Raw genomic sequence first — 288,358 nt, 5'->3', positions numbered from 1 at the left:
ACTTATTTAATGCTCACTTTTTAAAGAGTAAACTCAGTCACTTGTAAAATATAAAATATGTGACAAACCATAGTTTTCTTCCTTGTGAAAGGAGATTCACTATATTATTTCATTTTATTTTTCTATGTATAGGAAAAGTGAATCAATAACCTGGTTCCAAATGGGCAGCTCATAAAATTAACTTTTATTGCATATTTAAGAGTTACTTTAATTTTCTTTAATTACACACAGTGAAAAAGGCTTTTTGCAAATCATTAATTAAGAAGTATTTACATTGACAATATACACAGCTGTCTGAGAAAAGCATTCCCATAACATTGGTAAATGTGTAATCACGTTTCCAAAATTGCAGAAAATGAAAGCAAAATAACTGAAAAGAATATATATTTACTTTATGTAAAGCTTGAGGACATGACCAGAGATGACTGTGCAAAGCATAACTTGATCTACGCTCCCATAGTGCCTCAAGGTATCTCCCTGAACGCCCTGTTTGTGAACATCTGGGTCAGTCCTGTGGATGAAACAACAATGTCCTAAATAGGGCATGAGAGTAAATGAAATGCACAATAATGTAAACTAATATATCTCCCAGATATAATGAGGCATTAAATGTAACAATATTTAAAAAAAAAAAAAAAACAGCACATAACATAGGCCAAAAACAAAACGAAATCAAAATACTTCTATGGCTTCCCAAGGGTAAAAAAAAAAAAATTAAAAGATAGGCAGAGTAAATGAAGGATAACCCAGGTATTTATTCCTGCTTCAGTGAGGGGCAAAAGTTACATACTAATCTTTCACCTGCTACTTCTAGTTATTAGAAATAACCTGATGAACCAAACTCATGAACGTCAGCCCACAGTACAAAACAAGTAAACTGCCTCATTTAAAAATGGTTGTTCTACCATTATTTGCTGGATTCCTTTCAGGAAGCCTCTGGACCTCTGCTGTTTTTAGACCTGTGATAAACACTGATAATTGACTTAATTGTTGATCTCTGCTACTAAGACATACACTAACACGTGTGGCCAGTCTGCCTCACGACTGTGCCTTGATCTACAATAATCATCTCATGTACTCAACAGAATAACCTAATAGGTCTCACATTATACAGAACAGGGGCCTATAAACTTTTTCTATAGTGTCAGATAGTAAATGTTGTAGGCTCTGTGGGCCACGCAGTCTCTGCTAGAGCTGGCCAACATCGTCATGTGAAAGCAGCCTTAGAGAATGTATAAATGAATGAGAATGGCCGTGTTCCAGTAAAACTTTATTTACAAAAAGGCAAGCTACAAGCTACATTTGGACCATAGCCCATAGTTTGCCAACCCCTAACAGGGACTCTCAGAAGACCACACACCTCAAATCTCACATGTCTAGTAAGTAGTTGAAAAATATGTCTTTGATAAAGAAGAAAATCTAATAATTTTTATTCTGCCTTCAAATTGCCAAGAGCACACAGACTAGCTACACAGCAGACCTAGGTACCTATGTGACTCCCTGAATGAACAAACTAAGACTTTACGGCAGATGACAAACACTGAAGAGTGAAGATGGTCAGTACTTTTAACCAACAACAAAGAGTTATTAAAAATCATTAGAACAACAGAAATTCTATCTGACCTAAAAATGTTATATTTTTTTCTGCCAATATTTAATAATATATACTCCTTTCTTCTCCTACTTTTCTATTCCTTCTACTGCTTACATTGTGTAAAAATAGATAAAACAAGCACCTGACAGTAGTAATAGCTTCCTAATTAGTCTCCCTGCTTCCAAGAATGAACTATCTAAAACATGATTCTCTTCTGCTTATAGTAAGTTGCCAGTTTAGCAATGGTTGAGCCTAGGGTCAGAGAGAACTTTGTGTGAGTCTAGACTCTATCCCTTATTAGCTGTGTGACCCAGGGCAAGTTATTTAACCTCTCCAAGTTTTACTTCCTTATCTACAAAATGGTTATAAAATAGTAAAAAATTCATAAAGTTGTGGGGAGGAGTATATAAGAGAATTTATATACAGTGCTTATCAAAATATGATACAATTATAATTATCCAATAAATGTATCTTATGATTATGGTAACTGTGGGGGTTTTAAAACACATCTGCAAATTCTTTGACCCTCCTCCTACTGATCCCACTGTGAGGCAGAATCTATGTAACCTCGCCTTGAACCTAGATCAGCCTTAGTAAGTTACCTGTAATCACGAGAATGCAGCAGAGGTGACACTGTATGATTTCTGAAGCTAGGTTAGAAAAGAATATACAGCTTCTGTGTCTCTTGAGATGCTCATTCTGGGGCCACATAAGAAATCCAAGTACTCTAACATTGCCACATTAAAGAGACCATATGTAAGCACTCCAATCAATAGCTCAGCTGAGCACTCACCTGAGAAAAACTGCTGCCAGCCTCTGAGTCACCCATCTTGGTCAACCAACCCACTTGAGCTTTCAGATGACCCCCACCACAGCCAACATCTGACTGGAACTAACTGACCCATGGTGATTCCATCCCATATAAATGATTCCATTTATATGAATTTCAAAAACAAAGTCAAGACTAATATGAAGACAGAAGTCACAAAAGCAGTTACTTTTCAAGGATTGCCCAGTGACTGGGAAAGGGCATAAGACAATTTTCTTGGGTGTCAGAAATGTTCCCTGTCTTGATCCGGGTTCACAGAGTTGTACACAAGATTTATGCATGTCACTATATGCTATACCTCATTAAAACCTGTCTAAATGTCCTGCTAAAGCTTATCATTCTAATGGCTCAGAAAGGATATAGACAGCAACAGTGCCACAGCCAACATAAAAGCAAGAACACATTCCCAGTGGGCCTCCTTTGGCTTTTGGAGACAATACCACAACAGCTGAAATGCAGGTGTGCAGAGATCAGCACTAAACTAATGTCTGCTTTAGTGCCAACTTTAGTTGGTACACAAAACAGCTAAACCACTTTCATTAAGCTACAAGTAAGTAGGCCTGTAAGAATAATATTTCTGTCATTTATGTTGCTGCCCTATCAAATTTACATGAAATAATTATAAACTTGGATTTTTTAAAACACACATCAAAATATAATTATCCTTTAATTACCTGTTTGAAATTCAACAGTTAAAGTAAATACCCTGGAGTTATGTAAAAGAATGAAGACACGTGGACTGTATTTGGCCCATCTAAGTAGTCAGATTAGACGAGTGGTAATCACATACATATAGGTAATGAGATCAATGTTGTAGGTTCTAGCCTTGCACGAGTCAGTTCCATGCAGAAAACTGATGCCCTGTGACATAGGCAAAACAATGCTTCTTGTTGTCTAATAGCTTTACTTATAAAAATAAAAAGAGAGAAGAGAAGAAACTAATAGGAGTCAAAGTTACATAACCACTACAAGCACAATGATTTAAAGTGTACTGGATTGTTACCATAATTATTGTTAATATCATTAAATAAATCAATGAACGCTTCCTGATTCCATATGATAAAATCAGCAAGATACCATGTAGAAACTAAAATTAGACTTGGGTTATTAAAATGCAGAAGGAAAAAAACTAGCAGAGAAATTTGACCAAATTGATAAACTCAAGAACTTTGTCTCAATAAAGACTACTCATATCTTCTTTTTATATATTTAGATTGTATTCTTCTGTCTTCCTCATACTCCAGCAATCTACATTAATAGATTCCCAAATCTACTTGATAGGTTTGTTGTAGATATTAAATGAGATAATGTAGTAAATAAAAGAAACTTAGAAAAATTATTCACTTAAAATTCGGTAAATACCTTAAAGTTACAATATGACTACTGACAAACTTAACTGAAGTTTGTTTTCTAAGACTACTAGATTTGTCCCAACTAAGATTAGTACTTTAAAAAAAAGTGGTACTTAGAAGTAAAAATTTGAGATCGATCCATAATACAACTTCATGCACCTAACTTGCTATGAGAAATTACTGAGCTACTCAAGATTGACTTGAAAGTGATTCAAATTCCACACTAACGTAAACAGCTTGTGAAAGACTATTCACACTCAATACAAAGCAAAAGGTGAGGTGAATCATGAGAAGACACAGACAAAGTGGAACCAGAGCTTGAAGAATAACTGGCTGAGATAAGGAAAGTCATCAAGGAGAGGGCATATGAGTTGGGTTTTAAAAGACAGACAGAATTAGAATAAGCAGCATTATGATAGGCTTCATTTAAAAAAAAAAAAAAAAAAAAGCAACAGCATATGCCTTCGTGACCGCAATGAAATAATTATATGTGTAATTATTTATTTAACAACTCTCTCCCCAACTAGACTTCACATTCTAGAGGGGTGAGACTATCATTTTTACAACTGTCTCTCCAGTTCCTAGCAGAGCATCTGGTACACAGTAGACATTCAGTAAATGTTTGTTGAATAAATAAATAACAAAGAGGCAGGAAAGTAAAAAATTGCCTAGAAAATAAAGAAAAAATGGACATGAAGATCAAAAGATTATTCAGGGCCAAATCACAGAAGACCTTGAAAACCAAACTAAGAAATTTTTACTTTATTTAGTTGGTAATAAGGAGTCACTGAAGTTTTTAAGGAGTACAGTGACATAACTAGGTCTGTGCTTAGAAAGTATATCTAAAAGCAGTACATACAGTAGATTATTAAAAATGAGACAATTAAAGCGATCAGAAGATCATTACAGGAGTCTAGAGCAAAGACGACAAGAACCTGAACTAGAATAAAAGCAGTAGAATGAAAAGTAAAAAATAATAATAATCACAGAGATATTACACTGATAATATCAATAGGGCAATCAGTCATCCATTCCACCAACATCTTTTGAGCACCTCCTGTGTATCTACCAGACACTGCGCAAGGAACTGGCCATATGAAAAAATAAATATGCCGTGGTCCTTTACCTCAAAGAGCTGACAATCTCTCTGAGTCATTCCAGTAGGGAACATTAATTGAAGACATAATAAACAAAGAAAGGAAGAAGTCAAAGACTCTCTTAAGTTTTGAGTCTAGATGACTAGGAGGATGATAACACCATTCAGGGAACAGAATAGAGCCAAAGAAAGTGGGTAAGGAAGACGATATGGACAGTTTTGACATGCTGGCATTATGTAGAATATCCAAGTGAACATGGTTAGATGGCAGTTGCAACTTTAAGACCTGGAGAACATAACAGAGGTAAGGTTTTATGATTTGGGGAACCTAGTATAAATATGAGAGTTGAAGTTGAGAGCTGAAAAGATAAAAGATGGTATAGGGACTATCTACATTTAGAGAGACGGAGGAAGGTAGAGGGAAAAAAGGAAGAGGAAGAATTATCAGTAAATCAAATCGAAAGAAGAGAGAAAAGAGCAATCAGAGAAGCAGGAGGACCATCAAGACAAAGAGAAGTGTTTCCAGAGGCATCAACCATCGACAGCATTAGTTGCAGCAAAAAAAAAAAAAAAAAAAAAAATCATGAAAAATCAGGACTGAGAAAAAGGCCACTGGATTTGGGGACGAAAGAAATGTATTAAGTGACATTTGAGAGTGGCAGAGTGATAAGGGAAGATTCTGTTTGCAAGGAGTTAGAGAATCAGTGAGTGATGAGGCAGTAGAGACAGCTAAAGCAAACTGCTCTCTGGAAGTCTGACAGTGAAGAAAAAGAAATGATGGGACAGTAGTTTGAGGGGAACAGCAGAAGGAAGAGGATGATTTTTTAGGAAGGAGAAAGGATCATATTAACAAAAAAATAAAAGCAATTTTTTTTTTGGTTTTGGGTTTTGAATAGGAAAGAACTAGAGAGCGACAGAAAGAGGAGCTGGTAAAGAGACAAAGATGCATAAAATATTTGATTTATTCATTCGATAAATGTTTGTTTATTGAGTGGTCATCATGAACTCAAAACTGGAGAATACACACTGGAGAATAAGTCAGATATAGTCTTGAGCTCATGGAGCTTAATAAGTCTACAAAGCTTCCGAAGGAAATGGAATAATACCGTGGGTGTGGTAGAATGCCTCCCAAACATCCATTCCACCCTCTCCTGCTGTGTAGCAGCCATGAAGTTTGGGGGGTAGATCAATTCCAAAATGGGTTGATCTAAGGTGGCCTCAAAAATCAGCATAATCATTATCCATCTGCCTTATCAGGGTGTTTGATTCAGGAATGGGCACAGAATCCAAGTTGGTCCTATCAGAATGAAACCTGGGATTTTGATTTACTGGAAAAAGGGACATTTCTAAATATAATAGATTGCACTTTTTGCTCCAATTCTCCATCTTTCCCTATATCAATGTCCTTATCAGATATGTAACTTTGCAGTTCCTCCTCCTAATGGGATGGAGTATATATTAGTCAACTTGGGCTACCATAACAAAATGCCAAAGACTGGATGGCTATTTAGACAACAGAAATTTATTTTCTCAGTTATGAAGGCTGGAAGTCCAAGATCAAGGTGCCAACATGCTTAGGTCCTGGTGAAAGCTCTCTTCCCGGACTGCAGAAGGCCACCTTCTCACTGCGTCCTCACATACTGGGACGAGGGTTGGGGACGGTTGTGCGGGGAAGTGTCATCTGGTACCTCTTCTTACAAGGGCACTAAACTCATCATGAGAGCTCTACCTTTGTCACTTCATCTAAACCTAATTATCTCTCAAAGGCCCCCTCATCTCCAAATACCATCACATTTGGGGTCAGAGCTTCAACATGTGAATTTGGGGTAGGAGGGACACAATTCAGTTCATAGAAGTGTATATTCTCCCATCCCTTGTTTGTGATTTGGCCATGTGAAATGATTTTGCTCACAGAATGAGCTAGTGGTGAGAGTATATGCCAATTCCAAAGCCAGGCCTTAAAAAGCCCTGACATGTTTCTATTTGCCCTCTTGCGCCTCTATCATGGGCATGAGAAGAACATGCTATGATTAGAACACTCCACTGAGTGGGACAGAAATACATGGTGTACTACCAGCATAGCCAACCCATACTGCAACACCCTGCAATGAGAAGCAGGGCCACCTAGCCATCAAGCTTAAACAACCCTGCTGAGCCTTAAATCAGCAGACGTATAAATGATAATATGATGTTTTTAAGACACTAGTTTAGGGAAATTTGTTAGAAAGCATGCATTATCATGGCAATAGGTAACTGATGTAACACCTGTATAATACCTACAGGCCAAGGGACACATCTAGCTCTTTAGAAAGAGCCTTATGCTAACATAGATGTCCAGGAAAATTAAGTTGGACTGCCCCAACTGTTTTCTTCAAATCCCTACTTCTTCATTCACCTCTGCTGGTTCCTTGCAATAGCTCCTGAATTCAATTCCAATACTGGCCTGCAAGATTAGTGAAGAAAACAGAAGAGACAGAAGAAAGGGGGGAAAGAATCATGCATACAAAAAATAAAATAATTTCAAGAGAAAAATCAAACTCTAGTACAATACAAGACATCAAAGAAAATGAAAATGGAGAAGCTGTCCTTGGGTTTGGGAAGGGGCTGTTCATCAGAAAGTCATTTTTGGACACTAGAGAGATAAAAGCATGATATTTAGAAATGTGTAAGTTGCATGTAAATTGAAATAGTGAGTTTAGATAATTTTGTTTAAAAGTCTGACAACGAAAAGAAAGAAAGAAAGAGGGCAACGACTAGTGGGGCAGGAAATGGAACTCATTTCTTAATAAGGAAGACCTACGTTGCATAAGTTTTCTATTGCTATGTAACAAATTACCACAAACTTATTATCTCCATTTTGTAGGTCAGAAGTTCTCATGGGCTTAGTTGGGTCCTATGCTTAGGGTCTCACAAGGATAAAATCCAGGTGTCCACCAGGCTGGGCACTTATCTGGAGGCTCTGGGGAAGGATCCACTTTCTTGCTAACTCTAGTTGTTGGCAGAATTCATTTTCCTGCAGGTGTAGAACTGAAGTCCCATCTCCTTGCTGTCTGCTGGCTGGAGGTTGCTCTCAACTCCCAGAGGCTGCTCTCCAGCTCTTGCATGTCTTCCACCTTCACGCCAGCAACAATGCAATGGATCCTTCCCATGTTTTTACACTAGTGGAAGGGCTTCCCCTTCTATTACCAGCTAGAGAAAACTCTGCTTGTAAAAGGCTCATTAGGCCTATATTAGGTCTATCTAGACTATCTTCTCATCTTAAGGTCAACTGATTAGAAACCTTAATTATAACTCAAAATCTCCTTTGCTGTGTAAGCTAACATCATCGAGGGAGTGACATCCATAATATTCACAGTTCTAGAGATTACAGCAGGAAATCTTTGGGGGGCATCTTAGGATTTTGCATACCACATATATATATCTAAAGTGAGAAAAGGATCCAAAAGCTAAAAGGCCTTGAAGAAGATTTTAAGCATCAGAATCTTGTTTTACACAAATTACCAATAACTAGGAAGGAAAGGAATCAAGGAAAAAGTATGCCATCCTAGCCATCGCCCAAAAAAGCCAGAATGCCTTTTCTTAGAGATTGGAAGAAAAAATGATAAAAGGAGAAGGTGGGAGGCAAACGACAGCAATTATGCCAACTATTTACTTTGCCAAAATTAGTATCATATTAATTTAGATACAAAAAGACATATTCTCATATTCTGAGTTCTTTTTAAAAAGTTCTTCCAGATGGTTACACTTCCCTAGAGTGACAGCACCCAATGCAGCCTTGCACATATTGGAAATTCAATTAAATGCTGCTGACCATCTGACTGAGAATTCAGAGTCTGGAGTAGCTGACTCAATACAAACATATGGCTTAGTTCCCCATCAAAGGAAAAGTCGAGTCACTGTATTCTCTCCAACATTGCACCTCCTTTGCAATGTGGGAGAAAACAGAAGTGAACTAATAAAAATAGACAAACTGTAGAATACAAAACTTCTCTAATTTTATCATGAATTCAGAATTCTTCAGCTAAGGATCAATTTCCTTCTTAAGTCAATTCAATCAAATCAATGCTTCCTGAGCACTGCTTCAGGATATTTAAGATGAGGAAGACATCTGAACTCAGGTCACTAAGGGTTGTGGATAAGAGTACACAAATGATCACAATGTGAGGTTGAGTGACAGTAAGGGTTAGGGAAGGGAAGGGAAGGGGAAGGGAGAAGGGGAAGGGAAGAGAAGGGGAAGGGAAGGGAAGGGAAGGGAAGGAAGGGAAGGAAGGGAAGGGAAGGGTGGGGAGGAAGGAAGGGAAGGAAGGAAGGGAAGGAAGGAATAAAGGGAAGGAAGGGCTGGAAGGGAAGGGAAGGGAAGGGAAGGGAAGGGAAGGGAAGGGAAGGGAAGGGAAGGGAAGAATGCTATATTAAATCATATTCAACCCAATAAGAACCATATGAAGTATTCATAGATAAGCTCAGACAGGTTAAAAACATTTTTTTTAGGTCACGTATGGTAGGGTATAGATTCAAATTCAGAACTGACTGACCCCCAAACTCAGTCTCCCAAAACAGGGATAAACTATCTCTGATTAGCTGGTCGAATGGGAGTTTGGAGGCTGGTGGAAAGAAACTAGGAACATTTTCTTTAGAGGCAGTTATTTCTGGAATTTGGAAAGGTATACACAATTTTGAAAAACAGGATGTTAAGGAAGAAGAACTATTCCAGGAGAAACGGCATAAAGTAAGAAGGAAGAAATCCGGTTCAGATCATCGATAGCACAAATTCTTTACAAATAAATGTTAAATTGGACACACATTTTAGGGGCCAAATATTGGGGTTCAGAGGTTAGTGCACTGGTCCAGACAAGAGTCCAAACTAGGATCTCAGCAGTTAAAAAAAAAGGGGAGACTGATATGAGGGGAAGTATGGAAAATTATTCTATATTTACTCTTAATTTGAGGGGGGAATAAAGCCAAGGAAGTCCAAAACATGAGCTTGAATTAGGAAAGAAAAATTATCCTTGTCCCACCTCTGCTTGCCCTCCTAGAGGTTAGCAAACTGTGGCCCGCAGGCCAAATTCAGCACTCCATCTGCTTTGGTAAATAAAGTTCGACTGGAACCTAGCCATGCCCAGTCATTCATGAATTGTCAATGGCTGTTTTCATTCTACAACCATAAAAACCATACAGCCCCCCAAAAACTGAAATATTTATTTTCTAGCCTTTAAAAGGAAAAATTTGCCAACATTTGCCAAAATTTGCAAATTTGCCTTACAAGTCACTGTTCCAAATCTTTACGTAGTTTATTTAGTCTGGACTAAATATGAAGCTTATGTGAATAGTTCTTAAGTGATCAATTTGCAAGATTATCATTTTAATTCCTATTTCGATAACTGAGAATTTGGCTCTCTTTAGCCTCCCTCCTCAATCCCTTCCCCCCTCACATACACACTTTTCTCTCCCAATATAAATATATATTTAAATCAGTCAGTGTTTACAGCATAATTATGACTATATATTCTTCATTACTGAGCCAGATAATGTGATGTGACTATGTTTCCATACTTATAAAAACGTCTTTCTGAAGTTAATAATCATCTGTTTCATTTGCTTAGTTTTCCATTACCTATCAGTATGTTTCCCCAAGTCCGACAAACTTGTCAACTGTCAATTTTTTCCAAATGTTCAAACATACCCAAAACTTCATTGTTTCTATTTGTTCCTCCCAAAACCCTTACATAGTCCTCCATCGTTTTCTCTAATGTGAACTCGTCGCAAGCCTACTAAACAGCTGTTTTCATGAAACCTCTTAGCTCTGCTCTTCTATATTGAAACTTTTGTTTCCTGCATCCAACATCTTTCGCTTTATTGAGTCCCTCGTTTTATGCAAGCTCATCCTCCAGAAGCTTTCTATGAAAGAACATATAAGACATAAAAGTTTTAATCCTTCTATGTCTTAGAACTTCTTTATTCTATCTTCATATCTAATCAATAGTTTGGCTGAACAGAGAAATCTAAGCTAAAAATAATTTTCCCTCATAATTTTGCATCACTGTCTTCTACAATCCAGAGTTACTGTTAAAAGTTTGATATCTTTCTGATTTCCATTCATCTCTATGTGACTTGTTTTTATATTTTCTTTTGTTTTACACACCCTCCTCAAAGCTTTTTGGATTTATTTTATATTATACTAGGATGTGAAGTAGGTAATATCAGGTGATCAGGTTAAAATACCCAAGAATTAACAAAACCTGAATTTTTATTTAATTAAAGGATTTCCTTTTCTGCTTTATTTTTAAAAATAAAACAGGAAATTGAAAATTAATAAAACTAAATTCTTCGATCTAGGATCTCTTTTAATATTTATTCCTGGACAATCCCACACGAATCAAACCCTAATTCCAGCCTAATTAAACCTTATAACTGACCTTCAAAGTTCACCCCAAACTATAGATAATTGTATCAATTCCAATTTCCTTTCACTCAACACTATTTCTCTATTACAATCTAAAATAGTTCACATTTCCATTTATTTGCAAATGCAAAGTCTTCTTTCTTTCATCTCTGTCAACCTGTGTTCCTGATTAGGTTACTTTTGGTCCTGATTCCTTTTGGGATTCACACAAAAAGATATAACATTTACAGTCACTTATAACCACTGTTCCCCTCGCCCTTTCTTTAGTCAACAGCAGCCACTTCATTCATACACCTCCAAAGCATCTAGTGGGTATAGGCCAAGGATACAGCAATCCTATAATGTAAAGGACAACCCTTCCCATCTCCCAATAAAGAATTATTTGGCCAAAAACGTCCATAGTGCCAACACTGAGAAATCCGGCTCAAAAGCTACTTCACGCTTATTCTAAGACCTACAAATAGCTCAACAATCAAGTAAAATCTGCCTTAGGCTCAAGATCACTTCCTCTTCTGCTCCCTGACCTACTGTGTTCCCAGGCCCTTTGTCTGACTTGATCATTGAGACTTCGCCTTTTTCCCAGCAGCTCTATGATATACTGGTCCTCAGATCCTCAGCTCCTTCCTGACATCTGCCACCTAAGACACAGTCGCCTCGATCCAGTTCCAAGACTCCCTGGCTTATTTCTCACCATGGAAAATTGAGAGGCTTTAATCCCGTGTTTTCTGGATCTGGATCTCTATACAGTTTGGTCGTCAACCCAACCTCACTAACATTAATCAGCTATTGCTCCCTACATCCCAGGGTGACAATATGGTTTGACACTGCACGTCAAAAAGGCTCTCTCCTGTCTAACTCTGGAGTCCTGGCATTTAATCTCTTCTTTCTGTAGTCACCTTAAACAGCGACTTACAGCCATTTCATGGTCACTGAAGGAATACCTGAACCAATAACCTGCAGGCTTGAGTTGCAAAGAACATACGTTTAGACTGACCAGATTCTGAGTGCTTTCATTCAGTTACTAAAATACTGAAGTACTGTGTTCGGCATTGGAGGTTGGAAGAATTAAAAAAAAAGAAAAGGCATGGTCCCTACTACCCTTAAATAGCTTAAAACTTAGCATATGTCAGAGGTGTAAGTAAATAATTCATAGTTAGACTGATTGCAATCAGATTATCCCTATTCTATAGCTTAAAAAGAAAAAAAGAGAGAAAAATCATTTCTCAGACTTGACAGAAATAACAATCTCAAAATAAAAGTATACAGAATGAATAAATGAGCAAATGAACAAGCAGATGGATAAATGAGAAACCAAATACCAAACTAGTAAAGCTTTTCTGGGGTCTTCGGCAAGGTGGTGCATCATGTAAATGAGTTTCATTATACTACAACATCTTTCATTTTCCTTAAATGTCATTCTCACTATAAATGCTAATTGGCTTAGCATATAAAACAATTTGATCTAGTAGCATAATAATTCCATAACATAATCCATGCTAAAAAAAAAAAACTTTGCTTCTCAGCTGTACAGATAATGGAGCTTCTAAAACAGATTTAGCCCACTAGCCTGTGCAAAGACCAGACTGATACTGGGCTAGAATGCACCATACAGCTTCTCTGTATGTTTACAGCCAGCATCCATCTAATTGGTCAGTGTTTGTACCTTACCAGCTGTCAAACAGTTTTAATGTCATGTTTGATTAGTACATTCTCTCAATTTTAGAGCAATAGGCAAGGTTTTCGAGAAAAAAAGATTATAACTATATTACATTCCTTCTCCTTCTGAAAGTATAAAAATACCAGTTACCAACTGAGCCATAACAAAGGATCCACCTAGTTGGACTGAATCTATCTCTATATAACACCTTGTTAACTCATCATGACAATTTATTTATACTGCAGCTACACTGAGATATCTGTCACTGGAGATTATCTCCATTCCTCATGGAGATTATCTCCATTCCTCATGAGATGGAGTCATTCAGATTTGGTTTTGAACCCAAGCTCCACTGGGTTCTGTCTACATGACCTTGAAAATGTCTAACCTATTTTAAGATAAAAGTATATATGGAACTTTTACCACATGAAAATATGGAATATAATACTTAACTCATAGATTTGCTGTGAGAATTGATAAGGAGATAATAAATCGATAAGACTAGCATATTCTAGGTGCTCAATGACCCTAGCATTCCCTTTAATCTAATATATATTGACTGAGCAAAATTATCTTAACAAATCTTTTCTCTTTGTTTACCTAATTTTCTTTAGCTCCCTCCACTTTATCAACTCTTCAATCATTCTTTTACTTAATCAAAGTTACTAAGAGCATGAACTTACCACTGCCTCTACCAAAACATCTTCCAGACATCTCTGGAATCCAAAGTAGAAGTTATGGTTCCAAATTGGCCTTTACTCTGAAAACATTGCTTGCCTGTGTTGTAAAGTGCTTCCCCCTGCCATTTCTGATCATTTTCCAGCACTGAGGAAGAACATTGGCTTTTGAGTCACGTGTCATGAATTCCAAATCTCTGTTAGTCAAGTTACTAACCTGGTCCAGTTACTAAATTTCTGAGTCTCAATGTCCTGTAAACTAATACATGTATAGCAAGGAAGATAGTGCCTAGCACATAACAGGTGCTCTAAAAAATGATTTACTATTTCTCAGCATTGAGGTTACTAATCAAACCTCTGTTCTGTCAACAATTGCTCTCGAATAGCCCAAAAACATATACATGGTCCAAGCTATGTACGATTAGTATGCCCTGTTCCACAGTTACTCATTGAGTTACTCAACAAATAATTTTCTGAATGCCTCATATGTTCTAGGCATAAAATAATAACGTTTGTACAGCACTTTAAAAGATAACTAAGCCAGTGTTTCAGGCCTGAAGGAGTTCAGGGTCTAGTGGGAAGGCAAACATACAAACAAATAATTACGGTGCAGTATTATAAGTGCTAAAAATAGAGGTGTGTACAAGGTGCAGGGATGCACGAAAGATAGGGATCAGGCAAAGCTTCCCAGAAGAGATCATTATGCCGGAATGAGACTAGAAGGATGAACAGGGCTTCACCGAGCACATAAGGGAAAGATGGGTATTCCAGGGGGAGTAACAGTAGGAAATCTATGATGCCTGCTGACAACGTCAAGTTCTTCTGGCACAGGTTGGAGGAAGCAGTTGCAGAGGACTGGTGGAAAATGAGGCAGGTAAGAAGGAGCCAATCACAAAAGGCCTCAAATGATACTCTGACAAGTTTGGACTTAATTCTCTCAGCACTACAGAGCCACTAATTTCTAAGTCAGAAAGTAGCTTGTTTAGAACAATTCCTTCATAGCAGAGGAAGGAATGAGTTGGGAGGGCTGATATTGGAAGTGGTGATAGTGAATAGATATAAGTGCAAAGGAAGACTCAAGGACGCCTTCGGGTTTCTAGCTTAGATGAACTACTAGTACACTGTGGTTCCACTAACACAAAGGAGTCATACAAGAGACAGAGCTGAACTGTGGGTAAAAATAATGAACGTTTCGACTCTAATATCTCAGTTGAGGGGAAAACATTCAATAGGCCATTGGGAATAACATGTCTAGAGTATAAGAGAGAACACTAAATTAGAGATATATATTTAGGATAGCTATTAAGAGCAATAATTTTTTAAGCCCAAGAACATACTTTTCAAAAGAAATGTAATCCGTTAGGATTTCTCTCTCAACTGCGACTGAAAAGATTACAAATTAAAAACGTTCAATTACTGTCGATTGCACATATATTAAATTTTAACATAAAAAAGATGTCAACATATTTAATAAAGACAAACTCTTACGAAAGATAAGTATTCTATATTCATTTATTTATCAATTTTCTTAAGCAGTCTACTAACAAATAATCTATTTCTAAAATACTGTTTTCATGGCAAAAAAAAAAAAATGCAGCACGCTTCATCTTCTGAATAAAACAGCATGTTTAATTTCCTGAGTAAACATTACTCCTACTTGACACTGAACAGAGTCCAAAGTCACAGAAGGAGTTAAGAAATTTTTAAAATCCCAGGAGCAATAAACCTCACTCAGGGAATATAGTCAAGAGCTTATTATAAAGGACTAAAAGTCAATGTCATACCAGAATTTTAAATAACATCATGCATCCCTCTATTTAATAAATTATTTCAAAATCAGGTCACAATTGACAGACACACGATCTTGAGCAGACGGGAGAGAGTAGATAAGCAGGGAAAATTTCCTTTTCTCTACTGAAGCATGTCCACCAACTGTCATGTCTGGAAAACAGCCAAAATGAGCACTTTATTTGCAAAATGAACAGGAGACTCTTGAAATATTAGCAAAATGTGTGATGTATACATGTGGAATGTAGAGAATTCTTTTAAGATTCACATTTATGGATATTTGGGAATAACTTTTCTAAGACATAGATTAAGAGTGTAAATCCATCCATGTTACGAATTCTAAAAGCCTCGGTAGAGAGCCCCTTAAATGCCTGGGGACAAACGTTACCCTCCCTTTTCTTCTGGGCTGTGACCATCTATCCAGGATAAGATGCCCTTACACACTTTCGAGACAAATGTCGGGCCTCCAAGATAGTTACCTGAAATAGCCACATAAATTACCTTGAGAAAACCATGTCTCTTTCGCTTAACTCTCTTTTGTTTCCTAACCTTTCTTTTCCTCTTTTGTCGAAGAGCATTTTCTAGTTTCCCAGCCACAGAGTTTACCAGCGAAAGCTGACACAGCTGAGTTGCTCAGGGAAAACAGCTAAACTATTGGATGGAAATCAAAGAGAAAAGGAGGAGGGAACATAGAAATGTTAACTAGAGAAGAAACATGTAAAACTTGGACTTCATCTGAACCTGTATACATTTGTAGCTCGAGATCAATGTTCTCAGATCATGGCCCATAGTCAAAGAAGGGTCACCGAGGGCTTTCTAAAAGGGCTTCTCACTGATCTAAAATAAACACATAATTAAAAAAAGAAAGACAGAATGGTAGGAGTCTGGATAATGTTTACAGTCAATAACCAGGGGAAAGGGAAGGGCAGGTGCTCATTTTGAGTGATTTTACTATTGGAAACTCCCCAACGGTCACAACATTGCTACTAACACCGTCACCTTGGATGAGGTGTCCGATTGGATCATACAGTATTTTTGTTCTGTGAGGTAAACATAACAGAGAGCAAATGGGAAAGGTAAGGTGAAGAAAGAGACTTCTGGTTTGGGTCTATTTTCTCGGGAAGTTCACAAAATAGTCAAGGTAATAAATATTTTTTCGCATGCACTTTTTCTGAGATGTTATCCTCTTTCCCACCCAACCATGAGGTTGGGCCCCAAGCGACCCGGCAGCCCCTAATATTCACTGCGTGATCCTGTCTCCCTGATCCTTGCTGCCTTGATTCCGAGTCTCTCCAACTCCTGGCAGTTCAAGTTTTCCTGGATTCTATGAGATGTGTATAGTCCTATAAAACCCCATTTCCCTGTAAAGAGCAAGCAAGCAAAATCTCCCAGGAATGTCACATTAGACACAGATCTTGTACTCTTTTCCTCAACTCCTTTCCATCAGAGAAATACCATATGGATTATACTGCTCAGAAAATAGTATCTGCCAATCTCAGATTCAACAGTTTTGAAAGGATTTTGAAGTGAACAGGGAACAGGTTGGATAAATACTCTGTGTGGGCCCTCGTTCTGCTAATGAACACCACACTGCAAAGTTTAAGGACCATTTCCATGGAAGCCCAAGGAGTCCATAAACATAGAATGTCAAGATGCAAAAAGAAATACTATGGAAAGGTCATACATTATTAGAGGTGCTACTGATGATAAGAAAAGTTTAAAAGGTAAGAAAAGAGTGGGAGTCAGGATCTGTTTAGATCCCTCGATGCTATCTTGTACATTGAGCATGTTGTTTAATTCTGTTCTTAGCTAGGAAAACCAAAAATTTTATCATCTTTCCATTGAGCTTATTTTCCCAGACCTAGAAAAGGACAGCAGCAACTGATAATACTGCTCACTGCTTATCTGTCCTTAAATTTGGCCTGAAAAGCCAAATGATCTTTTAAAGTACAGAATATAATGGCAATGAATTATCTTTGCAACACGCCCAAACTATCTTTTCCCAATTATTGCAAATAAGGAGAGTGTCTTTTAGCTACATCAAATGTTTACCAAAGAGCATCTTGGAAGTTTCTTTGCTTAAATTTGTTTCTAGAAATTATGAATTCCTGGTAATAAAGTCTGAGAAATCACCAGTATGAATTACTTACCATCCTGCTTCATTTGGCCCAATAATGATTTTTATAAGACCTGTGAAGATTTGCCATCTTTCAAATATACTTGGCCAATTTCCTGACAGTGTTTTTGTGACATTTTAAAAATCATAATGGGACTATCATATAACAAGAAAAACCCACTTGCTGAAATCCTTATCTCTATCAAATTCCGCAAACTCGGCTTCCTCGGTGAATGACAGTGACTATCTCAGTGCTTTTATAACTCTTCTTTTGCATCGTCATCAACTTACTGAAATTTTTAAGAAGGCAACTCACTGACAATTAAGATAAAGACTTCCAGCAAAACAGAGCAAAAATATAAAGATTTTCTGTCTCTCAGTCAATCTGGAGGCCTACTATATATACAACAACATAATGAAAGAAAAATCTCATGAAAAAATGCAAAGTGATGACCAGCCTATCAAATTATCATCTCTCCTCCAAAATGCAGGGAGAAATAGTGAACTGCCACACGGTACTCAAGCTCTGGTCATAATCTCCATGTTACCTAGAATTCTTAATTGCCCATAGCCAGATTTTCTTCCAACAAAGGAATACAGGCATTGCTGGTTTGGAGAGTAGTATCACCATCATCATCATCATCATCATCATCATCATCATCACCATCATCATCATCATCATCATCATCATCATCATCATCATCACCATCATCATCATCATCATCACCACCATCATCATCATCATCATCAAATAAAAATAAGAGCATTGTGTTACTCTCATCTTTCTCTTCCTCTTCCACTCTTTTTTCCTCTTTTCTTTCCTCCTTGTTTCCCTTCTCTGCCTGAACGATTCAGTCTCTAAAGCCATTAAGTATGGCAGAGACAGGTAGGCATCCACTCTAGAAGAAAGAAGGAAGCCACAGTAGCCTACAGAGAAGTGACAGAGCCCAAGGCAGGGGAGGAGAATGTCCATATTGGGGGCAGCTGAGTGTGGGGTGTCAGAGCTTCAGAAAGTTAGAGAGGGCATCCCCTGGAGGGATGTATGATGTGAGAGGGTCGCAACCCAAGTAGGGTTATGAAGGTCCCCATGTGGCAGTGGCAGAAGTGCCCACCCGGACATGGAGTATCAGAGTCCAAACAGGGTAAAGAGGGCATGTACATGCAAGGGTGACCCAGTGCGAGGGGTGAGACCCCCTAGCAGGATACAAAGAGTAGCTCTCTGTAGGATAAGGAGTCACAGCCTGAAAAAGGGCAAGAGGGAGTCTGTGAAGGAGATTCGTCCTACTGCTCAGAATGTTCACTTTAATCACTTGCTTATGATAGTGTCTGTCAGGCTTCATGTACAATTACTTTTTTTCCCTTTGTAATAACTAGTTTGTGGAGAGGTACATTTAAGCTGTTTGAATATCCCATTCTTCATTATTAATTTTGATGCTTAAATTGTTCCAGACTTAGACAGTACAAGCCCTTTCAGGCTGGCTTCTTTGAGTCATTCTCTCACTATTTTCTTGCTTTTGGCATCAGAAAATGTTCCAGGACTCATCTTTCTCTGTTTCAGTCCTTGATCAGCCATTTCTCTAAGAAGCCATGGTTCTTTTTATCGGAAAATGGTAATCAGAAGCTAAGATTTGGGTACTAGGTATGCTCATTAGTGAAACCAATATGTTCACACACAGAAATACACACAGTTACATCTATACCTGTCTATATTTACGGAAAACCTTGAGTTGACAATGATTCGTCTAACTCCATCACAACTCCACGGCAAGGATTCATTTTAGTTTCTCTCTTCCTATATTTGTAACTTTCTTTTCCAATAGTGAAAAACTTAAATTCTGTCCCGGTTAGTCCATATACTTACTTAATAAATCCCGCTGTAAGCAACCAATCCTCCTCTCCACGGCCATACTCTACCCTGCGTGAATGTCTTCCTTACCCCACGCAGGCTCTGCCACCCATGATAGGATGGAATGCCGTTCCCCCAAACCGTCAGCCTGGCAAACTCCTACTCACCCAACAATATTTAAGAACCAACTCCTCTCTGAAGTTCCCTTGACTACTCCTCCCAGACAGAATTAAGGTCACTCTTCTTGCTCTTCCTCTTCCTGTAGCATTGTTTGGTACCTCCATTACAGTACATGTCACACTGTATTTTAACTCTTTGTTGACACACCTGTCCCATTATTCTACAAGTACCTGGGGTGTAGTTGGAGATGATCTCATTCAATTTTAGAATCCACAAGGTATTCAAAAAATACATGTTAGAATAATGAGTGATCATTCTTTTTTTTAAAATTATTTATTATTATATATGTCTATAGCACCTGGTCTTCCGAGGTGGTCTCCCATCCAAGTACTAACCAGGCCTGACCCTGCTTAGCTTCCAAGATCAGACATCGGGCTTGTTCAGGGCAGCATGGCCACAGACCATGGACTGTGTGGCTCCACTGGGGTGTGAATCCTGGACCTTCTACATGTAAAGCAGACATGCTAACTGCTACACTATGAAACCACGTCCAAGTGATCATTCTTTGTTATCACTGTTCTTAGATGTCAGTTGCCCAAAAAATCCTGATTGACTTTGGTTAGTTGGACAGTAGTTGGTTCGTTGATTAGTAAGTTTTGGTCTAAATACACCCTAACACACAGCATTTATACCAGTGAAAAAACATGTAGAAAATAGTTTTACCATTGTTCATAATTCTTCACCTCTTCTGATGTGTCTTCAAAGTTTCTATCAACCTTCAGAGTGACACACCACTCTAGTCAGTAGCCAAAGAAAGCCAAACAGAAACAACTCTGTCCTGGGGTATATCCCACTGCTGGAGTTTACCATGCCACAGAACATTCTGCATAATTCCTGCTGCTCCCCCCAAACACACTCCCACTCACTCCCAGCTCTCCGCATTAGTAGTAAAATAGCTATGCAAAACAGGAATAATTCTGTAAGTAAATATATCAGTTTCCTTTGTATATTCAAAATACAAGATACTATATTTACCATATTTATATGATACATTTCAAATGCAAATTAGTAACCAGAGGTATCAAACAAAGACTCGAAGTAGCTAAATAGTAATTAAGGCCAAAAAAAAAAAAAAAAAAGGAAGAAAGAAAACTTTAACGTAGAAGAATGCTAATTGATACCAAGGGGTCAGAATCTCAAATGCCTGCCCTGTGCAGTAAAACAAAGGTTTATGGAATAATCCAGATCCTAAAGTCAACTTGCAACATGAACTTTTTTTAAACAACAAGAAAATGCATTTGAAAGAATTTTAATTTCAAACCACATTAGATATTAAATCTCTTATACATTTGTATCGCGAATCTTTGTCACCTGGAATCATACAATAAATATGTACCTTAAAGGAATAACCTCTGGAAACAGGCAAACGACATGCCACATGCTGATAATCTAAGATGGGTATATAACAGGTATCCAATAAAAAGTTTGAGAGACTAAATAAGTAGCAAAAAGAAAAGGCTGTTCCAGAACCAACCCTATGTCACCACATATCTCAAGTCTCCAATCAAATCTCTTTGCCCTTCTACAGCACCAGCTCTATAAGGAGGAAAGATAAATGACCACTTTTATCCAACCCCGTCTTGCAAATCTGGCAAAATCCACTCCATCAGCTCTACTACAAGAGCTCCAAAGCTTTACTATTTGGCCTAAAGTTTTGTTTCCTCTTTAAATGAAAATACTAAAAGAGCACTCTCTTCCTAAATGCATTTACCAATCAACCACACAGTATGTGTTAACTATCCGCTCTCACAAGTAGTTTTTGGTGGTGGTGTAAAAAGTTAGGAAAAAATTTTCCAAAATTATCTCAAATGCATAATTAAGTAAAGTATTTCGGTATACAAAGTCCATGAGATTAGAGGAGAAATTAACACTGAGAGAGGCAGAAAACCACACATGATGACAGCAAACCCTGTAAACTCAACTTTGAAGGATCAATATTCCTTTTTCTTAATCTACTTCTCACTACACAGCCCATTCCAGCTCTTTTCACACAAAATCTTCCCCTCGGGAGAGGGACATTTGGCACAAAAACTAGAGCCAAGGTGAACTTGTAGTAATTAGAATGGCAAAGAGGCTTCCTTAGGGCAGGGTTAAAGACAATGTGGTTTGGAGAAAAGAAACATCCAGCAGGCAGCAAGAACTGAGGTTGTCCTTTTATGCCCAAATCCATCACTCAAGATTTGATACAATTTGATCAAAGGATGGTGACAAGTGTAGTCCAATTGTTTCAGCTCACTCAACTAGAAGTAATTAACCACTTTAAATAAAGCTGCTCTCACAACTCAGTACAACCCAAATAACTCTACAGCACAATTGTTTCGAAGTTCCATTTTACTGACAGTCATGAGGACATCCCGTTAAATAAATCACACAAGTACAATCCTCACCCAGGTTTAACAAAAATGAAATCACTTGCTGCCCTTCTGATGCAAGAGAAGAAAACTGGACCCTAAGAAGAGTTCCTAGATCTGTTACACAAGAAAATCCACTGAGTTTTCAAGCGGCATTGTGCCTCTCTGCCTGCCATACGGTTTACGTGACCATGTCATCGCATACATAAGAACTGGAATACAGATGAGTTTCTGTGTAAATTACTGACTTTTCAAATATAAAACAGTCTTTCATATCAACATATGATGAATAATCAAAACTCATTGTATTTTAATTTAGAACTATGCTACAAGATGTTCAAATGGAAACCAAAGATATGCTAAAATGCATTAAATGTTAAATGCCTTCAGGTTATGTAGGTTGAAATCAGTCTTCTAATTCTCAATCTGAATTATAGTCAGCTTCCATTTCTAGTTAAATACTTAGGACAAATGTTCTATAATAGGCTCCTTGAAAAAATTTTCCAAAATTATCTCAAATGCATAATTAAGTAAAGTATTTCGGTATACAACTGAACTAATCAAATTGTGATTACAGTCACCTGAGAGGTTAAATTGCTAAAGTCAGTAAATGCACTACTGAATATTGTAAGCTTCTGCATTCATGCCATTGAAGACCTCCTCCACGCTTCCATCAACTGTAAGAAACTACTGAGACACACAAGGTATTAGCAGGCGATGTAAGGGACAGACAAGATGCATAGGAGTCACCGGCTGGTTGTCCTAATTCCCTGCTACACATCAACCTCACCATTTTGAAGAGGGAGCTGAAAACCTTGCTTAGTAGAGAAAGAGGTCAGTACCCAAATTCCCTCTCCTCCCTCCTCACTCCCCATCGTGCAGCTGGCACCGTTCACTCTGGCAGACACAGCTCTCTGAACATAATGGTGCAATCACTGCTTCAAACATCGTTACTATCTAAAATAGATAACCCACTTGCAAGTTGACTATTTTTATAGATACAACATTTTCATGCAGTTTAACTGCTCTGTTTGTAATTTATTCCACTTAACCAATGCTGTTTCCCTGGAAGTATCTTATATCAGAGTCCAAATAACCACAATTGCCCAGTTGTGAAAATTAGAATGCTTCCAAGTTGCCTCCTATCTGCTTGTACCCATCATCAAAACACTTCATGAACCAAATTCTGAATAAGAAAAAATTTATAAACTATCTGGTTTATGGCCTTTGGTGACCATAAGGTTATTTCTCCCCCACTTACTGCTCTGCTTTTTCACGTGGGGGTCTTGAGAACTGGATTCCTTATTTTCAATAAGAATTTACTAGATGCACTTCATGCAGTACTTGACTCTCTGAGGTACTAAGAAAATTGAGTAAATTTGAGGCATTAACAAACTTTTATTACTTTATTAAAATAGAGATCATTCTTAATCTAGACTCACTAAAAAAGAAATAATTCAATGTACGTTTTAAATGGGAATTATTTTTGTTTGGACTAAAAGGTAATCGTACCAAAGAGACTTTAAAAGGTTTTGCAGTGGTCTCATGAAAGGTATGTTAAATAAAATGAAATTTCACATGGGATATGGAAGAAGGAAAAGGAGAAGGGCAACTCAATTTGAGTATTCTGATGAGTTCTGATGAGCTCAGATTTCTTCAAGAACGAAAGTGGGTAGTGAGGGGTATAACTGAAAACAAACACAAAAGAGGGATATATACTTGTCCTGAAAAAAATGCTAATGTCCCTTTCAGCTAAGCTTCAGCTACCGCAGCTAATGCAACCTTGAGCTCTGACAGAGAAACAGTAAAACTGTGGATGGTTTTAGACCACAGGAGAATGTCCTATGACATTGAACAAGAATCTGATTCTTCCCAACTTCTATTTGGCTTCTACCTTCCCTAGTGAGAATGATTTTCAAACCAGAAAGGATAAACAAATAATGTTAGCAGATTACTGAAGCTCCAAACAGAGATCCTAAGAGACACTTAGCCGCCTTAAATTAGCTTCAGTATCCAGACCCAGAAGAATTAGATGCAAGGGAGTAGAAGGAATTTGCATCAATACTAGGTACCATCAGTGGTTCGCTACCAGAAACAAGCTCTAATAAAGTAGACTGATTTGGGTGGAATGTATAGATTTAATACTAAAAAGGTAGATCGAAAGATGTCATGACAGAATATAGCGTGAATTTAGAAAGGCAGTGGATAAAATACCTCATAATATTCTAACGGGTATATTGAAAAGTAGCTGACAGTTCTATTAAGTGGCTTCAGTGTTGGGAGAAACGCATGCATAAAGATTGCTACTTTTAAATTTATACTAAGCTGAAGAAAGGTTCTTTAAGAGATGTATCCTGGTGTGCTGAATTCCAGCTATAGAAAACATGCTTATTAAACTTACAGATGATGTTGAGGAGAGGAATGAATATTCTGGAAGACAGACTCAAGATCCACAAAGATCCAGATATATTATAAACATAGGGTAAATCAAATAAGATGAAATGTAATAGGAATGATTTAAGTTCAATCAACATTTTACAAGTACCAGACAGGAACCATGGCTTCATAAGTCATTGAAAAAACAATACGTGGAACTTTTAATTGAGTTTGTGCTCGATGTGAGCTAATGCCATTCATGACATAGCTCAGAAAATCTTGACCTGTATTAAGAAACATCTTAGATCAATAATAAGGTAATAATTTCATTGTATCATGTTTTAAATAGTTGTTATTTTGTTTTCATTACATAATACATGTTCATTGTAGAATACTGGAAAATGTAAGCAAAAAGAAAATAAACATCACCCACAATTCCACCACTCAAAGATGAAAACCATTTACATTTGGTGTTTATCACTCCAGACTGCTTAATGGACATTATAAATATTCATATACTTATTTTTTCTTAAAAAAAAAAAATAGAATCACACTACAAATGCTATTTTGTAACCTGTTTTTGTTTTTTTAATTCAACACTATGTCAAGTCTCAGTGTATTCTACACTGGTCAAATTACATCTAGTGCATTTTGTTCATTTCTGCTCACCACACTTTGAGAGCCGTTGCAAAATTTGAGAATATGCAAAGGAAAAAGTGAGTAGTGAAAAGTATGAAAATAACGGTTCACCTAATGCTTGATTGCCACATGACAAAAGGTTGAATGAAATGATGGTACATCCATGAAAAATTATAGATTTAGAAGAAAACAACATAGCTAAATGCACGCACCTGAAAAACTGTCCTGACAGATGAATTATACTATTTATATTGACCCATATAGCCAAACTGGTACCAACTGCTGGAAATTAGAGGGAGGTGGATTTCAACTCAATAATAGAATTTTTTTAATAATTAGAGATGTCAAAAAATAGTATGGACCTAGTCATTGTAGAGTTTAACAGGGCTGGAAAAACTAACTGGTAAAGGATGTTAGAGGTAATTCCTCTAGGTGAGAAGTTGGAATTAAGAGGTCCCATTCTGTTTGAAGATTTTGTGATTTTAATGAAAAACTTACTACAGAAATTTACTCCCAGTCGAATATGAAGCAAATCCATAGTCATTAAAGAAATTGAGTCTGGTGCTTTAGAGCTGCATGAGAAATAACACCACCACTGATGATGAACACCAGTGTGCTTTGCACTCACTGATTTGCACCTCACTTAATACTTACAAAAACCGTGTATGATAGGTACTATTACTATTCCCATTTTATAGAAGACAGTGAGGTTGAGGGAGATTTTTACATTTAATCGAGGTCATTCTTACTTTCGCTGAAAATTGCAGCATCACCCAAGCATACGTGATTCATCACTCATTTAGTAGGTAACATGTAAGCAAAAGTATTTTCGCAAAAGTTCTTAACTAGTGAACCCTCGAAGGGCAGTCATGAAATTTTTTTAATTAGAAAAATATAAAAATTTTTAAATGAAATTATTCATAGAAAAAAAAGTTCAGATTAAACTATCTCAACCATATAGTTCAAAATTCTGTGAATAAAACAGATCCAATGACTAAGCCCTAAGATATGGTAAAGCAAATTTGACTCACAAAACTTCAAATCTTTGTTATTACTAATGATATGACCCTGGGCAAATTTTTAATCTTCCCATCTCTTTAGTCCTTCATCTCTGAAATGAGGATCCACCACTTAAGGTGATATAAGAATTGAATGAGATGATACATGTAAGCATTTAGCACAGGATCTAACACTACTATTATACGACACAAGTAATAAGTGGGGGAGGGAGGCAAATCTATTCCACAATTCATTTCAAAATATTTTAAAATTTCAAAGTGTCATGTTTGAAGGGGGAGGGGCTACATTTTACATTTTTCTGTAAATAAATGACAATCATTTATGATATAAAGCAACTAAATAAAATGTGCCTTCTCTTAGGAATTTCATTTTATGCCAAGAATCATCCAAAGAATACAATTTCAATGCCCATTTTCTTCAAAGACACTGTTTTAGTTGTTTATTCAGTATGAGTTAGACAAATCCAAGTCTAAAGCTTATTGGTTTTGGTTTTGAATTTACAGCTTGGTTCAAACTACTCTAATGAACATGTCTTTTAGTTTCACTGTTTTCTATGTGCATTGTACTACTGCCTTCTCTTACAAAACCAGCAAAAGAGAAAACTTCTCATTCAAGAAGTACATTGTGGGTCACGATTTTGATATTTTACTTAATGTCTACCAACATTAAGTAGTTGGTACTTTATTCTTAAAATTTGACATCTATTCTTTTTTTAAAACGGTACAACTGAGAAAGTATTTACAAGATATTTCCCTTTAAATTCTATCACAAAAGTGGGCTTCTTAAAATATCATTTATCTCAATGAAATTAACTGAAGTTCTTCCTGTTTTCAAAGAATTCTTTAGTCTTATTCCAAAGGAATTGATTATTTTTAGAAAGCTCTTTCAGCATATAGGTTTCTAGCCAAGATTTTTATAACTAACATGATCTTCTGGCAAACATATTTATTTTATCTGCAACTTAAAACTGTAACCAGGTATACTGCTTCTGTATAAATTACCAGTGACTAAGGGCAATTACTAGAGCTACAATCTGAAGTATGTTCACATTGTCTACTTGTGTGTGAAAGTGAAAGTTATTTAACAAAGGAGTCATCACTTCTAAGACCTAGTGAAAAAAAAGTCCCATAAATATTCGTTGTTCTGAAGTCAACTGCCATTTCAATAAAATGTCACTGTCAACAAATATAGATCACATATGGAGCTTTTTCGGATCCTATCACTATTTTCCAACTAAATTTATTTCACTGTAATTCAAATGTTTTCATTTACTCTAATAGCCAAGACAGTAATTAATTGCATTGTCTGACCACTAGGACATATGAGAAGTGAGTAAATAACACAATATCATCCAAAAGTTTGTATTAAACACTTGTTAAGAGTAGTGCGTTAGCACACACACACACACCTACACACCACTACGAGTCCTTCAAAACAAGAAAATCACCTGGGCTTTAAAAATTTTTTACAAGTACAGCTAGGTTGCCTAAGAGATGTTTTGGGGCAAAGATATGAATAATGCCTCTCGAAATATCCAAGATAAATTGAAAAGCCATGATTTTAAAAACTAAAGAACTATCCTTGAATTTTATCTAGTAAATATTCTTCAGACTTCCTCCCTCCCAACTGATTTCATTTGTCCATCGATTCAACTTTTAAGTTTTTTAAAAAACATACAAATCAACCTTGCTATTTCTGAGGTACTAGCTGCTGAATAAAGACCTTGACATTTTAAAAAATGTCACCTTAGATTCTCCAAGCAATATTAGTCTCACCTGCAACATCTTCACGTTAAAAGGCCTCTATCATATTCCAAATACACTATCTCAATCCTTCATCCTGAGATATAAAATAATCAAGTTTTCACTCAGCTATGCCCAGGTGACGGAAAGTACTCCTGGGGGTTGCCAAACCTGCCTCATCAAGTTTTATGCACACCCTGTACTGATGCCATCTCATCAGAAGGTTCACTTTCTTCATTTTGTGGGATCATAATGCACAGCAGAGCAAATGCCTTCTGCAAGAGAAGGTATCAGCAACCAAAGGCTGTGGCTTTTGCAGGATAATCGCATGCACGCAATAGCTTCTCTGTCAATTTCATTTAACTAGACCAAAAAAAAAAAAATGCTGGGTTTCAGGCTGAAAATATATAACAAACATTGATGGGAAGCAGGTGGAACGCCGGTTTTCTTCCAGCAACAAGAGTACATGTCCAAGTTCTGCACCACAGCTCAGAGAAAAGTAGCTACTGACGCATTGATGGAAGGCTATTTTAAAATTACTCAAAGAATCTAAGGCATCGTTCTGACTGGGAGGCTCAAGCGTCCTCTCCATACACACAGTTTGCCTGCCTAATTTAAGAATGAAACGCTGGCAGCCAGCAGGTGCAATAACCAGGAGGAGGAGGACGTATCCATCACAATGCACAAGGAGGTATGCAATCTTGGAGCTGCTGCCCATCCTTACCTTAGCAGATTAGACAGGGGCAGGGGTCCAGATCCACCGCCCAGGATCCCTCCTTTCCTGCCAGACAGGAGTTTCTCCACCAGAGCCACATTGCCAGTGCGAGCAGCTTCCAGCAGCTCCTGGTCCTTCCCCATAGTCTCTCACCGACTCCCTCACTGAGTCCTTTCCCCCTCCGGGTTCTTCTCCCCTCCCACCCCCACTCCCCAAAATCCAGGGCCGTCTCCGCCCCACCCTACAATAATGCCAGGGCTTCAGTACGAAGAGATCCCTGCAGCCCCAATCCGGGAACACCGACCACTCTGTCCTCCTCTTCGGAGCGCAGCTTTTACAATGGGGATCAGACCATGTCTTGGAAGAGGGGCTGGCCCAGCTGGGAGCCGCGACGCGCCCCCACAGCCACTCCCCTGAATTCCTGAGGCCTCCTTCCCGCGGGTGGGGCGTGAGCGGGTGGGGACCGGGGATGCTTTTGAGGAGCAAGCGGAGGATGGTGAGGACTAAGGTCGGAGCAGGAGGCGGTGGAGACCGTCCTCGCTGGAGCCGGGGCGCAGCGAACGGCCGCGGCGGCGGCCCGCGCGCCCTGGCCGGGGCTCCCGGCTTCCGCGCCGGCCGGCTGGGCGGTCAGGCGGCGGCGGCGGCTCCCCCGGCCGCGGCCCGCGCCAAGGCAGGGCGGTGCGGACGAGCCGCGGCGGGCGCGTGCCGAGGGCGGCGGCGGCCGCGCAGGGGCTGGGACGCGGCCGGCGGGCGGGCGGGCGCCCGGGTCCGCCGGCGGCGGCTCCGAGGCCTGGCGCGCGGGGCGTGTGCGCGCGGCCGGAGTAAGCCGCAGGTCGGTCCGGAGTTGGCCGGGGGGCCTGTAGGGGGCGGGGAGCAGTGGGGGCGGGAGGAGGAGGCCGGGCAGGGTGGGGGCGGGGCCGGGGACGGTGTTCTCCCCGTTTGCGTGGGCGGGGACCCTCCCTCCTCCAGGCTTCTTGGGAGAGGTTTAACCGTGTGAGGGCCGGAATTCTCCCGCCTGTCGCGACTCCTCTGCTGGGCCGGCGCCCGCGCCACGCCTCGGGTCGGTCACGACGCTTGTGGAAAATCCTCCATGACGGGGATGGGGAGGCAGGTGACGCTGGGTAGGGGCCCTTCTGCAACCGCTTCTGTCCGCGTCCAGGCCGCCTGACCTGCATCTCGTCCTAAGGCTTACCTGAGACAACTGAGATCTGCCCTTGGTTAGAAAGAAGAGATTTGTTTTATTCTAGTTTCTGTGGCACTGGCCCCTGAACAGTTGTGACTATTCCAGTTTTTCTAGGGTCCTTCATCAGACCCACATTTCAGCTGGGCTTTGAGGATCTGCTGACTTGTAAAAATACCAGGAAAAAGGCTCTCATTGAAAATTCCTCCGCATTCACACTGGGGAAAATATAAATGGGCATGGATTAGAGACCCACTCTAATTTGAATATATCATCAGGAATGCACTATGCATGGTTGCTTTGATTTTGTTAGATGCTCTCCTTACCTGTAGTGGTGAACACGCGTTTATTTTCTTTTGAAACTTCCTGTGACACCTTGTGCTTTGCCATGCCCTTGAAATACACTTCATAAATGTTAACTTGCTGATAATTGATTGAGAGGAAAAGAACATAACAGGCACTTTACTCTCAACAACCCAGTGAAGTGTATATTACTACAGTATATCAGTTTTGAGAATGAAGTAGTAGTGGCACAAAGGGTTAATTATATTTCTCAAGATGCTGCACACAGTACTGGACCCCAGAACTGACTCACTGCACAACCCATGCTCTTCCCAATATACCTTACTTACCCCAGGAAAAAATAAATGTGCAGACAATAATCCCTGTCATTTGATGAGCAGTTACTATGTACCAGGTACTATGCTAAGTGCTTTTCATACGTTATCTTAACCCTTCATAACAATCCCATGAGATAGGTACCATTTTTAACTCTATTTTACAGATGAGGAAACTGATTATTCCAAGATCATTCAGTTAGAAAGTGAGCCAAAGCTCAAATCCAGGACTGCCTACTATAGGCAGAGATTTTAAATAAATAACTGGAGAAAATTTAAAAGATATTTGGAAATAGGAACAACACAAGTATATATATTTTTTTTAATTTTTGGAATTCAGTGTTCTGAGATTGCATTTGAATGGTTAAAAGTATTGTGTAAATTATGGTTACTCATGGGAGGTTTCCTGAAGGAAGTAGATTTTGAGCTAGTATGGTTTTTGTTTGTTTTTATTTTAGAATCTGTTTTAATAATAAGATGATATTATATGTGATAATATGATCCCCGACATAATGGGACCAGCAGACCGGTTAAAGAAACAAGCCATGGAATTCATTTTGAAAATGGAAGAAATCCTTCTTTCACTTTCTTAATGTCGCCACCTAAGCCAAGCACACCTTTCCCAGAATATACTGTAAGTAGCAAGTTGGTCAGAGCTAAAAATCACCCCCAGTTTCCACAAGCAACATTTAATCATGGCCGAGTTACTATCAGGAGGCTCCTGAGTCATTTTATCAGAATCAACCCCAAATGGGATAAGCATTACTCTAAAAGTCAGTTCTGCAGTTCCAGGCACTCTAATGGTACATAATAACCAAACCAGTTTTTCAAGTCCTAACTCTCTTTTTAGTTACATTATAGCTTCTTGTTGAAGAGGTCAAAGGCTTGGCTGCATGGGCACTCATGTGTAAATCAAAAGTGAAGGTATTCTTCCAAATTTCTGAAGAAGCACTCCCCACCCAAAATAAATAAATAAATAAACTCCAGGTTTTTTAAACGTGCAGATTTCATCCAGGTATTTTGCATCTGTTTATAGTGGAAAGAGCCAGAAAATCTTGGACACCAATGAGACAGGCTAGATCTCAGTTTGCACATACGTGAAATGTAGAAGTGTCCGATGGTCTCCACTGGCCTTTCTAGTCCTAATATTCTATGCCTATGGTTTTATTCTATGAAATATGGTCTTAGTCCATTAACTTATATGCATAATTGAAGCTGGAAATCAAGTATAGGGATAGATTTGAGATCAATTTCCATTCTGTTTTTAATTACAAAAATAAATATTTTTCTTATTGAAATTTTTGTCAAAATATATCTTTGCTATTCTCAATGGACAGTATTAATAATACTTATAAATGCACATTATATACCAGGAATGATACCAGCTTCTTTTTTTCTCATTTCATATATATATCATTGTATATATATTATATTATACCTTATTGTATTTTATACTCACACACACATGCAAACACACCAGTTAGAATTAAATGAGACAAAGAATCTAGTATCATTCCTGGTACATAATAACATAATATGCATCATTTTACATACACATGATGCATATTATATATATTTACATATATATACACATGTGTATAACCATATATCTGCCCTATGAGGTAGATGTTATAATTCCTGCAGAACCTCTGATCTCTTTTTCCAAATTCTGATATACACAGATCTAATTGTGTATACTTTTTGGCAAGTTGAGAATTATTACTTCAATATACACATATTGCAAGTCACTTCTCTTGGAGTTGATTAATAAGAGACTAGCGGTTGAGGCTAGAAAAGGGGGAAGTAAAGCAAAAGAAAAAGTGAGTATAGAAGTGTTTGCACACATGCAGAAAAAGCCTTTGGAAACATAAATTGCAGGAACATGAATCCAGATCCATCTTAGAGCTATATACCAAGGTCTATTTGCAGTGAGGAAGAGGAAAAGATGTTTTATAGTATCAATTTATCAACTGAGCTAATATAGGATAACCCTGTAATTTAGGGAATGGGTTTGGAAAATATCTACTTTCTGCATCTCAAGCTCTGCAGTTAGTCTGCATAACGGGCTATGATAGGCTGTATGAAACAAGTCAACAGCTTTAGGTTACAGAATATGAAGATACTGGACATATAAATAGAAGACCAAGTTCTTGCTTTCTGCATTCCATTGAAGTTTGTCTCCTTATGCTTACCTGTCACAAACTCTGCCCTTCATCATCTTCCTGAGGAAACCCAGACACCAAGCATATCATGATGCTTGCTGTCCTTCTGAATCTATGGCCATGAGTGTTGAAGGCCATGGAACGTCAACCACCCATCCTCTCTAGATTCTAACTAACTGAGAATAGACACAAGGAACCAAATGAGCATCTCATTAGGGTATCATCTTTATTACTGGATCAGGTAATATCCCACTAAGTGCAGAGATCCCTACTAAAACTAAGTGGACAATGAGACTAGGACCTCCCTCTCTCTGCACTCTGAGACCTACCCGTGGAGAAAATTAGACCTGCAAATATGACTTTATATACCCAGCCAGACAAAAAAAAAAGCCTGTCTCACAAATGGGGTCAGAGGACTAAAGAGAATGATAGGTTTCCAGGGATGCCTTAGGAAGGTATGCTGAGATAGGTTCTGATCCAAGTATCTTGGGACAGGAAGCAGAAAAAAAACCCACCGCCGTTCTTAGTGATTCATGAGACGGGCCTATCGAGACAGAAGGAAAGCCAGAATTGAACCTGTATCTTATTTTGAAAGAAAGGTAACCCCGACCACATAGCATCTGCCAGGAGGAAATTTAGGAACTTTGCATTAGGTATTCTAACCGTAGGTAACCAATAGGCTATACATTTGACCAGTTCTGCCCCTTGGAGAAGGTTTCATTGAATTGTAATGTCCTCGGCTTTTATTAGCAACCATATGACATCTGTTATCATATTGGATGTAGGAATGTTCTTGGAAATTTTGTCCACTACTTTATTTAGTGAATTTATATTGAACTCCACATTTACAATGTAATTAAACTCTACAGGAAAGTTTTGCTTCCTCTAAAAAATTCATTTTTCTAATAACACCTAAGAAATTGACATTTTCACTTTCCACTTTAGCTCTCAGGAAATTAAGCCACATTTAAGGTTTGACATATTTGTGATCTTTTTACATCCTGGTCATTACTCTTTACATATTTTTTGCCTTGATTTTTATTGACAGTCAGTTTTATTTTATTCAGTATGTTTTATGAGACATATGTGCATCCATATTATTGAACTTGCATCTGTATTGAACTTGCTATATGCCAGGTACTACTCTAAGTAATAGAATAATGACTAAAAACAAACATACTCCTTGTCCACATGAGCTTCAATTGAAAGTGATAAAAATGCCAGAAATTAAGGAAAAGTACCCCATTCTCTATTTCTTTTTGTAATTATTTCACTTATTATTGTATGAAAGCAGGCATAGGGAATATCTTGAAGCTTAGTATCTCCTTCAAAAAGTACTTAAGAAACAAACTTCTTTTGACTTTGAAGACACAAATAAAGTATAAATTTCTCATCTTTTCACTCACTCAGCACTTACTGAATGTCTGCTTTGTGCCGGGAAGCTTGCTGGATGCTTGTGATTCAGCAGCAAACAAGGGGAATATGGTCACAGCTGTCATGGAGCTCATATTCTATTTGGGAAAAGAGACATGGAACAAATACTAACAAGTGTGAGGACTGTTGTGAAGAAGATGCCATAAGGGCTATGGCTGTGAATAACAGGGACACCTAAGTCTTGGAGGCGAGCAGAAGACTTGTCTCCAAAGGAGATATTTAAACTGAGACCTGAGAGATAAATGGCAAAGAGAAGCAGGACACGGAGAAAGAATGTTCCATGCAGAGAGCTGTTTGGGAATCACAACACTTTGCTCTTTGAAGGGCAGTGGGAAATTATACTCTCAGAACTAAATCCCCATGTCTTTCTGCCATCTCTTTCTTTACCTTTGATTTACCTTGTTTTATTCACTCCCATCTCCCAATCATGTTTGTGTTTTTAATGGACTTATTGTTATTGAATGCTCTCAATTTCAAAATTGTATAAAGTGTTATAGAAATGCTTTTTCATTTATTATCTCTGAGTCCCTTTTTTAATGTCTATGTATACTTTATGGACCAATGAATAGGAATGGGAATTAGTCACATGAAACAATTTGAAAACAAAGCTAAGCTGAATATGAAAAAATGAATAGTTAATTCTAACTATAATTGTTCAGCACACATATGCTTTTTAATTATCTTACTCTAACAAAGAAACATGTGCAACTAATTATTTATTTGTCACAATTCAAAGCCCTCCCACCTTCCATATTCATGGGCCAGCTTCTTCCTGTCACCCAGCTGAGGGCCAAGCCTGCCAATTGAGGGACCAAGCTGGACTGGATTTGCAGCCAAGAACAGAAGGGGAGTAATTGTGAGATTTTCCTGGGCTCAGTAGCTACTATTATCTGACTAAATGTATGTGCCTTCTTCTACATTGGTATCCAAATGCTTTCCAAGGCACTCTTTACATTATACCATAAATTATGGTTTTTCAATAGAAAAAGCACTAGCATTGTGGTCACAAGACTTAAGTTTCAATTCTGGTGTGACCTCTTCTTAGCTTAGAAAACTTCTAGAAGCCATGAGTGTCCACAGAGAAGTGTAATACACACCTTTACAGGTGTTTTAGTTTGCTAGAGCTACCATCACAAAGTAGCACAGACTGAGTGGCTTAAATAACAGAAAGTTATTTCCTCACAGTTCTGGAGGCTAGAAGTCTGAGATCAAGGTGTCATGTCAGCACCTTGTCCTTTGCTTGCAGATGGCTGTCTTCTCCCTATGTGCATGTGTCCTAATCTCCTCATCTTGCAAGGACTCATCATGTTGGGTTAGGGCGCATTATAATGAGCTCATTTTAACTTAACTACCTCTTTAAATACCCTTTCTCCAAATACAATCACATTCTGAGGTACTTGGGGTTAGTAATAAAGGCTAATAATTTCCACATATGAATTTGGGGAGGACACAATTCAGTCCATAACAACAGGTTGGATTGACATTTTGAGGATCAAATTTAAAGAACTGAAGGCATTTGATTCTTACTAGATGTTCAATAAAATGCTAGTCAAATCTAACCAAGTAATTTTCGAGGTATACATTGTTTTTAATGTTACCTAAGGTAACATTATCCAAAAAACATTTGGTGTTGAAGGTAAAGATTAAATGAGAAAACTGTACATTCTATAGGGATACACAACTACAATCTTATAATAAAGTAATTCAAAATGCTTGAGTTAGTTCCTTTGTTGCTTTTCAGAGTTAGTGGTTATCAAGGAGAAGTTACTTCTCTTCAATATCCACGTGACCATATTTTTCATTAGGATCATAAAAATATTCTCTTTTCAGGGGGACTTCTAAGTACTTTAAACATCCCAGTAATTGGAATTCATTTTATTCAAGGTTTTATTTCTAAATTAGAGTCAAACTTTTAAGTTTGGTTGCTTGACTCAGAAATTCAAAATGTGTGTAAATGTGTGTGTACGTGTTTCCCATGCATGTAGTAAAACTGTAAAATTAGAAAAATACTGCAATAGTATTAAGAAATACATTAATATATCAAGAAATACTACATTAATTAATACATTATTAACATAATGCATACATAGAAATAAGTGAAACTTTCAGTACTTTTGCGGGGAACTAATCTAGGCAGGAAAAAGAAAAGGTAAGGATCTCTTCAATACTCTCTATCATTGAATTACTTTTCCTAAAAACTATTGGCCCAGTTTTTATGATGATTTTTAGTAGCTATGAGTGTGTCCAATTAATAAACAGTATCACATTTACTAATAGAAAAATAGTATCACTTGACTCAAATAAATTTGATCTAAGATTTTGAACGAAGACAAACTAAACCATTTGCAGAACCTGCAACCTGCAACGAGTATTTCATTTGTTTGTTTTGTCATTGGAATATGTTTTAGGTAAAGAAACCTATGTGCAGAGTAGACTGTTGCACCCCAACTTGATAAGAAAGACATTGTAAATATCTAGAGTCTAAAAAGAATAAAAATGGAAATATTTTCTAGTATCTATAATTACAGAGGCAGCACAGAGAAAATTCCACCGAGTCCCAGTAATGAGGAGAAGATGAAGAAAGAAAATACTGACATTAAAACTGCCAGGGTGTGTAGGGACTCGGTGAACTACTTTTTCTAAGACACTGTGAAATAGATCAGCACATTAAAAACACCTTCCACATTAAACATTTAAAACTTTCTGTTGCATAACTTTCTTCTCTGGATACATATCACTTATATTTAAAAAAATATAGCAAAACTTTTTTAAAAATCCTCCTTTCCCTTTCCCTTTGTCCTGTCAGCATCCCCACCACCCACTCCATATTAATTTTTATGTTTTAAATTTATTTATTTATTTTTGGTTAAATCAGGTATCTCATTGCTCAAAGGAGGTACCTGGTAATAAGCTGAAGATTTCTTCCTGGCTTTTAGCTTCCAAAATCCTAGGCCTTTAGGAGAAGGATGAGGCATTTCAAATATGAAGAGGTGGGGAATTGTGGATAATAAGGTTCCTCACCTGAACCCCTCCCTGGGATAGAAAAATATTCCTGGTTAGGTAGATAGAAAATGTGCAAGAAAGCAAATATATGAGAATTGAGACACCACCCACGCACAGATAGCTTAACTAGTAGTACTGAGAACTGAGGTCGCCTGTGTCAGCATGACTTTTAAATTTACTCCAGGAAATTCTTTCCGAGAAAGACAATTCTATGAGCCAGTAAATAAGTTCACTGTTTCCTTCAGGAACTTTCTTAAAATAAATAAAACAAATACTTTGCTCTCGGTTATAGTCTCTTCTTAGGACAGTGGTGGTGATGGGGGGGAACATTCTTTAATGGAGACTATGCATTGTTTGGAGCACATCCTTCTGGGTTATACTATTCTGATTATATGGAGGTTCCGTGCCTTTTATTGCCTTTGAGCTATTTCGAATGGTAAGTCATAGATAACTGATAGCAATGCAGAATACTTGTTTATATATCTGCAAATAAATTGTACAATGGATGTCCACTAATGCTTTGGGATAAAGCTCTAGCAGAGGTGCCATCTTCTACGACTGAACAGATGTACATATTTCATCGTCCCATCACCTTCCTAATTCTTTAAGCTTGCTTTATATTTTGATCTAAGAGGCAAATGATTTCTTTCAATACAATAATCATAGAATAAATGGCATTTTGAAAGTAAGATGCAACTTCAAATCAATGTTATATTTAGCTAAAAGAGAAAAGAGGTTTTTTTTTTATATATACAGCCCTGGAAATTGTCGTTTTAAATCTTAAATGTTTGTTATATTTCCTCTTAAATGCCTGTTACTGCAATAAACTGTTATTTCAGAAAGCCATTTGTGAAATGCATTACTGACAGTTGGCAATGTATTCATTTCTTTGTTAACAGAAATGCCATTCTTTTGGACCACTCACCCTTTAAGTCTTATGATTAGAAGTTTTGGGCCAGAATCAGAACAACCTAAAAGAAAAATGTACTCTTCTTCTCATAGTAGATGATGATAGAGGTGGCAAAGATGATAAAAAATAATAAATAGCTAAATATAGATTTATTCATTTATATATTTTTATTCCCTGTGTAAACTATTCTATTCATTTTGCAAATAATATATTTTTCACAGTAAGTAGACCAACAGTTACCTTAAAATGTGTCTATCATCTTAACATATAGATGTTTTGATCTCAAAAATCAGCTGTCCAAATATATTTTTGATTATTTACACTTGTTACAGACAACTTCAAACAAATGGAGTTTCACTGAAAATTTCACTATTATATTGAATTAATAATCCGACAATTCTATTCATTTTAAACTTGCTCCTCAGCAAGTTTCTTTGCCGAATAGCAATCCTGTTTTAAGAGAAACCACCTTGAGGTTTAACGTATTCTCCCTTAAAATCATTACTGAAGCGTATAGCTATATAACATCAAATTCACCCATTTTAAGTATAAAGTTGCATAAGTAAGTTTTAGTAAATATATAGGGTTGTGCAACCACCAGTACAGTCATGTTTTAGAATACTCTAATCACACTCAAAATTCCCTTATGCCCCTGTGCAGTCAGGTCGTCCTTCATCTCCAGCCACAAGGCAAGCACTGATCTGCTTTCTATTGTTGTAGTTTTGCTTTTTCCAGAACTTCATGTCTTTCGTGTCTGGCTTTTTACATACCTTTATGCTTTTGAGATCCTTCCACGTTGTTCTGTATATCAATAGTTTATTCTGTGTTATTTGCTAGATTGTATTCTATTGAAGGCATATGCCACATTTTGTTTATCCATCGAGCAGCTGATAACTATATGAGTTGTTTCTATTCTTTAGTTATTATGAATAATGTGTCTATGAACATTCATGTACAAATTTTTATGTGGACACATATTTTCATTTCTCTTAGGTAAACACCTGGCAGTGGCGTTGCTGGGTCATGTAGTAGATATGTGTGTCCATTTTTAAGACACTGACAAACCATTTTCCAAGAGTGTCGACAGCATTTTGGTCTTTCTAAGGTATTCTAATAGGTGTGTATCTCACTGTGGTTTTAATTTGCATTTCCCTAATGACCAATGAAATTGAGCATCTTTTTGTTAAGTACCTGTACAGATTTTTTTCCTGTTTCTTAAAATTGAGTTATTTTTCTTAGTTTTGAGTTGTAAAAGTTCTTAATCAGATCTGGACATAAGTCTTTTGTCAGATATATGTCTTGCAAATATTTTTTTCTCAAGCTGTAGCTTGCCTTTTCATTTTCTTAATGGTTTCAACAAGCAAAAATATTTAAATTTTTTGAATACTATTTATCAGTTTTTTCATTTATGGCTTATGCTTTTTTGTATCTTATCCCAAGGTCACAAGGATTTTTTTCCTATGCTTTGTTCCATACGATATGTGTTTTTGCCCTCACATTTAGGTCTATGATCCATTTTGAATTAATTTTTGTGTTTGGTATGAAGAAATATCAAAATTCATTTCTTTTCTATGTAGAAATATACAGTTGTCCCAAAAATATATCTTGAAAAGATTATGCTTTTTCTATTAAATTTCTTTAACACCTTTACTGAAAATCAATTGACCACATAAGTGTGAGTCCATTTCTGGATTCTTAATTCTGTTCAATTGATCTATATGTCTACCTTTATGAATCCTTTCATTTTTAATCCTGCAGAATAGGATAACAGTTAAGAGAAAAAAATCATGTTCAATATCTTCCACTGAAACATACAATTTGTCAAATTTTGAAGTAACAGGCAAATAAGGATGATTAATCTTTCTAAAAAATATATTCTTTTCTATAGTTTAAGGCAAATGTGGTAATTAAATCATTTTGGACATTTTTTTTTACTTAATCTGGAAAAAATTAGAAGGAAAAGCCTATTTTTTGAGGTAGAACTATTAAAAATTGTGTTGCTTATATTCATTAAGAATAACTTTCAAATTTAAGAGGGTTTAATAAACATGATTATGTGATAATTTAAGCATAGTAAGAATATACATAGTTCCTTTAAACTGGTTCAAGTCTTCAGCTACAGATGAATTACATCCATGGGTATAAAAGATAATACTAGATGATGCAATGATAGAATCATTGTCAGTAATTTTGAGAAATAGAGAATACAAAAGTTGCCAGAAGACTGAAGATGCACAGATGTTTCCATTTTCAAAACATAAAAAAATACATTCCAGAAATTGAATGTTAATAAGCATGATATTGAAAGCTGGCAAAATTATAGAACAGATGAAGCATATAGTTCATCAACATCATTTCTAGTGATCACTAGAAGATACAAATTTTTTTTCACCAAACTAAATTACTTATATTACACACTTGAAAATGGCTAACATAGATCCTGGTTTATTGTGACTAGTAAATTTTTTTTTTTTTAAATAAAGCAACCTTGAACCTTTCTCTGGAAAATCATATAATGGAAAGAAATAAGTGAAGTAAAAAACAATAGAACCTAGACAAAATTATTTTTAAAACATCATGTCTAATTTTACACTTAAAAAATAGAAAATCGGATGAAACAGACTCATCTCAAATTATTAAAATTGATGCCCCTCCTCGATGCATGGTCAGCCTAGTGACACCCAGTATAAACTGAGAAATAAATACTCAAGTGGAAGTTGAATATATGTGTTTGAGTCCAGGTAAGAAGTCAGGGATAGAAATATGAATTTGGGAATAGTCAATGTATCTGTGGTATTTAAATCCATGAGACCGGAAGAGATCATCTAGGAAATAAGTATGCACAGAGGAGACCAAAAACTGAGTCTTGGGACAGTTCGGAATATATGGAAGATTCATTTTAAAAGACTGAGAAGATGCAGTCAGTAAGGTAGGAGAGCGAGTCCTGAAAGCCAAATGAAGCAAGTGGAGATAGGAGAATAGTTTCAGTGGAATAGTGGGAATAAAAGCCTAAGCCTAATTGGAGTTGGTTTGAGATAATATGGGAGAGGTAAGAAAAGAAGCGACAGACAATACTCTGAAGAGTGTTTCTATAGACAGTAGCAAAAAAAAAAAAATTAGAAAATGAAGGGAGATGTATGATCAAGGCGAGCTGCTTTTGGTTGAGATATTATGACATGTTTGTATGCTGGTAAAAATAATCCTATAGAAGAGAAAACTTGATCATGTAGGAGAGAGAAAAACATTTCAAAAGAAAACAGCTTGAATGGTTTAGAAACAATAGTGTTCGTGCAAACTGAGAATCTGGCCTGAGTTGGCAGTCCATACATTTCACTCATGTAAGGTGGTGTATATAGGACAGACATTGTTAGACCTATAGATTTAGGGGGTGTTTCAGGTTCAGGGGGTGTTGAAGTTTTCCAAGAAGCAGACACTGAGACAGAGTGAGTAGCCTAAAATGATTATCGGGAAGTGACACCTATGAAGGGAAAAGACATGGGTCGAGGGAGCCATCACTTCATGATGTAGACTTCTGTGATGCTGTCTTCACAATCTCTGCCAGTCCAACTCGAGTCAAGATTGCCTAGTAGAGGCGTTCCACTTCGGATGGAAATGTATCCTTGCCCACCTTCTTGCTCTGTCATTTACTGGAGGCCACTCAAGGAGCCCATGGCCTCAGCTGGAAAGCTGAAGTGGACCCTAATGGCATTAACAGCTAGAAGCTATCAGCCACGCACACACCTAGCAACTGGGCAACTAGTGGGTATGTATCTTCATATCTGACACAGGGTAAGAAGATGTAGAAATTCTCTTTTAATTAATTCCATCTTGACAGTGAAATAATAAGCAAAGCAATGGGCTTGCATGGAAGGAGAGAAGGAGTATTGGAGGTTTGTGGGAAGAAGAGAAAGCATGAAACAGTTGACTTGAAAAGTAGAACTGTGAATATAGAGGGATTACTAGGCAGCCCTGATGATTTAGTAGTATTTGATAGCTGTAAATTTAAAACAAGATCAGCAAAAAGATCAAGAAAAGCAAGAATTATTGAAATAATTGAAGAAAACTTTTAGTATTAGAGTTGAATCTGCCAGATTAAAATGTCAAGTGCTAAGAAAAGTAGAGACCAATGGCTATATACGCTATAGAGAAAATTTTTTATTTTAAACATTTTTAAAAATATTGCTAGCAGTCAACCAAAACAACTTATATGTAAAGGAACAACAATCATGCCGGCCTTATATTTCCCCAATGAAGCAACTGAACATATAGAGTTGAAAGTTGTGTACCAACTTTCAGTTTTTTAGATCCAAGAACTAGAAAACCCAACACCATCAGTATAAGCAAAAAAGATTTATTATCTCACATAAGAATTTTTAAATTGGCTCTGAGGCTGGTTAATTTATTGGTTCAAGGACTTGGTTTCCTTGCATTATTTTGCTTTGTCGAGTTCAAGGAATCAGTCTTCTCCTGAGTTACTCATTCTTTTGTTCATAAGATGGTCCTACAGCTCCAGGCATTACAAGTAGACATGACAATATCAAGCAGAAAAGGAAAGATCTCACTGCCTATACTTGTGTTACATGCCCGTTCCCAAGCTAATCACATTTAAGGGGAATGCGACTGGCTTAGTAAAGTGCATTGCTGCATGGAGAAGGGTGGAATACCCACACAAAACCAGACTTCTCTTAATAAGGAAGAAGCAGAAATGGCTGTGGGGTAACCAACAGTGCCTCTTCATGAGAAAAGGAAAATATTATAACCTAAAAATATAAGCCCTCTAAATGACCTTTTTTTTTTTAATAAGGACACATTCTCAGACATAAAAATACTTAGAAGAAACATATTGCCCATATAACCTTCCTAAAAATTTTCCTTGAAAATATTAGATGACTGAAAGGAGAATCAAAACACCTCCAAAAGGGGAAGTCATGCTATGAAAGAGCTGGTAGTAATCAATGAAACCAGTAAAAAAAGTTAAGTCTAATTACTTGTTTTTAATAAGTGTATCTGCATATTATGTTAAAACCCAAACACTTAAATTACATTTAAGCTGGGACCTGAAAACTGAGAAGTATTTAGATGGGTGAAGAATTGGGTGAAGAGCGTTATAGACAGAAGGGATAATGTGAGCATTTCCTTAGGGCTGGGGCGGACACATGCACAAGATAGATTAGCCAGGAGTCAAATCATGCTGAGCCTTGTGAGACATGTTAGGGATTTGGAGTTTTATTTTAAGAATATTGAAAATCAATGATGTATTTTAAGAAGAGGAGTGACATATCTGCATTCTATTTTAAGATCATTCTGGTTGCTCCTTAAAAAGACAGATGGGAAGGGAGCAAGGATGGAAGTTTGAGAGGCTATTGAAGGTAAGAAATGCTTGAACTGGGGGAAGTGTGAAAACGGTGAGCAACTGATAAATTAGATATATGTAGAGAGAATCAACAGCACAAGCTAATAGATTGCACGTATATGAGGATAAGTTGAGAGAAATTATAGAAACAAAGATCCAAACTTTTGGCCGTGTGGGTGGTAGTGCCATTTACTAAAATGAGAAATACCAAAAGATGATCGTGTTGAATGTTAACATGGGAAAAGAAAAGGAGAAAGGGGGACCAAGAGCTATATTTTGAACATTTTAAGTGTGAGATGCCTGTGAAACATCCAAGTGAAGATGTTAAGTAGGCAGTTGGAGTTCAGAATAGTGGTCTGAGCTGGAGATATATTTTTGGAAGTCTTAGCATGTAGAAGATACTTATAAACTACAGGAAATGAATGAGATTACCCAAGGAAAGAAAAAGAATGGACATCCCAGCATATAAAGTTTTGATAGAAAAGGAGAAAATGAAGGAGATGGAAAAGGAATATGCATTGAATTAAGAGGAAAACCAAGAGTGTTGGAATAATGGAAGCCAAGAACAAGAAGGGAGTATTTGATTGTGCCAAAAAGTGCAAAGAGTCTAATAAGGTGAAGACATGCATTTTCATTAAATATGACAACATAGAGGTTAATGGTAACAAAAACAGTTTCAGCTGAGTGGTGGTGGCAGGGGTTGTAGTGAAATTGAGAAAAAAGAAAATGTGAGGAAATGGAGACGGATTGTTTTAGGTAACTCCTCTGAGAAGTCTGGCTGTGAAGATTGGAGTGAGGTCTATAGAGAGATGAAGGCTCAAGGGAAGTTTGTTTGTTTTTAAAGATGGGAAATACTAGTATGTGTTTGAATGTTGACAAATGATCTGATAGTGAGAGGATGAAGATATGAGGGAGATGCAGTTTAACTGAAGGAGTAAGTATCCTCAGAAGGCCTTATACCCAATGAAATCTTGACATATTCATTCACCTGTCAATACAATTACTGAGTGCTATGTGCCAAACTCGGTTCTAGGCACCATTTTTATTTATAAAAATAAAGAAGACAGCCAATACATCTGCCCTCAAAGATTGTGCTTTCTAGTGTGGAAGAAAGAAAACATGTAAATAAATAATTAAATATACAAGATCATTTTGAATACCGACAATTGCTATAAAGAAGTCAAGAGAGAGTCCATCTCTTAGAGTGAGACCGTCTCTCCAAGCCTCCAAGTACTATCCATCAGCACAAATCAAATGGAAGCTTCCAAATCATATATGACCCAGACAAGACTCCACTTCTTCCCTTAAAACTCATAGCTTCACCACTACCTTCATCTCTGGGGCCAAAAGAACAAATATCATCTTAGCTTCAACCCTTATTTATGTCATTCATCACAAGCCATGGTTTCAACACAACCATCATTCTCCAGCCATTAATCCCTACACTGATCTGTATATCACCTTTCCTGACTCCATCTTCCATCCTTTCTCCAGTACCCAAATGATGATAGATGGTGATCCATATGATACTGTGGCCTCAGTCTCTTGGTCTCCCCTCCTTTAAAACCTTTCCACTGTGAGTCCCTCTGGAACTCAAAGTCAGTCATCAGCAAAATCAGTTTCCTTAATTTTTTTTCTTCATTCTTTTTACCTACTTTATCGAACTGAAACCTCTCTCTCCCTAAGGGCCCTGCTTCTCCTGCAGTCCTCTCAAGTAGAGGCAGTTTTTCCTCCTACATCCTTCATATTACAGAACTTGCAGGTGAAATAGGTGTTTTTCTTGCACTTTATTAATGCTTCCAGAATGTTTTCTCTCTCTTTTCTTTAAAAAATAGTTCTGTTGAATCTTGTACCATCAGACCATAGCACTCATTATTCATTCTTACTGAAGTTATCTTCCAGCCCACAGTTTACTCCTCTTTGGTCCTTGAACATTTTAGCTCCTGGATCACTTAACCCTCTTTAATACTTCTTGTCATTATTCTCGGGGACTTTAAGGTCCTCAATGATAATCCAGCCGACAACTCTGGCCTCTCAGTTCCTTGGTCTCCCCTTCTTCAATGACGATGTCCTTCACTCTTTGTTCGCTACTCGCTCCTATAGTCATTCTAGATCTTCCATTACCATTAATTAACCCCTATATGATCTCAATTTCAAATATCCTATCCTTTAATCTCTATCTTATTTCTAAAATCCCAATTCCAAACGCCCTTCAATACCACTGGGATCCATAATCCTACCACTGTTTCACTCTCTTATCCTTCTCATGTCCTTACTTATCTCCTTCTCTACTCAGGTGTTGTGGGTTGACATGTGTCCTCCCAAAAGATACATTAAAGTCGTAGTGCTGGTATCTAGTATTCCCCAGTACCTATGAATGTGTCCTTATTTGACTATAGGGGTTTTGCAGATATAATCGAGTTCAGTTCATTAGGGTGGGCCTAAATCTAATGACTTGTATCATAAAAAGAGAAAAACTTGGACACAGACACACACAGAGGGAGGAGAACCATGTGCTGATAGAGGGAGAGATTTGAATTCTGCTACCATGTGCCAAGGAATGAACACCTGGGATTATTGGAAGCTGAAAAGGGCAAAAAAGGATCCTCCCCTAGAAGCTTCAGAGGAAGCATGGCCCTGCCAACACCTTAACTGCAGACTTCCAGCCTCCAGAACCATGAAATAAATTTCTGTTCTTTTAAACTACTCAGTTTGTTGTGCTTTGTTACAGCAGCCTTATGAAACTAATACATTAGGTTAAATTATATATGATCAAATGATAAAATCATGATAAAAATTATTAAATGATCAAATAATAAAATCATTTCCTTGCATAAACTCTAAATTCCCCTGCTTTATCTTACTTAATTGTACTTGGCTAAACAATAAACCCTGATTAAATCCAATTTTCAGCTCTCTCCATGACCACACCTGCACAGTAAAACATACCCTGAGAAAAACACACAACCATGTTTATTGGTCTCACTTAAAACACATGATTAACTGCAATTGGATCCCAATCATGCTTGGCAATTATAGTCTATTTCTCTACTCCAGCCATTCTTTATTTCTTCTATAAAACTATTTCATATCTTCTCTCTCCTAAATAAAACCTCCAATAACTCCTCCCTAATCCTCACTCTTAGCCAATGACCTCACTACCTACTTCAGTGAGAAAATATAAACTTCATAAATATTCATGAGCTCCCATGACATCACCTCCTCTACATGCATTTGTCCCCAAATTCTTTGCATTCTATCTGTGATCCTGGCTAAAACCAGCCATTCCACTTGTGCATTATATACTATCCCTTTTTGCCTACTCAGAGACATTGCTCCAAAAATGTCTTTTCTCCTGTCATAAAAATTTCCCTCTCTACCAAATCATTCCTATTACCTGTTATTTCTCCCTTCTTAAAAAAAACTAACCAACACTTTATTCCACTTCCCTTTCAGTCATAGGCTCTTCTCTCCTTTCCTTCATAAAATATCATTTCTTTGTTGTGGCAGTTCCAGCTTTTACGTGATTATTAATTAATTAATTAAATTTTGGCTTAATTATTAATGGTGCCCTTTTCAAATGTGTTCCAGTTTGGATTGTAAATTATATGGTTAGCTTACCTTTTAATGTAAAACCTTCTGAAAGTGTTTTTATGTTCATTCTCTCCAATTTTTCATCATTTATTCTCTCCTGTGCCCCATTGCAATTACTCCATTGAAACTGTTTTCAGTCACTAATCATGTTCATATTGTTAAATCTAGCTGTGAATTTTCACTCTTTATCTTTTTGAACTTTGAGCAGCATTTAACATAGCCAGTCATTTCCTCCTTAAGCAATTTCTTCACTTGCTTTTCAAGGCCTCATGATTTTCCTCCTATCTCTGTTTCTTGATCTATTGTCCTGATTCTTCCTCACCTCTCTGACCTCTGAACACGGAGTGGCAAAGAGCTGTCTTTAAATCTCTTTTGCTTTTTATCTATACTCATTCTCTCCTTGTTATTTTTCCAAGACACTTACGGAAGGAGCTAAAATCTGCCATATCTTCACCATCACACACACACACACACACACACACACACACACACACACACACACACACAATACCCGAGATGTGCTCAAGTAACAATAGATGGTTCTTAACTTTGTCTAAGAAAGAGAGTTATCTGCAGGGATTTTGTTTGCTAATGTGGATGTGAGATCACAGCGGCTGAACACTCTATCAGGCATTTTATGCATTCTTATGCGTAAAGACTTGAAAATTAAGGCTATAACAAGAGTCAAAGAAGGATCCAGTAATCTCATTTATGGGCATTTATCCAAAATACTACTTTGAAGGGACATGTGCATCCACGTGTTCATTGGCGCATGATTTACAATAGCCAAAATATGGAAGCAACCTGGGTGTCCATCAATGGATGAACAGATAAAGAGGAGGTGATATATATACACACAATGGAATATTACTCAGCCATAAAAAAATGAAATCTTGCCATCTGCAATAACATGGATAGACCTAGAAGTTGTGCTAAGTGGAGTAGCAGACAAAAGCAAATGTCATAAACAGAGACTCAGTGACATGGACAATGGACTAGTGGTTACCAGAGGGTAGAGGGTGGAGGAGGAGAGGAATGGGGTAAAAGGGTCAAATATAGGGGGTAGGGGGATGGCCAAGTGGGTAAAGGGGATCAAATATATGGTAGCTGAAGGAAACTGGACTTTGGGTGGTAATCACACAATAGAATATATAGCTGTCAAATTATAATGTACACCTGAAAATTATATAATTGTATTAACCAATGTTACCCCAATAAACTTAATAAAAAATAAATAAATGTCATATAACTTCACTTACATGTGAAATCTAGAGAATAGGATAAACGAACGAACGAAACAAAACAAGATACAGAGAGCATTTTGATGGTTGTTAGATTGCGGACGGAGATTAGGGGATGGTGAAGGGGGAGGGGATTAAGAGGTACATATTGGTAGTTACAAAATAGTCATCAGAATGTAGAGTATAGCATGGGGAATATAGTCAGTAGTATTGTAATAACTATGTATGATGTCAGACCAGTACTGAATTTATCAGAGTGATCACTTTGGAAGTTATATAAATGTCTAATCACTGTGTTGTACACCTGAAACTAACTTTGTATGTTAACTGTAACTGAAAAATAAAAATATTAAAAAAACAAATGTATTAGTTCTCTAAATATTGTAGAAATAAGTAGTTACACAACATCGTTATAATAATACTCTTATATATTTACCTATACTGATATTTTTACTTCATATGACTTCGAGTTATCGCCTAATGTCTTTTCATTTCAAATTCTGTTCACTTTGTTATTAATGATGATACTGACTACTAGTGGCAGTGCTTCTGATACAAACTTGGTTGAAGCCTTTTGGAAAGTAGTTTAAATTATAGGAAATTCATGGCTTTTGATGTAATTACTCTACTTTTGGGAATCCTTAGAAAATAATTCTTTATGTAGACAATCTTTTGGCACAAAAATGTTCATTACGGTTATTTACAATAGTAAAACACTGGAAAAATAAAAAAAATTAATAATAATAGAGTTAAATTTTAGCTTATCTACTCAATAAAATAGTATGTAATAATTAAGAGTATATTTATGAAGAACTCAGAGACATGGGGCAATGTTCATGGTATAAGAAGAAAAATTATGCCAATTTTTGTAATTAGGAAATAATGAGACTAACCTTAACAACAAAAAAATACTTAGAATGCTCACAAGATATATTAAGGAGATATTTTAGGACTAACTGGATAAAGCAAGTATGCTAAAAAGAAATAAAAAATGGAACTAAGAGTACAAGAAGGTCATGATAAGTGGAATAATGGTGCCCAAAAATTCACCTCCCTCCCCAGAACACTGCGGTTTTACAAGGCAAAAGGGACTTCGCAGTATATATTTTATATCATTTGTGCTTCAATTTCTAAAATTGGTCACACTATAATAGCCTCTGGACATATTAACAGAACTACAAAAATGGATCAAAAGAGCTAAAGGCTACTCAGCAAAATATATTGACAGGAAACTGAATTCTCAAGGCAAAAAAGGGGGGAGAGGACTTATTAAAGACAGGTAAAAATTACAAAGTATGAACTAGACTCCCACTAAGATTATAAGAAAGGCTTACATATGTAATTACAGTAATTCTCAAATATGCTAATGCAGAAAAACCTAGCACTTTTAATAAAGATATTCTTGGCCTTGGCATGTTTTTATATTGATAGTATAAGAATGTCTTCAATTCTGAAAATTTATAGACATAGGATATAAAAAAGTTGCTTAATTTATGCATTCTGTATCCCTCTTCAGAACACTTTTGCCTTTGTAGCTCTAATGTTTTCTATGGAACTTTCTTTTTTGACTGCAAGGAATGGAGAAAGTAAAAATAAACCAGAGAGAAGAAAGCACCAAATGATTATACCACTTATGGTAATTATGCTAATAGGAATTATGAAGTTAATATAGTGAATTCAGACAAAATGCTAAGATGCCACATTATCGCTACACTAATAAAATATCTCCAATAGCAATGAGTGACTGACTTATCAATGTCAAATCTTAAGATTCCAATAGATATACTTTTGTGGGCATATTATTTATTGAAAAACTTCTACATGTCCCAAGTTTTGCACATTAAATTGAAGAATATCTAGCTGTATCTATTTTTTTTTTTTTTTTTTGCTTTAGGTTTTAATTCAGGATACATTTAGTGAATTCTTTATCATAGATCTTTCTCAAGTGCTTAATTATTGGAATTTTGTCAAACACATTTCTTTATACTGAATTTGTTCACTGTGGTTATTTTTTAAAAGCTCCTGTTCTGATTTTACTGCTAATCTATTTTAATTGGAGTGATTTTAAATACTGTGAAAGATAGACTTTGATCACATCCATATACATTTATTTCACCCATATTCTTTAGGGATTCTTCTGATCTCTATTTAAACCTTTATGTGCCTATGTCTTCAAAAAAATTCTCACTTATTCTTGACGACATCTGTAATTCAGTATTGAGTTCTTTTTTTTTTTTTTTTTTTGTCATATCAACCAAACAATTCTGCTAAATGGTCACAAGAAAAATATTGTAATCTCCCAACCTCCATTACACTCAAGTATTTCTTCACCAAAACAAATATTTCTTCTAGAATTAAGTCAAGAAGGAAATTTTACTTACTATTCAATCCATTTAGTATAAAGAATGAATTGAGTTTTGACTAATGACATAAAAAACTGAAAATAAAATCCAATTTATAAGTTATAGTATTACCTTTTTCAGAATCTTTAAAACCCAGAATACTCTTCTTGGTGATCCAGTAACACCTTATTTTTCTAAGACCAAAAAAGTTATCATACATGTTTTATTATATAAATAAAAGACATTAAGTTAATTTCATATTTCTTAAAATTTTTCTTTAAAAAGTTTCAAGTTCTCAAACCTGCCAAGACTACACAGTATTGCTGGCAATGCACATGCTGAATTTCAATACTGTAACATTAACATGAATTTCACTCCACTTTGTGATTCATTAGGTAACATCTAATGGTTTATAAAAACCATCATGCTTGCATTTTTGTTTCATGGTACCTTAATTTTTGCACTTCTCAAAAAAGCAGCAACAGTTTTTTTAAAAAATTATAAAGATTTATAATTTAATGAAGAAATTAGTGTTTTAAAAACATTACTGCTTTAGTGTTTCTATAGCCTGTGCAATTCCAACTTTCAGTATTTTATTTTATGTATTCGGTATTTTATATATTCTAAAAGGAAATGAAAACGTATTCAAAATTTACTTTCCTTAGCACCTCTAGTATAAGCTAAAATGAGACTGTTTGCACTTTAAGGAAGCAGGAACAACAGATTCTGTGTATCAAAATCGAAAACTTTCAGCGACTACTCTTTTGGCCTTATTTCCATTTCGTTTAGCTGATAGGACTGGCAGATCTTGATAGCCACAACACCATATGCTACAATCAAAGCCAGATGACACTCTGGCACTGCAGTAGTTTTATGAAGTGATATGCGAATTTTGTTTTGTGATGGTTTGTTAATTAGAAGCTCAGATATTCAAAATTCTAAAGAACACAGTATGGCAAATTTCTCCATTCTTCACCTCAAGGAGTTGACTCAAGGAGTCTGCACCTTTTAATAGCTACCACCACCTACTTTTCTGCCTATGTTCCATCTCCCCTCAATCCAACTGAGAGGAAGAACACAATACCTGAAAACATCCCCGATACCTCATTCATTCATTTTATTCTTTCAACAAATTGAGTACCTACTATGTGCCAGGCACTGTGTGAGGCATAAGGAATACAAAGTGAACAATGACAACAAAAACACAATTCCTGTCCTCATGTAGTTTACAATCTAGAGAGTTTACATTAATCCAATACATATAAAATTACGAAGGTGTTCAATGCTAAGTAGAGGTATGTGTCTAAGCGATAATCTGTAACAGCAGTCTTGCTTTGTGACAGGTATTAAGGAATCCTTCCCTGAGGAAGCGATGAAATGACCTAACTGAAAGACAAATAGAAATTAACTAGACAATGAACAGGGAAAGGTATTTCAAGCCAAAGGAATAGCATGAACAAAGATCCCAATATGGAAAAAGCACTTTATTCTCACTTATTCCAGATACTTAAAGTGCAATGAAAATAGAACAGAAAGTAACTGAAAAATGGTACACAATGAGGCTGAAAAAGCAGTAGTAATAACTAACTTCTATTCAGTGCTTTTTAGGTGATGTGCCAGCCACAGTTTTAATGTTTTGAGACATTAACTCTTTTAATGCTCAGTTACCCTATAAAATAAATGATGGACATAATATATATGGCCTCATAGGTCACATAAAATATTTGGTTTTCGTTTTAAGAGCAATGAAAAGTCATCAAAGTGTTTTAAGCTAGGGGTGAGAATGGGGTAGACGGGTTGCCTCGATTAAAAATGCACTTCAAAGAAAGAGAACTCTGCCTGCATATAGAGATTGGATATGAGGAAGTCCAGAGTAGCTATAGGAAGACTAGTCAGGAGGCAATTCCAGTAATGCAGGCCAAAGGTGCTGATGGTAGCTCAGATAAAAAGGGGGTGAAAAGTGGAGAGAAGCATATAAATTTGAGAGATGTTTACAAGGTAAAATGACAGGACCTGGTAATGAATTGGTGAGCACGGGGCGAGAAAGTCAGAGAGAGGAAGGTGTCTAAGATGAATTCTAGGTTACTAGTTTGGGAACCAGGGTGATGGTGTTGCCATTCATTGAAATAGGAAGATGCCTTGAACAGACTGGAGGTTAATAAAAACTTATAAAAGAAGAAGTTACTAAATAACAATAACTACAATAAAAACCCAGAGAGAAGTTCCTGATTAATTTTTCCACATATATTTGTCTGCAGTTATACACAGCCATTCTCACATGACTTAAATAAAAATAATGCTTCATCATAACGTGTCATATGGCGGTTTTCTGAAATTCTTCGATTAAATGAGAAAAGAAAAAATACAAGATATCAAGAAAATGCTTCTGACATACATGAAATTAAAATGCAAAACATGATTATCATTTCCTTCCCCTGATCGCTAACATTACAGTGATTCTTCTCCCCTCTCCTGGCAAAATCTGTGCATTAATAACTAAAGTGGAAAAAAGCATGTAATTGAGATTTAAGTCAAAAGAGTGGGTTATTAATTGTGATTTCAGTCAAGTCACTTGTTCTTTCTGAGCCTAGGGTTTTTATTCAACTTTTAAAATGTGAGTTAATACCTATCTTGCAGGTTTGTTGTGGGAATTACATGAGATAGTGTTTTTGCCAGTGTTTTATTAATTTTCAATCTCTATAAAAATAGTACTCACTATAAATTTTTAAAAATCCAACAAAGCATATAGAATGCTCAGATCCATATTGTCATCTCTACTGTACATATGATTTTCTTCGGAAGGCCAAATAAATTGGAAAGGAATAAGGAAAACATTCCGCTTCTATAGCACTAACCAATTATTCCATATATTTAAAATTTATATAGAGCAAACAGGTCAATCCTGAGAAACACTGTCAGGCTCTGAAGAAGTTAATGTCCTATCAAATCTGTTTGTCTACATGAGAAACTGCTTTTGTTGACTATATATCTACAAATCAAAAGTACTCTACTAAGGATATTAACTATACATTTTAAATCTTTAGACCTTTGCTTTTAATCTAAGACTATTATATAGTTTATATTAACAGGGTTTAACATGATTTTTAAAATACTCTGAGGTAAAATAATAATTTAATTTGTTCTTTGCTGTATCCTCAGCTCCCAAAACAGGACCCGTATTTTTAAATAATGTCAATGAAAATGGGTGTTATAGAAGAGAGGAAAAAAGGTCAGTACTTTTCTCAATAAAATCCAAGTCACTCCGACACTTAAGTAAATGAAAAATGTATTTTCCTCCAGCTATTCAGACATAAGGATGGCTGTATCAGTCATGCCAACAAAGCACCATAAAGTGTCATAATGTGGCTTACGATTTTCAAGTATCTTAAAGAAAAAGTATTCCAGTTGTTTCATGTTCTATCTTAATATATTTATGTTTAAGAATGTGAATTTTAAATGAGACCCCACTAAATTTAATTCTATCAGAAATATATTTTAAATCTTTAAAAGCTTCTGTTTCTTAAACACTCATGAACTTTTATTTCATAATGTATGATTGAGATTCTCTCATGTTGGCTTCAATCTTAACAACCTCTAGAAAATAGAATTCAAAATTTACCAATTATTCTTATTATAGAAGATAGCATATATGTCACATAGAACTTTAATCAAAACTAGCTATATAAATTCAGTATGTGCAAACACCCATCTAATATAATACTACAAGAATGGTATGAAACTTTTTTGTATGTGTAAAGAAAATTCTCTGAAAACATTTCCTTCCTTAAATAGAGAAAAGATGAAAGTAAAGAAATAGTATAAATAGTATTAATTAAAATTCTTATAAACACTGCCAAATTTAGTAGGCTAGTTAAATTATTCTTCTAACAATAAATGTTTCAAGAAATGTACAAGTAATGCTTTTTAAAACAGTTGGCCATATACTCTAATGTTTTGTTTTTATACAGTTTGTGCTTTTTATTTTTATATTTGTACCATCTTTTTTGTGTGTGAAAACTATAGCTTCAACTTATACAGTTTACCCATCATTTAAAATGATTTTTTTTCACGTTTTCAAGTTACTTTATAAGTTCAGTTGAGTGATCATTTTCCAGAATTTTCAAAACCAGTAATTACATAATTCATCAATCTGATTGGACTTTTTTACAGTACTTAAATAATTATAAAGCACATTATAACATTTAAAATGTAAGCCTCCTTTTCTTTTACATTAGCCCTAAAAGCATTTGAATCTTTGTAAATAACAGTAATTACTGATAGCAATAAATTCAGCAATCTGTGGAACACAATAGGTTTTCATTTCTCTCTTTAAGAAATGCCTATAGTGTGATGCCAAAATTAGGAAATGACATCTTCTTTTCATTAGACATGTAATTATTTTACAGTATGTGTTGACTTCCTTATATCGTACCAATTTAAAAGAGGGTAAAACCCCAAAACACAAAACAACCAAAAGATTGTAATGCCCGTACCTAATACTTTCTAAACTGGCTTCGGAATAGTCACCACTTTCATTTTATTGTCTTTTCATGAAAAGGAAAGTCTTCCACTAATTGGTAACATCACATAATAAACAAAACCTCCCTACCCCAGAGCTCTAATGTGAGTTTCTGACTGACACTCCGGCTAGTCGACTGTCATCTTCTTTATATGATGAAGAAGAGCATCTTTTTCCAAGTGAGCCTCTGCAAGAGCCATTTTAGCTTTAGCCAATTCCTGTTTAAGAGATTCATTCTCTTCCATGAGCTGAAATGATAAATTTGGAAAATAAGAGAATTTAATCATTTCATAAAATGTGGACAATTTATATAGTAGCTAAAGGTGTGACACTTGAAACAGTAAAAATATCCAATGCTGATGTGGGTGTACTTAAGCTGAAAACTGCTTTGAGAAGCTATTTATAAACACATTTCAAGCACTTAAAAATGTTAAGTTTTGACCCAGCAATTCAAAACACTAATTAACCCCTAATTTCAAATCTAATAGTGATTTAGTTTAGTTTTAATTTCCCTGGACCTCTCTGTGGCTTTAGAGACTGCGGACCTCGCCTCTCCTCCCTGTCTCTCTCCTTTCTTGCCTTTTATGCCACAGCTCTTTGATGTTTATTCCTTCTCCAAGTATGGAATTTTCATCTTTTCCTCTGGTATTTAAGAATGCTTAAGATAATCATGCTAAGCAAAATAAGTCAGACAGAAAAAGTTGAGAACCATGATTTCACTCTTATGTAGGACATAAAACTGAAAGCAACAAATGAACAAGACAAACAAGCAAAAACTCAGACACAAACAACAGTTTAGTAGTTACCAGAGGGACAGAGGGGATAAAGGTAGGGTATAGTGTGGGAAGGAGATTTGTCTTTGGGTGGTGAACACACAACACAATATACAGATGATGTTATTATAGAACTATACATTTGAAACCTATATAATTTTATTAACTGATGATATCCAATAAATTTTAAAACTCTTAAATTTTAATATTTTATTAGATTCTGTTACCATCTGACTCACTCTCTTAGATATCTTGTCTACTCCTGTAGTTCCAACTATCACATATATAGCCTAATCCAGCATAAACCACTCTCTTGAGCTTCAGACCCACATTCCGAATATCTCATAAGACATTTTCATCTAGATGAACAATAGGTGTCCCCTTCCACCATTAACTCACTTCAAGTACTTTATCATCTTAGAACTATTCCCTAAACCTAACTATGAAAATATGGTAAAATTAAGGGCTTTCTTTCCAGAATAATACATTTACATAAATACATTAAAATATATGCATTGAATTTCAAAGGATTTTCAGACTTCTTTTAGTCCCAGCTTAATAATTCCTGCCTTATAATCAAGCTGGGTATTTCCCTATATTTCCCTAATCTCTAGTTTGGCACTTGACACAGTATCTTGTTACTACCAGTTGCATACTCCTGTCTTTCTCATTACACTTAGAGTTTACCAGTAGGTAAGAATGGTATATACTGTTCAATTCTATATCCTAGCTCAGAGAGCTGACATCCACCAAATCCTGTTGAAGAGATCAATGAACTCATTCTGTAGTTCTACCATCGAGAATTAAACTTCTGTTGGACGTTTTATTCATTTATAATGGCAAAATAAAAAGAGAAGCAATTCAAATGTTAACAAATGTTAAGAGGAAGGTTTAGAAATGACAGCACATCTACATCCATATTACTCTGCTATTAAAAAATAAATATGAAGCATATGTAGCAATATGGAAAAAATATTTGTTAAACAATGTTAAGTAAAAAAATACAGTATATACAAAAGAATAACAATTGTTTAGAAAAATTATAGAAAAATGAGAGGAAAATTAAAAAAATACTGATAGCACTACAGGAGGTCAGAGAGTATTAAAGTTGTTTTAAAATATCTTTCCAATGTTTGGAAATATAATACTTTTGCAACTTAAAAATAAGACAGCAAAATAAATATATCCTCCAGGAAGCCTTCCTAGATTCCAGAAACCGCAGTCTCCCACATCCGCTCCTCTATCTCTCTGTTGGACTACGACTCCCATGAAGGCTGGACTGTCCCTGTCTTGCTCACCACTCTATCCATAACAACTACCAAAGCGTGGAGACTCAAAACAGGCACTCAATAAAATATTACTTAAATACGTAAATAAATAACGTTTTAACTATTTAGTATCTAACATTTAATTGCTGAAACTGAATGAGAATACATTAGTTTTTCCATTACCTGTTCCCTAGTAAAGTTAAAAGAGCACTCAGGAAAGATAACTGATTGCGAAGACCAAGGAACTGCTGGACTTGTCTGAGTGGCTTGAGTGATACTGTGTTGTTTCTTCAGATCATGCTTTCCACTGGGAAGCAGCACTGATTCACTTTTGACACTTTCTTTCAAATCATTTCCAGTGTTAAGCATCTGAGAATCTGATCAAACAAAAAAAATACGCCGATAACATTTTCAAATACTTGACAAATCTTAATTTCTATTATGAGAAACTAATTTAAAAATAAATATATCTATATTAGTATGAAGGCATTATTATAAAATAGAAAAATAATAGAAGAAGTCAATAAAACTAAAAGCTCATTCACTGAAAAGATGAACAAAATTAACAAAACTTTAGTTAGATTGGGAGGGGGATTGGGAGCTGGGTACAAAAGATGAAGGGATAAAGAAGTACAAATTGGCAGTTACAAAATAGTAACAGGGATGTAAAGTACAGTATAAGGTATATAGTCAATAATATTGTAATAAACATGTACAGTGCCAGGTGGGAACTAGACTAATTCGGGGGATCACTTTGTTAATTATATGTCTAGCTACTATGCTGTGTACCTGAAACTACTATAAAATAATACTGAATTTCAATTTGAATTGAAAAATAAGAAAGAAAAAAACTACTAGAAATCAGAAATAAAACAGGGGACATTACTATCAACCTTAGATAAATAAAAATGATGATTAAGGAATACTAGGAACAACTGTATTCTAATAAACTAGATAACATAAATGAAACAAAAATTCCTAGGAAGAGAAACTACCAAAATAGACTAAAGAATAAATAGACAATATGAATAAATGTATAGCAGGTAAAGATATTGAATCAGTAATAAAAAAAAAAAAAAACTACCCACAAACAAAAAGCCCAGATCCAGATGGCTTCAGTGGTGAATTCTACTGAACATTTAAAGAGAATCAATAATACCAAATCTTTATAAACTCTTCCAAAAAACAGAAGAGAACATTTCTCAATTCATTCTATGAAGTCAGTATTACCCTGATTCCAAAACCAAACAAAACTAAAATCAATAATGCTCATAAATATTAGTAAAAAAAATCCTCCACAAAATATTAGCAAACTGAACCTTGCAATATATAAAAATAATTATACACCATGGCCAAGTGGGATTTATCCCAGGGTGCAAAGTTGATTCACTATCCAAAGATTAATTAATGTAATACACCACATCAGCATAATAGAATTAAACAAAAGACATGATTATCTCGATAGATGCAGAAAAAATATCCGACAAAATCCAATACTTTCTCATGATAAAAACACTCAGCATACTAGGAATAGAAGGAAATGTCCTCACTCTGATAAAGGCCATCTACAAAAAGGCCACAGCTAATATCATACTTAATGGTATAAGATTGAATGCTTTTCTCCTAAGATGAGAAATAAGACAAAGATGTTTGCTCTCACCACATTTATTCAACACTGTCCTAGAGGTTCTAGCCAAGGCAATAAGACAAGAAAAAGAAATAAAAAGCATCCACGCTAGAAGGGAAGTAAAACTTTCTATTCACAGATGACAAAATCTTGCATATAGAAAGAAACTAAAGAATCCACTAAAAAACTCTTAGAACTAATAAGTTTAGCAAGGTTGCAGGAAACAAGATCAATATACAAAAATCAATTGTTTCTAAACACTTATAATTAACAATTCAAAGATAAAATTAAGAAAACAATTCCATTTAAAATGTCATTAAAAAAATAAAATACTTAGGAGTAAATTTAACAAAAGAAGTGTAAAACTTAAGCTCCAAAAACTATAAAGCGCCGTTGAACAAAAGTAAAGTTCTAAATAAATAGAGAAAAAAAATTATGTTCTTGGATGGAAACAATACTGTTAAAATGGCAATACTTCCCAAATTGATCTATAGGTTTAACACAACCCCTACCAGAATCTGAATTGGCTTCTTTGTAGAAATGAACAAGCTGATTCTAAAATTCATATGGAATTGCAAGGGACCCAGAAGAGTCAAAATAATCTTAAAAAAAAAAAAAAAGGCATACTTCCTGATTTCAAAACTTACTCCAAAACAAGTTGGTAACCAAGACAATGTGGTACTGGCACAAAGATAAATATACAAATAAATGTAATAGAATTGAGAGTCCAGAAATAAACCCATGCTTCTATGGTCCTTATCCACACAACAAATACAAAAATTAACTCAAATGGATCACACAGTTAAATTTAAGAGCTAAATTTATAAAACTCTTAAAAGAAAACATAGGGGTAAATCTTCATAACTTCAGATATGTTAATGGATTTTTAGATATGACACCAAAACCACAAAAGAAACAAAAGCAATAAATTGGACTCAAAACAAAAGAAGTTTGTGTTTCAAAGGACACTACAGAAAAAATAAAATGACAGCCCAGCCCATAGGATAGGAGATAATATTTCCAAATCATGTATTTCATAAGGGACTTACTTCTTTAATATGTAAAGAATGCCTAAGACTCAGTTAACAAAGACAAATAATTCATTTAAAACATAGGCAAAGAATGTGAACATTTATCCAAAGATATACAAATGGTCGATAAAGATATGAAAAAAACAAAAAAAATCAAACCACTTGACATCATTAGACACTAGGGAAATGTAGATCAAAACCATACCGATATATCACTTCATACTTGCTAGGATGCCTATAATCAAAAAGTCAGATAATAACAAGTATTGGCAAAGATGTGGAGAAGTTGGAACCCTCAATACTCTGCAGTGGTAAACATGTAGACTAGTGCAGCCACTTTGGAAAACAGTCTGGCAGTTCCTCAAATGGTTAAACATAGAGTTTCTGGATGTCCTAGTAACTCAATTCTTAGATATACACCCAAGAGAAAGGAAAGCTTATACATGAATGTTTATAGTTCATATAATTCACATGTCGAAAAGTAGAAACAACCCAAATGTACATCAAGTGATGAAAAGATAATATGTAGTGTGATTATAGAATGAAATAAAAAGAAATGAGGTATGCAATAACATAAACCTTGAAAATATGCTAAGTTAAAGAAACTGGTCACAAAAGACCATATACTGTGTGATTCTATTTACATGAAATGTCCAAAATAGGCAAATCCATAGACAGATAATAAATTAGTGGTTGCCCAGGATTGGGGGAGGAACAGGGAGAGACCGCTAATAGGTATTTTTGAGGGTGATGAAATGTTCTATAACTGATTGTGATGACAGTTGCACCAATTGTGAGTATACTAAATGATGTTAAATTATATATTTTATGTGAATGGTTTGGTATTTGAATTATATCTCGAGTGTTTTTATTAAAAAATAATTATAAAAAACAAAGCAGGGAATATTTTTACACATCGACTGCCCCCCACCCCCACACACACATTTGAATCAGAGAGTACAACCTGAATTTTTAAAAAGGAAATATATTTGTTTCTTTAACAGGAGAATCCAAGTGATGGTGCTTCAGGCATGGCTGGATATAAATCCTAGTTTCCAGCCATGCCTTGAAACCACTCACCATGTCCCAAGGGCTGAAATCTTTTGATTGTCCCCAAAATAATACTTGATTAGTAATTTATAATGTATTTTGGTTTTCAAACTTTTAAAGGAACACACCTCTTTTTTTTTTTTTTTAAATGAAATCTGACTTAAAATGCTAATATGAACTAAAAATAGAAGCTGAGTTATCCTGGCTGTAATAAGAATAATAAGGGATGCAAGACCTATTCTACTTAGCCTACCTCTTACTACTCACTCATGGAATCTTAAGAATAATGAAAAAACCACTGACTAAACAATTCTGAAACCCATTCTATGTCAATCATTGGGAGGTAGAAAAAGGAGAACAAAGGGAAGGTAAGAGAAGAGGAAAAAAGGTATAGAGAGAGAAAGGAGGAATAAGGTAGAGAAGGAGAAAGAGCAGGAATTCCAGATGAGAAGAGAGAAAGAGGAATGTATAGATAATAACGGATAATGAAAGATAAAGAAGAAATAGGCAGGAGTATGTAGGAAGGGAAAAGGAAAAGATAGGGAGGGAGTGGATAAGGAGGAAGACAGGCAGATGAAGGTAAAAAGGTGGGAGAAACTGGAAAGGAATGAGAAGGAAGAGAACCCATAGATAATAGGGGTGATTGGAGTCTATTACTATAGACTTATTTCCTTTCATTTACTTTAAAAGAACTTCTTTCAAGTTTTTAGGACAAATTCTGATAAACAAACCTATGCCCCTCACAAATGAAATGTGTAGCATCTTACACCTTTTCCCTAGGGCAGGCAGGCTCTGCCACTTTCTATATATTTTACCTTGAACAAGTCACTTCTATAAACTTCAATTTCTTCATCTGCAAAATGAATCTGATAAGAATACTTGCCTTAATTATCACAAAGAGTTGTGGTAAGAATGAGTTAATATTTATTGTAAAAGAACTTTATCAACTGGAAAGCATTATTTGAATATGAATCGTTATTAGTACCACAGTAAGTGCTCAATAAATATTTGACTTTAATTATGGACTTTAATAGTTCTCTGTTTATTCAAATAGAAGATTTCAATTCATTTTTCTTTTCTGGTCATAAGACATGTCTCTGAATTTAGGTTTTACCTTTCTTTAGGTTTAGTGATCAAATAAATCTTCCTGCATTCCCAGTTAGGGAGCATTACGGCAATGATTCTAAGTGTGTATATGGCAAAGGGCTGCTTGTCACAGAGCTTTTAAATATACTGTGCCTCACCTCCACAACATTCTGATCTAGCTAGCTATTGGGCGGCAGACCCTCCCTTGCAACCCTTTGGTTGCGAACTGATGGCATAATGGCTGGCCACTCTTCCAGATGAGAATATGTCAGGTCCTAGATGTGTTGGATAGAGAAATGTCGAGAGTCAGTACACTACTATTAAAAGTAATTAATAATAGATGGCATGGCATATACAAATATATACCATATATACATATACACACATGTACCAAACATTTTCTGTCTTTTTCTCTTTTGGTTAGTCTTATTAACAGTTATCTAATTAGCCATATTTCACTGGAACAAGAAATTATAGTGTACCCTTCTAATTTTCTGAAAAATTATTGAAGTTTCTCTTTAAAGTCTTTAGTGAAAAACTGGTCATTGTTTTTAAGACTTTCCCAAGAAGTGTGAAGTACTATAAATAAGCAGCAAAAAAAGGTATAAAGGCACTTATTCCTTCATGATGGACTTTAGTCACATCCAGAACTGCAAGTATACCCTAGAAAAAAACTAAAAAAACAGGAAGGAGTGAAGAAAAATATTAGGTAAGCTGCTATTATCACAGCAACAAGCACATACAACTGATTTTTGAAACAGCTACTAATGAGATTATTTTGAATGTTCCTGCTTGCTAAATAAATTTGCATCAAGGGAGAAAGAAAAACCCAGCATACTTCAAAATTTCTTAACTATTTGAGAAAGTTGGGTCATTCAAATCATTCCCCAAATGTTCTTTGAATTCTAAAAAGCAAATAAAATTCATTAATACTTCTTTATCATGGCTAATGTATTAGTTTGAGTCATATATAGGATACATTATCATACATGTGTGGTATTTTAGGCTATATGTTACATGATATACTTTACACACTGAAGACCCTAATGCAATTAATTTCCACATCATAAGAAAAATAACATACACAAACAATTTTACGACACTGCTTTTAGGAATACACTGAAATAAAACATGAAACACCCTACATAAAACAAAGCATACTTGTTTATACTTAAAATATGTTATTCTTCCCAGTGCCAATGAAAAAGTATTTTAAAATAATCTTTGAATTTTTACAGTGCTAATATCCTGAATAACAACGTAATGGAAATTATACCAATGAGCTTTTGAAAGGTACATCTACAATTTACATGAGAGCTGCTGCTTAAGTTCAAATAATACTGTTTTGATGCCCATTTTTACATAATCTAGCATATGCCTTTTTCATCTAACATTTCATCATTGCTGAAATCATCCAAATAAGTGTCATTGTAAAGGCATGAAATAAGAAAAAATATATATTCTTAAAATGGAAAACATTTTAAGCAGCTTCAAGTTTTCAAAAATGTAAGATATGAGGTGCCCAAACATGAGATGTCATAATAAAAAAATAAAAATAGATACTACCTTGCCTTCATTAGAGCACACTGCTAAGTTAGATATAATTCTGTTTTTAAACCCATACAACTTTAAAAACAAATCCAAATAAAATTTCCATATTGAAATGATCTTCAAGAAAAGATATACCCTTACTGGACTGACCAGTGACTTACTTTTGCCTTTAGCTACTACATTAAAATACAGTTCACAACTGGTAAAATATGTATCTGACTAGAAAATATAGATAAAAAATGTAGGGGAAAATATTGAGGAAGAAATTTCAAAGCACCTTTTTTTTAAAATTAGTTTTTACTCATCAAATTGATGTTTAATGCTGTGTTTCTCCAATGTGTATACACGAATAGAGACATAAAGCAAAAAATTCAATTATAGAATTTATGTACTTAATTTAAAAAATTTTTAATGTACTCTGAGAGGCATGCTAAAATTTCTCCATATGATTGTAGTATCTCACTATGATATAATTCCATTTCTCTTTATTTGAAACAGGTTTGCTTTTTTTTTCCTGTTCTGTTGTTAGATGGGTAAAGGTTTATGACCGGGGTACATTTTTGTGGTTTTTTTGGAGGGGAGTTTTTTTATCAATATGAAATCTCCCTCTGGGGCCAACAATTTAAACAGGCACTCCACTAAAGTAGGAATATACAGATGGTAAATAGGCATATGAAAAGATGCTTTACATCATGCCACCAGGGAAATGCAAATAAAAACAACATACCTCTACACACCTATTTAGGATGGCCAAAATACAGAACACTGACACCAAATACTGGTGAGGATCTGGAGCAATAAAAAGTCTCATTCGTTGCTAGTGAGAATACAAAATGGTCCGGCCATTTTCTTACAAAAGTAAACATACTCTACCACCAGATCCAGCGATCACACTCCTTGGTATTTACCCAACGGAGTTGAACACGTCCACACAAAAAACCTGCACAAGTGTTTTATAGCAGCTTTATTCATAATTGCCAAAATTTGGAGGCAACCAAGATGTCCTACAGAAGGTGAATGGTTAAATAAACTATGGAACATTCAGACAGTGGAGTATCATTCAGCTCTAAAATGAGCTATTAAGCCTTGAAAGGAACCTCAAATGCATATTACCAAGTGAAAGAAGCCAATCTGATAAGGCTATGTATGATTCCAACTACATGACATTCTGGAAAAGTCTTTATTTTTGCCTTTAAAATAAAATTGAGGTTTAAAATTATTTTCCCACTGGTTGCCAGGGGTTGGTGGGGGGAAGGAGGATGAACAGGTAGAACACAGAGGACTGTTAGGGCAGTGAAACTACTCTGTATGGTACTATAATGGTAGATACATGTCTTTATTTGTTTGTCCAAACCTAGAGAATGTACACCAGGAATGACCCCTAACATAAACAATGAACTTTGGATGATAATGACAGGTCAATGTAGGTTCATCAATTGGACAAAAATACCTCTCTGGTGGGAGATGTTTATAATGTGGAAGACTCTATTCTGGGGTGACAAGATACATGGGAAATCTCTGCATCTCCCACTCAATTTTGCTGTGAACCTAAAACTGCTTTAAAAAATAAAGTCTATCAAAAAAAAAAAAGAAATCTCTGTCCCATTTTATACTTTTAATTCAACATTTCTAATCCTTTTGTTAGCCCTTGTCTGATATATATACATTTTTCCCACCTTATTTTCAGTGTTTTTGTGCCATTTTGTTTCGGAGGGATATCTTATTGCAGCGTATATCTGAATTCTTCCCCCTAACTTTCTATCAGTGCGTTTGTCTTTTAACAAGGGAATTTAAACCACTCATATTTACTGCAATGATTAATTCCTATATTCTAATTTAATGTTTTCTATTTACTATCCTTTCTTTTAATTTCATTTTTTATATATTGTCTTTTGTATGTAAAATAGAGTATTAATTGGATACTTCCATCTGGTTTTTTCTCAGTGCTAATGGTTTAAAAATTATTATTTTTGGACTTCTAAGGTTAAGCACACAACGTTAACAAATATTTTTTTAAAGTCTAGTGTTAATTCCCCCTCAAAAAGACAAAAACTTTAGCACAGTTTTACTTCTCTATATCCCTTACTTTTTCCCAATTCCAACCTCTCATACTGACATCATCTGGAATTTTAGTTGCACATATAAAAAATTATTCTTATGCACAAACAAAAATTTAGACTTAACTCCAAGGTGTACTAGTTTCTTTACTTATTACTGTTCCTTATTAAATTTTCATTTTAACTAAGTAATTCTTTCCACTTAAAAAATTGTCTTCTCTGCCATAAAAAAAGAATGAAATCTTACCAACTGCAATGACATAGATGGATGTAGAGGGTATTATGCTAAGTGAAATAAGTCATACAAAGAAAGATAAATACCATATGATCTCACTTACATGTGGAACCTAAAGAATAATAAAAACAAACAAACAAAACAGAAGCAGACTCATAGATACAGATAAACTGATGGTTGCCAAAGGGGAGGCAGTTTGGGCTGGGTAAGAAAGATGAAGGGATTAGGAAATACAAAGTGGTAGTTACAAAATAGTCACGGGGATGTAAAGTACATCATAGAAAATATAGTCAATAATATTGTAATAACTATTCATAATGCCAGGTGGGTACTAGACTAATTGGGGGGATCACTTTGTAAATTATATTGTCTAACCACTATGCTATGCACCTGAAACTAATATAAAATAATATTGAATGTCAACTCTAATTGAAAAATAAAAAGAGAAAAAGAAGTCTTTATTTTTGCCTTTAAAATAAAAGTTGAGGTTCAAAATTATTTTCCCCTAGAACTTTAAAGATTTGCATATCTTTTAGCATCCAGTGTTGCCAATGGAAAGTCTAATGCAAATATGATTCTCTTCTTTTTGCCTTTTCTCTCTAGAAGATTTTAGGACTTTTTTCTTTATCCTTAGTATTGTGAAATTTGACCAGTATTTCTAGGTAAGAATTATTTTTCATTCGCTTTGCTCTGCACCTGTTTGGCTCCACCAATTTGAAGACTTGTTTCTTCCTTCAAATTTGGGATGTTTTATTACTTCTTCAATTATTTTTCCTTTTGCCTTTTATTCTGTTCTCTTTCTGGAACTCCCTTTAGATCCCTTTTGGAATTTCTAGCTCCATTCCTTGTGTCTCAATGTTTTTGTTTTTGTTTTTTTGTGAAGGGGCACCTCAATACCACGGGTCAAAGAAAGATATACCTCTCCTACTAGATGCTCTCTTACCCATTGATACACTTCATTATCTTTAAAGATCCCTCTGCTCTAAACTTTTTGCCTTGTTTCTATGGCCCAAGATGCCCCCTGCACTCTACTGTATTTTGCCAGAGTTACAGACCTTGGAGCTTCTTTGCAGAGTTACAGACCTTGGAGCTTCTATGTTTGCTATAGTTGACCCCAAACCCCAAAGGGTAATACTTTTCAAGTAAGAGTTCTCTACAATCTGTTCCTACCCCAGAGTCCTGTCTTTTGTGGATTATAGCTAATGATTTTTCTGGTTTTGCCTCTGGTTTACTTGATTAAGATTTCTGATCCATTAATGATACTTATTTTTCATTTGTAGTACTGTTATAACTTTATGTTCTCTTAACACATTTTATGTCATTTCATGGCTTCGATAGGAGATGAAATAGATGCAAAATCAGTCCCTCATATTTCACCCTCAAGTAGTTACTAACAAAGTGAGGACCAGAACACCTAAGTACTGACTCGAGCTCTTTCCATTACTTTACACTACCTTATAAGATATAATTCTTAGAGACTTCAAAGGCTTGTTAATGTGGAGATACAAACATTATAACAGAACTAAATACATAGCAATATACCTTAAGTAACTGATTTGCAGAGAATAAGTATCCAAAAATTATAAGAAGTCATATCAGGTTACAGAGTAGGGTTCACTGAAAAGAAAAAACTAGAGATAACCTTGGAAGGGAATGAACAATTCTAATGAGGAATAACAAGGAATAAGAATACAGAGATTTGAACATGCAAGAGAAATTCCAGTACAGGGAGTATACCAGGTTGGTTGAGTAAATACAAAAGAATAGTGGGAAATAAAGCTAAGAAAGAGATCAAGAGACCTAATTAAGATCAAGAGACATGTAAGGCCATGAAAGCCTCTCTCTCTTTCACTCAAAATACATTTGTAGAACAGGTACTAAATCAACTGTAGATGGTTATTTCTGAGGTAGAGAACCATTCATAGGTAATATTTTATTACAATGTACCGAAAGTCACTCAATCTACTACTATGCACATACATATAAAATAAATAATAAGTATGAGGGAAAAGAAACAATCAGCATGTAAATAATTTAACTTCAAATTTCAGTAGGTGTTCATTAAAATTGTTTTTCATATATACCTCTGATATGAAAAGAGCCATCATCATTTCTCTCTACCACAAGATGATCAATATGAACGGTTACAGGAGCTGGTTCAAAGGATATTGTACTACTACGAGGACTGTCATCCTACAGAAAACACAAATAGTATCGGCATGTTGTTATTAAAGCAAATGATAAAATTAAAATAATCATTATCTTAACAAACATTACTTCAATCATATTTTTAATGAGTTTGAAATTTATATTCACATGCTTTAGCTGATACACAGAGAAATCTTCCCATTCCATTTTGATATTTTCCAATTTCTAAGCAGGATCTTTACATCATTCACCACAAAGACCAACAAATTCATTTCAATAAATGCTGATGGAGTATATATTATAGACAAGGCATATTCTTAGACATGAATTAAAGTCCATGTTGGCAAAGTAAACATTTATAACATGAAAATATGAAAGTATTATTAACATACTTTTAAATTTATTTTTGTGTTAGAAACTTGTATCTTCATTGGCATCACTGTTGCAACAGTTTCATCTTCCAAAAAATGTTGAATATTCATAAGAGAAGATGTAAGAAACTCAGTGCTAAAGTTTTCTATATGGCATTGTAAAAAACCATTTTTTTCTGCAAGCACAGAGTGTATTAGAGCACCAGGCCCACTTTCAAATCTTAGAGTAATCTCAGGAGAAGATTTGGAATGATTGACAGCTTTATGATGAGAACCTATGGAAAAAAACCATAAAATTATAAATTTGTGGCACCACTAAAAAATGTTATTTTTGATTATTTGTCATTAGAGGTTATTGTCACACTGTATAATATTAAAGCAATAATAAAGTTTTAGTATTTACCCTTAATTTAAATATTTACAGTCCATACACAAAATACCATAGACAACCCTAATTTCAATTTTTATAGACCATCTTCTACTGCAATAATGCTGACTTGTCTATATTTTCTATTTTTTGGTAACATGAAAAAACATGCCATTATATAAATTTGGTATCATGCATATTTCAGATACTTGAAAGTGTATCTGGCTATATATCCAACTATAAATTTGTAGTATCATGGACTATTATAATGAAGAAATTACATATTTATTAAAACTGGGTATTAAATAATTATAAAAGTAAAATGTTTCTACTAGAAGACAATCTTAAAACTAAAATTATAGCAAAAGAAATGTATATATTCACATTTATTTATGCCTTAGCCTTGTTCCAAAAAAAAAACTTAAGGTAACTTACAGATATAAACACTCAAGTTCAAAAACAAATTTTAAAATTTAATAAAGCAACCAAAGAATATCTAATTTAAAAATATAAAAGGTCCTAGTGGAACCACCAAAATGATTTGGCCCTCATGGTAACTATTTTATGTTATGTAGCTCCAAAAAGAATAAAAGGCAATATGCACATGGCATAATCAGATAAAATATAAGTAAGCAATGGAAAAATAAGGATAGAAGGGAAAAGTTAAAGATAGGTAGTAAGGTTAATAATTCGAAATACATTAGTTAAATTTCTAATTTAGTCAAAGTCTAGTCAAAGGTAGACCAAAACTGAGCTTCCTAGCAGCAAGGAGAAAAGTACAATCAATTTCACAAATCATAGAACCTATGAGTTAAAAACAAACTAAATTGTTCCAGAAAGGCAATGCTGTTTCAGTTACTGAGGTATCAAAGTCATCTGGTCCCATGGATTTTCATAACAAGAACTCCCGCCGCCAATTCATGATAAAAAATGTTTATTTCCCTTCAATATGGATGTGAACATATATTTAGATAAGTTAGTGTTTTTTTCCTACATCAAGAAAAACAAGAGTAAATTAAATTGTCTATTTAAAAATAAGAGCAATTGGAAACAACTTGGTAAATGTGATTTTATTGAGTCTTCATTTACATATCCACACACACACACACACACGCACACACACACCCCTACCCACCCACGCTCCAGGGAGCTGAAAGCCAGAAATAATTTCAAACAAAAGAGTATTTATGTAGAGCAGAAATAAAAACAAAATCTTCATTAGTTAAAAACCACTCCTTCCTACTACCTCTTATGCCATGAAACTTATATTAAAGACTTCCTATTAAAGAGATCCAAAATCCACACATTACAGAAAAACAAACAAAAGCAATCAAATACAATCTTCATATGGCTCACTGAGGTTTGAAATGTTCAAGTTAAACTTTTTTTCCCTCTTTTTCCATTTATCCCCTTTCGCCTTCCTCCTTCCTTTCTCTTTCCTTTCTTTCTTCTTTGTGTGTGTGTGTGTGTGTGTGTGTGTGTGTGTGTGTGTTTTAAATCCTTCAAACAACCAATTGAGACAGTTGGGAAAACATAAGGTATCAGATAGCAATGACTACATAACCCATACATACAAAGCATTTCAAGTGATTGATTCAGTCAGGAACAACATGAAACAAAGTAATAGGATATGGTACTAAGTGAGCTATAAAGAAAAATAAAAAAATAATTGTGCAACTGAATCTAAGACTATACAATTTGAAAATAGTGTTTGGATTGTGTATAGAACAAGGTCTAGGTTTTAAAATTTTATGTTCGACCTTTTTTTTTTGGTCCACTGTGAAATCTTTCCAATATATACAGGCTTTCACCCTTTTGCATGCTATTGGGATGTACACTTGCTAATATAAAATTCCTGAAATTTTTTTTTCAGCAGATATATTGTCAACTGCAAGGCCTACACACAGAATAAAGCCAGGAGCCAATATTTTTCCATGATGCTGGCTTACAGAAAAATGGCATATTTACCTGCAAGTCCTATGATGCAAGTGATAGCATACTTAATTTGATATCATGTATGACTGTATGTACTTCAATGTTATGTATCAGATACAGCATTCTGTGTATATAGCAAATAAAAATACTACAGCTCAGTGACTTTTTAAAACATTTTAAAAACTGAATATTGTCATTTTAAATTCTTAGTATACAATTCTAATAAACTTGGAATGACTGAAAACCATGAAAATACCAAGTATCATGCCAGACTCAGGAAATATCTCCTTATAAGAAAAATAATGGAATGCAGAAATTGACACTTATTCTAGTGTGGAACTAAGTTTGACCTTCTAGGATTACTTTATCACTCTTTTCATATTGAAAGAGCTCAGTTTTCTCAGAGCTATTATCTCAAAGGTGGGAAAACTGAAAAAGTAAAAAATGGAACTTATCAACAGCAGAAACAAAAAGAAATGAGAGAATACGTCTTCAAAAGATTATATTGCTAATAATAAGGTTATCGAAAAGAACAAATCTTTTGCACTATTATAAATAAATGTAATTTTCCTTGAATTCATTTATATCAAAGCTAGAACTGCTGATGGGTCATATGTATATAAAAAAAATAAGTTCAAATTGTATTAAAATCTTACCTACTGGACGATTACAAAGGTAATGCCGGAGACTGATGTTGCCTAACTGATCTGGTATCACATGGTCCACTTGAAGACAGATTTCTGTATCTTCTCCTCGGATGTCAATTTCCCCATTAATACCAGTAATCTTAAATACCACGACTGACATCTAACAATGATTGCATAAATAATATTAGTATACCAAGTAATTAAAATCAAAATTTTAAAAATAACACAGGAAACCTCTAAAAATACTATGGCCTAATAAACCAAATATATGCCTGTGACCAGCAGAATGTGGTTATTACATGATAGTGACAAACTTCAGCTTCCTTTCTTATTCAGTCAAGACTTTTTTAGATCAAAAAGACTAATTATACAACATTTCCGCGTGAAACTGTTTTCACTAAAAGTTGAACATATTTTTTAAGTCATCTATGGAACATTTTACCAGGTGAACAGGGCTTAAATAAATCAGTAATACATTTCTTTTGTAGAAAGCCCCCAAAGGAACTGAGTACTATCCTTACCATCAAACTTCTTCAAAGTGTTTTCAAATGGAACTAAAATAAAGGTTAAAAAAAAAAGATGGGAAAAGATAGACCCTCTCCTCCACAATACAAAAAAATTTTTTACATGAAATCCAGAGAAAATTCAGTAAGAGGGAGGAATTTTCAAGAGCAGAAAGAGCAAAGTGAATCATCCACAATCCCAAACAATTCATTTTATATATTAATGTCTTAAAATGTGTACATATTGAATATGAGACAAAGTTAGTGGCATTTCTCTTCATAGAATCTCTCTGAAATGATTACCAAGTCATTATGATTTTCTTGAGCACCCTCTGAATTTGTACTGATGGCATCTGGTGAGGTTTCACCATAATTCTGTAGGTTTGCACTGGCATTTGCACTATCTGCTGGGCTCTGATAATTTGTAGTTGAATTCTTTTTAATATCTGAAATAATACAAAAATAAATGAATAAATGAAAATTCATTTTACACATGACCCAAAAACATTACATTTATCTAATCAAAACAGATTCTCCCTTTAACTCTTTCTTAAGCATAGCTTTGTTTAAGAGACAATAACAAATAAGAACTTCCCATAATAAAACATTAGAGATACTGAAACCCTAAACTTAGTATAAAAAGAAAGCCACCACAGCTAACCACAGCCTGTGTTCTCCCCACTGCAGAAACAGTGCTGATGGAACTAGTGGTTCCTGGTCAGTCGGCTTGGCCCCTCTACACTATCATACATTGAAGAGTCCCAGTTTGACCACTTAATTTTTTTTTACAGTATCCTACAGTAACTCCTAATTATCATCTGCATGAAGTTAATGCCTCTATCATCAATGTAATCATTCTCCATCTTTTTCTACCTGCCTTCATTTTCTGTTTCAGTATTTCTCAAATTCTCTATGCTAAATGACAATTTTTAAAACATTTTGTGTCTGCCACAGATCAATAGTTTAAAAAAATACTGTAAAAATAAATTACTAGAAAAATTAGACAGAAAAGTCAAAGACATAGAAAACACAGCCTCAATGTTTTTATTATTATATTTACTATTATATAATCAGCTTCTAACCCAGTGCCTGCCAACATAGTAGGTGCTCAATAAATTACCTTCTGAAAGAATGAATAAAACAATTTTTAGGGCCAAGGATACAGCTAATTCTAAGTCTTTCCTAGTGGTCTTTACTGGGGCATTAGTTGCCCCTGAATAAAATGGGGCGATCACAAGTTCCATCATATATAATCATGTATGTGAGAAATCCTGGTTATAGGAATCAGTAGATCTACTCTGAAAAAGTTCCAGTCCTAGGACCACATAATTAAGAATCTATCATGCTAATTAAGGCCACCTAATAAAAATTCCAGATATAAAGCATCTGTGAGAGAGGCTTGTAGCCTTAATGCTGTCTGCTTTATGACCTAAATAACTGTATACAAATAATTGCTGGATGTTAACCACAAAAAGAAAGAAGTATTTGGTTAAAAGCAGCACTGAAACAACCATCAGAAAGTTAGGTACAATGCTCTTTGTAGTATGCATGTATGTCTGTATAAATATAAGCATTTTGGAGGCTGTAATTATTCAATATAATTATTCAATATAACTGTATTGCTTTACCTTTCTCCAAAAACATATGACTATCGCATCCATCACTTTCTAACACCTGTTCTTCCAATACCATACTGTCAAGTGAAATGGTATCCAGTGAGGTTTGTGAAGGGCTTCTTTTCATATTCTTATAAGGAACACTGAGTGGAACCAGGTTGGGTGGGCACCGTTCCTTAGGTTTTCCACTGTTAACAAACAAAATTATTAGAAAATCGTCACATATAACGAAAAAAAATTCTAAAAACTATTTCTAACAAAATTAAAATATGTATACAGTATCAAGTTTTTAAATGGTATTTTACAAGTATAAGCTCAAGTTTTCATATTTTGAAAAAACTACCCTTCATCACATATTAACTCTAACAACGTCATATATTGTAATGAGGGTTTCTGTTCAAACCAAAATATGCTCACATGCACGTACACACACAGTAAAACAATGCTCCCTCCCCGAATTCCAATAGTATGTAGTTACCTTAAAGATGACTGGGATTTAAGTGTTCTAACTGCAGATGCTTCTTCTTTACTGAGTTCCAGGTTCTCAGAGAGTGAAACTGTTTCTGGAAGCAAATCTTCAGCTTTAAAGATCAACTCTATGGTTTCACTTCCTTTACTAGTTAAACTATTTGAAAGCATGTTTTGATTACCATCATTATCAAATGACAGCAAACTTGAATCTTCTCTGTAGTTTAAGATACTATTTGAATGTGTATAAGATAAATCCTTTTTATCACTTTCAATTTCTCTGGAGCCACTTTTGCAAACAATTCCACTACTTTCATCTTCACTTATTTTCCCTAAATTTTTATCTGATAAATAATCCAGAAAAGAAATACCTCTTTGCAGATTTGTATCACTAGCTGATTTAAAAAGCAAAGGATCCTTCGAAGGGACATGGCTAAGGTCAACACTCATAGATCTGCTGTCTGACATATGATTAACAGTTATATTTCTAATTTGATTTATACCACTACTAACTTTTCTTTTTGAAGACAAGAATTCTCCATTTTCCGTAGGCAAATAATCAGGAACCACTGGGCTCACACTTTCAGAAACAGGAGACTTAAGAGTATTTGCTTGATCCACTGGATGTAGCAAAAGAGCCACTTCTGCACTTTTAAGTAAAATTCCAATGCAAATGGATGTCTGAGTAGCAGGACTGCCAGTCACAGCTTCTACATCTTTCCTTAAGTTCTCTGAAAGCAGAAGAAGTGAGTCATGGAGGAAAAGCAGGAGCAGATACTGGTAGTGATTGATCTGCATACTAACATGTTTATGAACGTGAACCAGGACATGAATATCTGCATCTGAGGATGAAGAGGAAAATCTTAAAAAAGTGTCTGAAGAAGGTTTCTGACTACCATTTGTCAAGGGCTCAGACTCTGTACTGTAATACTCCTTCAAGAGCTTCTTCCGCTTCAATCGCCCAGTAAGGTCACTAGATTCACTTTGTGATGTATTTAAAGATACTTGATTACAAGTCTGCAGCTCTTTTTGTGACAGTGCATACTTCGTTGGTTGACAAATCCAGAAGGAAAGAGGGAAGGAGTCTACAAAATTTATTGGTCGTCCTTTTCCACTTTTCATCCCTTCATAATCTATCCAAAATTGAGAAAAGTACACAGCCCAAACATCTGTGGCAGAGGAAGTTTTAAGAGTGTGTTTATTCAATTTAGGAGTAATATTTCCTTTATAAACTTCATGCATTTTGGTATCTTGTTCGTGAGCATGTCTCTGGAAGATTGGATGTAGAAGATTAAAATTGTTACCAGATTTAGGGAAGCTGGTATACGTTTTACTGAAAAAATCACAATCTTTGAAGTCTTGAAATAAAGCTTCTAGATCAGAATGTCGACAGTTTGGACAGTGCCTTGTATTTGTGGCAATCATTTCAGAGCTCTGAATAGATATTGCACGTGGTTGATCTTGATGATGTTCAGATTTCATTTCAGAAGGAATGACAAACTAGAAGAGAAAAAACATTCATCTAACTTACAAATCTATATATCTTGAAGATAAAATAATCAAGAGCTTGACATAACTCAGGAATTCTTTTTGATATTCCCTGCCCAAAATACTACTTTCCTATCCAGACATAAAATATTAACTCTCTCCCTCAAATCTATTTATTAAACTGAGTGAAAGGGACTTAAACGATTAACTACTAAGAAAAGAACACTTAAAAAAAACATAAATAATGAATAATGTACACAATATACATATATTTGCATACAACATATCACAAAATAAAAAGAACAAAATTTAATTCAATCAGTACTACTAAATGCTTACTATGCCCTAAGTATATGTAAAAAGGTGCCAAGTTTAAAAAAAGATATTATTTAGGGTTGGGCCTGGTTAGTACTTGAATAGGAGACCACCTAGGAATATCAGGTGCTGCAGGCATTAATAAAAAAAAAATTAAAATAAAAAGGATATTATTTGTTAGGTTATTTTAAATCCAAGCAATTTGGAGGATGAGTGAATGAGTAAATGGAATGACCTGATAGATATCATTAGAATCACTTTTCTGGGAGAAAACTATTCAGAAAATAAACTTAAGAGTATAGGTCCAACTATTTACTAAAATAATTTTTTAGAGATAATTAACCCCCAGTCCTTAAAATACTCACATCAAAGCATTTGAAGTGACTGGTTTTAAAACTGCTCATATTCGGAAAATGTAAATATTATATAATTGCATCTTAAATTATAATTGTAAATGTTATGTGTCTCTTTATAATGAATATTATAGGCTTTGAGAATATCTTTAAAACACTTCTGCAATGTAATTGTTGAGTATTATTAACCTCATTTTACAGAGAAGAAATTAAAGATATATATATTTAGTCTAACAGTAACAGATCTAGCAACTGAAATTTTCATTCACATCAAGTCTTATTCTATTTACTAGGCTAAACTGTTTTTTCCCCCATTTCCTTCCTTTAAAGTTTAAATACCCATGGAATTCAGATTATCAATTACCTGATTGTAATATAAAGCAATTTTCTATTACCATTGGATATTAATAGAATAAATGTAAACAAAAAAAACCCCAGATGTAACTTAAAAGCCTCATTGTATTATTTATCCTCCTTAAAAGAAAAATTTTATCAGCTCCGATAAAAAAAAATAGGAAAAAAATGACCGATTTAAATTTTACTTCTACTGCTTACCCCCAAATGGATGAGCAATGAAAAAAATAAAAGGGAAGCAGAGAAAGAAGTGAGGAAAAAAATCTCTTAAAGCTTCCATAATTGATCATCAAAATTAAAACTGAAATTTCAAAATCAAAATTAAGATTGCAATGAAGTTGATTAATATTTGAGCACTCCTCTTAAATCCTGAAAATTATAATGGTGTTAACTTTTCTTCTATAAAGTTGGTTTTGTTCTCATAGGCACTTGTTTATATGGTACCTTTAGCATTAAGCCATCAATTCGAATATCAACATGCTCATCAGACTTTGAATTGTCATTCAACTTGTATACAGCCATAAATTGATTAAGACTCTGTTTTAAATCCAGCACAAATTGATTTAACCACAGAATACTTCTTTCATCCACAGTAAATTGTAGTGCATTCAGCTGGCTATAAAGGTTGGGAGATGGAACTGTGGAAAAAAAAATTTTTTAAAGATTTTTAATAAACAGATAGTTCTCAATCTTCCCTGAGAACAACAAAAACATTTTAAACAAATTTTATTCTTTTTTAATTAAGGTAAAAAGTTTTTCAGATGTTATTTATAAAATTAAAGTGACATGTGCAGATGATAAATTCAGGTAGGCAAACATTTGTCTCCACTTAATTCTAAACCTAGAATAATGCTTCGTGCAAAAAAACTCAAGTATCTCTTAAATAATCAAATGAACGCATTCTTTTTCATAGCTCCCCCCAAGTATTAGAATGCTTAGGGGTTGGATAAATGCTTTAGTGCTAATATATGTTAAACTAATATTTGTAATTAGAATACACATCACTTTCTAAAGTCTGCATCATAAAAGCCAATACCTTTTTCACAGCATCTCGATGAAGATATTTTATTCCAAAAATCTAGATCTATTTACTTGTAACAAAGTAAACAGTATGCATATCTAGAACTTTTAAACTATTAATTTGAGGAAAATAAACCCAAGGTGTGGGATACCAGTAGAGACAGCATTGTAACAAAGTCCTGAGCAGGATTTCTTGTTTGCTTTCATTCATTTGTTCATTCATTCAGTCATTCACTTTCTTTCAGCAAATATTTATTGAATGCCAACTACATTTTGTGTATTGTGTTAAGCACGAAGAATAAAAAACAATAGGGCATGGTTTTCCTTAAAAAGTTCATAGACCATTACACAAGACAAAGACATGAAAGTAGAAAATTCGTAATTCAAGTCTAACAGAGACATTTAATTGAGATGTAAAGGTGCTTGTCTTTGGGGATACCAAGAAAGTGGGGTGCTGAGATCATGTCACACTCCGGAAGGAAAGGAATGAAAGGGAATCTCAGACATCAATGAAGTGATGGTGGCAGCCACAGATGTAGTCCCCAAGGCGAGAGCACAGAAGGAAAGAAGAACCATGACTGCAGTTCTCGGACAGAGGGAAAAACCTGTCTAAGCAGCAGAAAGATCCAGATGCAGTTTCTAACAAGGGTCTACTTATGAAATAAGAGTATTATAGAGCTGCTAAAGACATTTACAATGAATTTGTAGAAACCTGGAATATGTTTATATCATTAAGGGAAAAGAACAGGATGTAAATCAAGTTTGCAAAAGAAACACATACATTAAAAACAGGACTAACAACACTATACTTGTTATGGTTGGAACCGTGTGCCCTCAAAACTGATATGCTGAAGTTCTAACCTCCAGTACCTCAGAATGTGACTGGATATGGAGACAGGTCTTTTAAAGAGGCAATTATGGTAAAAATGAATTTGTACGGATGGGCTCTAGTCCAATATGATAGGTGTCACAAAAAGAGATTAGGAAACAGATAACAAACAGAGGAAATGAGGCAGGACCGTTAGCTTAGGGATGTTCCCCCTTCCCATTGAGATGTAGCTCTGGAATTTTTCCTTAGTCTCCCACACAGCCCTCTCCCTGTTCTGACTCCAAGCGTGAGACATGACATGAGATGTGTCCTTGTGAGAAACAAGCCAAGGCCCAGAGACAAGACAGATGACCTTGAGCCACCCCCTCCTCACCAGGTGACATGAGAGACTAGCCAAAACTGGGAGGCAGGATGGATAGCTTTAGCTAATCATAATATCATTATAATATCACTTGCATTGCAAGTACCATGTCTCCAGTGACCCATCCCCCATAATCCAGAAAGCTTGGAGCAACTCCCTCTGAGTTCGTCTACGCTTTATCTTAATTGTGTACTTTTGCTTTAATAAACCTTGTACTTTCCTGCTTGCTGTTTGTCTTGTCCCTGAATTCTTTCTCACTGGCATAAGACAAGAACCTGGTCTCCAAAGCTCCGGGTTGGATTCCTCTTTGGACCCCCACCCCATGGAGCTCTCTGACATCAGAAAGACCAATGAGAAGATGGCCATCTTCAAGCTAAGGAGAGAGGTCTCTAGGGAAACAATCCTCTGACACTTTGATTTAAAGCTTCTAGTTCCCAGAACTGTGAAGAAATAAATTTCTGTTCTTTAAACCACCCAGTCTGTGGTCTTTGTTATGGAAGCCCTAGTAAACTAATACACTTAGGTTTTAGCAGAAATTGTCTCTAAATTAAAGGTGCATAGGCCATTTTTTATTTTTGGTATTTTCTTTTTAAAAAAAATATAATGAACATACTACATTTAAAAAGTTATATGTGTTTAAAGTTGGATCGCTTAACAGAGAGATGAGACATGAGGACCGAAAATGGATCTCTGTACTTGGGGATTCCATATACTACCCTCTTTTGCGTACGTTTTAAAGTTTTCCATAATAAAACGTTAAATTAAAAACAGTTAAACATAACCTAGCAATTAAACTTTTAGGTATATAGGGAGCTAGGTTTTAAATTGCTAGGAGGGAATTTTATATTTTTATCAGGAAAAAAGTATAGATTATAGAATGGGATTATAATTCCTTTGGCAAATGTTAACGAAATTGATAGAAATAAACATAGATTATAAATCAGAAATTCTGGAAACCAGACTTCGCTCTGAAGAAAATTTCTAGTTCAATGATGGATTATTTAGGGAAAACACTTTTGAGGGGTATGGAAGAGGGCTGGAAACAACAGGATTATTTAATTACAGAGAAATGGCTGTGACTATCCTGGGGAAACAGTGGGAAGAAAACAAAACACTGAATTTCAATTTAGAAGACCCATGCTTGAGTTTCAGCTGTGCCATTTTACTCTTTATAAGGTGCTGAGCAAATGTCTTAAGTTTCTCATCGTTTTAGTCAGAAAGGTAGAAGAAACAAACAAATGATAAATACAGAAAAGACTGTTGAATAGTGTAAAAATGGTGAAGAGTGGATCCCAAATGTTTGGCACAAACAAAAATTAAAGCAATAAAATAGTTCAACACCTGATTATCTAATTTCCAGAATACCTGCTTTTTATTTAACAAAAAAGGCATGAGTGTCAGAAATTCCCTTTGAAACTAGGAACCTATATTAAGTCAATATTAAACAAATGAGCAAAATAGGTCAAACTATTTTGGAGTTCCACTTTTAAAGAGAGGACATAAAATGTCTTTCTTCCAATAACATAACCTATTTCATTTAAACACTTTTTCTCAATTATGATTTCCAACTATGATAATGAAAAAGGTACCACATAAACAAAGGCAAATTTTAGTTTGAAAAACTCCTAGCACAGAATTTTAACATTCAAAGAACACAAATTATAATCATTTTAACTTTAGGCAGCCCAAGTAGCTTACAAATAACAATTCGTGTTAATTCAATGTTTCTAACACAAGTGCCGAAAGTTGTCCAAGGTATAAATATGGGCATTAAAAACCAGCCCCAAAAATTCTCTGTTGCTAAAAGGACAACTTCATTATTCAATTTTCAATGAACTACAGACTTTTTTATTTTATACAGCAGAAATATAAATGGAATTTTTCCAAAGGAAAAATAATGACCTTATTCTATAATTAACCTAACTTTCACTAAACGTTACTAAGTACAAAAATGAGTCAAAACTCAGGGATAAAATGAAGTCAAAACTCAGGGATAAAATCACTACATGATTCCTGACATCAAGTATGCTACAAGCTAGTTAGAGAAAATACCATATGAACAAATGATATGTAAAAATGCTACACAAGAGTTATATGCTACATACAATGATAACTAAAGAACAATGGACCTTTGTTTCCTTTTTCATGTTTGTAAGACTCAAAAACAGCAAGAAAAAAACCAACTTCCTAAGAAATGGACAAATAATAACAAAATAGGAAACTCTTACTTGGAAAATCCTTTCCATCTGGATAGTAATATTCTGTGAATTCTATATAGATAGCCGACATTTCTTGTGGAAGATACAGGGATTTTTTATTGCAAGAAATCATACTTTTGGGGGAAGAACGACATTGTTCTGCTGTAGAGACCTGAAAAAATAATTTTATACTGAAGTGACACTGAATAACACCCTTTCCAGAGAATTTATGCAGCATGGACATCACTTCAAACTCTTAAAACTACTTCCAATAATTTATTAATGCTTAATTTCTAATGGAAACTTTATTATATATTTAGCTTTACATTAAATTATTTTTAAATAACACCAATTAACTATTCAGAAAACTATTAATTCTTTGGATTATCAATTACAAAATTAACTCTTGCAAACTTATTATTTTGAGCCTTAGAATAATACAAGAATATTTCTTTAATACAAATAAGTAAATAGCAGAGTCTGGACAGATTCACATAAAAATTAAAATTCTCCTCTATATGTAATATATAATAATTTTCTACCAAAATATCTTTATTATTACAAAAAGTAATATAGCTATATACAGAGTTTCAGTTTGAGATGATAAAAAAATTATAGAGATAGAGAGTGGTGATAAATGCACAAAAATGTGAATATACTTAATGACAATGAACTGTACATTTAAAAATGATTAAAATGTTAAATTTTATGTTAGGTATATTTTACCACAATAAAAATTAAGAAATAATACAACTATAAATGTTTCTATGAAATATTTGATTTCTTACATTATTTTTCCAAAAAGACTATTAGTTTAAAAGTTCTCATATTTTTCCACTTTCCCCTCAGATTATTTATAATTACATTTAAAACATATACACTAATTTCCCTTAAGTTCAGCTAATAGTTATATCAATTTCACTTACTTATGCTTGTTTAACAGACTCAAGAATGTGTCTCAAGGCTACTTTAATTTTTTCATTCATTCAACAAACATGTATATTATAAAGTGAAATGCTTAAAAGGTTTATTTGTGCTTCCTCTTAAGTTAACTGCTAATCAAATCTTTTGATTATTTGTACAGTGTTTATAAATTTAAGTCAGTTCCTTACATTATCTAATTAAGAAGCTTTTCGCTGCATATATGGAAATAAATCTTTTTCAACTCAAAGTGTCAAGTTACTTTAATATATGGCAGCTTATTCCTTTTTTTCTTTAATAGTTAAAAAGTTATTCAAAATAGAATAAACGTACTATTTTATTTTTTTCTAGCTACTTTTATTTGTTTTGTTTTGGTGTGCTTGTGTATGTGGAATTTCTTTACTGTATTTTGCCTCAACCATTTGAGATTATAGGTGATTCCCCTCCCCCATTTCCATATGACATTTTTAAACCTCATGCTTTAAAGTGCATGCTTCAAATAAGATGCATTATACAGAGAATGTAAAGAAAGAAGCAAATGCACAATAAGAAAATAACTGTTAAATTGAGTTTCTCAAAATCCACACTATTGACATGTTGGGCCAGGTAATTCTTCATTATGGGGGCTGTCCAGTGCATTGTAGAATGTTTAGCAGCATCACTGGTCTCTACCCACTAGATGTCAGCAGCAACTCCTCTAACTGTGACAACCAAAATTGTCCTCAGACAATGCCAAATGTCCATTTCGGGGCAAGATCAGCCCCAATTGAAAACCAATGAGTAAAATGAAAACTGTTCAGAGAAAACTAAGTCTCAAAGTCTTAACAAAATAAATGAGAACAATTCATAAATGCTAATATACCTTTGAAATACTTTCTTTCATTTTTAAAAAGTAAGTCACATATTTCATTATGTTGGTCTCAAGGACTGTGAAGTTAGACCATGTTGCAAGATTACAGCCTGAATAAGATTGTTAGTATAAACGAGACAAAGTTCTTAGCTATAAAATTATGTTCACAGTATTGCCAATACTTGGTAGTTCAATAAAGCAAAAATGGCAATTCAGTTTCTTCCATTAAGACAATTGTGTAATAAGGAATCTGGCCTCCACAGAGAGGTCTGGCCTTTGTCTTTGAGCCTGGGAGATAATTCTAAACCCTTGGAATCTCCCATTTATGTGGACCCCTGGGACCACAACTGATAGTTTATGTTCATAAGATATCTCGGAGTACGGTTGGCCACACTTTGATACCCTTAGCTGTGTTTAGAGGATGGGCACTTTGGGTTCCCTAGTATCAGTCCGCCTAGAGACTGAATTCAGCTACATGGGTAGTATTTCATACACAGTTACACGTCCACGCCAGGAGGCTAATGTGTTATGAGGACAAGGAAGTTACAAATTTGGAACCCTCCCAGACTCCACTCTGCGTTCTCTTCCTATGGCTGTTCTAATTTGTATTCTTTCCTCTGTAATAAATGTGACTCAGAACATAACTGATTTCAGTGAGTTCTGTGAATTTTTCTAGTGAATTCTCAAATCTGTGGGTAGTTTAGAAAAATCTCTGAACTTTTAACTGGTGTCAGAAGTCTTGTGCAGACTTGGCAATCTACAAGACTGTGACCGTAACCTCACAGTTTGCCTAATTCTGGTTAAGTACATAAACAAAAAGTAATGCACTAATATTTTCAATCCTGTCTAATTTAGCCATTTCATAAAACTGGTAAAGATGTTTTTAAATAAAATGGTGGCATTAGTTTATAAGAGTTGCTTGCAAGAGATACTAAAGGTATTTATCAGAAAATGTAACTTAAAATGTAAAACATACATACCTGGTAGATATTGAAATCTGCAAGTCTAACCACGACAGAACTAGACATTAACTTAGCTTTAGATTGTTGAGATAATACTGAAGGTGTTCTGGAAGTCCCTTTCAAAGCTGAGTCTTTCTCTGTGGGAAACAAAAACTCCTTTCAAATTACTGTAAATTTTATTCTAACAGTCACTCTTATTATTGTGACAGTTACTAGAAATATAGATGAACCCTAATTTCTCAAATGAGATAATATATATGGAAATACTTTATATATAAACTGACATAAAAATGGTAACTATTCTTTTTTTGTGATAATTATCCTTTAAACAGTAATCACACATATCATATTTTAAGATTCTCCCATACAGCAACTTTTGGCTAGATTTATTTAAAAAAAAAAAAAAAAAGGTTTACTAGCCATTTAAAAGTCTGAAATATTCTACCTGAGTATTACTCTTATTGGTTATATTAACTTAAAAAGTGCTTTATTCCATAAGTCTATGGTCTGAATGAGGTACAGGATTTTTATACATTAATTAAACATAACAGTTATTTACAGAAAATGTATTACGATCACACACACACGCACACATACACAAAATATTAGGGGAATGCCATAATGTTGTTATAGGTAAAATACCTGTTTGCGTGTGCTGAGGAGAAGCATGAGTTGGGGATTTAGGAGGTGAACCTACATTATGATCCTTTACAGCCTGTTTAAGCATTTCAACATTGCATTCAAATTCATGTAACAACTCATTGGCCCATCCATTTTTTGTCTTGGTTGCATCACTAAAATACATCCAATGATTACAACTATCTCCTATAAAATGAATAACAAGAAATTTCACTGAAAACGTCACAATTTTCATTTATTCTATTATAGCAATGCTTCTAATGAGATTCATATTCTCAAAGGATTCTTTAACCTTCCAATAAACATACAGCCTTACTTATTACTGATTTTAATTTCCCTAGAATATATGAGCAAACATTTAAAACAAAGGAAAGAATGTCAAAAGCAAATAATCTGGGAGAGTTTCTATCTAGAACCTACCCTTGGCAGAATATCATTCAAAGTTTCAGTTAGAAGCAGCACTTCTAGTCAAAACCTTCACTGAATGCTCAACCACTTGGCATATCTCAATTAGACACAATCCCAGAAAATATCATAAAAGAAACTATTCTCATCAAAGATTTGTTGTAAAGTGACTAACAAAAACTTATCCATAAAAAAATAAGATGAGGATTATTAAAAACCTGAAGAAACCAGTAAAAATTCTCAAGATGGACATTAGTCATAAAGATATATCTATATAGGTTTTTTGGAGGAAAAATTTAAAAATCAGGATTATTAGGTTTCTCTGCAGGAACTAAGGAAAGTAATATACTCTTAAAAGGGTTAAGAAAATAAAATCTACTTTATGACTGGAAATTTTACATCCCAGTATGAATGATTTCTATAGTAAAATTACTTTAAGTGTGTGTGCATGTATATATATATATAAGTACCTTATAAATCAAGAGGAACAGAATATAAGACAAGGCCCTTCAAACAAAAACTGAAATAGCACTACCTTTAAATTCTGTCAGGTACTGATACAGAAATGACAAATACTGAGAAATGAAAATTTATGAACAGAAACTTTTTTTACTTTATAAAGTCGTGAAAAACTCATTATAGTTATTTGTGTGAATTAAAAAGAAAAAGCCACAAACCAGCAAAATGCAGAGATGGTTGTAAGGTCAAATTACTTAATTTGGCCACATATGCACACACTGTTTTTATTATTTGAGGGAAAAGAATATATCAATATTTGATTATTAAGAATCTTATTAAATCTTATTAATTGATAAAATTTAGAAAATATAGATTTTTAAAAAGAAGTTTCTGTATTCCTACAACTTAGCTAAAATCACTGTTATCCTTTTGCTTTATATTTTTTTGATTTTTAAAAATATCTAAATATATCACTTAAAAATCCAAACACTGATTAATAAGTTTCTGTCACAATTACCAAAATAACACAAATATATGTCCTCTGTTTTCTGAATTTTTAAGTTTTAAATTGGTTATTTAAAATATTGTCAATTTCTAACAATTATACTTTCTGATAAGCTACATAAATGTAAATATAAAAATGCATGAATATTTTCTATGGCAATTATATTTTCTTGGTAAGATACCACAGGGGAAAAATAACAAGTGTATTGATCCCTTTTCTCCTTAAAAAATTAGAACAAAATAATACAGCAAAACAAAATGAAATAAATCGGCTATATAATTTTAAAGCAAGATTTATGTCTTTTTAAGAAATTGCTATACATACCTGCTTTGTGATAAGGATAATAATCTATAGTTAGCTGTGTAAAAGACAGTTGCATAGCCCCTCCAGTAATACGTCTGTTTGACTCTGGGAAAAGAAAAGGATGGATTTAAGAGGAAAAAGTATTAAGCAAATACCAGAAACACTTAATGTACCATACCTGCAGTTCAAGCAGGAATAACTCTCTTTCTCTCTGTTATCATTGATAATATATTAAGGATTTTAGGAAATGCAATTCAATCTAATAAGTGTTGTCACTGATCCTGGACACTTAGCAGTAGAAATTATCCTGCCTTCATCATACAAGGCTACAAGATCAAAGAGTGAATTAGGAAAGGTGAAGAAGATTTGGAGTTTGGAGAAGGACTTTCAAAGTGACCAAATAGCTTCCTGCTTACCCTGATACCTTTGCCTACTAAGTAAGGGAAAATAAGAGAAACAAAAGCTAAGAAGAAAGAAAAAAACTTCCTGAAATTTGGCTTCCCATCCAAATTTTAGGAGGATTTGGAAGGAGACACAAGAAATGTTAAACAGCCACATAGTTGGGATTACATGAACACGAAATCAGAAAAATGTAGCTAAAACACCACGCTAAAAACACATGTGCAAATTATAAATTCGGTTTAAAGAATAATTTATGGACAATTTCAAAATTATGAAAAAGCTAATTCAAAGACCAATTTGATATTCATTATTCTCCAAGGATGTCATCTATTCAGTCTTCGATTTTTTTAAACTTAATTTTACTGTTAGGATTCATAGCTAACAATTGTGCTGAAGTACTATTAAAACAAAATGAAATTTTATGCCAATATGCAGTGCTTAACATTACATCTTTCATGTATCTCATTAGAATGATAAAATTATAACCAGTTATAGTACATATTACAAATTATATATGATAAACAATCCAGTCTTATAGTAAATTCTAGAAAAAAATAGTTTGAAATAAACAGCTTTTATTACCTTTTTCTTTAGCATGAATATCATCACATATGTGTAGATCTAGATGAGAAATCACTAAATGATGAGAGGTTTCTTTAACATCAAAGTCATTAAATAGTTTCACAATTGCATCATTTAGATCAGGAGCATTTGAAGTCTGTGGTGTCTTCACTTGCTGTGCAGATGGGGCTACTGTAGAGCTCTAAAAGATTCAAAATTGCCTTATTACTACACATTAAATACTTGAAATTCCTCACACAAGAAAATGTAAATATTTTTAGGAATAAAGCGATGAAAAATAAGCTAATACACTTTCTTTTGAATCAATAACTCAGTTTCCTTAAAATATTTTCTGCATTATATAGGAATAAAACTGAAATCCAAAAACTAGAGAACTATATACAATTTGAATATGAACCTAATATGTTTTGGTAAATATTTGAATAGTTATATTTATGTATTTATAACCCTTCTTATCTTAGAAAATATATTAACTACTAAAGGCATCTTATTTATTATTAGTTCTATAGATTAAAAAAGAAAACAAATGTGAGCCCTGTATACGTCAGCTATATACACTATTACACAGCATGTAGAAATAAATCATTTCTATGTAAAAGCACTTGTGGTATTTAGTACTATAAGTGCTGGGGTGCCTCTTATAAGGTGTGGTGTGTCCTTTGAATTTGTATATCTAAAGAAGCTAGATAACAGAAGAGATTTATAATAGACTGTAAGTTCGAATTCCTTTCTCCTCAAAGAAAAAACTAATAGAATACTAGTGAAATGTAAAGACATATGTGAACCTCTAATAGCCTAAAATTATTCTGCATACATAATTTGATGATCTATTAGCCTTAGAAGTATACATGAAACTTTGGTAATAATAAAGAAAATCAAGACCAAATTTTTCATTATAAAATATTAAAAACTTTCTAATTAAGAACAATTCATTAATAATAGTTATTTATGAAAAATTAAATATATCTTGTATTTATACACATTTACATCTTTTAAGAACTATGATCATACTATAAAAAAATTTCAAAGTATACTCAGTAAATGAAAATCTCAATGAAAATAATTGGGGCCCACAGTAATAAAACATGAACTATAGTTGTGAAACTATTAATACTTGGGGCTCAAGTAAAACTTTTTTACTAATTGTTAAACTGATTTCCATCAAAAAAAAAATCACTTTTTCTTATGATTTTCCCCATCTACTTCAAATTGTCTATCTTGTTTGCCAAGGTTTTGTTTTGTTTTGTTTTTTTCCTTCCTTCCTGGACAAATCCATCACAGTAAGAATGAGGACAAATAAGAATGCCTTTCACTTGTAAAGCAGGATAAGAATAATTGTGGAAAGAGAGAACCAGTCTGACACCTTAACACAAACATTCTCAGGTAGACTAACATTAAGAGTACAGATCAAAATGGAAGATGTGGTACTCAGTTTCCTTAAAACCTGGAAAGTTGTCACATATCCCAGAGACATGCGTACCTCATTCTCAAAAACATTGCTCTAGTAACACCAAAGTCCTTACCTTATCAGGAAATACCATGCTCAACACTGCCACACTTTCACAAATTCTATTTCCTCACCTGACATACCCTCCTTTCCCTCACCTATAAACTTCTACTCATTTTAAGACTTAATTTTATTATACTCTTTGGGAAACCTTTCCAAACTCTGCAAGCAGTTGATTAAAACTTCTCTGTTTCAACAGCCCCTGGTCCCTCTTCTTAATTCTGCACTCTAGCATTTATGTTGAACTGCAATGATTTGTTTTATATTTGAGTCCTCATTACAATCCTGATATCCTTGAGGACAAGGTGAGACAATATTCATTTTTTATATCTGCAGTCTAGCCTTGCACTTTATGACAAAGGAGGCAGGCAGTAAATAATGCCAATTTGATAGTCACAGGAAAGCCTAAATGTATGCCACTCCCATGTACCAAGTCAGATCACCAACAGGCTATATACCTGAAATATATTACTTTGTTTCCAAACTTCCTGCAAACTTCACAAAAGTATTTCACAATATCCCTTAAGTTTTTATTAGGAGTAGTGAGGAAAAGAGTGAAGAAACAAAATGAATTGAGTCACTATAGTCAAGCTAACAAAACTAATTAAATTCGAGTGAGCTGAAATATGAGGAAACAATTTTATTTTACTTTAGCTAGCCTGATGACTTAAACTTTCAAACTTTTCAATTGTGGTCAATGCCTGGGTGTACATAAATTCTATAGATAACAATCTGAAGAATTGAGGAAAAAAATATACCTATTATCTACCTGACATACTTAGGAAAGAATGTTCTATTATCTAGACCACCTGGCATTATGGGAGATTACTGTTTTGGACCAATCCAGAGGCTAAGAATGTAGCACTGGTTCTTCTCAAGTATGTGCTTTTTACTGTAAAAACTCTCTCCTTTTCTCTTTGCTTCTGAACACTGTGGGTATTGCCTGGTAGTATTTCTCAAGTTGCAATTCATTTAAGACTCCTGAATAAAACTTCTTTCTGTCATTTAATTCTAGCAAAGCCTCCTGATTCATTTACACTCAGCTGACATTTAATATAAAAATTCAATTGTACATTTACTAAAATTATCAAAAGACACTACACCAGTGGTCCCCAACCTTTCCGGCACCAAAGATCAGTGCTCCTGAGAATCTAATGCCTGATGACCTGAGGTGGAGCTGAGACGGTGATGCTGGCGCTGGGGAGCGGCTACAAATACAGATGAAGCTTCGCTCCCTTGACTGCCACACTCACTTCCTGTTGTGCAGCCGCCCTGTCACCTGTCCTCAGCCTGGGAGTTGGGGACCACTGCACTACACATTGGGATTTTCAATATCTCTTCTACAAACATCTTCATGTTAAATTCTCAAAGTTTAATACTAGGAAAGATTTTTAGAAAACCCTTGTCTCCTGAGACAAAACTAGTACAGCGTCTGATTTTAAGAAAGTGATCATTAAATAGCTCGTTGTGCTCCCCCCATTCTTGCACCAGCCATCGGACGACTCTAACAGCTTTGTGTTCTACTTCAGCAGTTCACCAGGGTTTTAGTTTTCTGTACGATTAATTCTCCCTTGACTATAATTACCTAAGTTTTTTCCTTTTGTCCGTACTTTAGTAATTTTTAAATTATATATTTTTAACCCCTTAAAGAGATATTTATAACATCAAATATTTGTATGTCATCATTAACTCTAGTGCCTAGTACAGACCTCCAAACAAAATAAGCACTAAATAGATATACATTTAATGTTTTCATATAGATAAAATGTATTTAAAATTATATGGTATGATATATAAGAAGATTCTTGGACCTAAAGTATTATAATCTATTTCACATAAAGAAAACAACTAACCATTTTGATTTTTAAACCATTTACATGTAAAGTAAGGTTTTTTTCCTATTAATAGCATACCTGTGTAGGTTCAGGAGCCAAACTCTTCCTTTGTTCTGTTGATTTTTCTATTGCTTCACTAAGAGATTTTGCATATTGTACCATAGCCTTCAACTGAGAATCCGTTAAAACCCATAATAGGTCATCCAATATTAGAACTAACTTTGTTGCAATGACATTGCAGTCTTTTAACTGTCAAAAAAAAAAAAAAAAGATTCATAAAATTAAGCCAAGAAATAAAACTTATAATGTACTTCTATTAAAATTTTAAAAAATTTCTGAATGGACTTAAATATGGATCCTTCCTTCATTCTCCAAATATTTACTGGTTCCTATAATATGGAAGGAATATCTCCTTATGTTGAAGATACCGCAGTAAGAAAGATCGCCAAATTCCTGTACCTAAACAGGTAAGCACACATCCTTACATAATTTAATTTTGCATTTATAGTTAATAAATCATTTAATTACCTATGTTAATTCAACTAATTCCAGTAAAAAAGGGGACATTAAAATTAATTTAAAACTAGAAACTATTTTAACATTTCATACTTTGGAATATTAATATTGTCATATTCTGAAAAAAATTTCAATTTAATTTAGTATAATATTTTGTGTCTAGTGATACAAAACATGTTGTTGAGGCTTTAATTAAGCCATGGTTAAAAAAGTCACTACTCTCTCATTAAATTTCATCACAATCTACAGTGGATACCCAATTTCTGACATCCTTAAGTAACTATCTTCCCTATCTAAATATAAATTATCAGTCATATCTTACTAATAACCTTCTAAAGCTAGTAGTTTTGGTTACTGGTAATGAAGGCTTTGCTGTTTCCCACTCCTAAACAAGATTCAAATAGAATAAGTGAAATTAAAGAACAATTAATGTTCAACAAATATCTGGCAACTGAGAAAGCTATTCATCTATGAAAAATAAAAATCTAAGTATTAAATCTAGAAGACTGAAAAATGTTATCATTACACTAGGTTTCTTCAAATATTGCTTAAAGTACTGTATTTCCTTTTATTCTGCACTGTTTTAATATGCCAATGTTTTGTCTAAAAATTATTTTAAATTTCCTAACAATAGTTATCACATGAATCAAAAAGGTAACCCTGTTGACTTACTCTTCTTTTAAGTGTGACTCTGATTTTTGATTGGTTGGTTATTAATCGAACAGGAGCGCACATAATTTCAAGATGTGAACTTTGGGTAGCATCGGCCTCTATTCGAATCATCTGCCAATTTATTTCTTTAAATGTCAAAACCTAAAGAAAACGCAGAGATTAGCTCCACCTACTCATTCAAAATCGAATGAGAAATATGTAGATTTGTAAAAAAAAAAATTAGAAATCTATCTCTTCACTAATTTTCATGACATTCTAGATACAGTCACTGTGATTTTATTTTTTGAAACTGTATACTTCCAACAAATTCAGTAACACATCTTCATAATTATATTCTTCATCTGTAAAGCTGTTAATACTTTTATTCTACATAACTTATTTAAATATAAACTACAAAGAGCATTTGAATCACGTAACCAAGAATTTAAATAACATATTTTAGTTTTTAAATTTAAAATTCACTTCTGAGTAGCTGTGAAGTTAAAATAGGACTTATTAACTCTATAAGTTGAAAGAACATTAAAATATGCATATTTAATAATGATTAAAACAGAAAAGCATAGTTAAAAAGCAAGAGTAAATCTAGCAGTATGTGAATCTAGGTAACCATAAGAAGTAATTGCTTTAAATATTCTTTTATTTATCGGTGACTATTTTTTAAACAAAGAAAAGAAGAAAATCTTTACCTCTCCTCTCTGTGGATCCTGAATACGAGTAAATCTTAAATCCCCAGGTTCCCAGTTTGCATTCACGCTATAGATCCGTAGCTGGGAAAGCTCAAAGGATGCATTGAAGGCTTTTGCTCCAATGCGGATGACAATGGAATTTACAGAAACAGTAATTCCCTCAACTACTTTTTCAGCAAAGCTGTATTCACTAGAAAAATAAAGCAAAACAAAATATAATGCACTAAAGCCAAAAAAACCATTAAAACAATAAAACTTATCTACAAGTACACAAACTACCATAATGTTCATTTTGACTTAAAAAATAAAATTTTTGTTAAAACAATAATCTAGCCTGGTTACATAAATTAGAAAACTTCTCTTCTCAAAATAATAAAAGATTTTTAAAATTGGAGGATATTCTCTAAATCATTATAAATAGTATCCCAAGTTGCCTACTCTCAAAAAGCATTAGTCCAGACAACTGGCATCTCTCATATAAATAAGAGAGCTAAATTCTTGAAGAATAATACTACAGAGTCTAATTGGAATATAATCTCATAATTTAGGAATGAGGTCAGACATATTTCACATTCTCTAATTCAATTCAGCAAATATTTATTAAGCATTTACTATGTCTCTATCCAGATCTCTTACTGGAACTTTAGACTGTAAAATTCAAATGTCCATCAGATAGCTCCACCAGGCTTGCTGTCACACATTTAAAGCCAACATGCATAAAAGTGAACCCAATATCTTTATGGATCATGTGCTTGCCTCCCCTATACCTGCTGCTGACTTACTACCTTAATAAATAAGTAAATTACTTAACTTTTCTAGGCCTCAGCTGACTTATCTTTTAAATTAGATAATACTTTGCAGGTTATATGTGGACTGCATATGAACCAAATAGTCCATATGAACCAAATAGTCCATCTCTTGACTCATGATATTTCATAAAATATAACTATTATTTATAGTATCATTAATAGTAGCATATTATTAAAAGTATTGAGTCTATGTGCCTCAGTTTCCTCATTTGTAAAATGAAAATAATACCTATTTCAAAAGGTTGCTGAGGTCCTTAATTAAAACAGTATATGTTTGGTAATTTATATAGTCCTTGGCTTCTCTGAGGTAGTTCTGTTACAAAAGGAGGTGGCTATCTACCTTGGGTTTAGGAAATTGAGAAATGAAGCATCCTAGGGAGGAGTTGCTTTGATCCTAAGGACAAATATAGGTCACTTAGGTAGAAATATTCCTGGATTTGGAAAGAAAATTTCCATAATAATTATGTAGGAATACCTTTTAGAATACCCAACCCCATCTGTTCTAATCTACGCACATTAAAAAGTGTTACAATTGTATTGCAGGATTTACCAACAGAAGGGTGATGCTTGAATCAATGACTAAAGTCTACATATTAGAAATCATCCACTATAAATTAAAAAGATGAAATTTCAATTTACAAGTTTCCTCTAAGCCTATTAAATATTAATTTCCCTCTCTTTTAATCTCTTAGCTAGAAACAAAATCAAATAGATCAGTTTCCCTAAGTTGCATGACTAAAGAAATGTTAAAAATACATACTCATATTCTCGATAACCAATATAGACCTAATGAATCATAATTTCAAAAGAAGAAGTCTAAAAGACTCCATAGATTTAATAAACACCCTGAGTGATTGCTACAATTAAGGAGGTCTGGAAAATGAGGAAATAGATGAACCACACTGCCACTCGTCAAAATATAAGGTTTATCATCATATCATTACAAAGCCAAAATTATAAAGCTTATTGAACTATAAAAACATGAATTAGAACATTATCAACTATACTTAGCACACATTGACAAAAACCTAATTTCTGCCACATCTAAAGTAAGTCATTAATAGTAATTTTCCTGATCTTTTCCTCTTTCAATAATCTTATAATCATCTCCACTTTCTAATTTTTCTGACTCTAGCTGATTTAAAGACCAATTGCTCCAATCTACTCTATCAAACCTGAAAACGCAATCTAAACTTTAAATCCCAAATTGCTGGATGATGTATAAACTACAAAGAAGCTCTTTTCCCAGTCACTATTACCTATAGTCCAAATATAAATTGTACATCTGATAGAATGCACTAATGTAAAGGTGGTTCAACCTTGGTGAAAGAGAAGGAGGGTGTGAGAGTGTGTGTGTGTGTGTATGCATGTGTACCTCCAAGATGAGTTTTATCACTGGTTTTACTCAGCACCCAGAATACTATAAATGTTCAGGGCTGCCATGTTGTACAACTTGAGGAGGCACTAGTCACATTAAAATTTATGTGAACATTTTATATGAAGAGCTGCACAATGCAAAGTAGTGCAGAAATCCTCCCTTGAGGAAATGATGTATAGTACAAGGTTTAAATTCACTGAATGCAAAAACAGGATTTTTTTTAGATGTATTTTTAAGAACTAGTCTAACTTTTCAAGAAGGCTTTGTGAAATGGCCCCCATGCTTCTACTTTACTAGCATTTGATTTTTATCTATCAAAATGCAATCTGCAAGCATTCTTTATTTAATGAATGTTAAGAGTAGTCTAAAAGGTCTATAATTTTACTAGGCATCAACTTAAATCTTTAGAGTCATAAAAGCTCCACTGATGTGTAGAATAAATAACATACATCTGATTTATAGAATACCTAAGCTCTACTGCTTCCATTTTCTGCTACCTGCTGTGCCTTTGTTTGATCATTATTACTTAATGATCAAAAAAATCAAGAAAAGCAAAATGAATAAAAGGCTAAAAATCAATTCTACTTGCAAAAATATACTAAAACTGTAAAATAAATATTTGATGGGAGAGATGGCTGAAAGAGAAACTGTTTGAGGTTAGGGGATTTTATTTTATGTCCTATTACTGCAGATAACAGAGATGATTATAAAAAAGAATTTCCTTTGCCAGTCACAAAGATAAATAGAAACAGCTTACCTTTGTCCTGAAGCAGTTGCAATTGGTGATGGGCCATTAGGGTTTCGTGGTTCTTCACATGTACTCATTTCCATTATTACTTTATCCAGGGACTAATAAAGATACATTAAAAATGTAAATGACTAGATAATTTTGTGTGTATTATGAAAATATTCTTTAAAACTATTTTCTCTTTCATTTCTTTAGGAGCAAAGGTCTAAAAAGGCAAGTACCAAAAACAGAAAACAATGTGCTCAGACTTTTCTCAAGGCATTTACTAGCTGATGGAAAATTGTATTACAGGAGTATGGGAGAAAAACTGTAAATAGCCAAATACTGCTGAGATCATCAGATTTTACAGAAGAGCAATTTCTAATCCCAGAATGTATTAATAGTAACACAATTAGATTATATGCATACATAAATGCTTATTTCTGAGGCAATTCAAAACTCACCAAACAGATGGGATGTGTTTTCAGTTTTGTCCATGGGATCTTAAAAAAAAAATGTTTTTTCTTTAAAATGAATCATTTAAAAAAATGTAAAACAGTAACCAACACAGGTGCTCTCTTAATATAGTGACAGACATACCAAATTATATCAGATGACTTTCTTCCTAAATTGCAAAATAATAAACTGAGCAATTCATTCAAACTCTTAAAATTAGATGTATCTTTTTTATATAAAAGACTACCAGTCATACTTTCTTAGTCATATTTTTAAATAAGAATTTCAGTTTCTCTTAAATATCTTTTCTTTCCAGTCCTTAAAACACATTTTAAAATGTTTAACCACTATGCTGTACATCTGAAACTAACATAAATTAATTTCAATGTCAATTGTAATTTAAAAAAAAAAAACAATTAAAGGGTGATGAACACACAATGTAATATATATACCAATGTCACCATAAAAAAAAACTTATTCAAGCTATTTTTAAAAATCCACATTTTTATTTCATGATTTAAGCTTCCCAGCAAAGTATAGTCAGTGTTTTGCTCATTTAACAATTTTTGAAATTCTAGAATTCTGACCAATCATTTTGTAGATATTCAAGACAAATACAAAAGTGAGGTCATTAATGTAAAATGTAGATGATATCAAGTAAGTTATATTCAAATGTAACCTGCACTAGAAAGATGTCTTTCTAGACATTTGGTTTGGGTTTATGGAGGATAGAACAAAAAACTGAAGGTGAAACCCTTCAGAAACCCTTCCATTTCAATTTTATGAACTAAATTAGCATTCAGTAGTTCTACTGAGCAGACTTGCAAGAAGCGATATGACATGATAAGCATCAAAGGTAACTAGAGGTAAGTTTTATTAAGTAGGAATGATAATAATAAAAGAGAATTTTAAAACCCTCAAAATAAGAAACAAATAAGAAAAAGAAATAAAACTTCAAAAAATATATAATATACAGAATAGGATAACTCATCAGTCCTTATGTTTTCATTTAAGTGTTTACTTATTAGAAATTTAAACTGTCCCATGTGATAACAAGTGCTTTGAAAAAATATTTGCATATGTACCAAATTTAACCAATTATTTTATTAATAAACTGTTAACAATCTTATTTAAATGTTAATATTAAATTTTAAACAAAAATGAAAATCTATAAACATATTAGCATATGATTTTAAATTTATAAGCTACATATTCATGCAATTATTTAGACAAAGGTATTTGTCTTTTTAAATTATGTTAAAATGCTTCTTTACAGAATTATCTAAAACAAAATATTTAAGACATAGGGATGAAATTAAAAAATAAAAACAGAAAATGCTTTCCATAGATATCAAAATCTCACCCTAATAGATGCTTTATTACAAAAAACTTTGTTGATAGCAAGCCATGTTGGCAAATCCAACATATTCTGGAGCACCTCTTCGTCCAACTCTAAATTCTTCAGTTCACCTTCTCCTTTAAGGGTACTTAGATTTATCTTGTCAGGAGATAAATTTTTGGTAAATCTGAAAGAAAATATATATTGACATTTGTTTTAGTGTCAGTACTGTATCCCAGAGTCATTTTTGCAAAAATACAGAACATTAAAAATGTAATAGAAGCACTAAGATACCCAAAACCACAGTGAAAAGCCCTACTTTAATGCATGCTTTTCAGTGTGGTTTTGCTGCTGTTGTTTTGATCTCTCTCATCCACAGCTCTCTTACACAAAGCCTACAGTGTTTGGGGCACACATCTGAATATCATTTTCCCATATGTAATCAAGCTCTGGTTCTTAGTGCCTTTCTATTTTATAAATATTTAGTGAATATCCACTATTTTCCAGACATTATGCAAGGGAGTGCAGATCGTATTTTGTTCACTTCACTACAGACTACATCAGAAAAGGGAATATTCCTATTCTACTAATGAACCCACAAGGAAAGTGAGGGAATGAAGAGACCCTTTAGAAGCAGCAGGAACAGTAGCTGCTGTCATTCATCATCCCGAGAATGATGATCAGCAGATATTAGCACTTTTTTCAGAATCATCCAGTGATCCTCAGCTTTAGAAACCAACCAGATCATTCCAGAAATAAATTATACTACACACATTTTGTCCTAAAAAGGTTTCTGGAGAAAGGGATTATGCAATTCTATTTAGCAAGCCAATGCTGTTGTTTTCTATGTGAGACTCTTAAAAATACCAGTATTTGCAACCCTGACTTAACTGTACAAATACCATTTATCCTTTCTATAGGAGTTAAGATAACTGAAGTGCAAAGTGCATAATGAAAATGCCAAGAGTGGACACTGGATCATCTACAATCACTTAAAAATGGAAGTTCTTAAACTTAAGAAAGATTGTAAATAATAAATAATAATAGTTAAAATAACAGTGAACATTTTCCAACAGTTTACTATGTACCAGGCTTTTGCATGCATGCATTACTATGTTATCTAATTGCTGTGATATCTCATAGGGTTAATACTGTTTTTATCCCCATTTTTTACATGAGTAAACACAATGAGTAACTTATTTGTCCAATGTTAGAATAATGATAATAGTAATAATAGATTACACATGTACTTTGAAGTACTTTCATATACATTATTGATTCCTTAAAACAACCCTTAAAACAAAAAAATGACAAGTTGCTAACTTTACCCAAAAACGAAACTACTGACAAAATTAATTACTGAAAACAAGAATTATTAGTCAAACTTTTACCTTTTGCTGATATTAAAATAGCAAAACGTACTGGGTTATTTACATGCCCCACATATAAACAAGAATATCAACCAAGATACACATGCTTTGCCATTGACTCTAAACCAGAATTTCTTGAGCCGGACTTTATCTGGATTCATCTCTCTTCACAGAATGTCAACTGAGAAATACAAAGTTCATATTTAGCCCACATCTGACCAATGATGCTGAGCTGTATTATACTTAAGTACAATCATGTTTAGTTTAACACCACGAGGTTTCCTGATAGCCTAACATTCCTAATCATACAGGAATGACCTGCCACTTCCTCAAGGCAGAATATTAGAGCTAGAAGAGAACATTCAGTAAGCACTTATTGAGGATTCACAATTCAGACACATATATTGGCAAGCAGTACATTCAAGATCCCAACTTTTGTGCAATTTTCAGTTTAGTTGGTAAGTCAGAAGATCAAATAGCACGACTGAGAAAGCATATAGTAACGGGTTTTAATGCAGAGCTTTTTTGAAACAAGGGCTTTTGAGCTGATATCTAAAGAATAAGCAATAAAAATTAACTACAAAAGAAAAAGAAGGCTGTAGGGAAAGAAAGAGTATTCCAAGCAGTGAAAATAAACATATAAAGGTTCTGAGACAGGAGGGAGCATGGTACAAAATAGAACTAAAAAAAAAAAAAGATCAGTATCTGGAATGTAGCAAGAGGGCCAGGAGAGAAGATAAATGTGGAAGGACAAAGAGAGGACCGATTATACAAAGACTTGACCATTTTGTTCATTAATTAATTCAATTAATTTCAATTTATACAGCAGGTCCTCAAATAACACCATTTCATTATAACATCGATGAGATCCAGAGGAACCTAACTTTTCTTTTTGAAAAGAAAGGTTCAAAGCCTTTATATCTAAGACCATCCATGGCACACCCATGCATGCACTGGATAGGCTCTAGGTGGCAATCTCCCCCTCACTAAATACTGCAGCCTTTCTTCCAATATTGAATCCTGTCTCATCGGTCCTGCACAGAAGCCATGTAGAGGTGCAGAGGGAAACATGTAGGGTGTTTGTTCATAGGAAGGCCACAAGTTTTGTGCCCCTTGTCACAATGACCCCAGATTCCTGTTGGGTACGTGTTGTAAACAGAGAAGCCATTTCTTCAGGCCCCCTGCTCTGAATACACCCCAGGAACTTAATTCTTGTTTATATCAGTTAGCCTATGGTAAAATTGGTTTCATTACACGTCCTTTCACCACAGTTCCAAGAATCTATCAACAACATTAAGTGAGGATTTAGTGTTCCTATAATCTAATAGGTACTGGGAATTTGACAATGATAAAAATAGTTTTTGATTAGAATGAGACTTTCATTTTTAAAGGATAACTCTACTGAGAATATATGACAGAGGGAAATGGGCAGAAGCAGGGAGCCCAGACAGGAGTTTCGAAATGAGTTATAGCAACAATTTCAGGAACTGAAAAAACAACTAGATGAGCAAAGCAAGGAGACTGAAACTCTCAAAAAGAACCAAATAGACCTTCTGGAGATAAAAAAAAACCAAAACAAAACAAAAAACACACTGTAAGAGTTGAAAAATGAAATACAAGCTTGAGAAACAGAGTCAACCAAATGGAGGAAAGGATCGGTGATATCGAAAACAGAAATGTAGAAATAAATCCGAAGGAAGAAGAGAGAAACTGAAGAATGGAAAAGAATGAAAGAGAAATACAAGAACTAGCTGATATCATCAGGAGAGGAAACATAAGAATAATGGGCATTATCAAAGGCGAGGAAAAGAAACAGGGACTAGAAAGCACTGTCAGACAAATAGTGGATGGATGAGCATTTCCTAAATCTAAGGAATGAGCTGGAGCTTGGAATTCAAGAAGTCAACAGAACACCCAATTATCTCAACCCAAAAAGGCCTTCACCAAGACACACTGTATTAAAGTTATCAAAAATCAACAACGAAGAATTCTCAGGGCAAACAGGGAAAAGAAAACGGTACCTCATAAAGGAAAATCCATTAGACTATCCTCAGACTTCTCAGCGTAAACCTTACAAGCCAGAAAGAAATAGAATTAAATATTTAAACTATTAAGTGAAAGGAACTATCAGCCTAGAATAATATATTCAGCTAAGCTTTCCTTTAGATATGAAGGAGAAATTAAGACCTTTCCAGACATACAAAAATTGAGAGAATTCTCCACTATGAGGCCTGCACTATAGGAAATACTGAAAGGTGTCAGTTCACCTAAAACATAATGACCAAAAAAAAAAAAAAACAAACAATTAGGAGTAAAGTGACTATCCGGGAAATAGAAGCAGAGGAGTGCAACCCTTACTGAGAACAGGGCATTATAAGCTTAAATAATAACAAGACAATTGCTATAGCAACATAGTATAGTAATGAACGTTCAGCATACATAGGGACAAACTGAGATAACAATAACTGAAAAGGGGAGGATTCAAAGATCCAAATTTGCAAAGGGGAATGGAGATAAGGCACATGCAGAAGAAAATAGACAACTGTATATATAAAACTATCCTTTTCATATTCGTAATGGTAACCACACACCATTGTATATAACATAAAACAAGAAGAACCAGAGGCAAAACCCACAAAAGCCAACCCAAATAAAGAAAACAGAAACACAAGGACAAGGAAGCAATGGAAACACTGAGCTACCAGAAAGCAAAAGATAAAATGGCTATAAGAAGACCTAATATTTCAATAATCATCCTAAATGTAAATGGACTGAACTCACCAATAAAAAAGGCACAGAGTTGCAGAATGGACCAAAAAACAAAACCCAACCATATGCTGCCTCCAGGAGGCACATCTCAGCTCCAAAGACAAATACAGACTCAGAGTGAAAGGGTGGAAAATGATATTTCAAGCAAATGGCATTCAGAGAAAAGCAGGAGTAGCAGTACTAATATCAGACAAAATAAACTTCAGACTAAAAAAGTTAAAGAAAGATACCGAGGGATACTTCATAATGATAAAGGGAATCATGCACCAAGAAGACATAACACTTATTAATATCTATGCTCCCAATCAGAGAGCTCTGAAATATGTAAAGCAATTACTAACAGAACTAAAGGGAGAAACAGACCAAAACACTATCGTAGTAGGGGACCTAAATACCCCACTGTCGGATATGGACAGATCATCCAAACAGAAAATCAATAAGGAAATAATATCCTTAAAGACGCATTAGACCAACTGGACATAATTGACATATTCAAAGCCTTCCATCCCAAAACAACTGCTTATACATTCTTCTCTAGTGTATATGAAACATTCTCAAGAATTGATCACATATTGGGACACAGAGATAATCAACAAATGTAAGAGGGTTGAAATTATATCAGCCATATTCTCTGATCGTAATGCTTTGAAACTAGAGATCAACTGCATAAAGAAAACAGGAAGAATCACAAATACATGGAGATTAAACAACATGCTACTGAAGAATAACTGGGTCAGAGAAGAAATAAAAAAAGAGATCAAGAGATCCATAGAAACGAATGATAAAGTTAGTACAACATATCAAAACTTTTGGGACATGGCAAAAGAGGTCATAAGAGGAAAGTTCATATTATTACAGGCCTATCTCCAAAACCAAAAATGAGCCCAAATAAACAACCTAATGCTTCATCTTAAAAAACTAGAAAAGGAAGAACAAATGAATCTTAAAGTCAGCAGTCAGAAAGAAATAATCAAAATTAGAGCAGAAATAAATGAAATTGAGTACAAAAAAAAAAGATAGGAAAAACAAATGCCACAAAGAGCTTGTTCTTTGAGAAGGTTAATAAAATTGACAAACCCCTGGCTAGACTCACTAAAGATAAAAGAGAAAGGACACAAATAAACAAAATCAGGGATGAAAGAGGGGAAATTATGACTGACGTTGCAGAAATACAATGGATCATACAAGAATACTATGAAAAAGTATATAACATCAAATTTAATAACCTAGAAGAAATGGACCAGTAGTTAGAAAAATACAATCTTCCTAGACTGAATCAAGAAGAACTGGAAAATCTAAATAGACTGATCAGCAGTATGGAAATTGAAACAATCATCAAAAACCTAACCAAAAAGTAAAAGTCCAGGACCGATGGCTTCACCAGTGAATTCTACCAAATATTCAAAGAAGATTTAATACCTTTTCTCCTCAAATTCTTCCAAACAAATCGAAGAGGAGATAATACTTCCCAACTCATTTTATGAGCCCAATATTACTCTGATACCAAAACCTGGTAAGGATAACACACACACACACACAACTATAGACCAATATCTCTCATGAACACAGATGCAAAAATCCTAAAAAAGATACTAGCGAACCGAATACAGCAACATATTAAAAAGATTATACACCACGATCAAGTAGGCTTCATCCAAAGGGCACAAGGATAGTTCAACATATGCAAATTGATTAATGTGATACACCACAGAAACAAATGAAAAAATAAGAATTATATGATCATATCAATAGATGCAGAAAAAGCCTTCAACAAGATACAGCACCTATTTATGATCAAAACACTTAACAAAATCAGTATAGAAGGAAAGTACCTTAACATAATAAAGTCCATATGTGACAAACCCTTAGCCAACATTATACTTAATGGTGAAAAACTAAAACCTTCTCTCTAAGATCAGGAACAAGGAAAGGCTATCCACTATCATCATTGTTATTCAATATAATATTAGAGGTCCTAGCAAATGCACTACTAGAACACTACTAGAAACAAAAAGCAAATACAGTAAAGTTTCTGGATACAAAATCAACATTCAAAAATCCATAGCGTTCCTATACTCTAATAATGCGGTGTCAGAAAAAGAAGTGGAAAAAATAATTCCTTTTGCAATTGCAACAAAAAGAATAAAACACCTAGGAATAAATTTAACGAAACATGTGAAGGACCTATTTAACAAAAACTACAAGACCCTATTAAAAGAAATCGAAGAAGATACAAAGAAATGGAAAGATATTCTGTGTTCTTGGATTGGAAGATTCAACATAGTTAAAATAACCATATTACCTAAAGCACTATACAGATTTAATGCAATCCCTATCAAAATCCCATCAGCATTTTTTAAAGAAATCGAACAAAAAAATCATCAGATTTGCATAGAAGCACAAAAGAACCCGAATTGCCAAAGCCGTCCTGAGAAAAAAGAATGAGGCTGGATGCATCACTCTGCCCGACTTCAAATTATACTACAAAGTGACAGTAATCAAAACGGCATGGTATTAGCAGAAAAACAGACACACGGACCGGTGGAACAGCATCGAGAGTCCAGAAGTAAACCCATATTTATATGGGCAAATAATTTTCGACAAAAATCCAAAAACATGCAGTGGAGAAAGGAAAGCCTCTTCAATAAACAGTGCTGGGAAAACCAGAAGTCCACCTGCAAAAGAATGAAACTAGACGGTTGTCTATCACCACATGTCAAAATTAACTCAAAATGGATTAAGGACCTGAATATAAGACCTGAAACAATAAAATGCATAGAAGAAAACATAGGAACTAAACTAAAGAACCTTGGACTTAAAGAGGATTTTATGAATTTGACCTCAAAGGCAAGGGAAGTAAAAGCTAAAATAAATGAATGGGACCACATCAAAAAGCTTCTGCTCAGCAAAAGAAACTGTCATAAAGGTAAAGAGACAACCATCCAAATGGGAAATTATATTTGCAAACAACACCTCCGATAAGAGCCTAATATCCAAAATATACAAAGAACTCACATGACTCAATAACAACAAAAATCAAATGATCCAATCAAAAAATGGGCGGAGGACCTGAACAGACAGACACTTTTCCCTAGAGGACATACATTTGGCCAACAAATATATAAAAAGATGCTCAACATCGCTAGCTATTAGGGAAATGTCAATCAAAACCACAATGAGATACCATCTCACACTTGTTAGAATAGCTATAATCAACAGAACAAGTAATAACAAATGTTGGAGAGAATGTGGAGAAAAAGGAACATTCATATACTGCTGGTGGGACTGCAAATTTGTACAGCCACTATGGAAAACAGTATGGAGGTTCCTCAAAAAACTAAGAATTGATCTACCATATGATTCAGCAATCCCTCTACTGGGTATTTACACCAAAGACTTGAAAACTCATATCTGTAAAGATATTTGCACACCAATGTTCATAGCAGCATTATTCACTGTGGTCAGGACATGGAAGCAACCTAAGTGTCCTACGATAGATGACTGGCTAAAGAAACTGTGGTACATATATACAATGGAATATTATTCAGCCATAAGAAGAGATGAAATATATTTGCAACGACATGAATGGACCTTGAAATAATCATACTAAGCGAAATAAGTCAGACAGAAAAAGTTGAAAGTCACATGGTATCACTTATATGTGGGATTTAAACCTAAAAGCACCAAATGAACAGGGCAGAGACTCATGGACATGGACTATAGACTAGTGGTTACCAGAGGGTAGGGGGTGAAGGAGGAGCTAGGAGGTAGATAGAGTAAAGGAAGTCAAATTTAGGGAGATAGGAGGAGGGTGAAGTGGGTAAAAGGGATCAAACATATGGTAGCTGAAGGAAACTGGACTTTGGGTGGTAAACATACAATCGAATATGCAGATGTCAAATTATAATGTACACCTGAAAATTATATAATTATATTAACCAATGTTACCCCAATGAATTTAATAAAAAAATAAATAAAAGAAAATTTTAAAAAATCATTGATTGTAAGACAGCAGATAGAGTACACAAAAGGAGGGGTTGTCTTTGAACAGTTTTGACTTCAGAAAGCAAGTTAATACTCCGTATATGTAAAAAATAAAATAAAACAAGAATGAGAAGAGGGGAACACCTAAAACTGAAAGCAAACTGAAACAAATGAACCTAACTGTACTTCAAAAATACTGCAACTTTACTCACGGAGAAGACAGGAAGGACAGACATAAGGACAGATTTCAGAAAAAGACAGATCTGAGTAACTCATAAACACAACATCTGATTATATATCTGTAGTGTTGGCCAGGGTGGAATTTGTGTGTTTGCATATGGGAGGGGGGTGGTTAGTGGAGAAATCAGGCAACATCTTGGTTGAGTATGTACAAGAATGTTCTACTCAATGACATTTACAAAGGGAAAAAAGTGAAAGCAGCTAAATGTCCAAAACGGGGTAATCCCTTTAAATTGTGCTATATTATGATAATTATGAGATATACATATCAAGTAATATATTTCCCCAATCATATAAAAAATATCCAGTGGAAATTCAATGTTTGAAATTATACACTGTGATTTCAATTATAAAAAAAAAATGCATCATAAGATCTCAAATATCAAGAGCACCTATAGCTGGTGAGATTTTAGATTTATTTCTTCAGTTTTATACATTTCTGTATGTTTAAGTGTATAAGGAGCAAATATTACTTTTACAAAGACAAAAGTTCAACAGAAACCCTAAAAGACAGGACTGATGAGTAAAAGTGAAAGATGGAAAGATTAAAGTATATGTCATTCACAAGAAATTCTATCTTCAAATTAGTTCATACCAAAGGAATAACATCTGCATAGAGTGTGGGTCTTAACGTCAGGTGGTGTAAATTCCAATGTAGCCACTTACTGTCATACCACTCTGTCTCAATGTGCTCATCTGTAAAATGCAGAAAATAACACCAACCTCAAAAGATTTTAGTGAGGGTTAAAAATAATATATAAAGCATCTCATACAAAACAAATATCCAATTAAGATTTCTCTTTCTCCATCTCTCTTTCTATTTAAAGTATTAACACACTGATTATAGTTCTAATTGGAGCAATATCAAAAGTTCATGATTATTCAAAGAGGATTTTAAAATTGCTGAGCTATGGAGCTAATCTTGAAAATATATTAATATGGCTGATCGGTTAAAATATTTTAAATAGAAAGCTGAAGATATATTGGTAACATATTCACAGCTCTTAGAAAGGTGGGAGTATATATATCGAATTATTTATTTCTATTATTCATATGTTAGACTTTAACTAACATATCTTTCAGTTTGCACAAATGTTTCCCAAATTTGTCATAATTTAATTGATATAGGAAAAGCAGGCTTTCACTAAGTGTATACTAGGCAAGCGAAGGGAAGAATGCTCACAAAAGAGCATTATTGCATGGAAAAGCTGTATGTCGACCTATGCTTTTTCCAAGTGTTACTGCGGGCTCTTTGGACTGAATTGCCATTCAGAGTCCCCAGATAACTGTATTACTCTTTTAAATATTATAATTGAGAAGGGTTATGATACTGGGCCTGATCCTAAAGAAAATAAATTGTTATCTGAAATAAACCATTTCAGCTCTCTAAAGAACTATTTAAAGCTCTAAAAAGTTATATAACCATTTCAAAGCTGAACTTTAAAAAATGGTAGAAATCTATGTCAATGAATTATACTCTGAATAATTATTTATCTGGTGGAGATGAGGGTGGTGGGGAGAATGGAAGCATGAAATCTATATAAAACCCAAGTAGATATTTTAAGAAAGACTCAAGACACGAATAAGAGAAAAAGCTGATTGACCTCAATATGTCAAAGTTACAACTACTGCACAGAAGTCATATCACATAATAAAGATAAAAATGGCGCAACTCTTACTGATATTTTTATTTTTAAAATTCAGGACATAGACTAATGTTTCATTACTACGTATATTATGGCATGCAAAGAAGTTTATTTTAAAATAAATGTGTTCTTTATCCTAACATTAGTACCATATAAAATAAATTTTAATGTGAATGTATATTTTTCAATGGTTAACTTTCTCATATTTTTAACAATGTAACAATTTTTAAAACATACTTAAAATATAAAAACAAGCTTCCATTTTATCCATAATCTTCCTTAACTGCACATAATACATGAAAATAAGTTTACTAGTTTTTTCAGTATTTACAACAAAAACAGCTAATTAGAGGAATAAATTTTCCAGGCAAATGGAAAGAACGGGTTTAATTTCTATATTTTACAGTCAATACATAATTATTAAAGTCTAAATTATGTACAAAGCACTGTGCTAAGTAAACATTTAGGGCAAAACAAAGAAAGCTAAGTCCATATAATCAAGGCTTATAATTTGCTTAAGAGAACACAGCATAAATGTATGAGAAATCAAGAATCCCAGCTTTGCAAGAAAAATACCACTTACCACTCAACCTCTCTAAGCCTCAATTTCTTTGCCTGTAAAATGAGGATAATAATACCTGCCTCATAGGGCTGTTCTCAGTATTAAGTGAATTAGAACATATAAAATGCTAGGAACTGTCCCTGACACATAGGAAAACTCGGTGAGTGTTAGAGTAGCTATTATTAAGATACTAGTTAAATTGGAATGTGAATAATACAGAGACATTACATAACCAGTGACCAAAATTTTCTAAAAAAAATTTTAGCTTGACAAAACACTAGGTTTGTAGTAGATCATAATTCAGAAAGATATATATTTTATATGATATTACTATAAATTTTAGTCATAATTTAATTGAACTTTCATCAGATTCATTTTATAGCTACATCATAAAAACAAAGATCATACAGTTGTTTTATTTGCTAAAGCAACCTGACACAGATTTGTGAAATGAATCATCTCCAGGTTAAATATAATAACTGAGGGTAGAATCCTAGAGGCTAAAAAGAATCTTAGAACATAGTTTATAAAAACCCTTTTCTGACATAGTTAACCTACCTCCTTTCATATTTACCTCTTTGCATTCATATAATAAACTTCTGGAACATTCTTTTAAAACCTCACCAGCAAATATGCATTTCTTGAATTATTTACTTTGTCCGTAAAATGTTTACGGTTCCTGTCACTGTACATGTTCGAGATTCACATTATTACCTACTATTTTTCTAAACTTAAGAATAGGCTCTGCTACTTGATAATATTTTTCTCAAATAATAGCTGTAATTAGAAAGATTCATCCTTATTCTATGATATTTCATGCGATAACATGAACAACTAGATTTTACAGAGAACTTAACAACGTATGTTAAATTGTTTAAAAAACTTAAAGTAGGCATTCTTAAAGTTTGTGGATGGGTTTCAAGGGGTGTAAGATATTTTATTGTATCATCAAAAGAGAGTTTTAGACATCAAAAAGGCTAAGAACCAATGCCCTAAAGAAACAGGATTAATTTTAACCATCTGGAAAATAAATTATTTCAATACCAGAATTTGATTTTTAAGTTATTTAATTAAATTAACTCGTTATTAATAAACAGACACCTCTTAGGTGGCTGCCCAATTACTAGTGATTCTATCTTCCCAGAGAAAGGCTATAACCGGAGAAAAGGTGCAAATCTAAGACATTTAAACATATTTCCTTGGATAAAAGCTTATTGATCTCGAGGTTGACAAGGCTTCTAGGCTGCTTAATCAGATTCTTTTCTTCAAAATCTGAAACTAAGGCACTACCTTAGGATCAAGCTGACAAATAATAAAGGAGTACAACTGAGAGACAAACACAAATCTACTATTTTAAAACTTAAAGGTACCGTAAAGATTATTCCCCCACCACGTTCCATTCTCTCCGACTGAGTTCAACTCCAATACCCTTGAAATGAATTAATAACTGAAATCACTAACTAGTATCTCAAGTCTGTGTACTCCCACAAGGATTAAATTCTCCATATTGAAGAGATATTACAAGAACCAATATCTTTGTATAAGCAAATTTAACAGCTTCTGCTTGATTTTATTCAAAACAATATTTCGAGAAAAGTACCTTAAGACCACATGTTAAAGTTATACAAGAGAGGATGTTCTTGGCGAGACTTCTCAAAATCTGATAGACTGCCAAGTCCTTTGGCTAAGAACATTAAGTTATTATTAATCTGCAACTAATTACATCCTTTCACAGTCCATGGGCTTCATCATGCAGCCAGAAAAATTCATTCAATCAAAATCAGAAAGTGATGAGGCTTTTCTAAAGAAACCCATATTTCTCATTTCTTCCCTTACCCAACACCATTTTTTTTGCCCAAGTTGTACCTCCTTTAATCTGGCACCCCTCTCTCAGAGCTAGCTGCTTTCTTGCCCTACTCTATGCCTTATTATCTTCAGGTTGTTATTTTTTAAAAATGTTTATGTGTTAGGTCAAGAAATATACTTTATGTTACAATCTAGTACACACACAATGGACAAAAAAAATTTCATGAAGCAATAGTTTAATACGGTCTGATATTTTCTAGTCTATTTCATTCAAAATGGTGACTGCAACCTGCTATACTAATTTCATAAGGCAAGCTATAACCCACTACGATAAACAATATATAAAAAGTATAATACATCATGACCAAGTACTTATTCAAGGAATGAAGGCTGGTTTAACATTCAAAAATCAACTAATGTAATGCACCATATTAAAAGTAAACTCACACGATGATCTCAATAGAGGCATAAAAAAGCATTTGACAAAAATCAACAACATGCATGGAAAAATAACTCTCAAATTAGGAACAGAAGAGAACTTCCCCAAAACTACAAAGGCCATCTATGAAAACCCTACAGCTAAAATCACACTTAACAATGACAGACTAAATTGCTTTTCCACTAAGACAAGGACAAAGCAAGGATGTCTGCTCTTACCACTTCTATGTAACATTGTATAGAGGTTCTAGCCAACACAAAAAGGCAAGAAAAAAAAATAAAAGAAAGTTTGGAAAAGAAGTAAAACTGTCTTTTTCCCCAAACAATATAACTATCTATGGAGAAGACCTACAGAATCTTAAAAAAAAAAAAAGAGAGAGTGAAAAAGAAAAAGCTTCCAGAACTAATAAATGAGTTTAGCAGGTTACAGGATATAAGACCAGTATAAAAAATAAAATCGATAAAAGGAACACAGGAGCCAAATAAAGAGCTCCCAACAACCAAAGCTTAGTTGATTTTCTTTACTTGCTTATCTCAAAAATAATTAAGCTAAACAAACTCTGTATATTGGGAATTCTCTCCTCAAAAGGGTAATTTATCATGAACATACCTTGATATATACATACATACACACCTATATATGTAGGTGTATATATACCTCAATAAAAGAGAATAAACTAGTTAACTCAATAAAATACACAGGAATAAGATTTTTTAAGGTATCTGAACCATGGATTTTTGAAAACTATACCATTACATTTGTCATCCAAACATATTAGAAACGATTTTAAGCCAAGTTAAAAAAAAAAAAAAAAAAAACTGAGCCACAGGCAGCCCTCATACTAGTAAAGAATATCAAATACTTTCAGAATTTTAGCATCTAAAAAGTTCCTCTAATCCAAAGTCCTTATTTTATAGTAGAGAATGTGAAGCCCAGAGGGGTTAGGTCAACTGTTCGAGGTCACACCAAGGCTGAACCCCCAAACTATTATCAAATTTGTACAATTTGACTTAAAAGATATTTTAAGATCAATTACCATTCTATTACCATACCTATCAATTTTCAATTCAACAATATTTACTGAACATTTACTAGGCAACATAGGAGTATATGGCAATTTTCACCCTCAAAGAGCTCTCAGTGTCAATTTGTGAGGCTTATTAAATATTTATGGCATAAATGTTATTATTATTTTTAATGAAACCTAGAGCGTTAATGGAACAAGGATCAAAGAAGGTATGCACATAGTGAATTATCTTGGTTTTTTTGAGCATTCTCAATTTACAGAGTTTGTTTGGCTTGGTTATTTTTACAATATGTATGTAAAGAAAATCAACCAATCTTGTCTAACCAGTTTTTCTACGAAAACATTTAAAGAATGGAACAGGTGGCAAATTGGTAGCCTGTGAGCTGTTTTACCACAGATATGTTTTGTCTGGCCTGCAGTGTTTTAAAAAACCTGGATTTGTAGACCATACATTGAAATCTAGGTTTCTGAATTTTGTTGAAACATTAGTAGATCTGACACAACTATACATACATATACCCTCATGGCAAAAACTGAGCTCTGATTAGGCTCCTGAGTAACTTAAATAATTAAGACATACTTAACTGCTTTCAAAGACCTCACAGTTTATCATTAGAGACAAGCACATAAACAAATCATTACAGTACATTAAGGTCTTAATATGTGCCAGGCACTGTGTGACAGATATTACAATAAAAATGAGAATACGATAAGATAGAGGTACAAAAGAAGAGGGGATCAATTCTATTAAAAAGAATACTTCTTTGAGAAGGCTTCAAGAAGCAGGCAGTACTTGAGCTGCTTTTCAGAGTAAGTTTCTGCCAGGTGAATAGAGCAGAGGAGGACATTTCAAGCAGAGCAGCAGCATGTTGAAGGTTACAAGATCACACACAGTAGGCAAAGATGAAGTATAATGCCAACAGATAGTTTGGAAAGAAATGAATGCTAAGCCTTCAAAGATGAACTGAAGTCAAATTATGAAGGACTCTTGTTATCCCATGTCAAGAAATGTGGGTTTCATCCTACATATTAGTACGGTGCCAATTAAAAAAAAAAAAAAGATTGCTTATAATTCAACCCAGGTGGGAGAAAAAATAAAAAAAGAAAGACTATGACAGCTGATGCCCCCTAATTACTGACTCAAGTAGAGGAACTCTACTTTGTCTATACTATGCAATAAAGTTCAATTTATTATTTCTGTGGACAAAAAAAAAAAAAATTCTACTGTTATAAACACACTTAAGAAAAAACCTTAAATATGAGCCATTAAAAGGTTTCTACTGAGGAATTAAATGATTAGCATTTTTGAAAGCTCTCTCTAGTAACAGTGCCAAGGATGGAATAAAGGACTATGAGACCAGAAGGAAATGAGAACACTTAGTTACAACTGACACAAAAAAATTATGAGTTAGATCTGGGTAGTGAAAACAGAAATATTCAAATCTTATTATTCAAATATTACTTTGTGACAAGTAGTCTGCTATGTGCTAGGTTCAGGGGAAAGAAGATAAATTCAAGAGTTATTTAAATAAAAAGGAATTATAATTGATTGAAATGAAAAGTAAAGAAAAAGGAATTAAACTTGGTAGGTGACTTAAATAAACGAAGGAATAGCTGTGGTTTAAACTTAAAATAAAATGATAACCCCTCATCTTCAATACGCTAAGCACAAACCAGGCCAAAAAAAGACATGTTAAGGAGGTACAGTTAGGAAAAAGCAAAAGACTACAGTTATGACAATACTTCAGGAGCAAAAGTTCCAGAGGATTTGCTAGAGGTTTATACAAAATCAGAACCATCCCTGAATGACATTATAAACAACATAAGTCCTTAACTTACAATATTCTACAGAGAACCTTAGTGGTTTCACTAATAGTGTACCTAAGGTTAAAGCTTGTCATCTTTCTCTTAGTAATGTGGTAGAGATCCAGATACCCAAAAGACAGCATGGAATCAAGGCAGACGAGAAAAACAATACATCATCATATCTATAAAACTGCTAGCTAACATATGGCCAACAAGTTTATCAACTGCCCCATTACTCCTCGGGTAAGTATGTAATGAGTTGTACAATTCTGCTCATGTCTGTCTTACTAGACTTTTAGAAAAGGTTCAAAGTATTTATGTGGATATATTTTCCAAGCATGAGAAATGTTCAGTGACATGAGTTTCTAGGTTTTTCATTGAGTCCTAAATTGAAAAAAATTCAGTGTCATTTCCACAAGAATCTGGTTTTATAATTGCTTTCTCTGATAATGAATTTTAAAAAGGGGCAGGAGAGAGGAGAAGAATGGTGTGGGGAGCCCTTATAGTCTTCAAAAATGAATTCTCTTTTCAGTGCTGTTCATGAGTTATTTCGATCTCTTTGATAAAGATTATGATTAACATTAAATACACAAAATAAACTCTTAAGTCCAGTGACAAACCGATTAAAATATCCTTTATCAAAAGAGCCTTCATAAGTCATTAGTTATATTAGACTATGAAATCTTACCCATTAAAGAGTAGATCAAATGCTAATTGCTATTCTGAATAGCTGACTCTAAGTTATAAAACTCTCTTGGCAACATCAGGAAGAGCTGGTTTTAAGTACATTGCCAAACCTTATATATTTGAAAAGATAGTCTAAGTGATTGCATGAGCCTATAAGCTACATAGTTAAAAAATAAAAAATGAAATCAATATTTGACTAAAACACTAAGAATTAGCAATTATTCTCTAAGTATCTTTATGTGGGGCATAATAAGTGTTTGCATTTATAGAGAGAAAACAAAACGATGGGGAATAGAAGTATTACCTGAGGGCAGGAAATTTCAGACAAAAGGTCCCTATTCCTGGTGAAAGCAAGTAGTCAGTTGCCAGGGTTTCTTAGACTCCTCTGGTACTCATTTGGGTGATTATGAAATTCACAGCACACCAATCTCCACCACAGCCAGCAGGGATCGCTGCAGGGAATGGGGGTACACAGGGGACACAGAAGGGAGCAAGTTTAAGGGAAGGAAGAGGAAAGGAATGATATAAAAATTTTTAGCTGTGATTCACTTTTTAAAAATACAGTTGTATTTCACACTGGATTAACTAAAAGCAAACACTGCTTAAATTCTAAGATAAATTAATCATTTATGATTTCCTCATTCCTTCTATCACTGGAATTACTACTATTCTATTAAAATGTATTTTTTAAATTTTATATTAAAATGCTAATTAACAAAAATGAGATAGCTATATTGTACAAAAGTTATAAAAACTGAACTGTATAATTCAACATTAAATAAAACCAATTAGGACAAGCACTCTAAATGACAAGCAATTTACAAACACAAATTGTCAATTTAACTGCCAAAAGGCCCAGTTAAAACTATAATCCTCATTTCATTTCCAAGAGAAAGATAAAGTTTCCTATGAAAACTAACCCACAAACCGAAGAGAGATCAGCAATAAACTATATCTGTATACTCAAAAGTACATTGGATAACTATAACATTTATCAGGGGAAAAAAGAAAAAAAACATTTTAATCTAAATTTTTTGGATACAAGTCAACTTTTTAAACCAGCCAAAAATGAATTCAGGGCAACCAATTTATACCCTACTTATTCTATGAAAGCTAATGTAGTATAGTCAACTAATAATGTTTCTGAACAACTACTATGTACCACAGTACTGTGGCAGATGCTAAAGATACAATGGCAAACTAGACAAGCACAGTCACCGTCCTCAAAATTCAAAGCCTATCAGGGTGAATTTGCCTTTAAAGACAATCTACAGAATAAACATGAAGCTTTTGTTTTAATAAAACAAACAATATATTTTAAGACTTAAAGAAGTTCAAAATAAAGACAACCAATGAAGACTAGCCTAAAGTTGCCCATGGAAGATGTACAAGTAAAATGAAGCCTGAGAGAATGCCCTGTCATGAAGAGATGCAGATGGCTGAAAAAAAAAAAAGGGTAAAAAAAACAAAAAGGAGAAGTGTAGTACTGGAAAATAGTGAAAAATAAAATTGCAGCCAAATTTGAAGGACCTAAGTTACCCTTAACTTCTCTAAATACTTGCCTTAAATATTCCTTTGGTATGCATGCTGTAGTCAAAAGAGATTTAATAACTATCTATTTTATATCACTAAGCTGTCGTTTGTGTGCTTTTAATTCATTATTTCTATACGAGTTTCTCTGAGACTTAGACTACTTCTGTCTCATTGACTCTACTTCTGTTAAAGTTGCAAATAGATAAATGTTACATATTACGGATGCCTCTTGATGCCTCTTTTTATAGTACATTTCATTTATAGATAAAGCATCACAGCAGAAGAAAAATTTGGAACAGAAACTCAATTTAATACCTAAAAACATAGTTTTATCAAATTTTAAAATCTCTAAATTTTCCACTATTACTAAATATTAATTCTTAACCATCAAGTTATAAAAGGTTTAAAAACGGACAACAGAAAATGAAACCAAAACTTGATGCTATGCTAGCAGTGGCAAAAAGAAGCCAGAGATCCCTCTCCTAATGGTATTTTGGGGTAGAAAAAAGTATATATACATATAACTAAAATTAAGACTTAAAGAATAGACTAATATAGAGATTCAAAATTTATATACAACATGAATTTTGTCTAGAAGTCTCAAAATAAGTCGGTGAATTATCAGACAGACCAACAGTAAGTCTAATCGCTGTAAAATCAAACAATTACTATATCCTAAATCATATTTGCTTCACTCTCAATTTTGCTTTAATAACTTTGTCTTGATATGATAACTGTTCATAGTTCACTCATGGAAATAGTCATTAAGACTTCTACTTGTAACTTACATTCAATCTGAGCTCCAGCCATTAATATCGATTGATGAAATACCAATATTTAATAGATACATAAAATTACTCATCCTAAGTAATATAACATGCAAAATTTAAAACATGTATAAGTAATAAGAGGTCAACTTATTAGGGAAATATTTAGACTGGAACCTGTAGGATTAAGGCAAAGTGTAATATTGCAAAAAGTAATATTGCAAAAAAAAAACATGCAAGTAAAAACAAATGGAGAAATTATGCTTCCACAACTTCAAAGAACTGCTGAATCAAGGGATTCTCAAGTAATAAAAGAATCTCCTGAGGGATACTGCAGCAGGATGATGAAATACTATAAGAGTAATAAGGGAAATGCTGAAAATTGAATAAAAGAAAGTCAAGCCATTAGATGGGAACAATAGCCTGAGTAGGCAATAGAAAAATCAAATTAAAAGGGTGCTGGATCAGTGACTTAATCACTAAACACTACCTGTCAAACCTTAACCCTGGGCAAGTGACAAATTTCTGTATTAATAATTTCCTTCTCATAGACAGGAACAAATCCCTTCTGATTCTAAGAAGGTGATATTACAACAGCCAATGGAACAAGCATCCAACTCCCTTTTCACCTAAAATTTTCAAATCAGTCTCCTGAAATAACTTTTTTGCAAAAATCAATACAGGGTATATTTGGAAATTAATGTGAAAGAAATGGTCACCTACTTGATTTCAGAGGCTCTACATAGTGTACTTCATACAAACAAAACAAAACAAAACAAAACAAAACAAAAAACACCCCCTAAAATTCAACTCACAATTCATTCTGCTGTAATTATGTATTGTATAAATCGAAGGATAAATACACAGAAAACATTGACATTATTGCCAGACTAAAATATGTAGTCTAAATAAGTTCACAAATAAAAAAGATCTCCATAGATACCTAACAGGCATCCAAATTAATGTACCCAAAATCAAACCCCTAATCTTCCACAAGCCTGCCCCACCAGCAGTCTTCTCCAACTTAGTGAACAGCAACTCCACCTTGCCAGCTGCTTATGTCAAAACTATGGAGTCATCCATCACTGCTCTTTCTCACTCGATCACATTTAATCGGTCAGCAAATCCTCTGGCTCTACCTTTAAAATACATCTAAAATCTGACATCTCAACAACTCCACTGCATCCACCTAGGTCTAAGCCAATATCTTTCCCTTCTGGATAATTAACACTTTTAACTGGGCTTCTGTTTCTGTGCTCGCCTTCCTATTATTTATTTCCTACATGGCTGCAGAGTGACTCTTGGCTCTAAGCCTTCCAGTGGCTTCCGATCTCATTCGGATAAAAGCCAAGTCATTACAAGGCCCCACAAAATCTGGCCTTTGATCTCATCATCCTCTACTCCACTCCTCATTCCACTTCACCTATATTGATGGCCTGGATATATTTCAAAAATAACAGGCTTCCACTTCTGGATCTTTGCATCTGCTTCCACCACCTCTTTTGGATCTATTCTCAAATATCACCTTCCCAATTAAGCCTTCTGGAATCAATAGATTTAAAATTACAAACCCCATTGCTATCTCCTTGCACTTCCTATCCCCTCTCTTTGTTATTTTTTTCAGTAGCATGTACCACAAACTGATACAAAGTATTTCATTTATGTATTTATTTACTATCACCCTCCTCTGATTAAAATGCAAACTCCATTGAGGGTAGAGATTTTTACCCCAGCACTATGGACTAGTACCTGATACAAAGTAGTATTCGGTAAGTATTTGTTAAATAAACAACTAGTATATTGAATGTCGAAATCAAAATTATTGGAGATTATTTTTAAGATAATACTGTCAATGTAAGTAACTAAAACTTACTTTTAAAAAATCTCCAAATTTATAATAATAAATTTATTTATAATCCTAAAAGGTAACATTTAACTCAATCTTTTCCCAGTTGCCTAATCCAAGTAAAACAAATCTCACAAATTTCAATGGCAGTATGGTTCTAGAAATAGATTACATTAATCCTACTCATGCTTCTTTTTCCAGAATGGGAATCACTGAAGTTTCCCAAGAGCTGAGACCATAATTTACCCATCTTTGTACCTCTGATGCCAAGTGCTCAAGCCTGGTATACATAAATTGTCAAAAAATTATTTATTGAGCTTTACCATGAAAATGAAAGATGTACATAATTAGCCTATCATTTTATAATATTATCATTTGAGAAAAGAATTTCTGACAGTCTAATCGATGTTGTATTTCCTTTTAAGAATGTCCAGTACAGGAATGATTATAGACCTAGTAGTATTTATCTCTACACACACCTTAACTTCTTCAGCAATTCACTTCCATGGCCTTATCTGATATCTTGTCCTAAACTAGGCCTACTCCACCTCCAAAATCTTAACTTTAACATGACACTTTCAGACAAAACCTCTAATGCTTCCAATCCTCTCATTTGTTTTTCTCAGCTGCTCTTCTACCTAGATAAAATTTCCAATCCTATGATGGTTCTTTCTTTTCCTCCCCAGGCTATTAGCTGCTGCCCTTCCCCTTCCTTCCTTATGCAACCTAAACCATCCCATCAATATATTGTGATGCAATTTAAACTCTCCCATCACTTTGCCATTTAGCCACAAGATCCTGCAAGTGTTCAATCCTTCCTAATATCCTTAACAAGTATTCCAAATATTCAGCAATCTTCTCAGACCACTCTCTCTTTCTATTTGTTCCTTCCCCTTAGTTAAGGAAATGTCTTGTTGAGAATGTCAAATAGTTCTCCTACCTAGATCCTTAGAGTTTGCCTGGATCCAGTCCCCTTCCAAGTCTGGGTCTTTTAACCTTCCCATAAATTCTGTGGGATACTGATATCCTTCCAATACAGTATCCAGTAAGTTCACTGGATCCCCTCTGCAGTATACTTCCACCCCAGACAATCGCTCCTGAACCCTAGACTTCAAAAACCAAACTGATAACCAGGCAACTCTAATAATCTTGTCTTTTTGATAGAATTCTTTATTAGCAGTCACCTCCTGGGATAAAGTTCAATTTCCTTAACATAGCTAATGAGGGCCTCTAAATGTAGTTCAGTGCCTATTAAAGACACCAAATGGAGCAACAAGCCTGACTCAAAAGTACTAGTTCTCCCAATAACCATATTTTGATGTATGTATAATCCTTTGCCATTGCTAACTGATCCACGAATAAACAGAACTGGGCCACACAGAATCTCTCTCCCAGGAATTTGAAACTGGACAGGAAAGATCACAGCTTGGGAGTTGTGAGAGATGGGACAGCACCCTAAAGCAGTGGTCCTCAACCAAGAGCGATTTCCCCCTCAGGGGACATTTAGCAAGGTCTGGAGACATTTTTCATTGTCAAGACTGTGGGAGTGATGTTGGCATCTAGTGGGTGGAGATTAGAGATGTTGCTAAACATCCTACAATGTACAGAGCAGCCTTTCACAACAAAGAATTATCTTGTCCAAAATGTCAATAGTGCGGCGGTCCAAGAACTCTTCCAATGAGGTTTTAGGAACTGGCCAGTCCTGCCCTTCCCTGGATTCTGTGACCCACCCCAATAGCTTTCTGTTACATTTACCTTTTTACCTAAGTTAAACAGAGCAAGTTTTTGTTGTTTGCAGACAAAATAAATTTAACTAGCACAGTGACCCTAGTTCAATCACTGACACATGTGTACACTTTAAACCAGTTTCTCAATCTCAAAATTATTGACATTTTGACCAAATGATATTTTGTTGTGGGAGACTGTGCTGTGCATTGTAGGATGTTTAGCAACATCCCTGGCATCTACCCACTAGATGCCGGTAGCCTTACTCCACCCCCAACTCCTAAGTTGTGACAATTAGAAATGTCTCCAGACATTGCCAAATGTCCCTGGAGGGGCAAAATCACCCCTGGTTGAGAAACAAACACCGCTTTAAACTGTATGAAGACTCCATTCAGGTGTGGTGTCTGTCTGTTTTGCCGACTCCCATTTCCCCAGTAATCCTTGTGCCATCACAGAATGCCTTGAGCCAAAGAGGAAGGGGGGAGGGGAAAAGGGAGCATTTGTATCTTCCCTGCCTCTTTTCAGGTCCTGGCTTAAATATACTCCCATCTTCCAGCTTCTATTTTTCCCCTCTTTGCCTTGGCTTGACCATGCACGTACACACACCCAGAAAGGCCTCGAGCCCTTGAGCTTAAAGGGAGCTCCTGCTCTTACTTTCTTTCTTATATTTGTTATAACTTTTCTTTAGAATTTTCCATTCCCATGTGAAAAAACACTCTCCTAGGAAAGCCTCCAAAGCATATTCTATGCCAGTTACAATATGAAAGATCAGGGTAATTTCTTTTTCAAAAACTTCCTTTCCTGTTTCACATCTTAAAATATAACAACTCCAACCCCCACTGCACCACTACAGAGATGTACACACACATAAGCTCTCACTCACTCACTCCCAGTCAGTTTCAGATCAGTTCCAAATATAGGAACTAAGTTTATTAACAATATGAGAGTTGCTTGGAAAACAAACTAAACAACAATTAGGCAGAGAACAGTATATAGATTTACAGGTCTCAAAGATAGTTCAGCATTTATTCAAAGCATTTGGTAATCTCTTAAGAACAATTCCTCTTTCATACTTTTCCAGTATACGAGTTTCTCAAACATCTATATTCGGGTAACACTGACTTTAATCTTACAATTTTACCATATTTCAATCACAAGGCTCAGAGTAAGCATTTTCTTCCTTCTGTTGGTTCCTAGATAGCCTTCCTTACGGAAGATCCTCTATATAAACAGTCACTTTTCTAGTCCTTTTCCAAGACGCCAATGATTCAATTGCCTATTGCTTCCTAACACCACAGGTAAAATGTGATAATATTGGTGGCATACAGTCTTGCCTCAGTTAAAAAAAAGGCAATGTGAGGAAGAGTCAGTTGATTGGTGCCATTCACCTATTCATTCCAAAAAATAGTTGTGAGTGCACATTATGCTAGACTCAAAACAAAAATCCCTGCCATCATGGAGTCTACATCAAGTGGAGAAGAGAGACAAACAGCAAATAAATAAATATATATATATATATCAGATGAGGATAAATGGTACGAGAAAAGTGTGATCAGTCAGGTAAGGCCTCTTTTGAGAAGGTGCCATGGTTTCATCTTCTGGCTATATGAAATGTCTATTATTGGATCTAAGTATTTCCTGTTAAATTGTATTAAACTGCATTCCAGATGATTATATCAATATAACCAGACGTCTTTATCACTGGAAAAATCTGTAAAATTAAGCTTATTCCATATAATTTCAAAAGTTTATCCCTACTTGAATAACTATTATTTATCACAACACCCACTTTGTTTCATCTGTCATCCTTTAGATTTATATATAACACCATAAAGATGACAGCAATAGCAGTAAGATTAAGATATTAACCAAAAACATAAATTTGATACTCTTCAGTCACTTCAGTTAAGTTTTGAAATATGAAATAACTACAAGCTCAAGTGTTTCAAAAACTTATCTCTAAAAAAATAAAACTTCATTACTATTTACAACATAGAGACTGGAAATAATACAGACTAAAAAGTAATCCTAAAGACTGAATTCTGAATATGTAGGTGTTGTCTATTTTGTGAAGTAAGCCTTTACCCAGGCTATTAATTTTTGAGACCTTCTCAACTGCTCTACAAGAGATTAAACTCTAATGCCCTAAGACACTCACTGATTAACTTTCCTCCCTTTGCATCTAGAATGGAGCTAGCTATGTACCAATGTCCTTGGGAGAGTGACAAAATAGACAGTCAAATTATTTTCTGTAGGTCTGAATATTCTTGTGGAACTCAGTATGAGAAAGGCTGGAGAACATCTAATAAGTCAGACCTTACAAATAAATTATAAATAAAACCTTCCAAGTTATTCATATGGACCATTCCAATTAGTAATGATATTAAGAAATATATATTCATAAATGCCACTTAATTTGCTTTAAAAAAAAACTGTCAGTCTACAGCCATGCTACCCTGAACAAGCCCCATCCCGTCTGATTTCTGAAACTAAGCAAGGTCGAGCCTGGTTAGCACTTGGATGGGAGACCACCAGGTGCTGTAGACCTAAAAAATTAAAAAATAAAATAAAATAAAGTAAGAGATTGTAAACTGACAAGGTCCTTGCAATCTGTGAGGTCAACCAAGGGTTGCCTCGCCTGAAAAAAAAATAATAAAATAAAATAAAAATCTGTCATATCTTATTCAGTGTTATAAGTGAGAAAAAACTCGCTGAATCACAGAAATATTGATTTTGTTCCCCGCTATATAACCTGTGGTATACAATGATCTGTAGATTCAAGAATTGTCTTTATTACATAAATATATCATTATAACCAAGTCTTTTCCTAAAATAAGTTAAAAGTAATCATTAACTTACAAATAACAGAGAAAAAAAGTCATAACCAAGCATTTCGGATTTAGTGTTAACAACTTGGAAACAAGATCCTACATTTAGCCTGTGTCCTGAGACAAATATGGAGAAGCCAGGAGCAACGAACTGCCAGCTTTACTGAGTCATGTTTCTGACTAAAACCGCATTATGAAATGGAAAGAATGACAAGTCTTCGGTTTATCACCAAAGATGTTGATTCCCTGAATTTATGGGTCTTGGATTTAAAAAAAAAAAAAAAAAAAACTGTTTTGTAAGAATGACGTGGGACTAAAACGACTCCAGAAAGAACTTGCCAAAGCTGGGAACTCTGGTTATTTACCTAAGACAAATCCTAACTGTGCAAACAGGCACACCCTCGAACGCATCGGAGCAGGAACGGCGAGGTGGGGTGAATTCAGAACAATAACAAGGTTAATTAACAACATTTCACTAAGGAGACAAGCCTCAGCCCTAGGAGTCCACACTGCGCCAGACGCTCTCGGTTAACGGAACCGCTCCACTCCGAGTGGAGGCGAGTACCGAGCTCCGGTTCATCCCACCACGTAACTCAGGCACCTGGGTAACAACAGGCCATCTCCGGTCCCCACGCAGGACCGCCCAAGAGGGGGTGCCCGGGACGCCCCCGAACTCTGCGTTGGGGGCGACCCCAGTGCGCCGCCTCCCCTGGCCTCCCTCCACGCTCCTCCACGCTCCTCCACGAGCAGGCCGGGGGACAATCAGTCCAGGGAAGAACCGGCCAGGGGCTGACTCGTGAGGCCAACACAGGCGCCGCAAGATCTGGGGCCGCGACCCCTGCCCCTACTGGAGCGGGGAGTCCAAGGGTCGCCTCCCACACAGCTGCCAGTCTCCGGCGTCCCCGAAGCCAGTGCCGGCTAGGGAGGAGGTGGACTAGTCCCTACGCCCGAGGCTCTCACTGACCTGGAAAGGTGTTTCAGGATCTGTTTTTTGATGAGCCCAGCCATGGTGCCAGGGCGGGAGGTGCTGCGCGCTTTCCTTTCCTCACTGTCTCCTCCCTCTGTGGCCGTCTCCTCTTTGTCCGGGTTAACCCGGCCGGAGGAGAGGCTCCTGGGCACTCACGCCGGGGACAGTCCTGAGGCCCTGGCCGAGGCCACAGCCGCCGCCGCCGCTGCTGCGGAGGACCCGGAGCATCTCGTTCAGGCCACCAAAGCCGCCGCCAGCGCCATCTTGGCTGCAGCATCACCTAAGAGACCTGTGGGAGGGCGGGGGCGATAGGGGTTCGGGGCGGGGCCGTATGAGGGTGGGGCGTGCTGGGGGCGTGTTCGAGGCGGGGCGAGCGCTGGACGGGGCGTGGCAACGCAGCGCCCCACCCACCGCGGACGCGGAAGGTAGGCTGTCTCGCCACGCTTGTCATGAACTCGGGTCGTGTCCGGCGCTGCGCTAACGCTATTGGGAGCTTAGACTCCCAGTCCCAAACCTTCTTGGGCTTTAGTTCTCCCTCCCCACCTCTGATATGGTTCCTGTCTCCATCACTGAGTCTCCTTCCACATCCTACTTTTTTTATTTCCTCAGAATTTGCTCCACAAAATTCTCTGCTTGCTTTGCTCTCTTTACCTACCCAGCTTTATTCGTATTCTTGCTTCGGTTTCTTCTCCTTTGCTAAGATAGTCTGCTTTCCCCTGGCTAAATGCTATATAGTGTTTCCTCTGGTGATTTCAATCCTAAGGGAAATAAAAGTTAACAACGTACCCCGATAGAGCACAGGACCTGGGGATTAGAAGGCCTAAATTCAAGTCAGGGCTCTAAGTATTTTCTAGCTGTGTTAACCTGGAGAAAATAATTTCCTTTCTTTTAGCCTCAGTTTAATCATCTATAAAATAGTTAATAATACCAACCATACCCATCTCACTAGGTTGTAGCTAAAGAAATAAGGATGTAAAATTTCATTTGAAAATTTTTATAAAAAGGAAGGAAATTGTTGAAATATCAGGGAGAACTATTACAGCTCTGTGCCTGCCCCCCACTTAGCCCGAAACCAACATTTTTCAGAGATGTCTAAAAGTGGAAAAGAAATTACATTACCTGTGAGAGATGCATCCGGAAGATGTGTGGATATGTGTGGGGGAGAAGGGATAGTTTACACACAGTTCAATGACCTGGTCCTTTTTGAAGAAGAGAAAGGAGATGAATATGGTTGGCTATTTACTCACTTAACATTTATCATGTACTGTAAACCAGGCAGTATTCAAATAGCTAGGGTTGCCCAAACCAAAACAAACATGTTCCTGCCATCAAAGAGTGAACAGCCTAGTGTGAAAGGTAAATTGCTAGCGCTAAGACTTGGAGCTCTGTCATTAGACACTGGTTCAAATGCTCACTCAGCCACTTTGTAGCTGTGTAAACTTGGGCAAGTTATTTAATCTCAGCCTCACCACATATGACTACTGGAGTAATGGTATCTAACTCTAAATTTTGTGATGATTAACTGAGATTATGCATATAAAACGAGTGCCTAACATATGTCAGTCTTTCAAGAAATGCTGTTATCATTAGCATAATTGAAAACAAAGCACTATGAGAACACAGAGGAAAGAGCGATTCATTCTATCTGATTAAGTCAGAGACACCTTTACAGTGGAGATATTCTTTCAAAGACAAGACTGTCAGCTTAAAGTGTTAAAAGAACTGGCCCTGGAATCAAAGACCTGGATTTGAAACCTAGCCCTGTAGATTTTTAGGTGTGTGATCATAGGCAAGCATGTCATTTTTTTCCTATGAGATCAAAGGTAAGCACTTCTTGAGCCTCGTGGTGGTATTTACCTTCATGAGGTTGTTGTGAAGATTAACCAAGCTAATGAAGGTAAAGTATTTAGAGAGTTCCAGATACAATAGAGTTGTAGCTGTTATTATTAATTCACTAGGCAGAAAAGGATGTTTCAGACAGATGAAACACAATTATGAAAAAGGACAGAAGTGTCAAAGTTCATGGCTTCTAAATGACAAGTGGACTAATGTCACCAGAACAGAATGAGGATTTCTTTTCAAAGTAATAAATATCAACAAATCCCACAGGTTAATAATTGTAGTTATAGCAACTTTTTATTGAAAAAAATATATAGTAATAATTTTAATTTTACTATTCCTGGATTGAGAGGACAAAATATCACAAAAATCACCATAAATTCAGCATTTTAAATTCATTTACATTTTAATTGCTATTTTTATCAAATTTTCAAAAAGTTAAAAACATGACTTTTGTTCAAATATATAATGAACATGCATCAAAGGTTTATTAACTCATTAATGTAAGAACAAACAAGATAGGTATAAAACTATTTACTCATTAATATAGCTTGCTTAAATATGTTGCACATGTTCATTATGTATTTATAGCAGAGTCATGTTTTTAACCACTTTAAAATTATACATTACCAAAATATACATTTGAAAAGTAGTACTTAACTGCTTGAGATTATTTGTGCTAAAACTTGAGAAGGGGAAGTGAATAGAGTCAGAGCTTTTACTGAAGCTGGCTTATACTGGCTCATGAGAACCAGTTGTGTGTGTCTCTTTCTAACTTTGTGTTCTGTGTTTGGTGACTTCAATATAGCTTGAAATCAGCCATTGTGACAGTGTTTATATACCACAGACAGTGGTAAACACTATAAATCAGGTTTTTATTTCCTGGAGATCTGGTTGTTTACCAAAACACACTGTAAATGTGTTGAAGGGGGATGGGACTGCAAATGTACACACATTATTTCATTGGCAATGTCAAACCATGGAAGACTTCTATGGTGAGTGAATCGGAGGATGATGATCAGATTTCTGATTTAGAAAAATATTTACTGATAATTATGCTGGCGGTACAGAGGATGGATCATAATGAGAAGAGAGTAGAGGCAGGAAGGGTGTCGTGAAGTCAGTGGCATTATTTCAGGTGAGAGATAAGGCTGTAGCAGTGGAGATGAAAGAAGGTCAAGGACAGATTCCGGATTAAGTCAAGGATTGAGTTGAAGGGAGTGGAGTTTTCTAGCTTGGAGCAGTGGGCAGATCTTGGGGCATGCCACTAACTGAGATAAGTAATATAGGTGGAATTACAATATTGGGGATGAGATTCAGTTTTGGATTTGTTGCCTCTAAGATTATCTTAAGTTATCTGAGTAGAAACATTCAGGTTACAGTGGGTGTGGAAATTCTGCCTTAGGGTTTATCAGTGTTTAATGATAGCTGAAGCAAAGAACAAAAATGATCCTGATTAAGAAAGCAAAAAGAGAAACTTAATTGTAAAAACTTAAATGTGAAAGGGCAGAGACAGGATTGAAAGAACATGTTTTAAAAGTTAAGATATGTATAGAAACCGTGGCTGCTCTATGATGTAAGATTTATAAAACATTCTTTACATGTTTGTAGTACAGGATCATTGATTTAATATTAAATTAGAGAAAATAGAGGGACTAAAATTGGACATAATTTTGCACACTCAATTACTTTTTCGATACAAAGGGATATAGACACCAATAGAACAGAGTGCCTGATTCAAGAAGTTTGCCATTTATGCGAGTTAACATTGAATGATCGTACATTAAAAGGATGATGATGATGATGGTGACAACTACCAAGTACTTGACATATAGTTTACTCTTAAAAACAATTCTGCAAGGGTGTGTCATTAATATTATTCCATTATACAGATGAGGAAACTAAGGCGTAGAGAGGTTAACTAACCTGTCCCAGCCATCTAGTGGCAGAGCCAGGATCTGAGGTAGGAATTTGAATTCAGAGACAATAATTGTACCTATTTAATAAATTGTAAAGATTAAATTAGTCAACATATGTAAAGCTCTTACATCCTTTTACCCATACGTATTAAGCGCTGTTAGTACTAATCATTATCATCTTCATCGTTCGAAGTGACACAGCCATTTTGTGGCGGAGTCCGGATTCCAATCCGAAATTCGTTCTCTTAACCATTATGATGTATAGGAGTTATTATAGGATGTATAGGAGTTCCTGAGCATTACAGGAACACATAGGAGGAGCGCCTAATTTTAGGAAGGGGGAGAGGAAGTGAGTCAAATGTCTAGAAGCCTTTCTAGATAGAAAATATCCAGAGCTCTGTCCTGAAAAACAAGTAGACGGAATGAATGTGGGGGCGGGGGAAGGCGATCGACGCGACAGCATATTTGTAATTCAGGGTGGTTGGATCCTACAGTAGGACGGACAATGATGGGGAATGAGGCTGAAGAAACCGCATATTCAATTCCATGCTGCGTATGATCTTGCACTTTATTCTCCAGAAATGTCACTGAACTATACTATTCGAGCATACATACACACCCCACGTTCGCTCCGGGGGTTAGAAAAAAAATTGCAGGAGCGAGTCAATCTGTGAAGTAAAGGACAAATACACAGTAGGTCAAAATGCACTTCCACTCTTGGATCTCGCCACAACGAAAAAGGCTTTGGCTTGGAAGCACATCAAGTCTTGCTGACAAGCCCGGAGGCTGTGCGGTTCCTGGCTTCCGGCTTCCTTCGTTGCTAAGGGATACCGGAAGCGCGCCCTTAAGCTCCGCCCATGTAAACCATAGAGTGCGGAAAAACTGAGCAGAAGGGTCGAGAAGAGAAAGCCAAGGCTGTGTTTCTTGCTAAAATGACGACCTTAGTGCTGGATAACGGAGCCTACAACGCCAAAATCGGTTACAGCCATGAAAATGTATCGTAAGTGTTCGTTTTCTCCGAGGGACGAGGGGTATACTCCTAGTATCACATACTATGCTTCATCTCGGGACCTCAGTAAACTGCAGACGCCCCCGCGCGGCCCTAACAGCCAGAGGGATGCTCTAGTTGGAGCTGGGTGGTTGGGGTGGATTTTGGACCCCGAACGTGGCACATGTGTTTCATTTTGTAACAGGAAGTTAGGAAAGTAGATTTCTTGAGAAGCTGTTTTTAACAGAGGGCTCCGTACACAAAGTTCATGAACCTTCAGGAATCGTGGGCGACATTTTGTGTGTATATGCATTTTCTTGGAGACTCGATTATAGCTTTCATCAAACCCTCCGTAACTCCCCCGTAGCCAAATGTAAAAATCACTGTCTCAGCGGCTGGAGACTGAAGGCTTTTGTCTAAGCTTTTCGAAATGCTCAATGGCTGACCTGCTTGATTATAGAGTCAATTAAATGCTACAGTAGCATTCATAACATATATGTTTGCATAAAGAATAAGCAAGTTTAAAGACACGCTTTTCATGTTCACAGAAGATTTTTTTTTTCCTTTTCCTTACTACTTTTCGTTTTCTTTTTTAGGAGGGCAGTGGAACTGCTTAGGAATATAAATTGTTACAGTCTTCTGGAAAACATTTGGCAGCGCGTATCGTTCTTATCCTATGATACAGCAATTCTATTATCGTATTACCAAAGGAATAAATTAAGAGATGCTTGATAAATTAAGAGATGCAGGAAGCTCTGTATTATTTATAGACATTGTGTACGTTAGCAAAAAAAAAAGCCAAATAGTCAAGAATACCAAATTGATTAAAAGTATGATACAACCATAAGACTGACTACAGTGCACTTTTAAAAATCACATCCTCGAAGAGTATTTAAACATAGAGAAAATGACAGCATAGTAAATGAAATAAGCAGGTACAAAACATTTTTACAGTATTAAGTCAATGTACACACACGCACAACTCTGTATGACTTGTGGCTTTAGTGGCTTTAGTTTGTCTTCTAAACAGACTGTAAGCCCACGGTGGACAGCAACCATATACCAAACTACTACTTTCTACTTCTGTATCCTCTAGCATCTTGTAGATTGAAAACCTTTGACTTCATGGAAACTTAATTTTATGGCCAAAATTCTGAACTTGTAAATCTTTTACCAGAATGGTATTAAGAATTTTTGAATTAAAGCCAGAAAGACCAGGAACTTTACCTAAGTTCCACTTTAATCTGTGTGATGGCATAACCAATATATCCACCTATAAAGATTTCTAGAGGATTATTCGAGAAAGATAAAGGGCCTAGTATAGAACCTGGTATATGTTAGAACCTTAGAAAAGAGACATTTTTTTATTATTTGAAGACACAATGAGAAACACTAGTTTGGGATATTTTTTGGCATCCAGGGTGGTGGTTAAGTAAAAATGTATTTTTAGCCACTAAGTATTTAGGTAATAATTATATTATTTGTTTTTTTCTTTATAGGGTTATTCCTAACTGTCAGTTCAGATCAAAAACAGCACGTCTTAAAACTTTTACTGCTAACCAGATAGATGAAATAAAGGACCCTTCTGGACTTTTTTACATTCTTCCTTTTCAGAAGGTAATTCAGTTATATGTCATTTCCAGCATTATAGACCTAAATTTAAAGATAATTTTAAAGGTATTTGTAAGATTTTGTATATATGGAAATATTTTTAGATCTTTGAGAAGTTATTTAAACTTTAAATGAAATCTTATTAAAACCAAAACTTAAAATTGTCTTGTTAAAAATAAATGACCATGATTTAATTATTGATCATGACTATGGGTACTGAATTTTACTTGTTTACGTTAAAGCTAAATGAGATGAACACGTTAAAGAAAATAACTATAAAGAGGCACCTCCACATATTGATATACCTTTTGAACCCTTGATATTTTGGTTATTGTATACTTGTAATTTTTTGAACTTTTAAAAAGAGAAAAACAATCAGTTTGAAAATCAAAGAGCTTTACACTGGTGAAAGTAAACCATAAAGAGACAGACATCAGTGATTTACAGTATATTAATCTCATTTTTTAAATCGTTCGAATACTTTTGATAATTAAATTTATAAAAAATTTTTTAGGGTTACTTGGTGAATTGGGATGTTCAAAGACAAGTTTGGGATTACCTTTTTGGAAAAGAAATGTATCAGGTAACGAATTGGAGTATGTATTCAAATTTCTATTTACATGTCTTATTCAAATGAAAAATTAGAACTTATATTTTAAGATTTATAAACTTTTTAGTATGTTTCTAATATGTATTTGTCACTTTATATACTTTGATTTTCTAAGTACTAAATAAGTGAAAGTGAATAGAATTTCCATTTTGAAGTGGGATTTGAGTTGAGAAGAGCAGTCTGTGAAATTCAGGATTAAAATTTTACTTAAGACTTCTATTTTAGATGAATTCAGTACTCATTTTTTTCACGATAAAATATTTTTGCCTATGTATTTGAATGTGTGACTATTATATTATGAAAAACTTGTGCTTTGATGTCTGTTGTATGACTTAAGGTATACTGAGAGAATTGTTCAAATTTTAATGCTTAAGAATGTGTGAGAGTGGAGAGGGGAGGTCAATGGGGTAAAGGGAACCAAATATGTGGTGACAGAAAGAAATCTATGAGCAGGGAACACACAATGCAATATGTATATATGACTTACTGTTGAATTGTACAATTGAAACTTACTGGATTTTGCTAATCAATGTCACCATAATAAAAAGAAAGAATGTGTGAGAGAATTATGTAAATGTTAAATATCCTCAAACTTTTCACCTTTTAAGTTTTAAAAACAAAATAACAGCCCCAGTGTTTGAGTTATTCATTACTTTTGCATAATTATCTTTAAACAATTTGACAGTACTAGTTTACTAATGCTACCATTAAGAGAGTTAAAACCGAATAATAATTAAAAGTACATGAATTCTGTAACCAGACTCCCTGGGTTCAGATCCTAGCTATGTCACTAACTAGTTATTTGAGCCTTGGTGACTTATTCAACTTGTCTGTGTCTCAGTTTGCTCAGCTATTAAATAGATAAAATAAGACTTGTCTCCTAGAATTATTGTGAGGATTAAAAATTTGTTTATATATGTAAAACAAGTGTTTATAATTATAACCACAAAGTTATAAAATTTGGGAGATTTTTTTTCTCTCATAGGTTGATTTTTTAGATACTAATGTTATTATCACAGAACCATATTTTAACTTCACTTCAATTCAAGAATCAATGAATGAAATCCTGTTTGAAGAATACCAATTTCAAGCAGTATTGAGAGTAAATGGTGAGTTAAAATTTTGGTTGAAATTGAGTTATGTGAGTATGGATATGAATTGGTTAAAGAAACACCTAAAATCCAAGAATATTGGATGATATTTTATATTTGAAGGAAATAAAACATGGAATATAAAAACCAGATGGACCTTTAGAGATTATTTAGTCAAACTTCTCTCCCTTTATCTTTTGACTAATATATTTCTCCCTAATTAAGTTCTAGCCAATATTTCTAATCTCCGAAAGATTATTATATCTGTGGTAGTTATCTTTTCTGTTACTGATATGTTTGCTATTGTTGTGATTATTGATTGATATAATGTTAATAGTTCAGGCTGCTAACATGAGGAAAAACAATCTGTAAATATTATCCAGAAGTAAGTTTGTTAAAAGTTAGAATTACATTACATGGCTGTACAATGAAAGAATTTAAATATTTAGCTTGGAATATTTAAGTCTATATAAGCGACAATATACTATAATGGGTAATAGCACTGTTTCTAGAACAGTGTTCTCAACCAAGGGTGATTTTGCTCCTCAGGGGACTTTCGCCAATGTCTGGAGACCTTTTTGGTTGTCACTATTGGGAGAATGCAACTGGCATCTAGTGGGTAGAGGACACATGCCACTAAACATCTACAAAGCCCTAACAACAAGGAATTATCTGGCCCAAAATGTCAGTAGTTCCAAGGTTGAGAAGCCCTGCCCTGGAGTCACACGTTTGAATCCTGGCTCTGTTACTTTCTAATGTGTGACTTTGGGCACATTTTTAACTTCACTGTGTTTCAGTTTCTGTAAAATAGGATTGTTATAAGGATTAAAACACATACTCATGGATTTTAGACTACCACCCAGCATATAATAAATACTCGGTAAAATTATCTGCTGTTAAAATAATTATTATAAGTTCTGAAATTAATATTTACCTTAAAATAGTGATCACAGATTTATCTTATATTTACCACAACAATGTGATGTTGTAAAATTTAAGCACTGCGAAGACCTTGTGACAGAATTATGAATATAATAAATTAACATTTTTCTTATAAAGTTTTTGTCATGCTTGCCTTGGTTTGCTACCTTTCTCTATTGCTTTAAATAATTACACTTTATTTAATGTTTGTTTTTCTTTATCTTTTTTGTAATAGCTGGGGCTCTCAGTGCACATAGGTATTTCCGAGATAATCCTTCTGAATTATGCTGTATCATTGTAGATAGTGGATATTCCTTTACACACATAGTTCCTTATTGTAGAAGTAAAAAGAAAAAAGAAGCAATTATTCGGTGAGTCACATTTAATTTTCATATTATTTCTTTGGATAAAACTGAAAAATATATGATAAACTGAACCAAATTTGCCTTCTCCCTTTTTAGGATAAATGTGGGAGGAAAACTCCTAACCAATCATCTAAAGGAGATCATATCTTACAGGTAATACTTCATTGTGATTCTTTTGGAGGATAAGTGCTGGCAGTGAGCTTTTTCAAGCAATTTAAAATTATTCCTTACCTTTAGTTGTAACTTCAGGTGACAATTCTATATCATTACTTAAAAAGCCATATCACATATATAAATACTAATGATATTCAAATGGAAAAACTTTCTAGCATATAAAATGGTAGTGTCCACCAAAAAGAAATTTACGAATTCTAGGGAGTTTAATACATTAATAGTATTTTAAAATTGTAAATGTCGTACATGTAAATTGTAAAATATGTGTAGGGAAAATAAGGGTGTAAAAGGAAGAGAAATCTGTGCCTCCCCTTTCTGACTCTTGTGTCAGTATAATATTTGAACTGTATTTATCTTTTAATTTCTGTAAGCCTTAATAATATATTGACATTTCTAGTTTTGGATTAACCAATATTAGTTGACTGTTTACTATTAAAAAATGAAGAATTAATATACTTAGCTACTTCCCAACTCTTTTCCTGCCTCCTAAATTTTGATTATGCTACTATTTTAAATTTTACTGTGGCCAGTATAATACTGTCACTATTTCTTAGCTCCCTTCATGTTACATGAGAAAATAAGCGAATCTACATTTCCTTCTGCCTTTCCTCTCTCCTTTATCTTTTTTCTTCATCAGATGTAACATTACTTTTTTTAAAAAACTTTTTTAAAAGATACAGTTCACATACATACAATTCACCCATTTAGAGTGTACCATTTCATTGGTTTTTAGTATATGCCATCCATTACCACAGTCAATTTTAGAACATTTTCATTGTTCCCAGAGAAACCCACTTCCATTATCCACAGTCATCTACCCAGCTCTAGTACGCATTTTAAAAACTGTTTATTTTTAAGTGATTATGGATTTAGGAAGTTGCCAGAATAGTGCAAAGAGCCTTATGTACCCTTAGAGATATCTAATATGACCGGTACTATATCAAACTGATAAAATTGACACTGGTGCAGTGTTGTTAACCAGACTACAGATCATATTCACTTTGCACCATTTTTTACATTCATTTGTGTGTCTGTTGTTCTTTGCGACTTCATCCCATGTATAGATTTATATAAACACTGCCACACTGAAGGAACTACTGTGTCACTCCAAGGAACTCCTTTGTGCTACCCCTTTATATTTGCTTCCCTACTTCGTCCCTGTCCCCTGGCAATCACTAATCTGCTTTCCATATCTAGTTTTGTCATTTCAAGAATGTTACAAAAACAATCATTTAGTTGTAGCCTTTAGAGATTGACTTTTCATTAAGTGTAATGCTATATATCATTTCTTCTTATTGAGGTATAAAGCATTTACATACTACTTTTTGCTGTAGTTAAATCTTCTTGCTTTGCTTATAGATTAATTCTCAAATGGAACACTCATAAATAGAATTCACAATGTTACTATGTGAATGTTATTCATTGCAGAACCAAATAGAATTAGGCTCAGTTTTGAAAAGTTTGGATATAGTTAGTTGCTTCCCCAGTCAGATTAGAAGCAGCAAATTAGTCAGAAAAATGTTGAGACAGATGACATTAACCCAAATGCAGGCAGTTTGAATCCAGAGACTGTATACTTAATCATTCCTCTATGCTGAAGGAAAAAAATGTATATATTTAAAAAAATCAAGGCTGTTGAAGTTCAACTTGAAGAGAATAAGCTGGAAAAAATACCTAGAAATATGTGTGAAAAAAATAATGGTGAAAAGACTTTCTGTAGTAGATGATAAAACATTTTTTAATTGTAATAAGGTGATACTTGTATGTGAGTTAACTGATAGATTAGTGAGACTGAACAGTTAATCCTGATTCAAACATTATATGTTAAAAAAGAAAGGCAATATATACCAAAGAAAACATCAGAAACCAGTGTGTTCAGGAAAGAATACAGGTAAAGTTAATTCTTCATAGAAAAATTAAAACTTTACTTTGCCTTATACATTAAAGTTCAAATGAATTTAGACTTAAAAATAAAACTGCAGCAAGAAGATATTTAACTGAGTTTCTAAGCATAAAAACAATAGAAATAATAAAGGATATATTTTTCCTACATACAGATTTTTAAAAAATAAACTTTTACTGAAGTAAAACATACAGAAAAGTTTACAAACCTGGATTGTACAACTCAATGAATTTTCAAAAAGTGAAGGTACCCAAGTAACCGGAACACAGTTCAAGCAGAATATTACCAGCATTCTAACCTCCCTTTTGTTCCCTTCTCGTCCGGAAAAACCACTGACTGCCAACAGAATAGATTTTGTGTTTAACTATATAACAATTTTAAACCTTAATGTACGTCAGAAGCCTTTGTAAACAAAACTAAGTTAAACATAAACTTGAAAAAATAAACCTGAAACAAATATGGCACAGGGTTGTTTTCTTCACTATTTTAAGAGCTATCAATCCATAAGAAAACTATCCTGGTACAAAATGGTTAGATAATTCTCACAAAACAAATGGTCAGTGGCACAAATATATAATCATTAGAGAGTTACATATAGTCAAAGGGTAAATAAGGATAATTCTGAGACATAAAAAATGTCAAACACCTATAGTAATTACAGATTCAGTTCAGATATTGAGCATTTATTTAGGAGGTTGGGTTGCATGAGTTAACAAAACAGTTAACATGGCACTTCTTAGTAGAGATGCAAATCAAAATGCCATTTTTACAATCCAAATTAATAGAATTTTTTCTAAAGGAGATGTTGCAGATTTGTGGTATGGATACTTATTTGCTTCTGATCAGAGCATAACTTGAAAATCAACTTTTCTGGTAAACAGTATGGCAATATACCAAGAGACTAAAAATATTTCATATTCTGTGTTCTACAGTATGAATAAATAATGAGAATCAGACAGACAGATAAAAATACCTATATTTCATTGATTCTGAGTTGTGCTTTTTTCACATTTTTAACCTTTGAAATTAAGATGAATCTTCCAATCATTGGTACCTTAGAATTTTTCCCTCTCATAGATATAGTTGTGCATCTTAGAGAAGGTGGAATATGGTGTATACAAAGGTGTTTATCATAACAAAAGCAAAAAGAAAAAAGCAAAAATAATATTTTTTATTTATTGAGTACAGGAACTATGCTAAACATTTTAAATGTGTGATTAGAACCATATACTTATTACAGCTATGTTAAGTGGCTGATCTTACTACCATTTTAGCGTTGAAGAGGTAATGTAACTTGGCTAAAGAGAAATTAAACCTAAGTCTCTTAATTCCGAAGTCCACGTTTTAAACACAAAAGTATCTTTTTTCTCTGTTCTAAACTTCCAACATTAGGAATGTTGACAAATACATTTTGGTAGATACCTTTGATTGAATATTACAGGGCAGTAAAAAAATCATTTTTAAGGAATATGTAATAGCATAAGAAAATGTTCATGAGATATTTAGTCTAAAACATAAAAAATAAAATGTATATAATTTATGTGCAGAGAAAAATATTCAAAGGAAATAACCTCACATTTTTGTTTGTTTTTTAAAAGGCTTTATACATTAAGCCTGTTTTCTTTGATTCACTCATCAAATATTTATTAAGCATCAACTATGTGCCAGGTACTGTGTGCTAACTCACAATACTTCCATAATCAGAAAAGAAAGTGCAGTGAGTTAAGGCAAGATTGTATTCAGAATGGTTAGAGGAAAAAGTTTGCTTTTTTTCTTTTTAATTGTATTTTATTAGTTTCAAGTATATAGTACATTGGTTAGACATTTATATAGCTTATACAACGATCTCCCTAATTGTTCTTTCTCTCTGTCTGTCCACCACCTAGCCATTACATTAATGCACTGCATTCTCTGTGCCGTGTTCCCCATCCCCGTGACCATCTATCAGCTACTAATTTGTACTTTAACCCTTCACCCCATTCTCCCAGCTCCTTAACCCCCTTCCCTCTGGCCGTCACCAGATTGTCCTCTATATTCGGGAGTCTGTTATGATTAGTTTGTTCTTTTTGTTCCTTAGATTCCGCATATAAGTGAAATCATATGGTATTTACCTTTCTCTGTCTGACTTATTTCACTCAGCATAATAACCTCTAGGTTCATCCATGTCATTGCAAATGGTAGGATTTCATTTTTTTTAATGACTGAATAATATTCCATTGTATATATGAACCATAATTTCTTTATCCAATCATCTGTTTAGGGTTAGATGATGGGCATTTAGGTTGCTTCCATATCTTGGCTATTGTAAATTGTGCTGCCATGAACATAGGGGTGCATAGCTCTTTATGAATTATTGTTTTGGTTTTCTTTGGATAAATACCCAGAAGTGCAATTGCTGGGTCAAAAGGTATATCCACTTTAATTTTTTGAGAAACCTCCAGACAGTTTTCCGTAGTGGCTGTACAAAAGTTTGCTTTTTAATTTGATAAACCTTACCACTTAACACCTCTGTTTTCAATTTCCTTCTTTAAAATAGACTAATGTCAGGGATAATGTGGAGATTACATAAGATAATGGAAATGACTATTCCATAAAGTTACAAATATTTTACACATTCAGGAATTTATTTAAAAAAATTAGTTACCCAAGTCTAATTCCAGAAAAAATACCTCAATGATAATTATAAGTTACATTTAAAATTTTTCCATTTTAAATTTTACAATTTTTTTTTATTCTGTTTAGGCAGCTACATGTTATGGATGAAACACACGTGATTAATCAAGTGAAAGAAGATGTATGCTATGTGTCTCAGGATTTTTATAGAGATATGGATATTGCTAAGTATGTCTAATGGTAACCTAAGAATTGGGAAATTGATTCTTGGGTAATGTTACACATAGTTAAAATATTTCATAAGTCTCTATTTTGTTTTCCAGGTTGAAAGGAGAAGAAAATACAGTAATGATAGACTATGTTTTGCCTGACTTTAGTACAATTAAAAAGGGCTTTTGTAAGGTAATTTGAAAAATCCTCAGAATCCTCAATGGTATTCAGGTGACCACCTCAGTCAGACTTGAAAAGTGTCAAACTGGGATTGGCAGAATCTTACAGAGTTGTTGACTATTGCCTTCCTGGTGGTCATTTCTCAAAGCCCAAGTGCATAAATGATTAATAAATAACTCATTAAAGTTATTTTTAAAAAGAACTATCAGCCAAATGATAGCACATGGACAAATCTGGATATTAACAGTATTATACCTATATTATGGTTAACCCTTTTCTGTTTACTTAAGAATTAATTCAAATCCAATTAGAAGTTGGTCATTTGCCTGTTGTGAATATTACTGATAAACAGCTGACCAAGGGCTGAATTTTACTTGTGTTTGGTTTGATAAAATTGGATTGTAGTTGAAAAGGGCAAAATCCAATGCACTTTCTAAGTGTTGAGAAGCAGATTATCTTGGATGTCAAAATAAGGTAATTTCTCTTTATCTATAATCAGCTCAGGTAAACTGTCAGTTCTGTGTTTAGATAAATGTGAAGTTTGCTCTTCTAATTACTGGCACAATGAGGACTGTTAGGAAGTTAAAAATCTTTAGTCGGAAATGTAAGAGTATATGCACAAGGAGAAGTTTATGGTACTATTCATTGCCATATACCTTAAAAGAATAAAAATTTGGAAAGAGCCTAAATATACACTAATGGAAGAAGTATAAATGTTCGTATATTCATATAAAGTAAGCAGTAGTGAAAATGAAGTAGAGCTACATGATCATCATGGATAAATCTCAAACACGTTTCTGTCCAGAACATTTAAAACATGATAATGTCGTCTACGGCCACGTCACCCTGAACGTGCCCGATCTTGTCTGATCTCGGAAGCTAAGCAGGGTCGGGCCTAGTTAATACTTGGATGGGAGACCACTTAGGAATACCAGGTGCTGTAGGCGTTAAAAGAAAAGAAGGAAGAAAGGAAGGAAGGAAGAAAAGGAAAGAAAGAAAAAGAAAACATGATAATGTCTAAAAGCAAGTTTTGGAAGGATGTGGACAGTTTCAGGCTATGCAGAATAAATTGTTCAGGAATATATAAATATGAAATAAATGTAGAAAACTATGTATGTAAATAACACCAGATTAAAAAGGGTGTGTTAATTTATCTCAAGTTGCATTAAGCTGGTTGATAGATACATGGGTTTTGTATAATTATTTATACTCCTTTGAATGTCTAAAATGTGAAAGAAATTTTTTCCAGCCAGATTATTGAGATGAAATACAAACCAGAATTCAGAGAAGGCTACCTGGTGCCTCATAAAGTTGAAATCATCCTGTGATGTCCTTAGAAACAGATCCTTGAGGAAGGACCTAGGCTGGCTTTCAGAAGTGGGAATTGGGACAGATTATGGGATCAGGTTGCCTGGAGGACATGAACTGGGGAGAGAAACTGGAAGCCCAAGTACTACATAAGATATGGAAGGTGTGTTTTTATCTTTATAAGATGAGGAAAATTGCTCCAAACATAGACATCAAGCTGCTTTCTCATTAAGCACATTTGATCATCCTCATAGCTGATTAAAACACTCCTGTGATATAAAACATCTCATTGACAATTTACAGCACTCTGTAGAATTAACAGTGGATGTATAGTAATCCATATTTCTATAGGGGTGGACCCTGAGTAAAGTCTCAGTGATTCCCAGTTTCTCCAAACTTGACTGATCTTTGAAAGCACCTGGCCACTTCAAAAACAGTCGGTATTCATGTTCTCCGCTTCTGTCCCTGGAAATGCTTGGTGCCTGAGTTTGAAAACTTAGACTTAATCTTAGAAAAAGTTTCTTCCAAGTGATTGGACTGTCAGCTGGGTTTGGAAATCCTTTTCTTTTTTAAAATGTAGTTCTCTCCTGCCCTGCAAATGACAACCTGTTAGTTTATTGGACATTATCTGCTAAACTCTGCCAGTTTCCTCCTTGCCAAATCGTAAGCCTTGTTTTCTCAAACCTGAACCTTTCCTAGTGAGTGCGATTATTCCAAATGAACATCGTTTCACCCATTATCTTTAGAAAAAAAAGCCCGAAGCCACATTATGTTTGTTGTTGCTCTTTTATTGCCTTTGGCCTTGAGGTCAGACTCTTGTTGTGGACTGAGCTTCATTAACTCAGTATAGACTTCCTGTTACTTGTGCACATTAATGTCAACTGAGTGGACAGAGTCACTTGGACTGGACTTTTGCCAGATGATAGAATGTTACATTGAATGTTTATTTCAAAAAAATAATGGCTTACTCTTTGTCAATTAATGTTAAAATTTATGCTTTCTTCACAGTGCATGTTAAATCATGCATATATCTTAATAATTTTTAAAATTTATAAAGATATTTTGTGCATGTTAGGATTACTCCTAAGATGTATTATTTTGAATTTAATACTTGTTTTCATTGTTGCCTGATCTGTAACAACTTTGATGAGAGCTGATAAATAGTTATGAAATTAGAAAAATAATACTACATGCAATAAAAAATAATTACATTTATTTGAGAGCCTTTATACTTAGGATATTATTAAAATTTGCACCTTGATAGTTTATTTGTTAAGTACTTGGGAAAAAGTTATTACCTTGATTTTCTAGGAATGTTGATAGCAACAATAACAATAAGATCTACAATACCGTTGTTGATTACAACTGATAGAAATTCCAGTTTTATCAGAAAGACGATACCTACTAAAGTATCATCCACTTGACTGATCTAAATTGAGAAAATAGCCTTCATAATTAATGATTATCACTTACTGCAGAGCTGTTGTAATTTAAACTGATCATTTATTTCATGGTACCAGAATGAAATTTATGAGGGCTGTGCACTAACCATGGGCTACATTGACTGAAATAGAAACTCTCCAAAGCCCTTATAAATTCCTTCATTTATCTGTGTCTAAAACAAAAATATTTTTGGAATTGTACTCTTAAAAAAAGAAACTACTTGTTGTTCCAAATTACATATTAACAGTTAATGGTTTAGAGCTAACATTCAAGGATATCTAGTTCTGGCTCTTTAGTTAGATGTTTGATCCTGGGTAAGTCACATGATCCTCTTCTATAAAATCAGGCCTATGGACTAGATAACCTCTTATGTTTTGTCAACTGAAATTCTCCAAGTCTGCATTTGTCTCAGGTTATTTTGAGTGTTGAGAAAATGAGTTATGTTCTTTCAACTCAAGCCAGTTATCACTTTTAAATGAATTTGTAAAATTACAGGAAATATCTTTTATTCTACCTGAGAAGGAAGAATACTTTTATCTGTGAAAGAATAACATTCTTCTCTTTGCTAGTGTAATAATAGTTTAATTGGGTTAAAAGTGATTTGTCATTTTCCTTGTTCTTCCTAGAGTATTGCGAATATTGTTTAATTTTTAGGACATTGTTATTTAAAAATGTTTCGAGGATGGAATTTCCAAATGATAACAACAACATTGTTGGCTTACATGTCATTGTTCAAGAATTTATTGACTACTTATTGTGTACCAGTACTATGCAATGGTAGGTAGCGGATATGTGATGGCATACATTAAAGACTAAGAAGGATAATACAGGGTAATAGTAGAGAATAATAGAGGGATTTAGAAGTCAGAAAAAGCCTCTCTCGGAAGCTGAAATCCGAACAGCTTATTTTCAAGTATTTTAAGTATTTGAAAAGGATTGGGATATATTCGGTTATGAAAGGAAAACTGCATATATGAGTCAAATAAAGTGAATGTCTATAAATCTAGAAGAGCTGATGATTCTTTAATCATGAAGAAGGATGTTGCACATTATTCTTTTCTGGCCCCTAGGGAGCACAGTTCCAGATGGGTGGGTTAGCAGAAAATAAATAATGAGAATTTCAGTGATAATGTCCATGTATTTGCCTAAATCATTTGGAAACTGATTTTCAAGTAGAGATTGAATAACTAATAAAGATGGAGGCTTTTTGCACAAGGGAAAAGAGAAATCCTAATAGAATGGAATCACATAAGCATCTAAGATAGCGTCTAAGGAGAGTGTCCAATAAGCATTTAAGATAGGGGAGTGAAAGTAGATAGTGGTAGAAACATAAGATGGTGTTTTTATTTAGAGAATATTCTTTGTTCTCTAGAAACATATCCATCTACAATTATAGTAGACCATGAAGTTCCCTTTCGTCTGTTCTCCTTTCTGTTTGAAAATATGTGGACTAAACTAGATTATCTTTAGGGGAATAGCTATAGTAGAGTCAGTAATTGTTTACTTGTATAGTTTAGGCAATGAGAGAAGGCCACATATTTCTAACTTTTGAGAATGCTGAAACTTCTAAGAACATGGTTATTAGTATTACATATTACTAAATGTTATTAGTCATGTGAGCTAGATCATGCAGCTTAAACTTTTTATCTTTTTTTTTTCTTTAAGCCAAGGGAAGAGATGGTGTTAAGTGGAAAATATAAATCTGGGGAACAAATTCTTCGTCTGGCCAATGAGAGATTTGCTGTTCCAGAAATACTCTTTAATCCTTCTGACATAGGCATTCAAGAAATGGGAATTCCAGAAGCTATTGTCTATTCAATTCAAAACTTACCTGAAGGTATGTAGTTAAAATATTGAATAGTAATAGTATTTTTAAAATATCATAAGCTCTGTGAACCCTAAAGAAGTCATCTGTTTCTTCTAAATAATTCCAGCAACCAGCAAGTCTTTATTTGCAGAGATTTCCAGGTTCAATAATGGACTTGAATAATTCTTACTTTCTTGTTCCTTGGTTATAAATTTGATATGCAAAAGTCATTATGGTCCATTTAAACTCAAAGAAATTCTCCATGTTTATTAAATTGTCATATCAATTTTAGAAAAAGTTTTAGTTTAACTTAAATTTGTTTATAACTTAGAAGTTTATAATTTAGCAATTTAAAGGTTTGGAGCTGTCGATAGGACTGGTTTATTCTATGTTACATGGATTAATATACAAGAAATTATTTTTAATGAGATATAAATATGGTGCTTCACAGTGATGTCTAGGCTCTCCTGAAGCATGATTTAACTAAATAATGTTCTTGAGTTTTAGATCTTGAAAGTGCCTTCCTACTTCATAAGGAACAGTCTAGGCATTGGAGAATATCTAGCTCATACAGTGTCTTTTTCCTCTCATTTGAAAAAAAAATAGAAAAAGAAAGTCACACAGCACCATCACTTTAACACAGTTATTTCACAACTGTTTTCATATTGACATTTTAAATAAAGTTACAGTCATGGAAAATACAATATTTTGTACTATACTGCTTTGATGTCATATCATGAGACTCAGCATCAATATAAGGGAACTCATTCTTTGTTCTGTGAACAGAGGCATTAGGTGGGATGGTCAGTACCTAGTATTATAATTCCTGATAAATTTCTCAGTGGTGCTTCATAGGCTTTTAACAGGCCAACCATATGGAACTTAATGTTTGCCATTATGTAACTTTAAAGAATGTAGAACAAAAGATCCTTTTTTAAAATATTATAGATTATGAGTACTTTCACTGTCAAATGTAAGTATTGCACAGTACTTACTTAAATATCTGTCTCAATGAGATAACATGGAAATTTGGACTCTCAAGTTAAAATATGAAGGACTTCCTTTTCATCCTTACACTAGTTCACAGTCTCAGCCTACATAAAGACCCCATCTATTTTAGGGAAGAACAATTATAATTATCAAATGTCTGCTACTAGAATGTTCACTCATTTATACACAGCTTACATATATAATATAATAAGTGACCAGTAGTTCAACAACTTCACCTTAGCCTTTATTTTAAAGGTCTATAGGTCATATTCCTATTTAATATGTCTGTTTGTGTAAACTATAACTTCATTACAAAATCTTAGAAATTATAATTTATTTGGTTATAAAAAAATTATATAATTTCCCAACTAGTACCTATCATCTACAATTGCTTTTACCTAAGCTCTCATCCTGAAAGATAAGTAAACAGAAAGATAAGTAAGCAGATTTTCTAATGCCTTTTTTCTCGCTCTTTTTTTTTTTCTTTTAAAGAAATGCAGCCACATTTTTTTAAGAACATTGTCTTAACAGGAGGAAATTCCCTCTTCCCAGGATTTAGGGATCGTGTTTACTCAGAAGTTCGATGTCTTACTCCAACAGATTATGATGTTTCTGTTGTGCTGCCTGAAAAGTAAGTGTTGGCTTATATAGAAACGAAACTTAGAAGTCATTTTGTACATAGGATAGAAGTAGCCTATAGGCAGACTTGAATTTAAAACCGATTTCTACTACCTTGGCAGGTTTATTTCACCATTGGGATTCTCATTTTCCTTTTCTCAGAAATCAAAGTGATAAACCTTATAATTTAGTGGATTAAATGGGATGAAGTATGTGAAATGCCAATCATAGCGGCTGGTACATAATGGGTACTTGGTTAACATAAGATCACTTCCCTAAACTAAGTCATACCTCATACCTAAGAGATTTTTACAGGCAAAGCAATTAGGTTATTATCTGTTTATCTGAGATGTGTCAATTCTCCAGAGTTTCAATCTAGTATAGAAATTTAAGAATTGATCCATTAAGTTAATGTCAATTCATAAGTTGTTTTGGAATGTTTTAAAATAATTTACAATATTTAAAATTAATTTTTACATTTAACTAGCCTTTCCTAAATTGTGCCCCCTTATCCTATTTTATGAGAAAAAGCAGATACCATTATTTCCATTTTAGTGGTAAAAAAAGTAAGGTAGAATTTTAGAGCTATAAGAAAGGCTTACAGATCATCTTGTTCAATGTTCTAACTTTGTAAAGAAATAAATGAGCTCATGAGTTGGCAAAGGCCTTACAGTGAGTTAATTACAGTGACCAGACTAAAACCCAGTTCTCTTTACCTTTCGGCAGGAGCTCTTACCACATATATGTCTAAATAACCCCTCCCTCCAAGTCTTAAGTGGCAGAACTGCACAAGACCTTATATATCTGACTCTTAAAGAGTTTTTGCTTTAAAGCTAAAGTAGAATATTTCAGAATTTATAGCAGTTAATAGAAGGCCCTTATCTGATCACTTAGTTTTATAGCTATCAGATGAAATAATAAATAACCATTAGATGTTGAAATGATTTTAATCAACATTGATGCCTATGTACTCTAAAGGGTATGAAGCTCATTGGATTTTTATCCTGCATTTTAAATGTAAATCATGTACACATTACAGGCCAAAAGATCCACAGAAATCGGTTTATTCTTTATTCATCGAATCTTATTGTACATCTAGTGCCAATGTGTGTATATATATATATATATTTCTAATGTGGGGGAATATATATATATTAGAAATTCAATAAATAAAATAAGGAAACATTAACTTTTTAAAAAATCTTTTCAGATTTGAAATTGAATTGGAGAAAGAGGAACAGTAGAAATAGAATGGAGTCATAACACAAAGTATAAACTAGTTTGTAGATAAAAGCAAACTAGATGTTTAATGTGTTATGATTTTACTTATTATCCATGTCCTACCATGTTACTATTTATTGTGCACCGTGTTTTTGAAATGTCTCATTTATTAGAGGCAACGAAGGATAGCAGCAAAAGCACAGACTGAAAACAGTTCCAGATTAAATCCTAGTTCCAGACTTAATCTCTCTCTACATCATTTTCTAAATCTATAAAATGAGAGTAATAATAGCTTTCATGGCTTGCTGTGTGAATTAATGAGATGACATATTTTGTCACATACAGAGGTTAGACTCAGTTATGACAGTGTTCTTTGTTTTATGCTTTTTTGGTCTTTTGCTTATATTCTTGTTTTTTATTAGAAGATCCATGAATTCATGGCACTGGTAAAAAGTCGAGTACTTAACTTGCAGTGGTGACCAAGGTTCCTTTCTTTCTGAGTTTGCTTTGCCCCTGTGAAGATTATGGTTATTTTCATACTTGAAATGATTTTCTGTTAAATTAAGTTGTATAGAGATTGCCACACTTTAGTTACTAATTAATGTTTCTGGCATTTCAATTCTATAAAACCATCTGGGTTTTATCTTTATTTTACCTTTATTTTTAGCCCTATTACTTATGCCTGGGAAGGTGGAAAATTGATATCAGAGAATGACGATTTTGAAGATATGGTGGTAACAAGAGAAGATTATGAAGAAAATGGACATAGCGTCTGTGAAGAGAAATTTGATATTTAAGAAACATTTCTGAATGAAAGTTTTGGCTGGTTGTAACAGGTTTAATTTCTTTTTAAAAGAGGTTAAGGACCTGTGTTACCTTTCATCTTAAGATAAAGTCTTGAGCTTATGTAAATACTTTGATCCATGGGTAATTTTCAAAGGTTTATAAGCTAGGTTATTAAGTAAACTGTAACTCAGTCCATATTTGCATTTAGGAGCTAGATTACTTTAACAGTGCTTATGGTGTTTCTGAGAGTAGGTTAGCTTTCATTAGAAGATGGAAGATTGAATGTGTTTTAAATTTAATTCTTCATAGCTGAAAGCAGAAACTTAACTCTCACCAGTTTTCCGTTGAAGGTAGTTTTGTGTGACTGTAATTAGGAATTGGCCAAAGTGTTTTCAGATTGATATGATTTCTTTCTCTTTTTATTTTAAAGATTTCATTTTTTATTTGTACATACAAAAGTTGGAAAGACTAATCTTATGGGTGTTTAAATGTTTATTTTTTACTTAGAGTAAGTCTGAAAAAGTGGAGACTAAAGCCAATTAATTTACTAATGTGTTTTGGGGACGTAGTTCCATGGTGTAGCAGTTAGCACGTTTGCTTTACATGCAGAAGGTCCTGGGTTTACGCCCCAGTGGAGCTATGGTCCATGGTCTACGGCCGTGCCACCTAGAACAAGCCTGATGTCTGATCCCAGAAGCTAATAAGCAGGGTCGGGCCTGGTTAGTACTTGGATGGGAGACCGTCACCTAGGAAGACCAGGTGCTGTAGGCATAAATAATAAAATAATAATAAAGTGTTTATGGTCACTACTGTGTTGGCAGAAATTTATTATTTCACTCATAAAAATTCTGTACCATTTTTTAGGTTGAAAGAAAATTTAAAGTTAACATGGGTTGTTCAAAAACTCTGGATACAAATGTTAGTGTTTTAAAACTCTTTTATATAATCCACAATACACATATCAAGGGGTTAAAGCCTTTCCAATTTAAGGAAACAGCTATCAGTGACCTTAATGAGTGGAGCAGGTAGGCTACTTTGGTTGCAAGGAGTAGAAACTTATTTGGGCTAGTCTAAGCAAAACAAAATTCATCAGCAGGACAGAGGATCGCTCATAAAATCTAAGAAAAAGCTGTAAGAGTCTAAGGAGGAAAAAAAAACCAGATAACCTCAGGAGTCTAGGTTATAGAAACTGAGGGACAATCCTTATAGGGCCTTGCCACCAAAATATCTCAGCTTCTGTATATTCTCATGTTATTATGCTCATGAATCAAATTCCTACCAGTCTCCTTAACCTGGTTAGGATCATGTGCCTACTCTGTGGCTTCATGAACTTTGAAAGTCTACTAAGGTAGACTAGAAGGTTTCTCAAAAGAAAATCAAGGTGAAGAGAGAGATGCTAGCCAGGGTGAAGGAGCTGTCTACTGCAATTATATTTGGATTATACTGAGTTAGGACCTGGTCAGTTCTTTCTAGACCAAGGCTGGTTATCATTACAGAGTTGCAAATTGATTGTGTTCATGTGATACCCAGTTAGTAGCAGAAAAATCTGTGGACAATGTAGCAAAAAGGTGCTGGTGGCATAAAAGAAGTTTGTGCAACCATAACAGTGTAACAGTGCTAAAATTTCAAGGTGATATGCTTGGAGGTAAAAAGGTGAACCCCCATTTAAAGGGCTTTCCTTGACTTATTAGGACCTTATCTTGGACAGGCAGAGTACTATCATCACCAACCAGCATGTTTTCCCTCTGAGGAACAAGTACAAAACTGCATTCCTCAACCATGACCTAGCCTGAAGTCTTCTGTTCTGCTGAGAATGATGGGTGTGTGTTCACATCCTTACTACAGTAAACTGCAATTTCTGTGTGCAGTGTAAGTCACATAGTTCTCATTTTTTGAGACACTAAAAATTCGTTTCTGAAATTAATGAACATAGACCCTAATCCTTTATCTTTAGTATCATAGCTCCCATGCATTTCAACACCTATGTAATTTTGAAACTTTATTGCTAGAGATAATGTTTTAACACTACAGAAAGTCAACTTCAAAGAGAACATTTAACATAAGCTCTAATGTCCAAGAGGATGCATTAAAGATATCTGTTGTTTTGGAAAAATATTGATGATTTTACTACTTCTAGTAAATCTCATTTGAGTTTATAATTTTTATTGCAATTAGCATGCATGGAAATAAAATGTTCCAGTGTTGGCCATACATAATATACACTTTGAGACAGTAGAGGATTAGGATTTACAGCAATGAGTAATCAAGAGAACAGTCCTGTCAAACACTTTTCTGTCTTGGTTTTGAAATTTTTAATTCAATGGTGATTGGCTTGACAGCAAACGGATCATGTTCACCTACTTTCTTTACTTTTGCCAGATCCCTTTAAACATTTCTGTTGGAGAAGGGAGAGAGGTAAATGGGATCAGGGAGGAATGTACAGGGAACACTTCAGTGCTATTTGAGATATATTATTTTTTAAGGTGGGTGGTGGACACATGGATGTTCATATTAAAATCTGTACTTTACTGTGTGCATGAAATAGTTGACATATTTCAATAGAAGAGTAGATCCTTAAGTGATACTAGGAAACAAATGGGTCCCCTCAATGAACAAATGCGGAGTAATTTCTAAAAGATGGAAAACAAATTGGGTTAAGTTGTTCGAGAAAAAAGAACAAGAAAAACCTTGTCCTGCATCAGGACAGGAGAAAACTACTGAAGACATAAGAACAAGTCCAGCGGTAATTTTAATTCAGGGCAAATACAAAGTGGATCATGGGCAAGCCATTGAATGAATGAATCGGAATCAGCTGAGTACTACTCCTTTTCTTAGAATTGAGGCTCAGGGGTAAGAGTAGAAGTTTAAGAGTTGTCCACTAAGCATCAGAATAAAACAAAAATTAAGGGAACAGCTGATTGGTGACACTGATCTTTGGCTAAAAAAGAGTTCAGACTTCATTGGAATTCTGACTGGGCAGGGCCCTAGAGAACTTAGTACACTTTCCTCCTGCTGAGGAAAGGCACCATAATTAGAACTTAGATTCATCAGCAGGTAAAGAGGAATTCATAAATGAAAAAAAACAGTCGCCCATGTATTAAACATCAGAGGAGTACTTAATCAGCAGAGAGGCACCAAATCCAAGAAACAAAAATTAACCCCTAAGGGAATAAAATAAGTAAAAGAAACTTCATAAGTAATCTATAAGAGACTGATGAGGTAACTGCATCTATTACAAGAACAGGTTGTTATAACAAAGATAGATCTTAGAAATTAAAAATAGGATTATGTATGCTTAATTGATGGGTTGAATAGCAGAACAGATACTACTAAAGACTGAAAAACAAAAAAGCTGAGGGAATTTTCCCAGAATGTAAGTTGAGAAGCACTGGGATGGCTGGAGAAAGTGGCTGATATATACTGAATAGGCTATGTTGTCCATCTAGAGTCTTCCCTACAGTAGAGGCCTTTAATGAGCTTTTACACTGGACACAAATATCCTCACACTTGGGGCCTATTCTGAGATGACCATTCATGTACTTTCCTAAAGCTTCTAGTCCCCGGGTTTCTTGTCTTTAGTTTTCAAGTCTCTGATCTTCCAGTCCAGCGATCTCCAACCTTTTTGTCACCGGGGACCGGTGCTCCTGAGAATCTAATGCCTGATGATCTGAGGTGGAGCTGAGGCAGTGAGGCTAGCGCTGGGGAGCGGCTGCAAATACAGATGAAGCTTCCTTTGCTCGCCCACTGCTCAATTCCTGCTGTGCGGCCTGGTTCCTAACAGGCCATGGACCAGTATTGGTCAATGGCCCGGGGGGTTGGGAACCCCTACTCTAGTCAGACCACTAGCCCTTATCTTTAGCCATATCATCATGTAAAATGTACAACCAGAAATGCTGCTCTCAGTTCTGCTCCCTGGAATCAAAAACATCTGCCAGTTAAAGCATGCACACAGTAGCTACCATCATCAAGTGGAAGTAGAATATATAAGATTGGACTCAGATTGGACAAGTTTATTGCATGAGTTTGCACACACAGCATTTGCTCTTAGTGCAGTGTTAACCTTTCCCTCAACTCACATATGTGACCTCATGGAGGTTCCTTAATACCAAAGAGAAAAAATTTAGACCTAATTTACAGGTGGTTCTGCATAACATGGCTGGCACTAGCCAGAATTGGAGTGCTGGCCATACATCAAATATTGAATTATACACAATGAGTGAATCAATTAAAGGACAAAGTTGCCTAATAGTGTCACTGATCACATAGTTAAGTGACAGAGCTGGAGCTGGAACACCAACTTTTTGGCTTTTATGTTCAAAATTTTTCTAGCACATGGCGATCGCATAGTAAAAGCACTCCCAAATCCACCTGTAGAGCGTACAGGGAGGAAAGATTTCCAGAAAAAAGATGTCAGGAATGGCTTTCAATCTTGAATATTATGTCAATTATGAGAGAAAGGTTTTGTCTCAACATTTATTTGCTTGAGTTAGAAAATCTCACTTACCTTGGATAGTACTTAGGAATGTGTGTAATGTAAGTTTAAGCAGAGACTTAAGTACTATGAATCAGGCTGTGGATTCTCATAGAAATTTACCGGATATTCCTACAAGAGGTAAGCTTTACAGTGATCGGAGCTGGATTTTATTTATACAGGGAAAAAAATACTTTGCATGTAAGTCCCTCAAAAAGGTTTAGGCTAAAATTGAATGACAAGACCCTTGGGAATTCTTTTTAAGCCTAATAACTGTAATTTATGGAGCTGTCACTAGGTGGAGGGGCACTGCTGGGTTAGGAATTTTTCTTTAGGAATTAATGCTTCAGAACCTTCAAAAACATTCATTAGAAATCATTGATAGTAATATGTTGCTCAAAATGAACCCCATTAGGGAATAAAAGAGTTACAGGAGATTCATTCAATTTAAATAATAAAACATTTAAACATTCATGAATGACTAACTTCTAGAAATTCTATTTCTAAATAGGATTTTATCTTAATCTATCTAGAGCACTCACTTGCTAACATTTTCCCTTCTGAACCCAAGTCTGTCAAGTAGTAAATCCAGGTATCTGACTCCAGAGCCCATACTCTTGTTTCTTACCATATCATACTCTCATGCATATCTTTGATATTTCTGGTCTAATCTTTAAATACAAATCCATGCGTGTATGTTTTTATTCTAGAGATTAAAAACAAAACTGAGGCTCAGAAGAAAGATATTTACTGAAGGTTATATATGATCTGAGCAGCAGATCCAAGGATATGATAAGATCGTTAATATATTTCTCAAAGTGCCAGCTATTCATGGTGATGGTGAGCAGTTCCCCACCTGACTCACACAACATTGAAATGGAAATGTTCCTGTCTTCCTAATAAGGAGACTCTCTCCTGTACCCCCTCCAATTAAGAGGGTTTGGCTGCATGTTTCCAGTATTTTCCCGGTCTCTCTAGAATCACCCTCTCAAGTCTTCTATAGAAGGTATATCGATTTCCTCCCCAACTGGAAATAACCATATACAGATTAGGACAGTTACACCTTCTAGTATCATAGAATTTTTTACTGTGTTTTTGTTTTGTTTAAATGGGCCAGAACTTAGAATTCATCTAGCTAGTTCCCTTATTTTAACATAACATCTGAACATTTAGACTAATAGTTTATCCACAAAGTAAAAGCAATTTTGGAAAAAAATATATATATATACATCAGCAAAGGCCTTCGGTATGTCTCTCTGAAGCCAAATCAATGGTGTTGATTCTCTAACCCAGTGGTTCTTAATGAGCTTGGGTCACAATGCCCTTTGAAAATCTGGTAAAAGCTATGAATCCTCTCCCCAGAAAAATGCCGTAAATACATATACACAAAAAATTGCATACAATTTCAGAAAGTACATTGTATTTTCGCCTCTGAAACCTTTTCATAGATCTTAATCGAGAACTTTGACTCTAAGCATTCAAATTCAAGAAAAATGATTTTTATACAAAAAGATAAACTCGATGACAGTTCAATACATATTTTATGATATATGTTTCTCTCTCACTGTGATCAAGGCATAAAGTAAGACCACAAAGGAATGTATTTCTATGTAACTTTCAATAGAGATTGAATCTTCAACCTATGTCACATTGAGAAAATAATGCATCAAATGAAATAACTAATTTGAAGGAAGGAAGAGAGGGAGGCGAGGAAGAAGAAAACCAGCAGAAGAAAACCATAAAATATGGACTAAATAACAATTAGAGGGAGAAGACAATATCATAGTTTTAGATACTCATGAATTTTAAATTTGTAGCTTTTAAAATCTACTTTATAAGTCTTACCCTATTTAGATGGTTCACAGTGTTTAAGTTATAGTGGCCTAAGGGAGATAGCTTAAAAATAATACATACTAAGGAAAATGCATGTGTTCTTCAGAGAGCTCATGAGATGTTCCTTTTCTGTGGAAAAAAAGGAATTCTAAAGATACTAAATGTACCAGATCCCTAACAATAGCAGCACATTTAATATATGATTTTAGCAGTGTAATTAAGTAAATCAGCATACATGAACTTAACTTGTATTCCCTTCTAAAGTTAAAAACTTAAATTTTTTTTAAAGATCTCTCTTAGCAGCTTACAAATATACAATATAGTATTATGATTAACTATAGTTGCCATGCTATACATTACCTCCCCAGGACTATTTATTTTATAATTGGAAGTTTATACCTTTTGACCACCTTCCTTAACATATTTTAAGCATGATTCCAGTTATAATGTTTTCAGGCTAGCCTGTTCCTAACGTGTAAGTATGGTAGTTTGAGAAAATCACCAGAGAGTTCTTCATATTTACAAATGGTAGGTTTTTACCCCAGAAATGTTAACGCGAAGCTTCTGGATAGTGTTTTTTAAATTCCTTAATTAATCTCTTTTTTTGTTTGAAAGAAATGCCGGGGTTACCATTAATCTCAAGAGCCAACTGATGAAGATATTGAATTGTCCTTTCCTTTTGTTTTTCAAATTCTTTGTATGTCAAGCATTGGCAAAATGTGAAGCCTTAAAAAAAATGTACAATTGGAAAAGCAAGTTAAAAAAAATAACAAAATAAAAATGTACTTATCCAAACTGTCCTTATGCTAGACTTATTTTTTCCCAAAGTATGGTAGGTGATAATACTTATACTCATATTTTCTTTGCTTCAGAGTAACAATACTTTTTCTTTCCAAGCACTGTGTACTTTAGCAAAACACTATATTATTTTACATACGTTGTTTTTTTTTCTTAATCTCCAAAATAACTCTGTGAACTAGAAGTGAGAAACCACTATCCCAGTTTCAAGAGAAATACAGAAGGAATTTAAGAGACATAGCTAATAAATTGGAGGTGTAGGAGAGGAAAAGTTTTCCTTCACCCTCTTTGGGTCCCTGGCTGGGTCTGAAAGATAAAATGAAAAAGCAAGATTAACAGGAGAAAAACATACAGATTTATTTAAAAATATAAATTTTATGTGACCTAGGAGCCTTCATAAGGAAAGAAATACCCAAAGAAACTGTATTTTTATGCTGGGTTTGATGAGTGCACAGTCGTGGAGGAATATGATAGGTTATGGAGTCTGAGGTAATAAACTGGAGGAAACAGCAAGGCCTGTTTGTTTGGATTCTTCTCAGAGTCCTTTTGTCTTTGGAGATAAGGATGCTCCTCTGGGTACAGGGAGAGGACCTCTCACATGTGGGTTTTATCGCCTGTTTCAGGCAAGAAGGGCAATGGGGGAAGGTCAGAGTGATCTGCCTGCTTCTGCCATTTTCTCACTCCTTCCGCTTAAAATATTCAATATGCCAAGTACCATATTTGGGGGTAGTGTGCTCTGTACCCCATTAGAGGCATGTTCAAAACATAAACACAATTTCATGAACATGAGCAATACTCTGTGAGCTATCTTAGCGTGTAGAGTCAACCAAGCCTCTCTCCATGCTTATCTATAGATGAAGACATCTTAGCCTCCATACACACCAAAGCAATTCAATCAGAGTAACCTTTGAAATCCTAAAGCTCATTAATAATTGGGGTTTTGCCTATTTTCACTATAATGGCCTTCACTTAAACACATCTATGTAATACCCTGGAATTATACTGCTTCTGAAAACTTAAAACTCCTGCACCCAATGACCTATTCAGAATCTACTATCCTTCAAATAATAATAGCTTATAATCAGTACTTAATATCTGCCAAACTTCTTGTACTTTTTGTCATGAAATCTTCAGTATCCTAAGGTGTAGGTATTATTATTATCAGGCCAGTCTTACTGATAAAGAAATGAAAGCTTGGGCCACATGGCTAGCAATTGACTGAGCTAGGATCTGGATCTAGGATTGTCCACTACCAGGGTTTGGAGTCTTAACCACTATGTCGAACTGCCTTTAGCTATGGCACAACTCTAGTCAATCTCAGAACATCAAACCCTGATGTGCCACTTTTCTTTGTTCATCATCTCTTCTTTCCCATCCAGACACATATCTGAACATCTGAACCATTTTCTCACTAACATGTGTCCTCAATTCTTTTGCACTCCAATCTTTTTGCAACACCTGACAAAGCAAAATCTCAGCTCTCTTAATCAATGCTTGAATCTATCTTTTCCACTCCGACATTCAAGTAAATAAGTGCTGCTGAGAAAAAGAAAAATAATGTCCAAATTGGCACCACTACAATTTATAATTCACTTCATCCGGGTGCTCAGAAATTACTCATCAATCCATTTACTTGTCTTTTTTCAACTGCTTTTCCCATTCCCCTAACCACCTATTTCAAACTATTCCCTCCTTCTCATTCATGTCATCCATTTAAGGGTCCCCTTACCACTCCTCAGAAAATATGGTCTCCTACTTTGTCAAGGGAAATGGATCACAGTTTAAAGAAATTCTAAGTTCAGGAATCAGATCAATCACCACAAGACACTGAGTAAAAAGAACCATGGAGTCTATTCAACTGCAGGTAGGGGAGATCAGGCTCTTCCTCTATAAAACTTGGTCATTTCCTAAAAAAGAGGAGGGAAGGGAAGAAAGAATGACAAGAGAAAGAATCTGAGAGAGTCACAAAAAAAAGACAACAGTGAGTACGGGAGCAATGAGGCAGGCGTTGGGTAAAAAGCAGAAAGGGAGGTGAGACTTGGGAGCAGCAATGATAGATGGTTTTCATCTTTTTATAAGAAAAGGAAGCAAACAAAGGACTTCCAAAAAAAAAAATCTAGAAAAAAAACTTGCTCTGGCAATGTTAAAAAAATAACCTTAATGTAACTATCTTTTATAACATTATATATTTATTACATACTTACCCTTGGCTCCTTTCCAACTTACTTGGCTAGAATAGTCACTTAGAAAGATGGAACAAGTCTGAATCAATACCTGCTATGGCATCTAGATCTTCTCCATGATGAAGTTTCTTAAGTTTCTTACTAACTAGATCCAATAAAGTAACTGGTATCTATAAAAAACACACACACACACACCAAAAAAAAAAAACCCAGGTATTTAAAAATACTTAATATAAATTTTTTTATAGCCAGAATCCAACATAGAAAAAAAACCTCGATATTTTTGATCAATGAGCAGAGGAAGAGGACTGCAGATGGGAGAAGCAGCAAATAGCAGAAGACCTCTGACTTATAAAAGGTGTGATGAAAATTTTTTTAGAATTCTTAAAATTCTATTTTCTACTTCCAAGTATGTACCATATCTAAAACTATGTTAAGCAGTCATTAGTGTAATGTTCTCCTATAATAATAAAAATTATTTGTAGATCCAAATAGCACTGATCTAAATAATTTTACATTGTAATTTCATGGCCAGTATGCAAATAGTAGCTATAAAATACAGTAAAACATTATTATCTTAAAATAGATACTCTTTTCCAGTTTTGGTTACACAAAGATAGTTCCAGATTACAACATGTGTCTTGGGGAAATAATCCCTCCATTAACATTGTTACAGACATACCAATGCTGAACCTCATGCCAACATAGTTCCTTCATCCTGGACCCCAGGCTACCTTTCCTTTAGTTCTGTTGTCCTGCCAATTTCCAGCTATGAAGCTGTCCCCATTAATTCATTCTATCATTCAACAAAAATTCAGAGTGATTGCTATGTTCCAGGCACTGTTCTAGGTGATAAGCAAATCAAGTTTCTGAACTCTTGGAACTTACATCCTCATAGGAGAGAAAGACAATTTTAAAAAATCAGTAAATATAATTTCAAGTAGTGATAAGTACCATGAAGAAGGCATAAAGCAGAGTAATAGGCTAGAGTAAAGAAGATGGGTAGCCATCTTAGTTGGGAAGTGCTTCTGTCTGAGAGAGTAACATTTTGAGCCGAGGCCTGAATAGATGTGGAGTGAGCCATGAGAAGATTTGGGAGAAAAATGTTCCAGACAGACAATAGACAGCATAGGTAAAGCCTTGTTACAGGAAAAAAAACGTGGCATGTTTGCGAGCCCCTATCATAAATGCCCCCCTCTCTGAAATACCTCATCCCCTAATCTCCAGAAACCAGTCATCAGAGCTGCTTCTCCCTGCTTCCTGAATCCCACATGCCCACTTCCTTCAACTCATGTCAAGTTCTTTTCTCTCTCAAGTGGCCTGCCACAAAATTTGCAGTGGTATGTTTTTTTTATGACCCTGCTGGTTCTGACACGACGGTGAAGTAAAAGAAATGAAAAAATCCTTCCTAATTTCTTGGTCATAGGTGAGAGAGAAGAAAGTAGAGAGGCTAAGTGAGGAAAGAAGAGAACTCATTTACCCAGAAGAGGAGGCGGGGTGAGAGAAGAGGAAATGTTCTTTCGGAATTCCTAGTTGAAATCTGGGACCCATTTTACAAGTAAAACTACATACGTGGATTTTGGTTTAGTGACTGTAGAATTAAACATTCGTATAACACGGGTGCCCCCACCTTCATCTACTATATTTTCTGATGAAAAATTAGGTACATAATACCTAACAGTTGACTTAAAATGAGCTTTTAGAATATGAATTTCATTCAAAATTTATAAATGGGGGACTGCCTCTATTGTATATACTTAGTAGCACATTTTTCTCTGAAATACTGGAAAAGAAACTTCAGTTAAGGTTGATCAGAACTGTTACAGAACTTGAACCAACGTTTCTTATGACATGAGACATTTTTTAAGCCAAAAAAAAAAAAAACCACCAAAAAACAAAAAACTGAAGGGAACAATTTTTTTGTAGAGCTTTGGAGAAATATCACTATTGGAACTAAAATATAGTAGTGAGGCTAAAAAACAATCTTTTTCTTGATACATTTTCTAAATATATCAAGAATCTGACCACATTTTACTAACTTTATTGCTACCTCTCTATTTCAACTCACTATATCCCTTATTCAGATTATTACAATAGCCTCCTAAAAGGTGTTCATTTCTACTTCTACCCTTGTCTCTCTACAATCTATTCTCAACACAAATGCCAGAATTGTCTTTATAAATGTCAGTTAGATCAGGCCACTGTTCTGATCAAACCCTTCAGTGATTCCCCATTTTATCCCTAGGAGAAACAAGGTCTCTCCAATGGCCTACAAGGGCCTCCACCTCCTGAACCTCATCTCATATCACCTCCCCTCTGCTTACCACTTCCTTGCTGTCCCTCAGCACGGAGGCATGCATCACCCCCAGGGCCTCTGCTCTAGGAACATTCTCTCTGCCCACTACTGCCAGTCTCACAGCCATTAGCTTGACTCCCCTCTTTCTAGTCTTTGCTCAGATTTCACTTTCTCATTGAACCCAATCTCGGCCACCCTGTTTAATACCATAAGGTCCCAATCATCCCCACCCTAGCGCCCATAAATCCTCTTAACTTGCACTTTTTCTATTTTCTATTGAGTTTATTGCCTTCTATCCAACTAGATGACTTAACTTGATTGCATTTTTTTTATTGTCTGTCAGGCTCACTTGAATATAAACTCATCAAGAGCTCGCATCTTTGTGTTTTGTTTGCTGGTATATTCTAAGCACCCAGAACAGTGCCTGGCACATAGTAATGCACCAGAAATGAGTTGAAGAAATTAATCAATAAATTTGCAAATATCAATATCCTCTTCCTTCTCTTTAGTGGGTAGGGGGAGACAGCATTCCTTCAAACTTTGCATACTATAGGTACTCAATAAATTATTAAATGAATGATTTACCTTTTTGCTTGACACAAATAGCTTAGTAATAAATGTTCCTAGACAAAATGCCAGAGATAGCTTGAAGAGTTCAGAGTAATATTCCAGTAGAAACCAGACAAGTTGTTCTGCCTGTACTTTTAATAATGATTTCGTTTGCAAAACTGCTTTGGCAAGAGCTTTCGGGACGACAGTTTTGTTATCATACTGCAATTTTTCCTACCTGTTTTTGTAGTCAACTGAGATGTTCGGATGCTATATTTGGTTTACAGATTCTTTTTCATACTTCAAAATTTTCATTATGAAATATTTCAAACACACAGGAAGTTATCTATATAATTCTATGTAATATGCCAAACACCTACAAAATTATACCCAGCATTAACAAACAGTATTTTGTTTTTAACTAGAAATTATATGGTCACTTACATAGCTAAAAAGGTGACATGGTGTTATGTCACTCAATTTTTATTTTGCTAAATGGCCAGCAAGTTAATACATCTAAAATATTTCTAGATACCTCAGTTCTCGAATCCTGTACTATATCAAAATATGTTTCTTAGAATGCCTCTGTGATAGAATGACCTTAGAACTAATGTCCTATAATACATTAGTTTACATTTGATAGCGCGACTTACATGGCAGGTGATACTAATGAAGTGAAAAGACTCCATGGAGTATTTTGACACCACGGAAGAAAATATTAAAATGAAATACTCATATATAACATTTTATTCAACTTGTATTTTAAAAAATATTTTGTTATGCAAAAACAAAGTTTAAACATCTTCTCTTACCTAAAAGTTCAATAATTCCTGAATGAATATCAAAATACTTGTCAGTTAACATGCTCTCTCTCTTTTGATTATAATATTTTTCTATGACATCAAAAAGTATCTTCTTCTTTATATTCCATCTTGTCTCTTCATTTCTGTTTTGCACTAACTGCTGACTAACCAAAACTATTAACTGGTCAGGGAAATATTCCAAGCACTCAATTGCTGCATTAAGCCAGTTACCAATCCTGGAGGAAAAAGACAAAATAAAATATATCAATGTTTGACATTTCCATTTAACTACTTAAAGCTGTTTTGATAAACTACTGTTTGATAAAACATAACCAAATCTAAGGAAGAAACTATTTTTCAGAATTCATTTCAATAAATTTTGCTGAATGAATGGAGTCAGCAAGAGAGAATAGCTTTTTTCCTCACCAAATATCACCATTCCTTTCTATACCTTTAATTTCAAGGAGTTTTTTGGCCACCTTTTCATTATTTCTAATCTTGTTATAGTTTGTTCAGAGGAGTTATCTGTACTGTTCCATTCCATTAGTGATTCTCCTCCCTTTTCCCACTCGAATAATTAAGTGCATATAGTTCTATTATTATTTAAAAATAAGACAAATATTTCCCCAAACAAGATTCACCATTTACCCCACCACACACCGTCTTCCCCTTCTTTTCTCTCCACTCCAATAAGATAAGAAATTTAGGATCCTTTCACTCCTCCCTTCCTTCAGTGATGCCTTTGAAAGGACTTTAATTCCCCCTTCTCCTCATCTACCACCTTCCCAACCCTCGGGTTTTGCTGAGATAGGTTAGGTTTACTATAATTTCCCTTAATGGTATGTTCCTTCTGTTTTGACTTCATATTTAGCATTTATATTTTATACATTCCCACATAGCCTTACTATATCGACTTGCATTAATGTTGCATTAATGTGCACGTGTGTGTCTGAGAGAGAGACATGCACGCATGAGAAAATAGTAAGAGAGCATAGATCAAAGATCGTTGCCTACCAAAGTTTCCTCTCTTCTTCATTTTCTCTATCTTGGGGTTCTAGTTATTTCTTTGTAGTCTGACTACCAGCTTTCCTCAAATGTTTTCTTTGGATTGGGTTCCTGACTGATAGACTCTATGAATTCTTGATAATCCTCAAATACTTTTCCTTCTTCCCTCTCTTCCTTTTTCCTTTCCATCTTTTCTTCCTTCTCTTTCCCCACAACTGACAGGTGAATGGTTTATCTTGCCTAGCATATGTGACTCATTATCTTCTAGATCCTAGTGTTGTAGATGAAAAGATTAATGACAGTTGGATTGCTTTTCTCTTGCAGATAACATATCCTTTCTGCTGGGAGCTTATAAAGGCAGACTGGCTGCTGTCTGTTTCCTGCAGAGGCATCCAAAAAAATCCTGTTTCTTTGCTGGTAGCCCTATACTCTACCTGACTGAGGGCAAGGGAGGACTCAGCTCTTTTGGCCTTTTTTGGCCTATGTGAAACCAGCCATGTGCAAACAGGTCCGCAGGTCTCCTACCACCAAGCTCATCTCACAGTCTGAAGCGCTCTGGTCCTCAGCCTTGGAGTCTGATGTTCTTTTCTTGTTTGGCTCACATGGGAGAAAGCATCAAATTAGTGTTCTCTCTATTGGAATTTCAAAAGTAATCAAGGTCTTATACCTGTAGTTCCCAACAGTATGAGTGACAAATATCTTGGATTTCAGAATGAAAGATAATTGAGCCTCATTCAGGTTACAGTGTTCCCTGGACCTCTTCCCACAAATGAGTCTGATTTCATCGGAGTGTAATGTTGTGTTTCATGAATATCTCCCCTATTAGACTGTGGATTCTTTTAGGGCAGGGATAAATAAACTGTTAGAAGCTGATAATGTTATTTTAGAGTCATAAAATAAAAATGATAGAACTCTGGAAAACGCTCAGGTCTGGTGCAGGGAGAGGATAATTGACAAATCATGACGGAATTCCCATGAATGAAACCACTTGATTTTCAATGGGCTTGCAGGATATAACCAGTGACTTTCTTTGTTAGATCAAATGAGAATTTACAGTGATTAATTTATAAAACAGAGATGGTGTTAGCTTATACATATGGATATGTTCTCATATCTTAAAGTACCAAGGGTGAAATACGTGAAAGATCTTTTCAGTTATAAATTATTTGACAATAAAAACGGTCACTTACTCAGGTAGACATAAACTTGGAATAACTTCTCTGTCCGGCCAAGTATTTGAGATTCTCTCTCTCTGTCTCTGTCTCTGTCTCTCTTTTTCTTTCTCTCACACACACAAACATGCTCTCTCTCTTTTTTAAAACAAAACTTAGTAGTTTATTGTTTTGTGATTTAATGTTTAAAATCTCTCACTAAATGAAATAGTCTTAAATCTACATATGTTTCTCCTATTTTCTTTTTTTCTCCCCTCTTTAATTCCACTCCCCCACTTCCACCCCTGCCCTATGATGTTGCCATTTCCCCTTAAGAACTGGATCTCTGAAGGCGGGGCGTCTCCTCCTACATGCTCACGGCATGCACCCGGGGGCCTGGCGACCCTGAGCACTGCGGGGGCAGCGCACTGGTGGGAGCCTGGTGTACCCGGGGTATGGTCTGTGACTCTACCTAGGGCGTGAAACCAGGACCTTCTGCATGAAAAGCAGACGTGCTAACCACTGCACTATGGAGCCACCCCCTATTTCTCCTATTTTCACTTGACATTTTTGTTAAATATGTTACACATAAAAGAGTATAAAAGCATGTGTATTATTTAAAGTGTTTGGGAGACAGAAGCACGGAAGGGAAGAGGCCTAAACCTCATTGCTTTTGTAGAAAATTAATAGATGTGTCTAAAACTGAAAAATCACGAAGTAGCAACATAAGCTATAGCTATGAGTTGTAAATGGTTGTCCCTGGGGAGGGGAAATGGATACAGGGAGAAGGGTGGGGAACTGCTATTTTTTGGTAACAAAATGCTTTGAATGTTTTACATTATGTGCATGTATAACAAAGATAAAAATAAAAACACTTTTTAAAAAAAGTACAACTTTCCTTCCTTACTGTCTTATTTATTTATTTGTTTAACCTTCTGAGCCTCAGTTTCCCCATCTATAAAGTTGTAGTAAGCCTGTTATAATTTAATGGGCTCACTGTTAGATTATAGACAAAAACAATGAATGTAAAATGTATAACAAATTGCTTAGCCCAGAGAAAGGGCCAACAAGTGGAAATTATTTTTATTAGCATCTTTACTGATAAAGTACATTCACCTTTAGTTAGAAATTTCTAGATGTACCTTATATCCTCAAGGGAAAATGACAGGACAAGTTATTTTTTCATTCGTAATAGATAAAAACTGTACTTCCGTTGGCTCCTCTTCTCCTGCCTGTCCTCTAAATATTAGTCTTCTTCCAAGTTCTCTTCTAGTCCCTCCTCTCTTCTAACTGTGCCCCTTTCTTTGGGCACCCTCTCTTTCCCTTACCACACCTATCCTAACTATTGTCAATAACCGTTGCTCCTCCAGTGTGCATATCACACTTGTCTTGCTTCTATCATGGTTTGACCAAATGCAGTAAAGGATGTAACCATTAATGAATCGTGTATGCATCCGTCTTGACTGTCCTGAGTATGAGGCTATTCTTTCCACCATTAGTGGCATAATATGGAGAAAACCACAAGTAGATGAAGTAAATAGTAAAGAGAAATAGAGCGACAGGTAGTCTAGCTAGTTTGTTCTGAAAGGCAAAGGGGAGGGAGAGAACTGGGAGGGGCTTATTCAAAGGACAAAGGAGACACTCCTTTGAGGATGGTCTTGGAATATAAATAATAAAGACTGGTAATGAGTCTTTTTTTTTTTCTGGTAGTATGGACTGTATAGCACCTCCAGTTAATCTGATTATGGTCATTGTAAAAAATAAACTAAATATTAATGGATCTATGTTGCCTCACCTGTCTTGTCTGACATAATTGCTATGTAGAAGGAAACTCTTACAGGGAAGGGGAGTAGTGAGTTGATACACTAAACACAAACTTTTATTATAACTGAAAAGTCAGTAAGAAGATCAGTGGTCGCGAGGGGTTAGAGGAAGGGAGGAATGAATAAGTGAAGCACACATAATTTTTAGGGCAGTAAAACTGTTCTGTATGATACTATCTATAAATGGTAGATATATGTCATTATATATTTGTCAAAACCCACAGAATACACACAAAGAGTGAGCACTAATGTCAACACTGGGTTTTGGGTGGTAATGATGTATCACTGTAGGTTCATGGATTGTAACAAATACACCACCCTGGTGCAGGATGACGATAGTGAGTAAGGGAGGCTGTGTGTGTGTGTGGGGGAGGGCAGGCGTGTTTGGGGATCTCTTTGTACTTTCTGCTCAGTTTTCCTGTAGACCTAAAACTGTTCTAAAAAATAAAGTCTATTTTTTTAAAAAAGCTAGTTCTTCCTTAGAAAGTTCTAGAAACAAAAATTAAAATTACCTTCTTTTGAAAGCAAGAGAACAGATTTGTCAACTGTGATACTTAAAGGGAAAGCCAGATTCTCATTCACTGTATGAATAAGTTCACCAGTCTCTTGTGAAATCATTCTGTCATCTGGTCTGTTAGGAAATAATATGTGAATTTTTCCATTATATACAGGACCACATTTTCAAATATATATTTTAATTTATTAAACTCACATATATTCTCTATTTCCAAAAAAAAAAGATTTCAAGCAGCTTACAATAAAAGACATAAGTAATAAACATATTAGACAATAAAATATCACTAGAAGAGGCCAAATTAGGACTATATATAAAGAGAAAGAATATATGCTAATTATAAGGTTAACATGGTTGTTCTGATGGAATAGAAAATTCTTGCTGAGTTTTAAGAATACCTTGCCATTTTGTGTGTGTGTGTGTGTGTGTGTGTGTGTGTGTGTGTCTGTGTGTATGTGTGTGTGTGTGATTTTTCAAAATTAGGAAGTATAGAAGTCATCAGAGGAGATAAAGTTTTTCCTGGTATAAATTCTGAAAAATTTATGTGATAATGTACTCCACAAAACTTTTAGAGCAAACGCAGAAATGAATTGATTTTTACATGACTATTTCTTGTATTGAATTCTGAAAAAACGGAAAGTTTAACATTCAAGTTTGGCTCAATGAAGACTGTTCTGCCAGAATCTAAACTCAATACAGTATCTCTGTTAATACTAACCTTAAAGATTCCTTTGCTTTTATTTTATCAGTTAACCAGTTCTCAGCATCTTTTTTTCTTTTGCACAAAACATAAGATGATTTACTGCCTAGAAACCTGTAGACACTATTGTTTGAATCTTCAAATTCCAATTCCTTTTCATTTTTGAATAGCTTCATTCTCACTGGTTCAAATACTTTATGGTTCATTAGAACTTGGCAAAGACGAACTCCTTTTGATTGAGAGATATCATTACCACTTAGGCACATATTTCGCATAAGATGACTTAATACTACATCGACAGCATCAGAACCAGTAAAACAGTCCTCATATGTTTGTAAATGATGCTTCCTTCCTTTTATTTCCACTTGAGTCTGAAGGGAATGAATAATACCATCCCATAGCTGAGTAGCCTGAAAAGGACCAGAACATCCTGGGGAAAAAAAATAGTTTTTAACCAACACATATTTAGATTAGACAAAAATATTTCAGTTTTTCAGTTTAGATAACCTTATGCTTTTTTTACGGCATATCTGCTGCCTGCTGCCATTGTACTGCTGAAATTTCTACTCCCTGCATCTTATGTAAACCATAATACATTTACTAAGATTGCACCATGTATGTCTGCTAACATAAACATAACAAACCTAGGACTTACTTTTCTGATATTAAACATATTATTACGTGAATTTATATACCTATAACATTACATGATTAACTACTAGCTATACTTAATCTTGAAGAATATTTTTCAGGCCACATTTAAAAAAGAATGCACACAGAACAGTGGAGTCTTGCTTATTAGAGCTGTGGCTTCACCAGGCCTGCCTGCCTGCCTGCCTTCCTTCCTTCCTTCCTTCCTTCCTTCCTTCCTTCCTTCCTTCTTCCTTCCTTCCTTCTCTTTCTCTTTCTTTTTCTCCTTCCCTTCTTTCTTCTTCTCTTTTTTTCTCCCTTCCTTCTTTTTTTTTCCTTCCTCCTCCCTTCTTTCCTTCCTTCCTTTCTTCCTTTTCCTTCCTTTCTTCTTCCTTTCTTTCTTTCCTCCCACCTTCCTTCCTTCCTTTCTTCTTGTCCTTTTGACCCTTAGCAAGCTCTTCATGAAAGAGATCAAGGGCAAGGAGCTCAATAAACTAATCAATTTATCTGCTAGCTAGTCTTGTTGAAAAAAAAGTTTGTGAGCAATAATGAAAACCTGAAAACAATAAAAATGTCCATCACCTGAGGAATCATTAAATAAATTATGGCATAGCATTATTATGGAATATTAAGCAGCCATTAGAAAAAATAAGGTTGGAAGGATATCATTAAGAAAAACAAAACAAAATTAAAAAAACAGCAAGTCGAACAGAACAATCTGTATGCTATCATCCTAGTTATGTAAAAATGATTTCCCAACCTACACTTGAATATATGTAAATAAATAGAAAGGTATAGAAGGATGAAATTCAATCTATTAATCTTTGAGAAGTAGGATTGTAATGAAAGAGGATGTTCGGTTTTTATTCTATATATTTCCAAATTTTTATAATGTACATATGTAAATTTTTCAATTAATTGGAGACAATAAAATTTATGTTGACATTATAATTGACATACCACAAAATTCACCCTTTTAAAGTGTACCATTCAATGGTTTTTCAGAACAGTCACAAAGTTGTGCAACAATCACTACTATCTACTTGAAGACCATTTCATCATTGTAAAGAGAAACTCATACAGTTAGTAGTCACTCCTCATTCCCCTCTGTCCCAGTAAATTTTTAAATAAAAAATTTTATAATGATAAGGGAATAAGTTGAAATATCTAGAATATTGTTTCTATATTTTTTAATTGGTTAGAATCCAAGAATTTAAGCTCTATTCTCCTTTGTGAATAACTGGAAACAGGATGCTTAATTTTACATAATAGTCTGATGTTTAAGACAAAATGACAAATAAAAATCCATCATCTTCAAATGCCTTTAATAATAGAAGCTGTTTGTCTGTCCTTTAAATATTAGCCTGAGACACTGAGGACAGCGTGGAGACAGGTGTGGGGTGTGGAAGGTAAGGAGTGGAAAGGGGTAAGTTTTAGAGGAGGGAGAGAGTGATTATAGGGTAGGAACGGGTAGGGTGGGTGGAGAAGGCTAGGAGTCGATGAGCGGAGACGAGGGTATTTTCCACGGACCATCTGCCTCTAACCTTTATTAAATAAGAACGCTGGTTTAAAGAAATAGTCCTTGTTGACAAGGAACTTGCCAGCTAGTACTTTAACCTCTTGTTCTAAGCGTAGTCTGTCGACCAACAGTATTGACGTTACATGGTAACTTATTAGAAAAGCAGAGTATCAGGTTCTACTGTTGAATCCAAACTGCATTTTAACAAAGTCCCTAATGATTTGTGTGCGTATTAAAGTTTGAGAAGCACTGCTTCACTAGACTTCCCAAGCACAGCAGTTCTGAAAAAGCCAAGTCGCAGTTCTTAGTCCGGGACCAGAGAGGGCAGGTGCTGTAAGAAAGGGGCGGGCTCCAGAATCCCGAGGAGCATAAAGTCCAAACCACCTGCTTCCCTCAGCGGCTCTCCCCTTAAGTACACATTTGTTTAGGATCTATTGGCTACCTCTCCTCCTTTTCCTGCAGATGCCACCTCTAGGGCTCACGAAACTTGGCCCGCTCCGTCCTGGGCCCGGAAGATCACTCTGGCTGCCAAGGCTATGGAACCGCGGAGTCAAAAGAACCGCCGTGAACTTGAGCCGGCTCCGCCCCTGGCTCGTAACCCCGCCCTCACTGGCTCTCGGGGGCGGGCCAAGGAAGCCCGGCCCCGCCCCTTCCGAATCAGCAGGAAGTGACGTCATGCCTTGGCCGGCCGGTCTTTCTGCCTTCTTCCCCCTCCTGTACTCTTCCTCCCCAGTCCCTCCCCTCCCCACCCCCTTCCCTCCTCCGGCTCCTGCCTCTGAGGCCGCACGGGTGCAGGAGGCTATGGAGTAAGCCCGCGGTATCCTCCAGGCGCCGAAGCTGAGCAGGAGCAGCCAGGACGCTTTTGGCGAGGCGGGGAAAACCAGTCCCAGCACCGCCCCTCCCGGGAGGAGAGGGGAAGAGGTAAGTGACCGCCCATGGGCACCGAGTGACCTCCCTCACCCGCCGCGCTCCCGCCTGGGCTTCCGAGGCCGGCGAGGAGGGAGTGGGGACGGACCCGCGGCGGGACTAGGCCTCCCCAGGCCCCCGGGGCTGGCGGCTGAGGGCCGGGCTGGCGGGGCGGTGGGCGGCCGCGCGAAGCCGAGCTAGGGGAGCGGCGAGCTCCGGAGAGCGGATCCGAGAGGCCCGAATCCTCGGAAGAGGCCTTTAAGTGACGGGAGACCCGGGACCAGAGCCTTCTGTCGCAGAGAGAGCCCCGGCTCTGGACCTCCAGTTTCCGTGGTGGAGCTCTTGGTTCCCTTTTAGGAAACTGGACACTACTCCGGGACTGGGTGAGACAGCACCCCTCAGTTCTGAAGTCCTCCTCTGATAACCTGGGTTACCTACCAAGGCCCTACCGCCCGGCGTCCTTTTCTGACAGCTATAGTTCTGGAACGGAAGGTTATTGTGTTTGAGGTGGGTGGGGCAGGTGTTTTGTTAAGACTAAAAACTCCTTAGGTACCTCCTGCACTCTTGTTTTTCTAAGCCGGAGAGAAAGGATGGAGGAAGGTGTACACCGATAAAGCTTGCAAAAACTTCTTGGGATCGGACTGAATGCATGTCTATGGTTGGTAATTAAAGAGACTAATATTGTCAAGTCAGCTCCTGTAACAGTCTTCCTGAGACTCCAGACTCAAGCGACTTAAACGCGCTATGTCAGTAGTTACGGTTGAAAATCACAAGCTGTTTTTCTGCAGAGCAAATTCAAGAGTTACCTGTATGATGGCTTGATTTACAAATTGAATTTTATGAGTAAGACGTTTTCTAAGATGCATTCTCATGCCTCTCCACTTTGGAGAATTAACGTAGCTTTACAGTCTCACTGTAAAACCCAATTATGCTCCGGTAATAGTTTGAAAGTCAGGTGCTTGAAACTACATTTTGGACTCTGCAGGCCTTTTTGTTTGTTCGTTTGGCTTCCTGTCTTATTCTTTAGCATAAAGTTTTTTAAAAGTTTAAAAATGATTTATCAGCTGAGTATAGGTAGAATTCTTGACAATTTTAAATTGTGCTCAGGTGCTTTTGCGGGATTGCGTAAAGGAAAGGAAACTGATAGAAAGTTAAGATTTTCATTTTACGCAGATCCACTTTCCACACATGCAGAAATCTATTCTTTTGTCTCTTAAGATCCACGAACAACCAATAAAATAAGTACAGGAACATTGTACTTTCACACAATGGAATTTTTCCGTACAAGCCAACCCTATAATTGGGAATAACTACTCATGCTCACATGTTTGAAATTCATGATTTCCCCCCACCCCCCAAGAAAAGTAGGTCCTCTTATTGTGTTTAACTCAAGTGACTGGCTGCATCATTCATCCTTTTCCATAGGAGTAGAAGTTTGACAGCTTCCTCTCTCTTGCCTCATATCTCTCATGAAGTCCTGTTGATTTTGCCTCTTGAATATCTCTGAAGTCTTCATCTTCAAGACTAGAACTCTAGTTCCAGCTACCATGGTCTGTCATCTTAAGTATCACTAGCCTCCTAATTATGGTCTGTCTACCTACAATTATTTTTTCACACCAGACAGAGTGACTTTTTAAAAATGCAGATCTAATCAGTTGTCTCCATGTTTAAAACCTTTCAGTGGCTTTCATTGTTTTTAAGAGAAACTAAAATCCTTAACAGCTGTTTGGGTCCCCTGATCGCCTTTCCAACATCATCTCCACAGTGCTTTCTGACATTTCTTTCTCCTCTAGTCACTCTGTTCTGCTTCAGGTACATGGCTTTTGTTTAGAAGCTTCCTCTTTCTGGAAATGCACTTCCCTTCCTTTTCATCCATTTGATGCCTACTCATCATTCAGCTCACTTCAGGAAGATTTTCCCAATTAGGATAGATTCCCCTAATTATATGCTCTGATAACACCATTGCAGAGTTGCCATATTCATTAATACTTAAATTAATGAGATGTTCATCATCTTCTACTGTGTAAGTGCTTAATAAATGTTTGTTGGATGATTGAATTCATTGAATACTTACTAAATATGCCAGGAATTGTACTATTTTATGTGCATAATTGTCTTTAATCCTCAGAATAATCACTTGAGGTATGGGAGTGGCATTTCCCCGTTTTTAAAAGTTAGAAATAGTGTTAGGGAGTCTAGTTGGTGGTCACAGTGCTAGTAAATATTAGGACTAATATTTGAATCTAGGTTTCCTTGCCACCGAAGATTGCATTTTGAATCATATAACACTTGATTATCACACTGTGCATCAGAATTACCTGGGGGAGCTGCTTAAAATACAAATGCCCTAACTGCACATTTGTGGATTCTGATTCCAAAGGTTTGAGGTAGTACATAGTCATCTATGTGGTTTCACAGGTTATTCGGTCATTAGATGTTATTAGATGTATTTAAATGTTCACCAGAGTTCGAAAACCAGTGTCTTGGAGTTTGAAAACCATTGTCTTAGACAATAATTCCTTCTCCAGCTGAAGGAACTGAATAGTGAGATGCAGCCACTGTAGTGCTGTTGCTACTTTTTTTTAAAATTGCAATATTAAGAATGACTTCCTAGTAAAAATTATACCACATACATGGGCTGGAAGTGCCTTCAAAGAGTTGGATATAATCTCTCTTCAGATCTTACTTGTTCAAATTACTGATTTGGTATTTAAGCACATGCTGCTTTATAATCTCTCATGTTGCTTTTTAAATCTTATTGTACAGCGGTCTACAGTTTGAGAACAGTGATGGAAACTAAATATTTTACTTCTTATTTCTTCTACTGTACCTAGCACAGTGCTTTCAACCTAGTAGGTACCAATAATTTGTTGAATTGGTTGTGTGCTTCACTGTACATTGCTAAGTCTCTTTAGTTTTTTATGTTTGTTTCTTAAATCAGGTTCGTCTCCTGTAAGTAATCTGTTGTAACTCAATGATATAATTAGACGCTTTCTCTGGTTGTAAAGAGAATGATTATAAACTCAGTTTGTATAATCTTGTTTTTCTGAATAATATTAAACATGACTTCTATATAGAGCAAAGGATAGTATTAACCATTTTTTTAAAATTATGTATTTTTAAAATTTCTACTAATCTCTCAGTGCTCTTACTAGGAAAAACAAAACAAAACATATGTTTCAAGAATATATCTCAGGATCATCTTACTTTAGCCATAAAAAGACAAGCACTGCACATAGGAGTATAAATATAAAGATTTTCCCCAAATTTTATGAAGCATTTTCCCAAAGGCGTTTATGTCCTGTTAATGTAATTCTTATTTCAGATTACAAAATTTTATGAATACTTAACTATTTAAATGACTCTGTAAGTGGTGTTCTTTTACTTTTAGGCAAAATCTCAGACCCTTGTGCCTCTTTAAGGAATAAAGCTGTGTTGAGTTTATTTGTATTAGTGTTCTTTGTAGTCAATGTTTATTATTTTGTGCTTTTCGAAAGTCTGGTCTCGCTAGTTGCCATGAAACTAACAGTTATTAAACATAATTTCATTATCAGATATAATACAGTAACCTTTTTATCTGCATTACAGTATTTCCAATAAAAATGCAAGCTAATTCTGTTCTTAAATATTTTATTCTTGGTGAATTAAGAATTCTTTTTGCATTTATGTTACTTGAAAATTCAGGAAATTTTTTTTTTTTTTTTTTTAGCATACATATCGTTTTATCTACTATATTCTTGCTGTGTCTGAGTATGAGTAGGAAGAACTGAAAGAATTGCCAATTACTTTTAGCTCCCTGCCATCAGGCACTGTAAGACTTAATCCACCTTCTGTCAGGTACATATAAAATCTAGTATTACAGCAGATTTACTTACTGTTTCTTCTAAATGCCAAGTGATGGCTGAGCCAAATAGTAGAAAGTTATAATCTTGGAAGCATACTGAAGCTCTCCCAAATCTTATTTTGGCTGAGATTTAGGAGAGGAAGATGATTGAATTTCAAGTGAATACTAAATGATATACAAGGGGAAAATGTCTTATGCGAATAAATGTTTCTGTCATTTATAACTTTGTCTTTTGACAAATAAAGAAATAAAGGCTTATTTCTTCATTAATCAAGTGAAAATTTGAAAAGCTATGATTTTAAGAAAAAATATTTGGACTCTAGATTTCTTACATGTCAAAGGCTGTTGCTATTAATTCAAAATCTCATTTGAGTTCAGGTCTTATTTTATAAGCTCATTTAGTTCATTCTGTCCTTAGACTTCTGTTGCTCGTGATATTCTTGAGTCTCCTTGGGTGACTGTTTCAAGCTCACAGTCTTAACTACTGTACTGCTTTTAAGCTTATGGTGCCTAAATTTTGATCTTCAATCGAGACTTTTTAAAAAAGTTTTTGGCTAGCATATTTGTTATTAAGGCAACTCGAATTCAACATGTCCAATATTGATGTCTTTCTCCTACAAAACAAATAATTGTCTCCTATAAGTTCTGCCTTGGTGAATGGTTTCCCCTCCACCTAGACTATGAAATTGGAGACTTCATTGGGATTAGTAGTTTTGTCCCTTTCCATTATCTAATTAGTCACTAAGTTCTGTTAGTTGTACCTCGTACTTGTTTCTTAACTTTTCCTTTCTTCTCCTTCTTTACTGCTATTTCCTTAATTCAGCAACCTCTGGCTCTTTTAAAATTTGTTTAAATTTTGATATATAATACATAAAAGTGCAAAAGGACATTTAATATGTAATGGTAAGATAAATATCCGTGTAACTAGCACCTCCAAAACACTCTTAGCACCCCAAAACACTCTTAGCACCCACCATTGTCCTCTCTATCTTCTCTGTCCCTATTTCCAAGTATCCTTTTCATTGCTTTCTTGTAGACACTAATATATTGTTCTTTTTAGTCTTAGTTTATTCTCTCCTTCCACCCCTAGTATATCATTCACTCTGCTTAGTGGAGTGATTGAGCTCTTACTTATGTCTGAAACCCTTCTGTAGCTTATAGCTTAATTTCTTATTGTTTACTACCCTTGGTGATCTGGCTTTTCTAAGTCTCCTTTACCATACTTCCTCCTTATACTCCAGCCCTTGTATGAACTGCTTTGCTATTACTCCTACACTTCTACCATTTACTCTCTAGTTTACTCCTACTCACCTTTAAAGACATCTCTAGCATTTCTGTTTGGAGGCAACTTTCTTCCATCTGTTCCTGTTTTTGTTCCTGTAACACTGTGCATGTGTATTCGGTAGCATTTTATCACTGTAGGCTAATGCTGTGGTTGGTTTGCTTCTGTCTTTAGTCCCTTTGATGGTAACATCTTTAATGGCTTATTTTTCCTTTACTTCTTTCTTCCCAGTTTCTCAGATGCATAGTGGGTACTCAATAAATAAATGATTCACCAAATGAATTTCCATGTCTATTTCTACCTTGTGTACACTAGTGTTGAGCGTTTGGATGATGGATAGGCATCTCAAATTTGAATATTAACTCTGAAAATATCCTGATTTCATATTGACCTATTTGTATTTTCAAATCATATAAATCATCGCCTTTCCCCCCTCCATGTCTTGGTACATAGTAATCCTTTCTGCCATTTAATTTTTTCTGTCTGAAAAACATTCATTTTTAAGCCCATTTTTGTGTTCCCATAGCATGGTACATTCATACCACGTTAATTGCTGCAAATCTTTGCATGTCTGAGTGTTATTGGACTGAGTCCCTAAAGAGCAGAAATGTTTCCATTTACATCTGTATTCTGAATGTCTAACAAGTGGATGGAATGTAATATGTGGCTACTCAGGCAGAGTTAGAGAAATGGATATGTAGATTTTAAATAGGATTTTTGTATCCCTTCTTCCCATCAAAATCCACAGCAGATGTTCATAGAGAACTTGGCATAGCAATAAATGTTTTCATGATGCCAGTACAACATTTTCTATCTGCTGACAGAAGTGAAGCATTAGATTAAAAAAGAAAAGTGAATCTCTTTCTATTTACAGATAGTTCAAATCTTTAATAGAAGAAAGATATTTACTTAAATGTAATTTAATTAACAGAGAAATTGGGATATAAACCACCTTAAATGCTACTTTAGTCTAGTGGCCTTCAAAATATTTTTGCTTGTGTATTCTCTAAATAATTTTGAAAAACAATGTACTCCTTTGCATGTTTTTAAGTTGATGGCATCTGAATTTTTTGGTCAAGTGTTTAGATAGTTACAAAGATTCTAATTTGTATATTGTGATTATGTTGTACTTTCATAAAAATCTTGAAGTTTTTGCTTATTAGTTGAAATTTGTTCTTGTACATTCTTGTGACAACCATCTTGTTTCTTAAGTGTAAATTCTGTGATAGATAAGGCATGGGTTTTGCTGTTAACATCTGCCCTGGAAGAAATAAAGCACAATCCCCCTCAGTATTTCTTACCAAACATTTTTTTGCTTTACTCAAGGGACTTTCTCTTAGGATTAATATTCTCGAATTGCCTTCTCCCTATCCCCCAAATTTTTTATACCCAAGTAAATGCCCTATAATAAGAGCGGGATGGCTGAGAAAAATATTTTTCTTTGGTAAAGTGGAAGAAAATTATAAAGTGTTTGTTAAGGAAAATTTGCAGGGCACAGATTTGTTCTCAGGTGAATCAGTTTTAGAAAAGAATACACATGGAAGTTGAAGATTTGAAGAGCAATTTTTTGTTGTTTTTTATTGTATAAGTCTTATATATCTTGTTAAATCTATCCATAGGTATTTTTTAATTTTTATTTTTAATGTATTTATTTTAATTAGTTTCAAGAATACAGTACATTGGTTAGACATCTATATAGTTCGTAAAACGGTCCCTCCCCAAGTGCTCCCTCTTTCCCCCGACCCTCCACCTAGCCAACGTATTCATTCTAATTGCATTCCTTATGCCATGCTCCCCATCCCCATGTCCATCCATCAGCTACTAAAAATTTGTACTTCTTTAACCCTTCACCCCATTCTCCCAGCCCCCCAAATTCCCCTCTCCTCTGTCCACCAAATTGTCCACTATATTTGTGAGTCTGTTTTTGATTAGTTTGTTCTTTTTATTCCTTAGATTCCACATGTAAGTGAAATCATATAGTGTTTATCTTTCTCAGTCTAACTTAAATACCTTTTAGGTCCATCAAAGCAATATCTTTTTCCATCCTCTTCATTTTAATCTGTGTGTGTCTTTGAATCTGAAGTGAGTGTCTTATAGACAACATGTAGGGGTCTTGTTTTCCTTTCCATTCATCCACTCTATCTTTTAGTTGAAGCACTTAATTCTTTTTCATTCGAGGTACTTATTGATAGGAATGTAGTTGTTACCATTCTTTATTCCTGTTTTTGATACATGTTTTTTCTTCTTAAAGAAGTCCCTTCAACATTTCCTGTAATACTGGCTTGGGGTGATAAATTCCTTTAGCTTATTTTTGTCTAGGAAGCTCTTTTTCTGCCCTTCAACTCTAAATGATAGCTTTGCTGGATAAATTATTTTTGGTTGTAGATCCTGGGTCTCCATCCTGTTGAATATTTTTTGCAAAGCTCTTCTGTCCAGTATAGTTTCTTTTGAGAAATCAGCTGCCATTCTTATAGGTATTCCTTTATAAGTAATTATCTGTTTTTCTCTTACAGCTTTTAATATTCTTTCTTTGTATTTAAACTTTGGCATTTTAATGATAATCTGTCTTGCTGTGAGCCTCTTTGGATCCCTGATTTTTCGAATTCTCTGAGCTTCCTGGGGTTTTATGTCCATTTCCTTCACCAGGTTAGGGAAGTTTTCCATCATTATTCCTTCAAACAGCTATTCAACATCTTGATTTTTTTCAGTTACACCGATCAGACGGCTATTTGGACCTTTAATAGTGTCTCATATGCTTCTTAAATTATTTTTATAGTCTTGGCATCTTATCTCTTGCCGTTCTGATTGCATGTCCTTGGCTTTTCCATTCTCTAGATAGGGCATTTGATCCTTTTCTTTATTCACTCTGTTTATTCCTTTGTTTATTCCATTTAATATACTTCACTTCTCAGATAATGTATGTCTTCTTCATTTCAGACTGGTTCCCTTTTATAATTTCCATTTCCATTTTTATATTTTTTATCTCTTTGTTGAAGTTCTCATTGAATTAAACCAAAAGTTCATTGAGCATCTTTATAACCAGTGTTTTGAACTCTGCATCTGTTAGATTACTTGACTCTATTATATCTGGATCTCTGTTTTGTTCTCTCATATGGCTTCTGCTTCTTTGTCTTTCCATTTTGGCTGCCTTTCCATGTCTGTTTCTACATACTAAGCAAAGCTCCTAAGTCTCCCGGTCCTAATAGTGTGGATTTGTGAAGTAGGTGTTCACTGGCACAGTCCTGAGAGGGCTTCAGCTGCAGGCCAAACTTAGCCCAAGCCTCTGCCCCTCCGGGGCCACCTGTTAAGATTCAGCAAGCAATCCACAGATCCTCTTCTTATAGTTGCCTCAAAAAGTCACACCAGAAACCAAGGCCAGCTGCCTCCAGTGTGAGTCTAGGCACTGCTTAGCAAGGAGCACCTAACTCGCTGAGGATATACCTGGATGTGGCTTGGGTGGGGCTGCGAATTGGGGAAGGTGGGGTTTCAGGGACTCCTCGAGGCAGAGCGACCTCTGTTATCCAGTCTGATGACCTCACAGCAATGATGGCGCTGTGTCCGCAAACTGGGAATGGGGAGGGCTCAATAGGGAACAAATAATACCGCTGGCACTTCTGTACGGAGCGAGTCTCGCCTTGGCTCTCACTCTGACAATGTCTCCCTGTAAGTCCCTGGTGTCCCCTGCGTGCAGCCCAATCAGCCCTGGTGCTCAGAGCAAGCCTATCTGTCACCGCGAAAATTGGCTTGCAGACGCGGCCCCTTTAAGAGGCATCTGCCGCTGCCTCAGTCTCACTCAGCTGCTTGGGATCCGGCTGCCCTGCGTCCTCGCTTGGTCTTACCTTCTGCCATTGCAGGATACTTATTTGGAGTTCTCCCTAGTTGTATGGCTTGTTCATCGAGTTCCCAGGTGATTTTTCTTTGTGGCTGCTCCTTGTTTCCATCACAACTTTGGTTTGGTCGCCAGAGGGATGAACAAGGCCTCTATCATCTATGCCATTTTTTTTTCCTCTCCTGTATCCATAGCTATTTTATGTCATTAAAACAGTATTTTTGAAATTGTAATGTTCAGTTTCCGTTTCTAGTATATAGAAAATAGTCTTCTTTTTTAATATGTTACTCTTGTATTCCTGTATTCTGCCACCATGCTAACTTGCCTATTCTAGTAGATTTTTTGTAGATTTCTTCTCATTTTCTATGTACATGATCATGTCATTTAGGAATAAAGTTTCACTTCTTCCTTCCCAATGTGAATGCCTGTTATTTTATCCTCTTTATTGCTTTGACTAGGACCTCCATTAGAATATTGAATAGAAGTGGTAAAAGTAGGTATTCTTACTTGGTTCCCAAACTTGGAAAGCTATCATCCTTCTTCTATCTTTAAATATAATATTAGCTGTAGGTATTCAAAGATGCTATTTATTAGGTTGATGAAATTCCTTTCTGTTCTTAGTTTGCTGAGAGTTTTTAGCATGAAAAAGTATTGGATTCTGTCATATTTTTTGCTGCCTTTACTGAGGTGATGTTTTCTTTTCCCCTGATGAATTGCATGGATTTATTTTTGACTGTTAAATCAACTTTGCATTCCTGAGATAAATCCCATTTTGTTTTGGGGTTGAATTTGTTGGCTTTGATGTGCTAATATTTTGTTAAGGATTTTTACATGTTGATATTGGTGTTCAGTTTTCTTGTTTTGTCATTATTTGATGTCGGTATCCTGGCAATACAGACTATATGACATGAAACAGCAAGTGTTCTATCCTCTTCTATTTTCTGGAAGAGCTTGTATGTACCTGATATTACTTCTTCCTTAAATGTTTGATAGAATTCAACAGTGAAGCCATCTGAGCCTGGAGTTTTCTTTGTGGTGAGGATTGTAGTTATGATTGAATTTCTTTTATGTAAGACTGTTCTGACTTTCTCTTCCTTGAGTCAGTTTTGGTAGTTGTGGCTTTTTAAAACTTTTACATTTCATCCACTTTGTCGAGTTAATTGACATAAGGTCATTCATACCTTATTCCTTTAGAATCTATAAGATTTATATAGAATTAGAATCTATAGGATTTTCTGTATTTCCAACATTGGTCATTTGTATGTTTTAAAGATTTTCTTAATGTCGCTAGAGGTTTATCTTGTTAAAAAACATTTTGGCTTCATTGAGGTGTTTTTTCCTTCACTTCTCAGAGTATTAAATTACATTAAATTCAGTCTGTTTCATTGATTTCTACTCTTTATTTTCTCCTTTCTACGTATTTTGAGCTTAATTTTCTCTCTCTTTTTTCCCTAGCCTCCTAAGACGGAAGCTTAGATTGTTGATTTTGGACTTATTCCTCTCCCCACCCCGCCCCAATGTAAACATTTAAAGCTATAAATTTTCCGCTAAGCACTGCTTTACTTATATCCCACAGATTTTTCATGTTCATTCACTTCAAAATATTTTACAATTTTCTCATTTCTTTTTTAGTACAGATTATTTAGAAGTGTTAAATTTTTAAGTATTTACATTTTCTTTAGATATCTTTTACTGCTTTCTAGTTTAATTTCATTGTGGTCAAAGAACATATATTATTTTAGAAGTTTTAAATATGTTGAGATGTGTTTTATGGCCCAGCATATAGTCTGTCTTAGGGAATGTTCCACATTTACATGAAAACAAAATGTATTCTGGTGTCGTATTGTGTTTTTGGTCCGATTGTTTGATAGTGTTGTTCAGGTCTTCTATAGCCTTACTGATTTTCGGTCTCCTTGGTCTATCTGGCCATCTGTTACTGAGAGAGGACCCTTGAGGTCTCCAGCTATAATTGTAGATTTGTCTGTTTCTTCTTTTAGTTACATCAGTTTTTGCTGCATTTATTTTGAAGCTCTCTTGAGTGTGTGTGTACACAGGTTTGTTATATCTTCTTGATGAATTATCAACTTTACCATTATGAAATGTCTCTCTTCGTCTTGAAGCTTTCTCTGTCTGTTATTAATATAGCCAGTCCAACTTGGTATATTTTCACATTCTTTAACTTTTAAATCATTTTGTGAGTTTCCGGTAAGCAGTCTGTAGTTGGATCTTGCTTTTCTATCTAGTTTGACAGTCTCTGCCTTTTAAATGGAATTTAAAATCATTTACACTTAGTGTAATTGTATGGTTGGATTTAAATCTGTCTTGACATTTCTATTTGTCACATTTGTTCTTTGTTCTTTTCTTCCTCTTGTTTTACTTTTTTTGTATTAATTCAATTTATTTTAAGATTTGATTTTATTTCCACTACTGGCTTTTGTAGGTGTATCTTTATTATTTTAATTATTACTCTAGAGTTTATACTATGTCTTTAACTTGCCACAGTCTACCCTCAAATGATGTTATGTTACCTCACATATGATGTAAGAATTTTTCAAAAATATACTGCCATTTCCCCGTCTCCTATCCTTAGTTTGTTTTGTTGTTTTTTTTTACTTAGCCACAATACACTTTTGTTATTTTTGCTTTAAATGATCTATCTCTTTTTTTTTGATCTGCTTTTTTTCTTTTCTTTTCTTTTTTTTTTTTAGGCGAGGCAACCCTTGGTTGACCTCCAAGATTGCAAGGACCTTGTCAGTTTACGATCCCTTATTTTTTTATTTTTTTTATGCCTACAGCACCTGTCTTCCTAGGTGGTCTCCCATCCAAGTACTAACCAGACCCAACCCTGCTTAGCTTCCGAGATCAGACGGCATTGGACTTGTTAAGGGTAGCATGGCGATGGACTGATCTGCTGTCTTTTAGAGATAACATGAGAAGGTGTTTCAGTGTCCTCCATTCCTGTTGTAGATTGGCGTTTCCGTCTGGTTATCTTTTTTCTTCTGTTTAAAGGACTTTTAATATTTCTTGTAGTGAATATCAGTTGACAAAAAATCCTCTCAGATTTTGTTTTCATGAAGAAGTCTTTATTTCACATTTATTTTTGAAAGTTGTTTTCCAAGGACTTACTGAATTTTAGGTCAACAGTTTCTTTTAGTACTTATTCAGTTGTTTTCTGGCTTGCAGAGTTTCTGATGAGACATCTGGGGGAAATTCGTATCTTTGTTTCTCTATATTATTTGCCTCTTTTCTCTTTATGCTTTTAAGATTTTTCTCTTAATCACTGATTTTCAGCTACTTGATATGACATATCTACATATCTAGGCATGGTGTTTTTTGTGTTTATCCTGCTTGTGGTTCATTGAATTCTTGGTGTTTTCTATAGTTTTCATTGAATTTGAAAACATTTTATTCATTATTTTTGCAAATATTATTTCTTCCTTCTCTCCCTTAATTTTGAGATTTAGTTATATATGTTAAACCATGATATTGTCACTGAGACTTTGTTCATTTTTTTCTAGCCTTTTAATCTATCTTCTAGTTTCACTAATCTTTTTTTCCTGCACTGTCTAATCTGCTAATTACATCTTCTGAATTTTTTTATTTGAGATATTTTATTTTTCATGTCTAGAATTGTTTTTTAACATTCCGTTTTCTTTCATTACGCTTTCCTTTAAATACTTGGACATATGATAATTTTTTCATGTTTTTGTTAATTCTGTAATTTGTCATTCTGGAGTCTGTTTTTATTGACTGATTTTGGTCTTGATTGTGATCACATTTTCTAGCTTCTTGGCATGTCTATTAATTATCGAGTACATGTCGAACATTGTTAATGTTATGTTGTTTAGTATCTACAGCTTTTTTTGTCTTCATGAGTATTGGGTTTTGTTCTGGTATGCAGTTAAGTAATTTGTAATTAGTTTGATCATTTGAGGGTTGCTTTTAGTTTGCTAGGGCAGATTTAGAGTAGCTTTTACCTTAAGAAGTCTGTCCTACTAAGGCATGGTCTTCTGGGATTTCTACTGAATGCCTTTAGTGATCAACAAGAACTCTGTAATAATTTGCAGTCTTATGTGAACTCTGGAACTAACTATTCAGCTCACAGCTCTCCAGTTGGTCCTCACCTCACATAGTGCAGTTTCACATGATGCATGTGCACCTTGGTGGTCAATAAAGCACCAAAGTGACCTCTACACAATTTTCTGGAGCTCTTTTTCAACATAGTTTCTCTCTCTCTCTCTCTCAAAAAAATTTCCCCCCTTTTCCCTTTCTCTTTGAAATTCCATCCCAGAACTCTCAGTCATCTCAGCATTCTTGAATTCTTATTTGCCTCCTCAACTTTTTAGCTCAGCTAGATTGCTGCTAAAAATTCTGCTCTTTACTCTGTAGTTCGTTTTGTGCCTCTAGGTAGAAAGTTAGGACAGTCCTAGGGTTTACCTTATTAGTTTGCTTTCTTCCTGGGATCATATGCCTGTTCTGCCCGTACAGTGTGTGAAATGTTTATTTAATTTGTTTTTTCTAGTTTCTAGTTGTTCAAGGTGAGAGGATACATTCAGTCTTTGTTCCTCTATCGTGGCTAGAAGTGTGTAAAATTTAAAAAATATTTTATGACCTATTGCTCGTGCACGTTTTATTGTCCTGTCATCAATGCTTTTCTTTGAGAAAATATTCTCAAACGATTTCACAGTTCAACAGTAATGATTTTAATGAGCAAAACTTTTATAAAATACAAATTTATTGTTTAGTATGCTGTTAGTTCCTTTCAGGTTTAATATGGTATAGTGTGAAGGAAGATTCAGGTGCTCTGTGCCACTTTAAGTTTTAAAGGATCCAAGTTACATGATTGAGCAACGTTCATGTCAGTGTCAAGTGTGAATATGTCTTTTTTTTTTATAGTGACATTGGTTAATGAAATCCAATAAGTTTCAGCTGTACACTTTAACAGTGAGGCATATATATATATATATGGCATATATATATATATATATATATATATATATATATATACATATATATTTACACTATCTGTGTGTTCACCTCTCATAGTTAGATTTCTTTCTGTCACCACATATTTGACCTTTACCCCGTCTACCTTCCCCCTTCCCCCACCCCTTACTCTCTGGTAACCACTAAGTCTATAGTCCATGTCCATGGGTCTCTTTGTCCTGAATATGTCTTTTTCTCTTCCTGGTCTGTGAAAATTGAGATTGAAGGGAACAGTTTAGTTTTCAGACTTAAATTTGCATGTAAGTTGTATTGGGTTCTCTGAAGACCAAACCAATACGTAGCTTGTATCTCCATAGGATTGTTTTGCTCATTGTTTGTGTTTATTAAGCTTTTTAAACTAGATAATGACAAGTGCTTAAACAAGTAAATAAAAATGATCAGAGCTCCCCTATCCCCCTATGTTTCTAGGTAACTGTAACTATCCAATATCGCAGCCATGGAGTCCATGCTTAATAAGTTGAAGAGTACTGTTACAAAAGTAACAGCTGACGTCACTAGTGCTGTAATGGGAAATCCTGTCACTAGAGAGTTCGATGTTGGACGACACATTGCCAGTGGTGGCAATGGGCTGGCTTGGAAGATTTTTAATGGCACAAAAAAGTCAACAAAACAGGTAAGTTTTAATTGAGTCCAATTGGAAAAAAATACACATGCTAATAAGTACCATTACTTGCATGTGTGCATTTTTATGTTAAGAAATGCCAAAAGTGATGGGTTCTTTTCATTTTATCTAATGAAGTCATACAAAAACAAATGCTTTTAAATATGCCCTGAATCTCCTGGTTATAACTATATTGTTTGATATGTCATCTCATCTTATAATTTAATTTTGCTTACTTAATAAAATAAATATCAGCCTAGCAAATGAATATATAGTATTAGATTTTAATATTTAGCACAATGGCTATTTTAGAATAAAAATTGCCATTTTCCTTTTCGTATTTGTCAATAAGTTATTGGTAAAATACCCAGTTAAATTTTGCTAACATTAAATTCATTTTTATTTAGCGCATTCTTATTCCCTCTTAGATTTTATATCCTTCTAGAAAATAGACTTCTGTAATATTCTTTTGTGTTTAACCTGATAGTTTTTACCATCAGAAAGGGGATACATCTGTGGCATATAATCGGTAACATATCTTTGGGTATATTGATTTCAAAGTTATTTTAAAACTAACTGTTCTTTTAGTGGGTAGTAATTTGAATGAGTTTTATTATTATTATTTTTAATTGCACTTAAGAGACCAACAGATGGTTCTTAGATGTGTGGAGGATCATTAGTGTTAAATTTTACCAACAGCTTTCTTTTGGAATTGTTAAAGAATTGAAAAAAATCTCCTCATTTAAGACCACGACAGAAATATATTTTTTAAAAAGAAAAATTATCATTTCTAAAAGTACTTTTCCCTACAAGTGAGAAACATTTGGATTCTAAGACTTGTGGGATTAATTATACATATTTTTCAGTGACTATCACAGTCATACAATTGTGAGTATGTTTTTATTACTTGTCACTTTAACAAAATCAGCTTATTTCCCAAACAAGTATGTTAAAGACTGAATTGACTTTGATTATCCTTTTATGAAGGATGATCATGGTCTTGGTCCTGTGATAGATTGCTGGTATGCGGTTTGTACCTGACCTGTAAATCTTGTTTTTATTGCCATTTGGTTGGAAGTCATTAAGTCCAAAGTTGATCTGTATTTTAAATGCTGATTGATTTTTCAATTTTGAACATTGTTTTCTCTTTCAATTCACCAAAAGCTCAGTCACAAAATAAGTGGTTTCTTTAGTACTGACTTAAAAAACTATTAATGAGGTCATGAGGTCGTGCAAATGACCAACCTCCAACACTAGCACAGATCGCTTTTACAATCAGTTACATAAGGGGAAAATGAAAAAGCATCAAATTTACTAAAGTTTGCATTGTTTATTAAGGATGCAGTGATAACATAATAGTGTCTTTATGTTTAACACAAAGTATTCTAGATGTTTGTGTTCATATCAGTAGTTCGTTCATATGCTGACATCCTCTGATAATGTTGGAGCTTCTGTTGCTCATAGAACATGAGAACCGGCGCAAATAATAGATAATTGATTAGGTATTGTATAATAATACAGTAGTTCTCAACTGGTGACTGCCAGAAAGAACTAGGTTCTTAGGAAACTTTACTACATTTCTTTTTTCCCCCCAATTTATTGCTTTGAGGAAAAAGAGAGTTTTGGAATATTTCAGTGCTCGCTATGAATATGATTTCGAATTTGTTTTCTTTGCCTCTTTCAGACCTCGGGTCAGAACTGATTATCCTGTCTGGGCAACTGGCTAATTCCTTAAGGAATAGCTAAGTCTCTAACCACCTTGGAATTGGAGCCTCATTTCAGTTTCTCCCTTACATGAAAGTTTTAATTCTTTTTCAGTTGCCTCATCTTTTATTAAAAGAGAATCATAGAAAATAGATAATCTAGAGCTGTTCTATCCAATATGGTAGCCATAAGCTACATATGACTATTTTAATTAATTAAAATTTAATTCAGTTTCTTAGTTGCACTGGTCACATTCAGATGCTCCATAGTTGCATGTCGCTAGGATTACCACGTAGGACGACAGTGAGATATAGAACTTTAAGTTTTATTGGACAGTGCTGATTTTAGGGAAACCGAGAGAAAAATAATGGGAAAGCATTCTTACCTTAGTCCTTTTTTTTCTCCTATAAAGGGACATTGAGACTGAGGGCATCTTTCTTACCCTCTCAGCTATTTCTGATGTAGCATACAGTGTACTTGATTGCAGTCGTGTTTTGTAGCAGAATATATGATCTTGACATTGGCTTTAAGGTAAACACTAGGTTAGGGACTTTGAGCTAGGAGAGTCTCATACCTAGTTTTAATAGTTAAAAATACGTATTTTCTATTGCTGCATGACAGTGAAATAAATACCGTGATCTTTAAGCCATTGTATTTAATGTTTGTCATAGTCTCTTTCTCCCCAAACACATTTCACTTTTTTTATATGATCTTCAGGGAAAGTATCATAATATAACATTGTCCAAGAAAAACAAATTAAAAAGAATACTTATATAAATAGTATTTTCAGGTTTCGCATATCCTTTTAAAGGTTATCTGTGTATTTTTTTCTAGGGCTATTTCAAGTACACATTAGTATGTGATGAATTGTAATTATAATTTTCAGATGATGTACAACTTTTGACTTTTTAACCTGAATGTTTGAAGACCTTTGAGAAGAGTAGTAATAACATCACCTACAGAACAGATAGAAAGTACACATTTATGAAACCTGAAATGCAACAATTAGGGAATTGGTAAATAAAAATGTACCTGTGTGCTTGGTAATTTCATTGTACCTGATGAGACATCTGTCCTATTATTCTGGCTTTATGCTTCTGAAAGTCAATTTCTGTTTTTATTATTTTTGAAAGACAGTTTTTGAAGAAACACTGCATAATGAATAATTTATAAAAGTGAAGTTAAAATTCCTGAGAGTCTTTAAGACAAGTACACAGTTGATTTTTTGCAGTTGAGTTCTTAGGCCAATTTTGTATACAGAATAAGCAATTAAGGTTTAAGGGAGTTATTATTTGGATAAACTGAACCAAATACAACATGTAAACATGTTGAAACGGATAGATCTTTAATGATAGCTTATTAGCATTTTAAGCTACTATTTAGGCTTATGTATTATTTAGTTTCCTTTTTGAGTGTTCATTTAGAAGCAGCTCTTAATTCTTAATTATTATTCTTTCTAGAATCTCAGTAGAGATGCTGTAAGACATTTCAAAGTGATTTTAGGGAGTAAAAGTTCTATTTAATTTTTTAAATATAAACTTATTTTTAAGAACTGATACAGAATAGTGCACAGCTTGTTGAATATCCACAGTAAACATACCCATGGAACCAACATGCAGAACAAGAAAACATTGCTAATAACTCATGTCTCTTCACAGTCATTACCTTGCCCCATCCTTCTTTCCAAGGGTAACTTCTGCCCTGTCCTTTGTCACAACAGAATAATTTTGCCTAGTTTTGAATTTTATTTAAATGTAATCATGCTATATACTCCTGTATTTGGCTCCTTTTCCTTAAATATTTGTTCACAATATACAGCTATGTTGTTGAACATAGTAGTTTTTCTTTTCATCAATATAGAGTCCTGTTATAAACATTCTTGTAAGTACCATTGACATATATGACACATTACCTAGACACGGAATTGCTAGGTAATGTGTATGTTCAGTTCCAAACAGTTTTTCTAGAATGGTTGTGCTAATGTACACTCTCACCAGCGATTACAGTATGTCCACATCCCTGCCACATCTTCTTATAGGTAGTCTTTTTAAGTTTAGGCATTTTGAGCATAGGGTCTATTTAATTTTTGAAAATCCAATGAAATATTCCTCTCTACCCTGTCTTCTGACTTTGATAATCTGTGGACATAGAGTCTATACTGCTATGTTTCTGTTATAGTTTTGTAATTGACTTAGACTTTCTACAGAGTAACATGTTTGGTATTAAAATGGTTCTCTAAAGATATGTACTGTTTTCAAACATATTTTATTTTTAAAGAATATTTATTTGAGAGATATTTCTGAGATAAACAAATGCCCTTGATTGAATTTCATTAGCTTTTCTAATTTTTAAATTATACTTTATTTAAATAAGTCATTAAAGGAAAATTTGTTTTTGCCAAACTATATATATAACTGAGAAATGCTTGCTTCATATATATGTTCTTTAAAAATTGAAATAACCATCACCTTGTAACTATTGAGACTGCTAATATGTTTAGATAATTTGTTATGAAAGTACTCCGTATAGTTTCTGTCCCATACATGTACCTAACTTTTATTTCCTTTCAAGTAGAAGAATAATTCTGTATTTTGAGATTTCTTTCAACTCTCCTGTATCAAGCTAAGGGATTTATTATTTTTTTTGTAGAGGGGGGAATGTTTTTTAAAAAAAATATGGGTATGTATGTGTATGTTTAACTGTCTGTAAAATTCTTCTTGGTTTGGGGCCTATTTTTTAGGCATTTATTTATTATTATTAAGCATTTCTATTTATCTTGAAACAAGATTCTGTGTTGCCAGGTGACCGTTCTTCACAATGGATTTAAATGTGTTCCACATTTATTAGGATCTTTTAAATCCAGTTTTGGGATAGACTTTTTTTTTTTAAATAGGGCAGCTTCAATTTTATTTTGGCAAAAAAGACATTCGTTGGCCTGTTTCTTTTGCCCTGACTGCTTCCTAAGCTTCATAGCATCCCCGTTAAATAACTATTCCAATAAGCATAATGAAGATCAATTTATTTTTTAAATTATGTAATAAATATTTAACTGTTGTTCATGTTTTATCCATTCTACCAAATGTAGGCAGTCCCTTCTTTACTGCAAAATCTGTGTTAGGTTCTCCAGATGTCAGTATTCGTAAATGAGGCTTGCTAATATTGTGTAGACAAAGGAATAATTAAATTATAAGTAATTAAATTGTAATAAGTTAAAAGTTTAAGATAAAGGAAACCATTGTATAAAGCTGAATGTGCTAGTCAAGTTGCTTGGATCAAAAATGATCATAGTTTACCTCTCACAATTTTAAGGGGTATATCTTATCTCTCAGTCTTCTCAAAACCAAGTTATTTTTAACTTAATCTAAATAAAAATTTAGATTTTGTTTTAGATTTATCGTTTTGAGAAAGATACATTGTCCCAAAATCACATGAAAAGTGAAGAGTATGGTGTTTGGCAGTCACCACTGGCCAGTTATGGACAGTCATATAATAGAGATCACAAGGAATGTCTGTGTTTCAGAAACCATCTCCAGTGGCTGCGAGGGATAGGTTAGTGGAGGTGATGATTGCTATTGGGAAATCCTGGGCACATTTATCCACATTAACTTAGATTTTATTACTTTATCTTGTTTTCAGTAAGTATTCAATTTTGTAAAGAGTGAAATTATAAATTATGCCTATATAAAAAGATATAGCCTCTATTTTGACAAATATTCGTTTTTAGAATAATTTTGTTTAAGGATAGGCTATTGAGAAAAAATACTTTTCAGTGGGTAACTTTCTTTGCTAATGTATTTTAAAGAATATGCAATGAATAAACAGTAGAGTGCCAAATATTGCTTACATGTTGTTTCAATAATTTTGTATAAAAAAGAGTCTCATTTTAATTAGAGTTAACAGTTGTTGACTATTAAGTGGAAGATGTATTGGATGATTTCACTACATTGTCTTTTTGTATGTTTGAAAATTTTCATAATGAAAGGTTGAAAACGATTTTAATTTAGGATGATAATGAAAAGCTTCTAGTACTTGCTTATCTTTATCGACTACCAGTAGGCAATAAACATCTGTGTGTCTTCTAGGTCCTGTGGTGGATACAGGGATACTTAAGGCGTAGTTTCTTTGTTCAGGAAGCTTATAATACATATAAGGTGGTGGGATTTTTACACAAGTGATATGTTTTAGCAGAGTGGATGGTATAGTGAAATAGTAGAAGGAAAACAAATTAGAAATTAGATGGTAGTCTATTCTGATGAAAGGTTTTGAGGTGCAGTCAGTATGAGGCCTAAGGGGTTAGTTAATTAGTAACAACTGTGTTGAAATTGGTTAATTTTAATTAACTGATGGCATAAAGAAAATATTTTTAAGGTAGTTGATAACCTATTTTGACTTATATAGGTATCTTTGACCTAAAAGAATTAATGAATGTCTAAGAGAAAATTATGTTTTTTCTTTCTTTATGAACTGCAGTGTTCCTTCTCAAGGATGGTGACACTTCAAGAGCTCGAGCCATTTCACATGATCTTTTTTAAAAGGCTTAAAACATCTTGAAAAAAATAAACACACTTAAATTAGATGCATTTATAAAATGTGTTATAGCAGAACTTTACTAAAATAAGATTGTGCATATGGATAGCGAGATAGGAACTTGAACTTCTAGGTCATTCGTTTTTAGTTCAAATTAATATTACATAACACTTTTAGCTCCTGGTTGTCTTGTGTCTCATAATGATCAAGAGAGCTAAGATTATGTAATTTTATATATAAGTGTTATTTAAAGTTCTCATTCAAATGATTTCCTGAAGGCATATGTCATGTTTTACTGGGGTGCTCCATATTTATTGTCCCTGTATTTCTGGGGAGACAGAATGGTGTATTGGCTAAGAAAGAATGTGGCCCCTTAGACTGTCTAGTTTCGAATCTTGATTCTTCACCTTACCAATTGTGACATCTTAGATAATACATTTATTTTCTTTACAATGTCCTCATCTGTGAAGTGAGGATAATAACTTGTCTCATGGTGTTGCTGTGAGGAATGGAATAATTTCTAAAAAGCACACTGATGTTTGGGGAATGTGATGTTAAAATTGAGTTATTAAATCGTCCCTTTATGTTACCATTTTTTGGAGACTCAATTCTCTAAAGTCTTTAATTCATATATATACTACACGTGAAAACTATAACTTGTGAAAACTATATAACTTGTGAGAAGTATAATTATAATATGGCAAAAATAATTAGAAGAGAACAGCAATAAAAAGGAAGATAATGTCTTGGATATTGATAGTTTAGTAGTAGTAGATTTAATTAGAGGCTTTTGAAAGAGACTTTTATGGAAATTCTAGAAGAGCCATTCAAAAATCTTCCAAAGAATTTTGGAAGACTAGCATTGATTCTTCGCTAATTTTTCTTTCAGCTTTATCAGTTTTCTTTGCATTTATGATGGAGATCTAGCAACACTGATGTACACAGTAGTAATACATCAGCTATTAATAAGGTTATTTTTTTACTGATTTGTTAAGATGGGGTAATCGAATGGGAATTCTTTTTCTTTGGGTAACTGAGAAAGAATGGAAAGAAGAAGATAGTTAAGGAAGGTGTGTGATTTTAGTAATATAAAATAAGCTGTGAATGATCTCAAAGAGAGGTGATGAGGGAGCATCGTCCTGAAATCATTCCCATTTATACCCAAAACAAGATGGGGTTAGGGTAGAAGGAGAGAGAGAGAGATTGTAGGTTAATTATATGTAAAAGATGCTTATAAATTGAGTTTTTGTATAATCAAGCACTCCCTGACATGTATAACCTTTCTTTCAAAAAGCATTTCAAAATTTTGTAGTTTACTCCAAGGTTATTATTGTGAATAGTATTATGAATTTTTAAACATTTTAACTTTTATTTGAATTCTGGTTATATAAATTACTGAACAGGGGACAACACACTGCACACTGTTTGTGTGTACCTCTGATACCAGAGTTAAAAAATATGGAGATTTTCTGTGTTCTCCTTAGATGAGGGCTCTAGGTCATATACCTTTAAAAATATTGAGATTTACTAATTATGAAGAAACTAACTTTTTTATATCAGAAAGGTATTACAATGGTGCTAGAATTTGCACAGCTTTAGTTTTTAGTTATTTGTAGGCTGTCGTGACACCCTAAATATTACTTTTATATATTCTTGATTAAAATTAGTTATACATTTTTTTAAATTAGGAAGTGGCTGTTTTTGTCTTTGATAAAAAGTTGATGGACAAATATCAAAAATTTGAAAAGGATCAAATCATCGATTCTCTAAAACGAGGAGTCCAGCAGTTAACTCGACTACGACACCCTCGACTTCTTACTGTCCAGCATCCTTTAGAAGAATCCAGGTAAATTTTTATAAAAGCTTACATAAGAGAATTCCTGAACAAATGTGGAAAATAACTATATATGAAGTCTGCCTATACAGTCAGTGAAAAAATTATATAAACTGAGTGTTGCATTCTTATGGATTAGGTATTTCCACACATTTACTTGCATATTCTATGTATATGTCTGTTTCTGAAATATTAACTGAAGCTTTCTTTACATTGGCCTTGAATGTATTTGCTCAGCACTACAGCAATCAAAATGGGAGATGCAAGAGAACAAGGTACAGTCCCTGCCTGAAAGTAGCTGTTCTTGTTAATTTGCTAGAATTTCTTGACCCCTTTTCATTGATTCACTATTTGAGGGCTTTTTTTATGTGTGTTCCAGGTACTGTTGTAGACATTTAACTTCTTACTATGCCCAGCATGTCATTTCATATCCCTCAGTTACTCTACCATCTATTTTTCTTAAAGATGAGCTTAGGAACTGTTTCTGAGAATGACAAGAAAATGAAATTTATGTTGTGTTATCTTAACTGGATCCTTAAGCCTGTGGCTTTAAGCTTGTGGTTCTTTTAATATGCCATGGATAACTCTAACTATATAAACCTTTTCCACGTTACTCTTAATCCCAAATTTATTCCTTTCTTCCTCCTTACTTAGCAGACGATATTCACCTCTCTTAATTCAGAAGATCTTAACCAGTTTGCCAATTGTGTTTTGTGGACTCTAGGATTTTAAGGGGAGGGGAGGAACAGGCAGGTGAAGAAAACGGGTTCTAGGCTTCCCAACTCTGTTCAGAAAGGACAATTTTGCTTTTATCTATTTTATAAGATTTCTGCATAATTCTTACTTTGGAATCTTTAATAACCCACTGTCACTACCCTCCTTCCCAAAGGCACAAGATCCTTTCTTTCAACTCAGAAGAAAAAAAAACTAATATTTTCCATGTGAAAAACTGTACTGAATGTTTTATATCTGTTTATTCTCACAATTATATAGAAAAACTGAGGAACAGAGACACTACTTAAGCCACATAGTTATGGCACTTTGATTCTAAGCCCATGTTTTTTCGTCTTCACTGTACCATACTGTGCCTACCTAGCAATACTCTTATATGTTTCTTACCATAATAATATTTCTATTGCCCTTCTTTTCATGAATAAACCCAGAAGAAGACTATACTAGTTGTCTCTTATGTAGCACTCGACTATCGTGATCCCTCTTTCCCAAAGTAGACCAAGTTTTGTTTGCCCTACTTGCACACTTGTCCTGAGATTACCTGGTTCCATATTTGTTAGTGCTATTTCCTCTGAAGTATTTACTTATCAGGGTCTATATCAGAATGCTACCCATTTTTGTTATTTTATCCTGTATTTCATCATTACATTATAAGTCCTTTGAGGGGAGAAGGACAAATGTTTATATTTTTCTCTGTCCCTGCAGCTTCTGTTACAGTGACTTAAATGTTATAGAACTAAGGATTTATTAGCAATCATGAAGAAAGACAATTCCAAGTTTACTTTAACGCATCTTTATTGTTAGGTTGTAAAAATTGCAGTAGCATTGATAGATATAGGAACACTTTAGGGAAGGAAAAGAAAATTCCCAGTTTTTAATGACTTAATAATGCAGAAATGATACTGGAATTATCCAAAAGAAATGTGCTATGGGAAAGTAAATCCAATCAAAACCCAGAGTTGGTGATGTGTATGGGAAACACAGACACAGTCTTTAAAACCATGGAAAATAAAAAAAATTTATTAAGAGCATGAGTGAAAAAGAGCAGAGTATTGAGTACAGAACTTGAAATGTAAAGAGGGAAGAAGGGCCAGGGAAAGAAACTGGAGAGGGATCATTGTCACGTGGCAGGAAAAAAAATTGGCAGCATGTCATAGAACCCAAAGGAGGGGAAAATGGACTTGTTAACACTGGACACCACAAAATAAAAAGAAAGTAAGGACTGAGAAGAATCCATTACACTTGACTAGTGAGAGGTGGTTATCGATATTCAATAATATCTGTAGGATGGCAGTTTGGAAGCTAGAAAATAGATATAAAAGAGCCCAGCAGAGAAGACATCATATGCGAATGAAGTTACAGAGGAGGAACTTGAAAGAACTTTGAGGAGGATATTTGAATCAATAATATACTGAGGTGAAGACCTGGGAAATTAGATTATTCATGTTAGATGATTTTTTTTTTTTAAGTAGAAATTGGATAATACGTGAGTAGTGGGTAAAGGGGCATGGAATGAGGAGTTAAATAAGAGAGCTGTGAAGGAATGGTCTTGAATCTCGAAAAATAAAAAGAGCAAGGTTAGAGCACACTATGTGACTTTACATTGTGAATTTATAAAGATTTGGGTGTTCTCTTTTGTCCTTCAGCTTATGTCATAAACAAGGAAGTAAAAGAAACCTGTGATGGTTACTTAGGGTCAATATGGGTTTACTCAGTAAAAGTAAGAGCGATAGTTATTGTTGAGGTTGTTGGGGAAAAGAAAGGAATCAAGTATAGCCAGGAGGAATAGTTTGAATTTGTTGAGTAAGACTACTGGTAAGCTGGATTTGATGGAGATACTTAAAGGGTAGGAGATAAATGGTTAGTACATAGCCATGGTTGAGGAGGGTGGTCCTTGAGAGAAGATATAGCACTTCTGGTGTGTGTAATAACGATGGAAATGAATCGTCATGAAAGTCAAGACCTTTGAGCTTGAAAGATAGTCATATGGATGTTGACGTGACCAAGAGTGATTTTAGGGTCAAGACAGAGAGGAGAAAAATAAAGAATTGCTAAAATAAATGAATTCTGGGAATCATAGGAAAGTATAGAAAAGACTTAAAGAATATCTGAGCAGTTTTCCTCCAGTACAGTTCAGCAAATGAAAGGCTTTCGTCCACTGTGTTAATGAGTGTAGTGTGGGAGTAAAGAACAAGAGAGCATCCCTGATGATGACCAAGCAGGCAGGACCGTGCGACCCTCTCCCTCAACTTAAGGAGCTCTGTCTTTATCTCTTAATATATTGAGCTTCTGCATATTGCTTTCATTTGAAAAGTGGGTTCATGGCAAAAGAAAAGTTACTCAGTATTACACGGATGAAACAGCAAAGGGCATACTTGCCGTTAAACAGGTATTGCCAGTGTGCAGAAAATACAGTACCTTGCATTTTCCCATTGCCAGAGCCTAAGCCCAGGCATAAAATTGTTTGGGCTTGAGTTTCAAACACTTGGTAGTTTTAATAGCAATAGTAAGCATTTATCGAGTTTACATGCTAGTCATTGTACTATGTACTTTGTTTGCATGCATTATCTCATTTGGTCTTCACGGTAACACTTCAAGGTGGTCTTTTTATTACCATTTTACAGGTGAGTAAAGTGAGATTCAGGGCCATGGTTTCCAGAGTCATAATGTCAAGGAATAGGGATGCTGGGACTTGAAGTTGGATATTTGTCTTCAAAGTCTGAGCTCTTGATCATTACTCTCTCTCTATATATAAAGCTATTGAATGTTAATATCTAACATTTTCTGAATTTCTAAATTCTTTTACATCAAAGAGCAATAATTTTAAACATTAAAAAATCATGACACCTTTCAAAGTGATATATAAAATAGATAAAAATCAAAGCTGCTCTGATTGAGCTGGTTATAGGAAACCTACCCTTCGTCCTGACTCCTTTTGCTCTAAAGATATCTGTGGGAAATCTACAGTTCCTTTGAGATATTCTGAAAACTATAGCCTTAGAAATGAGAATAATATCATAGGCATAATGTAATAATATTTTTAATTAGTTCATTGGTTTTCCTTAAAGAATATCGGTCATTCAGAAAAGCATAGTTGAACTATTTTATTTACTGACTTTTTAAATTTTAAAAATGTATCACAATTGTTACAACACTTAGTTTAAAAGACTGTTGAGTGATTTATCCAGTATAATTCATATACAAAGCTTTCTGACTTTGTTCTGCTAGTTTAAGTGTCTTAGGTTAATGCTGAAAATAAATCAAGTAGTTTACCTTCTCTAGTTTAATAGCACCACTAATATTTTATGTATATTTGATTTTGCTAATGTGGGAAAAAATTATAGTAAATAACTTTTTCTTTTTTAAAACAGGGATTGCTTGGCATTTTGTACAGAACCAGTTTTTGCCAGTTTAGCCAATGTTCTAGGTAACTGGGAAAATCTACCTTCCCCTGTGTCTCCAGACATTAAGGACTATAAACTTTATGATGTAGAAACTAAATATGGTTTGCTTCAGGTATGTATTTTTATTCATTGTGTGAAAAGAGTTCTTTTCCTTTAGAGTTGTGGTCACAAGTCCTTTGTCAGATACATGATTTACAATATTTTCTTCCAGTCTGTGGCTTATCTTATTCTCTTAACAGTATATATTTTTTAATTGTGGTAAAATACACATAACATAAATTTTACTGTCTTAATCATTTTTAAGTGTACAGGTTAGTGGCATTAAAGTATGTTCACACTGTTGGTGACCATTGCCACCATCCATCTCTAGAATTCTTTCAACTTGTAAAACTGAAGCATTACTCATTGAACAATAATCCCCATTCTCCCCTCTTCACTCCCTGGTCTCTGACAACCACGATTCTACTTTCGTTTCTACGAATATGACTACTTTAGGTACCTCACATAAGTGGAATCATACTGTATTCTTCCTTTTGCGACTGGTGTTTTCACAATGTCCTCAAGGTTCATCCATGTTGTGTCAGAATTTCCATCCTTTTTAAGGCTGAATATTTTTCCATTGTGTTCACACCTTATGTTCATTCATTTGTAGGTGGGCACTTGGGTTTCTACCTTTTGGCTATCGTGAGTAATACTGCTATGAACATGGGTGTACTAATGTCTTTTCAAGACCTTTTCAGTTCTGGGGATATACCCGGAAGTACGATCACTCGATGATATGACATTTCTAGTTTTAAATTTTTGAGGAACCAGGATACTGGTTTTTATAACAGCTGTACCATTTTACAGTTCTCCCAGTAATACACAAGGGTTCTAATTTTTCCACATCCTCACCAACATTCGCTATTTTCAGACGTTTGATGATAGCCATCCTAATGATATATCATGGTTTTAATTCACATTACCTTAATAGTTAGTGAATTTGAGTATCTTTTATGTGCTATTGGCCATTTGTATAACCTCTTTGAAAAAATGTTTGTTTAGGTCCTTTGCCCATTTCTGAATCAAGTTGTTTTTCAGTTGTTGACTTGTAGAAGTCCTTTATATGTTTTAGATAGTAACTTCTTATCAGATATATGAATCGCAAATGTTTTCTTCCATTCTGTTGATTTTGTCCTTTTGATGCACAGAAGTTTTTTTATTTTGATATATCCAGTTTATGTCCTTTTTCTATTGTTGCCTGTGCATTTGGTGTCATATCTAAGAAGTCATTAACAAATCCAGTGTCTCAAAGCTTTTCCCTATGTTTTCTTCTAAGGGTTTTATAGTTTTAGGTCTTACGTTTAAGTCTTTGATCTTTTTTGAGTTAATTTTTATATATGTTTAAGATAAGGATCCAACTTCATTCTTTTACATGTGAATATACAGTTTTCCCAGCACTGGTTTAAATTTCTGTTCTTTCGCCATTGAATGGTCTTGGCACCTTTGTTGAAAATCATTTGACCATATTCATTGAGTTTATTTCTGTTTTTTGTTTGGTTCCATTAGTCTATATGTCTGTCTATGTGTTTGTAGCTTTGTAATAAGCATCTAAACTTTTTTTCCCCAGCTATAAAATGGTTCCAAAGATTAACTGAGATAATTATGTGAAAGCACCTACCAAATTAGTACCTGAAATATACAATAAACATACAATAAGTTTTTTTTCCTCATAAAGTTAGGAAAACTTTTATAGCTTTGAAAAATTTTGCATGTTTCATAAATTATATTTAAGGAATAAGTGTTCTTAAAAATGTAAATCTTACATAAATTTCATGTGTTCAAATGAACATTTAACCTAATGAAGCATGTGAAGGACCTGTACACTGAAAACTCTAAGGCATTAGACAAAATATGGAGAATATATTTGCAAACAACCTATAAGAGCCTAATATACAAAATATACAAAGAGCTCATACAACTCAGTAACAACAAAAAAATATCCAAACCAGCAGAAGATCTGAATAGACACTTCTCCCAAGAAGACATGCAAATGGCCAATAGACATAGAAAAAGATGCTCAACTTCACTAGCTGTTAGGGAAATGCAAATTAAAACCACAATGAGATATCATCTCACAGCTGTTAGAATGGCTGTCATCAACAAAACAAGTAATAACAAGTGTTGGAGAGGATATGAGGAAAAAGGAACTGTCATACACTGCTGGTGGGTCTGCAAATTGGTTTAGCCACTATGGAAAACACTATGAAGGTTCCTCAAAAAGCTAAGAATTAAATTACCATATGGTCCAGCAATCCTTCTTCTGGGTATTTATCCCAAAAATCTGAAAACATTTATCTGCAAAGATATATGCACCTCAGTGTTCATAGCAGCATTATTCATGGTGGCCAGGACATAGATGCAACCGAAGTGTCCTATGATAGATTATTGGATAAAGAAGATGTACATATAGACTGGAATACTACTCAGCCATAAGAAAAGATGAAATGCAACAACATGGGTGGATCTCAAGATTATCATGATAGGTGAAATAAGTCAGAAAAAGTTGAAAACCATATGATTTCACTTATATGTGGGATATAAAAAACGGAAAGCATCAAATAAACATGACAAAGACTCATGGACAGAGACAGTGGATTAGTGGTTACCAGAGGGAAGGTGGAGAAGGGGGAGATAGATAGGGGTAAATGGGGTCAAATATGTGGTGATGGAAGGAAATTTAACTTTGGGTGGTAAATACACAATGCAATATACAAATGATGTATTATTGAATTGTACACTTGAAACCTATATGATTTTATTAACCGATGTCACTCCAATAATTTAATAAGAAAGAACTAGAGAACACTCATTAGAAAAATATTGTTAACTCCCTCATTGCTTATTGTATTAGTCAATGAAGATAAATATTCAGGTAATTAGAAGTAGTAGGTTGTATCTCAGAGAGTGGCGAAATGAAACTGAAAAGATTGAAAAAGGCATTATTGGTGATGAGGAACACTGAAGGATTTTAAGCAGGCAAATGACCTGGTTGAATGTGCATTTTAGGGTTACTATTGTAGGAGAGAATTTCAGGGTAAGGAAAACATATGGGAAATACAACATACTATATATAGAGCTATTTTTCAGAATCAAATATGTAAATTATAAGTGCTTAGCATAGTGCTTGTATGCAAAAAAAGTTAATAGAAGTCTTAAAAAAATCTTGGTCAAAAATCATAGGAAAGAATAGAGGTACAGAGTGAAGTACCTGTGCAGAGGTAGAATAGGCCCTCATGACTGACTCTGCGAATGGGAGTTGAGAGTGTTGTGGAGTCTAATGTGATTTCCCACATTTATTAAGAAGTTGATATACCATCATTTGAAATAATTTACCAGCTGAGACCTACACAGGTTCAGTGACTTCCTCATAGTTGCAAGGCTAGTAAGTGATGAAGCGGAGACAGGAATCCAGATACCTTTTAGTACTGTTTACACCCTTTACTGTTGACTTGCCTTCACGTTGGAAACTATAAAGGATATTTCAGAGAATTCTCATATTTGTTTATTAAGCAAATATTTATTGGTCAGCTATATACCTGGTACAGTTCTGGGTGCTGAAGGTATGGCAGTGAATAAAACAGACACAAATTCCTACCTTTCAGAACTTACAGTAAGTAAATATCTAGTGTATTAGATTATAATGATAAATGCTTGTGGAGAAAAAAAGTGAAGGGGGAAGAGGTGGTAGTTTGGATGCGGGGGTGGAGCAAAGGGGATTTGTGCTTTTGAATGGAGTAGTCTAAAAAATCTACCTATGAAAAGGGGATATTTGAGTAAAGACCTGAAAACAAAGAAGCAGGCCATATAGATACCTGGGAGAAGAATGATCCAGGCAGAGAGAACAGCAAGTGCAGAATCCGTGAGATAGAATCATGCATGACATGTTCAAGGAAATACCTGAGTGGTGCAGAGGAGTAAAAGCTTTTGGAAGGTTTGAGCAGGAAAGTAACATGGTCTGGGTTATGTTTTGTTATGTTACGGAATTAGTCTAGCTGCTGTATTGGAAATTAAACTATGTAGCAGAATAAGAGCAGAAGAAAAGTGACTGCTACAGTAATACAGATGAGGTAGGTGCCAGAGATAATGGTAGTCCAGGATAGAGTAGGTAGCTAAGACAGGGTCAAATTCTTAGCGTATTTTGATGGAGAAAGTATTGGGATTTGCAGATGGGTTTGCTCTATATGAAAAATAGAATAACACAAGATAACTCAAAGGTTTTTATCCAGAGCAACTGGAAAAAGTGAAGCGGCCAGGGGAAAGACTGCAGGAGGAGAGAATTGAAATGTGGGGGAAGCTCAGTTATAAATTCTTTAAAGATTGAGGTGCTCATAAGCATTCAAGGGGAGAGAAGTCAAGAAGGCAGATAATCAGTTCTCATCTTGAGAATGCAGGCCCAGCCTGGAGATACTTGGGAGTAATAAATATATAGAAAGTATTTATAACTACAAATACTGAGAAAGAGTAGATGGAAAACTCAGAGGTCCAAACATTGAATCCAGGAGGTTAGGGTAATGAGGAAGGACCAGAAAAATAAACCGAAAAGCGGTGACCAGTGGAGTTGGAGGAAAACCTGGGAGAATGGTGTCCTGGAAGTTAGAGAGCATTAATTAGTTTGCCAAAGTCTACTTCTGGAAATAGAGATCCAGCCTTCATTTTTGGTTAATAAATCTCATGGTAATCTTAGGCACAAATAGAAAAGGTACCAAATACTAATCCAGTGTGAGAATGATTGAACATCAGTTAATATTTGAAAACTGAGCATAGTACTACTATTCAGAAAAATAGAATTTCAATATGAAGTGTAAGTATCTAAAAACATTAATTAGAATCGAATTGACAAAGATATCTCTTGATATTTACTGTCTCTAACTCAGGAATCAAAGATTTCCTCACTTTTCAAACTCAGGAATTGAGTAAATTTGGATAGCACAGTACTTTTATATTATCTTTTCTTTTGCTCATGTGCGTATAGAAAGGCACTTGTAACCCTGATTATAAAACTGAGCCTTTCCTGTTAATGCTTATATTGTCCTGGCAACTGAGATATCTACACTTTTGCATTTATGATGAAATTTGTTATCTGACATTTTTTATTGGGAGAAGCAGCAGTTATGATTTATAAGACATTTTATTATTGTAATCAAAAGGAGTTTTATTTAATATAAAAATGTCTTTTTTCTTCCAGGTTTCTGAAGGATTGTCATTTTTGCATAGCAGTGTGAAAATGGTTCACGGAAATATTACACCTGAAAATATAATTTTGAATAAAAGTGGAGCCTGGAAAATAATGGGCTTTGATTTTTGTGTATCATCAACCAATCCTTCTGAACAAGAGGTAATGAGCGTTTTAGTCTTCCATTTTTTTTTTTATATTTAAATATTTTTTATTTCTTCAAATTTGTTATTTATTAGGAGTGACTGAAATAAAAAATATAATTGAGTCCCAGTCTTTTAATTTTTAAAGCTGTGGAAATTTGTGATTGCATCTGAAATGGATTAAAGAATTTATAAGCCTCATAAATATAAAGAAATAGGCTACATGGGACAATAGTATGCTTAAATGTATAGAAAATTTCTAGTGTTCATTATAACTAAGAATGTTCTTTAGCTCATTAATTCCACAATAGTTAATGTTACTTGAGAAAAGGATGCTAGAGTTAAACAAATTTGAGAACTATTGGGTTAAGTAGGTTTTTTTTCCCCCCTCAGAATGTCAAATACACTAACAAACATTGTGAATCTCTAGCAGTATTTCCCCAACTTATTGGACCACAGAATCTTCTTTAGGGAGCATGATAGCGACAATAGCAATGATTATAGTAGCTAACAAGTGAGGTATAGAAATAATACAGATGAGTAAATTAGGTTCATAGAATAACCTGCCTAAGTTTAGGCAGGTGGTAAGTGGAGAGCTAGGATTTCAATCTAGTTTTTCTGGTTTCAAAGTACCTGTTACTTAGTGATTATGATAACCTGCCTATATATACTTAGGAAAACACTGCAATATTTCAAGTTTTTACTATATATAGTTATTAAAAGGATGTTGATTTGTTCTAAGATAATTTGTCATTTGGTAAACATTTTTAAGAGAAGCAGAAAAAATTCGTATTGGTGAGTATATACTATGGGTCAGACACTGTGCTGAATCTGTTTTTGATACATTTGTTTAACAGCAACCTTTTTTGAACCTATTAACTAAAACACATAGCTAGGTAGTGAAAGAACAAGGTTCAAACAATAATCTATTTGAGCGCATAAGACTTTGAAGCCTGGGTGTCATAAAACAGGCCAGACCTTTTCACATTCATACCTTTTCTTATAGTGATGATTTGTCTGGAGCTCCAGTAATCTCACAGTTATGATAGTTCTTTTTCTTATCTCTCAATTCATTGCATGCACTTCCCAGATTTGGGAATTTGAGGATTGAAGGTGGTGATGACATTTTTACTTGCATGACTAAGTATAAATTTAAAAATAAATTGTTACTGCTTGATAGTGGTTTGCTTTAATTTGAAATGTTTATGTAATCTTTTTTCTGTCTTATTATAGCCCAAGTTTCCTTGTAAAGAATGGGACCCAAATTTACCATCATTGTGTCTTCCAAATCCTGAATATTTGGCTCCTGAATACATACTTTCTGTGAGCTGTGAAACAGCTAGTGATATGTACTCTTTAGGAACTGTCATTTATGCTGTATTTAACAAGGGGAAATCTATATTTGAAATTAACAAACAAGATATTTACAAGAGTTTCAGTAGGCAGTTGGATCAGGTATTTGCCTTTATATATTTGCTTGCGTTAAAAATGTGTTAAATATTTCTGACCTTTTATAAAATGTGTTCAGAATATTTTCTAAAATGAGATGAGTGTCTCGTATTTGAAGTTTGCATAAAATAAACTTAGCAAAAGTAATTCTGTAACTAATGAGGATTTGTTAAAGTTTGTTACAACTTTAATCATGGCATTTTTTTACTAGAGTGAGTATTGAAATTGTCTGAAATATTGGGCATTTTGTTTTAGGAATAAACAATTTAGGGTATTAAAGATAAAAGTTTTTATTATCTTGCAACAGTAGAATTAGCAATTCGTTTTAATTTAAAAATATATTTTTCAGTAAATTTCAAAAGTTTCTTAAATGCACTATTGGCAATATAAATGCACAGATTTTTTAATATTTTATAGTTATATATAATTACTATTCAAAATTACTCTTTTGAATAGTTGAGTCGTTTAGGATCTAGTTCACTTACAAATATACCCGAGGAAGTCCGTGAACACGTAAAGCTACTGTTAAATGTAACTCCAACTGTACGACCAGATGCAGATCAAATGACAAAGGTGAGTACTCATGAATTCCTGCCTTAGGTAGAGGGACCAAAAATCAGTTAAAGTAGATTAAGTGCTTCTTAAGTAAGGTTTAGTTAGCTATAGTCCTCAGATAATATCTATATTCTTGAATATATTGAATATTCAGCTTCTTTTAATCTTAAATAGTAAAATAATTTATGTAGATAATTGCTCTGATATAAAATTATGATTTCAAATAAACAGGAGTCCAAACAGTTACAGTTAGATGTGCAGAAGTTGTGGACACTCCAAGAATTCATAACTCTCTAATCCACTAATATAAGAATGGGTTTTAATAAATAAATGGTACTCTTTATACCATCAAGATAGTTTACTTAATCTTTCAATATTTTACTAGTTATGTAAAGAAAATGTTACCCCAGCCAACTCAACAGTACTGATTCTGAAAACCTGAACTTGAAAAATAATTTATTACTTATTTATTCTGATTTTTATAATTAGAATTATTATGAAGTTGTCTTTAGCATTTTGCTAAATATTCTGAATAATTTTTCGCCATACTGTGGCAGTTCCAGATATGAGTTCTTTAATATTTATCAAAATAATTTTATTTTTCTGTTTTTAGATTCCATTCTTTGATGATGTTGGTGCAGTAACACTGCAGTATTTTGACACTTTATTCCAAAGAGATAATCTTCAGAAATCACAGTTTTTCAAAGGACTTCCAAAGGTTCTCCCAAAACTGCCCAAGGTTGGTTGTTCATCAGTTTCTTATTATAGTCAGGATTTTAGAATTTAAAGTTTATTTTGACTTAGGATAACTCTTCCAAAGAAATACATATAGCTTTTGCATAAATGACTATAAAAGACTGCAGAATGAAGCCAAAAGTTTAGTGAACCTTTTTTTTTTCTTGCATTGTCCAAAAATAATTAAATAGGATAAAAAAAATTAGAAGGATACCACCTGTGCAAAGGCAGCATTTGGACATTAAATGTCAGAAGAGAAGTCCGTAAGCTGTCATTGTGGTGATCACTGTCTCACAATAAAGGAGATATTTCAGTGTTGATACTGGCCTCTTCAGTTCCTCTAACTCTCCCTTTCTGGCTTATTATAGTCTATAGTACTATAGTCTAAAAATTGTTTGTGAATGCTAAAGAAGCCACTAGTTGGAAAACTAATAATTTCTGGTTGCAGAAATGTCTCCGGTGTTTAATCTGTCAGACATTCATTGATTATGTACTGCTTGTATAGTCCTTTATTTAGATACTATGGAGAATAAAGAGGAAACATAAAAATTGTCCTTTCTCTCAAGGCCCTTATAGTAAGTGTAGCATGCATGAAACAACAATTAACAATATAGAACAGTGTTTAAATTGTCATATGAGTCAAGAGTAATGAAGGAATTAAGAGGAAAAACATCACTGAAAACTGATTCGGGAAGGTTTCTTAAAGACAGAATGGCTATATGTCCCCTTTTATCTGTGGTATTCCCAAGTTACACCTTTTGTCCTGGCATAATTAGCAATAGCACCCCATTTTACTCTTAAAAGTGCCCTAGTTTCAACCATAAATTATATGGTCACTTTACCCAAAGGGATTGGGGATTTTAGACTGTAACTTCAATGTTAATACTAAAGACCTGAAATAAAATTTCATTTAATGAAAACATTTTTGCTTTTCAGCGTGTCATTGTGCAGAGAATTTTGCCTTGTTTGACTTCAGAATTTGTAAACCCTGACATGGTACCTTTTGTTTTGCCCAATGTTCTACTGATTGCTGAAGAATGCACCAAAGAAGAATATGTCAAATTAATTCTACCTGAACTTGGCCCTGTCTTTAAACAGCAGGAGCCAATCCAGGTATGTATGTAGATATTTTTTCCTCTTTATCTGCTGTTATTCAGTGATGTTAGTCAATGATGACTATCATTGAAAACAAATAGGAATAGATATGTGACTTTTAAAAAAGTTGAGGTAAGTATGAGAGACTTTTCTTTTCCCTCGGTCACCTATTTTGCATGTTTGAAGTGAATCATTCCTAAAATTATCCTTCAATTTTCCCAGTAAGTGTCTGCAGCTCTCCATGAATTACCATCTCAGGAAACTAATTGTAATGAGATTTTGCATCTGTTATACTGTTCCCTTTGGCCTATTTGAAAGTTATAGGTTTGGGGAAAGAAATATTTCTTTTTCTCTTACACTTCTAATTATTTCTTTTTATTTGATTTTTATTCACGGTATTTCATTTGTAGATGGTTTATGCTAGTATTTTCTCTTCATTGTATTGTTAATGAAAAGCTTCACCAGAAGAGGGAAAATGCTTATAGCACCCAGAAGTAATATGTGTGTGTATTATAAGTGAAAAACACAATTAGTCTCTGATAATAGACTCTAGTACAGTGTTTATTTGCCAAATTCAAGGCAATCTTGGATTTAAGAGCAGTAGGGCAGTAGGGTTCGAATCTGTTCTTCTTTATCTCCTTACCAAAAGTATGACTTGAATGAGTCATTACTCTCTTAAAGCTTCCATTTTGCTCATTTCCAAAATGAAAGAAGTTGTTTGAGATTAAATTAAATTTTATGGCACATAGTAAATATTTTTACTTGTTTCTGCCATCACATGGCAATAACTTATTAGTAAACTATCAACTGCCTGATTTAATGGCTTTATGACAGTCTGTTTGCAGTCCTTCCCTTGAAAGAAGGGGAACAAAAGGAAGTCGGTGGTGATAAGGCAAGAGTTCTTATGGCTAAGGAAAGGGGAGGTGGGGGACTGTAAGCTTCGAATCAGAATTACGCAAACATGGTCAAGTGCTGGGGGGGGGGGGGGGTGGGGCGGGGCGGAGGGGTGGGAAGTAGTGAGCCACATATTCACTAAGCTATGCATCAGTCAGAGTAGTCTCCTAAGAAACCTAGCACCTGAATTCTTATTTACTTCCGTTCTTTGGTTCTCTTTTTCCCTTAGTAGTCTAGCTAAAAGTTTCTTCTGAAAAATTTTAACTGAGCCTTGGCAAAACTAAGTATTCAGCATAAAAAGAAGGGGCAGTTTGTTACTTATAATTTAGGTATATGGTGGCAGCTAGGTGAAAGGACGGTCAGGGAAAATTAAAAATGTTTCTTTCTAGAATTTTTCCTGGCAGTCCTTGTTTCTGTACCTTTTATTCTGCTCTTGAACTTCATAGAAATTTGAGAGATGGAGGTTAGTTCTTTGGGCCATCTGACTTTGCCACCCTCAGGCTTTAATTTTTTTACCCAGTAGCTTTCCAGATAGTTGGTACTTGTGGGCGAGTGATATATTACTGAAGATATGTGAAAGTTAGGAAATTAGTCTTTATTTGTTTAAACTTAGTGCAGATGTTAAATATTGTGCTTCTAGAAATATAAGAGACTTGATTTGTATGTTTTTGTCTTCCATGCCCTCAGGCTAGCAACATGGTGAGTGTCAAAAATATATAACTTATTCTTTAGAAGATACTTTAAATTTTGGCATAAAAAGTCTCATAAAGATTCTGGACTTTAATACGTTGTTCCCTTTTTCTACACAGATTTTGTTAATTTTCCTACAAAAGATGGATTTGCTACTAACCAAAACTCCTCCTGATGAGATAAAGAACAGTGTCCTGCCAATGGTTTACAGAGCACTGGAGGCTCCTTCCATTCAGATCCAGGTATAATATTTGATATTTTTCCCTTTAATGACAATTTTGATTCTTAAAGCAAAAGAAAGAGGTAAAGTGCATTTGGGATTTGGGTCATAAATCTTTTATATAAAACTCATAGTATATATAAATCCATTGAATTGCATTATACTCTGTTACTAAAATGTACCCAATCTTTACTACTTTAAAGAAGTAATTGACAAATACCTGTATTAAGGAAGTAAAATGATACACTGCTTTTATCTATCAGAAATGTACTTATCCAGAAGGTTTGATTTATTATAGTTTGGATTATTATATACTTTCTTCCTAAATGAGTGATTAACTAGGAATGAAATTATCAAAGATATAGATGCCTTTTTCTTATGAAAACATTAGTAGGTTTCTCATATTCATAATTTTCTTTCGTGCTTGGTAACTTAATCTTCTATTTAGAAGTATCATTGCTCCTGCATTGCAGTTAGTTTGTGTAGCAGGTAGAAAAGCAGATAGTCATTTAGTGTGTCCATTTCTAACACATTTATAGTCATGCCGTTGTGTCACAAAGGTGATGTTAAAACACCATGTACTTTGCCCAACATTTAATTTTGTAGCTTTGCTATTAAAATTTGATTCTAGGGCTCTCTGGGAAAAAATTTTAGATCACTATTAAAAGTATAATTGAGGGGTTTTTGTTTGTTTGTTTACTTTGGAAAATAAATGGTCGTGTTAAGAACATGATTTTGCATGTTAAGAACGTGCAAAAATGGTTTCATATTGAAGTTTATAATTTCTTTGTTATTATGGAAATTCTGTATTATAGTATAGATTATAGTAAAGAAAAACAATTTTAATTTTTAAAAGTTATTGACCAAAAATTTATTTTTTTTAATGTGAGCCTAATACCACATGTAAGGTCACTTTTTTTTACTTATTTCAGTCTTTGCTAAGTTCTTTTGTTGATTCATAGTTGTGAAGTTGATCTTAAAAATTTTATTCTTTGTAAGATCATGCCTTCTTAAAGGTAAGGATATGCTGCCTTTGCCTCATTGGCATGGGATGGTTGGGGAAGGTATACTTAATCCTACTTTTTAGCCCTTTCCAAAAGCATCAGTTGTAGCTTGCTGAAACATTCCTGCAGGCTGTGTGTAGCCAGCCTGGTTTTATATTCACTGAGATTAGGGAGGAGAGGGAAGTGATATGAAAGGCCATTTGTCTCAGTACACGGGTTGGTTTTGCCAATAAGTATCAGCCAGTATTTTATTGAAATTGTTAATATATAATTCACATTGACTTGTGCAACTTTGCTGAGTTTTAGAAAACAGCATTTCTGATATTTATTCAATATAAGCATTTAGTCACCAGTCCAGTGAACTGTTATCAACATCGTTTGGTAGGAGTCTGATAAAGCCTGTCTAAGCTGTGAGAGTTCTAAAGCAATAGCACGAAACAAAAATCTTTTCCTCAAGCTTTCATGCACGTAGATGGCTTGAAAGTAACTTCTGAAATTCATTTTTGGAATGATATTTTTAAAGAAGTTTAGGTGTATTTAAAGAGGCTAGAGAGTTTAGAAAAACATTTAGAAAAGTAGAAGATGGTTTACAGAAGTTAGGATCCTTAGAAGCATTAATAGAAATATATCTGTGAACCAGTTTTTTATATTATTTCCCTTTAAAATTAAACATAGAAGCTATGTTCCTTCTCCCCTCTCCACCATCAGTTATAAAAGAAGATAAAATCTGAGGCAGAAATTTCTGAGAATGTGTTAATTGGACTTCCGTGAGTTTTTCTTTCAATCTCCTGTTTTTGGGTTCTTCATCCTATCTTCTGAGGAGACAGCTCTCTTCTCTTTTTGCTAAGTGATTTAATCACAATATAAGATTTGCTTCTTTGTAACCTACTGCTAAATTATACAGTAGGGTCCTCCTCACCCCCTTCAATTAAAGTCTGATCTTTCTTGAGTATGGTATCCTCTGGTAATAGAAGCACAGTATCTCACTTACTGCTCACTCTTGTTCATTCTCTTCTCCTACCTATGGAAAATGGTCCCTTAAATGTAGCTTTTATTTCTTATCCTCAATGATGCCACCCACTTAATTATTATAGTTTTGAGTGGATAAAAACACATAACTCTCTTAATATCTGTCTTTTAGAAATTGGGGAATAAGTTAAAGTAAATAAAATACTTTTCAACACTTTGCTAACAGATTCTTGGTAGTTAATTCATTTCTCTCTGCTGACTACAAATAAATGTTCTTAAGCTTACCACGTTGTCAATAACTCCTTTGCTGATACATATACTTCCATTTTCTTCAGTAATTCTTTCTCTTATGCTTTCTACAAATATCAGTCTGCCCTTATAAGATATCTAAGAAGTATGTTCTTCAGCCCATTAAGTTCTCAGTCATTTTTTGTTCTTTTCCTTTTCTCATTTAATCCCCCTTTTTCTCTATTATCCTCATTCAGAGTTCCCAGTTCCAATTCTTTACACTGTGGCATGGCAGTAGTTAACAAGAATGTTTTAAATGATTTTTTTCTTGTTTTTATAACTTATACTTGCTTAAATTTCAGAATTTGGAAGTACATAAAAATATAAAGAACTAAACTAAAATTCTCTCTCAGAGACGCCCAGTCAGCATTTCCAGATCTCTCCTTCCAGTCTTTTTTCCGAAGCCTATAGACAGACACATGTATATACACATTTTAAAAACTTCGATTATATAATAATGTTTTATTGCATTTTCTCCCTAATATTATTAAACAGTCTTTTAAGGTATTTTTTTAATGCTTGTTTTATATTCCATCATATTGATATATGTAACAGCTAAGAAATTCCATCATATGGATATATGTAACAGCTAAGAGGAATAGTTTTACATAACCTTGGTCTTAATTATTCCTCATTATAAAAGAAGAACAACCTAGATGTTCCTAAGTTTCCTATTTTTAAAAATAAATGAAGAATTGTGTTATCAGGAAGAGAAATTAAGAATGAGACCAGGGAATTTTGGTACCGTAGACTAGTTTTATGACCTAACGATTTTGAGTAAGGTCTTCTAAGCCTGTTTTCTCATCTGTAAAATTGAAAACTGATAAAAACTATTCTTTTATATAGTTAAAAGGACCAGTTGTTATAACATACAAAGACGTTTCTTTCAAACTGTGTGACAAATTAGCTATGCAAATGCAAAATGTTTTTTAATAAATGAGAGAAAGGGTGAAAGAGTCTTTCCCTAAGATTGATCTGATTTATTTTCTTAATAGGAACTCTGTCTAAACATCATTCCAACCTTTGCAAATCTTATAGACTACCCATCCATGAAAAATGCTTTGATTCCAAGAATTAAAAATGCATGTCTTCAAACATCTTCCCTTGCTGTAAGTAATTGCATATTTTTGTTTTTCTTGTACTTCTCATTGGTTTAAATAATTTTCTTAGTTTAATGACCCTTTATAGTTTGTTCATATATTTTATCTTGACTATAGGTAACCTTGACTATAGGTAGTACTATAAAAGTGAGCAATAGCTATAGTTTTCTCTGATATATAATTTTACAATAGTGCATCATGGATCTTATTCCCTGTCCCTTAACTTTGAGTACTTCAATAAAAAAAATTGAGTAATTTCTTTTCCTTAATCCTTTTCTGCTTTAATTCACAATTTATTTTGTTGGTAGTTTTAAAATAATCATGAGAGTTTAACTTGGTGTGTGAAGCCTGAAAACTTTTGAATGGCTTCCTTTTATAACATGCCTTTATTTTTAGTCATCTACCTATAAATTGATCCCCAGCTTACTCACTTTCAAAAAAAGTAAAGGGTACAATAAAGCAATGCATTACTAAGAATATAAGTGAAGAGAAATAGTTGTACTCAGAAATCTAAGATAAGGGTAGCTGCCCTCTTTGAATACAGAATTTTAATTCTAAGTTACTTGGTAGTGAAGGAAGTAGAATAAATGACATTGTTTCCATTATCTTGTCTTGGAAGCAATAAATGTTCCCAACCTTTTCTCTAACTAAATCATAAGATTTATATCACTGATATTTCTTTATAGAAGTAACATTGAATACTCTTCTTAAATAGCAGCTTTAGGAAAAAAAGAGGGAGAAATGTCCTTCCTTCACCTGATCAGTTCTTATACTGATATTTTGAGAGCAGGCGTATTATTACATTTGCATTTTGTAAAGATGGTTCTTGAGAAATCTCATCCATCTTTTTTGGGTGAAATGTGAATTTAAATAAAAATAAATATCTGTAACTTAATAGAATTATAGGCAAAAGTAATTTAAATGACATGATTTTACCTTATTGCTATTCAATCCATATTAGTTCATACTTTTTTGGTAGAAAGTCTCTGAGTTGGAAAACAGCACCAAAGTAGGAAAAAATATCATTGTTTACTGAAGTGAACATGGATGAAATGAAGTTAAGAAACCTGAGTTCTTATTCTGACTCTGCTACTAATTATCCCTGTGCTCTTGGGCAAGTCATTTTACCTCTCTGATCTCTTTCTTCATCAACGTTAAAAGGATTTGAAATGAAGTCGATTTCTCTGAAATTTTCTAATTTTATGATTAAGTTTTCAAGATAGGTGATGGTAATATACAGTTTAAAATTAAGTTTTCAAAATGCCCTTTAAAAATCACATAAGCCATGTCATATTTTATGGGAGCATACATTTTGTCAAAGTAGATATTCTAGTTCAGTTCCAAGTATGTATGCAGAGTGAGGGGGAAAGCATGGATACTTAAAAAATGATCTATATTAATGCCCAGTGATGTTTATATCTCTTTAAGATGCCAAATGAACCCTTAGAAGCATGTTGTTTACAAGGAGTTATAATGAATATAATATTTGGAATAATAATTTGGAATGGATTTGCACTGTATATACCCTTTTCGGTACTTCTCCCTTCAGAATGGCAAATGTGCATTCCTGAATTGCATTCAGAGGCATAGACCTCTAAGGTCTAAAAATTCTAACTAGGAAATTGCTGAAACATGAGTCGTGAGTTAGAATTGTAAATAAAATAAATATTAAATAAATTATATGCAGAGTTAGATAAAATACTCCAAGAGCTCTAGTTCTTCATGACTTAACATATTTTATACATCATAAGAGAAAAATAAAGTTAAACTAATATTTCCAGTTTATGTGTATTTATATACATACACACATAAAGAATGCAGCAATTCCTTTTAAGACTGATTCTAAGAGCAAGTTACACCTTTAGATATCTTTTTGAATTTATGCTATCCCTTGTGTTTGAATTTCAGAAAATAATTATATGTTATTTTTCAGAAAATTCTCATCTTCCTTGCAGAAATAGAGACAGTGGTTTTTAAACTAAATTGTTTTCTTCTTTTTTTAGTTTACTTTTTTTTTGAAAAGTGGAGTTTCATTGATTGTATGATCATGGCTCATTCTAGCTAAAAAATAGGGTGGGAAATATTTATCAAAATAGTCAAATGAATATAGACAGAATTTTGATAAAAGAACTCTTAAATATCAGGTTTTAGTAACTGTATTAAAGATATATTTAGAAATAGAAAACTTTATGTAGGACAAATATAGATACTATTTACATGTTGCTAAAACATTTAGTTTAAGAATGAATTGAACCCGAGTTAGAGAAAAATACTTGAAGCCCAGTAAAATGGACTGCTTGGTGGGAGAATGTAGTCCTTTTTATAATTCAGATGTCCCCAAAGAAATGTTCTTAGTAACCATATATAGTAAAGCTTCTCAAGTCCTAATCACTTTATTAAAATATGATACAAGTCATTCCATACCTTTAAGTAACTAGTGTACTGGTAAAGCCATTATAAATTCTTTTTGAAACAAGTCAGGAGAATTAGTAAATATGTGAATTTCATATATAAATAAATGATGAGAGCTTTTAAACTTTTATTCTTGAGATTTTAACATATCTATAAGAATGTTAAATTTATACTTAAGTATTTTGTTCTAGATTGCAAAGACTTAAATGACTAATTCAATTTACCTCTTTTAATAGGTTCGTGTAAATTCATTAGTGTGCTTAGGAAAGATTTTGGAATACTTGGATAAGTGGTTCGTACTTGATGATATCCTGCCCTTCTTACAACAAATTCCGTCCAAGGAACCCGCAGTCCTCATGGGAATTTTAGGTAGCTTAAACCTTAATGTCATTTGATACTACTTTATCATTTTACAGTCATGGAAATCAATCTCTAAAACCATTGTATTCTCCTTTCATTCAGTACATTTCATGAATTGCATTCAGTAATTGAAGAATGATGGGATAAATGCCATGATATAATTTTTCTTTGTGTTAATTTTAGTAAAAGCAGTAAAACTTTGACATTTACAAAAGAATATGACATTTGGCAATCCTAGCTTCACAAATATCATGATATCATGTAGTTATTCCTGCCAAATTAAAGGCAAACAAAGCTACTTAAAATTCTGATGCCAGTCTTAATAGTAATACCTAATGTTTATTTGGTACCCAGTTTGTAAAAGATGCTGTGCCAAGTATTTTCTCTGCATTATTTTGTCCCCACTGAAATCCAGTGTATAGGTACTATTCTGCATTATAATCAGCAAACTAAGGTTCAGAGAGGTGAATTAAGTTACTCAAGATTATACAACTGGTAAGTGGTAGAGCTGGTTTTTAATTTAGGTGCATTTAAACCTTAACCAGTATGTTTCATTGCTATGTGATGTGCTATTGAAGCGTATTAGCCTTACAGCACAGTCTGTTCTATCGGCATAATTACACATTACTCTGTCAAGAAACTGAAATTGTTTATAGATAGTTAAAGCTATGAAAGTCCAATCTGGAAATGCTGGGGGTCTGCTATACTATTAGAAACAGACATAGCTATAAGAATCACAGAAACATTAAAAAATTCACTTTTTACTAAATTTGAAGTTCTTTGTTAATTTTGAAGAAAAAGTATATTACTCAGCTATGAATTTTTAACACATGCTATAATGCCTGATCTATAGCAAGCCCTCAGTAAATATTTGCAGGGATGGTCAGCAAATAATTTGTGAACCTTTGGAGATGTAGAACTTTTAGGATATGATATGAAACTTTTGGGCTCAGCAATTAGTCGTCTTGAGAAGCAGTTTGTCATAGTGGAAAGAGCCCTAGCCCTAGTCCTGGCTGTCAGTTCCTGGAGTGATTTGAATAGTTTCTTCACCTGTCAAATAAGGATAAAAATAATATCATTATAAATGGAGTCTTGTGAGAATTCATTGAGACACCTGAAGGGAAAGTAATAAGTGTGGTGCCCAGCAAATGAGCATTTATTTAATAGGTTCTCAGTAGTTATTTTTTAAGTACGTAAGTGAAGTATACAGTAACAGGAGAATAATAAGAGGTGGTGTGTTTTAAAGCTTGGGTTATATACAAAACACAACTCAAAAGAATTAGGAGAATGAGGAACAATTGTGCTCAGTTGACCAAAGGAAGGCTTTGTGGATAGGTGTAACAAGCAGGGTGTTGAAGGTCAGGTAAATAGGTAAGACAATAGAGAAAGATTGTGTGGAGTTGAGTTCAATTATTAAAATTCAAACATGTTGGGTCTGATTGCTTAAAGAGGTATTCAAAGGTGTAGGACCTATACTTACACACTTTGAAATAGATATCTCCAGTTGAGTGAGAGGTCTGAAATATATACTTAAACGTTTTCAGGATAGAGGGCATTTTGTAACTTTACTACTGCACTCTAGGAGCTGTACCCAGTTCTGATTGGCTTTTAATGTTATACTATTATTAAATGTGCATTGAACCCAAAATAATACAGGATAAATATGTCATGGTGTTTAAACCGAAGATAAAGCTGAAATCCTTCTGATCCATATGTAAGAGTATCCTTATTCTAAGCACTGATAAGGAAAAATTTGTAATTTTACTGATTATCAAGAGATTTTATATAGATAACTGTTTTCCTCATATGTGGTGTCGAATTATACAGTGTGTCTTATTCTTTTCTATCAGGCATTTACAAATGTACTTTTACTCATAAGAAGTTGGGAATTACCAAAGAGCAGCTGGCTGGGAAAGTATTGCCTCATCTGATTCCTCTGAGTATTGAAAATAATCTTAATCTCAATCAGGTAGGAGTAGTTTTGTACTTTATTCAATTTATTCAGCCTACTGTTCTTTGGCATTAAATATATAAACATATTACACATAAATATTGTTAAAACAGTGAAAAATATGTCAGAGTTAAATGAAGAAAGTTTGTGGGTTCAAAGTAAGGAGTATGTGAGGTAGAAGGGTGGATTATTGAAGGCCTCATTGGGAGAAAGTAAATGAGCAGAATGTTGAAAGATGTGTAGGATCTGGGGCTACCTCACATTTGCAACTGGGAGGTTGACATGAATAAAGAAACATTAAGGTAATGTGTCTGGGGTGTGTAGTTGTTTATTGTTATGTAGCAAATCAACACAAACTTGATTGTTTAAAACAGCATGTGTTTATTATCTCACAGTATCTGTGAGTCAGCCAAGTCAGGGCATGGATTTTATGCTCAGAATTTCTCATATTCCTGCAGTCAAAGGCTCTGTTGGTAGATGGATCTGCTTCTCAGCCCATTACATGGTTCTTGGCAGGATACAGATCCTTTTGGCAGTTCCTGACTCTCTGTTAGCTGGATGCCACTGTAAGCTCCTTGCTTCATTGGCCTCTCCAGCATGGCAACGTGTTTCATCAAAACTGGAAAGAGAGAATTTGTTAGATGGAAGGTTACAGTCTCAGAATGTAATCAGAGAAATGCTATTTTATTACGTTTGCTGTTTTCTGTTGGTTACAAGCATGTCACAGGTCATGCCTATGCTCAAAGATAGGGTGCACAAAGGCATGAGTAGCAGAATGAGGAGATAATTGGGAACCATTTTAGTCTGTCTTACACTGGGAATTAATAATCCGATTTGACAGAGAGATACCTCGAATACAATAGGAGAATAAGTGAGAGAATGATAAATTGAGACTAGAATAGGTAGATTTTAAATGTCTGTATGATTTAGATATTTGAACTTTCGAAATGTGGTTAAAGGTTTGAGCAAAGGAGTAATGTGTTCAAAGATTATTACAGAATTATCTCTCTGCATAGCTCTATCACTGTAGTTATCTCAGCTGTGTACTTCTGTGCCTGACTTTCCCAGAAGGCTTATTATAGCTTATTCTTCATTATATCAGCACTTAGTTCAGTGTCAGAAACAAAAATATTGAGAAAATTTGAGGTACAGAGTAATGACAAGGCATTTCGTTCACCATAGAACAGGTGTTTAATGAAGTATAATGGAAAAGACTAGGAAGGGTTACTGTTTAACTGAGTCAGGAATGAATAGGCAGGCAGGATTTGGAAGTAACGACTGAATGGGAATTACAGCATTGAAGGGAGCAGAAAGCTGGGAGTTAAACAAAAGAGTTTTTGGCATGGGGGAGAATGCTAAGTGAATGGAATCAGAGAAATTTATAAAATTAATCAGATCCCAAATTACATGGACAGTGGTAGGGTGAGCCTCTGAAAGTTTGTGTTCCTGGATTTCAGTTTTGAGCTTGATAGTTCCTTAATATATTGGATGGCAGAGTTGTGATTATGATTGGCACAAAGGGATTCAGCGAATATTAGGGAATAATAGGATGATAATATGCATTTCTGCTCTTAGGTCTTATATTTATAATTTAGGGTGTTTTATAATATTCCCAAATGCTTATTTCAGGATACATAATTCCATTTGAAATGTGGAATTAGTTTTCTTCAGCTTTATGGTTGATATTTTAGGGGCCGATTTTCGTCAACAGAAATGCTTTGATTCATATCTGCTGGAATTTTACAATAGTTAGCGTAGTCTAACTTCCAGTGAGTGGTCTGCTTTCCTGTCATTTCATGGACATGGTTCCTAATTCACGACTGCCTTCTTCTGTCAGTTCTGCATTGTGTAAAAAAGATAAAGTAATTTAAAAAAACCACAGTTTTAGCATTTGATTAAAAAGCAGCAAATTCCACATATAAATCAAAATGCAATCACAATTTGTGCTGGGGCCTCCAAAGACCACCCCCAGATTCAGAGGACCCACAGGCTGTGGCATGCAGTTGTATTCATGTGTATGATTTCTTAGGGGGAAGGGCATAAAGCAAAATCAGCAAAAGGAGAAGGCTCATAGGGCAAAGTTGGGAGGAACCAGCTCTAACTTCCAATCATGTCCAGGTAGAGTCACACAGAATGCGCTTAATTTTCTTAGTAATGAGTTGTGACAATATATATGAAGTGTTGCCAATCAGAGAAACACATTAGAGACTCAGTGCCTGGAGTTTTTATTGGGGGCTGATCAAGTGGCACCCTCTGCCTGTCGTGCACTCAAATTCCAGATTCCCAGAGGGAAAGCAGGTGTTCAGCATAAAGTATTCTTTGTACAGTGTAGGCCTTGTGAGCCCCTATCACTCATCAGTTAATGGTGGGAACTCTCTGAGTTCTTGAGCACCAGCCAAGGGCAACCTTGCAAGCAGGCCTTTCCAAGGATAGCAGTTCAGGCCTATGTTAACTTTTCTGCACCAACTACATGCAGCAGTATGGAGGAATCTCACTAACATAATGTTGAGCAAATGAAGCCAGACACTAGAAGAGGATCTGCTGAATTACTCCATTTATACAAAGTATAAAAGCAGTCAAAACTGTACTGCTAGAAGTCAGAATAGTGTTTACTCATAGGGCAAGGGAGTGGGAAATGATTGGAAGAGAGCAGAAGAAAGTGGGGGTGCTGCCAGGATTCTGTTTTCTTCATACAGCTACTGCTTAAATTCAGTTTGTGAATTTTTTTAGGTGTCAGTGACTTACATGAATACTTTGCTGTTAGTATGTTGTACTTCATTGAAAAGTTTTAAACTATATACAATAGAATACTACTCAGCCATAAGAAGAGATGAAATACTGCCATTTGTGACAGCATGGATGGACCTCGCGATAATCATGCTAAGCGAAATAAGCCAGACTGAAAAAAATTGAAAATCACATGATATCACTTACATGTGGGATATAAACCTAAAAGCAACAAATGAACAGGACAAACAAACAGAGACTCATGGACATGGGCTATAGGCTAGTGGTTACTGGTGGGGGCGGGTGCAAAGGGAGGAGGAAGGAGGTAGATGGGGTACAGGGGGTCAAATATGTGGTGACAGAAAGAAATCTAACTATGGGAGGTGAACATAGTGTAAACATATATATGCCTTACTGTTAAAGTGTACAGCTGAAACTTATTAGATTTTGTTAACCAATGTCACCATAAAAAATAATTTAAAAAAAATTAAACTAATCAGCAGAGAGTCAGAAATTGTAAGGAAATATTCCTTTTGTTACTCTCATGGTAAGGCAGTGGATAAACAGATGGTAGTGCCTGGTGAGAGACAGTGTAATGTAGTAGAAAAGAACAAAGCTTTGAGGACAGACAGTATGAATTCTGCTTGTGCTATGTAAGTTATTCAGTATCTATGAGTAAGTTGCTTTCTCTCTTGCTGAGCCTGAGTTTCCTCATTTATAAAACAGAAATATTAACAAACCGACTTTGAAGAGTTGTGAGGATTAATAAAATAGTGTATGTGTAAGCACCCAGCACAAAATTGTAGTTATAAGATTTGGCGGGGGGAAGCAAGCAGTTTCTAGATTTTTCCTATAATACATGGTATTATTCAAATAAATTGTTTATGAGGATCCCGAAGGACCATAAGAATGATTTAACCAAAGTTTAACCAAAACTTAAATTACGTAAAGACATAGTGTTAGACATACTTTATTAACTTTAATTATTTGAAAGTTAGATTATGTACATTTAATATTTCTATTAACTTTTTAGAAAACAAGTTTTGGCCAAATATTTTTATAACAATCTGACTAAACAGTAATTTTTTTCATCGTTAAGCACACTGTTTCCAGACATGCACAAATTTAGATGATCATTTTTGGATTATTCTAGAAAAATCGATATGTGAATACTGCTGGGGATGAATTTAGATAAAACCCCTGAATAATTGCTTTTAGACAACTCAGGATATGTTGTCTAAAAGGAAAATTCATTGAGATATGTTTTCTGGAACGTAAAAGGCTCATTGACTATATTAACACTGTACTACGATATTGTAAAAGCTTGTTGTAATACACTGAGTTTCAGTATACTATTCTTGTGACATGAGTGCTATGAGTGTGTCATATTCTGGTAAAAATAGACTATTATGATTAACTCGCTAAATTATTACATAACATTTGTTGCTAACTTGAAACGTTATAACCATATTAATTTCTTGTTATACCAGTTCAATTCTTTCATTTCCGTCATAAAAGAGATGCTTAATAGATTGGAATCTGAACATAAGACTAAACTGGAGCAACTTCATATAATGCAAGAACAGCAGAAGTAAGTAGGTTGCATAAGAATTGCACATGGTCTAGGAGTGAGATTAAAGTTATCTCATGATTGATTTTCTGGAATATGGACTAGAAAAATTGATGGATTTCAACTTGACTATATGTAAAACATTAAATTTTTTTTCCAGCATATTCAGTTGAACTGAGTTAAAGTAGAACATTGTTGAAAATCTGATGTGATTTCTGAGTACCAAAGTATAATATGATATAGTCTCAGCATTTTTTCTACACAAAGAGCATTCTATTTCTGAGAAAATCTCTTGTTCAGCATTAGCTGCTGGCTTTGTAGACTCGGTGCTGATCACCAAGTACACCACTTATAAATATTTTTCAAATCTATAGAACCCTGGTGTTTTCATTTCTCTCTTTCTCTTTCACTCCAGAAACATTTATAGAGCATTCATTTCATATGCATTACCACAACATTCACCTTTTTTTTTTTTAAGGGAAGATTTTCTAAATTATTTGCAAAATACTCATTCAAAGGAAGAAGGGAAAGGTGGAAATTATTCACTAGAGAATGCCAGTTTATTAAAATCAAATCTTTACTATATATTCTTTGCCCCCCAAAAAGCACATGGTTTTAGGTACTTGTTAAAGTCTAATCCTAAACCAAAAGACATCTGAAAATCAGTAAAACTGATATCAGTCATGAGCAAGGTCCCCAAATTTGAGAAACTTTTCAGCTTCTGCCCCAATACAAGATGAAGGCTTATGCAAGTAAATACACATGTTGTAGAATGATGTGAAATAGCCCTTTGTATGGTGTGAGTATTCTGTGATGTATATATTATTTGCAATGTTTGATGGATGAACTATATTAACATAGAAACCCTGAAAAATAATTTTTAAAAATTTATGACAAATTTTTAATATCTAGTATTTATAATTGAGGTATAAATGAACCTTCTTTTGAAATTCTTTCTATCTAAGTCCACCTTTTTTTCAAGGCATAGGTCTGGACCACATCACAGTGATTATAGCATTCATTGTTAGAATCACAGATTCTGAACTTTTCTCCATATTTCATATCTTCTCTCTCAGTGAACTATAAGCTCTCTGATGGTAAGACTATGCTTGCCTTGTTTTATGACATCCTGAGTAAATTTTCTAGCAAATCTCAAATGTTGAGTTGAAAAAAAGACATATACAAATGTTAATTTTTTCAGGCAAGGAGACATTAATACTAGTAAATAATGAAAAAGATTTATGAAGTTGCAATTTGTTTAGGTTCTAATAAATTCCACATGGATGAATTATTTAGTATTTTTAAAATATGCATTTCTTTTTATTTGTCATAATTCAACTCGCCTGAAGATCTTTGGATATAGGAAATCAGATGAATGCTTCTGAGGAGACCAAAGCTACAAATGTTGGGTCTCAGGTAAGAAGATATTTAGATTATTTGAGTTTTTGTAAAAAGTGCTTGACAGTGCTTCATTTTGATCTTTAAGCAGTAAAATCACAATTTGTTGATGTCATTCAAGTGGTTGACCTTTTCTGTTTCAGCAGATTGACAGAGTCTTTAACAATGTCAGTGCAGACTTTCTGACTGGTGGTGAATCAGAAAATAAAGAGGATGGGTTACAGAATAAACATAAAAGAGTAAGTTTCTTTACTGTTCTTTTAGTACTTTTATTTAATTATAGGACTTCCTGTAAACCACAAATTTTTGTTGGGAAATGCTATTTAGCATCTTAACAAGAAACATTTTTTAATTAGTTTTATGAAATTTAAAACTTATTAGTGGAACATGACCTGACCCATGTTGAGAATAATAAACACTTAAGATTTTTCGTTGCTTTATTAGTCAGCCTCCCACATGGTAACATTTTAGATTGCCTGACTCCTTTCTTTTCTCCTGCACTTTGCCAGTCACACTGCTTGATAAATTCCACTGTGTCTCTTTTCTGCTTCTGAGTTTGAATAATAAACTATAAAATTATACTTTCTAATTGAAATATTGGTTAGCATCCACTATAAAAAAAATACATCAATTTAAAATTTCTGCTGAGGGCAGTTTTCTTCTATTCAACCAATAAGAGTATATGTATGTGTAAAGGCGAGGAGCTACTACACGTGTGGTTTACAAAATTATAAGAGAACATACTATGAGTTTATAGTTTAGCAGGATTGACAAAAGAAAAATGTTGAATTGGTGCAGACATTAGCTGTGACAAAAGCTGTTCAGTTCTTCCTTAACTTTTTAATGAGTTCCTAAAATATTTTTGGAGTGAGCTAGACTAGAGTTGAACAAGAATCTGCCAGTTTTATAAAATGAAATCACCTAATCATGTTCTCATTGTCTAAAAAAATATGATTCTAGTGAATGGCTTTAAAATTATGTTTTCATGCTGGACATGAAATTCAAATCCTTTGAATTTCTACCTAAAGTTAAATCTTATAAGAATTCGTACCTGTGGGAATCACCAACACTGGAGTAGTTTGCAGACTACTAAGTATTGTCAAACATATCAAGACATACTTTACAAAAAAAAAGAAATCTTCTGTTTTACAAATGGAGTTATAAAGTTGCCAGTTGATTTTTTGTTTGTTTCAAGGCATCCCTTACACTTGAAGAAAAACAAAAATTAGCAAAAGAACAGGAGCAAGCACAGAAGTTGAAAAGCCAGCAGCCTCTTAAACCTCAAGTGCACACACCTGTTGCTCCAGTCAAACAGGTCAGAAATCTCTTTTTCTTTTATATTCACAGGTCATTAGTCTTTATAGAACTTAGTCTGTCTATTAGTGCTTATATAAAAATATATTTCAAAATAGTACTTTAATATGCAGTTTCTAAGTATGAGCATAAAGGATTTTCCAACAACTCCTCTATAGCCTGCCTAATGTATAATGTTTCACGAGAGTGCTTGTTACCGATAAAGAGGAAGCTAGACGGACAGGAAGGTTTTTAAAAAAAATACTAGATCTCATGGTACTAACTCAACTCTGTTCACTTAGAAATGATCAGGAAGGAATATTCACGCATTTACGTATTTTTGAGCAAAAAGTAATTTTCAAAATTTGGCTTTTCATTTATAGTTGGATGTGTAACTCGATTTAGGAATACTTTTTATATGTCCTTATCAGTATTTATTTCCTACTATGTTCTAGGCACTGTTCTAGGTGCTAGTTCTTGGGCAGTGATTAAGGTCCCTGCTTGTAGAGTTCTTACTGGTTTCCAAAATAACTTTCTCATGAGAACTTACTTTAAATTATTTTTTGTTATCTCTTAGTCACTAAAATTCTTTCTCTGAGAAAAATCTTTGTGCACCAAGAGGCAAAATCAAGAACATTTCGTAGTTATTATGTAAGAATAAACAAATTTTCACAAGATTTTGATAAAGTTCAAAATATAAAAATATTAGAGTATCCTATTTTGTAATACAGATTTACTAATGAGAAGAATGCAGTTCTGTTTGGGGGGAGGTGGAGGAGACAGCATTGCATTTGATTGGAGTTCAGAATTAGTTTTCCTTATCATCAATTGATTACAAGTTGTTCATCTGTAAAAACATACAAAAATTTGTATTGGCAGGCTAGATTTGGCCTGTGTGCTGTGGTGTGCCAAGTTGGTGTAGATCGTTGGGCTTAATTTTAACTGTTTTTTACACTATACTCTATCATAGGTTTACTAACTAGAAAATCATTTGGAATTCTTGGAGATAAAGTAATTCTCTCATGTTTTTCAGACGAAGGACTTGACAGACACACTGATGGATAATATGTCATCTTTGACCAGCCTTTCTGTTAGTACCCCTAAACTTTCTGCTTCGAGTACCTTCACTTCTGTTCCTTCCATGGGCCTTGGCATGATGTTTTCTACACCCATTGATAATACAAAGAGAAATTTGACAAATGGCCTAAATGCCAACATGGGCTTTCAGACTTCAGGATTCAACATGCCGGTTAATACAAACCAGAACTTCTTCAGTGGTCCAAGCACACCTGGAGTGACCACAATGACACTGGGAACACCTTCCACTTTGCCAAACTTCAATGCTGTGAGTGTTCCTCCCGTTGGTACAAAGCAGACTCAACAAAGACCCACAGATATGTCTGCTCTGAATAATCTTTTTGGCCCTCAGAAACCCAAAGTTAGCATGAACCAGTTATCACAACAGAAACCAAACCAGTGGCTTAATCAGTTTGTACCTCCTCAAGGGTCTCCAGGTATGGGCAGTTCAGTAATGGGAGCACAGATGAACATGATAGGACAATCTGCCTTTGGTATGCAGGCTAATCCTTTCTTTAACCCTCAGAACTTTGCACAGCCACCAACTACTATGACCAATAGCAGTTCAGCTAGCAATGATTTAAAAGATCTTTTTGGGTGAGGTCTCTTGCCCCTGTTTTTGAAGGATTACTTCAATTTTAATCATGGGTGAGGCGATTTACATCTTTATATAGTTGGCTTGGAGGAACTACTTCTGTGGGAAAGTGAGTGGATTTAAGACAGAAAACAGCTGCTTCCATGCCAGCATAGTAGTTGTATGGACTCCTCTAACAGTTGAGTTTTTTTAAAGCATTGAGGATTTTTTTCCTCTTACCAACCTCTCTTCAGGTTTTTAAAAGACCCAACCCTTACCAATCTCAAACAGAAAAAAGATACCTGAGTATCTTGAAGAGCAGGCTTTTTTAATCAAATGTTTATTTTGCCTTGTAAATCTTGGTGTTATTTAAAAAATCGAGTTGGTCATTGCAAGTTTATCTATTAAATACTACATGGTACACAGTCTGCCTTCACAGTTATTAGTCTTCATTTAATATGTGAAAAATCCTGATGCTGTATTGATTTGTTTGCATTTAGTATGACTGAGTGAGAAAATGATAAGCCTAACGAGAAGGGGATCAGGTGACTTGCTTTTTCCAATCTTATTTACTTCTCAGATCAACTAATGTTTAGTACTGAGCAGATACTGCAAATGTTTAGACTAAGCAAATACTGCAAAATTTAATCTAATGTTGATTTCATTGGTTCAAACTAAAGGCATTGTTAGTCATCTTAAATGCAAACTAATCATTGTAAATCATATTTTAGCATGGTCTGCCTCAAATAGTAATGTATTTTTCTGCATTTACTTGGGTATATTTAGAATCACTTTTTTCCTACAGTATCACAGACAGAAGAGGTATGTACTGATTTGTACAGAAATTTGACAAAGGCCTCTGATGTGATTTCCCTGACTACTGCCTTCATATTTCATTTTGAATTCAAAATTCTGAGGTTGCAGCATATATGAATTGCATTTTCAAAAGGAGATTTGTAAGAATTAAATTATATTTAATTAGTAAACTTTTGAGATTTCTGCTGTATTGTTTCAAATGTAATAAACTTTACTTCTATAAAAATGAGCAGTTGTATCTTCTGGCTACCAAGACATTAATTTTGAGTTTACCATGGTAAAGTCTCACCTTTATCAGTTACTGCAACTGAAATTTACTTCTTTTCTAAGAATTTAGAAACCTTTTGTTTGAAAATTATAATTAGCTGTTTTTAGGAAGGAAAGGATAAATTCTAACAGGAAACGTGCTTTTCAAAGTCTTTCTCTGATACTTTTCTTCGATTTGCTGATTATTCATTCAATCATGGATGGAGCCTTATGCTATAAATGTCGTTTGTATTTTGTTAAATTATATTCTACCATTATATAACTTTAAAGTGGTCATTCAGAGAACTGTATGTGTATTATAGTTGCTGCCATAGAGTTTGTGGTTTTGAAATACCTGAAACTAGCAATTATTTAAAATAAATCATTTGCAGTTTAGTGTGCTGAAACTCAGTTTTTTCATTGAAATATATATATACACCAACTAAGTAAATCATTGACTATACAGTACTCGATTCTAAAATGTAATTTGGTGATCATATTGCTGGCAGCATTCAATTAGAGGATACTTTAAAAAATAAAAAGTCAGCTTTACATCTGGTTTCTTTATGAGCTGTACTTTGTTACATGGTTTCAGAAAAAGGACTTAAAGGAATTCTGAAGAAACTTATCCAAGAAATGCAAAGCATTTGGAAGATAAAGCGTTTTTATCAAGTACATTCACACCTTAACCAGATCATGTCTTGTTTGTAACACAATATTTCTCTTGAGAAAAGTTTACATGTGGAATAAAATCGCTTAGTGTTAAAGAATTTTTCTTTGTAACAATTCAGTAGTCACTGTTTGTTAGGAAATTGTTTTTTATTTTGTAAAATCACTTGATGTCACTGTGTTGAATTTCTAGTTGGACAGAAAACCTAATATAACAACATATAATTTGAACTTCTAAATATAAAAATAGGTTATTTGAAAAAATATAACGTGTAATTCTTAGGTAATTTTCACATCTTGAAATTTGCTCATTTATTGAGGTAATGGTGCTACATTTTTAGAAATTTTTTTCCTACACTTTTTTCCTACTTTCTCAAAGGTATTTAAATCATTTCCATCAGTTGAACTGTTACCATTGCCTTTTTCTATTGAAAAACTGCCTCTGAAAAATAGTTGTATTTTAAGGCTTGTATTTCTATGTGAACAAAATTTTCAAAGTATTAGATCACCTTAAAATTATTTCAGATATTGACAGCATTTAAGTCCTTTGTGCTTAAGAGTAGAAAATTGGTAGGTTAAAAAGTACCTGTAGACAGAAATTACCAGAAAGATTCCCTTTTATTTGAATTGGTTCTTCTAATACTAAAGTGTTTGATATATGTAGAGGATGTATAAAGGAAATGGAAATAGACTATGTAATTGGTTGGGTTTGATTTGTTTGTTTTTGTTTTTATTTTAGAATGGTTTTAACTCTTCTTTTCACCTGAATAAGTTAAGGAAGAAGGTTTTTGTTATTTTGGGTTCTTTCAAACCTGTGAAATACCTCACATTTTACATATTAAAGGAAAAGGTATGTGTGAAAGTACCTGATAGCAAGCACAGAGTATGCACCAAATAAATTTTAGCTTTGATAAAGAAAACTTTCCATATCTAGTTGTGATTTCATGCTTCTTGATTTACTGGTCTTGAAATAATTTTAGGGTAAATGAATTTATAAGAATTCAAACTGCTGTGTAGGAATTTACAAGATTGATTACATCAGTGGCTTTCAAACTGTAATTGAGACACTAAGAAATATATCTTATAATGCAAACCCGTATAAAATACATACCTGAAACAAAAGTTTTCAGAAAATGTCTTTAATAAATATAATATATTCTGATATTTATTTATTTATTTATTTATTTTTTACGCCTACAGCACCTGGTCTTCCTAGGTGGTCTTTCATCCAAGTACTAACCAGGACTGACCCTGCTTAGCTTCTGATATCAGACAAGATCAAGCTGTTCAGGGTGGCATGGCCATAGACTATTCTGATATTTTAGATTCTGTTTGTCTTTTTAAAAAAAATACCTGCTTACAATCTTTAAAAGAATTTCATGTTGTAGTTTGAATGAAACTGGAATAATTCAGCCCCGTTTTTCTCCAAGCAGATGTAGAAATGGAAGGCCAAAGACTTACATGGCCTTACGTGGGTTACCAAGGAGGTCAGAGCCAGGAATAGAAGCTAGATTGTTTTCTAATCTGCAATCCAGTGCTTTCTACCATGTTGCATCCTTTATATCCTTTACTGTATGAATTATTCTGGAGTTGCTATTGTTGAGACTTTTATGTGGCAAGAATGTGTTCAGTACTTATTGGGTACCATAAATATATCTGTACTGGCAACATTGACATTGAGGAGAGGAGGGAGATGACAGAACAAATGTTTATAGTCAAAATCAGCCTCTGGGCTGCTTCTCTTAGTTGTTGGTGAGGAGGGCCAGGGTAGCCGGGTTAGCAGTGCTTGCAATATGCAGGAGAATTAAAGCATACGACCTTGAGGAGGAGGGAAGTGGATTGCAAAAAGCCATTTCACCAAAATAGAGCTTGTTGGATACTAGAAACTTTCTGTGCAAAGCAGCGAAGTTGCTGCACTTACTCAGGTGGTATTTACCTGGAGTGCAAGCCACATATATAATTTTCAATTTTCTAGTAACCACATTAAAAAGAAAAGTAGGTGAAATTAATTATAATGTTTTATTTAACTGAATGGAGACAAAATACCATTTCAACATGGAATTGATATAAAATATAATGAGATATTTTACATTCTTTTGTGGACCTAGTCTGGGATCCAGTATATATTTTATATTTAGCACATCTCAATTCAGGCTAGTCACATTTGAAGTACTCAGTAGCCACATGTGACTAGTAACTACTGTATTAGATAGTGTGGGTGCCTGTGGAAGCTAAGTAGCCAAAAGAGTACACCATGACAGTTACCAACCTACTATCTCCCAGCTCCAAATCCATCCTTCCCTGCCCTGCTTTGTGATACTGGAGTGGGGCGCCATAAACTCATCTCCTTCCAGCATAGCAGGATGTTAGGCTTCATAGAGGGCCCAGAAATGGCAAAGCACTATCAGCGAGAAGACACTTCGCTTCTGAGCTCTGGTTCTCTGTTTTATTCATTAGGAGCCCAGCATCCTCCGCAGAGGAGCTCAGCAGTGCCACAAGTCACTCTGTCATCCCTACGGCCACTTTGGAGCAGCTCCAGTGGGCTGCTTCTATTGCAGCTCGGCCATCTCCACCAGCAGCTGTCCCCTAGTGTGTGGCCTGAGCACTCTGACAAGTTTCTTCACCACTGGCAGGCCGAATGCGCCTGTGAGCACCTCGTCCTCTCCAGAGAAGTCTGGCGGTCAGCCTAGGGGGCCGGGGTGAGGAGGAGAGCCTCTCTCCCAGACTAGTTTCTTCATTTTTTCACTTTCTTCCAGATTAGAGAGAGTAGCTTTTTTTACAACTGCTGTTTCTGGGCTCCTTAGAGCCCTCTTTTATCCCTTTAAATAGTTAACCATATCCTACTAGTAAACAATTATTTTATTGAAATCCCTGTTCAGATATCTGATGTGGTTTCTGTCTCCTAACCTTACCCTCACTGCTATACTTCTGAATCTACTAAGCCATTTTAAAATGGGCTAAATGGTATACATGCTGCCAGCAAAAGCCATATGGAATTATATATACTTCGCCTATATTAAAAACTTTCTTAGAAGTTTTTTTTTGAAATGCGCCTGTAGTGGAAATCCGGGTTAGCTACTTAAATGATACCTATTTGATGCAGTTTCAGTTTTTATTTTTCTTTTCAACTTTTTGGATACGTTCCTTTGTGTGGCAGTCTAGGTTGCTAGGAAAGCCAGTGTTTGACTTTCACATAAAAATAAATAAGATTGAGGCTTTAAAGTCTACAATTTGAATGTAGGACTCAACATTCATGCAGGTTGCTTCCTAGTCTGTGCCCTTAAGCCTGCCAGTCTTTCTAAATGCAGTAATCAAACCAAAGTCAAATATGAGGCATTCCACGGGCACACTGGAACCATACAGCATGCATAGACTTTGAAGCCAGATAAAATTGGGCTTTTTGGAGGGTATGTTTTTAAATATTTTCAGGGGAAAATTATAGCCTTTATACTCTGTAGGGGTAGGGCAGGATGCTTTACACAGTTGTGTTGGAACAGATCCAAAATTGTTTTTAAGGAAATCTTGTCTCTAACAGAAGATCGCCTTAAGATCACTTTTGTGAAGATGTGGAAGTTCCTCTAATGGAGGCAACATCCTCATTAGACTGCTCCGGTTTCTGAAGGGGATGTCATTTCTGTCCCCAGCTCCAGGGATTGTGTGGGCCTGCCTTTAATCAGCAATGATATCTACCCAGGTACTTGTCAGAACAACCTTTAACCCGACCGCCCAGTGTTCAAAATCTTATTTTTGATAAATGTTTACGGAGGAGGCCAACAATTGAATAATCCGTCCATTTCTTTAGAAATTCTGAGTGAAATTAAGCCCACTGTAGAGACCTTTGTGCCTGGTTGCCTTGTTTGGGCCACACATCAAGTGCCTTTACCACACTTAGCTTTGGACTGTATTGTGAAATTTATGTTTATACCAGAATGATGTTGGTTCACTCTAATATAATAGTAGCTTCTTTGAGGACACACAGGAGAAATTTCAGATTTCCGTTCAGGAGTAAATGCGCTTCTGAGCAACTGGTTTGCCCTTTTAAAGTCTCAGAATAATGTAACAAATTATATATTGACAGTTAGGTCCAGCCAAATTTGCAGGCCACCTGTAGCAAATATATAGGACTTGAATTGTATACATTGTTTTTTACTTGCCTTCTGGCTTTATCCGATTTTTATAATTTTTGTTTCTCCTTTACTCTGATTTCTTTTTTCCCTCTAAGTTTTCTATCATGTTCTTAGAAATTCTCATTTTGGAATAAGTTAGAGTGTAAGGGAATGGAGTAAATGAGTTTGTCTTGTCACTTTCACTTACTGACCAAATTAAGATTTTCCAGCTCTAAAATGAGGATTCCATCTTATATATTAGGATTAAATGAAATAAAAGTCGTGAAGTAGGTGCTCCATAGATATCCCCACCTTCCTTATGAGAAGCCATTCTCATAAGGGCTCTAAAATAATATCTGCTTGAAGAACAGATACCTAGCATTTTTTGAATACATTTGGTTTTAAAAAAATAGGTTTTAAGCTTGGCACTGTTGCTATTCTTGGGACACAAATAGTAATGAGATACAGGCCCTGCCATCAAGAAATTTGCACTGTGGTTATAAAGGTAGCTGAGTAAGCAGACAATTACAAGACAGTGTGATATATGCTGGGACAGATCTATGGGGGTGGGCCCCCAACCGAGACTAGTGGAGTTGGGAAGCCGTCTTCAGAGATGGGGTCTGAGCTTGGCCTTATGTGGAGCCTTTTAAAAATTGTTTCTGATGCTATCAAATGATTACTTAGGAATCACATTTTCCCAAGTTAAATCGGACACACTGGAGAGGAGATTAGAGCAGGTAACCTCCAGGGTCCTTTTGAGTTCCGAGTTTATATTAAAACTGCTTGAATTAAGGAAAGTCTGGTCAAGTGATTTTGGATTACCAGGAAAGATGGAATTAATGTTGGCTTCTTAAAATCTTTCCTATTAGATGAAGCCAGGATGACAGCAAGGCAGGGAGCAAAATAAGCAAATATAGTGTTATTTTTTAGCTAATAATTTGTTTCATTGAACATTTCAGAAATTTAAGAATCCACTCTTATGGGCTCAATAAAGGTATGCTGAATAGATAAATTTATTCCTTTAAAATAGGCTGGTTTCTGGGTGGTAGTGAGGGAATGTCTGGCATGAATATATTTATAAACTACCAGAAGATGTCACTGTCTCCTAAGTCATGGACCATTACATTGGTCCTTTTTTCAGGTACTTTTTTTGAAAACCAACAGATTGATAAGAATATCTAGTCTTTAAACTTTGAGAAAGGCCCTCACAAGAAATACTTGTTGAAGGCGTGTAGGTTTATTCCGTCTTAATTCTTGACACCCTAAATATGAACCCTGTTCACTGCTTTATATATTGAAATGATCTCGACACTCTGTATTCCATCTGCACTTTCAAGAAAAGTGAAGGTAGTGAAAAATTCTTCAAAATATACTCTGATCTTGAATTTCTCCCACATTTTCAACTGCATTTACTAAATTATCAGATTTTCTAGGATATTTTGGCCTTGGACACAATCTTAAGATATCCTAGAATCTTTTTTTCAAGTTACCATTCATGGTATGTGAAGCAAAACTGGAAAGCGTTTCCACACTAATTCCACACCAGATCGAAATGAACCAGTTTTCCCCCAATTACTCACCAATAGGGACTTTAGACGAGGTCGGAACCAATATACACTCAATGTCCAGGCAGTAATACATGTTAAAGAAAAGTCTATTGTTTTATTTGTCTTATGTTGGGGGCTATGTGGAGTGGGATTCTTCAAGATAAAATGATAACTTGTCAAAAGCAACCAGTGACAGCCAGCAGATGAGGGTATGATTTCTAGTCCAGCTCTGCCTAGTACCTGATAAGAACTAAGTACATCACTGGGCTTTCCAGGACACTGGCTTCAACAGTAAAGTAGAGTAATCTGCCCAACCTAGTTCTCGGGGCAGTTGTAAGGCTCAAAGGAGCAGCGAAAAATGGAGTTAAAAGTGATTCGTAAATATAAGGAATTCATGTTCTAAGCTTCTATGAAAAATGCAAAATACTTAGGAATTATTCCATGCTGTGTAGAGACATCCTATATTTCTGTATTTTGATTATTTGACTTTCTTTTAAATTTTTATTGGGAAAAAAATGACATCTAATATTTAGACAGTTTACAACGGTGGACTGAAAACAACTTGATATTTTTCTAGGGTGTTCATGTATGCCAACGTGTTTGCAAAGTATTATAAAGATGTTTTATTTAAAAATAGCATAAAATTATGTTCCTATAACTTAGGAACATAGAGCTAAATCAATTGAATTCCAGTACCCAACTCACAGTGAACTGAAATATAATAAGACTAACAGTGCTTTATTGTGAATACGGTATAAAGTAAACATTTGTAATGGATGGTTTTAAATTCTGGCTCCACCAAAAATTAACTTTGGACAAGTTCCTGAGTTGGAGCCTTGGTTTTCTGGCATATAAAATGGAGATAATATCTGTTTGGTCATTCTACTTTGTTATGTCTACTTTTTATTCTACTTTTTCATTTTACTTTTTGAGAATGAAATTAGACCAGGAAACTCAAGTCAGAAAGACAGATAAGGAAGCCATTACAATAGAATGAGTTAAGAGTCCCCATTCACCTCCCCTTAGAAAGGGCTATCTTGTTGACTTGGGTGGATGGCAGCGATCTTAACCCAGGGGCTAGTGCGTCAGTATTTTATGTTAATATCTCTTCATTTTACTATTGATTCGCCCTATTTTTTGTCGGAATTTTTTAGTGAAAGCAAAGAGGTTAGTGTGTGATCTTAAAAACCAGCAACCTGTTTTATTTCTTTCTAAAATTTACACAGTATCTAGCACTAAGTCACCTATAGTTAGGTGCTCAATGATATTTTTAAAGGCACAAGGATTCTGAGTACATCTTTCCTGAGTTATGTTAAAGGCTGTCTTTAGTACCCTCAGTGATATAAGATCACAGTGTACTGTGTACTGTGTACCATGTTGATACAAGCTCAGGAAATGGGTTTAAAGGTCTAGTCCCAGATCCCCACATTCTACTGGCCACGTTGCCTTGGACAAAACTGAATCTTAATATCTGCTTATTTGTTTCACACAGTTGTGAGAATTAGATGAGATATTTGAAAGTGCTTTGCATATAAGTTTGACTATTAATAAAAGAACGAATATTAAGTATAGGAGAAGTACAATGAAAAAAATAAAGTTTTATATACATTCCAGTTAGTACTAATGAAAGTTATCAACAATATTCAAGATTGAAAGGATTGAGAGAAGTCCTGGATAAAATAGAAATTTTTATGTTCTCAGTATTTTATGGGGGTAGGTGGAGAAAGGGATTGGCTGCGGCAGCTGCCACAGAATTCAGGAGAGAAGGAACCTCAGATAGTTTTCTTAATTACCTTTGTTTCCTTATGAAGTTTCTTATCCAAAAAAGGTCAATAATTTAGTCATTAGCTCTAAGCTAGGTTAAAATTTTTCATCTAACATTTGGATTTGATGAAATTATTTTTTTGTATAAATATCTTCAGGTTATTTGAGATTTTTTTTTTCTCTAAGAGTGAAATGACTTGGCTCATTGCCATCCTATGAGCTATATGTTTTTCACTGTTGGAAACTGGAATCCTGTCATCAAACTGGTCAGGCTTGCCCACGTGGTGTTAGGTAGAGGCAGTCTTGGTATTAATTACATCATTTGGGTTTTAAATCATTGCAGTGGTCAATATTCTTATCCACGAGGAACAGAGTAGATTAAAAGAGGGCAGTTTGTTATAAGGATACAGGTATTTCATGAAACCCAGGGGTTGGGCAGCTGGGTCTAGACACACAGGAACTGGAAGGCCATTAGTGACACAGACATCCTCATCCTGGTAGTTTTCATTCCTCTCACTCTGCCAGACCAGTGTCCTCTGTATCTTCAGTCCGTAAGCTGAATGTGGCCACTCCAGAGTTCCAGTTCCAGGGACCTGCAAGATTAACTATCAGTCTTTCAATCCAGAGTTAGATTACCAGGAGAGCCTGTATCTGACTGGCTTTTAGGTTGGTGCAGGCGCCCATCCCTAGTCTGTCAGTGAGATGGGAAACACTGTAGTCAAAACAGGACTTTTGGAGCTTGTCTCCATAAAAGGGGAGGGGAGAGATGGGGACACTAGGAGGTCCCTGAGAATGAGGACTTGCTATGATCTAGGCAAGCACCCCCTAAAGATGTCATAGTTAAGAGTATTTTTCTCTAAGGGAAGAGGCTTTTTTTTTGTATAGAATAATAGGAAGTCATCAAATATATGTCAATGGCTGGAATTTTTTCTAATGTATATTCAGTCTACATATCCCCAGCATAGGCCAAAGCTTTTGTTTCGTAGCCCTCAGTGGGTTCTGCTGTACACATGATTTCCTCTATATTATATTTTATATTTTGAGAGGGGGACCAGATGTTCTAATGCTCTTCTGTAACAACCGAATTATGTAATGCTCAAGATCATTGCTTCACCTTGTTTTCTACCACATGGCACACTCACCCATCTCGCTGAAACCACACAGTTCTCCCGGGTGCCATGCTCTCTCCTGCAAGTCTTTGCTCTCACATTTTTTCTTTCGTTTGCCTCGTTCTTTATCACTGAAAGCTTACACTACCATCCCCTCATCTAGGAAGCTGCTCCCCGTCCCTTGAGCAAGCTAAGCTAGGCGTCCTTGCCTGTGCTCCTATAACCCTGTATGTGGCACTCACTATGCTGTGATGGACTCATTCATTTCCTGGCTGATCGATTGGCTTCTTCGAGGGGAATATCGCAATGAACCTCCATTACCGGTGCCTCAAAAGGGCCTGCCACATAGTAGGCCCTCAAAAAAAAGGTACAAATGAATAATGAATGAAATGACCCTCAGTTCTGGAGAATCTGGCTTTATATTTTCTTGCCCCTACTATCAACAGCTCTAGGGCAGAAGTTAAGAGAACAGGCTCTGGTGTTAGATTTCCATTTCCCATCTCTGTTTAGTTTCCGAGCTGTGCGAAGTTGAACAAGTTTACTTAAACTTTCTGTGCCTCAGTTTCCTCATCTGTAGATGGTATAGTGATAGCACCTACTTCACAGGGTCATTGTGTGACTTAAATGAGTTAAGTGCTTAAAGTCACACCTAAAAAGTGCTCCATAAATGTAATTATTATCATCAACCATCTACTTCACCACCAAAAACTTTTGTAGATTCGGATGTGTTTCATAAGCAATACATTCCACAGGAATGGTTGTTCTCCTAGCTGCCATTGACCCTTAAGACAGATTCATGAGGTCTTTGCCTAGAAGTGCTTCTGTTATGTGTTCTAAGAGGTTAGTAACCTAAGGTACCTGGGGATTGAGGAAAGGGTTAGAAGCTTCACCGGGGATGCTTTCTGTAACGAGAGTGTATTTATTATATTTTGATTGTATTTGCTTTTGACGAATGAGCAAGATTGTTTTGGTGACAGGTAAGGACTTGTTGGTGGAGTGATTAGATGTGTGATTTGCTGGGGTCTCAGCATTCTCAGCCTTGAGGGATTATCTTTGGGAAGGTTGGTGGCCAGAAATCATCCTTTTGAGAGCATGGGGCTGGACAGGATTTTTGTAGAAACTGACAAGTTACTCCTAAAATTTATAGAGAAACTCAAAAGACTTAGAAGAGCAAAAGAAAATTTTAATAAAAGAACAAAGTTGGAGAGTTTCATTTCCCAACTTTGAAACTTGCTATAAAGCTACAGTCAAAACATTTTATACCAGCATAAGGATAGACATAAAAATCAATAGAACAGAACTGAGAGTTCAGAAACAAATCTTTATGTTCAACTGATTTTTGACAAAAGTGCCGAAGCAATTTATTGGATAAAGGATATCCTTTCTAACAAATGGTGCTGGAACAACTAGATATCCACATAGAAAAAGATGAACTTACATATTTACCTCACACCATCGATAAAAATGAACTCGAAACCAATCATAGACTTAAATGTAAGAGCTAAAACAATAAAAGTTTTAGAAGAAAAATTTGAAAATCCTCAAGACCTCAGGTTGAGCAATAATTTTTTAGATATATGAACAAAAGCACAGTCTATAAAAGCAAAAAAAACTGACAAGTTGGATCTCATCAAAATTAAAAAATATTTTGCACTTGAAAATACAGTATGAAGAAAAAAAGACGAGTAGCAGACCAGGAGAAAATATTTGCAAATCGCATATCTGACGAAGGATTTGTATTGAGAATACATATTCACGTACTTCAATAATAAGACAAAAAATTAAAAATTAAAAAGAAATTTCACCAAAAATGATATACAAATACTCACAGCCACTGGAATGGTTATACAAAAACGAGAGATGACAAATATGGGTGAAGATGTGCAGAAACGGGAGCCCTCATACATGCTAGTGGGAATGTAATATAGTGCAACCACTCTGGAAAATAGTTGGGCAGTTTCTTGAGACGTTAAACAGACACTTATATGATCCGGCAATTCTACTCCTAGGTATTTACCCAAGAGAAGTGAAAAAAAAAGTATGTTCGCACAAAGATTTGCACGCGAATGTTCTTAACAGTTTTATTCGTATAGCCAAAAATTGGAAACAAATGTCCATCGACAGATCAGTGGATAGACAAAACATAGTGTTTCCACACAATGAAATATTCCACAGAGAAGAGAAAAGGGAAGAAGGAACCAATACAAGCCGTGACATGGAAAAACCTGAAAATCGTTATACTCAGTGAAAGAAGCCAGACACAAGGCATCATGTATTGTATGATTCCATTTACATGGAATGTCCAGAAAAGGCAGTTCTAGAGAGTAGGCTGACAGTCGCCTGGGGCATTGTGTGGGGTGGGAGATGGGGATTAGCAATGAAGATGAGGGATCTTATTGGGGATGATAGAAATATTCTCTCTGCTTTTCACTTTATGGTGATGCTTACACAACTTGGTAAATTTACTGAAAATCATTGTCCCCTGGAAATGGGGACGATGAGAAAGAAAGCAGGGCTAGCTGGAGCCAGGCCGTTTGGATCTGAAACCTGGCAAGTCTGACCTCTCTTAGCTTCAGTTTCCTGTCAGTAAAGTTGGGGAAAATAATAAGTTATTAACCACAATGTTGTGAAGATTGTGATGATAAAGAGTTCGGACCAGAGAGCTCGATAAACATTAGCCATAATAATAATAATAGTTTTTATTGGTAGTAATGTTTAACCTACTGAGGATCCAGTTCTGATTTAAATCAATTTAATCCAAATCTTGGAGAAGGATTTGGACTGAAGCTTGCAGAGGGCATGGCTGGTTGCGTGGGCTTATGCCTCTAGGGGAATCGGAAAGTTCAAAGCTTGGAGTTTGCCAGTCATGCGGAGGCAGGGAATTGGAGCCCCAGAGCCTCGAGACAGAGACTGTTTGCTCATGGCAGCATCATTTATGGAGGTATCGTCCTGCTGTCCATAACTGTGGAAGCAATATGTGATATTTCATCCCCTGTCCAAAAAAGATGTATGTTATACCGCTGCATGCCAGGTCCCGTGGGGCAGAGGACAGGTGATTTGGAGGCCCACAGGAGGGACACCTAATCCTGTCTGTGAGGGTTTCTAGAGGAAGTGATGTCTCAGGGAGACTTAAGAATCCCATGAGGTTACCCAGAAGAAGGATGAGGAGAGTTACCCGGTGGAGGGTACAGAGTGAACCCCAAGGGCAATAGATAGAGAGCTGGCTGAATTCAGTGAAGTGACAAGAAGAGCAGAGTGACAAGAAACAAGCCTGGGGCTCCATGGAGGGCCTTGTGTGCCATGATATAGAACTTGCATTTATCCTGAGTTCAGTGAGGACCAGTGAAGAATTTTAAGGTCCAAGACTGGCTAGGATCTCTCCGATTAAATGGTCCCAGTAGCACCTATGTACCTCACCTACAGAAGTCTTGCTCCATTGATTGGGAGCAAATAACTGTCCTCCTGGATGGTTGTGGCTTGGGTTTTGCATTTAGCCTCCTCAGGTGCAAGTAATTGTTCCTCCAAAGACCACAACCATCCTAGTGTCTGACTGAAAAACTGTTTTGTGGCTCCCACGAGGGACATAAGAGGCATAATGTGGTGGCTGAGAGCCTGTCTGCAGGGCCAGACCTCAAAAAAGCAGAGAACTCGTAAATGTTTCATATACCCCATCCTGGGTGCCTGCTTGGTCTGAGAGCCTATTAATAAGCCCCAGTGGCTGAGGGGCAGGTATTGTGCTGGTTACTATAGCATCACCTTGGAAAGGATCACTCAGTGAGAGTCACAGCCCAGCTGAGTGAGGCAGGAGGGGGATGTGGTCAGAAGCAGCAGGAGGGGCTGGAGATAGGCCGCAGATGCTGTCGCTGGTCTCAGGGCACCTTGTGGGCTGGAGCCCACTTCAGCTTCTCCAGCTGCAGCCCCAGGGAGGGAGTGAGGCTGCTGTCAGCCTGAAAGTGGCTGCCTGAAGCAGCAACACAAGCTGCTGCTGAGCTTGTAGCTTTTCAAGGGGCTGATTTCCCAGCCAGACCTCCCTTGGCCTCTCTCTCTCTCTCTCTCTCTCTCTTTTTTTTTTTTTTTAAGAGGGGGCGGGGGTTGTTGTCTCAACTTGAAAGATCTTGTCTGGGTTTCATCTCCTTTTTGATTTTAAGTAGTTCCCTTCATGAGAATTGACTTCAAGGTGTTCATCAAGGAAAGCAGAGTGGTCCCCATGCTGGAAATGAGAAAGGATGACAGTTTCTGAGACTGACTGTTAACAGCTCGGAGGTGCCCCCCCATTCAAGATGCCTTTTAAAGCATTCGATACCTTCAAAGAAAATATTTTGAAACCTGGAAAGGAAGGAGTGAAGAGCGCCGTGGGAGATTCATTGGGGATTTTACAAAGGTAAAGTTTGAATGCAAACTTTAGGTTTATTTCTGAGTAACTTCATGTTGCCAGTGTTTGAGAGAATTTGCTTAATGCTTTTAAAGTCATCTTTTAATAATAAGAAGGTGGGTCAGATTAGGTGGCTTCTGGAGCCCCTTCCAGGCTATGCCTGGGGGCAGGGGGAAGATGCATCAGAAGTACAGAGTTGAATTAAAAAAAATACCAAGACAAGCATTCTGCTTATACAGGATTACCACTTAACTAGAGATGGTGATATTGTATTATTGTGTGTTTGGCATTGAATTAGAAAAGATTTAGAAAGATAATAGTTCATGTTAATACAATAGGAATGACAATCATGGTTATGCTTTGAGCTGAAAGAATTTTGGAGAATTTTTTACACATTTTTCACTATAAATGAAAATTAGATATTTGCAAATTATTTAGCTTATTACATAAACTATACAAGTAGTTCCTCATTTTGTGGTTTATAAAGAGAAGGGTAGTTACACCATAGTTTGAAGAAGGTAACTTAAAAAATTAGTATTCTTTAAAGCAGAAAATTTTACATGATTACAGTGGGAAAATGTTTAGTACTATTATTGAATTGAATGTTTTTATCCAAACCAAAAAACAAATCTTTTTTTAGAAGTAAAATATGCTTATTTTGGAAGGAGAGTTTGCCGTAAATGAATGAATTGATGTGACATTTTAATTTGTGATTTTTTATAGACATAGTGAATGCCTCCCTAGGTTTTCCAGATTAGTTAATAACTGGTCCTTATGTACAAGGTAAAATGACTCTCTTAATCTCTCTGGTATAAATAGATGTGGAAAATGTCCTTGATGAGATTTTTATGTGTTCGAACGATTATTTCTAATCATGATGAGTGAAGATGCCACCCGTCATCTTCTTTTAAATTTTCCATGTTATCTCTCAAATTTAAAAACTTCAGCATTTAAACGACTATTTCTAGGCACACTGAGATTCATTCCATTTCTTGTGTTTTGTAACACAGGGGCTCCTGTCAGTGTTACATTTTTTATTGTATCACTCTCGATGAGCTTTTATAGTGAGAGAACTGGGTTGGGCACCTTATTAATTTAGTGATTAAAACCAAAAAGGTTTGAATCAGACCTACAGTGAATTATCATGTATAGATATGAAAACGTAGCTCGGTGAAAGCAGGATAAACCAGCCAAACACAGGACGTGATTACAATAACGTACTCTCTTAAGTGTGTTTTATCCTTCCGCTGAGCTCTCCCTGGGTAACGTCTTATTATGGTGGTGTTCGTTCGATTAAAGATGCAAAAGGAAAGCACAATGGCTTCACTGGCATTTTTAAAGGATGACAAAGGAACCTGACAAAGTCAGGAATAAAAACCATGACTTTAGACCATGGTCACCATGATAATCACCAAATTCTGTGCCTTAGTTTATAAAATACTGGACAAAAAAGTACTTAGAAATTTTCCAACTTTAAATTTCCAACTTAAATTTTGCTTTTTGAAATTTAATTTGAAAAAATAAATAAATAAGAGACTTATCCTAAGAGCCGGTTTTGCTATGTTTGATTGGTTGATCCACTTGAAGGTTCTCTTGTTTACCAGTTGGTTTACTTAGGGATAGAACAAAATTAGTAAAATCCAAGTGATGCAGCCTCAACCCAAAACTGAGCTCGGTATTTAGGACTCTGAGCAGGTTCCTCAGGATTAAATAGTGGAACAATAGAATGGGTAACAGTACTTGAGACAGAGAATGCACTAAATGCATGCTAGGTGTTATCCTTGTCATCACAATTGTAGAATGACTTTAGCAAAAATAAAGCTAAACCCAAACCCCTTCGTTCAGTGATTCCTAGAGGTGAATTATTAGCAGAGGAAGGGAAAAAAACGGTTAACCGACCAGCGATCTAAGTCGATCCTCAGCTCTGGGGGTCATTGTGCAGAGCTCCAGAATCAGATCTCCTCCAGCGAGACCAGTTCCGCCACACACTTGGTGTGAAACCTCAAGTCTACAAGATAATCCTATATACAGTGCCTTGCCCACAGCCTGGCATGTAATGGACATCCCCTTCTCCCCCTGCTGATGTTTCACATTAAGCAGGTTGACAGAATCCAGTGTGGAAAAAAAAAATCACAAAACACCATTTTCTGTTTTGTAAGGGACAAGGACAAGAACATTTGGAAGTTAGAAATCCTAACTTTCTAACTTAGCAAGCAGCGTAAATCATCGATGTCTGATAATGTCTGAGACTGAGATCATCATCTAAACAGAATTCTCAAGGTGCTTTTTCATCGCAGAGCGAGCATTCCTGGTGGGAAGGGGCGTGGCAACTGCACAGGGAAGCGTTTGAAGCTCCCACTGGACGCTGATTACAGTCAGGCGTTATTCGACTTCCTTCCAAAGTCATTGATAAAAAGCAGCTGAACAATTGCATGAGCTAAAAATACAATAATAATTTTAGAAGTCTAGAAGGAAAGATGATGCACTCACTCATTGTCTAGTACTGGAACAGATGATATGGAAGGCATTACATTTGGAAATTAATGTCAAGAAATTGATATAAAGATTTGTCCAATTTAAATGACAATATGAGTATCCTCTAATTATTAATGTGTAATAAGTGGTAACGAACACGTTGCTCCATGTACCGTAAACCAATTTAACCCTATTAACAACCCTGTGTGGTGAGGCTGATTATAATCACAGTTCTACAGATGAGGAGGCCAAGGGACAGAGAGGTTAAGGAAGTTGCCCAATGTCACACAGCTTGTAAGTGGCAGAGCTGAGTTTTAGATCAGACATTCTCTGCCCACCATTCTCAATTATTATACTATACTACCTCCCTAATCAAGTGTCTTTGTTCTTCCCACTTTCTGTCTTGAAATTTAACCACACATTTAGGTTTGGGAGTTACTTGGGCTGCAGTGGAGCCAGCAACCTCTGGATCTTAAGGACAATGTGGGCTTTTCTCCTAATCTATTGTGTTGAAGACTTTCCCAAAGAGAGATTGAGGGGAAATCTGGTCTCAGAAGTATTTATATCTTCCCTCTAAAGAGATGGAAGCTGTGTTGTGCCCATCCTCGGCATTCAGCGACTGCGTGTTGAAACTATGCCAGATGTGTGGGTGCTGTTTGCTCCAACAAAAGCAGATTTGGGAGAGTGGGCTCTGAGATCAGGCGAGCCTGAGATTCCAGTCACTACAACAGCACGTACTTTCTGGCTGCACAACCTCAGGCAACTTGTCTCCCGCCCTTGTAGCCAGGGTGACGTTATTAAAACAAAGTCAATCTCATCTCTTCCTTGCTCAAAATTTCCCCACGGTTTTCTACCTCACTCCGAGTTAAAGCCAGTGTCCTTTCAATGGCCCTCAAGGCCCTACGTGATCTGTAGAACCTTGAGAAGTCTCACTGACTCCACCTGTGACATTCTTTTCCTGCCTTACCCCACTCCGGCCCCACGCTGCATGCTTATCGGACCCACGCCTGTGCCAGCTTTTGCACCCTGAAAGTTTTTCTCCCAAATAGCCTGCTGGCTCGTTCCCTCACTTTCTTCAAGTCACTTCTCAAAGGTCACCATCTCAGGGCGGACGTTCCTGACCTTCCCATCTCCTTTTACTCATTCCCTATCTTAGGGAAGGTTCCCTAAATGCAGAGACCCAGACAGGGATTTGGATGAGCCTAGGATGTGATTTATTGAGGGGGAGCTCTTCCTGAAAGAATTGGGAAGGAAGAAGTAAAGCAGGATAGGAAAGGAACAAACCAAGCAAGGATGTGATCTCAGGTAATGCAGAGGGGCCAATCACAACGGGAGGCTCTGGGGTGTTACGGGCACTGAGCCGTCCCTTTGAGCCAAGGAGTCAACCTTGTAAGTCACTGTTATCAGTCAGTCATCGACTGTGGGATGCCCCAGCGGGGATGGGGGTTCATAATCGAGGCCACTTAGTACTTGGCAGTTCTCCTCAGAAGGGAGCAGTTGCAAGTTCTTACCAGCTCCAGAAGCGAGCTGGCTTGATGAAAAGGGAGTGCATTACAGTGGCTGTGGCAGCCCACTCATTATACCACTCAGGTCTCCTTGCTTCTCACATTAAGCTTACTCCATCCAGGTATAGCTGTTCTAAGACTCCGTGGTCATAATTCCTGAGGAAGCTTCAAGAGAAGAGTTGGTGGAATGGGCTCCAGTTCCCACTGCTCTGGCTGGTCCCTCCTCTCCACCCATTCTCAAGTCCCCTCACTTCTGTTGGCTTGACGGGTGCATTGACCTAGACCTTCATGCCTGAGGGGTCTAAATCCCTGGTTAATATATCCTTACCAGGTTGTGGTTGCTGTATTTGAGTTAGACTAGACAAGGCAGTATCAGGAGTTGTCCCAGTGGATCACCTGAGGTCCAAACACATGTCTTCCCGCTCCCATGATGAAGCAACAGTCCTTATCCCTCCTGAATTTCACCATCCCGGTGACTCCTGACCTTACCTTTTGGTCTTGGCATGAGGACTCCAAAGTAACCGGGCAGCAGTCATATATTCAATGGGATTTCTATTTTTTTCCAAAATGGAAGAATTCTTCCTTGTCAGTCAGCACTTCTAGACCCACAGGACCTGAAGTTGAAGAGATGTGACATTCCTCCAGTGGATTTCTAGGAGTGACGGGGAGTGCGGCCCCTCCTACTTCCATTCCTTGTTTTCACAACCCTATTTTACCTATTGGGAACATAGTATCATATCTAACTGTTGGTTTGTGGAATATACTGCCTCCTGAAGGATAGAGCCCTATTATCACAGGGATTCATCTTTAAGCTGATGCCTCAGCTGCATCTTTAAAATGCTTCCTTAGCTCTGGCAGGTTGCCAGGCTCTGGGTGGTATGGCATATGGTAGGGCCAGTGCATCCCAGTGTCACGTGCCCCTGCTGTACCTCCTTTGTCATAAATCGTGTGTCTTTCACCTTAGGTGATGGTGTGTGGGATCCCATGTTGGCTACTCAGGATTCTATTAATCCTCAGAGAGTGATGCTGCCGGAGACTTGCAGGCTAAAAAGACAAACTCATATGTAGAATATATGTCAACCCCAGTTGGGATGAACTGCTACCCTTTTTAGGATGAAAGGAATGTTATGTAAACAATTTGCCACCAAGAGGCTGGTGGGTCTCCTAAGGGATTGTGTCACATCAGGGCTCAGCATTGGTTTTGTTGCTGACAACAGTAGTAGTTAAATCAGTCCTGGTGAGTGGGAGCCCAAGCAGAGCCTCCATCTCTGCTACCATGGTTACTCCACTAGTCCACTGCTCTGGAACTGGGTGTCTGAGGGCAGAAGCTGGCTAACGTCAATCAGCCAAGTCAGCCCGTCCATTGGCTGTTTAGTGATCCCTTCAGGTGGAAGCTCTCTGGGTGGTGTTCCTGTGAAACCTGAAGATGTCACACTTTGTGTCCACTCTCATGGGTTCATCCACATGTCTTTCGATTTCTGTGAGTCAGATCCCTCAACCGCCAATTCTGACTTTGCTGCCCTTGTCTCTGATCTTTAAAAGACCACTGCCGGCCTCTGCTACTCTAGGATTCTATCATTCCAGGTGCCGCTGGAGAACCCATTTCTGGAACAGCACCTGCTACTGTCAGATTCAACCTTCAGATGACAGCCATTGCTGAGCTCCTCAATGGTCCTGGTGGCCCTGTCACCACTGCATTCCTTAGGGTCTTACCTGCTGTACTAATTCTGGCATCTCTCTTAAAAAACAAGACAGTTAAACAGAGACCTATTTATTGAAGAGTATGATCAACACTGAAAATATGTCATGAATTTTTATATTCTAAATAACAGATATTGAAATTTAATTTAATCCTCACTAATTTAATCCTCACTAGTTCATCTATATGGTCCAATCAAATTCAGCAGTTGTTACAACAGGTGTTCAAAAACAAATAGACCTATAATTTAGGTTTATTGGACAATGAAGGAAAAGAGAGTAAGTGGACCCTTGGACCCACGAAGTACACTCTTGTGGTATTCTGTCTCTGAAATGAATATGAATAGCAAGAGGAATGATGTTGGATATGCTTATTAAACCAAGACAGCTTCACTAGGTCCACATCTTCAGGTTCTTATTCAAAGGAAGAAGTCACTTGTGGTTGATTTGAAAAGTAGAACTCACCGATAGTCAAATCCACTTCAAAGATGTGCTCTGCTCAGTTACTGAACCACGAGAAACTCTCAAGTTATTAAAACAAACAAAAAAAGTCAGAGTGTCATTATCTGGCCCTAATGCAATAATGACCAGAAGCTAGTACACAATTATTATTAATATTTTTTTAAAAAAAGAAGTCGTTGTGCACCTCTTGGTATCTCTACTTTGTCGAAGCTTCCAAGAGCCACACCAGCAGCTCATTAGAACCATTTCTTGGCCTTTGCCAGTGCGTTAAATCCTGTGTCATGGGAGAATGTCCCCTGTATTAGTTTTCTAGGGCTGCTGCAACAAAGGGCCACAAACCTGGTGACTTTCATTTATTTATTCTCTGGCAATTCTGGAAGCCAGAAATCTGAAATCAAGGTGTCACGTCTCTGAAGGCTCTGAAGGAAGGTTCATCTTTGCCTCTTTCTCACTTCTGGTGGTTGCTGGCCATCCTTGGCATTCCCTGGAGACACGTTACTCCATTCTCTGCCTCTGTTGTCGCATGTCCTTCTCCCTTGAGTTTCTGTGTCTGTGTATTGAAATCCCCCTCTTTTTACAGAGACACCAGTCATTGGATTAGACAAACCCTAATCCAACACGATTGTATTTTAACTTGATTGCATCTGCAAATACCCCATTTCCAAATAAGGTCACAGTCACATTACCAGAAGTTAGGACTTGACTATATCTTTTTGGGGGACACAATCCAAGCGACCCCTCATATCGACAAACTCTCCCTCATTCAACTTTATCACCCCTCCATCTCCCTCGCATCTAGCCCATTCAGGATCTGTTCCCAGGCAGGCACTCACGCCTCCTGCTGGTAAATACCAATCAGATCCTGCTTTTTTCGTGTACACCCTTCTCTCCCATTGGCAGGCCCCAGTATGTGCTCAATCTGGGACTTGGTTCTAATTATTGGTCTGGTGTCCAGAAAGGGAGGTGCGAACAGATCCTGAAGCGTGTCAGCATTGTTCTGTAAGTCACCTGCTATATTTGAGGCTTTTGCATCGTTTTCAAGTAAGGCGGGGGAGGAGCCTCTATCTTCCAACGAGGGGGAGTGGCCACTTCTGCAGGTCCAGGGGTTCCGAGGAATGTAGGGTGTTAGGTGTTCAAGTGCAGCTATCCCCTAATCCAGGTCTCAGATATCTTCCCACCCTAAATTTTAAGGATCCTGTTTCTTATCAGGATCTTGGCTTTGGTGTAAGAGACATACCTAAGTTCAGAATTCTAGCTTCTCTGGAGTTCTGCTGTTTTCAAAGCTAAGTTTTTGTCTTGGAATATTTTTAGACTTGCAGAGAGGTTGTAGTACAGAGATTTTCTATATACTCCTGACTTGGTTTCCTCTAATGTCAATGTTTTACGATACATTTATCCAAACTAAGACAGCACCATTGTTACCTTACTAATTAAATTTGACACTTTTTAAAACTTTCATTACTTTCTCCACTAACGTCATTTTTTTCTGTTCCAGGATCCAGTTTAGGATACCACACTGCATTTAGTCATCATGTCTCTTTAGTCTCCTCTCATCTGTGACTGTTTCTCAGCCTTCTCTCTTATTTTTCACGACTCAGGCAGTTTTGAGGACTACTGGTTGGGTATTTTGTAGAATGTCCCTCAGTTTGTATTTGTCTGATATTTCTCTTATGATTAGACTAGGGTTGTGAGAAATACTACAGAGGCAAAATGTCTGTCTTGTTACATCTTATTGGGGGTACATGCTATCAACATGACTTATTACTAGTGATGCTAACCTTGATTGCTTGGTTAAGGAAGTGTTTGCCAGGTTCCTCCACTTCCTGTACTGCATTTTTGGGAATCAAGTCATTAAGTCCAGCCCACACTCAGAGGGAATTCTGCCGTTTTTACAACGTGCCTGATCTTCAGTTCCATCTGCTGTCCAACTGCAGGAGAGAAGGTCTCTTTAAATGGTGACAAGGAAGCAACCGACTATCCCACTTTCCTTTAACTTGGTGATTGATTGCTTGAATCCTGACATTTTTCTCTCTTCGAAGCATCAATGGCATTTAATAATAGCCACTCAACTCCATGGAGAAATTGCTATTTCTCCCGTGCCTCCCCGGTAACCAGAGATATTGCATGAACCAGTGCATCCCTTTCCACCTGCATTCCATCCCAGTTCACCACAGGTGAAACCACACACCAGAAACACTCCACTTACCACCTGTGCTACAGTCCTCATCACCATCCAGCTAGTGAGAAATAAAATTTAAAAATTTCATTTTTAGGATCTGCTCCCTAGAACTCTCTCTTAAGAACTCCCCACCTCAGAGACTCTGCCTAAGAAGTAGGGCACAGAACTCCTCAACTTTTAGATTTTCAGTCTTTTCTCTCCTAATCATCTCTTATCTTCTCTTAGTCTAGCAGTATATTTTCTTATCTATGGTTTATTTTCTCTCTTTCTCCAATTTTCCCCAAATATCTTTACAATAACCAAACCTCTCTGTGCTTCTTAAAGCTCAGCACAGGGACCGTAGACTTGATACCTAGAGTGCAAAGCAGGCCATATGGCATTTTTTTTTTTTTTTGACAAAGACACACTTTACATGTTAACACATAGAAATAGTCCCCACTTCCACAACGAAACATGCGGTATCATTCAAAGTTCTTAGTTGCAGTCAACAGAATCCGCTCTAGCTTAAGTGGAATGGAATTCAGTGAAACATGTTAAAAGGTCTCAGACTCTATGGGAGGACCAGATCTGGATGCTCTACCTCCAGGAAAAAGGCGGGAGAGAACATATTCTATCGTACTGCTAGACGATTCTAGATAAAACACAGCCACCACCAACGCATGCCTCTAAGTACTGATTATGATGTCGTCCAGCTATCCTGCCACAACAGTCACAGGAGGACCAGTTGCCTCCACCACTGCGTCTGCCACCATTTGCATTTCCATTTCCCCTTCATACTGCATTCTCCTCTTATTGCTTCCTTTGGCTTCTAAATCTCACTCAAGTGCTTCTGCTTTGTCTACATCACATAGCAGCATCATAGATACAAAAGAGCATAGAAAAAGTAATTTTCTCTGCTGGTAAGGCAGGACCCAAAATGTCAAGGGCAGTTACGATATTGAGCATCCATAAATGGTGGTTGACTATGCATATTTGCTCCTAGTCTAATTTTTGTTTTTCTACTCCTGATAGAAATATGTGTACAAAAAATATTTCCTTTCCTCCTCATTTTAACTTCAAGAAAAGCAATAGTGCAATTGTAATGTTAAATGGCAACTGAGTTGAGTGTTGGGGGTGACAATAGGGAAGGTTAGGGACTTTAGTAAACAGGAGAGCCAATTATAGCCATGACAGAATGTGGGCCTAATAATTCCAGATCTTCAGATTTTTCGAAATAATCCAAAGGGTTACACTATGTGAGCGGATGTAAACAGTTCCTTTTATAATTGACAGACAATGTTCAGTGTGCTCAATTACTTTTTTAAAAGAAGAGAGTAAATTCTCTGCAATGGTCATATCATAACCTGAACCTACAGAAGTCAATGAAAAATCCTATCATCTGGTTAAAAGATGCCAGAGGATCACCTGCTTAGAAGAAACACCTAAGGAGGAAAGAAAGGCTACACAACCACCTGCACATGTTCTATGATAGAAAATGTACCTCCCTACCTTCACCTAGCATTTGGTTAAGACTTAGAAAAAGAGGAAGAAGAAAAAGAATCTACAAATTAATTTCCCACTGTATATCTTTTTAGTAAGCTTCCAATGACATTAAAATGAAGGTCAAATGTAATAGCCGTCTGAGTCATGCAATGTAGATGAAGTCTGTTGGTCCCCTTCAGGAGGAGACTCAGTAATGCTCATTGTCGAAGATGCAGCCTCTGGTCCTGGGCTTTGTTTCCTCATCCATAAAGCGGCAAGATAACACTGTGTACCTCAAGGAGTTGTTACGAGATTCAAAAGACTTAATGCCTATAAAAGTACAACACAATATCCAGAATATCAGTAATTTTACTACACTTGATCTTAGCCAAAAGGCCAAGAAGCGATAGTAATTTTAGCCATTATAACTTAATTTAGTAATAATAATGATGATGGTAATAATAACTTTTAAAAATGCAGGCTGCATTATCTTTTGTGTTTTCCTTTCTTTTTTGTTGGTACGCTTTTTCTTTCTGACTAGTGCTTTTTTTTTTCCCTAATCCTGGCCTTTCTTCTCTGTGCATTCTTTTTCCACTGTAGAAAAATTGATGGGACCAATGAGGAAGAAAATAATATTGAGCTGAACGAGGAAGGAAGGCCAGTGCAGACGTCCAGGCAGAGCCCCCCACACTGTGACTGCCACTGCTGTGGCGTCCCCAAGCGTTACATCATTGCCATCATGAGTGGGCTGGGATTCTGCATTTCCTTTGGGATCCGGTGTAATCTTGGAGTTGCCATTGTGGAAATGGTCAATAACAGCACTGTCTATGTTGATGGAAAACCGGAAATTCGGGTCAGTATCATCAGTCTATGGTGGGAGCTCTCGTGGCCACAGCTGTGTAAATACTTCATTATGTGAAAGACAGAGAGAAAACACTGCATTTCATTCATCGATGTGACAAAAATGTAGCAACGGGTCTAAAAATTACCATAATTTTGAATTTTGAACTATAAACTATAGTTTGAAATAGTGGCAACAACTGTCATGTGATATGAATGTGTTTATATTTTCTACTAGTAATAGAGTCTTAGGTACTGCTAATGTAACTGTGGTCTGTTGCCTACATTCATAATTGCAGAAAATGCAACATTTTGGTTAGCAGTTAGTAGAAATAAAGATGCCGATTTTTTTCTCATTCGAGTTCACAGATCCACAGGATTCCATCCACAGACTCCAGGTCGGGAACCCCGATAAGAGAACAGTAGAGTGTGGGGGTGAGCATCGAGAGATGGAGGCAGCAAGTTATAGAGGGGTCAGGTCACGTAAAGGCTGGTAAACCACATCGAGAGTCACAGATGGGCTTTAAGAACAGAGGTGATACGATCAGTTCTGTGCTCCACACTCATCACTGTCCAGCGAGTGATCTCCCAATGGATTGGGATTGAAGTGAGGGCAGGCAAGACTCCCAGTTCAGAGGCTCTTGTAGTTGTAAGCAAGCGTACTCTGAAGTGACTTAAATGGTATTGTTTTTATGCATTGCTGGAAAGAGAAAATCAGGTTTGTTTCTTAAATGGTAGGCCTAAAGAAGTATTGAGGTGATGGAGGAAAAAACAAAAATATATGCCCTGTAGATACCCAAGAAATACATGTTTCATTGTGTTGAACACACGCACTGGAATGAAATCCATCCATTTGCAGGGAGGCATCTAATCATCCCACCCACCGTGGCAGGAACATTTAGACCAGAGTTCCCCAAGTGGGTGTCTGGCAAATCACCGTTCTGTAGGTTGTGCTGTGAAGAAGGCGTTCAAAACGGGAGGCTTTGCCATGCTTTGTCCTATGAGAAGCTCCGAGAGGAGGCTGTGATATGCAGTATTTCCAGGAATCGATTGCAGAACGCTTTCTTTCATGCTACATCTATCAGCATTACTCGGAAGAATTCTTGCCAAGGGCCGATTTGGGAAAATGTGATTGATTTCAATTCATTAAAAAGAAGTCTTTTTTTTTTTAAATCTGAGAGATTATTCTGCTAAAAGAAAAGAGTGCCATGGAGATTCTTCTAACTAGTATCTTCTTGATGCTGAATATATTTTAAAGGATGTCCTGGTTGTTTATTTTTTAAGGGGGAAGTTGAAGAGTGGGGGGCATGTCATGCATTTTTAAAATAAAGAATGATGTACTCTAGCGAGGTTTCAGATGCGTATCACATGAGTTCTTCCAGCCTTGTGTGAGCAAGGCCAGCTAATTAAAACTTGTCTGCTGAGGCCCACATCAAAATGGGATGCTGGTTTGCATTTGCTTGTTGTCTGAAAAGAGGCAGAGTCTGCTTTGAGTCATATGGAAAGGACATTTTGATAAACCTGAGGAACAATGCTAGTGTGTGCTCTCTGGTTTCTATGGTCCTGCCCTCTGGAGTCTTAGAGAAACTTAATGTCATTTCAGTGTGTCAGAAGCTCTAAAACTACTCTAATTTATTGCAGGCCATTTCTTTCTTATCCAAACAGAACAAAACATAGTTATCAGTTGAGCATGTTCAAACTGGTGGCAAAGAAAGGCTCTGAATGGCCGATAATTTTGTTTGTTTGATTTTCATTTTATGGAGGAGAGGAAAAAACTATTTTGCACTGAGAAAATCTTAAATCCTCATTTTCTAAAGAACGTTAGCAGTATGAATAGGTAGGTCTTACTATATATGGCATATATTCTACCAGTGGTATAAAAGGTAATTTTAGCTGATGTGTGAATAATCATTTGCAGGGTAATATGAGTTTTAAAGCATCTGACTCACTTTGAACAGTTTCTGGCATATGGTAAGCAATAAAAGACAGAAGTTTGAGGAAGTTGGCAGTAGTTTCTCATTACCCTCAGGAAACGCCGAGACTCCTTCCTGTGAGTCATGAGCCCCGTAGGGCTAAGAGGACAGGCTTTGGAGTTGGCCAGACCTGGTTCTAAACTTGACTTTTATTTATTAACTCTGAGACCTTCTGTTTTGGTAAGGGATTCTTGGTTGCAAAAGAATAGAAATGCAGTGAAAACAGTTCAGGTTAAAAAGGGGATTATGTTAAGGCTGTCAGGGACCTCATGAAAGTGAGAAAGCAGATCTGCTGTGTGAGTTTGTGCAATCTGTGCCCTGGACAGGTGGTGGGGGGACAGCCTGAGATGGGCCTGAAATCTACGCTGTCTTCCACTGCAGAGAGGAAAAAAAGGAATCTTTACCTAATTGTTTCCAAGGCATGAACAGAGGCTCCGGCAGGAAGGGCAGAGTGGAGCCTGACCCTGCAGGAACTGGGAAATGTTTAGCTCAGCTCTCCAGCTTGCTTGCTCCTCGTGGCTTCTCCTCTGCTTCCATCTGAGTGGGCTTCATTCTCCTGGGCTCCCCATGGACTGCTGTCTTTCTTTTTCCATGGTTTCCCACTGCCCTCCAATGCTGAAGATCCTTGAGCCTTCGCCTTGCCAGGGAGCCAACTTCCTTGGCCCTGACTCCAATGTGACTTGTGTCAATTCAAGTGTTCAGTATTAACTAGAATCTCTGGGTTCACATGAGACAGAGAGACAGACAGATGAGAGAGACAGACAGACAGACAGAGACACCAGCCTTGGCTCTCTCTATTGAGATGTTCAGTCAGCAGGAGAGAGACCCTTGTTGCTGGGGGGAGGGAGGAATCCTCTTAGAAGGAAATGTGAGCAGGGAGGCAGGAATCAGCATTTCTAGAAATTCTTTGCTAACCGTCATTGCCCTTATTGTGAAATGGGAATAAAAGGGCTGCTTTGCAGATCAGATTTGGTACTAATATATTTAGTACCTCTGTTAATTTCCTAAGGCTGCCATGACAAATGATCACAAACGTGGCTTAAAACAACCGAAATGTATCCTCTTAAAATTGTGGAGCCCAAAAGTCCAAAATCGAGGTGTGAGCAGGTCCACACTCCCTCTGGAGGCTCTAGGGGAGAATCCTTCCTTGCCTCTTCTAGTTTCTGGTGGCTCTAGGCAGTACTTGGCTGTGGCCACATAACTCTAATCTCAATCTCCTTGGTCTTCACGTGGCCTTCTCCTCTGTCTCAAACCTCCTTCTGCCTTTTTTTTTGTGAGGATACTTGTCATAAGATTTTAGGGCACAGCTGGATAATTCAGGATAACTCATCTCAAGATCCTTGACTTCATCATATCGGCAAAACCTTTTTCCCAAATAGGGCAGCATTTACAGATTGCAGGGATTTTGTGTGCATAACTTTTGGGCGTCATTTTTTAACCTAACACAGTATCTGACGCAGTGCTTGGCTTATAGGGATGATTTGTACATGGGGCCATTGTGATTCTAATGGGGCTCAAGTGATGATGAAAGTCAGTTCTCAGCAGGACCAAGTGCTCTTCTTCATATACCTTTTCCTTCAGAGAATGAACAGAAGCACCATCCCTTCTGAGAGAAAGGCATGAGCAAGGGACAGTGTGATGGACGATCAGCTACTGGATGAAGTGGGTTCCTCTGCTTTTGATCCTTGGTTCTTTGGATCCTACTGTGACTCAAGGCAAAGAAGTCTAGTCTCTACTTTTTAGTAAGAAAGCCAAGTCTTTACAAATAATGGAAAGAATGTAGTGTTTTGGGTCAGGCAGGTAAGAGGTCTCGATCTCAGCTCTCATTGTCACTAGTTGTAACTAGTTACTTGTAACTAGTATGACTTGGGCAAGTAAATTTATCTCTCTAAGCCTCAGTTTCCTCATCTACAATAAAAGAGTTAATAATAATTACCTCTCGATGTTCTAAGGATTAAAGGAGGAAATATGTGGAAGGTGTCGTAACAAAATCATGTCCGTTTTCTGCTCAAAGCTTCCAGTGGTTTCCATCTCTCTTTCAGCAAAAGCTAAGGTTCTCATAATGACTTAAAGAGCCCTTCATCATTTGAACCTCTGACTTTAACTCCTACCCTCCTCTCCCTCAGGCAGTATTCTCCAACTATACTGATGTCCTGTGGTTCCTCTAATACACAAGATACATTCCTACCTCAGGGCCTTTGCACTTGCTATTTCTCTGTCCGAAAAGCTCTCCTCTTAAACAATGAATACACAACTTGTTCCCTTCCTTCCTTTAAGTGCTTTACTTAAAAATCATCTCCTCAGTGAAGCCTTTCCTGGCCACTCTGCCTAAAATCATACCCTACCACACTCCTACCCAACGCTTCCTATACCCTTTCCTGCTTTATTTTTCCTCTTCATCACTGATCACCATCCAACACAGTCTGTACTTGTTTATTATCTGCCATCCCTGCTGGCATCTTCGCGAAGACAGCAATTGCTATTGACATTCACTGCTGCATCCCTAGTGCCTGGAACAATGTGTGGCACGTGGTAGCATGAAATAAAAATTCGATGAGCTGATTCAAATTAATGATTGTTAGTTCCATTTTATTCTTGAGCTTCAACTTCCTAATCTGCAAAATGGGAAATACAGCCCAGAGTACAGGCCAATGTTACCTGGACTGTGATGATTGAGAAGGCAAAGGCAATTTGCTTGTGAGCTTGTATTTACACTGTCTGACACCTGACCGGCACACAGGAGGCACTAGGTGAATGTTGAATAAATGAGCAAATAAATACATACTAATTAGTGAGAGGAAAATAAACGGCGATGAAAGTTTATAAGACAGAGTATGTAGCTAATTACGAACCCTTACTCCAAAATAGGAGCACCTTGCATTTTGATATCAATGCTTTCCAAAGCCATTTATTTATTTGGCAAATATTTACTTATACCTTCTTGTTCCAGGTCTTTGTTTTAGGTACAGAGGCTATAAAGTCAAAAGTACACGGATGCTCCCTTAGCGTTGCTTGCCACCCAGTATGGGAAGTGGACAGGTGGATGACTAGTTTGAGAACAGCACGGTGTGGGGGTCATGGCTGTAAGAACAGGGGTCCGTGGAACAAGCACAGGAGGAAGTGACCACATCAATTCCGGGGAGTGGAGGGATTTCCTCAGAGGAAGGGACATTTGCAGGGAGTCCAAAATAGAGCGAATTACTTTGCCTGGAGAAGAAAGTGAAGAGAGGGGCTCCAGTCCTAGACAATCACATTTTCAGTGACTTAAGAGTTGTGGAAGGCTATTTTATTGCCATCGTCATCATCATAACAACAATGGCTGCTAACATTTTTGAGTCTACACTATGTTCCAAGCATTATCTTAATGTGTTAAATGCAAAATCTCTAACCTACTAGAAATATTCATGCTGTTTATCCCCATACAGCCTATAGGTAGGTAGAATAAGTTTCATTATCCTTGTTAAATGAGAGACTTTTAAGACTCTCATTCTTTTTGTGCTTTCAGTAAACTAGTTATCTGAATAACCTAGTAAATAATCTAGTAAACCTAGAACTAATTTTTTGTTTTCTTCACAAGTTTTTTTTTTTTTATTTTCTTCTTAGCACTTGTCATTATTAGGGGGATGTTTGTATATGTATATATATTTAAATTTGTGCATAATCTCTCCTTTTTTTCACTAGAAAGTGAGCTCCATGAGAGTAGGCACTTCGTTGTATTCATTGCTATATCCCAAGCACATAAGAGGCACTCCATAAATATTTGTTGCATAAGGGAAGGAAAGAAGGAACTTGTGGGTTATTATGTAGGATCATCAGTGAAAAATGGCGGTCAAGTATTTATTTTACAAACACAACTGTATCCAACTTCTCATTTTCAGACAGCACAATTTAACTGGGATCCAGAGACGGTGGGCCTTATCCACGGATCTTTTTTCTGGGGTTATATTGTGACACAAATTCCAGGTGGTTTCATTTCAAACAAATTTGCTGCTAACAGGTAAGATAAACTGATAGAACATGAGTACTGCACAAATTATAACATGGCTTTGTACTTTTACCAAGTCTGTATAGCTGGCTCTCAATTTGGGGGTACAGAATGAAAGATAAGAGCCATTCCAATAGATGTGATTCACAGATCCCATATGATCCTATATGATCCTATTCTTAAGAGTCTCTCTTTATTTACCTTTTTGTTTCATCTAATTTATCTTGCAATTCTTTCAGTGTTTATGTACTATAAAAAGCAATTAACTGAGAGTCAGGAGAAGCAGCTTCTAGACCCTAAGTAACTCACTTGGTGATATTTATTGAGTCACTTTCCTTCCTTCTCTAAACCTCAGTTTCCTCATCTGTGAAATGAAGCATGGATTAAATTGTGTTTGAGCTCCCTTTGACCAGTGACATTCTGTGATCCTCTGTACTATGTTAATATCATCCAGTACATTGCAGGTTTTGTCATGTGAGTAGTAGGGACTTGCCTCTAGATTACAAGGTATCTTTAATGCCCTTGATATTCTATATGATGTTTGAGCAATTAAAAGTGGTCAAGACAGAATGAGCTGCCTCAAAAAGCAATGGGTTCTCTGTCACTAGAGGTATTCAAGCAGAAGACGATGGCCACTTGGAGGAGATGTATGGTATATATGCACTAGAAAAGGAGTGTGCTAAAACTAAGGTATCTCCAGGTCCCTTCCAATTGTGTGTCCTGTGGGACTCTACATATATGGACTTTGTGAAGTGTGCATTTATAAGGCAGGTTTTTTCAAGCTCTAAAACACAACTCATTAGATGGTAATGATATCAATATAACGATTTACCAATGAACATTTTCTAAAAAAAGAGAGAGAAATAGAAGATGATCAAACAGAATAAAATAGAACGGAAAATGTCTCAGTCCATTGCACATTTAAGTATTGGTCTTTGAAACTTGTTTTGATTATTTTTGTGTGTATGAGTATGTATTGGGTTTCAGTATAAAATATATGTTATTTTCTGGGTCAAGTTCAAAAAAGTTTGAAAATCACTACCATAAGATATAAATATGTATAAGCAAGACAGTATTTACTTACGTTCTTGTTTAATTTGTGTTCTTTATTTATTGTCACTTACCCATTGAATTCTTTTTAACAAGTGATAAAATATTGACTTCTATGGTATCTGGGGTTATTGCTTACACTTCTGCCCTAAAAAGAAATCATGCATAATATGACTTCACGGCATGTAAAATGGGCCAAAGCATCATTAACACATGTGAGAAAGGAAGAAAATACTGGCCGTTCTCTTTTCCTAGGACACTTCTGTCCAGGCAGGGAGGAGAAGGCAAGTGGCACTGGACAGAGAGTTGGGGGCTGACACAGGTACACAGCCTGTCTTGTGCTTGGCTGGTCCAGGACATAGCATGCTTCTCACTTTACCAGTAACCCCTTCTGGTAAAGTGACAGCAGAACCGTGAAGCAGGAGACGCAACCCAAATGTGTACAAGTCACGAGGTAATAGTCAGAATGAATGGATCAATTAGGTAGAACCAAGCAGAATGGTGGGTCGATGGCAAGCTCACCTCATGCTGGTCAGTCTCCAGCTTTAGGACCTCATCCAAGCAGACACATCTGTACTGCCAAAAACCTGCCTGTAATTTGGTCCAGGCACTGGAGCTTGAGAATCAAAGCAGCCTAACACTCTAGCTTGGGACCCACTGGACTCTAACACAACATCTATTTCTCTTTCTATTAACTTGCATAGTGATCTTCCATGAACTGTCAGGGCCATTTCTGATTTTTAACTGAAGTGCCACATCTGTGAGCAGGCCTGCCTAATAACACAGTGTTTTGGTCTCTCAGGGTTTTTGGAGCTGCCATCTTCTTAACATCGACCTTGAACATGTTCATTCCTTCTGCTGCCAGAGTGCATTACAGCTGTGTCATGTGTGTCAGAATTTTGCAAGGTCTAGTGGAGGTAGGAGATTCTTTCCTTACCAGTTTTTGATATCGCTGGAGACATCGTGGTCCTTTAGAAAATTCAGCTTCTTAAGAAAACCCCTTTGACTCAGTTTTCCTGTCTTCTACCTTGTCTTGCTATCTCAGCTATATGGTTATGGCTACTATTATGAGTACTTTAATTTAAAAACCTTGTGTGTTTCCAAATTTAAACACAGTGGAGGACCACTTCATACAGCACAGAATTTCACATGAGCTGGAAATGACCTTGGAGATACTTTAATCCAACCCCTTTCATTTAATAAATGATGAAACTAAAGCCCAAAATCTACAGTTCACATAGTAAGAGCTTTTTCCATTGAAACAACTTAAAGGGATTTAATAAATCTGTAAATTTTCAAGAGTGTACTCTTATACAGAGATTTAATTCGATGAAGGAGGTAGCATGATATAGAGACAAAGGATGAATATTTTGGATTTTGCTGGCCATAGGCAACTGGTCAACTCTGCTATTGCAGTGCAAAAGCAGCCAGAGACAATATGTAAACAAATAGGCATGGCTATGTTCCAATAAAACATTTTGGATACTGAAATTTTAATTTCATGTGATTTTTACATGCTATAGAATTTTTTTTTTCAATTTTTTTGCTTACCACTTAAAAATGTGAAAACTATTCTTTGCTTGGGGGCTGTACAAAAACCAATAGTGAGCCAAATCAGGCCATAGTTTCCCAAACCCTGATGTAGAGAAGTGTTTCCCAAACACAGTCGTTCACCACTAAACTTTGTCACTTCTGTCATGTCTGTGTATAATTTGTACGATTGTTTAATGACAATTTTTCCCTAGATTAATTCACTTAAAACACCAAAAACCAGAAAAACCCAAAGAACTTCCTCATAAGCAAAAACATCTTTGAAATCATGGGTTTCATGTGCTAGTTACATTTTTTTCTAAAGCATATTATTATATATATGTCATGATTATAATAAAAACTGTAGGTTGTTGTAGCATCTCAAGTCCAACTCTAGAGGGACATATACCACGTTTTGGAAAATACTGATGTGGTAGAAAGAACACGATATTAGCAGCTGTGAAGACTAGAGTCTAGCTACTTAATGTCTCTGAACCTCAGATTCTGTACCTTAAATGAGAGGATAGACCCACTGATTGCAGAAGTCCCTTTCTTCAGTGATATTCTGTAATAATGTGAAATATAAACCCCCTTTCCCATTCCCTACTATGCTCACATTTGAACTGGTCTTTAAGTTTCAGTATCTGTGCTGTCAGTCAAAATAGCTGACACGTGCTACTTAGTATCTGAATTGGGCTTTTATATTGTAGCCTGTGTTAAAGAATCAGGATCCACGTGTTTTTTAACACAAAAAGAAACTGGAGTCAAATTAAATAACCCATTTTCGACCATTTGCCAGGGTGTGACCTACCCAGCCTGCCATGGGATGTGGAGTAAGTGGGCACCACCTTTAGAGAGAAGCCGACTGGCCACAACCTCTTTTTGTGGTAAGCATATTATAATCATAACAAGTTTTATTTAGGAATGTTTTTGATTTCCAAAGACCATAGCATTTATTTTTTTTTACATAACGGAAGTCCACAGGTGAGTGGTTGCCGGTACTGGTTCTGCTGCTCAATGATCCATCCAGGGCCTCAACATGTTCCGACTTTCTACTCCACTGTCTCAGAGTGATTGTTTTTTACTCTCGTGTTTGTTCCCAAGATGGCTGTCACAGCTCCAGGCATCAAGTCCACATCCAAGGCAGGAAGACTTGGGAAAGGGTGTCCTAGCCATTTCTGTTCCTTTCATCAGGAAAGCAAAAACTTTCCCAAAATGCCCTAGCAGAAGTCCACTTCTATTTCATTAGCCCTAATTGTGTCATATGCTTTACTAACTGCAGAGGACGCTAGGAAAGCAAGAGTCTAGCAAAGCCCTATTAGTAGAGAAAGGTAAGAAAGAAGGGCTTGAAAGGGGTTGTTGGATTAGCCTGCAAATGATATTTGCCAAAGTCAAAAATGGAAGAGAGAGATTCAAGCCCCCTACTCCTCTTCTTTCTACAGATGGAGAAATTGAAACTAAAGTTTAAAGCGTAGTTTCACTGAACTGAAACGAAAGTCCAAAAAAACTTGCCCAAGGTCACACAGCTACTAAGTTACAGAGCTGGAGCCAGATCACCTGATGCTAGATTCAAACCTTTCCTTACCACACACTACTATGTAAATATTGTCATCGAGACCTTTGAATTAATTTTCACCATTGTATTCCAGGTAAAAATGAAGGGGAGATCATCCAGTTTACTTAAAAGTAAATTAGTGGCCCTTTAGATACTGATGTAACTTTAATTCCTGGGTCTCCCAACTTTACCTTGCTAAGGTTGCCTCACTCAAAGCTATGCCTTTGGCACTGATCCCTACATATCTTTACGAGTAATCAGTGTTCTGAAGGGTTTACCTAGGTGTCAATCACAAACTGAACGAGGACAGCACATGCTGCCACCATCAGTACAGTTGTAACTTTTTTTTTTTTTTAATGAGGGAAGGGACCCAGGAAGACAAAGTGCTTTAGGCTGCAAAAGTCACAATGGGGCCTGAGCAGAATTAGGATCAGAATTTAGATCTGTCTAGTTTTTCGAGCTAGTGCATGCCTTTCCTAAGAGAAGCTAACCTGTATTCCTAGCTAAAGGAAGAAATAAAGCTGCCTCTTTATTTCTGTGAATACTTTTATTTATTTCTCCCTCAGTCTCTCTACCTCCTTTAATAATTAATAATAATAATAATAATATCATCCATGGGAATTTGGTGTGTAATATTCACCAATGTGCCTATTTTGTACTTAGTTCGGAACTGTATACACAGCTGAGAGGTCTTCACATCTTTAGCCTCTCTCGTCCTCAGAAACCATTTCTGTCCTCGTGTTTGAAGTTCAAGATCATCTCCACCCCCACTACTGACCTTATACCAACTCTAGAAGAATATGATATTCTGCCCCAGCTGATCTTGTGAATTGTCAGATCCTTGACCTTATTTTCCTTGGATGGTTTATTTATAAGGCCTTTCATTTTAATTTGCCAGCAAAACAAGAATGACTAGTGCCACTCCCCATCCTTAGTGTCTTGAGAGCCCTCAAAGGGCTGATTTAAGAAATGGTTTGACTCTCAGGGGAAGTTACCCGATCAAAGTCACAGGCTTTATTACATTTCCCAGCTAATATGTGGCCTCGGTTTCAAAGAACAGCCAAGGGAAACTCATAAGAAGGAAATCCAGGCTTGGGGCTAACTAGTTCTTATACTTCAAAAATAATGGAGTTGAAAGGAACTTTAGAAACTATCTAGCTATAATCATTGTTTTACAGAGGAAAAGGAGGCTGAGGAAGGAAAAAGATATATAAATTCTCACAGCTAGTGAGGACAGAACTATGAACCCTCCCACCCCCAATTCGCCTATGCCCCAGTTTCCACGCCATTCGACAAGCATCGAGGGCCCCCTCTCTCCTCTGTGGTGAGCACACAGAGGGATGGAGGCACTGTCAGTCCCAGGGCCGTTTGGTCACGAAGTGCCTATAGGCAAATGCTAAGGAGATGCGGGTGTGTGATAGGAGATTATATTCAGCTGTGTGTGGAGGATAATAAAGAGTTTGTTGAATAGGGAAGAAAGACAGTTTCGAGTCATAAAATTTCCTCAGGACAAGAATGCCTCTTACTGTGAGGAACTATAGGGCGTTTCTGAGTGGAGGAGGCAGGCCTGAATTATTAAAAGGTAAGGGTATAAAGCCTTTGGATTCCTACAGACCTGGGTTCCTGTCACTCATAGCTGTGTGACCTCAGGCAATTTACCTCCTCTCCCTCAGCCTTGGTTTCTCTGTAAAATGAGAATGATATTGGTACCAACATCATCAGGTCGAAAGTAGGGTTAAATAAAATCATGGGTCCAGAATGCTTGGCGCAGTGCTGGGGTCACAGGAAGCCCCCAATACACCCTAGTTGTGGTGGGTTATCCCCTGACGTTCCCTGTCCTGGGCAGTCCTTTGCATCACCTAAATGTGAGCCTTCCACCCCCCACTCCTGGGGTCTTTGGCCTGGGGAAGAAGACCACCTCCTCCACACCCACAGTGGAGTTGGGTGCAGCTCTTTCTAAATGATATGCCCTGGAATTCTTGCCTTATTAGTTTGAGAAAATCTGAGGTAAAAAAAAAAAAAATTGTGTGCTGTTATTCTGCACAAGACCACAAGACGGTAGCAGTAATAGTTGGCATTTATGCAGCACAGATGTCATTTATTTGATCCTTAAAACAGCCCCGTGAGATAGAGATTTCATCCCCATCTTCTAGCTGAGGAAAATGGTTTGGAGAGATCGAGAGACTTCCTCAGGTGTCACGATGTTTGGATTTCGTATTCCCGGTCGGGCCTTTCATAGCCAGTCAGGCCGAGCTTGGAAAGATGGGGTTTAATCTCCCTTTCTGGAAGATCCCCAAACTCCCGCTTCCCAGAGGCCTTCCTTAACATTGGATTCTGGGATACAGTAGTTCCTTTGGCTGCTCACTTTCTCTGAAGCAAGAATTATTTTATTCACAGCCCAGAGGGAATTTCAGTTAGTTATTTTTTTTGATTCAGTTCAAGTTTCTTAGGAGTTTGCAGGGCTTGTGTTTCTCCAGCAGATATTACAGAGCTGCAGGAGACAGTGGAGGCCAGGTCACTGCCTCTGTCCTCATTATCTTGTCTCGACTAGATAAACATCCACACATAGATAAGTATTTACAAGGTTAACTATTTACAAAATAAAAAATAAACTTAAAAATGTACCTATTTAGGAGGTAGATAGAGACAACAGCCATCCTGGTCATCCTGCCATTTAATTGTTTAAATGTCATTTAACCGTTTCCTGATTTTAAAAAAATAAAAATCAAGCATGATCCTTTAATAGTCTTTCATTTAAAGACCTAGGTGATAATCCTTCTGAACTGCGAGCTCTGAAAAGCACAGCCATACGTTTCTTTACTTGCTGTCTTCAGCACTCAATACTGTGACTGTTTCAAATTTCTCCCAGATTTTTCTCATCTTTTATTCTAATTTGTCATTAACTTCAAATTGTTGTGCCTGAGAAATCTCTGTTGAATCCCTCCATAGTACCTGGATGAAGTTCAAGGACATCCTGGTAACTTTTCCCTCCTGGAAACCCTGCACTAAGGCCCACTGGGAGTCTGCCTGTCCTGCACGGGGACATTCTGACTTCTGCTGGGTCTGATTCATCCTCAGCTGTACCACATGCATTCTAAATGGGCTGGGAGGGCTTGCCTGACTGTTGCTAAACTTCCCTCCATCTTTTCTTGTTCTAGGTTCCTACGCGGGGGCAGTGATCGCTATGCCCCTGGCGGGGGTGTTGGTGCAGTACATCGGATGGGCCTCCGTCTTTTATATTTATGGTGAGTGATTTGACTTCATGAGTTCCCAGGGGTGACTCATGGACATGGCTGAGCACTTACTAAAATAGAAATTATTAACACAAATTTATCATATAAGTGGAATACTTGTCTACCTATGATTCAGTTAACATTTATATTAAAGTCGAGTTTCTTAATAAGCAGAACATTATCTTTCTTTAAATACCAGTTAATAACTATGAAACATTTTCTCCTAGCTGAACATAGTACTGTTTGGGAATATTTTGAAAAATGAAAAATTTAGAGATAAAAGGAAATGAGACCATATCATCAAGACTTTTTTTTTTAAAAAATTTTTAATTATTTCTTTATTTTTTAATTAATTAATTAAAAATTTTATGGTGACATTGGTTAATGAAATCTAATAAGTTTCAGCTGTACATTTTAATAGTAAGTTATATATATATTTACATTGTGTTTACCTCCCATAGTTAGATTTCTTTCTGTCACCACATATTTGGCCTCTTCTTTTTTAACTGCAGGTATGTTCGGCATCATTTGGTACATGTTTTGGCTGTTGCAGGCCTATGAGTGCCCGGCAGCTCACCCAACAATATCCCTCGAGGAGAGGACCTATATAGAGACAAGTATAGGAGAAGGAGCTAACTCGGTTAGTCTAAGTGTAAGTATCAATGGATAGATGAAGATTTGTCTCTTTTTTATGAGGACAGCACAATCACTAAGAGAAATACTCATAACTTGTCAATATATTCACTACAAATAACTTGCCAATATATTCACTAAAAATCTCACGGTATTTTTACTCTCTAGAAATTTAATACACCATGGAAAAGATTTTTCACATCACTGCCGGTTTATGCAATCATTGTGGCAAATTTTTGCAGAAGCTGGACCTTTTATTTGCTGTTAATAAGTCAGCCTGCTTATTTTGAAGAGGTCTTTGGATTTGCAATAAGTAAGGTAAACACATAGATGCTTCAAGTGTTCTCAAACTTTAAATCTCTTACTTCTACTGAGAAAATTCTTTATGATAAAATAATTAAATTGCTGATCTCAATTCATAACATTTTATGACACCTAATACCCTGGATGTCAGACAAATCATACATTCTGTGTATAGTATACATAGTTATTTAATTTCTTCTTAGTAAGGATCAGAGCTGCATTAAGTTGCTTTTAAAGATTTATGTTCTACCCGAACTCAAAGTGTTTTTGAAGCTAACTCGAGGATGGCATATTAGACAAAGATAAAAAGATTTAACAGTGAGAGGTTTTCTTTCCCCGCCCCCTATAAATTACTCCGTGAATAGTAATAAGAACTCTAAAGCTTATTTTGCAGATCACCCCTCTCTCCATAATGGTCGTTATAACACTAATGACCATTGCCTTGTATAAGAGCCTCTATCAATGTCTCCAGCCATTGTCATTAGGTTGCCTGTATTTCAGGGGAAAAGGGTGTGGATGGTGAAATGTAAGCCATTATCATAAAAGAATTAAGCCTCCTTCCTCCAAGGGGGAGAGCAGAAGCCTAGTAGAGGTTGATGTTTGCATAGCTCCAGGCACTGCCTGAAGTGACCATGCAAGAGCTAACGGGGTCAAGTAATGGTGGCTGCCATCAATGAGCATTCACTTTGTGCCAAGTGTTTAACTTCCATGAGCCAGGCCTTAAGATGACTAAAAGTCATCTCTGCCCTTAAGCTTCCAATCTCCCATCAACAGATGATTGGATAAAGAAGTTATAGTTCATATATACAATGGAATTTTACTCAGCCATTAAAGAAATGAAATCCTACCATTTGCAATAACATGGATGGAGCTAGAGGCTATTATGCTGAGTGTAATAAGTCAGACAGAGAAAGATAAATACCCTATGATTTTACTTATATGTGGAATCTAAGGAACAAAAAGAACAAACTAATAAAAAACAGACTCACAAATACAGAGGACAATATGGTGACGGACAGAGGGGAGAGGTGTCGAGGGGCTGGGAGAATGAGGTGAAGGGTTAAAGAAGTACAAATTAGTAGTTGATAGATGGTCATGGGTTTGGGGAGCACGGCATAGGGAATGCAGTCAGCAGTAATGTAATAGCTAGGTGGAGAGCCAGAGGAGAAAAAGAGCAATTAGGGGGATTGTTTTATGAACTGTATAAATGACTAAAAAAAAAAACAAAACAAAAAAACAAAACCTTCCAATCTGGTGGAGGAGACAGTTATGTCTCTCCTTAAAATCATTCATTCATTCATTGTTTATTTATTACAAAACTCAGTCCTACCTGGTTCTCTTACAGTTAGATGATAAAATTTAGTGGCGTGGTTGGTGGTGGGCATTGCAGGTGGTGGGAGCAGGGAATTAGGGAAATACAGCCTCAGAAGTAGCTAAAAATAGCTCATTGTTTCTTTCCATCCAGGTGGGTCTCTTGTCAGCACTCCCACACATGGTCATGACCATCGTTGTGCCTATTGGAGGACAACTGGCTGATTATTTAAGAAGCAGACAAATTTTGACCACAACCGCTGTCAGAAAAATCATGAACTGTGGAGGTACTGTGGGTTTCATAGGAGGCTTGAGTCGCTTGGATAGAAAGAGATGAAATTGAACTACAAAGTATACTTGGAGGTTATGTCTAATCACTGGAAAGGATCTTAAAGGCCGCTTCTCTCTTAGCTTCTCTCGGGGAAAAACCTGCAGTCCTCACGCTGTCCACGTACTTTCTGTGGGGGATGAACAGCTTGGTTCTGGTTAAACAGCTAATGCTGTCAACAGCTGTGCCAGGAGGGGTTAGGACCAATTACCAGTTAATATGGGCTGTAAAATAGTGTGTTTCCCTAACTTCCCGTTTTTTCCCAGAGAAGAAAATAATAAATCTTTTATTCAAATGCAAAAAAAGAAAAAGGCCCCTAAGTCCATCCTCCAGCAAATTCTTGAGTGTCACATCCCTGTCAAGTAGTCATCCAGCCTGTACTTGGGCAAACTGAGATATGACAACTTAGTTGATAAATCTATACCCACCTGCAACTGCAGAAATGCTTCTTTCACCTGCTCTTAAGCCAAAGCGACATGATTTCCTGTTACAAATCTTTTTATTACTTATCTTTCTCATATATCCTTCCACATACATAATCCTTTGCTTATGCAGTTTATTCCTTTGTCTTCATCTTCCCTTTCTACATATATACATTTTAGTAAGAAACATAAGAAAAACATTTCCTCTGAATGGTCTTCTTTCCTTCGAACATATGCTTGTGCATAGGGGTGTACACACACACACACACACACACACACACACACACACACCGTCCTCTTTCCTGCTTTATTTAGTTCCTGCCTTATATTTTGATTTTGCAAGGATGAAATGGAAGTTGGGTGATTTTTCAAAAGAGGTAGATAAAACTAATCATGAATCCCTACAATGTTTGCCTGCTTACCTTTTAAAAACTCTACACTTTCTTATCTCTTTTCTTTTGCTTTTAAAATGAGCATTTCTTAAATGCTTTCTGTGCCAGACATGAAGCTCAGGTCTTTACACATATTATTGTGTTTGTTCCTCATAACCACCCTTCGGAGCAAGTACTGTTATTAAATCCAAATGCAGTGAGGAAACTAGGGCATAATAAGGGGACTTGCTCAAGTGGTAGATCATGTAAAGATCCTGGAAAAGGCAAGAATAGATTTTCCCCCGGAACTTCCAAAAGGAACATAGCCTGCTGACACACCCTGGTTTTAGCTCTGTGGGACCCATTTCGGACTTTTGACCTCCAGAACTGGGCAATAATAAATATGTGTTGTTTTTAAGCCACTAAGTCTGTGGTAATTTGTTACAGCAGGAACAGGAAACTAATATAGTAACCAAAGTCCCACTCTTCTAATTATTAGATTCTGTTCCAGCTGAATAGCCCTCCACACCAGACCCTGAATATATCTTCGTCTCTGTCTGTGCTTACTCCCATTCTCTTTACTGTGAGTTCTGCTCACCTTCACTTCGCTTCCCAGTCCTCTCCACATATCCTTCTGCATCGGCTTGTCTTTCCTTTTGTGTTTTGTTAAGGCTACGTCCGCCTCCAGCGATTGCTCCTTCCTATCCATACACTTGGTTAGCAACTCGTCGTGTACTACCTCATTACAGCTCTTGTAAGAAAGTGTTTTAGGCAGAGGGAGTAGCACATGCGATGGCCCTGAGGCAGGCATGAATGTGGCATGTCAGAGAACAAGGAAGGAAAGTCAGAATGGTTGGAGCTTAGTGAGCGAGACAGAATGTAACAAGAGGTGGAATCAGAACGTACAGCTGGGGCTGCATCTTGGGAAGCCTTGTGGACATATGCAGAGCCTGGGTTTTATTTGAAGTGCACTGGGAAGCAAATGGAGGGGTTAAAGCAAGGAAAGGGATATGGTCTCACTTATGTTTTTAAATCTGAATAATTGAACACAGAACACAAGAGTAAAAGCAGAGAGACAAGCTAAGAGGCTGTTTCAGTTTTTCCGTCAAGAGAAGATGGTGACTTGAACTAAAGTGGTATCAATGGAGGTGGAGGGAAGCAGATGGATTTGTAAGTTCTTGGATCTTAGCTTTCTTCTTATTTTAAATCTAATTTTTTTAATAACATTTACTTCAGATGATTGTTATAAAGATTAAATGAGACAGCATATACATGCACCTAGCATGAGGCCGACACGTGTGAGTGCTCTTTTTCTTCTCCTGTGTTCAAACATCGACAAAACAGAAGTTTTCCAAAGGAGGCATTCAATAAATATCTGCTATTCAATCATATTTCCCATGGCCCCAAATATGCAACCTCTAAATCTGGAACTTGAAAGAAAATTCTGCTTTTAAACTTTACGCGCATAGTTTATTTCTGAAGACAGGTGCCTTGAAGAGACTAAACATAGTTTTATAAGAATGTCTTGTTTATATTTAATTTTGCCCCAATCACTGTGGCCATTGTTTCTCCATAATTGGTAATTTCGGTGTTTGGTGGTGGTAGTGAGAACGTTCAAACATTTTTAAATGCTAGCAAAGTGCCTGTTGACAGTAACTTACAGAAACTAGAATGCATATATAGATTCTCCTCAGTCTCAATCTCATCTTAGAACACACACACACACATACACACAAACAATCAGAAAAAACAAGAAAACTCTTCACATGTCTTTTCATGTCATTTTATATTTTGACACAACAGAAAATGTGAGCTTTACCTAGAAAATTAAAAAAAAAAAAATGACCATGGTCATTTCACTTTGCTTAAATGCAGAGATGCTAGACTAGAGATAAATACATGAAGACAGAGTTTTGTGCCATTGCTGATAAGCCAGATTGATTTGGATATGATGAAACACTCGTATGATCTATGATAGTCTAGAGAATTTTAGTTGGTTTCGTATTTTCTAAGAAGAAATATAGAGGACATTTATCATCTGAGAAAGATCACACATTTCTTAAAGTCTGTCACCTCCTTTTCCTTCTGTAGGCAAGGGATATTTACAGTTAAAATCATTTAAAGCAAACAGATCACCTATTCTGGTTCATTCTGAATCAGGGCACATTTCCAAGATCCTCAAGGACAGTTGTCCAATTATTGTTCCTCCCTCTGTAGTACATGTAAAGTATGACTAAGGTCAAAAATTCTAGCCTGGCTTAATTGGTTGTCTGTGTGACTTCAGGTTGTTTTAATATGAAATGGAAAAATTTCTCTGGCCTTTAAATCCTAGTTTTATTTTTCTTGTTGGTTCTGAATAGGTTTACTTTCAAAGATCTCTTGATTACTGCTGAAGTTCAAATTTAATCTTTAGCTCCTGAAACACACAATCCTATTTCTAGCATTTTCACTCTAGACAGGAATCATTTAGGCTCTTAAATGCTTTTTCCTTCTTTGGAAATCTGTTTGGCAAAGATCTTTTTCTCATAAATGAACCAATGTATTTATTATTCTTCACACAATGTCTTCATTCTAATTCTTTGGAGGAATTAACTTTGTTGAAAATGATAAGAGAAAAGAAGTATCAGCCGTGTGCCTTGTTATTTAAGACAGGCCACTTCTAAAATACACATAGTTAGTATGTAAAACACTAGCAATTTAGCCCCATGTATAATTTAAATTGTTGAAACAGAATTAATAATAAGTAGCAATGATATAAAACCCACAATTTAAAAAATACTTCTGGTCCATAATTTTATCACTCTCTTTAGATGACCACCTAAAACAATTATTGATGCTTGCCCTGTGTCTTCGTTAGTTTCGAAGAAATAAGCTCAGAAAAGTAGGCATCTTACCAAGATTTATAAAAAATATTCTAGCTTGTATTTCAACTTAGTTATCTTGATTTTCCTTTCTTTCCTTTGCATTAGTTTATTATTTGAGTGATCACTGCATGTTAGCCAGGCCCTGTGCTATGTACACGGTAACTTCCCTGGAAAATATCACAGTTTTATGAGGGAGGCAGAAACACAAATGAAAAATTATAAGGAATGTTGAAAAGTTCTATGAGATTAGTAAGAAGAAGGAGGTGTCCGCTCCACTGGTGGCTGAGGGGCAGGGCTGTCAGGAAAGCTTCCTAGAGGAAGTCATATTTGAACTTGATTGTCAAGGATACAATTTCTCCAGAAAAGAGAAATAACTGGTGAGAGAATCCTAGGTGAAGAAACAGTCCGCGAAAATACATATAGGCATGAAACAGTGTTGTGTTTAGGAAATAGCTAATCACCCTGCTGTGTGACTACAGCAGAAGGCTTTATATGGGACACGTGCAGAGGCAAAGGAGTTGAGGGAGGACAGAAAATGATACAAGAACAGCAGGAGGAATTTATTATACAACACTATACTAATAATGTGGAACCCTTGACAAAGTTTTAAGCAAAGGGGCAATTGATCAGATTTGTGGTTTATAAAGATAGTGATATGGGAAAATGGAGCAGAAGAAGAAGAGATGGGAAAACCAATAAAGAGTCTACTGAAGTTGTCTAGGTGAGAGGTAATGGAGCACAGGACTAAGACAGGTGCAGAGGAGGGGAGAGCAAGGTCAGTTTTGACAGATATTTCTGAGGTTGAAACACAGATTCTGACGCCATAAGCTGAGAAAGAGAGAGGTTTTGAGATATCTGTGTTGGATTTTTGTTATCATTTGTTGAGCTGTGCTCCTGTGCTAGGGACGCCTAATTTCATTTAATCTTCTGGTGCCCTATAAGGTTGTATTACTGGCTTCATTTTTGAGGATGAGGAATCTAAGAGGTGAAGTGACTCGTCCAAGGTCACACAATTAGTGATGTTGAGGTAGAATCTGAACCTAAGTCTGTCTGACTCGAAAGTCGAGTTTCTAAACACAGGAGGATAAAAGATTAATTTGCAGAAGAAGAAAGAGGATGGTGGTGGTGATTGCTTTGTTTGTTTAGGAGTAAAAAATAGGGGGACAGAGACTTGATTTAGGCATGTTGTCTTTGAGGTAACTATGGGACAGTCGTGTGGAGATGTCTGGAATCAGCAGTCTCCAGAATGAAGCATCGTTGTCTTCCATTTCCCATGGCACTTTTATACCTGGAAATGGTACTTATATCATCGTTCTGTCTGCTGTTGGCTGAATGCATGTTTGTATTTTGTTTTGTTTTGTTTTTGTGAGAAGGAACATCTTTCTAATTTCCTCGTCCTTTTTTGTTGTATTGGAGTCGCTTATTCTGAACGAAAGGAACAGAAAGGACATTTGTCCTGCTGTATTTTCTGTGTAAATATCTCATGGCTTTTATAAAAAGGCCTGAGAGCTTGGTGAATTTCTGAAAAGGAAGAATTTTGCTTTATGTTTTACAAGCAGTAAGGAGCTGCTTTTTGCTTCAGATATTCATTTATTGCTTTCAGGTCACTTTTCACAATAAATATTAAGAGTGTCGTCATTTTATTTTTCTGTGAGAAGCCGTAACTTATGTAAACTGAGAAGACTGACTGACAGTATATAGGAGAGTTTTAATATTTAGAAATGACAGAGCAAACACCCATGAAGCAACTGATAGTAAACATCCCTCACCCCAGGGGCATCGCTGGAACCTACTGGGACCATTCTGTGTTCAAGGTACACCAGGGGAGTGTCAGAAGACTCACAGAACACCTAGGTAACAGTAGCATAGTCATGTAGTCAAGAAACACCTGGATAATCTTATAAGCACTGTTTCAGAATGTGTATACTAAAAAAACTTAGGTCCATGGAAATATTTTAATCAATTCTTATTTGAAAAATTCATGACCTTGGGATGACTGACATGAAAATGACATTTTCCCCCCCTGCTGTTTCATTTGCAGGTTTTGGCATGGAAGCAACCTTACTCCTGGTGGTTGGCTTTTCCCATACCAAGGGGGTGGCTATCTCCTTTCTGGTACTTGCCGTAGGATTTAGTGGCTTTGCTATTTCAGGTAAAATGTCCTCTGCGTTTCCAAATCTTTTCTATAGATCCAGCAAGTCTTACGAGGCAGGAAGGAAAAGGATATTGCATCACCTTCCTTTAGTATCCAGGCCATTCCCAAGGAGCAGTGCCACTGACTAGAGAATGTCATCTAGGAGGTATGGCTTTGTAAGGTCCCTGGTTCCTCAACCCAGTCAAGCTGGAATTGCCCCTAATTTCTCCACCTTGGAAATAGACACTAAGTGTGGGTGAGCCCTCTGAGGCATAGGCAGAGGCCCAAGCGTGTGTCTGGGGTGGAGTGGCACTTTCACACTGCGGCACCAGATCACCCTACCTAACAGAGTCTTTTGTGACCTTTTCAATCTTCACCTCCTACAAGAGAACTGCTAATATCAGGTCCTTTGACATATAGTCGTGGGATCAGAAGCTTTCTAGAGTGGAAAGCTTCTTTAGACTTTGTCTCTTCCATGGCCTTCATTTTCCAAACAAGGAAATGCAGGTCCAGAGAGGGGAAGTGACTTTCTGAACAGGCTAGAACAGGTAGTAAGAGTAATAATGGTGATGGTGAGAGCTAATGTTGATCAAACACAGACTCTATGTCCTGTGGCTGTATTAACCCCTGTAATTCTCACGGCTCCTCTAGGTGCTATCAGTATCTCCATATTACAGGAGCAGAAAGAAGCCTACTATGTGTGAGAGGCCAGAGTGCTATCATGTCTTATAGTCTTCAAAAGCTCCCTTGTAAAACTGGGTGAAAAAGTGAAACCCAGTTGTTTTTCTACTTTCAAAACATACTGTAATACTAAAATTATCACTTAAAGAACACTTTACATACGTTACATCCATCTTACGACATTGTGAAGTAGTAATATCACTATTTTACTGATGAGGATTCTTAAAACTTAGAAAAATTGGATACTTTCCTATGGTCACACAATTGGTGGCAGAGGAAGAACTAAAGGGCCATTCTGCCTGACTCTAAGCCTGAGCTCTCTCCACCATTCCAGGCCGCGTAAAAGATCAAACAAAGTGGTACCATCTCAGAATAGAAATCTCTGGTTTAAGCTACCCTAAAATAGGGGCTTGATCTTATCAGTAGAGCTGATGAATAGGAAAAAACGAGGGGAAAATGTCAACCGTAAAAGTAGCTTGCAGCTAAGGACTTGGGTTTGGAGGTACATAGACCTGGGTTTGAGATCTCTCTTTACTACCTACTATTTATACAAAAAAATTGCTATGTTATTTAAATCCTCAAGCTTCAATATCTTCTACTAGAGGCTAGAGAGATGTAAAGGCAACCTCGTAGCACTGTTGGGAGATCTCGATGAATTAACATAATTCATATATTCACTCACACTTCCCATGAGCCAGGCACTGTTCTTGGCGTGGGGGATAAGGCAATGAAAAAAAAATCAAAGATTCTGTCCTCATAAAGTTTACATTCTAGTGGAAATAGAGCATTGGAAGCTCTTAGCCCAGTGCCTGATGCATAACAGAATTAATAAGTATTCACTACTATTGTTCAATTACTATTCACTCTGGCCCAGTGCTTCTCATACTTCAAGGTACATACAAATCATCCTAGGATTCTGCAAAATACAGATTCAGATTCAGCAGGTCCAGAGTGGGGCCTGACTTTCTGTATTTCTAACAAGCTCCCCAGCGATGCTGCTGCGGCTGTCCAGTGGTCCACACTTTGAGTAGCGAAGAGAGAATAATCACAACTTATTTCTAGTAGGATGCTGAGGATTACTTTTTCTTGATAGCTCTGTTAGGCAAAAGAGATTCATATCTTGTCCCCAAAGATACTAAAATATTCGGGTTCATATTTCCATGAGATTGCCAATTAAGACACAATGAGAAGGAGAGAAACCCAATACCCCAAATCACAACAGCTGCCATAATTTTTATTAGCACTTACTCCAAGCTAACTATTTTTCAAACATGATTTAATTTAATCCCTGTGGTAAACTGTGAGAAGGATATTGCTATGTCTATTTTACCAGTGAGGACCCTGAGGCTTAGAAAGGTGACTTAACTTGCCCTAGTAAGTTAAGTGGTTGGGACTGGAATACAAGTTTGTCTGACCCAACAGTGATACTATGGGAGGGACTATCGCTGTGGGGACAATAATTCCTCGGATCTACTATCTGTCCACTTTATAAAGAGTTAGTAGAGATGCCAGAGAAGATGATCACAATTTAGGAACTGATCATAGACAAGAGAGCTGACAATGGTGAAATTAGAAAGATACAACAGTTAGGTGATGCCTATTTTGAGAAATGTCCTATGAAGAGAAGACAGACTCTCCCAGCTGTTGTGCAATTCTTATTTTTTTTTGTATTTGCTGCTGCTGCTGCAGAAAAAAATCCATCAATATCTCAGTTTCTCATAGATTTTTCCCCCTGAACACTAGAATTGTGCAGCTAGAAACCTAAGTGGCTTTTCTTACATTATCTTTAGCTGAACACAGATGCCTGAGCTTTGTATCAGAATATAGTACTCAACAATCATATTAATCACTTCTTATCTCTGGCTTCTTTTCTAATAAAGTGTTTATTGCATTTGAATCAACAATAAGATTAATTAATTTTGCAGCTGTTTTTTATATTCTGATTGTCTGCCACTTTGACAGCATGTTTATTATAAAGGTTTTTTTAAAAAAATTCTCCCTGAATGGAAGTAGGAAAAAACAACCAGCCAATGTGCCAAATTGGAAAAAAAAAATTTTTTTTAAATCCTATTTTCAGGTTCTTTGCACAGAATCGAGAATTAAAGAGCAAGACAAAGGAAAACAAAAATATGAATAAATAAAAGTTACAACCCCCTGCTGTAATTTCGTAGCTCAAATTGCTAATTAACCAATCAATTATTTATCAAGTGCCTACTATGTACCAGACACTGACAGTTCAGGGGAGATAGTGGTAAATAAGACAGATGAATAACCTAGAAAAGGACATACATGTTGGTTTTCACCCCTGTATATCATGTAATGGACATACATCATTTAACTTAATTCTTACAACAATTTTATAAGAATGATTATTCTAGTTTATAGATGAAGAACAGGAGATTCAGAAAGTTTAAATCCTTTGTCCAGATTTGCATCTCAGTTAAGCTGCCAGAGGCAGGTTTGTCTGACTCTAAAATCACCCCTGGGCAATATTGACTTGAACAGGTGGTTCTCAATGCTTTCCCTTCATTCCACTCATTCTTTTTTCCCCGATAAACAGGTGAATAGTGAGGTGTTGCTGACTTATTATTTTACCACTCCAAGCAGCATTATCTTCCGATAAAAGATTTCTGAGAGAGAAGATGCTTGCTTAGAGCAGCAGCAGAGGCAGCAGGAGTAGGTAGGACTGGTAATAGTGGTAGCTAGTGGTAGTAGATCGTTAGTAGAGCCTAGCTATTTGCCAAGAGCTCTTGCCTATATACTTTCCCTGGTTCTCATAGCATCTTTATGGCTTGGGTAATATTATCCCCATATTAGAGATGAGGAAACAAAGGCTTAAAAATGACTTAAGTGGTGGAAATAAGATTCAAACCCAGATTTACAAACTCCAAATCGAGTATGTGCGTGAAAGTATTTTGTAAATTACAGAGGATTCTGCCAATGTTAGTGCAAATGTTTATTATCAAAAAAGTGCCCTTTCCCCTATGCCACGTGGCCACTAAGGCACACTTACCTGTGGTAGCCTTTTAGGAGTAAGTCGAGGCCTGGGAGGGAGGATATAATGAGGCAGGGTTTGGTCCTCATCACACTGAATGTGATTGTGTGATTATTTACTCTGAATAAATGTGATCCAGACTTTTAGCTTTTCAGTATTGCCCCAAATACTATTATTTTGAAGTTCGGAACCCCACAGAAAGTCCAGAGTAGACACTGCTAATCAATCACAGCACATTTTTCTGCTCTGTGCAGGCACAGCCTGGCAATCCTCAACCCAGCCCTCTCGGTAGAGGTATTCATTAGTCATGTGCTAGAAGAAAGTACATAGATTGATGAGCATTGGGGGGAAGCTAAGTATTTTCCAAACTGTATTTGGAATTCTATTCTTGACTCTGATTTTGAGGTTTTGGCTTCACTGTAGGTTTTAATGTCAATCACCTGGATATTGCCCCCCGCTATGCCAGCATTCTCATGGGCATCTCAAATGGAGTGGGAACCCTGTCTGGAATGGTCTGTCCCCTCATTGTCGGTGCAATGACCAAGCACAAGGTAATGGTCTCCTCTGGGGCTGTGGGTTACAGTATCAAAGGACTGAAATACTCTATAAACTTGAAACCTCAAGGCCCTACCCCAGCCTGTAAATAGGTATGTCCTTGACCTTGGCTAAGTCATTTGAGCTTCTTCTATTTCTCTTTTCTTTCTTTTTCTTCTTCTTTTTTTTTTTTAAATTATCATTTATTGATAGCAACAGGGCTGATTAATTTTGGTTCCATATTTCCTCAACAAAGAAATAAAATGTGTGTGTAGTGGGGCAAACACTGTATAGACCATTTCGAGACACAGTAAGAAACTGAGGCAATCAACTCAGGAGAAATTAAAAAGTATTCAAGATCATTTTATAATTCTAAGTAATTAAGCTTTATAACCCATTCAATCTATTGCTTAGCATGTTCCAGCATAAAAATGTTAGTGCTGTTACATTTCTGTATTATGAAGAAATAAACGAGTCATTAGTGACCCTTCGTAAGAACCTACCAGGGTGTGGCGCTTAGTTGTTATTGAACCATTGTGCATTTAGACCAAGGTGGATGGAAGAAGAGGATCCCAGCTCCATCCAGCGTTCAACCACGGGACACTTGATCTCTGGTTTTTTCACCTCTGTCATTGATAAAGTTTCAGGATGCTGCTTTCTGCAAATACGAATTTTTTGATATTTTGGCGTTTTTACCCAACTATTGTTTTTTTTAGTTGGATTGCCTATTACAAATATGACTTCCTGGAGAAGAAAGTATGAGGCAACTTTTCATGTTTTTTGATAGAAAAGAAAGTTGGGATTTGGGATTTTTTTTATAGGCAGAAGATCAATGTTTTCTCCTCTCTGTTCATGAGATGATAGGATCAGTAACATGAGTATTAAATCTCAGATACTATCTTCCCTTAACCTTAAACACAAGTGCCATTATTTTGTGATACTGTATTTTACACAGAAAACGTGATTGTAAATAAGCTACTGACAGTCAAGACTGAGCATTTTCATGGCTCAAATTGTTATGTATCCAACAGCAAGCAAGAAGGAGACCTCTCATATTTAAAATGATGAGTTCCTAAAGCAAGTTTAATTTAATCCAATAGGCGAGTGGAAACCCCATTAGTGTATTTAGAAGAACTATGAAATGGTGCTGCGTGTGTTTTATATGATGTTTATTTTGTAAAGCATTTCTCTAAATTAAAAAATGCATATTCATTATAGTCTTAACTTTCATTTTTAAACACTCAAATTCTGTTTGGATCCCCGGCACGCTTCTGACACGTGTTCCCAAGAAGCAGAGTGCTGCCTTTGGGGTGAACCAGGTGCTTCTTTTGTGCCAGAACATGCTGTTGATCTCTAGTTTTGGTTAAAATATTAACTGGTACTGTGTTTCCTCATTTAGACCCGTGAGGAATGGCAGAATGTGTTCCTCATAGCTGCCCTGGTCCACTACAGTGGTGTCATCTTCTATGGGGTCTTTGCTTCCGGGGAGAAACAGGAGTGGGCTGACCCCGAGAATCTCTCTGAGGAGAAGTATGGCATCATTGACCAAGATGAATTAGCCGAGGAAACAGAACTCAACCATGAGAATTTTGCAAGTCCCAAAAAGAAGATGTCATATGGAGCCACTACCCAGAATTGTGAAGTCCGGAAGAAGGAATGGAGAGGACAGAGAGGAGTGACCCTCGATGAGGAAGAGCTGACATCCTACCAGAATGAAGAAGGAAACTTCTCAGATACATCCTAACGTCTTAGGGGCACTTCTGTCTTCTTGTCTCCTTAGAACCAGAGTGTACCCATACCTATTGCCTTCCCCATAGCCCAGCTTGCCAGAGGGTCAAATATGGAGACACTGGAGGTGGGGGAGGGGGAGAGGTGATTTCATCAGCAATAGAGAAGAGAGAAATATTGTCTTGCAATGATACGTCTGGGTATGAGACTTATCTTAAGTGAACATTATATATATATGTATATATACATATACATATACATATATATATATAATGTATACATTTTTTGATTAGCAGTTGATTCTTCTCTCAAAGAACTATACTTATTCAGAAAGGAATGACTAGAGAAACAAGAGAGACAATACCATGTTTTTCAAAGAAAATGGGAGAACATGGGGCTATCTGGCCTGGAGGAGAGAAGGTGACAGCTGCCATACCATCTCTGAGAATAGCCGTGCAGAGGAGGGTTTTCTACTCCTAATAAAGGCTACTGCTTGCGGAGGCCCTGTGTTGCACCAGGCGCTTTATAAACATTTTCATTTAATCTCCACACCCATATGACATACATTCCTTATCTCCATTTTACAACTAAGAAAAGTAAAGCAAGAAGAGATGGATTCACCTGAAGTCATTCTCTTGGGGCCAGTGAGGAGATTGTTGGGATCCAAATTAGGGGATAGTTTTGGTGAAGAAAGTGTCACCTCAGGATAGGGAAGACAGTTTTAATAGTGAAAACTGAAAACAGAGTGGGTTATCTTTAAATAATTCCCTATTTTGGCAGGCATGGAGAATGGGGAACATTTGGGTTAATGTGGCAGAGAGCATTCAAACACGGTATGAGGGGCTGGATTCAAAGACCATTAGGTTCCTATATGATCTGAAGAGTCAAATGATTCTGTGAATTCATAGTTTTTAAATCATAAGGGTCCCAGACTGCATGAGACATTCAGAGGTCAAAAAAAGAAAAAGCTAAGTAGGATAGCAAATTTTCAGGAATCTGATGGTCAGAATGGCTGAGAAGTAGGGTTTGGCTATTAAATTTCAGTCCTTCAGAATATCAAGAATGTTGTTAAATAATGTCCCACATTACTTAAAAATCTTGAAGACATTTGATAATTTAAGAAGTTGGTTCATGCATTTTATTAGGCAAAATTCTCCCGAGTCTTCTGTTTAAAAAAAAAAAAAAATGTCTTTAGCCGTTTTAGCTGGTGATATTAGGAAGCCTGATTAAGTTATACAAAATTATGGTTGAAGTATTCCTGATGACTGTATTTGGAAACGATATATAGGGAAATCACAATAATATAGCAGTAGTTCTACAGAGAAATTCTAGAGCGAAATATCTGGGACAACTAGACTCATACTGTTAAAAATTTGATTGCGTAAGGCAATAACATGGATACACTTAATATATATTTTAGAATTTAATAATTAAAAGTTTAATGTTGGCATGTAAGGGGTTGTTTGAAAATAAAATTATTTTCCTGTTTATTGTTTTTGAAAATTTTACTTCTACTTTCAGGAGAATAATGTAATATTGTGAGAAAAAAATATAGATTTACTTGTACTTTATTATTGTAAAGTGTTTTTTTCTAATTTCTCTCATATATATATTTATAAATATATATATACACACACACACACTTCTGGTCCCTAATTGTACCAGCAGAGTTGTAGTGTATCTTATAAAAAGAACAATTTTGAGGGAAAAAAAGAATTGCCTGATTCTCCATTAAATAATATTTTTTATGTCATTGGTGTATAGTTTATGTTATTATATATCTTTAAATCTCTTTAATGAGTGAATTCATTTAAGTCCCTTAGAACAGTTTCTGGCATGTAGAAAGTGCTCAGTAAACATTAGTTCTCATCATCATTATCATCTTTTAACTTTTTGGGACCTTTTCAGTTGAAAAGATAGCATGCTATGTTATTTTCTTCTATTAGCCACAGAATTTATTGTGAAAGTCGTGATGTTTACTAAGTAAAAAAATGAGAAATTTATCGTAGCCAGTGTTTTATTTTTCCTTCTGTTAATAAAGTCAAATAACTATTAAAAAATACTCTCATGATAATCCCTAAGGTAATATTCTAGATTGTGACATTGAGTTTTATTTACTCCAACATTTAAAGTCAGTGTCATATGCAGAAATTCCACATTTTGATAAATCAAAACATTTAGAGTACCTGTAACTTGCCCTTAGAGTATTAAAAAAAAAAAACAAAAAACAAAAAAAACCACGGAGTCCTAGATCATAGTGTTAAAAACTAAAAAGCACATTATTTTGTTTTGATGGGTATTGTGAAGGTTGCATTGAACAGATAATTACAGTTGAACGCCAGGCATATGTAGTTTGCAAGTCATTGTACATTTTGCTGCAAATATCCATTCGTAGATCAACCCTTGGAGGCAAACCATGGATTCTAGTAAAGTGAAGGAGGCCTGAGGGTGCTGGATTCTTGAGACAAGAAAGGCTTGACTGGTTCTTTTAAAAGAATGAAAGTTTTGGAGACTCCTGAACATGACAAGAAAAAGAATAGTTATTCAAGAAATAATGGCACATTTGTTATTCCTGCCTGGATGTTAAATTCGACAGGTAAAAATTGAAAACTGCTATTTCTATTCCACACTGTCTCCTCCCGACCTCAACAAACCTGTTCTTCCTTCCCCGTTTTTTATCAGTCACATCTCCCTTTTGCTGGAGCTAGAGTTCTTGAAGTCATCTTTGACTTTTAAAAAAGTAGCTCTTTCTCTCTTCCCTGCCAAGTCCATTTAACTTTATTTTCAATCTATGGCTCAAAGTCTTACATCGGTTTTGGAAATTTTTTAGCTGTTGCCTCTCACGATATTGCTTTTGCTCCATCCTCTCTCTATGTTCTTTCCAGGAGTCCAGTTAAATGGACCCTGGACTGTGTGTAGGACTCTAACCATCCCTTTCCAGCCCTTTGCCTCTTTCTGTGTCATTTTGAATATCTTCTTCTGACTTATTTTTAAATTCTTTATTTCTCTCTTCAGCAAGATATAATCTGGTAAAAATCCATCCGTGTTCTTAATTTTAGTTATTGTCTTTTCAATTTTAGAACTTTTGTTGATTCTTTTTCAATTTTGCTATGTATTTTAAAAAATATTTCTAGTTCTCTACTGACATTTTCAATCCTGTATTTTCTTCCTAGAACATAGTAAACTAATTATTTTAAAGTCTGATCAGTGCCACTATCTGGAGACCATGGAATTCTGTCTCTGTTTTCTGTGGGTTTGGTTGATCCTTGTTCGTTGTCTTATTTCGGTCTGTGCCTGGTTTTCTTTGAATCTGAAATCGTATTTGGAAAATTGTTTGCAGAAATGATTTTAGAATTAAAATAATGTTTTTGTTTTTTTTTCTCTAGAGAAGATTTTTGTTTGCTTCTTCCAGGAGCCTGAAGGCATTAGCATTCTGGGATCTCTTGCATCCAAATGCAAAGCCTGAGATGTTTTTGGCCACTTAGATGGTTTGAAGCTGAGCTGAAGGCAATGTGAAGGCTCTTTTACTTTTCAACTCACTCTTATTGCTAGAGTACAGAACTTCATAGTCCCAACCCACACTACTGTGTTTTTATTGGCATCCAATTTTTATATCCATACCAGGCCATCAAACTGCCCAGCTAGCAAACATTGGCTTTCTTATAATTTCCAAATGCTTCCAGGAGAAGAGTAGTTTCAAATGTGAGGCTCACCTCTCTGGATTTTCATCTTCTCCTGGATAGCCAGATTGTAGCCAGATAATTTTTCACTGCCGTGCTGGCTTTCCAATACTTTTGAGTAGACATTTAAAAAATACATATCTTCTAGTATAAAGGTTGGTTTGAATTACCTAGTTTGCCATTAATGGAAGATGAAGTCTCTTTAATTTTATCTTCACAAGTTCTATCGAACTGATTTAATTTCCTAGACATAGTGTGTAATAAATTAATCTCCAAATCTCAGTGGCTTATTGTAGCAGCTGTTTATTTATCTCTTGTGTTACTAGTTGACTGTGTATTGGATTGGGTGGAGTGGACGCTTGTTCTGAAGGTTCACTGAAGGATCCAGGATTCATTTTTTTTCCCCACTCACCACCATCTTGTAGTTCACCATTTGGAGCATATAACCTTGGATGTCACTGTGAAAGAGGGAGGGAGAAGGAGACACTCTAGCTTTTCACTGCCTCACTTGGAAATGACACTGTCATTTCTTTTCCTACATTAGCCATATAGCATCAGCCTAACTTCAGATGTGGCTGGGGATTCAAGGGGAGCACATGGATTGCCAAGTGAGCACTAAATACATCTGCCACTCAGTTCTAACCCAGGTTCAAGGTCTTATGAACTCTCACCTAACATATTGAAATCGTCTCCTAACCCCAAGAGCCATAAATGATGTGGCTCTGCTAAGTGGCACTCTGGGAGATCTGAACTAAGTTGTAGGGAGTAAATTTTGTATGGGAGGGAACTTTGAGCCTCCTCCAGGAGAGACCACAAAGAAATCAACTCATTAGAGCAGAATAGATTCTGGCCTGCTTCAAATTTGAGTTAATAACCACATGGACCAATTTGAAGGGCCAGGAAAGCTGAACTTTTCTTCAGATTTCATGTATTACTTTGTTCCAGATCTTATGCTAAGCCTTTTCCATACATGATCTCATTTAATTCTCATGGCAACCCAATGAGAAAGGTTCAGCTATTTATTCCCAAGTATTTTTAAAATAAATAAATGGTGTTTCAGAGCATAACTAAAACTCAAGACTCTCATGGCCATTTTAAATCTTAATTCTTTTTTTTTAAATTAAGTTTATTGGGGTAACATTTGTTAATACAATTGTATAATTTTCAGGTGTACATTATAATTTGACACCTGTATATTCTATTGTGTGTTTACTACACAAAATCCAATTTCCTTCAGCTACCGTATATTTGATCTCCTTTACCTTCTTCACCCTCCCCTCCTCTATATTTGACCCCCTTTATCCCATCTACCTCCCCACTCCTCCCCAACCTCCTACCCTCTGGTAACCACTAGCCTATAGTCCATATCCATGAGTCTCTGTTTGTTTGTCCTGTTCATTTGTTGCTTCTAGGTTTATATCTCACATATAAGTGATATCATGTGATTTTCAACTTTTTCTGTCTGGCTTATTTCGCTTAGCATGATTATCACGAGGTCCATCCATGTTGTTGCAAATGGCAGTATTTCATCTCTTCTTATGGCTGAGTAATATTCCATTGTATATATGTACCACAACTTTTCTAGCCAATCATCTATCGTAGGACACTTTGGTTGCTTCCATGTCCTGGCCACTGTGAATAATGCTGCTATGAACATAGGTGTGCAAATATCTTTTTGGATATGGGTTTTCAGGTCTTTGGGGCAAATACCCAGTAGAGGGATCATATGGTAGATCAATTTTTAGTTTTTTGAGGAACCTCCATATGTTTTCCATAGTGGCTGTATCAGTTTGCAGTCCCACCAGCAGCGTATGAATGTTCCTTTTTCTCCGTATCCTCTTCAGCATTTGTTATTACTTGTCCTGTTGATTATAGCTATTCTAACAGGTGTGAGATGATATCTCATTGTGTTTTTGATTTGCATTTCCCTAATAGCTAGTGATATTGAGCATCTTTTCAAATATTTCTTAGTTAAATCTTAATCTTAATTCTTAATTCTTAATATGTTCACTGTTTCTTCTGGCTGCAATAATTCCAGACAAATGTGTTTCTTAAAATTAGGAGAATGTCCTAGTCTTTTCAATAAAGTGTGAATGAACTGATGGAATGAGCCTGGCAGTTTAGTACAGAGCCAAGTATAGGAACAGATGAAAAACCAAATGAACATTTCCTCATCAACTGCTGGACTTGAATGAGACATAAGAACCAAGGACCTCTATATTTTTCCTATTTCCCTGACTACACAGACTAAGTAAGATAGGAAGGCTGAATCCAATGTTTCCTGGGTGTGTGTATGTTGGCGAGTATACGTGGGGATGGGGGTGGGGGTTGCCAGAGGACTGAATTTCTCCCAGGCATGCCAGATCGGGAGGTACAAACTCTGTCTAGATGCTCAGCACATGTCCTGCACAGAATAGGTGCTCAATGGATATGTTCTTTAACATATGTTATTGTGTTTAAGGAAGATTATGCTGGAGATGACATTTGGGTTAGCTGCTTAAATATGGAGATTAAATGTAGTCAGTTATATCTGCTTTCTAAAATTATAATAAAGGAATAAAAGAACATATAAACTTTCCAGGACACAGAGAAAGGAGGAGAAAATCACATTTAAGAAGCTGAATGGGGATACATCAGTCTTCACTGACTTTAGCAGAACTGAGTGAGAAAAGAAGAAAGCTGTTTTGTGTTACTGCAACCCAGGGAAGCTACAGAATTGAAGGCATCATCACCAGGTACCTGTGGAAGACAGAGTAAGGGGGTAGAGGGAGGTTAGAGAAGGGAAGCTGAAAACACAAGGAATGGTTGAAAGTTAGAGTTGCCAGATTAGCAACCCTGCTGAAGATGCATCTAAGGATCAGCTATAACCCCAGAGTCTGTCCCCACCCAGCTCAACTAAGAAAATGTCCCTCCTCCTACCTAGCAGAAAATAGAAGGTTTATTTTCTGGACAAGGGGTCTCTGGATTCAAGAATACCTGTCAATGATGAATATGACTTCCAAAATTTCAAGATGTTAGTCTATTTTGATCACTAATGTATCTCAAGTACCTAGATCAGTGCCTGGAATTTAATAGTCACTTGGTAAATATTTGTCAAATGAATGAATGAACCTTATTAAACACAGGGAAATGAAAAGTTTGCATACTGAACACTGGAAACTTCCAGCTGCCTTCACGGCTGAGCTTCCAAAGTGCTGGCAGTTGAGCTCTTATTCCTTGGGCTGAAGATTGGAGGGTTCGTGAGGTGAGGGGTAGGGACTCACTAAGAGAAAGGCTTATAGCCATTGACATTTGGGGGTTTCCTCATCAAAATAAATGGATTTCTGCCAGATTGCTCCCTCTGGAGGCCTCCCACTAAGCCCTGCCCATGGGAATAGAAATTTCATTATTTATTCATTCATTCTACACTTATTTAACACCTTTAATGAGCACTAAATGACTGAACACCTATAATGGGTCAGGCACTAGGGACAGAAAATAAGTGAACAAAATAAGTCTCTGCTCTTATGGAGCTTACATTCTAGAGGGCAGACAAAAAATGAGCAAGTCAAAGAGTAAATCCAGTACATAGTATATCGGAGAGTGACAAGTGCTAAGAATAAACATAAAACAGGGTAAGGGAGATAGGGTGTGTGGGGACTGATGTGTTGTGTTGAGTATTTAGTGATAAAGGGGACTTTGAGCAGAGAACTGAAGGCAGCGAGGGAACAAATCGAGAGCATATTCGGGCAAAGGGTTGCAGGAACAGGACAAAGCAACTACGAAGGCCCTGAAGTGGGAACACACTTAGCATATTTAAAGAATGCCAAGTCTCTTAAAGTGGTCAGGTTCTGGACATATTTTGAAGGAAGATGGAACATTTACTGTGAGGCAGAAGATTGGGGAGGTTCAGGATTTGTGGGGGGAAGAACTCAGGAATTTGGGATATGTTTGGTTTTGGTTTTACTTGCCTATGGATATCTAAGTGGCAATATCAGGTGAGCAGTAGAAATACAGTCTGGGATTCAGGAGATAGGTCAGATTTGGAGCTGTAGATTTGTGAGTCATCATCGCATCACATAGATGGTAGCTGAGACCATGAGACCAGATGAGATTGTCAAGATTGAATATGACTGAGCCCTAAGGGCACGCCAACATAGACAGATCAGGAAGATGAGAAGAAATCAGTAGAAGAGATGGAAAAGTGATGGGGGGGTTGAGGGGGGTGAAATAAAGGAGGGATCCAGAGAGAATGGTGGCCTGTGGCCAAGTGAAAAAAGGCTTGGAGGAGGGATTAGAGTTAGGGTCAGGGTTAGGGCACGATATGATTCAATAAGGAGCGGGATTAATTGTCTTGCTCTTATATATGAGTAGATAGCCAAGGATTGCCTAGAGTTCAGGAAATTTCCCCCATGAAAGACAAAGAGCATTACAGGAAGGAAGGTACATGAAGGAAACCAGAGGACACAGAGTAGAATAAACTTTAAGAGATGTCACATGTGTGACATAAAAAATAGAATTCTATTTTTAAAAATGGAAGAAATAGCCAGAGAAGCAGATTGGGCTAGACAGAATTTTGAGTCTGGGGAGTCAATTAGGAGCTATTATAATAACTTAGAAATGAGGGCCACAGCCAGAATTGAAGCAATGGAAATGGGGAAGAGAGGGTAGTTATGGAAAACTCATAAAAGTCTTTCTTTTTCTAAAAATTAAATATGCTTCTTGTAGAAATTTCAAAATATAGAAAATATATATTGAAGGGAATAAAAATACCGTAATATTACAGCAGATTTAACTACTCTGAACATTCAAGTACATGTACCTCCAGTCTTTTCTCTACACATATGTATTTTTGAACAATTTGGGATCATACTGTAATATATAGTTTCATATCCTGCTCTTTGCACATAACCCTATATAATAAATTCTCATGCCTTTAAATATTCTTTAAGAACATGATTTTAAAATTATCACAGAGATATGTTACATACAAAAAAAGCACAAATCTTAGGTTTACAGATCAATTAATTTTTACTTACGTATACATACACCTGTGCACCACTTCCTCTTGTACCTACTATTCTGATTTCTAATCTTGTGGGTTAATTTTGCCTACTTTTGAGCCTCACATAAATGGAATCATACGGAATCGACTCTTGAATTCTACTTCTTTCCCTCAGTATATTTTAAAAATTGACCTATGTTATTGTGTTTATCGGTAAATCCTTTTTTTTTTATTGGTGTCTAATATTACATTGTATGGCTATATCGAAATTTGTTCATCCAGTCTCCTATTGATGACCACTTGAACTAGGGGGGAGAGGGTATTATGAATAAAGTTGCTATAAGCATTTTTGTTTTTTTGTGGGCATATATTTTTATTTCTCTTGAAGTGGAATTGCTGGATCATAGAGTAACTTTGTGAGAAGCTGTTGAACACTTTTCTGTATAATGCTTGTGCCATTTTACTTTCCTACCATCTATGAATATGAGTGCTCATTGTTCCATATCGTTGCCGATGAGAACATGCTTTTTTAAATGGATGAATGGTATTATTTCATATTATGTGTCTAGACCAGTTAGAAGTTTCTAAATTTTTACTATTATAAATAATAGGTTTTGATTATAAACGTTGATTTTATTTCCGAGAGATATTTTCAAGAGAAAATTAACATGACTTTCCATTTCTATAGTACTTATCATTCAATAAGTAACTGGTTAGTTATATTTATAAGCAAAAATAACAGAACAGGTAATGCAAAAACACAGCTGTTTGAAAAGCAATTTCAAGGCGGCTTGGAAATGCAATTCTTCAAATAGTTTCATTTAAAGTGGATAGATGACTAAAATTTCAGGGCTTGAAAGTACAGTTGACCCTTGAACAACACAGGGGTTAGGGATGCTGACCATCCATTCAGTGGAAAATCCAAGTATAATTTTTGACTCCCCCAAAACTTAACTGCACTTGGCCCTTCGCATTCTTGGATTCAACTAACCACAGATGTAAACTTTTCATCTGGGGTAGGGAATCGGCTGTCAGGAATGTGAAAATACTTTTTTAAATCCTCAGTTGGTTGAATCTGCAGATGTGAAACATATGGATAGGAAGAGCTGATTTTATTTATTGAAAAAAATTCACACGTAAGTGAACCTGTGCAGTTCAAATTCGTGTTGTTCAAGGATTGACTTCAAACACAGAACTAGCACAAGGTACTAGGATCTTGTCCCTATCTCTCTCTTCTATCAAATGACAAAACTAAAACAATTTAGTAACGACATTGACGTCTTTTAGTCAAGGGAAAACAATCATGGATTGGGGGAGTACAGCATTTCACTGGCAGTGGCCCGCTCTTCGTGAGAGATTTTAGGCAAGAACCAGTTTATGGAATGTTAGAAGAGGCAAGGTGGGAACAGGGCACGATAGTGCGGTAGGTCAGGGATTTCCTTATAACAGGGTCCCTAACCCTGGGGCTGCAAACCGGTACCAATCTGAGGCCTGTTAGGAACTGGGCCGCACAGCAGGAGGTGAGAGGCGGTCAAGTGAGCGAACCTTCATTTTGTAGCCGCTCTCCAGTGCTAGCATCACTGCCTCAGCTCCACCTCAGATCATCAGGCATTAGATTCTCATAGGCACACTGGTCCCTGGTGCCAGAAAGGTTGGGCACTGCTGTCTTATGAGGCAAGCAGGCTCTATTTTCTAAGGTGAGGTAAGCTAGCTAGCTAAAGTTGAGCCATTAGATTGTGATTGGGTACGTTTGGTTTCCTCAACAGGTGTATCCACTAAGTGCAGGCTGACCTAGGTTTAGATTTGTGACATGGGCCGGGCCACTGGGGCAGCCTTCATTTTTTGGGTTCTGACATATGAGTTAACTTTATCACTCCACATCACATATCCACTTCTAAGGTCTGGATTCTGAAATAAAGTTCAAGTTAAGTCAAATCACTAAGACATACTGCTAACTTGAAAGACATTGGACCCTTTCGGCCATTTGTCTGGTAGCATTTGTAGAATCGTGGTAAACTGACCTGAGAGTTGCTGCCAGGCGGATTCATTTGTTTTTCCTTCTCGGCTTTCTCCAGTGGGGTGGATAGAACCACCTTTCAGCCAGTGCTTGTGGCAGAGCATAACTAACCTCTCTTATCTAAACTAGGACAGGAGGCCAAGATTTTTTTTGTGTGTGTGAAGTTCTAACTACGCCACACATTTCATGTGGGGAGAATAACACAAGGAATGAGAAACAATTATAGTTATATCCTAAAGCTGGTTGAAGCCACTTTGTTCTAGATAGTTTCGGTGTGGGAGTGGCTGCCCGGGCACCTTGAGGCAAGACCATCAAATTTCTCAATTTGAAGTCTTTGGAACACTCCAGAAAATATGAACTAAATGATAAGTGTATGTGGTGACTTTTATCTGGAGAGAGAGTCTCTCTCTACTTTTTTATTGCTTTTGCTTTTGTCATATTCTCTAAGTTGTCCATGATCCTAAAGAGGCTAAGATGTGCCCAGAATGAGCTACAGAGGTGTGCTAAACTGAAGGAAACTTAATAATTACGCGATAGCTTTGCCTGAGATGCCTTGTGTGGAAGACCGATTCTCTGGCTCGGGCATCTGGCTTTCTCATCATCCCTTCTTTTTTCCTCTCCTAATTTCCTTTGTTTTTCTCTACCATATTTCCCTCATCTCCTTCCTTCATTTGGATTCTTTTCTCTTCTTGTCCTTTTCCATGCCACCTTTCTTCTTTATCTACTGTAGTAGATGTCTTCTTTAAAGACTGACTGGAGGCCCCTGGCTTGGAGTGGTGCGGTGGTCGGGTAGATGAGAACTTCTCCAATCTATATCTCTACCATATTTTCCCACAATTCCTAGTAGTGACTACCAGATATTGGAATTAAATAAACTCATTTTGGAAGTACTTTCATAGTTTCCTTTCAGGGCATATAATATCTAACCATAATATGTAATAAAGCATGATGATGAACACTCTAGGAAGATAACGTTAACATCCTTGAGAAATTAATGGAAAATACTATGGGGCACTGTGAATAAATAACCATAAAGACTGGTTAAATATCATCACTTAAAGAATCATTTAAAAATAATGCTATTTATAGAACCAAATGAATCCCATTTCTCTGCAGATCAAATAATTATGCACAGCAAGAGAAAGCATCTTGGCTTTTACTAATTACAGAATTTTTTCACAAAATAGCTTTTTATATTTCAAGAGTGCTGGGTGTTTTCAAGTTGTTTCCAAGACTGTGTGTTCAAAGATCGTTTTTAAGAATGACGTAATGCTTCCTTGATTATTTCAGCATGACATGGAATCGAAACACCACAGTTTAGAGTTCATGGATACTTCCCTTCTACTCTTCTTTGGAACACATTTCAAAATGAATTCTCGTCTAAAATGTGATCTTGGTTTTCATCAGTTTTTCTCGTTCTGTTCTTAGCCGAAATGACTTTCAGCTCTTTGTTGTCTAGTGTTTGCGGTTTCGCACAGTTTTAATATGCTTGTAGATAAGATTTCATTTTGAAGAGAAGAATTTAAGCCCGAGTAGTCCGACATAGCCCCGTGAGCTATATTCTCTCTGTGATGAAGACCATCGTATTTTTATCTTTTTAAGAAAGATTGCAGACCACGACTTTTATGGAGAGAACCATCAATGTATTTGGGATGAAATTAGCCTTTAAAAAAATTAAAATGTTATTTTACTCCTTATTTAAAACTCCAAAGATTTCTGTATTACTCATCTATCACCGCATAACAAGCCACCACTAAATTTTTGTTTTTTAAACACAAAACTATTTATTGGCTCACAGCCAATGGGGCAGCAATTTGGGGTGGGCTCATAGGCGGTGCTTCTGCTGGTCTCCCTTGGGGTTGCTCTTGTGACTGCAGTCATCTTGTGTTTGACTTGGTTTGGGTGGTCTAGATGGCCTCACGGGCAGTTGGTGCTGGCTGTTGACTGCGGTGCCCTGGTTCTCTGCCACATGGCCTCCCATCCTCCACTTGGCTAGATGGAGCTTCTTTACATAGTGGGCTCAGGGCAGCATCATAAGTGGAAGCTGCAGGGGCTCTTGGGGCCAAGTCCCAGATGTCGCACAATGTCACTTCTTCCACATTTTCTTGGTTCCCAGCTCAGCCTCAGTTCAAGGAGAGGGAAGATAGACTTCACCTCTTGATGGGAAGAGCCTTAAAGTCACATCGAAAAGGGACATTCATATTGGGAAGCGAAGATAGTAGTGGGCATCTTTGCAAACCATTTACTACTGCTTTGCATCACAATTAGAATAAAAACCAAATATTTACCATGGTCTACAAGTCCCGACATCACCTGCCTTCCTTTTTAATCTTGTATTGTTCATTCTTCCCTTTGTTCATCGCCCTCCTTTCTGTCATTCAAACTTCCCCACCTTGTTATAACCTGTATCTGAAGTGCTCCTTGCTCATATCTTGGCTCCTTCTTGTCATTCAGGTCTCAGTTAAATAGCACTGAAAAATTTTTTAAAACCACTTTATTAAGGTATGATTGACATGCGAAAATCTGTGGCTATTTAATATATACGACTTGATGAGTTTGGGGATAGTATATACCTGTGAAACCATCATTGCCATTAAGGCCATAGACATCTCTATCACCTCCCAAAGTTTGCTCACATCCCTATTATTATTATTATTATTATTATTTTATTAATTATTAGTGTGTGATAAGAGCACTTAAGATCTACCTTCTTAGCAAATTTTAAGCACAGAACTCAATATTGTTAACTATAGGCACTACACTGTGGAGTAGATCTCCTAAATTTATTTATCTTGCATAACTGAAACTGTATCTTTGACCATCACCTGCTCATCCCTGCCATTCCCCACCAGCTTTTGGTAACCACCATTCTACTTTTTGCTTCTATGAGTTTGACTATTTTTGATTCCACACATAAATGAGAATCCTCAGAATATTTAAAGTTGCTTCTTCCGCTTTCTTAGCCATTCTTTATTACTATGCATGCTTTTTATCTATTTTATTTATCACTGTCTGAAATTACCTTAAGTTTTTAAAAAGTATGTGTATTGCTTATTTTCCAGCTAGAATATAAGTCCTCTAAGAACTTATAGGGCTTTGTCTGTCTTGTTTATTCCTACGTATACAGGAAGGAAAGTATGCCTACAATAATGGTTCTCAAGCTCGGCTACCCTTTAGAACCATCCCAAGGGGATGGGGGTGCCCAGGCTCAACTCCAGACAACTGGTCATGCCAACAGATCACAAAGAGCAGCCAAAGTGAACAGCCACTGGCCTCGCCTGGAAGCGTCATAGAAGACCTGGAACCAGGACTGGGTCTTAAAGAGAAGGTAAGAGTTAGATGAGTGGAGGAAAGAAGACGCCATCTCTGTCAAAGTGGACATAGGAAGAGCAAAGTGGGAAGGAAATGAGTGTTATAGAATGAGTAATGCTAAGAATTGGCTTGTGAACTTGATTCAGTAAGCATTGGTAGATACATTATCTATTCTTCCTGGATTTCCCAAGCTAGCTGTGATTTTAAACTTTTTATTCCATTTTCCACATAAACCAACAAAACAACTTTTAACATTTCAGCATCAAAACTCCATTTCTAAGGCAGAAGCAAGATAAAAATCATAGTTAAATCTCTTTTTTCTCCAGACAATATATTCTGTGATATGAGAAATGCCTTGCGGAAGCCAGTTTAGATTCTTAAGTGAGGCACAGGTGTGATGAAAGTGGTGCTTTATGATTGTTCTGTTAGAAAAGATTGAGGATTAGAGACAGCAAAAGGAAAGTGTAAGTACCACAGCCACACTGACATATTTACCTATGTGAAGTGGAAAAGAGTCATGGTGATGTGGACAAAGATGTGAGAGGCATTTGGAAGAAAGAAGCAAGTCACAACCCATGACTTGGGCCAGTACTGTCACAGATAGAAGGAAAGGGTGCCCTTACTCTCCTGTGTTAAACTATTCCGGGTGCACATTTATATTGATCAGTTTCACAGACTTTACTTAGTGTTATGTGTTACATGAGGGGAGGGGAATGACAAGGCAAAGAATAGGGAGAAGCCATTTTCCTGGCAGTTTCCAAAAGCCTAAATCCTCTATTTTTTAAATTAAGATATAATTCACATACCATAAAATTTACCCTTTAGAGTACGCAATTCAGTGGCTTTTAGTATATTTACAAAGTTGTACAACAAACATCACTAATTT

The 288,358-nt window shown here is 35.7% G+C and overlaps 6 protein-coding genes, 1 non-coding gene and 3 pseudogenes across 16 annotated transcripts in view; 4 read left to right on the top strand and 6 right to left on the bottom strand.

The window, feature by feature from the left end:
- ANKS1B (ankyrin repeat and sterile alpha motif domain containing 1B) overlaps positions 1 to 28,935 on the bottom strand; it is a 678,567-nt gene extending 649,632 nt beyond the window's left edge. Inside the window, exon 1 of the mRNA XM_039878010.1 lies at positions 28,388 to 28,935. Within this exon, the coding sequence (XP_039733944.1) occupies positions 28,388 to 28,521 (134 nt within the window). The 5' untranslated portion in view covers positions 28,522 to 28,935. The remainder of the gene's footprint in view (positions 1 to 28,387) is intronic.
- On the bottom strand, positions 19,822 to 19,937 carry LOC120615226 (uncharacterized; annotated as a pseudogene).
- Positions 28,936 to 51,316: 22,381 nt separating the features above from the next.
- On the bottom strand, positions 51,317 to 122,639 carry BLTP3B (bridge-like lipid transfer protein family member 3B). 3 transcript variants are annotated; one of them, XM_039877999.1, is made up of 22 exons: positions 122,337 to 122,639; positions 112,978 to 113,125; positions 96,362 to 96,524; positions 95,007 to 95,045; positions 94,573 to 94,664; positions 91,629 to 91,818; positions 90,943 to 91,083; positions 89,833 to 90,003; positions 86,413 to 86,593; positions 85,450 to 85,533; positions 83,760 to 83,942; positions 83,136 to 83,254; positions 80,415 to 80,556; positions 76,421 to 76,614; positions 73,477 to 74,966; positions 73,011 to 73,186; positions 71,686 to 71,828; positions 70,889 to 71,039; positions 67,952 to 68,205; positions 67,496 to 67,604; positions 56,958 to 57,151; positions 54,589 to 54,981 (listed from the first exon to the last, which is right to left on the bottom strand). In XM_039877999.1, exons 3-22 carry the CDS (start codon positions 96,422 to 96,424, stop codon positions 54,862 to 54,864), a joined length of 4,236 nt encoding a protein of 1,411 aa, XP_039733933.1. In that variant the 5' UTR covers positions 96,425 to 96,524; positions 112,978 to 113,125; positions 122,337 to 122,639; the 3' UTR covers positions 54,589 to 54,861. The 3 variants fall into 3 exon arrangements, with proteins under 3 accessions (XP_039733932.1, XP_039733933.1, XP_039733934.1); XM_039877998.1 differs by lacking the exon at positions 112,978 to 113,125 and having other exon boundaries at positions 51,317 to 54,981; XM_039878000.1 differs by lacking the exons at positions 54,589 to 54,981; positions 56,958 to 57,151; positions 67,496 to 67,604; ... (4 more) ...; positions 76,421 to 76,614; positions 112,978 to 113,125 and having other exon boundaries at positions 74,776 to 74,966; positions 122,337 to 122,638.
- LOC120615324 (small nucleolar RNA SNORA11) lies at positions 98,775 to 98,906 on the bottom strand. The gene has a single exon (XR_005656237.1). It is a non-coding gene; the product is annotated as a small nucleolar RNA SNORA11 (small nucleolar RNA).
- Positions 122,640 to 126,911: 4,272 nt separating the features above from the next.
- On the top strand, positions 126,912 to 145,062 carry ACTR6 (actin related protein 6). 4 transcript variants are annotated; one of them, XM_039878006.1, is made up of 11 exons: positions 126,912 to 127,097; positions 128,585 to 128,702; positions 129,211 to 129,292; positions 130,326 to 130,415; positions 131,554 to 131,689; positions 131,780 to 131,836; positions 136,503 to 136,601; positions 136,697 to 136,775; positions 141,180 to 141,351; positions 142,804 to 142,942; positions 144,818 to 145,062. In XM_039878006.1, exons 1-11 carry the CDS (start codon positions 127,030 to 127,032, stop codon positions 144,945 to 144,947), a joined length of 1,170 nt encoding a protein of 389 aa, XP_039733940.1. In that variant the 5' UTR covers positions 126,912 to 127,029; the 3' UTR covers positions 144,948 to 145,062. The 4 variants fall into 4 exon arrangements, with proteins under 4 accessions (XP_039733940.1, XP_039733943.1, XP_039733939.1 ...); XM_039878009.1 differs by having other exon boundaries at positions 126,913 to 127,097; positions 129,211 to 129,279; positions 130,292 to 130,415; positions 131,620 to 131,689; XM_039878005.1 differs by having other exon boundaries at positions 126,914 to 127,097; positions 129,211 to 129,279; positions 130,292 to 130,415.
- On the top strand, positions 137,592 to 137,710 carry LOC120615165 (uncharacterized; annotated as a pseudogene).
- A 6,728-nt stretch (positions 145,063 to 151,790) lies between the features above and the next one.
- DEPDC4 (DEP domain containing 4) lies at positions 151,791 to 165,908 on the bottom strand. The gene is given in 9 exon segments (XM_039878301.1): positions 151,791 to 151,966; positions 154,313 to 154,391; positions 157,154 to 157,422; positions 157,879 to 158,105; positions 160,065 to 160,132; positions 160,397 to 160,497; positions 162,361 to 162,479; positions 163,081 to 163,492; positions 165,654 to 165,908. Coding segments are annotated over 9 exon segments (1,686 nt in total). The 5' UTR covers positions 165,889 to 165,908.
- A 29-nt stretch (positions 165,909 to 165,937) lies between these two features.
- Positions 165,938 to 223,251, top strand: SCYL2 (SCY1 like pseudokinase 2). Of its 4 annotated transcripts, XM_039878002.1 has the most exons (19): positions 165,993 to 166,132; positions 166,695 to 166,775; positions 180,488 to 180,692; positions 188,600 to 188,757; positions 192,849 to 192,993; positions 198,109 to 198,258; positions 199,473 to 199,694; positions 200,145 to 200,261; positions 200,857 to 200,982; positions 201,915 to 202,091; positions 203,777 to 203,899; positions 207,134 to 207,247; positions 209,887 to 210,019; positions 211,861 to 211,979; positions 216,179 to 216,279; positions 217,608 to 217,674; positions 217,800 to 217,895; positions 218,852 to 218,971; positions 219,983 to 223,251. In XM_039878002.1, exons 3-19 carry the CDS (start codon positions 180,516 to 180,518, stop codon positions 220,625 to 220,627), a joined length of 2,790 nt encoding a protein of 929 aa, XP_039733936.1. In that variant the 5' UTR covers positions 165,993 to 166,132; positions 166,695 to 166,775; positions 180,488 to 180,515; the 3' UTR covers positions 220,628 to 223,251. The 4 variants fall into 4 exon arrangements, with proteins under 4 accessions (XP_039733935.1, XP_039733936.1, XP_039733938.1 ...); XM_039878001.1 differs by lacking the exon at positions 166,695 to 166,775 and having other exon boundaries at positions 165,938 to 166,132; XM_039878004.1 differs by lacking the exon at positions 166,695 to 166,775 and having other exon boundaries at positions 165,997 to 166,132; positions 217,803 to 217,895.
- Positions 223,252 to 234,950: 11,699 nt separating this feature from the next.
- On the top strand, positions 234,951 to 273,692 carry SLC17A8 (solute carrier family 17 member 8). Of its 2 annotated transcripts, XM_039877996.1 has the most exons (12): positions 234,951 to 235,238; positions 245,610 to 245,862; positions 251,701 to 251,819; positions 253,660 to 253,774; positions 255,187 to 255,274; positions 259,101 to 259,187; positions 259,688 to 259,827; positions 259,977 to 260,126; positions 261,577 to 261,709; positions 267,449 to 267,559; positions 271,641 to 271,768; positions 273,151 to 273,692. In XM_039877996.1, exons 1-12 carry the CDS (start codon positions 235,138 to 235,140, stop codon positions 273,493 to 273,495), a joined length of 1,770 nt encoding a protein of 589 aa, XP_039733930.1. In that variant the 5' UTR covers positions 234,951 to 235,137; the 3' UTR covers positions 273,496 to 273,692. The 2 variants fall into 2 exon arrangements, with proteins under 2 accessions (XP_039733930.1, XP_039733931.1); XM_039877997.1 differs by lacking the exon at positions 267,449 to 267,559.
- On the bottom strand, positions 245,256 to 245,417 carry LOC120615307 (uncharacterized; annotated as a pseudogene).
- Positions 273,693 to 288,358: the final 14,666 nt, after the last annotated feature.

This window comes from Pteropus medius, unplaced genomic scaffold, assembly GCF_902729225.1.
Source record: "Pteropus medius unplaced genomic scaffold, Ma_sr-lr_union100, whole genome shotgun sequence".
NCBI lineage: Eukaryota > Metazoa > Chordata > Mammalia > Chiroptera > Pteropodidae > Pteropus > Pteropus medius.
Note: the sequence above shows the minus strand (reverse complement) of the source record. Positions and strands in the feature narration are given on the sequence as shown.

Excerpts from the sequence above, each read along its gene's own strand:
- BLTP3B (XM_039877998.1), bottom strand. The coding sequence starts at position 122,380 with ATGGCTGGGCTCATCAAAAAACAGATCCTGAAACACCTTTCCAG. Across the intron at positions 73,187-73,476 it reads AAATCCCAGTCATCTTTAAG|TGGAAAACCTAAGGAACGGT; the intron begins GTAACTACATAC and ends GTTTGTTAACAG. Across the intron at positions 71,829-73,010 it reads TCATATGTTTTTGGAGAAAG|ATATTAAAAAGAATTCAACT; the intron begins GTAAAGCAATAC and ends GTATTATTTCAG.
- ACTR6 (XM_039878005.1), top strand. The coding sequence starts at position 127,030 with ATGACGACCTTAGTGCTGGATAACGGAGCCTACAACGCCAAAATCGGT. Across the intron at positions 130,416-131,553 it reads AGCAGTATTGAGAGTAAATG|CTGGGGCTCTCAGTGCACAT; the intron begins GTGAGTTAAAAT and ends TTTTTGTAATAG. Across the intron at positions 136,776-141,179 it reads TTAAAAAGGGCTTTTGTAAG|CCAAGGGAAGAGATGGTGTT; the intron begins GTAATTTGAAAA and ends TTTTTCTTTAAG.
- SCYL2 (XM_039878001.1), top strand. The coding sequence starts at position 180,516 with ATGGAGTCCATGCTTAATAAGTTGAAGAGTACTGTTACAAAAGTAACA. Across the intron at positions 216,280-217,607 it reads ATAATGCAAGAACAGCAGAA|ATCTTTGGATATAGGAAATC; the intron begins GTAAGTAGGTTG and ends ACTCGCCTGAAG. Across the intron at positions 217,896-218,851 it reads TACAGAATAAACATAAAAGA|GCATCCCTTACACTTGAAGA; the intron begins GTAAGTTTCTTT and ends GTTTGTTTCAAG.
- SLC17A8 (XM_039877996.1), top strand. The coding sequence starts at position 235,138 with ATGCCTTTTAAAGCATTCGATACCTTCAAAGAAAATATTTTGAAACCT. Across the intron at positions 253,775-255,186 it reads TTTTGCAAGGTCTAGTGGAG|GGTGTGACCTACCCAGCCTG; the intron begins GTAGGAGATTCT and ends ACCATTTGCCAG. Across the intron at positions 259,828-259,976 it reads CTAACTCGGTTAGTCTAAGT|AAATTTAATACACCATGGAA; the intron begins GTAAGTATCAAT and ends TTTACTCTCTAG.